The 282,510-nt window shown below is 37.3% G+C and overlaps 11 protein-coding genes across 11 annotated transcripts; 5 read left to right on the top strand and 6 right to left on the bottom strand.

Annotated features, from left to right (window-relative positions):
• Positions 1–6,089: 6,089 nt before the first annotated feature.
• LOC308682197 (uncharacterized protein) lies at positions 6,090–9,806 on the bottom strand. The gene is made up of 8 exons (XM_081351717.1): positions 9,727–9,806; positions 8,508–8,693; positions 8,320–8,361; positions 8,180–8,230; positions 7,730–7,850; positions 7,479–7,631; positions 7,289–7,381; positions 6,090–6,927 (listed from the first exon to the last, which is right to left on the bottom strand). The coding sequence occupies exons 6-8, from the start codon at positions 7,614–7,616 to the stop codon at positions 6,841–6,843; spliced, it is 318 nt and encodes a 105-aa protein (XP_081207843.1). The 5' UTR covers positions 7,617–7,631; positions 7,730–7,850; positions 8,180–8,230; positions 8,320–8,361; positions 8,508–8,693; positions 9,727–9,806; the 3' UTR covers positions 6,090–6,840.
• A 1,237-nt stretch (positions 9,807–11,043) lies between these two features.
• On the top strand, positions 11,044–24,223 carry slc25a28 (solute carrier family 25 member 28). Its single transcript, XM_081351852.1, has 4 exons — positions 11,044–12,006; positions 17,517–17,745; positions 20,076–20,132; positions 22,641–24,223. The coding sequence occupies exons 1-4, from the start codon at positions 11,641–11,643 to the stop codon at positions 23,177–23,179; spliced, it is 1,191 nt and encodes a 396-aa protein (XP_081207978.1). The 5' UTR covers positions 11,044–11,640; the 3' UTR covers positions 23,180–24,223.
• A 30,435-nt stretch (positions 24,224–54,658) lies between these two features.
• On the bottom strand, positions 54,659–57,587 carry nkx3.3 (NK3 homeobox 3). Its single transcript, XM_081350542.1, has 2 exons — positions 57,113–57,587; positions 54,659–55,873 (listed from the first exon to the last, which is right to left on the bottom strand). The coding sequence occupies exons 1-2, from the start codon at positions 57,375–57,377 to the stop codon at positions 55,416–55,418; spliced, it is 723 nt and encodes a 240-aa protein (XP_081206668.1). The 5' UTR covers positions 57,378–57,587; the 3' UTR covers positions 54,659–55,415.
• Positions 57,588–63,226: 5,639 nt separating this feature from the next.
• On the bottom strand, positions 63,227–67,433 carry nkx2.3 (NK2 homeobox 3). Its single transcript, XM_081350532.1, has 3 exons — positions 67,337–67,433; positions 66,907–67,225; positions 63,227–65,744 (listed from the first exon to the last, which is right to left on the bottom strand). Exons 2-3 carry the CDS (start codon positions 67,217–67,219, stop codon positions 65,119–65,121), a joined length of 939 nt encoding a protein of 312 aa, XP_081206658.1. The 5' UTR covers positions 67,220–67,225; positions 67,337–67,433; the 3' UTR covers positions 63,227–65,118.
• Positions 67,434–81,213: 13,780 nt separating this feature from the next.
• On the top strand, positions 81,214–93,997 carry got1 (glutamic-oxaloacetic transaminase 1, soluble). Its single transcript, XM_081350544.1, has 9 exons — positions 81,214–81,458; positions 84,380–84,561; positions 85,583–85,706; positions 85,943–86,055; positions 86,727–86,831; positions 89,610–89,760; positions 89,853–90,018; positions 92,408–92,550; positions 92,763–93,997. Exons 1-9 carry the CDS (start codon positions 81,350–81,352, stop codon positions 92,897–92,899), a joined length of 1,230 nt encoding a protein of 409 aa, XP_081206670.1. The 5' UTR covers positions 81,214–81,349; the 3' UTR covers positions 92,900–93,997.
• A 7,063-nt stretch (positions 93,998–101,060) lies between these two features.
• cnnm1 (cyclin and CBS domain divalent metal cation transport mediator 1) lies at positions 101,061–132,751 on the bottom strand (the record flags this gene model as incomplete). Its single annotated transcript, XM_081350543.1, has 10 exons — positions 101,061–101,140; positions 106,718–106,828; positions 108,012–108,116; positions 110,195–110,423; positions 111,758–111,903; positions 114,879–114,978; positions 115,178–115,347; positions 115,603–115,743; positions 121,537–121,680; positions 131,305–132,751. 10 exons carry the CDS (start codon positions 132,749–132,751, stop codon positions 101,061–101,063), a joined length of 2,673 nt encoding a protein of 890 aa, XP_081206669.1.
• Positions 132,752–139,311: 6,560 nt separating this feature from the next.
• hpse2 (heparanase 2) lies at positions 139,312–233,154 on the top strand (the record flags this gene model as incomplete). The annotated part of the gene is made up of 12 exons (XM_081350782.1): positions 139,312–139,562; positions 142,415–142,569; positions 143,894–144,055; positions 174,110–174,283; positions 177,247–177,418; positions 182,391–182,438; positions 199,993–200,086; positions 204,630–204,736; positions 206,881–206,995; positions 216,126–216,271; positions 222,922–223,068; positions 232,992–233,154. The coding sequence occupies 12 exons, from the start codon at positions 139,312–139,314 to the stop codon at positions 233,152–233,154; spliced, it is 1,734 nt and encodes a 577-aa protein (XP_081206908.1).
• An 8,228-nt stretch (positions 233,155–241,382) lies between these two features.
• Positions 241,383–254,185, top strand: hps1 (HPS1 biogenesis of lysosomal organelles complex 3 subunit 1). Its single transcript, XM_081350776.1, has 18 exons — positions 241,383–241,592; positions 242,080–242,201; positions 242,298–242,432; positions 243,084–243,226; positions 243,380–243,488; positions 243,569–243,729; positions 243,842–243,941; positions 244,041–244,110; positions 244,237–244,292; positions 247,649–247,804; positions 247,977–248,156; positions 249,780–249,856; positions 249,954–250,085; positions 250,157–250,222; positions 250,343–250,487; positions 251,081–251,194; positions 251,286–251,368; positions 252,935–254,185. Exons 2-18 carry the CDS (start codon positions 242,085–242,087, stop codon positions 253,095–253,097), a joined length of 2,007 nt encoding a protein of 668 aa, XP_081206902.1. The 5' UTR covers positions 241,383–241,592; positions 242,080–242,084; the 3' UTR covers positions 253,098–254,185.
• Positions 253,412–258,422, bottom strand: st3gal7 (ST3 beta-galactoside alpha-2,3-sialyltransferase 7). Its single transcript, XM_081350783.1, has 7 exons — positions 258,302–258,422; positions 258,031–258,191; positions 257,754–257,874; positions 256,216–256,541; positions 255,918–256,104; positions 255,533–255,673; positions 253,412–254,644 (listed from the first exon to the last, which is right to left on the bottom strand). Exons 2-7 carry the CDS (start codon positions 258,162–258,164, stop codon positions 254,408–254,410), a joined length of 1,146 nt encoding a protein of 381 aa, XP_081206909.1. The 5' UTR covers positions 258,165–258,191; positions 258,302–258,422; the 3' UTR covers positions 253,412–254,407.
• A 2,348-nt stretch (positions 258,423–260,770) lies between these two features.
• Positions 260,771–266,113, top strand: ankrd2 (ankyrin repeat domain 2 (stretch responsive muscle)). The gene is made up of 9 exons (XM_081350784.1): positions 260,771–261,011; positions 261,133–261,240; positions 263,393–263,521; positions 263,679–263,783; positions 265,168–265,266; positions 265,356–265,454; positions 265,558–265,656; positions 265,749–265,847; positions 265,933–266,113. The coding sequence occupies exons 1-9, from the start codon at positions 260,943–260,945 to the stop codon at positions 266,029–266,031; spliced, it is 906 nt and encodes a 301-aa protein (XP_081206910.1). The 5' UTR covers positions 260,771–260,942; the 3' UTR covers positions 266,032–266,113.
• A 1,488-nt stretch (positions 266,114–267,601) lies between these two features.
• Positions 267,602–271,779, bottom strand: morn4 (MORN repeat containing 4). The gene is made up of 5 exons (XM_081350786.1): positions 271,551–271,779; positions 271,069–271,147; positions 270,420–270,534; positions 270,191–270,300; positions 267,602–268,700 (listed from the first exon to the last, which is right to left on the bottom strand). Exons 2-5 carry the CDS (start codon positions 271,133–271,135, stop codon positions 268,552–268,554), a joined length of 441 nt encoding a protein of 146 aa, XP_081206912.1. The 5' UTR covers positions 271,136–271,147; positions 271,551–271,779; the 3' UTR covers positions 267,602–268,551.
• Positions 271,780–282,510: the final 10,731 nt, after the last annotated feature.

The raw sequence follows: 282,510 nt of genomic DNA, 5'->3' as shown, positions 1-282,510 counted from the left end.
GAAAAGTTGAGATAACTTAAACACGTAAGTTGAGAAAACTAAAAAGTCCTGCAGCTGGTTGCCTTAAACTTTTAAGTTTTCTCAACTTTTTTTTTTTTTTTTTTTTTTTTTGTACAGTGTATAATTTCTTACAGTGTAGCCTACATAACTTTTTTCCAAGAAAAATCAGATTTTTTTTTTTCTACATGCAGTCCTTGCATTGATTCTGCTGTAAAGCATTTATTTGCTGGCAGTCACTTTTATTACTGTTTTCCAGTGACTCAAATTATTCAGAGGTCTGAAAATGTGCAGAATATAGCATTTTTGCATTTACTAAAAAGTGGATATCATAGACTACAAAAGTGAAGTGAAAAAGTCAGTTGGATTCATTGTAAAATCACCAATCTCTCAGCTTGGAAAATCGTTATTCATTGTTAACTGCATGTTGTTTCGCGTGTCTGGATAACTATTCACGCACTGAACATCTAACTTGTTGATAGTGTTAGATCAAGGTCCATTGTTAAGTAGAAATGTTGATGGTCAAAGGGTGATTTAAAATAAACCTGGTCTTTTCATTAACCTTAGATCGCATTAACTGTGTTTTATAATCTGTACTAATGGATATACCGTAATATAAACGGTTAACATAAAGTAAGAGAGTGTTTGCTCCTTCATATAAGTAAAGTACACATCAAGATAAAGTTATTTGAAAGAGCTTTGTCCTTTAATACCCTGGTACTCCAGGCACAAGGGAAAATCACAAGACAGAGCCAAATGATCTCAGATCAGAGCCACAGAAGCTCCATTGTCTTGATCTGCTTCTTAAACCAAATATGAGAGCAGTGTGACAACTGATTATAAGATAAACAGATATCACCTGTCTGTGGCATGCCTGGTTCTCAGAGTTTGCTGTCTGACCAAACCATGTGATCAAAAAAACAACAACTTTGCAAGCAAAATAAGAAGCACAAAGTTATATTAGAAGTCTCGTGTTCTTTGACATCTCATTTAAGAGGATAGTTTACCGAACTTCACCCAAAAATGAACATTTTGTCATCAATTTATCACCCTCATGTTGTTCCAAACCAGTTTTGAGTTTCTTTCTTGTGTTGAACACAAAAGAAGAAATTTTAAAGAATGTTGCTAACCAGACAGTTTGACGGCACCAATTGATTTCCATAGCATTTTTTTGCCGTCAACTGTTACCAACATTCTTCAGGATTTCTTCTTTTGTGTTCAACAGAAGAAAGAAACTCATAGGGTTGGAACAACATGAGGGTGAGTAAGTAATGACAAAGTTTTCATTTTTGGGTGAACTATCCCTTTAGTTTTGATTATAAGAAATGAGAGGTGAAATGGCATGCAAAAGAAACAACAACAAGCAATTCAGATTTTTTTTTATTTTTTTATTTTTTATCAATTCACTTTCATACATAACTTTATATGCAACAATTCCCTTTTATATATGCTTTTATAAATGACCATGGGTGGCTACCACAGCTGTTTAATTTGAATTATAGCATACAATTATTTTTATTAAGAACAAATATTTGTATTTAATATTATTTTGTATGTTTATGTAAAATGTATTATTTTAAATAAACAAATAAATGGTTTATTTTTTAAATAAAATAGTAACCGCAAGGGTAAAATAGCAGTTCATTATTTAACATAATATGAACAAAATTATTTGGAAACAGGAAATATCTTTGCATGTTGTGTAGAGGCATGTCATCCACTAAAAGACTTAAAAAGAAAGAGTAGAAGAAGAAGGAGAAGAAGAGCTGAGATCTTCACAAAGCCACATTATTTTATTCCAGTAGGTGGCAGCAAAGACTTTGAGATGTCAGGGGCAGGACTCTTGTCCTCAAGATCCTTAATTTAGAATTTAGATCATTTAGGCCTGGTTTCACAGACAGGGCTTAGATTAAGCCAGGATTAGGCCTTTGTTAAATTTTGACATTTAAGTAGCTTTTATAAAAATGCTTTAGAAAAAAAAAAACATTACTGCTGGACATCTTGAGACAAAACAATGGCACTGAAATATTTTAGGATATGCCAGTATTTGCTTTGGGTTAAAACAGCTCAAACATGCATTTTAGACTAGGCTTAAGCCTTGTCTGTGAAACTGGGGTTTATTCTTACAGATAAGCCTAATCATACCTGAGCTATTTACACTGAAAAAAAAAAAAAATAAAAAAATTACTGCTTGTGCAAATTGCATAATTAAAATGAGCTTAAGCAACACAATTGCTATACATTTAGTCCTAACCTAATTTGATTGTGTTCAATCTGCTTAAATATATGTACAATTTAAGTTTACTTAATCCGTTTGTGTTGGGTTACATGAATGATTTGAGTTGCATTAACTGAAACTGGGCGGTGCTTGTTAGTTTCCAGCATGCTTTGCATTTGGTTGAATTAGGAGAGAATAAATGTTAAAATTAAGTGTTATTTTATGTTTGTTTGTTTTTGTTTTTTGAGAAAATGAGAAAAGGGGAAGACTTGATAGTGTGTAACTGTTTAATGTTCAATTACATTGTAATTATTAGAACCATTGAAATTACAGTGGGTTACCATTGTGGAGAAGAGTGGAGCATTTTGTTTGGCTGTGGACTGATTCAGTCACTTTGGTTGAAAGAGCATGTAAATCTTAGCATTTAAGATGCTAATATGTGCTACTGCTAGTAAATAGTCAGCTATAGTCAATCAATTCAATTGTGTGTCCCTAAAATAAACGATATCTTAAAGGATGAATGAATATGAATACCTGAATCATGTCAGGAAGCCTTTAAAAATTCATTTTGAGACTACTTAAATGGGTCGCTTAAAATGACTTCATTCCATGATGTTGAAGTTACTTGAACAAATTAAGTTTGTTTAACGTGTAACCCAGTTATGTGGAACCTGTTGACATAAAAAAAGTTAAGAAAAGCCAACATATCATTTTATACTGCGATTGAAGTACTTCAATTCATGTAGGCCTAACACCTTCCAATAAGGTTTCATTTGTTAACAACGAACAATACTTCTAACATTGCTGAATCTTAATGTCATGTTCAACATTTACCAACAATAGTTTTAAAATCAATGTTGACATCAGTTAATGCGCTAACAAACTAACATTAATAAATGCTGTTAAAAATATTGCTCATTGTTAGTTCATGTTGGCTAGTGCATAATGTTAACAATAGAATAAAACAATAGTACAAAGAGCTGAGATTTACTGGTTCAGCATCAGCCTTTTATATTAATTCTTGTTCACTTGACCTAGACTATTTGAGACGTCATAGTTCATTCGAATACTGTCTCCTTCTATTATAAGACGCATCAAATAAAGATGCTTCAAGGCCATGCCATCAGAAGAACACTTAAGAAATGTTCTCGAGAAATCATCTTGACTGAAGAGCCCGTCTCTTCAGATCATAAGTGCTTCTTTCTCTATGTTAAATATTCTAAGAGATGACGCATCGACGTCATGCTGATGGGACTGCAGACAGCTTTCAGAGACACCTTTTAAAAAACAGGAGGTTTGTGGCTTTGTGCATTCCACTCAAGTAACAGAAGATAACCAAAGCTTAGGCCTTAAATGAATTAGAAACTCAATTCGAGCCTGTATGCTGTGTAATTGCTGTGACGCGCTACGCAATATCATTGAACTTCTATTTGTTTTGCTTATGCTGTGAAAAACAACTCCTATTGATTCAGGTTCTCAGAAGGAAAAGGAATAAAGTAGCCCGCTATTAGACAATCTAGGGTTTCCCAACACCTCTATCATCGGGGAATTATGGTCAAGACTGAGAGATACTCTACAGGCACGCCGGCTTGGCTTTCCTTGAAGGAACACATCTGGTCAACACACAGTCAACGTTAATTTGATCAAGGCCAGGGAATTTTGTTCTTGTAAGCGAAAATTAACACTTCATTCCCTTCGTCGGCAGAAATTCTACACCGTGGGCTAATGAAATTAGCTGAAAATGGTCCTGCTTTAAAGTATAATTAGCTCATTGTTAAGTAACCTTATTAATTTTCTTCCAAAGAGATTATTTTGAACCTTTGGGTCAAGAAAATGATGAAGTTTACTGTCGAGTCTCTACTGAAGGTTGATATGATTTTTGTTATTTTTATTATGAGTGCTACAAAAAAAGCCATCTCATTATAAAAACTGCATGTAGAAGAATAACTGTATAGATATCTAAAAATCATCTGCAAAAATGAGTAATGACATTTGGAGACATTTTTTTGCTCTTTCGTCAAATTATTTTGTGTGTTATTCAAGAACGGTTTGACTAATCAACTTGAATTCCGTAACATTTTGTCTGCATGGTCTGAAGATGATATGAGCCAATTTTCTAGAAAATCAGATCAACGGTCTAGGAGTTTTTCCTGAAAATTCATAATGGTGGAAAGATGGCTATGGTTAAAGTGATAGTTTAACCAAAAATGAAAATGTCATAATTTTCTCACCCTTATGATGTTCCAAACCTGTATGAATTTCTTTGTTCTGCTGAACACAAAATAAGATATTTTAAAGAATGTTGGTTTTCAAACAGTTGATGGTAGCTATTGACTTCCAGTACGGAAATACTATGGACGCCAATGGGGTCCATAGTTGGTTGACAGAATTTTCATTTTTGGATGAACTATCCCTTAAAGGAGAACTCCGGTCAATTTTAACATTGAGCTCATTTTTTTGTAAATTTGGAGTGCTGTCAGTACAGAGAACAACGACAAACATCGGTGTTGCCTACACCGTGTTATCCTCTTTTTAAAATTTGCACCCTGTTGACTTCAATGGGGCAAGTACTAAACCTGCTTTTAGCCTCTTAACATCCTTGATGTGTCATTACAAGTGCCCAGCCATTGTGAGTGATTCCTTCAGAGTGAACACGAGTGAATCTGACTGCAGTAGATGTGAAAGATATGAATAAAAGTGATGTTAATTCAGCCAGCGCACATACCTGTATTTACTTCCTGTTTTCGGTCGAAGTCCAAAGTAGTCGATTGACGAGTTCACGTGAACGTTTAGTTATCTATGATCACGCGCGTGAACTCGACAATCGACTACTGTGGACTTCGACCGAAACCAGGAAGTGTTTAGCCTAGTGACAGCACTCCAAATTTACAAAAAAATTAGCTCAATGTTAAAATTGACTGGAGTTCTCCTTTAAAGCTGGTCCATGAGCCTGGCAGAACTATTATTTTTCAGGCCTGTTGGTCTCATCCCAAAACCCCTCTAAAACGATCAAAATAAAGACCAGCTAGGACCAGGAAGCCATCTTAAGATGGTTTATGTTAAGTACATTTCCTTAGTTTTTTGTTTAGAACCTGACAATTGCTTTTCTGAAGCTGGGTGCAGTTCTTGTGAGTCAAATCTTTTCAATCAACCAGTCTGAACAACGAATCAGACTGAATCAGTCCGAGCAGAAAACCGATGAATGATCGATGAATCATCTAAAAGTATCAGAATGAACTTGATTGCATCACAGTTTTATTCATAAGAAACAGAGTTGATAAATACCTTTTAGAAAATATATTTTCAGCAAAGACATGTAAATTTATTTTAATATTAGTAAATGCAAATTACATTTAGAGTCTAACTGAATTTTAAGAAATGAACCAGTGCTGCAACACAATAAACACCCTTTTTAATAATAGCCTAATAATAATTAAATACGATGGTGTGTAAATAGTTTCATCATCACTCAAAAAAATGACTCATTGGACAAACTCAATTTAATTGATGGCAGGATTTCCATCCAATAAATATGTGTAGCCCCAACTTATAAAAAACTAATTCATGCAATGAAATGTAATTAAGTTGGTCCAACTCAATTTTGACTAACTTAAGTGAGTTGGTCCAACTCAATTATGAGCAACTTAAATGAGTTGGTCCAACTCAATTTTGACCAACTTAAATGAGTTGGTCCAACTCAATTTTGACCAACTTAAATGAGTTGGTCCAACTCAATTTTGATCAAATAGTTTAGATGAAATGGATACATTTAAAAATAAGTTTTATGCTTCTTAAACTTAAATTAGAACATTTCATTGAAAAATCAATTAGGAAATCCTTATTTTGTACCCCATAGAGACCAGAGACAAATCTTGATCGAGATGTTTTTATTTAAAACACAATAGTGCAATAGTTATTTAATGTGAAAAGTACTTAGAAAAATGCAAGTACACATTTTAAAGCCTTTTTCCAAACATGTACAAATGTCTTTGTTCTTACTGAACACAAAGGAATATATGTTAAAGAATATGGGAAACTGAACAGTTCTGGGCCACCATTGACTTCCATAGTAGGAAGAAAAAACAACAACTATGAAAGTCAATGGTGGCCCAGAACTGTTAAGTTTCCCATATTCTTTAACACATCTTCCTTTGTGTTCAACAGAACAAATACATTTATACAGGTTTGGAACAACCCCGGGATCAGTAAATGATGACATAATTTTCATTTTTGGGTGAACTATCCCTAAAGACAAGAACGACTAAGTAGAAATACACACAAAAAGTGTGTAAGAAAAAGCATGTAAGAGTGTTAAAAAAAAAAGTAATAATAATGTGTGGTGTGTGTGCGTGCGTGCATAAATATGTTAATGACTCAATATACAACAATGTATTCTCAAATAATTCTCATTGTGTTCTCAAAAAAAGTGCACATCTCATGCAAACAGCTTGATTTTAACTTGCTGGATTTTTGCATTCAGCCTATGTCCATCCAAGTTCATTAGGATTTTCTGGATAAACTTGAAGGTTTACTTGAGGTTGTCAGGAAAATTAAGATCAAGAGCATAAATGAGACCGAACAGCATGATGAATGCCAGGATCACGCAGTCTAGGTCCCTCAAAACCTTAATGCCCTCGATCACAACTCCTATGTCTTCTGTACAATCTCCTCTTTGGATTTTGTAAATCCCCATTTTCTGCATCCTCAGTGGCCTGGACAAAACACAAAACACTTTGGTTAAGCCCAGGTGAATTTGACCCTTTATATTTTAAAAGTAATCAGCAAATTGCATTGCTACTTTTCACTTTTACTATTACATTGTTGGCTGCCATTTATTTTCATTTTATGGACATAGACATACACATCTGAAAACTTCTACAAATTCTATTGTGTTCAGATGAACAATGAAAGGCATACACAAAGTTATTACCCCTGCAAAATTATTCCTATTAAAAAATACCTATTTTATTGTGAAATGAAAATGAAAATTGAGCATTTAATAATAATCAATCATATATTCTTTTAAAACATAAAAGTATTAACATTGTTGTTATATTCATAATAATCACTTACCACATACTCCTTGAAGAAAGAGTCTGGATCTTCAGTCAGGTAGATCATCAGGCCTTTCAGGGTGCACTCTCTCCTGATGTTTATGTTGTCACACTACAGCAGGGGGAAAATCAAGACTGAAATTAGCCAAATGCAGAAAGCTGTACAATAACTAGACAAAACAGAAGACATTGCATGCATTTATACTAACAGAGTCTCTGATCGCCAGGGCGTTTTTGATCTTTTGCCCCTTAACTCCTCCTTTGCTCTTGAAGATCTGCATCAGTTTATCTGAAAAGTGGTCCAGCTGTAGGAACATTGACTGCAGTGGCTTCATAGTGATCTGCATGAACTCTGCTTACACCTTCAAAATGGAAAAAAACAACAACAAAAAACAATTTCTTATTACGAAAAGAACCCAATAACGACTAAAATAAAACACTACATAACATGTTTACTTACTTCACTCTGCTGAAATAGAGCTGGCCATTGATTCTTAAACACCTCTATCATGGGCATTGGCTGACGACAATGGGTTTGAATTCTATTAATGAATGTGGAATGTGGATTGTGTTTCCGGTATCTGTGGGTGTTAAATGTACTGTAAATATTACTTTCAAATGCACATCCTACAAACATACACTGAACTGTTTCATTATGCCTGAGATGTCCATTTATGTGTTGAAAATAATCTTTCTGCTGCTAGCTCCTTGCATGAACACACATGATACTGGAATGTTGTTAATTCTTCTGGCTTTGGAGTTTCCTGTTTAGCATGTATTTTTGTATGTGTGATTAAGAAGCTTACTCCATGTACTAAACGTGCATGGGCAATCTGTGTATGGACATGGATAGCGAAAACTGCCCCTAAAGCACACATGAGTCTGCCTAAAATGCTGCAGAAACAAATACCTGCTAGCTAGTTTCGATGGACACATTCTTTGCACTAAAAAAGAAACAATCCTAAAAAGAAGAATAAAAAAGTATTATAAGATACCATATTTAACAAATGACACAAGCAGCCTAAATCAGAATATTTGAATATGACTTACTATAAATAGGAGGTTGCTGTTCACCTGGTCATGTTCATAAAACTGTGAAAGAGAAGATGTTGATTAGGAGTGGGAACCAGTACTCACATGAAAATATGCTTTTTGTTTACATGGTTCTGTTTTACCCAACTCGTTCACTTAAAGGATTAGTTCACCTCAAAATGAAAATTTCCTGATAATTTACTCACCCCAATGCCATCCAAGATGTTCATGTCTTTCTTTCTTCAGTGGAAAAGAAATAAATTTTTTTGAGGAAAACATTTCAGGATTTTTCTCCACACAATGGACTTCAACGGTAACCAAATAGTTGAAGTCCAAATCAATGCAATTTCGAAAGGCTCTGAAGTGCTTCAAAGGGCTCTGCATGATCCCAGCTGAAAAAAGAAAGACATGAACATCTTGTATGACATTAGGGTGAGTAAATTATCAGGAAATTTTCATTTTGAGGTGAACTAATCCCTTAATATGACACTTTACAATTCTCTCAAGTAATTAAATTGATTTTAAAATAATTTTAAATGTTTACTTGGTACAATTGTCTATATCTATGCATATATCTATGCATATCTATAGCATGCATTGTGTTTCATCGTGCAATTGATACGCAAAAATGACTTTTTATATCATATTATACGCCATCAAAGTGCGTATGTAATAGATAGATAGATAGATAGATAGATAGATAGATAGATAGCTGCTTATTTTTTTGAGAAACGAATGGGACTTCACAGAATACATAGATCGATAATTTCAACAAATATGCGTTTTATAGCGTTAATCAAATAGCGTGTTTACTGCAAAAACAGACGACTATCGTCCATTCTGTCACATTTTTCAGGTGTTCTGATGTAACTTAGGCTAACCCGTCTGTCACTTGCTCTGATTTACCTTGGGCAGCTCAGCTACGATGTTGTAAATAGGTAGTTTACATGATCAAAGTAATCTTAATATTGTGATTGTGAAACACGGAACACCTCACTTCATGATTTTATGGTGAAATGTCTTATTTTTCATGTTAGGCAGGTCAAATTTGATCAAGAAAAACGCACTGTGGCCAATTCAGCGTGAGTGAGTGACGCAGCTAAAAATAGACTCGGCGCCGAAACAATCGCGGCGATCGCAAGCCTCCAATTCATTTTATGACGGATCAATCCAGCTAGCAAGCCAATAAGTTAAGAACCAATTTTGCACAGTTACAGTCAAATTCGGGATCGTTAGACTGGTCTAACACAGAATTTGCACGTTGCGTGAGTAAGTTAAGCTATCGAAGGGACACTTAAAACAATTCACCTTGCATAACTTTCACATGCTGTTGCATATTTCACTCAAAATTATGATATAAGTTACACATCCTCTTACAGTGAGATAAATTCTTTATTACAAATACTCAAACAAGATAATACTTACCAATAACGAACGACGATGCGCAGTCCTTGCGGCGGCAGACGATAAAATGGCGGCCACACCCTCTGAGCATGTTCTTCTCTGAGCTTGTCTTGCACATGCGCAAATGACGCTCTCCGAAGCCAAATTAATTTGAGTTAACCAAATTAAATGAAATCTCATAGATGACACTATTTATACATTTTATGTTAGACTTATTAAATATATATACGTATTATTCCTAATTAGATATATTTAAATAAAGTGAACACAATTTAAATGTGTCATACCTAAGAAGGCCTTGAATCATTTTTTTGAGTGATCCCGGTGTAATAGTTTCTGCAAATTTCTGGGATAAATCTTGGCATTTTTGATGTTTATTAAGGCAGCTACAACTGCGTAAAAACAAGGTTTTGATGGAGTTGACCTGTAAGCTGATGGAGTTGACAAGTGCTCACAAAACTCTTTATATAGTGATATTATTTTTATTTTATTTTTGCATATGGGGAAATAATCTATTGTTGTTTCATGATTTTATTTACATATATATTTTGCCTGATTTACATGCCTTATATACATGGCATCTTTACATCTACTGTCACCATGAATTGAAAAAGAAAATTGATGATTCTTATTTTTATGGAATATTGCAGTTATTATTACAAATAAATAATTTGTACACATCTTTATTTTTTTTTATTTTTTTTACAACCTGTCACTCACAAGATCACAGCAATAGCAAACCCTGATGTAATGGACTTATAGAGCGAACATGCCAGTTTCCGACAGCTTAAGTCATGCAGGTCAGCACAAATAATATGTACGTAATTGATGCAGTTTAAAGACAAGCTACAGATCCTTTGGATTCTCAGTGGGAACATTTCTATTTCTGCTAATGCTTAACATTACACTCAACCTAACATAAGCTTCTTGTATGAGCTACTGAAGAACCAGAATGAGATGTAGGCCTACTGTATTGTAAGGAGAGAAAAAAAACATTGGAAGGATTGTTGTATTAAATTAAATATTAGTTCAAAATTTAGTTTGTTGTCTTAATTTGTTGTCTTGACAATCAGTTGTTGCTTCAGTTGACCTTTGTCAACTCCCTCTTTAACACCGTCAGATGAAGGTTTCAATTAATTTTGAAAGAAATATTGTATATATTTTTTTATTATTTATTTTGTTAAAATATTAAAACATCAACTGAACTACGATATTACATCTGATTTACCTAAGAACATTGGTTATACAGTATATGTTTAAGATTAAGTAGAGATTTAAGGAATGTAGGAAGTGGATAGTTATTAATAACCCTAACCAGAAAAAAAAATGCAGAGAATGTATTTTTTCCACTTAGCACCTTTACTGATCCCCATATTACATAAATGAAGACTTTATGCTGTTGTTGGATGAATCAAATTAAAATAGCATCCTTTTTAATGTGTCACAAATAAAGTTATGAAGTGAATTGTTGTACATTTTTAGAAAAAAACTTTTTCAGAAAAACCTTGCAAGGTTCATTATCTGAGACCTGTCTACAAATATATCAGTTATAGGTAATGTATTATTAAATAAAAAAAAACTAACTTCTAAAACATGTTTTGTCCCTTATCTCAAGAATCAGTTTCATATATATGCTTATGTATAGTGTATGCGCATGTGTGGTGTGTGTGTGTGTGTGTGTGTGTGTGTGTGTGTACCTAGGCTGCTTTCGCTATGTTATGTCACTGCGCGCGTTCTGTTTTGAATGGCAACGGCTTCTACCAATCACAGAACAGGACAGAGTGAGAGGGCGTTTCCGTTTCCCTCCGCGAGTCCGCGGCCTGTACTGTCGGTCACCTCCTGCTGCGCAGTTCTCGCTGAACGAGACGCGTCCTCTCCCCGGTGCGCAGGCGGGAGAGGCCTGAACGAAACGCGTAAACATCGGGCGTGGGACGCATGATTTTAAAGGACAGGGTGCTGCAAATGGAAGCGGATGGTTTTGTGCGCAGGCGGCGGATGACAGCGGACACATCGGGCGGCGATGCCGCGGTGGCCGGAGCTTCCGCGGGCGCGGAGATACACTGGCTCGGCGGCAGGTTCTGGGGTGTTTCGGAAAGTCTCGTTGGCACTTTGACACCTCGGTTAGCAGCAGAACCGGAGCTTCATGTTGGACATGTCTATGGCTCCCAAGAGGCCACTGATCTCTCGGAACCGGACTATGAGGGTTTGCCCCAGGGCGCCTCCACCAGCACGCACATGTTGGCAGGAGCAGTGGCAGGAATCATGGAGCATTGCCTGATGTTCCCTATTGATTGTGTGAAGGTAAATAAATGAGAGATGAGAGTTTTATAAATAATTTAAAAAAAGCAAAGAATTCATTTACTAACAGGTCTGGTGTGACTAGCAGGCCCTTGAAAGATCCAGCAAGGTCGAGTTAGTTTCCCTGTGGTCTCCTCTGTGTTTTACAGACTGCATACTTTTCAGACAGTCATTTCCCTCACGCCCTTTCTCAGATTTTAGTTTTTGTACTTTTAAACTTTACTACTGCACTTCACTTCGTCCTTGCGGTTATTAATGGTAATGTTCATTTGTAGTTCTGTAATCTCTTAAACATCAAGATCTGTCTGGACTAATCTGGTAATAACTAACTCAAGTCCCTTGTATGTAATTTCAGCAGCAACTTGCCTCTTTTTTTGTTGTTGTAATATGAATGCATCCTGTGGTTGGGAGTGTTTGTAGTACCTTTCTTTCAACGAGGTGTCATTATGAAACATGAACATGAGATTAGAAGGTCACACGTGGCTCTGCTCGTAAACCACATGACCATGTTGACGCTGCTCTGGGCTAGTGCGCATGCGCATTGATTCCGCTGTATTTTTAGTTCAAATGGTCTGTATTTAGATTATTTTTGTCTTTTAAGTTAAAGGTTACCATAGAAGACAGTACATTAACTAAATATATATATATTTTTAATATATGCATGCCATGCACCACAGCAGATCTGTGATATGCTCTAGTTCTGACTAGACTGATATCATAATGCATAGGGCTGGGTTTAAAAGTATCGATTTCTCAATTTAAATAAATTCAGATTTTGATGATCCCATGTGGAATAGATCTTAAGTGCTGTTTTCATTTGATAAATGCACACAACTTTGTAGCGTGCCTCCCATTCAATACATCGCAGTAAGCTTTGTTAATTTTGCAATGAAACAAAGTCTCAGCTTTCAAATTCTGTCAATTTTATCACAAAATTTCAACAATAAATATTGTGTGGCGCTCTTTAATGTGGTGTGACAGATCGCTGTAGAGCCTCAGTTCAAGCGGCAAACTGATCATCGCTTCCTCTTTAGTTATAGCATGAAATTAACTTGAATGAACATCAGAAGGTATGTTGAAAGAAATGGTACAGGTTACCGAAATACGTTTTATGTCTAATATAATCGCTCAGTCAGTCAATAAAATCAATAAAAAAAAAACTTGTAAACAGTGTCACGCGACTTTACATTTACCTTACAAAAGCCATTTATGTCTATGAACTTGGTAGTCAGCTAGAAAAATGAAGTCTATAGAGAAGCATTTTTATAAATCTATGCATAATATATTCATTAGGCTATTCTAAAGTATATAACCTAATGTATGTTTGAAGAAATTTGTCATGAAAACAAGTTTTTATTACAGCCACCAATTAAATGTTTATATTTCAAAAAACTAATTGGAGTAGAAACATAATTATGTCATTAAATGTATTATTCTAACGTTGTTATTATACAAAAACTTGTATATAGGTCTATCTACATGAATCGATATCAAATTAATTTGTGCTCAGAATTGAATTCAATCAAAAGCTTGGGAATCAAAATCAAATTGAATCAAATCATGAAATTTGTGTCATTACCCAGCCCTAATTCCTACTCTAAAACCATTGTTTCCCTGAACAGGACACTGTCATTTGTCACGTCACATGTAATGGAAGCTGCTTTGCAGGAACACTATAAGGCTACATTCACACTGCGAGCATTAGTGCTGAATTACGATTTATTTATTTTTTGTATAGCTGTTGACGTTGTTTCAAATGTGCTCAATATCAGATTCCAGTGCGAAAAGATCATGGTCCTGGACTGACTGGGTGGGTTAAATCTGATTCCCATGAATTAGTGATGAATGTTGATCTAGACTAGAGTGATGTAAAAGTTGCATGAAGACTGTTCAGACTGAGGTCGCATTGCAAAACATCTGACCTGTGTCAGATTTAGGACCACTAAAGCCTTGTTCAGTCTGTCAGTCCAAATCCGATTTGTGTGCATATCCGATTGGCATCCGATCATATTTAGCAAGTATAAATGTAAAAAAAAATCACACGAAATGCGATATTTACGAATCTGTTTCGAGCTACATTCATATATGGTTTGAAATCTTTTTCAAATTCCATTTCTGGAAATCCATTTCAGTCTGAGCACTCTAATGGGATTTAGCGTGGTTTGTCACTTTATCATGCCATGTAAAGCGTACACGTCAGACGTTGTTGTAGTAAACATGCTGAAAGTAGCTGCAGAAACAAGGTTGTGTTGTCTCAAAGTGCTGGTCTAGCAGAAAGTGATGTTTATATTGGAGACATGCTGAATTTTAAGACTGGCGGATATGACAGAAGGGAATAAAGCCGCGCATACCAGCCTGCTATCTTTCTGCCACTGCCTCAGAAGACGTAGTAGTCCAGCGCGGGCGCGGCTACACATTGTTATGTTGTAAATAAGACAACATCTGTATTGCACACCCCTCCACATTGATGCTGTTGTTGTTTCTGGCGTATAACGCAAGGTCATTGCTGTAGAAACCAATGCAGATATTCCGGAAAATGAAAGTGCGCCACGGGACATGCAAATCAGACCCAAACAGTTTCGATACACAGTCTGGACAGTCAATAATTTAGACCAGGTACACAAATAATCAGATTCGGACTGACAGTCTGTACACATAGCCATATGGAAGTGGTCCAAAACCGTAATTGAAAAGATGAGATTTTATGTGGTTTGTGCCATTCACACTGTTAGGAAAAGCAGATATGAGTCACATATGAGCAAACAACTCAGATTTGGGCCAAACTCTAAGGAAGTTGCTTTGAGTGTTCAGCTGCTCTTGTCAGGATAATGTGAAGGGTTCTTTACAGACGAAGACACTTTATCATGTCTTTTACAGCTGTTCTCTCCTAAATTAGCCAGTCCAGATTGTGAATCTAGAAAACACAAATCTGTTTTGCATATTAGAACATGTATTTTTTTTAAACCCTAAATATAAATATTTGCCATAGCCTACATGTTGGGCTTTTCCCCTCAAATTTTCATATGCTCAGAATGCCACAATGCTCCAACTGCCACACATTTTACAAAAATGTAAAATTATCTTCCCCTCTTCATCTACCGATCAGAGATCACGTATGATGGTGCAGTCAGTTTTTAATATATCAATCTATCAAATCAAGTTCGCGGCACGTTTTTCTTGTTGGGTGAATATCTTAATTTTGAAATTGGTTGTAGTATTTTCCTGTTAAATATTTCTTTGGTCTGTGTCTCTTTGCAAAACATGTAAATTCCAAGCTGAGGTTGATTCACACCAGTATGAGTCATTGGGGAAGGTAAACGTAGAAGGATTTACCCTTGAGTCAAAGGTTAAGTTTAAATCACTGAACACACAGGGTCAGGGTGGCACACTGCACATTGGCCCTGTTTAGAGAAGAGAATTAGAACAAAGTGTAGAACGCTGAAGTAATATATATTATTTGCAAGCACAGATGAAATTGGTTCGTTACTTTAATTTGTACAGATCTACTTTCTTTTTAAACCAATATTATGTATTTGAATACCTTTTTTGAAAGTTGCTTTGTTTATCAAATGTGAGTTGTGAATCTAAACTTTTTTATTTTTTTGGATTATGCTTCACTATAATAACAGAAAATAATTTAAAAATAATCAGTAATCACAAATTACTTAAAACGTATGGAAGGGAATTCATTTTGAGAATGGACTTAATCCTAGTACGCTGTTTCTTAATGGAAATATTTTCCTTTGTTGTAATAAAAGATCAGTTCTTTGTTTTGCAAGGTTTCAGATTTAATCTCTGTACTTTAGTCTATTTTGCAATCCTGAGCATTTCAAGAGCAATCTTGGAACTTCCTGTCGGAGGTTGCAGTTCCTCACTCCCCTGTCATGAGGAACTGGTTTTAGATATGATTTACGCACATTTATTGGCAAATATAATTATTTCCCGGGCCTTTTATAATGGAAGTACTGTTTCCTTACAGGTTTAAAACTACTCAAATTTCACCACATTGCTGCTGCTGCTTCTGAACTAATATTTTCAGCTACTCTTAATCTGACCTCGTCAATACAAACATGACTTTTGTGGTAGTCTAAAGTTCACAACGTAAACCTACTAAACATGTGCATTACTGGCTGCTTCCGTTCCAACATTTAGTTTTCGTCCTGTTGAAAGCCAGTGTTTCTGCTTCAGTGTTTCAGTCATCTTCAGGCACTGATTTGCATCCATGTTTCTGATGTACATCAGGTGATACAGTAGCGCTGCAGGAAAAGAGGATTAGGTAGATTAAGTCCCTGTGTGACCTTATTGCTTCAAACTTCGGTTCTGATCTACAGATCCAATGACTCAGCATTGTAATGCATTGTTTGCAAGGCTGGATTCAATCATATTTGTTTTATTTTTGCGGTCTACAGTTTTTTTTGGTCTATTTTAAATTGATTTACATAAATTGTAAACCTTATACGTACTTAATTTAACGCACATTTTTTTTGTGTGTGTGTTGGATTGGTATCACTTTTTTGCAGGCCTGAGATAATAAATTAAAAATAAATAAGGACATTTTGGGACACAGGGCTGTTGCTAGAAGGGAAGAAAGATGGTGGCGATTCTCGGGGCCCCTGGCTTTCGTGGGGCCCCCCGTGATTTCAACCGAAGGGGGAATATACTCTCCCCCACCGGAATGCAATTCTAACCAAGAGGAATCACCACCAACCTAGAAAATTATACAAAATCAAATCCTGCTGATTTAAATATCAGCAAGGTAGTATTTTGCCCGATTTTAAACTCTGAATTGAATTCACAAAAAAAGACAAGTAAACAGTCAGTACTAAAATAAGGAGTAGCACAAATAAATAAAATAGAATAAAGATACAAATAAAATAAACAGTGCTTTAAGTTTTTTGTCTAACAGTAGTATTGAAGTAATTAAATTCCTTTAAAATTTCTAAGGAATCAAATGTAAAATACTGTATGGTCTTCCCTGAATAAACTAAATACATTAATCATTGCGATTAAGGTTACAAAAGTTAGTCATTCAAGAGCCGCACGTCATTAATGTCCTTCAAACAATAAAAGACAGAAAAAATCAGAGACAGCAGCTGGATTATTAGGCTGCTGTCACTTTAAGACCGAATGCACGGATCCAATATACTGTTACACGTGCAGTTACACAACTGTTTACATTCACTTACGACAAAACTGACTGTTTATGTGCATACTCGTCAAGACAGTGATTTTGTATGTATACATTTGGCCTTGATAGAGTCCACCAAGGGATTGTAATGACATTGAAATTATTTATAAATTGTAGATGTATTATTTCCAGCAATTTTCGCAGATTAAATATATAATATATTGTATTATGTATGTATGAAAAGAAGTTGCTTAAAACTTTTTATTTTTGCGTGGGACAAATAAAGTATCAGCAGGTCTGAATTAAAAATTTCTATATCCACATTAAACTAATACGTTAATCTACATTCCGGGGCTTGTAAGTAAACAGTTGTTCTTTGTTGCAGACACGCATGCAGAGCCTTCAGCCAGAGCCAGCTGCCCGCTACCGTAACGTGATGGACGCTCTGCGGCAAATCGTGAGGACAGAGGGAATCTGGAGGCCAATCAGGGGCCTGAATGTTACAGCTGTAGGGGCGGGGCCTGCCCACGCACTTTACTTCGCCTGTTATGAAAGGTTGAAAAAGGTCCTCAGTGATATCATCCATCCAGGAGCAAACAGTCATTTGGCGAACGGTACCAGTTTTCCCGCCCATCAGCACTGCTGATTTCCTCTTACCAGCACACCCACAATTCTAGACTGATTGGCATGCTTTTCTACGTAGGGCAGTCAGTAAACATGGTCTTTTTTGCTTTTTCATAAGGCCTTTTCAAATGAACTGTATTCACATATTAGATCCATTGGTAGTGTCCAAAGTTACTAAAGTAACTAAGGCCCTGTTTACACCTGGTATTAAGATGCATTTTGGTCGATCGGATCACAAGTGGACGACGTTAAATACAGGTGTAAAATGGGTCTGAAACTTTTTGAGCTTGCCCACTTTCGACCACTTCCAGAGGGAGCCGAAAACGCATTCAACCGTAAACATTAAGGGAATAAACGTTATTGGAATTATCTTAAAAGCTAAACCTAATGTAATGTCACTACGCAAGCTAAACTGACCTGCGGTATGTCCATATAATGAAAAGTGTTCATTATAAAGCTTAAATTATGCATAGTAATGGAACACTAGTTTATTAATAAGTGATTGATTTATATTTTATTATTGCATTTATCAAATTGTGCTGTAGTGGGTATTTAGACTTAGGGTGCTTTCACACTAGCACTTTTGACGCACACCCGACTGATGTCGAACTCTGGTTTGGACCAGGCAATCGAACCAAGTGTGAAAGCATCCTTAGGGCCAGATTTACTAAACAGAGCAAATTAGCATGTGGCCGCAATCTAATAAAAGCACCGGTGGGAGTGGAAAGTTCTGCAGGATATCTACTGAGAGTGTGCAAATTCAGTAATGTCAGGTGCAAAATCTGTTAATTCACCCAAAAACAAAAACTTGTCATCAGTACTTACCCTCATGTCGTTCCAAACCCATAAGACTTTTGTTCATCTTCGAAATGCAAAAGAAGAAATTGTATTAAAAGATTGTAAAACTAATCTATCTGAATCGAGCGGTTTAGTTGCAAATGTTCTGAAGAGACATGATCGCTTTATATGATGAACAGATATAAACATTGATCAGAGAACACAAACAGAAGCTCAACCGTACTTGCTTAATGCGTGAGAAAAAACCTCATTGGTTCTTGCTGAAGCTCAAACGTGCTGCGTAACACGAGAATGAACCTCATTGGTTCTTGCGAAAGCTCAAACGTGATGCATAACACGAGAATGAACCTCATTGGTTCTCGCACGTCAAGCGAACATGGTTGAGCTTCCGTTTACCACAACTTATGATGTGTGAGTTGATGAATGCTTATATGTGAATAAAAGCCTAAATTAAATCCATTTATCACATAAAGTGACCGAGTCTCTTCAGAAAATTTGGACTAAACCGCTCAATTTATATGGATTAGTTTTACAATCTCTTTAAGAACTTTTTGAAGAGTCAAATGGTAGTTGCGTAGCTGTCAATGGAGGGACAGAAAGCTCTCAGATTTCATCAAAAAGATCTTCATTTGTGTTCTGAAGATGAACAAAAATCTTACGGGTTTGGAACAACATGAGGGTGAGAGTTTTAATTTTTGGATGAACTAAACATGTGAGGGGTGTTAAATAATGGTGAAAATACCTGAAAATTGACTACTGCAAACCTTAGTAAATCACATTGCATGATTCTTTTAAATACTCTCTGCCCATAAATGTTGCTGTCTTGACATGAAAACTCCTACATATGCAATAAGGTCAGCACAAGTATAACTGTGTCCACGGCTTTTCATCGGCTGTCCTGACGGTAGTTTTTTTTAACGGCAAAAGAGGCTTTGTGCCGGCGCAAGCTGTTAGTAAATCTCGGCCTTAGACTCAACATTGCGGAGCTCATGGTAAAAGTCATTGTTGGTGTTGCTGTGTCTCTTTTCTTTCTCTTTCCTCCAGGTCAGGGTGAAAGGGTGGTAAGTAACTGCTGGCATATTACCGTTTACCAGTAGAATACGAAAAGGGATAAAAAATAATTATTTGGCATCATATTATTATTATTTTTGGATCATGATTTGCAGGAAAATGCCTCATGTCCTGTTAGCATCTCTGTATTTTGATTGTATTCTCAGAGGTAGCAGCGGCAGTTTTTGCTTTTTACCGTAAAACAGACACGATGAGTGAAGTAATTGCCAGTATTCTGAACAAAAGACTCTTTCTTTCCTGACTCCACATTCCCCAGAGTTTATCCAGTCAATCCTTAATCTCTCTGTTAAATCATGGGGGGTATTTGGTGGCTGTTCAGGTTTTTGAACAGTTTTTGTTTGACCGTGATCTGATCCATCTGTATATCTGATTGTTGTATTTTGATTCCTGTGACTGTCCACTGTGTGCATGCCCTAATTTTGGTGCTAATTTCTGAGGGTCTGTGTTACAGGGACAGCTGGATGTGTTGCCACATTGCTTCATGATGCTGCCATGAATCCAGCTGAAGGTATATTAGCTTTAATCTTCACTTTATTTACTATTACACTTCACTTCTATTGAAAAAGTCTTTAATATAGACTGCCATTCAAAAGTTTGGGTCAGTAAGATTTTATTTTCTGGTAGGTTTACTTTTTTTCTGTAAAGATGCATTAAAATTTATGACACTAAAGACGTTTATAATGTTACAAAATATTTGTATTTAAAATAAATACTGTTCATTTGAACATTCTATTCTTCAAAGAATCCCAAAAATGGTTTCCATAAAAATATTAAGCAGCACAACTGTTTTTAATAATAATTTTATTAGAGATGCACCGATGTATCGACCGGCGATATTTATCAGCCGATTTTTGATCAATTTAAAACCATTGTCTATAGCATGAAAAGGCCGATATAACAAACCGATGTTTTATGAATTAACTGTGTGTATACCCTACGTTGTATAATGTCTGTTTCATAATACAACATTTTTCTCTGGGTAAAATACTTTTTTTTTTTCATGAAAGTTTATCCTTTGCACATGTTTTTAAGCCTTGTGAATTTAAATATTCAAGCGCAAGATAATGTAAAAGAGCACTCAATTCCACTTAATTATGCTCATTTGATTAAACAACAAAAGACAAAAAAAGCTCACTATTCTTAAAGGAACACTCCACCGTTTTTTGAAATAGGGCTTATTCACCTTCTTTCCTACATTTAGATAGGTGGGCAAATGCATTTTTGTCTCAGTGCATGCATTGTTTTAGTTTGACAGGGTCGGCGCTAGCTTAGCTTAGCATAATGAATAGAATCCTTTGTTGCCAGCTAGTAGTACCTAAAAAACACCTAATTACTTCTCGTGGCCTGCGTATTCACAACGAGTACAAATAAGCGATGCAGATTAACACTAGGCGATTTCCTATGCAGATATTGACTTGGGACTATATTAGGGGGAAGCACAGGCGAAGCACTGCTACTTGGGCGCAGAGATATCTTCGCCTGTGCTTCCCCCTAATATAGTCCTTAATATATAAGTCAATATCTGCCTAGGAAATCACCTAGTGTTAATCTGCATCGCTATTTGTACTCGTTGTGAATACGCAGGCCACAAGAAGTCATTAGGTGTTTTTTTTTTTTTATATCACTTTTACTCAGGACATGCTAGCTGGCAACAAAGGATTCCATTCATTATGCTAAGCTAAGCTAGCGCCGACCCTGTCAAACTAAAACAATGCATGCACTGAGACAAAAATGCATTTGCCCACCTATCTAAATGTAGGAAAGAAGGTGAATAAGCCCTATTTCAAAAAACGGTGGAGTGTTCCTTTAACCAATTAACTTTAATGTATATTTAATCTATAAAATGAATAATATATATTACATCTGATTACTTAATTTCTATACATGAAAACTACTGTTTGACCTACCTGAAAAGCACTGTTTATTTCATATGCATCTTTGCTCTGTTGTATTTATGAATTTATGTTGGCCTTTTGAATGTTAAATGGATCCAATCCACGTTCAATTGAAATTATTTAACGATGCAGCAATAAAATAGATAATGGCTGCTAATTTAAAACATGATCAAAACACTAATCTACTTTAATGAGAAAAGTTCAAAAAAGAGAGCAAGTGACAAATATCGGAATCAGCCAATAGTTTGTTAAAATCGGTATCGGCACAAAAAAAATCCTATCGGTGCATCCCTAGATATAATTATTATATATATATAATGTAATATTTCATAATATTACTGTTTTTTCCAGATAAATGCAGCCTTAATGGGCATATTTTCAAGACACTTTCAAAAACATTTAAAAATGTTAATGACCCCAAACTTTTGAATGGTAGTATGTTTATTGTTCTACTTTGCATCTGTATCTAGTTTACATGGATACTTTTTTTTTACTTGTATGGGTCCTCTTAGTTTTTTTTTTCTTTTACATTTTTGGGGCACATACTATGGTAGGAGAAAAAGATAGAAAGGAGAAAGTTGCTAAAAAAAATTCTCCTCCAAATAATGCACAAATTGTGCAGCATACCTTAACCTCCCAGCCAGGAGGTGGCAGAAAATATCTAAATTCACTACAAAACTCTCTCTCTTCCTTAAAAAAAATAATAATAATTTTTTTTCAAAAGACAGCCTTGTGAGAGCAGATTGGCCTTGCTCTAATTAACAGCTGCGCGATGTTGAAACGGTAGCATTAGCCGAAATCCCCCAGTGGCCCGAGTCTCAGTCAGACCGCAGCGTCTGTTTCTGCACTCTTGAGGCTCAAGGTTAACGGCGCAGGTGCCAGACTAAGACCTTGCGTAGACACCTGCTCTCCTTCTGGTCCGTTCCCAGCAGACCGCTTGACTGTAGGTCACGCAGGAGGCTCGTTTGATCCGCTCGCGTCCGGATGAAACGGACATTTCTCCTTTGATGGGCCTTACTGTATTTCAATCACGACCTGACTTGTTCACGCACTTGATTAACGTCCCCCTTCCTGTCCTCTTTTGTTTCCTGTCTGGACCGCGATGACCTCCCCTTGTTCAGTGGTGAAGCAGAGGATGCAGATGTATAACTCGCCGTACCGTGGCGTCCTGGACTGTATGCGCTGCGTGTGGCAGCGGGAGGGGATGTTGGCCTTTTATCGCAGTTACACTACGCAGCTCACCATGAACGTGCCCTTCCAGGCTTTGCACTTCATGACGTACGAATACCTGCAAGAGCTGTTGAACCCCCAAAGACAATACCACCCCTCGTCCCACATGGTGTCGGGCGCGCTGGCGGGCGCAATCGCCGCCGCCGCCACAACGCCGCTGGACGTTTGCAAGACGCTGCTGAACACGCAGGAGTCTCTGGCTCTCGATTCTGTCAGCCAGGGCGGAAGACACATCTCAGGCCTCGGCCATGCCTTCCGGACTGTCTACAGGCTTGGCGGCCTGCCCGCTTACTTCAAAGGCGTTCAAGCCAGGGTCATATACCAGATGCCCTCGACCGCCATCAGCTGGTCCGTCTACGAGTTCTTCAAGTACATTATCACCAAACACCAGCACGAGAAGCGCAGGATCCAGAGGGACGGAGAGAAGTAACCAGCAAGACCCTGGCATACCCAACCTGATAAGCACTCGAGCTGCAAACGGACTGATTTAATAAATGATACGCACATATAGAGTTCGAAACACTCATGTCTGTTTACTTCTTTTCATTCAGCATTTAATACTTTCCTGTATAATTCAGCTAATAATCATGACCTAAGTTTTCACTGTGACAGCTCAAAAAAAAAAAAACCCATCTTTGTGAGTCCCACAAGAGGGCATCAGAGGCCTCTTCAGACTTGATATGCTAATGAGGGGGCGGTCCTTTAAATGTGTGGGTTGGCATCAGAATCTCTAGACTTCTCCAATTCCTTTTTTTTCCCATCTAAACAGTACCGAGAAGAGCAAACCTGAAACAATTTTTTTAATATACCCAGCCAAAACCAATGCGCACAATTTAAGACGTATCTGTACATTCAAATTGGGATTTTAAATGTCATTTAAATCATTGTTTATGGCAGAATGTAGACCTGTACAGTAATTTATTGCCTTCTCTGGATGAATAGCACTCAGAGGTAATGAAAGATATATGTTAGAGGTATTTTTGTAGTATCTGGCTGTGGCATTTCGTCAGCACTTGTGGGAAATGCTCCTGCAGTTGTTCCAAAGTTTTGAGGCGGAGATCACTGCCCCTCCACAACTTCTAGAAATAGTTTTGAGGTCTCTAGGGGACGCCCGCATAGATCTGTATGAGAGCTTTAGAAAGACACAGTCCTTTCTGCCCAGCATTAGTAATATCTAGTCAACAATGCCTTACACATGCAGATCACATGGCCTGAGTGTCATTTAAATCAGATTCTTTATCTATCGAGGTCCTTCTGAGTAATTAAATGAATATGAATTGGTTTGAGTTATTTCTTGATGGACACTAGAATGTATTTTGGTTTGCTCTTAACTGAATTTGAGCGCTTGTTTTTGAAGGTTTCTGCTGAAACTATGGAGTTTTATTGACAGCAGTCTGACTGCCCCGTTCCATTTTGTTCCTCAGCTTCCAATAAATTCGCAGCGCAGGAAATTCCTTGGCATGCATAAAGCTGATGTCTGTGTGATTTCAATAATTTATCTGTAAACTCATTTAATTTGGGAGTTAAATGAATGTTCTGGGTTAACACGATTTATTTTTTTGACTGGTTTGTATATAAAAAATTGCACTCATTATATCATTCAGAAGTTTGGGGTTGGTATGATTTATGTTTTTGAAAGTAGTCTCTTGTGCTCAACGAGGCTACATTTATTAGATGAAAAATGCAGTAAAAATAGTTATATTCTGAAATATTATGGCAAACTAAATTAATTATTTTCTATTTAAATATGTAATTTATTCCTTTATCCACATGATCCTTCAGAAATCATCTAATATACTGATTTGCTGCTCAAGAAACATGTATATCAAGAAGTTTGTATAATGTAAAGAATATACAGTATATAATATAAAACTGGTTAACATTAAGAAACATCCATCCACAGTGATTACAATGGTAAAACATTCACCTATAGTCCCAGTACTTAAAAGATGAATTTAGACACCTTTGGAGCTCAAATGTCTCGTTTTTTGCTTTTTGAATCTTCTGGAACTGTTTGTACCATTGATTTCCAAGTGCATTACTGTATATGGCGACCCTTGATTTATTTTTTGCATTTATACTTGTTTCATGTGTGTTAACATTCCTACTTGGATGCTCATAAGTTAGTCATTACTTCCTGAAAAGCTATCCAGTATATTTAGATACACGACTTGGCCTAATTCCTTTGTGTGGATTGTGGAATTCCTCTGCTGGTGTCCTCGGGAATGAAGGAACAGCACCTCTAAAGCAGGAAGAGTTGAAAGATCTCTGTTGGTGGCAAATTCAGTGTTTGGTCTAAGACGCAGGTGCACATGTGACCTTTGACTTCAAGTTTCCGAACAATTGCCAGGGGTGTACATGGAGGAGCTCTCACTTTACCTGCATGCTAATGTCTGGACAAGAGGGTTAAATGTTTCTTTTTTTTATGAGACAGCCTCTAATGTGGCGCTAAAAGTATTTGGACACTTAAACACAGTTTCTCAGTCTTTTTTGTGTGTGTGTGTGTGTGTGTGTGTGTGTGTGTGTGTATGTGTGTTTTGCTGTCAAGCACCTGGTGCCAAGGTAAGTTTTTAGAAGATGCATGAAGCCAGTTCCTCTCAAGTTTGCATATGTGTAATTAATTTATTAATTGCTGGTATATTAACCACTAACTTTTGACAATCACAAAGTGTGTGAGTGTGTTAGAATTTAGTATTTATATATAATCAAGAGAGACAAAAAAAAAAGACATGTTACAAATGATCTCCATTTCAAATAAAGGCTGTTCATTGTTCAAAGAATCCTGAAAAAAGTATCATGAGATTTGATTTTACACCAAAATATTAATCAGCAAAAACTATTTTCAACATTGACAATCAGAACCATTATTAATAATCGAGCACCAAATCAGCACATTAGAATTATTTCTGAAGGATCATGTGGCACTGACGACTGGAGATACAGCTTTGACATCACAGGAATAAATTATGATGTGTTGTTTATGGTTTATAACTTGTCTTTCCTTGAAAAATGTTTAAAATCCCTATTGATATTTTACATAATGCAATTATGCATTTTTTAAGTGTATATATTATTTTAAAACCTGTCACAATAATGTCCTGATGGGGTTCAAAAAATCCTCCCTTTTCTCTAAAGCTATGAGAGAGAGCAGATGACAGACGAAGAACCGTCAGTCCCGCTCCTGAGAGCCGCAGGCTCAGCCGGCTGAACGTGAACTTGACTGTCAGTCTGCCAGGTGGAAGAGCTGGACTGTAATGGAGACGCACATGGATGTCACTGTGAGTTAGACCTGATTCAAACGCCCAAGGCAAAGGAAAAAGAGTCAAACGATCTCAATGCAATTTTGTACTTGGTTTCAATTCAACTGTTTGCTCTTGCAAAGTTTATTTTCTGGGACTAATCATAGAATGTCAAGGTGGTGTTGACTTTAGTCTGCCATTTCTAAGAACTTATCAAATTTGAATACAAACCTGACATGGAAATCAGGTCTGGAGTTTCTATCCTTGGATGCCTCAGTGGATACACAGGTCTAACGCCAGTCATAACCATTGTGTTCATGTAATGTCTTTATATTATCCTGTTTTCAAATACACATTGCAGGACACTGAATCATTTGCTTTCAGAAAGAATCCATATCCATCATTAGACATCATTGTTCTCTCTTTTAAAGTAATACGGGATTTAATGAGAACATTGGGTATCATTGAAAAATATGTATGAAGTTCAAAAAACGAAATCTGGGTGATTTTGCTGCTGGTTCCGTTTGCAGGTGCAAGATGATATTTTTGATACAGTCTTTATTCTCTACTCCAGACGCATATCTTGTCAGGGAGACATCTGTTCAAACAGGGAGTGTTAATGAACACTCTTTGAATGTCTGAAAGTGTGTGATGGTGTGTTTCACCCCACCCTAGCTTTCGTTTATGTCTCTCCTCCCATCCGTGTCGCGGGTGGCCCGCACGAGCTTGCCCACAATGGTGCTGATGAGCTTCCTCTGCAGAGTCTGTAGGGGATTATGAGGAGGTGTTTATGGTTCCTGATCCATCCAGTGATCGGCCCTACGCAGTTCTTTAAGGAGTCAGAGATGGTGAATGAGGTATTTGTTGGGAATTAGGTGATGTTATTGTTGTTTTAGAACATGTGCCTGGGCTGATGTTTGATCAGCTGAGTCAGAGAGAGACTTGGAGTAGTTTCCTAAGTGGGAGAATGTGAGAAAGTGTGTGTTGCTTTAGTTGTTGGACTGCTGACAGACAGTGGAGTGTTTGCTTTTTCTTCGAACTCTAATAAAGAGCCCTCACGGCCTGGTAGAGGATGTGTCTCATGAGACACTTGTTTGTTTGGGTTGTTCTCCATCGATTTACCACACACACATTAACGTAGTTTTATTGCATTTGATGCTCAGCATTTCTGCATGCAAGATTCCGATCAATCAAACCAATGGCCCAATTGGTGTTACTAGCACCATGGTTGTTTGAGCCAAAACTGTATATACCCTTGGTCTTGATTTTTTTATGCCTTAATGATCATCATACATGAAATGGTTATTTATCAGTCACTGGATTGTCCTGCAGTGAAGCTCTATTTTGTTGAATTCTCCCCCACAATTGTTCAGAGATGTTGAGATCAACCTATGACTTGTGCAAAAATATCACAAAAGCAGTCATTGGCCTTGTTTATACCTGGTATCAAGATGCCTTTCGGTCGATCGGATCACAAGTGGACAACTCTAAATACAGGTCCGGATTGCTTTCGTAGTGTAAACGTTCATGTGGTCGAATGCGTTCGAAACAGCCACAAAAGACCGCCTTCTCTCCACCTACTGACCTAATAATGACCTAATATTCGCATGAAAGTTATAGCCTATTTATGCTTGAGTAGAAGTACAATAAAACATTTTATTGCATTTTTTCCCCAATCACATAAACAGTCATGTGTAAAAGAAAGGACACCCCCTTTTGAATTCTATGGTTTACGTATCAGGAGGACATAATAAAAAGTCATCTGGTATTTGGCAGGTCTTAAAATTAGGTAAATACAACCTCAGATGAACAACAACACATGACATATTACACAGTGTCATTATTTGATTAACAAACGCTTTGTCAAAATGGAAAAGCCATGTGTGACAAACTAAGTACACCCTTACTGCTTCCATAGGAATTAAGAGGGTAAGTAGCAGTCAGGCCATTCTAAACAAATGCCTTTGATTAATTGATCATCAGCAAGTGTGACCAACTCTATAAAAGCAGAAGTTTTGGCAGTTTGCTGGTCTGTAGCATTCAGGTGTGCGTTAACAATGCCAGGGAGAAAAGACATCAGCAATGATCGCAGCTATTTCTTGCTGCACATCAATCTGAAAAGGGTTGTACGGCCATTTCCAAACAATTTGAAGTCCGTTTTTCTACAGTGAGGAAGATTATTCAAACATTCAAGACAGTTGCCAGGAGTGGACGCAGTGTTGCCAACTTAGCAATTTTGTTGCTAGATTTAGCAACTTTTCAGACTACCCTAGCAACTTTTTATTCAAAAAGCACCTAGCAACAAATTTAGCAATTTTTTTAATTTATTTGGCAACTTTTAGCAACTTTTGGAAAGTGATTCTAATCCAAACAACACACGTACAAGCTAGCTAAATAGACAGAGCGGTTCATTCATAATTCCTTAAGATCGCTGTGGAAATATGGAAATCGCCATAGACAGTATAAGAAATCGCTGTGAAAACCGGAAAACAAAAGACAACGAGCGCAGGGGTGGGGCTACAGGCACAGAGGCTGCTGGCGGCAGCAGTAGCACGCATTTCACATTTTTGGCAAAATAATTTAAACACATTTCATGTTTCACTGGTTGATAAGAAAATAGCCTACGTTAAATGTAATTGTAAAGTGTTTAACTGTACAACATCAATGTTGTATTTAAAAAGGAAAAAATCTGATCATGAAAAAGTGTTGTTTGTATTACTTTTACAAATACTGTAGCCTATGTATGTATGTATACATAATATATTTATTTATTTTTAATTTTTTTACAAACAAATCTAAATTAGCATTTCAAATAATATCTATGTATTACATAATGGCGTAGTGTTGCATTGCGATTACGTAATGACGTCATAGCACAATGACGTCACAACATCATTTAGCAACTTTTAGCAACAAATTGATCTGCCTTTAGCAACTTCCCCTGAAAATTAGTTGGCAACACTGAGTGGACGTCCCAGCAAATTCACCCCAAGGTCAGACCGTGCACTGCTCAAAGAAACTGCAAAAACTCAAGAGCTACATCTCAGACTCTACGGGCCTCAGTTGACATGTTAAATGTTAAAGTTCATGACCGTACTATTAGAAAAAGACTGAACAAGTATGACTTGTTTGGAAGGGTTGCCAGGAGAAAGCTTCTTCTCTCTAAAAAGAACATGGCAGCACAGCTTAAGTTTGCAAAGTTGCATCTGAACAAACCTCAAGACTTCTGGAACAATGACCTCTGGACAGACGAGACCAAAGTGGAGATGTTTGGCCATAATGCACTGTGCCACGTTTGCCAAAAACTCATCAACACAAACACCTCATTCCAACTGTCAAGCACGCTGATGGAGGGGTGATGATTTGCTTGTTCTACATCCACAGGACCTGGGCAGTCTGGGCACCTTACAGTCATTGAGTCGACCATGAACTCCATGAAGTCAAATATGAGGCCATCTGTCCAACAGTTAAAGCTTGGGTGATACTGCATCATGCAAAGGGACAATAATCCCAAGCACACAGGCAAATCTGCAGCAGAATGGCTGAATAGGAAATGAACCAAGGTGTTGCACTGGCCTAGCCAGAGCCTAGACCTAAACTCAAAATGCTGTGCAGGACCTTAAGAGAGCAAAATGCTTAAGAGAGCAGTGCATAAACAAATGCCCACAAACCTCAATGAACTGCAGCAACACTGCAAAGAAAAGTGGGTCAAAAAAATTCCTCCACAACGATGTGAGATACTGATAAAGTCATGTAGTCATATATTGCTTCTAAAGATGGCTCTACAAGCTATTGAATCATGGGGTGTAGTTTGTCACACATGGCTTCTCTATTTTGGCTTTATTTTTGTTTGTTTTTAAATTACACGGTTTAATATGTTATGTGTTGTTGTTTATTTGAGGTTTTAATTAATTTTAAGACCTGCTATAGACCAGATCTTTTTTTACTATGTTCTGATACATAAAACAGAAGGGTGTACTTTCTTTTTCACTTGACTGTATAGCAATCATCATAAATAAATGTAGTAGTAATAGTTCTAAATTGAAATCTTAAACACTAAACATTCACCCTTTGAAAAACGTTTTTAAATTGGACATTGCGTTACAAAGGAAACGGTATTTTACATGATTTTATCGGGCCCAGTTTTGGTGGTCTTAACTTCAAATTTGGAAATCAAATTGTTTTCCTTTTGCAATAATCTGCTGAGGATTATCTTTAAAAAGAGACCAACCTTTGGTCTGTGTTAAAGTGAAATAATGTGTGAATATAAAAGAGCATTCATGAATTACAATCATTTGAATTCATCTATGCTCAAAAAGGTGACAGTATCTATTAAGTATCAAATGTAAAGTGAAGCTAAGAAAACATTTAGTGATAATTCCCTTACAATTAGTTTTCGTAGCTTTCTTGGCAGTGTACTTTTTTTATTTAATTTTTGCAATTTATCTATAAGGACAATTTATTTATTTAGTGCAATGCAAACAGTATGTTTTTTCAGAAAAGTAAGATATTATGCTTTGGAAAGTAAAACTTGTTTGATTTGTTCCAACCGGATCATTGAGTGAGTGAGTCATTGCAAAAAATTGGATCAAAAGAATGATTCATATTACATCTTGGAGCGGCTCTCTTTTTTTTCCAGTTTGAAATAACAATGAATGGCATGTTTTTATTAAATGCTGTGCAGTAAAAAAGTACAATATTATGCTTTGTTTGGAATGTAGTAAAGTAACACTTGAGATTGGGTTGTTAAAGTGTCCTTATTATGGCATTTTATTTTAAAGGTTCCTAATTTTGCTTTGGAGGTCTCCTACAATACGGTTAAATGCATTCAAGGTTAAAAACTTATATTCCTCGTAATATACACATCACATAATTTCTTAATGAGTCTGAAAATGGTTAGTTCGAAGATTCAGTCTCTCTAAACCCCTTCATTCCGGGAGCCTCCTCTGCTCTGATTGGTCAGACGGCCCAGTCTGTTGTGATTGGTCTTCCGCTTACAGCGTGTGTCAGAAACTAAATGCCTTTTACCATATCTGAATTTCATCTCCAGAGGCTGAAGTACTGAAGTTTTTCAGTATCACTGTTCCAGTATGTCCTCATTCTTTTGAAGTGCATGCAAAGTGGATTTGCATCACTAAAATCCCAACTTATCGACATGTTGACAGCACGAACCAGACTCTGCCAGTTTCAGCAGGATGGCTTAAAGTAGACGTTGTTTGTTGGCAGCCAATTTGTTATATTGTTACGTAGGCATGTAACGGGAAGTCAGACTGGAATTGCTGATGACTTGTTTCAGCAGTTCAAAATCGATTCTTTCTTTAGGAGACAGTAGGGGCATTTGCACCAAAGGAACGTTTTCATAGTTCCTAAAACTATTGGCAGAAACACATGCTTTTTGGCATGTTCGCACCACAGGAACTAAGAATGGTTATAGTTATAGGAACACCTTTTAAATTAGCTTCTACTTTAGACCAGGGTCTAACTCAGCACAATAGGAACCAGTGCTGAGGGTAACATGAGTTACGTAATCAGATCACTTTTTTCAAGTAACTAGGAAAGTAATGTATTACTTTTAAATTGACTTTTTCAAATAAGTAACACAAGTTATTTTATTTTCCCATATACTGACTGACAGCTCTCCTGTCCCTATGTTGAGAGAAATTGGGAGTGCTGAGCATAGGCGTTGTTTCCACTGTGTGAACATGATGGTTATTGTAGCTCTAGACTAAATGTGAGTGTACATTTACTCATCACTTTGCACTTTTAGATTTGCCAAAAATAGATATTTTTTGTTGTTTGAAGGGGTTAAAAACAATCAAGTAAACCCAGCCCTGCCCAGGAGGGAAAAAATGAATGCAAAAGGAACGTAACATTACGTTCCATAAAAAGTACTAGGTAATGCAACAAGTTACTATTTTAGAGAGTAACGTAAAATTGTAATGTATTACTTTAAAAAGTAACTTTCCCCAACACTAACACTGTACCAGTGATGTAAGTGTATGTCAATTGGCCCAACGCATGCCATGTTACACACAGTTAACAAACTCCATGAACTAACTCCACAAACATGGAAAACAGCAATATATAGACCAACGCCAAAGTCCAAGCACTTCTCAAGCTTTACGCTAAGGAGGAAATCCAACACGACTTTTAAAGGACCAAGCGAAACATGATTATGTATTTCTGCTCAGTTAGCAACATTGGCAATAAACCACACTATAATAGTTTTTCATATACCATTTACTTTCTTGGTAACACTTTACAATAAGATTCATTAGTTAACATTTGTTAATGTATTAACTAACATGAACTAGAGCAATACATTTGTTACTATATTAGTTAATCTTTGTTAATATTAGTTAATAAAAATACAGCTGTTCAATGTTTGTTCAAGTTAGTTCACAGTGCAGTAACTAATGTTAACAAATACAACCTTTGATTTTAATAATGCATTAGTAAATGCTGAAATTAATATTAACTAAGATTAATAAATAGAAGTATGTTCATTCTTAGTTCATGTTAACTATAGGTAGTTAACTAATGTTAACTAATAAAGTGTTACAACTTTCTTTGTTTAACAGTTCTATCTAATAACACATTAGACAGGACTGTTAAACAGATCACAAACAAATGAAGATGGAGAAGATGCCGTTCTCAGCGCCATCAAACTAAAAGTATTGCACAACAACCAGAGCGGCAGAGCTTACGTCACTTATGTCACGGTTCATGAATTCACTATTTTCTTCGTGTCTCGTGTATTTGTTGTTCTGTGTGTGTGGGTGTGTGTGAGTGGGCGTTACCGCTCGTTCCAGCTATATTCAGATCCAGATATTCACCTGCACTGGATTCACCGTCACCACTCTTTACCAGCACGCTGACCATTTTGTCCCTGCGCCACTAGCCCACCCGAGTTTATGAACTGTGTTTGTGTCTTCTGACCATTCAATAAAGAGTTTACTTGCACCCTTGCTTCCGCTTTGTGTATTATGACAGAATGATCTGACCAAGCGATGGAAGCAGCAAGCGGACCCTCTTCTCCTCTGGAGGAATTCATCAAGTCCAGCATTTCACAGATGGATACCCAGGAAAGGAACGTGAATGAGTCGGGTCGGCTATTCAAGCTCTTGTGGCGCAGGTGTCCGAGCTCACCCAGCAATTACAACATCTGCGAGTTCCCACTGCGCCACCCACATCGCCCGCTCCCCCCGTACCACCAGAGAGCGTCTCCCAGTCAGATCCCCGCCTACCTGTTCCTGAGCCATACAACGGTGAGCCAAACTATTGCAGAGCATTCCTAACACGCTGTTCGATGCATTTTTCTCTGCAGCCCAGGACCTTTGCCAGTGAACGAAGCAAGGTGGCGTTTGTGCTCACGCTACTGACTGGGAGGGCAGCGCTATGGGGGACGGCGGTGTGGGAGAACCAAGATCCATGCTGTGCCTCGTTCCAGACACTCTCCGCCGAAATGAAGAAAGTATTTGACCGCGCGTTCGCGGGAAGAGAAGCGGCACGGATTCTCGCGGACCTCAAGCAAGGCGAAAGATCTGTATCTGATTACTCTATCGAGTTCCGGACTTTGGCGGCAGAGTGTCAGTGGAACGAGGAGGCGCAGTGGGATATGTTCCTGCATGGGCTGGCTGACCGCGTCCAGAGAGAGATTTATGCTCTGGACTTACCCACTACACTCAATGAGTTGATCGAACTGGCACTTCGTGTGGATTCCCGACTCTCCCGAGTCGAACGTCGGATGTTACCCGCTTGTGTTTCTGGAGCGGCTGAGACTTTGCGAGCCAGCGACGGGGACGCGGTCAGCCCCGTCTACGATCACGAGCCCATGCAGGTCGGGCGAGCTCGGCTTTCCCGGGAGGAGAAGGAAAGGCAGAGATCCCAGGGCCTTTGTCTTTACAGTGGCGTGGCAGGACATTTTGCTTATAACTGCCCGGTAAAAGGGACAAGCCCGGCAGTAAATCTGAGGCTACTGTCGGGTGGGATCTCCACTGAGAAGACCTCATCAACATCTACGCTCCTCCCGGTAAGACTAAGATAGTCAGCCCACACTCACGACTGTCGAGCACTACTGGACTCCGGGGCTGAGGGTTTCTTCATGGACTACACATTCGCACTCAAGATTCAGGCTCCCCTTCTACCCCTCACCCGTACCATCGCAGTTCACGCTCTCAACGGCCAAGCTCTTCCCCCCATTTCATTCACCACTGGACCCATCACACTCATCGTATCTGGCAACCACACTGAAACCACTTCTTTCTACATTCTGGACTCCCCCCTCGCACCCATTGTTTTAGAATACCCCTGGCTCATTGAACACAATCCCAAGATAGACTGGCAGCAGAAATCAGTGTTGGAGTGGAGCAGTAAATGTCATGAGTCCTGTCTTGTGTCTGCTTGTCCGTCTGTTTCTGTTTCTGCATTTCAGGAGGAAGCAGAGGATTTGTCAAACGTGCCCACGGAGTATCATGACCTGAAGGAGGTGGTGTTCAGTAAGTCTCGTGCTGCTTCCCTCCCTCCGCATCGTCCCTATGACTGTGCTATAGAGTTACTGCCAGGTACGTCTCCGCCTAAGGGCAAGTTATAGTCACTTTCTGTTCCATAAAGAGAGGCTATGGAGAAATATATTTCTGATTCTCTAGCAGCGGGGTTCATCCGTCCCTCCTCTTCTCCAGCGGGGGCGGGGTTCTTTTTGTGGGGAAGAAGGATGGATCCCTGCGACCTTGTATTGACTACCGGGGGCTGAACAGCATCACGATAAAGAATACTTATCCTTTGGTGCTGATGTCTTCAGCCTTCGAGAGGTTGCAGAGAGCGTCGATCTTCACTAAATTGGACTTATCTGATGCTTATCAGATTCCCGAAAGGCCCTACAGAGGTTTCTGGGGTTCGCCAATTTTTACCGGCGGTTCATTCGCAATTTCAGCCAACTAGCCGCGCCTCTGACCGCCTTGACCTCCCCAGAACTACGTTCAGGTGGTCAGACGCAGCTGAGGCTGCGTTTGCCAAACTGAAAGGCCGCTTTGTTTCAGCCCCCATCTTAGTTACCCCTGATGCATCACGTCAGTTCGTGGTGGAGGTCGATGCGTCAGAGGTGGGGGTAGGTGCAGTGCTATCTCAACGTTCTCCTACAGACGACAGAATGCACCCATGCGCGTTTTTGTCTCATCGTTTGTCCCCTGCCGAACGTAATTATGATATTGGTAACAGACAGTTGTTGGCAGTCAAGTTAGCATTGGAAGAATGCCGTCACTGGTTAGAAGGGTCGGGGGTACCTTTTATCGTCTGGACCGATCATAAGAATCTGGAATACATTAGAACCGCTAAAAGATTGAACTCCAGGCAGGCTCGGTGGGCACTTTTTTTCGGACGTTTTGACTTTACTCTCTCGTACCGCCCGGGTTCCATAAACATCAAACCCGATTCTTCATCGCGCATTTTTGACTGTTCCGATCGCCCGTCTACTCCCAAGTGGTCCACTTCATTCCCTCAGCCAAGGAGACAGCGTAAACAGTCGTTAACCACGTCTTTCGGTTACATGGCCTCCCGACGGACGTGGTTTCCGACAGAGGACCCCAATTCGTGTCCAAATTTTGGCAAGAGTTTTGTAGATTACTGGGTGCGACTGTTAGTCTGTCCTCAGGGTTTCATCCCCAGAGCAATGGCCAAACAGAGAGAGCCAACCAGGATTTGGAGAGAACGTTGCGATGTCTGGTCTCCAAGAATCCTTCCCCATGGAGCCAACAACTGTCAATGGTGGAGTACGCCCACAATTCGTTACCAGTGTCATCTACGGGCCTATCTCCGTTTGAGTGTAGTCTAGGTTACCAGCCACCAATTTTTCCTAGTCTGGAATCCGAAGTTGCGGTCCCCTCCACTCACGCTTTCGTCCAGAGGTGTCATCGCACTTGGACTAGAGCCCGCGAGACTCTACTCCAGGTGGGAGCGCGCACCAAGACCAAAGCCGATCGCCACCGGTCTAGGCCTCCCGTATACGTCGTTGGTCAAAAAGTGTGGCTTTCTACCAAGAACATTCCTCTCCGTTCCGTCTCTAATAAACTTGCTCCCAAATTTATCGGCCCGTTCACTGTCACCAAGATCATTAGCCCGGTGGCAGTCCGCCTCAAATTCCCTCCAGTGTACACGAGGATTCATCCCGCCTTCCATGTTTCCAAAATAAAACCCGTGTTTCGTTCTTGTATTAATCCGCCTGTCCCGGTTCCCCCCCGCCACGACTCGTAGAAGGGGAACCTACATATTCGGTTAATCGTATTCTGGACTCAAGGCGGAGGGGACGCGGGTTCCAGTACTTGGTGGACTGGGAAGGTTACGGTCCGGAGAAGAGAAGTTGGGTGCCTGCTAGAGACATCCTGGATCACTCCCTTATTGATGATTACAATCGACAGGTAAGGGAGTCTGGGGACGCCAGGAGGCGTTCCTAGGAGGGGGGGTACTGTCACGGTTCATGAATTCACTGTTTTCTTCGTGTCTCGTGTATTTGTTGTTCTGTGTGTGTGGGTGTGTGTGAGTGGGCGTTACCGCTCGTTCCAGCTGATCAGCGCGCCAGCTGATCTCATTCCCCGCACCAGCTGCTGCCAATTCACTCACCTATAAGTTCTCATCGCACTCTCCTCTCTTTGTCAGATCGTCATTTGGTGTCCTCAGTGTGTGTTCTTCGTGTGCTCGTCTGCAGTCCTGTTCCTGGTTCGAGTTCCTGTTCAGTGTCTTCGTGGTTTTCGTCTCATCTGGATATTCACCTGCACTGGATTCACCGTCACCAGCATGCTGACCATCTTGTCCCTGCGCCACTAGCCCACCCGAGTTTATGAACTGTGTTTGTGTCTTCTGACCATTCAATAAAGAGTTTACTTGCACCCTTGCTTCCGCTTTGTGTATTATGACAACTTAAGACTTCCTACTGGCGGTTCTACAACTACCTGGTGCAAAAGCCCCTAAACTTTATTTGTTGTGCACTTTGATCTTTAAACCTGTGCAGACTTTGTACATTAACAAACTGCAATTGGATCTGTCAAATTCACAAATGCATAATTTATTGTGACGTTTGAACTGTTTCAAACGAGTCAGTGAAAAGGAAATACGATTTGTTCATATATTGCGTCTCGGGGTGTCTATTGATTTCTTCAGTTCCAAATAATAACAAAAAAGGATGTTTTCCTGAAATGCAGAGCAGTGAAAAAGATGCCTTTGAACGTGGCAAAAATGCTCTGTTAAAGTACAGATACTTAAAAAAATTGTTCACCTTAATGTTCACCAAGGAATATGTGATTGTTTGAGACGGAAGCCTCTCACCTGAAATCAGGCCAATTACACAGGTGTGATATGAAGTTTGCCTTGCCTGAGGCTGACTTTATATCTGAACTTGACACCTTGTCATATCATTTGAACTGACAGCTGCTCTTTTTGGCCTCCTTAACATTAACCAGAGCCTTCTTTGCCATTCAAATGATCACCAGCCACACTTGCAACAACCTTTACCAACATTCAAGGAACAGGATTTCCAGCTGTGATTTATACTAATTGGTCTTGTGCTTTGTCTTTACAGATGTGTTTGTGCATTGGTTGACCCCGGAGACCTGATTGTGACTGTGAGACCACTTGACTGTGAACTTTGACGTGGTGGTCATCTTCATGTGGCCTTTTACAGAGGTCTCCACCTTTGTGTCTCTGTAAACACACACAGCCTTCCCTAATCTAAACTATTTAGTCTGGCAGTGAAATCCTCTCAGCATCAGTGCTATTATGCAAAGAATGACTCCTCTTCGGAAGCTAGAGCCATTTTATTAAAGACAATACTGGGACTGCCAATTTACAAAACAGCAAATCTATACTACCGTTCCAAAATTTGTTGTCTTTTATTCAGCTGGGATGCATTAAATTCATCCAAAGTGACAGGAAAGACATTTATTAATGTAACAAAAGATTTCTATTTTAAATGAAAGCTGTTCTTTTGAACTTGCCATTCATCAAAGAATTATGAAAAAAAAATTATCACGGTGAGCAGCACAGCTGTTTTCAACATTGATAATAATAAGGATCATGTGACACTGAAGACTGGAGTAATGATGCTGAAAATTCAGCTTTGCTATCAAAGGAATAAATTCAATATATTAAAATAGAAAACAGCTCATTTAAATTGGAAAGATATTTCACAATATTACTCTTTTACTATAAATGTGATTATGCCCTCTGTATATATGATTGATTTGATTTCCATTATTTATTTGGGTTGTTTCGGCTAGGACGCTCAGGTAGGTATAGGATAAATGTTCTTTTTCTGTTTTCTTTTCTTTCTTTTTTTTTTTTTTTTGGACATTAACAGACCACAAAAGCCTTGATCTTGTTTTTAGTTATAGCACCACTTAGCAGTCATGGTGAAAGGCGTATGATTAATCAGAGAGACGCACTTATAGTTTTGACAGCAGTAACTGGCAGGCCTGCAGGCTTTGAGGAAGCTCTTGTGTTTACCCAGTTTTCCATCACAGATCTGCTTTCAGACCCTCACACAACTCCATTTGTTTTCATTCCCTACAGCAGACACCTCCCCTCTTCAATCCATCTCGCTGACGAACAAGAGTTATCTTCTTTCTCTTTTGCAGGAGTCTTGAAAGTCCTCATTCCTTGTGAAAATGACTGACTTGTGTCATTGGACCTGGTTTTTGTATTCACCGCCATTTGCCCCGCTGATGATCATAAACATGGAGGATGATAGGAAAAAGTCACATGACTGAAACATCAGTCTGAATAGGTCAAATTTCAATCACAGTGAATATTATTTTCATTTTCAATTCAGTTCCTTTTAACTCAATTTTTCTTATAGAACCGTGTAAAAAAAAAAAAAATGTTGACTGTGTATCCGAATATAACAAGGTTGGACAAAAAAAGGTGTGTGTGTGTGTGTGTGTGTGTGTGTGTGTGTGTGTGTGTGTGTGTGTGTGTGTGTGTGTGTGTGTGTGTGTTACATTTTATTCATTTATTTAATTTGTATAATAATTTATCACAATGGAAATCCAAATCCGATTGATATAGCCTACCAGAAATTACTTTAATTTAAATTATTAAACTTGTATTAGTTCATTATTTAAATGATTAAATATTTGAACTTGCTTGGTTAAAATAATGTAGTGTTTCAGGGTTAAATTTAGTAGCAATAAATAACTATTTTGCAAGGCTGTTAGCACAAATTTACGATGAGCCTAATAGCTTAAGAATAGCCTATATTTGCTGAGCACTAATCTTGTTGAGATTGCCAGTGTTTTGGGGTTATAATATACGTTTTTAGAGTAGCTGCTGGATAATGTTCAGCTCTCATGTTAAATGTGATGGGTGAGAGGCAGTCTTTCCTTTGGCAAGGTTTTTGATCATATCTTCCTTCTTTCACAGAGAGCGTGTTCTGGATAGACAGTATGGCGCCCAGTTGCTTCTGTGTACATTACAGACAGACGTGAAGCTCTCAGCTGAGAGGGGAGACCTATGCTGGATCTGGATATACAGAGCTGCTCTGCTGAAGAATCCCATTGTCTGGCTTCCCGTGAGTGGTGAGCGGTTCCCAGGACTTGCCTTGTCTAAATAAGCCATGACAGAGTGGACTCCCTCCTGCAATAGCCTCTCTGACTCACTTATCTCTGGCAGACGCACTCTCAACACAAACCAGTGCCGTCTCTCTGTCACACAGCCTAATCTGTAATGTCATGGTTCACTGAAACACTCCCACTCTCTCCGAAAACTGGCACTACCTTCTTCAGCTCGCTGATGATCCAGTACAATTAATACTGTTCAAAAGTTGAAGTTTAAAATTTTATTATATTTTTACAAATTTTTAAATAATGTACAAAAATATATTAAAAACTGTCATATTTTGAAATACTATTGTATTATTGTTTAAAATGACTGTTTTAGTTTAATATATTTCAAAATGTAATTTATTCCTGTGATGGTATCATTATTACTCCAGTCTTCAGTGCGGATTTACTGCTCAAGAAACATTTCTGATTATTATCAATGTTGAAATCAGTTGTGCTGCTTATCATGATCAATTTTTCCACAATTCTTTGATGAACACGTTCAAAAGAACAGCTTTTATTTTAAATAGAAATGTTGTTGTTTTTTACTTTGTAAATATCTTTGCTGACGTTTTTGATTAATTTGAATGCATCTTTGTTGAATGAAATAATTCATTTTAAAGAAATGTGTAAAACTTAGTGTATACAGGGTGCAGACAAATCAGCACAATATGTGCATAACACTTTTAGCAAAATAAAAACATATATATACATATATATATACATATATATATGATATATCACAAATGTGACCTTATTTCTCATAATTGTTTAATCTCACATTGTGACTTAGTTTAAAATTTGATATCTCCCAAGGGTAGCATGTACAGGTTAAAAAAAGCAACGGTCCTAGTACTGAGCCTTGTGGTACTCCATACCAAACTTGTGATCAATACCTCTTCGTTTCCTGCTACAAAGTGGTCAGAAAACGGTCAGATAAATACGATTTGAACCATGCCAATGCGATTTCACTAATGCCAACATAACTTTCGAGCCTCAAATGCAATCAAATGCAGCACTAAGGTCCAGTAAAACTCATAGAGAGATGCAACCACCATGATAGGATGATAAATCCTGACTGGAAATTCATGAAGTCATTATGCCGTGCTTTTGGGAAATGTTAGGAAATTTATTTGTCATTGATTTAGCCTCTGTATCAAATAAATACTTAGGGTTGTGTTTGTTTTCTTCTAAAAGTGTCGACAATTAAGCAGATTTAGCAATAAGTCTGTTACATTATACAAGCCACACGTGCAAACAAGCTCACACACAATCTCAGCTCTCTCTCCCTTTTGTTGTGTGCCTAAGCTGATGTTTTGGAAACATAATCTATAGGTCAGAGCCCCTCAGCGTGTGCACCTGCATATGGAAGAGGGTATTGACAGCCCAGGTAGAGTAAAACCCCTTGACAACATGCACCTTAAAAAAGAGAAAGCAGCAATGTCCTAGAATCCTCCAATGATACTGTTACATTGCTTTACAGAATCTCTGTTGACAGACAGCCTGTCTCGTCCCATGTCTATTAGCCTGTAGGCATGAGACTTTATCCAAACTGCAGTTCTGTTTGTTCACACACCAGTAGTCAAATACTTTTCTATTATACTGTTGACAATCAGAAGACGGTGAATCATTTCGGTGAATATTAAGATTAAACTTGACAAATTCATTTATAAGTCACACTCTAACACTCGCACGATACTTACCGGCTGAGATGGGCACATGACAAGTCTTCATTTTGACAGATTACCTTAAGCTTTGTGGCTCTGTGAGTCAGACAGAAACCCTGAAAGCTGTTTGAAAACACACCTGCCCTGCCTTTACCGTCCCTTCCCTCCGTCTGTGCTGAAAGCTGCTACCTGTCCGTCTGTTTCTGGTGCCTCTTCAGTTTGAGAAACCTCACGGCCAAGCCGAAGGACATGACAGTTCCTCAGTTCTTTGAGTTTGTTTGCTACGTCGGTTAATCTATTAGACTGTCTTTCTAAGACACTAGTGTTCACATGTTTGAGGTTGGTAAGATTTTTTATGTTTTTGAAACTAGTCTCTTACCAAGGCTGCAAAATACAGTAAAAACAGGAATATTTTAAAATATGATTACAATTTAAATGAACTGTTTTCTATTTTAATATAATTTAAAAAGTAATTTATTCCTGTGATAGCAAAGCTGAAATTTCAGCATTATTACTTCACATGATCCTTCAGAAATATGCTGATTTGGTGCTCAAGAAACATTTATTAATATTATCAATGTTGAAAGCACCTTTATATATTTGTGGAAACCATGATACATTTTATTCAGGTTTATTTGGTAAAAAGTTTAATAGAACAGCATTTTAAAATAGAACGCTTTTGTAACAATGAAAAAGTCTTTATTGTAACTTTTGTTAATGCATCCAGGCTAAACAATAAATGTGTTTTAACTTACTAACTCCAAATTTTGAACAGTAATATGTGTGGATGAAAATATTGTAATGTGATGATAACAGATGATCAGCTTACAGTATTTAACAACCTCAGTTCTCATTTTGACAATAACATGAATGTAGTATTTGGACACGTTTTTGAATGGCTTTGCATACAAAACAAATTGGGACTTTAGTAAGAAAAACATCATATGTGTATTTTTCAAGATTATTTTTAAACCGATTAATTGTGTGGTTTTTTTATCAGTCAGAAAAACCGCAACAATACAGTATTTGCAAATATTAGTGTAAATTGTAATATATTGTGATATGTGAATAATATCCATTACAAATTAGTCCAGTTGGTTTAAAGCAGGGTTGCCCAATCCTGTTCTTGGAGATTACCTTTCTGCCAAGTTCAGCTCCAGATCAAACACAATGGAAGTAGCTATTAAGATCTTCAGGAGCACTTGATCATTTCCGACAGGTGTGTTTGATCAGGGCTGGATCTGAATTCTACAGGTAGGGAGATCTCCAGGTACAGGAATGAGCACCCTTGCTTTAAAGTGCATTTCCTTTGTGTTTTTCATGTACAGATGACAACATTATCAAAAATGTTTGGATCCAAGAAAACACTGCATTCTGCTGCCAGGCCAGTAGTTGGCGATGTCATTTAGATTAAGACTGAATATGTGCATGACGTTTTTGTAATTACTAATGGTAGCGTTTTCTCAAACTTCACTTTGAAACCCGTTTTTAAAAGTTAGCATTTTCAGGCCCCCAAATCTCTGTTTTAGTGTAAATAAACGGCCAAAATGCATAAAACGTTTTCCGTTTTTAGTTGAAACCGGTGTTGGGTAAACGGTCCCTGAATAGCAGGTTCTTTATCAAGATTCACCCAATGTGAGTGTTTGGATTTAGTTTTTTCATGTTTTAGCAAAGTGTTTTCAAAGTGTGTGGAGGCTTGAGTTGTGTCACTGGTTTAGACTTGTAAAACAGGATATTTCACACCTTCCATGAAATAAAAGAAACTCATGCAAGGCTTGCTGTGAACAGGGAGCTTCCCCTAATAAATCCAGCTGTTTATGGTTGTGAGACACTCTTAATGGCCTCGAGTCTTGAGAGCACAGTGCACCGTCTTGCTCTCACAAAAGTGATGTATTAATACCACACAGAGAGTTGGCATTTACGCATGAAGACAGTTGTGAAAATGAAAGAAGGGATTGGAGAAAATGGGCTGGTCTTATTTATTCGAGATCACGGTATCCCAAAGAAGAAAATAAATGAAAAGACACTACATGTCTGAATGCATGGTGATTTTTGACTCAAACTTAATATCAAACATCAAAGAAAGAAAGATTTGCATTCATGGAACAGTTCACTCCAACATGAAAATCTTGTCACCATTTACTCACCCTCATGTCTTTTAAAAACCTGCATTAGTTTCTTGCTTGAGTGGAAAGCAAAAGGAGTTATTTATAGCTGAAAGTCAATGCTGATCTTTCCTACAATGAAAGTGAATGGAGCTATCAAGATATATTTTCAATAACTTACGAATTATATTTAAATATGTTACACACAAATGTATTGTATGGCTTCAGAAGACTTGGAATATAGTGCACAATTCGTATAAGGGCTATTTTTTCTCTTTTTAAACCCCTTCCAATTTAAATAGTCTATGAGAAAAGGGCAGCTTGGACATTCTGCTAAACTTCTTTTTGGGTAAACCTCTCCTTTTCTGTTTGGAAAGACATGAGGGTGACTAAATGATGACAGAATGTTCGTTTTTAGGTCACTCTCCCTTTAAGGCCACACATGTTTTGATGATAGTGAGCTGTATGCTGATTTTGTGTGCAGGTGGCCAAAACTTTCTCTCTTTAGCCCTTTTACGCCTCTAGCACAGTTTTTTTTCTGCTCTCTTGACAAATGCCTCTCAGAAAGTAAACAAGGACATAAAATCTCCCAACAAGACCCTCAAAGAGAAGTCTCTCTCTCTCTCTCTCTCTCTCTCTCTCTCTCTCTCTCTCTCTCTCTCTCTCTCTCTCTCTCTCTCTCTCTCTCTCTCTCTCTCTCTTTGCACAGTGAGCCAGTCGTCAGGTGACTCCTCTTCCGCAGGTGTGGACAGGAGAGGAGGGGTCTCAGCTGGTTGGATGAACAAAAGCGCACCGGACAGAGCTGTCTGCTCTGTTGACCTTGAGCAACAAACCAACGGCTGTCTGTCATTGAGAAATGTCTTGGCTTGCCTCGACTGGCCATTCACGACCTGTTTAGTGAGATGCAGTAAATTTCATGGCTAGTCTTGGTCCGCTTTGCTGAGATAGCTCAGAGCAGTGATTCCCAATCCTGTTCCTGAAGCATTCCAGCGCTGCACACTTTGGATGTCTCCCTTATTTAACACCTGATTCAGATCATTAGCAGAGGCTCCATGACTGAATCTGGGTGTGTCGGATAAGGGAAACATCCAAAATTGTTGTGGGACTCCAGCAACATGCATGGGAGACACTGACTCAGAGCATAATTAAAGCAGATTTAATGTACATTTAATGTACACTTCATTGTATTTACATCCAAATTGGAGGAAGGGTTTATGAATTGCAGCTCTTAAAGGGATAGTTCACTTTGAAATAAATTTTTGATATGTTTTAGCTTACCTCAAGGGCATCCAAAATGTAGGTGTCTTTTTTTCCGCAGTAGTTTCAATTTTGATATTTTTAGGTCAAACCGTTCTTGTCTGTCAGTCATTTCATGCAGGTATATGGTCACTCTCTTAAAGAGCATGCACAAAGTCCAAATTAAAACAATTCCCCATCGTCCAAATTAAACAATTCCCCATCGTAAGTACACATTGATGGCCTAAGACACGAAACGAGCGGTTTGTGTGAGAAAACGAACAGTATTTATATCGTTGTTATCTCTTGAACACAGCACACGTCCAAATGATCTGACGGCGCGGGCGGGTATAGATATATAAATAGATGTCGCCTTGGCTACTGCAGTTCATTGGAACGAAACCGTAGCAAAGGTGACATCTATGTATATATCTATACCCGCCCGCGCCGTCAGATCATTTGGACGTGTGCTGTGTTCAAGAGATAACAACGATATAAATACTGTTCGTTTTCTCACACAAACCGCTCGTTTCGTGTCTTAGGCCATCAATGTGTACTTACGATGGGGAATTGTTTAATTTGGACGATGGGGAATTGTTTTAATTTGGACTCTGTGCTTGTGTTTTGAGACAGTGACCATCGACCTGCATTATATGACTGACAGACAAGAACGGTTTAACCTAAAAATATCAAAATTGAAACTACTACGGAAACAAAGACACCTACATCTTGGATGCCCTTGAGGTAAGCTAAAACATATCAAAAATTAATTTCAAAGTGAACTATCCCTTTAAGATTAGCTACCACATCCCCCCTATTTTTCAAAAGAACCAAAAATAATTGGACAATTGACTCAAAAGATGTTTCATGGACAGATGTGGGCTATTCCTTTGCTTATTCTTCATCAGTTAAGCAGGTGAAAGTTCTGGAGTTGATTCTAAGGGGCGGTTTACACGACACCATTATTTTCCAAAACGCAAACTTTCGAAACCGGGTTTCAAAGTGCAAGTTTTTGAAAACGGCCCCATTGTGAACAACAAAAACACCAATCTCTGAAGACAATGACATCATGCACATGTGTATTACGTGTTCAATTTATAGTGTTTCATCGCCATCTAACGGCCTGGCAGCAGAATACAGGATTTTTAGTCATTTTCGCGGATCCGTGTGAATGGGGATGGTTTTGATAATAGTGTCGCCTGTACACGGAAAACTGAAAGGAAAAACTTCTCAGTTTTAAGCATATTGTTGTTGTGTTAATGTACCCTTACACGACACCATTCTCAGCTAAAAACGTACAACTTTTTATGCGCTTTGGCCGTTCGTTTACACGACAATAGCGTTTTGGGTGCCTGAAAACGCAAACTTTTGAAAACGAGTTTCAAAGTGCAAGTTTTTGAAAACGGTCTTCATGTAAACAACAAAAATGTGAATCTCTGAAGCCGATGACATCATTCACATGTGTATTACATGTTCAGTCCATAGTATTTAATCGCCATCTAATGGCCTGACAGCTTTCAACCCACATCATGCGTTCAAAGGTGCTCTCCATGCAGGTCAAACAGGCAAAAACAAAACAAATCCATCAGAGAGATAGCAGGAACTTTAGGGTTGGTCAAATCAACAGTTTGGTACATTCTGAAAAAAAAAAAAAACAAAAAAAACAAGGCACTGGTGAACTCAGCAACATAAAATGGCCTGGACGTCCATGGAAAAAATCAGTGGTAGATGATTGCATGGATCCTCTCTATGGTAAAGAAAACCCCATTCACAACATCCAGCCAAGTGAAGAACACTCTCCGGGAAATAGGCGTGTCATTGTCAAAGTCTACAATCAAGAGAAGACTTCACGAGAGCAAATACAGAGGGTTCACCACAAGGTGCAAGCAATTCATTAAACTCAAGAATAGAAAGGCCAGATTAGACTCTGCCAAAAACATTTAAAAGAGCCTGACCAGTTCTGGAAAAGCATTCTTTGGACAGACAGATGAAACTATAAGATCAACCTTTACCAGAATGACGGGAAGAATAAAGTATTAAGAAGGCTTGGAATGGCTCATGATCCAAAGCATAGCATACATCATCTGTATAACATGGTGGGGCAGTGTGATGGCATGGGTGTGCATGGCTTCCAGTGGCACTGGGTCACTGGTGTTTATTGACAATGTGACAGAAGACAGGAGCAGATGGATGAATTCTGAAGTGTATAGGGATGTACTGTTTGCCCAGATTCAGCCAAATGCAGCAAAGTTGATTGTATGGCGCTTCATGGTACAGATGGACAATGATCCCAAACACACTTCAAAAGCAACCCAGGAGTTTTTGAAGGAAAGGAAGTGGAATATTCAACAATGTCCAAGTCAATCACATGATCTGAACCCGATCTAGGTGGCATTTCACTTGCTAAAGACAAAACTAAAGGCAGAAAGACCCACGACACACAACAACTGAAGACAGCTGCAGTTAAGGCCTGGTAAAGCATTAGAAAGGAGGAAACCCAGTCTTTGGTGACATCCATGTGTTTCAGACTTCAGGCGGTCATTGCTTGCATATTCTCAACAAAATATTAAAAATGAACATTTTCTTTATGATTATATTAATTTGTCCAATTACATTTGCATGATTAAAGTCTGCACTTCAAATTAATCTTGATTGTTTCATTTTAATTTTATTCTGGTGGCATACAGAGCCAAACTTATGAAAATTGTGCGTGTGTCCAAATATATATGGACCTTATATCTACTGTATATATATACAAATTATTATTATATATTTAATAGGCTATAAATGAATTTGTATATCAAATGTTTAAAATCATTGCAAAGATGAAAAGTTCTGAGAGAAAACTTGCATCATGTTCCCACTTTTAATATTTTGCATCATATGGTATGTGTGGTTTATGATTTTTGGGTGCCACTCTAACCAAATAGGCCACAAAACTGCCTCACTTTGGGCTTTTTTAGTCTAATAGAATTAGGAATAATTTCCTCTCATGTCATCACTGTAAAGATTGCATGCATCAGTAAAGCATAAATTAATTTTCTAAAATTGCTTTCCCAGACAGCAACATAGTGTCATCCCAGATCCGGCCCACATCTGGTACGCGCTGAATCCACATATACACATCCACATCCGACACTACTGTATGTTGCTGCCTGGGTTGTTATTTGACAACTGTAATCAACAGTCTTGTAATATAATAACACATAATATAACATAACAATATAATAATAGAAGTAAATAATTTGCTGGAATAAATATTGTAATAATTGTATTTAATCATATTGCGATTGCCACAATGAAAGCCACTTGATATAATGCATTAGTTGATTTGCTTGACGGTAATAGGCCTACAGTGTATCATTTTATTAGTAAAACAGATAATATAAAAATGCAAACAAAAAAAATCCAGCTCTTTCTCATAGGAATACTGAATCAGTTCAAGGTCAGGGTGTATTTGTTAAGCTGGCAGGATTAAAGGCCTTGAATGTTTGCATGTTACCTGCCTGACAATAAAGCTCATGACTCAAGCAAAGCAAGGACAGCGGGACACCATTCCAGACAGTGGAGGAGAGGATGTGTGCCAAATCAGAGCTGGTGAGCAGCCCTAAGAGGTTCTAAGTGGAGGTCCTATCTCTGCTCAGATAAGTGAAGTTGTGTCAGTGTTTTTCAATGCACTCCTTGTTTTTCCTTATCTGCGATAATTAAAACATTGAAATTCCTTTCACAGCGCCCAGGGAGTGAGAGACGGACCTTTTGGGGAGCATCTTGTGGAAATGTAACAGGTTGGAGCATATCAGAGCCCTTAGCAGCCCATCTATGGCCAGAGGAGTGCAAAAATATTCACACACTGATGCCAGAAAACACCATGTTCCCACACTCACGAACCCATCATGCAGCCCAAAAAGGAAAGCCACTTTTCTCCATCTTTGTATGGTAAACATAAACTTTACGGTAAAGTTCTGTTCAACTTTTTCTCTTAGAATATTAAGGGTACCAACGATTATTTGTTTAATTCACCAAACAGCAGAAAGGGTGAGCTTTATCTTTAACCATATCAAACACTCTCAACCCAAAAAGAAAAACATTTATGCACTGAGTATTAATTTACATTAATTTCCCTAACCGCACACTTCACAAACCCTATACATTTAAATCTGTGGAATTTCAAAGCAACGCTTGTGGTTAAAAAGCTCAGTGTGTGTTTTCACAGAAGAGAAGGAGAGTTTATGGCTGATAAATGCATCACACTGGAGGAGAGTTCATCTCTTATGGTTTTACTGTAAATGTTTACATTCCAGCATGCCGTGATGTTATCAGCTAATCGTTTTTGGAACAGACAGTGGAGTCCTGTGGGTCGGATTATTGGTGGTGGTGTCGGAGGGATTCGCCTGAGGAGACAAGGTCAATGTGAAGTGCTGCTCTCTCCAAACAAAGGTATTAACTTTGGGCCATTTCTTTCCTCTTTCATGCCCTTTCTATTGCCTCGGTAAATGCATTAACGTCTCTTTTCACTTTGCAAATGTGAAAATTTTGCTTCATGTTACGCCCTTCCACCTCGATCCTTGATCATCTGATCAAGCACCATAGTAAGGCAGTTATGGACTCCATGCCTTTTTATTTTGAAGGTCATAGCCTATGTGTTATTTTTATTTAAAATACTTTCTCATGTCCTTGCTTATATAGAGACAACTTAGAGTAAGTTACCAACTTAAAGGTAGGGCAAATGATTTCTTCCAGAATATTTTTTTGTTATGCAGTTTGAAAGTCTCTTTACACCCTGATAGCAATCACTAAGTTAAGTGGTCTAAATGTATTTGTATATATATCGTCTGTGGAAGGTGTAGGACAATAAAATGTTCGTCCAATCATTGCATTCGGTCCCTGACTGTCAACGTATGTATTTCCATATCTCTGCACACCCTGCTCGTGCAGACATCACACGTTATCAGCGCGCTTCATGCTATGCAGAGTTAGACAGACATCAGTCACTGAGCACCACAAACGAAACACCTTTTACAGTTCCTCCGGAACCAATACAACAAGCTTATGCTGCGTTCACGCCATAACTATTGTACTTTGGAAGAGATGGAAACCTGTGACGTTATACTCTAAGCAGTTCGTGTCTCGAATTTATGCGTTTCAATGGAAATACTATCAACACTGAAAGGAATCTGCAGCAGTCAGGTGGTACAGGCCAATGCTCTTTAAGTTGTTTTTGTTCATTATTATTGTAATGTTATGTGCTTTGAGACATGAGGTAGTTTAACGCCATCTCTCGTGACGCTTTTGTTTGCTCCCTGCTGTACGCGTTAATGTGTTTTGGAGGAGGCGTGTCTTATCTTGTGCTTTCAAAGCTAGCTGGCTATTGCTAGCCTCTCTGAAAATTGCCTACTCTACCTTTAAGTAGGAGGAGTTCCTTAAAAAAGTTTTAACATTGTTGATCTGTGGTAGCTTGATAAGCCAGACCCACATCAAAATGTTGGGTCTGGGAACACACAATTGGCAGGGCTCAATCAGAGGGGTGGGATAAACGGTTGTCTTTCAAATTCCTTCTGCACGCAATAGGATAGCGCTACAACCAACCAGAGCGTTTTCCTAGTTGATATACTTTCGTATATCTTTCGTTCTTTGTTCTTTTCTCAAAGAAAAGCTGAACTCCAAGTCTTACAGAGTGGCAGCTTCTTTGTTTTCAAGTAGCAGGGGATTCACGCGGAACCGTCTTAACTCTGCCGTCATTATGTTAAGCCCGCCCACCGACTCAAGACACGATGCGATTGGCCTGACTAGAGTTTGGTTTTTCCAGCTCGCAAGCCAACAGAGAGTTGCTAGATGACCCTGGCTGCAAATTACATTTGCTGCCGCTAGGGTGCGTCTAGATTTCTCGGCTAGATCTGTGGTGCTTTAAAAACAAACTTGGCTCAACCAATGGCATGAGTTGTGTTTAATCTTTAATTGCCGAAATAGGGGAGCATTTGTAAAACCTGTTTGAAAACATTCATTACTTTTGTGGTTCCTTTTTGGTGATACTAATGGAGCAGAAATTAAATTTGTCTTTTCACTGATATTGGAAAAAATAAGCTGTTTCCGTATGCTCTTTTGCGGAGGGGAAATAATTACACCCCGGAGTTAATTAACCTCCTGATCCTTTTTTATTGCTCATCAAGGAAATTGTGAGACATTCTGGAATCACTTACAGGTCTTTTGTGTGAAATCCCTCAGTCAGTGTCCTGGCTGAAGACAGACTCTTTGTTCTTCAGAAGTTAAACTGGGAGGTTGCGACTCATGCTTGATGTGTTTTGAATCCATTCTCTGTCACACCTATTTTAATTTTCTCACAAATGAATGTTGGAGTGAAAAATGGCAAAGTAACATTTGTGTGGGGTTTTTTTTCATGTCAGTGTGAGGCTTAATTGCTTAGGGGTTTTGTTAAAGCAGGTAAAAATGAAACATGCCGTAGGCAAACTCTCCTACCCTCTTTTGTTTTCTTTGTGAGGGTTTATGAGCCTGCTCTAGTCTGCATGAATCGTCTGCTCTACTCAAAAACTGTTTACATACTTTTTCAAGATACAAATTTTGTATAAACACAGACATCCATATGGCGCTCAACTGTGCCCTAATTCCTCCTCAGAAGCTGATATATTCACATGTTTGTGTAGAGGACAAGAGTACAGCAGGCCTTGTACATATAAAGGCCATCATCATTAAATGCTTTTAATGCCAAATAGAGAATATAAACAAACTTGGGATGCATTTAATTGTTTAAAAATGCAATGTCTTCACATGTATACTTGAAATAAAACAAATCTGATAGGCATTAATGAGGTTAGAAAAAATTACATGGTTAATTATTCTTGCTTATATATTTTTTTTTTAGTAGTTTTATTGTTAACTTAATATTTACTAGCATTTTTTGCATTTCATTATACTATATTAGGTAATGTAAATGCATGTGCAGGACATTGGCTTGGAAATTTACTGATTACACAGGTGGTATAAATGTAGGTAGGAGACAGTTTAGTTATTTTCTCAATAAATATCAGTATTTAATCACTATAGATTGAGTGACACATAACGGAAATCCATGTTTTGCCCTCAAATGCCTTTCATACAATGAACAATACACGGTATGTTACTATGATTTCATCCATGAATCTAGATAGAAGCATTGGATGCAGGTGTAAGACGGTGTGACTGCAGATGGATGCTGTATTTTGGTGATAGTGAACCTCCTTTCTCTTGCCTTTATGAGGGTGTTGTCTCCTCAAACGCACATGATTAATGTACTCTGGGCTTTAGCCAGACTCTGTTGTGCAACACAGACATGGTCTATTGACTGTATCTGAATCATGCAGATATCACGAAAGGGCTGCTTAAACTCATGTGAACTGCTTTATATTGTGATGGTTGAAATAGATTCATATTTCTCTGGTTGCCCCAACTTTTTTTTTTTTTTCGCAAAAGACATCTTACTAATCCTTGGATGTGTGCAAGACAGGACAGTCTCAGTCAAATGGAACAACACACGTTAACATTTAGATTGACATACCTGAAACACTGCAGATATTCATTACAGTTAATGAAAATGCTAAATGAATTGGCTAAAGTTGAATTAATTTGTTTTATTCTACAGTTGCGAAATGATTATCTGATCCAAGTGTCAATGAAAAGAATCGGCAGGTGATTTACTATTTTGGTGTTTCCTTTAAAATATTGGGACATATCATGCATTGTATTATACAACCTGAGTTTTGCTTTCCTGTTTATTTCAGTATTTTAGACATTTAATTAATATACTTAGAAATTAATAGTTAATTAATATACTTTGGAGAAAGAAAGAAAGAAAGAAAGAAAGAAAGAAAGAAAGAAAGAAAGAAAGAAAGAAAGAAAGAAAGAAAGAAAGAAAGAAAGAAAGAAAGAAAGAAAGAAAGAAAGAAAGAAAGAAAGAAAGACACATAGATGTCCGTATCAGGATTGTTTGTCATTGAATATTCTCATATAAAGCCTTATATACAGCATGCTATTCGGTACATACACAGCATTTAATTTGTAAACTTGTTTGACCTCACAGTAATTCTATCCTTCTCAAACAAGGGACTGCAGACTTTTCAAAACATTCTGTTTGACACTGTTGTTCTTCATGAAAATGACCTGCACGTCTTGCATGCGAGGTCACAGAAGGTATAGATAACAAGATGACTTGATATTTAAATTGTTAAACAGTATAGGCACGTTCACACCAAGAGCGATAGCTGTAAAGATGACTAGGCTAACGATAACTATATGACTGTCGATACCATTCCAACACGATCTCATGAAAGTGCGTATCTATAGCACGAATGATATTTCTCGTATTATTTATACGCCAAAACGAGTTTTTGCGTTCAAATGATACGCACTGCAAACCCCTTGGGTAGGATTAGTGGTGAGGAGGGCGTGCATATTACACGCCATAAAGTGCGTAGCCTATCATATGCACGCGAAAACTGCGTATCATATGTACGCAAAAACTCGTTTTGGCGTATAAATGATGAGATATTTTCATTCGTGCTATTGATACGAACTTTCATGAGATCGGGCTCACCATTCTGTTTCTCTGTTCTGTTATCGTTATAGTTGTGGTGTGGAGTGGGCTATTCTTATATATTTAGAACGATTTTTAGAACTATCTTGATCGTTATCGTTTTTGGTGTGAACAGGCCTTAATTCTGACTTTATTATTAATACATATTTAGTATTATTTCTTAATAACAAATCGTCCTTGTGTGTAATTTAAGTGTTTGTATTCAAACTTTATTGTAACCTTCAATATTAGGCTATTTTAGGCTAATGTAGCCTAACTGACTTCTGTAGTTTACAGCATTAGTTCAAGATATTTTTTTTTTCCTTGTGTTGTTTTTTCCGTGTACTGTCCCTGATTACGAAGCCATCCAAAAATAATCAATATCGGATCAAATTGAATCGGAATCGCTAGCTTGGATCGAATTATGAAATTTGTGTCAACATCCAGCCCTCCTTTTAAAAAACATTCAATTAAATTTAGGCTACAGAAAGTCAGCCAATCTTAGATTAGAATACTGACTTTATAATTAGCCTACATAATTATGTTTCTACTCCAATTCGTTTTTTGAAATAGGCTATAGGCTAAACATTTAAATGGTTGCCGTCATAACTTTTATAAAAACGGATGTAGGCTATTCAAACATATTGTAGGCCTAAATATTGAAGAACAGTCAAAATTATAAGGCTATGTGATATGGTGCATATATTTAGCAAAATGTTTCTCTCTAGAGTTCATTATTGACTAGCGAGTATCTCCAGTAGCCTTGGTCACTGAATGGCTTTTCTGAGGTAAATGCAACAATCAAGTGACATTGTGTATTTCCAACCCAAGTTGAAACACTACTGAATGGGCGATTGCATGAGACATGATACAGATTTTTGTAAGTTGTAGCCTACTGATTCTTTTCACATACCTTCTGGTGTTCATTCATGTTCAGCTCCTGCTGTAACTAGCAGTAAATCGGAAGGGATGGTCAGTTCACGAGCGCTTCGTGCTTCACGTGATCTGAGGCGACAGCGATCTGCTACGCCACATTAAAAAGCGCCAACGCGGTATGTATTGTTTGAATTATGTAAATAAAACGCACAGAATTTGAAATCTGACCCTTTGTTTCATATCAAAAGAAACAAAGTACAACGCTTATTATGATTTATTGGATGGCATGGCAAGCACCATTCCGTTCATTCATCAGCTGAAAACAGGATAGACCAAAAGATTGATTCGTGGGATTTAAGAAGCGGTTCATGGCCTCAGTGCAAGATTTTGGTGTTGGTTTATCTAAAATTGTATTGATTATGTTCATGTACTGAGGGTATTTTCATTGGCTTTTATCTGTATGACAGGTTGTCACATGTCAAGCCATTATCCACAAAGAATCGTTTGATCATTGCTTCCTCTTAAATGATTGCCTTTAGGTCATTAATCTCAATACTTTGTGTTGACAAACCCTCTTAAGCTTTACACTTTTGCGGTTAGATTGTCTCAGACACAAGATAGTTTTTTTTCTTTTTTTCTAAAACCTACTGTATCTTTATTAAACGTATTTTTTTCTGTACAGGACAGTGACTTTTAGAGTGGATTTAATTTAGGCATTGGATTTAAACAGTCAACACATGAGACAGTGCGCTATACAGTGTATTTTTCAAGTGATGTAAATAAACAAGAACTTTAATCAGTGACAAATGCTAACAGAAAAAAACTTCCCAAACTAGTTCTCCCATTTCAAAGCATTTTAGTAGCCTCTTTAAACACTTAAAAATGCATGATGCCTTTGCATTAGATAACAAATATCACACCAAAGTAATATTAAGTGGCATTCAGTCATGCAAAGCAATTAATTAATGGAAGATTGTTAGGTTTTAAATTAGGCTATACAATTAAAAAGTCACTTTCTGACTTTGTCAAGTGTTAGTGGAATGTGCATCCACTAAATCTGTTTTCAGATGCCACTTTTCTGGTTTGATTTGTCATCTAAAGCAATGAAACTAATAGATTTTATGTGTGCATTACATTTGCACTGTATAACATGACAGTTATGACAACAAATGAGAGAAAGTCCATTTAGTGAATTGTCTTTGCTTTGGCTTAATGTCGTTATTGAAATGATTGAAAATCACATTCCTCTTTTGGTTTCATGGCCATTCTACAGTTTATTATGGTTTCTGCCTTTATAATCCTGCTGGAGGAATAGCATTGTTTGCTGTGTTCTCTTCTGCATAAATGCACTTTGGCTGTTCGTGTCTCCACAGTCACTTTCTAGCTTTGATAAATCAGTACATGCCACCACTTAAATTGTTTCCTGAGATCCACGGCTGGAAGCAGAACATGTAAGGATAGCACGGGAATGACTGGTATAAGGGAGGAACAGAGGGACTGGGAAGCTCCTCTGCGTTATATTGCCTCTGGTCGTTTCTCACCAGTACTTTCACTGCCACTCTCTTTGCTAGGGCTGTTGTGGGAGTCGTCGCGAGCTCGGCTGCCATTTGTCGCCGTTTAGTTTTGTATCTCCTGTTCTGGAACCAGATCTTCACCTGTGTCTCGGTCAGTTTGAGCGCTCCTGCCAGGTCGGCCCGCTCTGGGCCAGACAGGTATCGCTGCAGGTTAAAGCGCCGCTCCAGCTCGTACACCTGCGCATGAGAAAACGCTGCCCGGGACCTTTTCTTGCTCGATTTGGAGTGGTTTTCTTCAAAGCTGCAGCTCTGCGGTTTCTGTTGGTCCATGTTGTGATCTGTATAGATGGACAGAAACAGGTTTAGGCTCTGTTCTAGCTGGAGACCATGTGATGAATTAAAAAATAGTCTTACAATTGACCAGTGACCATTTAAGAACTTAACAGGACTAACATAATGTGAATCTGTTTGAGGAGATTTTTACTGTAAAACAATGGGAATTTATTTTAGAGGAGACCAGGGAGTGTTCTTTGTTTCAACTTCTGTTATGTGTCTTAAATGTTGATGTATTAAATATATAAACTGTGTAAGTTAATGTAAAATACAAAACTTGCTGTTTCTTTAGCCCAACTACACTAAAACATGGGTATTATAAATGTTGTGATTTAATTTATTGTGTTTTTATTATGATTTCTTATCCTCCCATTTCATTTTAAACACTTTAATTCAAAATGGCCACAATGTTTTTTGTAACTTTAAACAGAAAATAAAATTGGAAACAAATACAGAAATACATAAAACAGGCTAACAATTAAAAATCATTACTAAAAGAGTAGTTTGTGCTGGTATCAATATTTCTTTTAAATTGTGTTTGCAAATTAAACAGGAGAATCTGCTAAAGTTGGTGATACCAGTTTTATCCTTTAATGCTGACTAAAAAAAAGCATAAATCAAAATATATTTCTCTTTGTAAAAACAGATTAAAAAAACGATTTAAAGCATAATTTCATGTCTGTCTTATAGTTAGATTTGTGATCATGGATGACAGAACTGGTATCATGTGAATTAGCAGTTTCTTTTATTTATTTATATGTTTCTATTGAACCCATAAATATTCAACAAAAACAAGACAGTGTATATACTAAATATTTGCCACAACTCACGCTGTTTTTAGGCTTAAACAGAGGTTAGAATTAGAATTGTGTGCAATTGTATCTGCATTTTTTATATATTTGTGCCATTTTGAATTAAAATGTTGAAACTGGAATTGAGTGATGCGTGATATTTTTTATTTTTTTATATCACAATAAAATAATTCATGAAGCGTAAAATGTCCGGTACTGGCAACAGCACTCTTTGCATTGACGTTAATGCACATATTTCATGCATAGCCCTATGTTTTTTTTCTAAAATTTAGCAGACAAATATTATAGCCTACATTATATTTTGTACGTATAGTGAAAAAAAAACGAGTTACAATTTTGAAACCAAATGTTTTACAACGCTGTCCACTCCCCGTATAGGCTATAATACAACATATATGCTATAGGCCACGTGAAGTTCTTTTAATTTCTCACCGTGTCGTCTTTCTAGTGAGTTGTCTTCTCCTCCTGTTGACTCTTCCTCGCATGAATGATGGTCAGAGGATGATGAGTCCAGCACGAGCACACAGGAAGAGATGCGCCTTTGCGCGCTCTCAGCTCCAGCGTTCCCGGCCGGCAGAGATGAGCTGGAACAATCCCGCGCTTCTGCGTATTCCTCATCAAGACGGCAATGTTTCTCGCAGTCAAGTCCTCGGTTTAATATGTTGTGAATGGAAAAGGAGTTGCGGTTATTCGCCATTTAAAACATTTACATAAACTGCTCGTCAGTTTCCGATGACCTGCAGTTTTTGCGCTTCTATCTGGGAAGCTCTTGCGCTTTCATTGCGATGGATTAGTCCACGGTATAATGGGATTCCTCTTTGCATGTCATTTAATTGTTGCAAAACTTCTTCAGACCCAATCAACAAGCAAAGTGTCAGAAAATGTCATGTGCGCATCAGTCCCCTCTGTTCTCATTCCAGACGCGGTGCCAATGGGCTTTCTGGAGCGCTTCGCTCCTCCCTCTGAAAAAGACGTGTAGAAATAGAAAACCTATCGAAATCGGTTTACTGCCACATGCTCTTACTGGCTTTTGTTAGTTTGTTTGGACATTTTTGTGTTTCGATGACAAAGAAGGATGTTCGAGTGTATAAAAAAAAAAAGATAAATGTGTTTTAGATTGATTTTAAAACACGGTGTTGTAGGCTATAGGCTATATGTGACCCTGGATCACAAAACCAGTCAGAAGTCGCACGGGTATATTTGTGGCATTAGCCAACAATACATTAAATGGGTCAAAATTATCGATATTTCTTTTATGCCAAAATTCATTAGGATATTAAGTAAAGATCATGTTCCATGAAGATGTTTTGTAAATTTCCGACCGTAAATATATAAACCATTTATTTGTGTGAGTGAATGCACAATCGCGAACATAAATGGACAACTTTAAAGGCGATTTTCTCAATGTTTCGATTTTTCCGCACCCTCAGATTCCAGATGTTCATATAGTCGTATCTCGGCCAAATATTGTCCTATCCTAACAAACCATACATCAATGGAAAGCTTAGCCGATGTATTCAGCTTTCAGACGATGCACAGGATATACAGCTCAATTTAAAAAAATGATGCATTCTTAGTATTTATATTACGTTTTTGAAAAACATTTAAAAAAAAACATTTATAACATTTTCTAAAAAACAAAACAAAAAAAACAACAACTCTCAAGTAGCCACTAAAATATTCTGGAATTTAACAGGATTTTTATGTTTGAACAATTAATGAATGAATGAATTTAAGAATGTAATGTTAATTATAGAAGAGGTGCAATCAAGTCATTTTGAATGAATTTCATAATTTATGTATTTTATTATTTTACACTTACATTGCTCCGATAAAGTTATTCGATGACTAGAATTATTCGAATTCTTTCCTTTTATTCAGGCTTTCGTTTCTCATCAGATGTAATGCAGTTTCAGGCATGTTCAGTTTATTTATTTATTTATTTATTATATAAGCTGTTATAGGCAATTAGATGTGTGCTTCTTGTCATGTTCTTAATAATTCAGATGATGTTGTACCAAAACACATTTGTTCTTTGAAACTCAAAATATAAAGTTTTTTTTTTCCGTCTGTAGAACTGAAACTATTTCAGCTTTTCTTTCCCCTCGAAATGCTCTTTTGTAAAATTCAAACGTATTCTTTTAGACTATATAGTTTTAGTATAGGCTTCTACACTGGCTATATTTATCAAGCATGTTAATGTAATGAGCTATTTACATATATCTTCAGTGAAACGTAATTTATTTTATAAAACTGCTTTATTGGCAGTGGAATTTTACCTTTGCATCTTGAATTCAAGAATATGTTTTCTTTTTTATTATTGCTCTGAATGCTTATTTTTCGTAAATTCTAATTTGTAAAATGTGGGTTTCGATTTGTCTTTCGCGAAAACGCTACTTGTATTTTTTTTATTATTATTATTATTATTATTATTATTATTATTATTATTATTATTATTATTATTATTATTATTTTTAACTAATGCAAGATTTGTGAAATCTCTTTCGGTTCCTGGCAGGGTTTATAATGACTTACAGAGAATAGAAGATTAGGTCTAGTTTACAGCAAAATTGCTATGAATTTGCGTAGGATATTTCGATTATGAAATGATAAGGTAAATCTCAGTTTGTTATAAATGATTTTTAAAGCTATTGTTCTCCCGTTAGTGTTCATGAACTAGGCCTACGATTGTAGCGCCTCCATGTGGCCAGCTGGTGTTCATCATCTGCTGTCTGTGTGTTTGAATAGCCTGGTTGACCATAGGAACCAGCTGCAAGAGATGGATTTCCCTGCATTCCAAAAACGCCACAGCTTTTCTACTTAAAAAATCCTTTTTGACAACATATGCTTGCAATAGAAAGGTGGCATAGCATATAGGTGGATTGTACTGATTATGCTTTTAATTGGAAGTGTTTTTACTCACCCTATACTGATTTGGAGCTTTCACAGAATCTAATGCGCTACATATTTGTGTATACCTCGTGTATAAGACATGTGTAAAGGTATAGGCTATAGCAATAGTGAGCTAGCTTTGAAAGCATGAGATCAAATCCTCCCTTCAGAGCGTCTACAAAGCCACGGCTACTCCAAAACACATACAGTCGAACCAAAATTTATTCAGACACCATCAACATTTCTCCCATTATCACAGTTTATTCGCTATTGTTTAGAAAATGGTAATAAAATGACAAGATCTCCGAGTTATCAAATCAGTTGATAGGCTATTTCACTGGTTTTGGCCATCCTGTCAGCTGTTAAATTTAAGTAGGCTACACAATTAGATAATACCAATTTAGGTCAACAAATTACCAAGCAATGCTTAATTTTGTTAAGTCTGTGGTGTAAAAAGGTCGCATTAGCAATTAAAGAAAAAACATGTAGGCCTAGGCAAAACATGGTCAGGTCAAAGTGTCTGAATAATTTGTGGTCCCAATATTTTATAAATTTTACCCTATGTCACAGTTTATTTTGCTATCCTCATGAATTATAGCGTCCTGTACCCACTAGTAAAAAAAACACATCAAAAATTATATCTGGTGTCTGAATAATTTTTGGTTTGACTGTAAATGCGTGTGCAGGGAGCAAACAAGCGTCACGAGAGATGGCGTTAAATTACCTCATGTATCAAAGCACATGACATTACAATAATAATGAACATAAACAACTTAAAGAGCATTGAGCTGTACCACCTGACTGCTGCAGATTCATTTCGGTGTTGATGGTATTTCCATTGAAATGCATAAATTCGAGTCACGAACTGCTCCGAGTATAACGTCACGGGGTTTCATCTCTTTCAAATTACAGTTGGCGCGAAGGCATCATAAGCTTGTTTTGGTTCAGGAGAAACTGTAAAAGGTGGCTGGCTGTTTTGGTGCTCGTGCTGATGAAGTGTGATGTGAGGAGTGCGCAGAGGTATGTTTGACAGGCAGGCAGGACATCATATCATTGCATTCGGGCCGAACGAAACGATTGGACGGACATTTTATTGTCCTACGCCTTCCACGGGCAAATATAAATACATTTAGACCACTTAATTTAGCGATTGTTGTCAGATAGGCTATGTGAAGAGTCTTTCCACCAGCATAACAAAAAATGTCTCTGGAACAAATCACCTACCCTAAAAGTTCATTCTTTAAGACAGAAATATGACAAAAACTTGTGGCGCTTGTATATATTTAGTCTAATGTCTAATAGCTCACAAACCAAACTAAGCCAGATCTTGTAAGTGGTTTGTGTTTAAAACAACTTTTAACAGGATGCCATTCTTTTGTTTGCACTTCCACCACAGTCAACCAAATAAATATTACTCTGCTTTTGTTTATGTTGACTAAGCTATATCGCCATATTGGGAGGTCTGAAATGTTGTAAGTGTTTTTCACTCTGAAGAAACATTATAATTCATCAGGTCAGTTACACAGAAAAATCATCCGGGGGTTGCACATCAGATTCAGTGGCCAAGTTTATTTTTCTACTTGTTCAGATGTTTCTGAAGAATAAAATTAATTTATGGTCAAATAAGTGACAAAAGGTCAACTTTTACATGAAGCATATTACCAGGACCCTAAATAAACAATTACAATCATGACAGGTAGGCCTAGCTCGTCTTTATTTCTACACTTTCTTGTATTTTGTGTAAATATTTAACATTGACCAGAGCAAAAAGTGTGTTTGGATGCGAGATCGGAAGTGACTTGACCAGCAGGGGGCGCTTTTCACCCTGTAACACCCAGTGTAAAGGTGCTGACAGTTTAAATTACACATAGCATAACACTCAAAGCTGTGGTACTCAACCTTTATGGATTTCTCGTAAGATATGCCATTTATCACACAAGAGATTTTTGACTAAATCAAGACGAAATAATCCTTTATCTTTTAAATGTATTTCCAACCCATAAACGCAGATGAGTTGTTCATTATTTATGGTTAAAGTTGTGATGTTTGAGATCAGTGTGAGATCACAACATTCAAATGCTGTGATTTGTGCTTATGCTGCTGTGTTCATCACACGCTCACCCTTTTCCACTTTTATTTCAATTTAACCATTGGTTTCAGTGTTAATCTAATCATATTTCACGCGGCTTATTTACTTCATCTCTCCTTTATGTCCTCCATAGATAGGCTAATCATTTGTTTACCTGGTTTGCAGTTCAGAAGACGGATCCATTGGCCTTATAGCTTTGACCTCGTGTTCTCTTAAAATAATTTGTGTGCTCTAAATCAGCTTTTCCTTCCTTTTCTTATCTATCTACAGCCCATATAGATATTTCCCCCCATCCTAGCTGATTTAGGAAGTCTGATCATTTTAGGTAAGATTTCTGTAGTTGAAACAGGGAACATTCTCAGAACTGTGCTATAACGTTCTGGCAAGGTTCTCTCAAAGTTACGAACAAACGTTTTTCCAGTAACATTAATAGAACGTTTCTTCAAAGTTATCTCTTTAATAATGTTCTCAAAACGTTAGCACAAAAACAAAACATAGCCTAGCTACATTGTCCATGCAACGCTTTTCCTCAAACGTTTTAGATGGACGTTAAATGTTACTATTTGTTTCAGAATGTTGAGAGAACATTCAAAAATAACAAACCCATAATGTTTGCAAAATGGAATATTCCCTTAACGTTTCATTACAAAAAAATATAATAAAAATAAAAATCTGGGCGTTTTGAGCGTTGAGAACATTCAGAAACATTTGAGCAAAACGTTCTTAGAGCATGTTTTTGTTAGCTGGGAAAACAGTGAATAAGTTCAGAATTCTAAAACTGTTAGGCTATACATATTATTAGGCTATAATAATATTAGTAACGCTTTATTTTACGTTGTCATTGTTACATGTTACTATAGTAATAACTAGCCTATTAATTATGCATATTACATGCAACTAACCCTGAACCAAAACAAACCCTAATGTAGTTAACATTGCTCAGTACTTGAATGTATAATTACAATGTAACAAATACGCCTTAAAATAAAGTGTAACCATGATATTTTACATTTTAAATGTGGTCAAGCCAACAGAGTTACTCATATGTGATTTTAACAACAGATGAAATCTGACCATAATATCTGGCCCTATGACACACTGTTTCGGGAAATAACCACACCCTCCCCTGATATTCGTCCAGAAATCCTTTCTATAGATTGATATCTGCAGTCCAGCACTCTGTATAGCGGCTCATCCTGAGGCATCGCCGCTGTGTCGCCATGAGTATTTACACTGAAGTGTCTGGCCACTTACCCTGACAGCAGGTATGTCCAATGGGAGCTGTTCATTCTTGCTATTAGTAGAGACAAACCCCGGTGTCTATGTTTACATTTCTATTAATCTTCATTATTAGAGTGGGAGCTCTGGTGAACCCGTGAATGGACTGAAGGATAAACGAGTTACGCCATGCGTAATGGCCGAACATATAGGCCTACTTGTTTCCATCAAAGCTTTGTGTTTATTAATACGAAATCAAAATGATGCATTAGGAACTGAAATGCAGTTACTCCAATGAATCACGCCATTTCATTTGTTTAAATAGTTTTTTTTTATTATTATTATTTATATATACTTCCGTTACGTATGATCTTATAATGATGTTTACTGATATTGTTTCTTATAGTGTGCATCGATGCCGAATTTAGTCCCAAACTTTCTGTTTCCACAACGCTGAAATCGCTAAGTGCACTATTTTTTGTCAGGTTATAAATCGATCCGCCGTGGTAACATCCAAATTAACAGTTTTTACTAAAAATTATATGATCAATACATTATGACAACATATGGTTTTACATTGCTTTAACTCATCAAAAAAAGTTAAGCAATTATCTAATTTTTTATAAGTTATACAAGATTCAACATTGTTTAAGTCAGTTTAATGTAATTTCAGTTGAAATGACTTAAAATCCCAAGTTGATTGTACTTAAAGATTTAAGGCAGCAATTTTTTAAAAAAAAGTGTAATTAACTTTAATAACTCGGTTTGATTTCATTAAGATTGCACAGTTGAAAGTATTTTTAAGAGTCAGAATACAGTTTTTCAGAATTTTTTTTTGCAGTGATTCAAATCTATCGAGATAAACGCTTGTAGTGTGATTAAACACGATGTGTCATTATAGGCTCACCAGCTACATCCTATTACAACATGCAATGCCTTTTGCAGACAGGCTTTACTTAAGAAGATTGGGACCCGCCATTGGAGGACGAAGAAAAAAAGAGGAGGACGGAAAGAGTGGGAAATTATATATTCAAATCGCCCAGCATTGTTTGTTATATTTGAAACCAATTGCAGATCACGTATTTATTGTGAAATTGTTATTACTCAAAATATGTCATACCTCAAATGCAGTTAGTCATGCTTATCAAAATAGACCTTCATAAACTTGTATATTCTTGTCTGACTTGAAGTCAGTGAAATATAAATTTAAATCAGTTTTATACCAACACGATTTATTCTCTGCTATAGTGTGCATTGGATCTCTACAAATCAGGTTATTGTCGTTTATTTTGTGAACCCTTTGTCTTTGAAAAACTGAGGAACAAAAGTGAACTGATCGGTTTAATTGTGCGCGTATTCATTTGTGAAACGTCCGAGTCTCTCGTTAATATACGAACATATTCAATCGCTATTTAAATAACGATTTGTTTCGGAGACTTTTGAAATGCGCATTATAATATTTTAAGTTCATAATCAAATAAAATGTATTTCATACACTTCGTTTTGTTTAAAATACATTTTACTATGTAAAACCTATTTATTTTGTTACCTATTTAATATTGCAAGAACATTTTGACTGGTTAGTAGGTTATTGCTCATATTAGCTATAGCAATGCCATTCGGAGAATGTTGGGGGAAATATCAGTATTTAGAATTTTGTCTGCACCTCTTATTGAAACTTTTTTTATTATTACTTTTCTTGATTTTTATGTCTTTTTTTTCTAGCCTACCACTCGCTCTCTTCTTTAAAATTAAATGTTGTAACTTAAATGTCCTTTAAAACTAGACTCTTATATAGCCTATCCGTGTTTCAAATTGTAAATATTTTTAGCAGGACTTTTTAAAAAATAAAGAATAAATTTACTGTTTTTATTCTTTCAATGCAGGTTTGCACAAAATCATCACACACACCGGATTGTCAATATTCGTAACATTTCTTAGGTAATAACTTTTCATCTATAAGTGCAATGAATGAAAAAACAAATGTCTCTGAGTATGGATACAATGGTGCCAGTCTAAAAGTTAGACCCGCGAATGTTCAGGGAGTATGTTGTCCAAATAGGTGGTCTAAATTGCTATGAATATTCATGAACATTCGTTCAACCATCATGGAAAGAAATTCACTCATGTTTATACTGAAAAGGTAGACTATACACGACCCTTAGGCCTATAAAACATGGCTAACATGTGTATATTGGAAAGTTGTCATTTATTTACAGACGGCTGGGTTGCAATGGCACTACCATGCCCGAATCCCCTGCAGAGTCCCTTGGCACGCGGACACGGGGGTCCCTTGTGATGTTTGAGGTTGAGAATATGTTCCGAGGTTGTTCAGACTCATGCTCATCAGCGCGTTAGTGGATGTGTTAGCCGGGAGAGGTGGAAGGCTGGGGTATGTACAGCTGTAAGGGTTTGTGTAAGCGGCGTTATTATAAGACGAATAGCCGTTATATGTGTACGGGCCTGGGTTCACCGCGTACGTGGCGTTGTAATTCTGCGATCCCGTTAAACACGGTTTGCCATCCCGGACCAGGACAGGCACCGCCACTCTCCTGGGCGGCGGCGGGTGATGGTGTCCTGCCATTTCCAGTGTTTTGTCTTGACGCTGTCGCTTGCATTTGTATCTGCGGTTCTGGAACCAAATTTTGACCTGCGTCGATGTCAGTTTCAGGGTACTCGCCAAATGTTCTCTCTCAGGAGCCGATAAATAGCGCTGTTGTTTGAAGCGCCGCTCGAGCTCAAAGACCTGCGCCTGACTGAAGAGCACCCGCGGCTTCCGACGCGTCCTCTGCCGCTGAGCGCGCTCCGTGTCCGAGTGCGCCTCGCCCTCACACTCCGGGGATCTGAGGATGGCACCGCAGCTTTCTAGAAAAACAGGAGACAACAAGCGAATCCGGTTAACTCGCACTTAACGTGATTCATACAAGCATTTCCTTGCATAAAAATATAGGCCTATTGCGCATTACACGAGCTGAGTCTGCCTTTATACAAAGTCTCTGTCACTCATAGACAAAATCACCCAGACTGTGCATTATTTAAAAAAAAAGGGAGCCTACAATAAAATTAAACAAAGTATATTATCAAGATATGTAAAATACAGTCCAGCTATACACTGTAAAAAAATACATATTTTCATGATTTGTTATCACAATTTTTTTTTCTTTTGTCAAATCAACCTAGTTGAAATTATGTTGAGTTTCTGTTGATTAAACCAATCTCCTTCATTGTATACTATTTTTTTTTTTTCAATGAACTCAAAACTTTAAGGCAACCAGGTTACTTTTTTAAGTTAAACCAACAATATTTTTTTACAGCGTAGTAAAACTTTATCGCTACTTTGAATCAACTATAGAGAGTAGAGAGTGCGTGAGTTAGTGCAAATTATGAATATGTGCAGCGGTCAATAGATTAGTCATATAGTGCAATAAATACTGTAAGTGGTCAATGTCATATATAGGCCTATATTTATGCATACAATGTCTTTGACAAGGTAAACAAAAAGAAAAAAAGAAAAATATAATACGATCATTCTAAATTTCACAACATGCAATATTATATAAATAATACAGCTTCATAATAATTGTTTAACTTGAATATAATGACACTTTAACGAGGTTATTTGTTTTGACTTGCATTGAAGACGCGATAAAATAGGCCTACGTTTGTTGCTTTTTATACAATCACAAAACAAAAAAGTTTTTTTTCTTTGATTTTTTTCCTCTTTAAAAACTATAATTTAACTTATTTGTTCCATTTTTGTGAAAGGTTGATAGGCACGTTTTATGCATTTTAAGTCAGTACAAATAATCATTTATGCTAAAGCTGCATGATTCATTCATATTTTTAATATTTGTCAAAAATAATAATAACAACATTGTAGGCTACTAAACAAAGCTACATTGACGCTTTGAATTATTCTGAATTATTCTTCCTATAATATTCAGAGACGCGTGCAATTCGAACTCCTCGTGCACTTTCGAAAATTCAAATTCGTTCTCGTCAGTTGTAAAACACAAAAATCACCCACTCGTTTCGTGGTCCTCAAGTTCATCTTCAAGTTTAGTGTCGACGTGTCCCAGGCCCGGATGGACGAACATCGGAGGGGAAAGGCTGCTCTCCACTAAACTATCCTGCATGGAGAGAGAGTTCAGAAAAGACATCTTCTCCTCGTTCTCAGAGAAGCCGGGGCTGTCTCCACCTCCGAGAAAACAGGATGATGGTGCCTGAAATCTGTCCCGCAGTTCCGGATGCAGAGATTGAAGGTGTCGAGACTGTTGCTCCAGTTTCAGTATATCCTTCACAGAAAACGGCGTTGATGTAGCCGGGCTCGGAAGCATCATCAGGCGCTGTTGGATTACATCTACAATGTTATATTCCTGATTCAACCGGCGGCTTCGAGAAGCAAAGCCCCCTGTTGAACAATTGTTTAGATAAGCAACAATTTCAAGTAAACATACCTAAACGTGTCGATTAATCTCCCATTGTGTCATGGCTGCTTGATTTGCATGAAGAGAGGTGAGGACCGCCACTCGTCGGCGTGAAACTGTTGTGTGTGTGTTTTCTTGGAGTCCGGCAGCACAAGGCAGTTCTTCTGCCCGGTGATGTCACGTTACCGGGGCGGGATGTAATGATCCTTCCTACAATCCACAGAGGAAACGCATACACTTTCATACCAGCAGAAAAACAACCCCTAATGTCACACGATACTTTTTCGATATAGCGAGCATTCATGCATCCTTTTAAAAAAGAAAGGTTCTTCAACGGTTCTTACATTTTTTTTATTTATTTATTTGGGGGGGGGGGGGGGGGAGCATATCATGAACATAGCCTACACAATTTTGAGTTGGAGATTAAAAAAGTCTTATCACATTATAGTTTATTTTTCCTTTCAGATCAGTATTGATTATGGTTTCTAAACTAGAAAAAGTTATGGAACACCCATTTAGGTTCTAATCGGAAGCATTTCATAAGAGTGTGTCTGGATAATTCCAGTGTGTCTTGAATCATTTCGAATGCAGTGTGTCTTGAATCATTTCGAATGCAGTAGACTTGACATAGAAAACAGCTCAAGAATAAATCCCCCCACATGCAAGGTCCTTATGGAAATGTAAATCATGTTAAGTGATTCAGTCATGCTTTTATGCTCAATGCAAATTCATCTGTTCTGCACAATTTAAAAAAACAAAACAAAAACTGACTGAAGATGTTTTCTTTACATACACACTTAACAATAAAGATTTACATGTGCACCAACAAGAGCTTTAGCTTGATGCCATAGGTTAACCTGAAAAGAACTCAAGGTGCTTTAAAAAAAAACATAATACTCATTCTAATAACCTATGACATCGAGTTTTATGTTATATCATTTCCAATGAAGCCTACCTCAATACATAGGTTCTTAGTAAGAAGAGACTGAACCCAAGTTGCTGATGATAATTAAAGAACTGTTAACTTATTTGTATTATTTGTTATTAACGCATATTCTGTGAGTTTTGTCTGGAGTGGACGCTTATCCTGCTGTTGCTATTATCCCATTTAAATCTGACCTGCACCACACTTGTGTGCCATTAGACAGTCAAGCTGGAGCAAAAACAGCTGCAGACCTTTGACAATTAAGAAGCAAGCGGATTTAAACATAACTTTGTTTGTCTGTGAGAGACAAATGTGTGTGTGTGTGTGTGTGTGTGTGTGTGTGTGTGTGTGAGAGAGAGAGAGAGAGAGAGAGAGAGAGAGAGAGAGAGAGAGAGAGAGAGATAGAGAGAGAGAGAGAGAGAGAGCGGCCTTAACGTATAGTTATCTAAAAAGAAATAAGGGGACATTTTCTTTAGTGGTCAGACATTTTTTTTTTTTTTTTTTTTTTGGTCGATTCTGTGTTAATCGAGAATTTTAATCTAATCTTGATTCCAGATGTGGATTCTAGATTTATCTTATACATCATTATTATCATTTCTGATTCTCGTTGAAATTTCTTTTGTCCTTAGAACATAATTCTCTCTTCACCTCTCCAAAGGTTGTAAGAGTATAATAAATAATTAAACATTTACCTTTGGGTTTTGATTACTTTATTACAAAACATTGTCTCAATAAAATTCAGTAAGACTGTCGCATTCATCACTCTAAAAAAAAAGCTGGGTTGTTTCAACCCATGTTTGGGTCAAATACGGACAAACCCAACCGTTGGGTTTCAAAATTGAATTTAAAAATGTAAACCAATGGTTGGGGTTTTCCATATTTGACCCATGAAACAACCCAGCATTTTTAGTGTGAATCACTAAAAGGAATATTACACATAACCATATGTCCCCTCCACCCCAATCCATCTTGTTAATGGCCGATTTAAACATGATCTTTCACAAATCTTCATCCTCAGCCATTTTGGAGACCCGAGTGCTTCCTTTGCGCCTCATAATAAGAAAGAGAAATTGTAGGCCTACGTTTTAGATATATTTTTCCTATCCTGTATTACCAGCCATAGGCCTACGTATCGATCACTGATGAGGAGGGCGCGCAGGAAACCTGTTTGAGGGCGCAATGATGCGCAACGGTGTCTCTCTGAGCTTCTGCTCCGGCGCCAGAGACAAAAGCCTGCCAGAGACTAAGAAGAGGAGAAAAGAAAAGAAAAGAGAGACGAGATTATCTCATCCGTTAGCTATCAACAGTGCTGTTTAGATCAGCTTTGTGTCCTCCCGTCCCAAGACTAATGGCTCAGGAGGAAAGTCGGAGTGGTGGGCTTCTAGCTTTTCTTTTAAGAACTGAATGGCAAGGTACATTATTTTCATGATATTTGCTGTAATTCAGTCTCTAATCATTGCCGTGATTTACTGCAATAAGTATTTGATGCTTGCTTGCTGAATAGCACGCACAGGACAGTTGCTGTATGACACATGCTAAATTATTGGTGGACTAATGCAGGCAGAGGGCCTAACTTTTTGTTTGGATTTGTGATTTATTGCAAGGTTCATGAAAGTCTTTAGATTCCCATCCTCAGAAAGATCAGTTCAAGCTTTTTTATCAGCACCGCACTTATCTGTCACAGTTTTCATGTGTTTTCATATCTTCATGTGTGCTGAGTGCTGACACAATGACAAACACCAAATCATTTTTTGTCATGTTTAGATGACAAAACTCGGATTACAAAAAAAAAAAAAAAAAAAAAAAAAAAAAAAAAGATAAAAAATTATGTGTAGGCAGGTTTAGGCAGGTACATGAGCTTTGTATGGTGTCCGATCACAGGATTTGGATGTTGTCGCGTGTTTTTATCTGATCTTTGCCCCACACACGACTAAAGTGTGTGAGTGTTTTGTCTGGTTAATAGCACCATTAGGATGAGGAGAGTCGCAGTCAACCAAGAAGCCAAGCTGACCGTGAAGAGCGCATGTCTGCACAGGACTCTCCTCTGGGGTCTCCAGTGTCCTGATGGATAGACATATTGATGATATCAACATCGGAAAGTAACAATAACGGAAACGCTTCCGTTTGGTTTACCCGACTTCTGTAGTCAGTGGTAATGTTATAATCATCAGTGAGATTATTTTCATAAAACAAAATAAGGTCGACAACCATTACACAAACACCACATCAAGGGATTTTACAACCCTCGTTGCGCATTAATTAAATTAAACGTTTCTGTATCAGATTGGAAACATCTTGGCATCTGTTTTTTATATTATATTATATTATATTATATTATATTATATTATATTATATTATATTATATTATATTATATTATATTATAACTTCGCTTCGCACACTTAAATTGCGTATTCATCTAAATGAAGTGCAACATTTTTAATTAGTAGGCTATTACTGCAATACATTACAACGAAAGTAATTTCAAGGGTCAGAACAACTGCGTTTTCACTTTTTACAATATCGCATGCCTTAATGGGTTGGGTGATATATTTTTTACGACTTTTTAAATGATATGACGATATGACGTTTACATATACGTGCATATCTGATACTTCATTTATTTCACTATTTTGGAGCACTATCTCATAATCTTATTTATTTGATCAATTTACTTGTTTGCGGGATATTATATAGTTTAATTTTTTTTAAATGTTCAGACATTGTAAATTAAATTCATTCGTTTATTCTATCTGTAAAAAAAAAAAAAAAAAAAAAAAAAAAAAAACACACACAAACACACATTTCCTTAGCTTATAAGTAAACGATTTATTGTCAAGATATTGCTGCTCCTTACAGTTTATTGTGCTGTACTTGTTGTCAGTTTTATGTTCACACTTTTGGTTATAATTTCCCTTTCCATGTTCGAGTACAAATATGATTTATATTGTAGGCTATTCCTTCAGCTATAGTGCGGCACAGCATACTCGTATAAAACATCTTTGTCCAATAATTTAATGCTGTCATGCATTTATCTTAAATTCCCCAACCCTCAAAAATGTGTATGGTGCTTCAGTGTTTAAGCATCAAAGTTTAATTTTAGTATTTAATAAAAATAAAAATAAAATAAAAACATACCGCCTTAGTACCCAAACCACTGAGATACTGGTTGCGTGCCGATGCCAGTCCTAAAAAAAAAAAAAAAAAAGAAAAAAAAAAAGGTTATAAGCCTATGTTTATATGAAGGAAGAGCCTGTTTCCTGGACCTAACAAAACCCAGGCCTGAGCACCATGACAGTGAGGCGGTCAGAAGAGGGAGGGAGAGGGCAATAGATCATCTTCATCTGGACACTGACTGAGGTTAGATGTAGAGGTACCAGAAGTGGGTCAAGGGCCTGCGTCTTTTCGGACCATCAACTGCTCATTGACATCACAGCATTCTGTGCAAACTCAAATCCAGCGAATGCTGTGAACAGCAGGAGAGTGTTTAGGCTCACATCCAAAGTCTGTGAGAATAAAATGTGAATTCATGTTTATGAGTTCTGACTCGAGAGAGAATATGTTTTGATGAATATCTGCTTTGTAAATATGAATAGCCTATAACTCAGTGTTTAAAATTCATAAATATTTTAGGTTTTGTCGAATTGATGGGTAATTCAGAACATGTAGCCCACGATCTCATTTGGACAAGCTGATGTTCATGCCATGTAGTAATTACCAAATTCCGAACTGTAAAAAGCCGATCACGCGCTTGTAGAACTTGTAATTACAACGTGTAAACTCATAATTTTCTGAGAGCTACGACTTGTACCACCTGACCACTGCAGATTTAAAGTGTGTTTGACTTAAAGCGGCGCTGTGCAGACCGATCGGTGTATGGCATCAAAGTACCGCGCGAGGATTCGAAAGCATTCAGAGCTTTATTTATGGTAATTATGTCACACATGTTTCACACTATTCATACGAAATCGCCAACTTGTATACTTTTTCCCATTAGATCAAGTTGAATTTACTGTAGGCAGCTGTGGTTGCCAGATCTTTACCGTAAAAAGCAGGCTATGGCAGCAACATTTTAGAATTACGGATTACAGTAACTTTAACAGTAAAAAATAAAATAAAATAAAAAATAATACATTGATCCAGGGGTGTAGTTTGTGGGGGGGTTGGGGGGGGTAATACCCCCCCCCCCAAATATTTAAATCTATGCATTACAACCCCCCCAATACTTATACCATGATCACAATATCAGAAGGCATATCCAAACTTCAACCCCCCCAATGTCCAAACCAAATCTACGCATATCCAAACTTCAACCCCCCCAATGTCCAAACCAAATCTACGCCTTGCATTGATCATTAATTTAACAACATTAGAACATAAAACTCCAGTGTAGCATATATAACTGACAATAAAAAAATAAAAAACTAATGCCAAAAAAAATATTTGATGACGTTCTTTTTCACTTGCAAAACGGTAAATTGAGCAGTATTTTATGATTTTATGTGATGTATTTTATTTGAATTGTCCTGTTTTATCAAAGTTTTCCACTACACCGTAAACCAATTATCAGGTTTTTCTTTAACCATATAAATGTGATCATGCTTTTAGAGCGTACCAAGGACTCGTTCTCAGTGGCCAACAGGAAGAAATTTCCTCACACGGTTCTCAGCAGGCCCAGAAAACCTTCCATATAAACACAACACGTATCTGAGGAGGTGCAGATCCTGTTGGGTCCCGGAAGGTGAGTCTTATCAGCTCCTGGTTTCAGTGCCGTGTGCTGCGCCAGGCCTTGAGACCTCGCCTGGAACCATTGTGCATCTGACCCAGCCGTATGACTGATAGCCTTCCCCGTTTCTGCCTCAGACTGGGGGGAGGAAAGGAGGGAGGCGAGGCACTGCAGCACCAGACATTCCCTGTCACACCACAGCTCTGAGTTAGGGAGGTCTGGTCTGGAAGCCCACTGACGGAAGTCAGGCCAGGAGAAATCCACAGAGCCCCTCTTGGGACTAATAAATTAGACAGCTGTATTTTCCCTCATGGCCTTAACCCCGCAGGTGTGTGTTTGTATACATGTGCGCAAATTACCGAGCGTTTAGCCCGTAATGTGTGTGACCTACGCCGCTGGTAATGTGGTGAGAGAGGAAGGCCGTAACCTAAATATTCGATTACGACAGACAGCGGTGATTAAGACGCAGCGAAGCCACCGTCTTCGAGTGGGATGTGAACGGCTAGATTTCCTCTCTTTTTTTTGTCTAAACATTCCCTTGGCCGTGCCAGAGAGGCTAAAATAAAAGGAAAGGTTGCTTCGAGTTCATCTGACCGCTGGTATGCGCACCGTTTACAAAGATTGTCATTCAAACAATAATACAATTAATTTTATTCAGATTTATATGTTGTTCATTTGGGGATGCACACCACATGACCTTCCACTGGATAAACATGTTGCGAGCGGGGAGCCTGTGTTACTCAGAGCAGCCAGTGTGGCGTCTCCCATCAAACTGACAATTTGTTTCTATTCGAGCATGAGATCCCATTCATTCGCCGTCGCAGCTGTAAATAAAACCCAAGCTCGTTTCTGCTCCTACATTTTCCTTGGGTTTTTGGAACGGCTCGTTTCTGTTGGGAAATATACAGTTTGTGACCAGCCTCTAACATCGCAGTCCTGGGAATCCTTTGGTTTGTGTAAGCAGGCCTCCAACAGGGAACGTTCTCAGAACAAGGGTTTCTCCTTAAGTTAGGCCTGTGATAAAAACATTCTTCCAGGAACGTTGACAGAAGTTATCTGGTCTTTAATAACGTTTAAGACTGGTTTTGGTTGTAACGCTTTTTGTTTCAGCATCCGTAACTCACTAAGTTTTTGAGCAAGAGTGCTCAAACTTTTATACAATGTACCCAACGTTTGTTTACTACAAAAGGGCCTGATTCAGACCTCTGTAAGAATATTACAGCCCTTTTTGAGTTGATGTCTAATACATGTTGTGGCTTTGTTACAATGTAACATGCTGGGGTAAGTTGTAACAAAAAGAGGCAAAAACAGGCCACATTTTATGCAATATGCTTCAAAATCCAAAAGAACAATACAAAACAATCTCTCTCTTTCTGTGACTGATCCTAACTCAAATCCATATGACTCATAGCTTATCCCTGATTGGTGGAATTGGGGGTTACAACTCTCCCCATGTTACAACCATACCCCACTTATTGAACATTTTAAGGAACAGTTTTAGTTGGACGTTACTCTAATGTTTTTTAATCCTTTTTAGATGGCATTCAAAAGTGAATGATGAAATAGAGAAAACATTCCCTTAAAAAATTCAGAAATTGTTTACATATCAATGTCTCAACATATTAAAGTCGAAAAAAGACTTGTTGAGACCACATTTAATACCTTGAATGTCTATATTTGTCTGGCTTCTGAAAGAAATGGCATTAGTGTGAAGGACGAAAAGAGAAGGCGGCGTGTGGGAGGACGCCTCTTCCCAGCGTTCAGATTTGGTTGATTTTTCAACTGATGGTTATTTCTTCAAGGTTTATGTTTCAGCTTCTTTTTGTTTAATGAAGATCACATTTGCAATTACTCAACATGTTCAAGTCGAAAAGCATATATCAGATCCATTCCCTTGAACGTCTATATTTGCTTGGCTTCTTCAGAAAAAACTGACAGTGTGAAGGACGAAAAGAGGAGATCTCAGAAGTATTCACAGCAGACATGTAGGAACTTGCAATCTTCCAAGTTGTCGGCCGCTGTGATTGCGATGGATCTCTTTCACTGCCGAGACTTTACTATTTATTGCTGAATAATCAGGAGTATTAGGGTGCTACATTTATAATCTCCGAGACCATAATAGATGTGGTTTCTTAATCAAGTAGTCAAATTTGCTTTGCAAATATTTTTGATTAAACATTTGTCAGAACTAATTCAAACCAGCATAATTGTGTGGTTTCACAAGCTCTAAGAATCATGGCAAAAGGACACAGTTTGTTGTGTTTCAATCCCGGCGTTCTCTAAATCTGGTGACTGAAGTAAATAAAGGCGAACTGTGGACAGTTGCTTGTTTCAGTTGGGTTTCTGCTGACATTATGACATGTTTGCGGTGAAGTATGAATTAAGACAATGTTTGTACGGTCCTTTCGTGTATGTTTATTTGTCCTTTTCAATAAGACGTAAACCAATTGGTGGCAGCAGACTTGTAGACATGAGGTTGCACTTCCTCCCATTGTTTAAAACGGTCAGATCGAAAAGTAGTCGAGGTCACAATTGAAAGAAAAGAAACATCTGTTCAGTGTGTGTGGACAAGCGTACACATATCTGTGTTTTGCTACAATGAAAGTCATACAAGTAAATGTGTTCGGCCTTCAATAAATAGGGTGTGACTTGGTCTGTTTGTACAGAACTGTAATGGATTAGCCTTTCAATGAGTAATGACACTCTAATCGCACTTAACAGCACTTATGCATCATACTTTTATTCATATTGACATACTGGGCCGTAACCAGCATTGACACTGAGGAGGACACCTTTTCTCAGGGTTCAGATTAGTTCTGATTTGGTTGATTCTTCAGTTGATGGTTAGTTCTTCAATATTTATGTCCCGAGGGTTGATTAACTGTAGATTTTGACAACTTATTTTTGTTTAATGAAGATCACATTTACAATGGCTAGATAATGCTTTTCAAGTGCCTAGTATTTTTTACTCTTGTCCCAAACCAGAGTTTCAATGTAAACTATAAAAACATCATATGAATTCAATTACATTTAAAGCTATGATGAGCTAAAGTGGGCTAACGCTAATCTAAGTAAAATAAACATAATTTGTAATGTAATTTATTTTATAAATATTTACACAGATGTCCCACAGTTGTAGTGTCGTTTCCACCACATACAACAAATTTGCCACTGTAACTAACTTTTATATACTTTTTAATATATTTTCTGTATACGTTGGTATATACTTGGTAGCAAGATATCTGAGCATATAAAAAGAAGAATCAAGGTAAATATCACTTATAAACCGAAAATGATATTCTGCATAGTTTCAAATTGAGATTCAAAATATGCATTAAAAAAGAAAATATGGTTTAATTGTGTGCATTTAGGAGACATGATAGTTAGGAAATTACCCTTAGCAAGAGTCTGTCTATCTAAATAAATAAATGATGTTACTTAAAATAAAATAGAAAAATATAAACTCGGCGTGCAAATAAAAACTAATAAAAAAATGACACAATTTTATATATAACCCCTGTTTGTATATGCTAAAACATTGCCGTAATTGAATAAACATCCCATTACGTGGATGTGCATGGTCGAATTGTTTCAGATCAAACATGTTAGTAAAATAAACAAATGAATGTGTGTGTGTGTGTGTGTGTGTGTGTGTGTGTGTGTGTGTGTGTGTGTGTGTGTGTGTGTGTGTGTGTGTGTGTGTGTGTGTGTGTGTGTGTGTGTGTGTGTGTAAATGTGTGTGTGTGTGTGTGTGTGTGTGTGTAAATGTGTGTGTGTGTGTGTGTGTGTGTGTGTGTGTGTGTGTGTGTGTGTGTGTGTGTGTGTGTGTGTGTGTGTGTGTGTGTGTGTGTGTGTGTGTGTGTGTGTGTGTGTGTGTGTGTGCGTGCACTAAAATAGCCATAAGGCCAAACATGGCCATAGTTAAAGAAACATCCTATTACATTTGTTGCCTTGATAATGCAGTTACATTGAGATACAAAGAGTTTCGGTGCTGTCAGATGAAATATGTCGTTGGACATTTCAGTCCATTTCTCCAACTACACCGTATCTCTTACCAACATGTCTCTCGTAACATGCCCACTCTGGATCTCCTGCAACATTTTTTCTACCCCTCTTTCTTCTATTCTCCCTCTCTTTTTAAAGAATGACTCATGATATTTAACCTGGCCTACTTACTGAGCTCCACCTATAGCTGCTCTCTTTTGCTCTTTTTTAATAGGAACGTCTCGGGTCCTCAAAACTCAGAATGCAGGGAAGGAAAAACATGGTGGTCTTTCAGTCAAGTCCATCAAACAGAACTGACGAAACCGGCAACAGAAAACAAAATAACCGACATGGAGCCTCGAAAAGGCCGTCTCTCAGCGAGGTGCGCCGACCCTTAGCAGGGAGGCTAATGTAACACGTGAACAACACGAGAAGGTCCTGCGCTGGAATGTCGCTCTGTGTACATGTTTGGTATGAGTTGCTGACTTCCCGTCATGGTCCATGCATGGTTTTGAAGTCAGGAAGACTTCTCAAATTCTACCTTTGAACGCTGTGTCGTGTATGTTTTTTTGGAGTCCATCAGAATGAAGCTGATCATGTGTTAATTCAGTATTTCAGATGTTTGTTGGTGTTATTCCAAACTTCTAATGTTGTAATGTTTTCATATTTGTCGGGTCTCTAATGCATGTTCTTTGATATGGTATTAGCTGACTGAAGCTGCAAACCATTCCCCAGAAGGCACTTGTGTCATTGCTTCTGTGCTCTCAGCCACTCTCTCTCTCTCTCTCTTTCTCTCTCTCTTTCTCTGTCTGTCCCTAGGCCAACAAACCTTGTGCTGGAAGCTTCAAATCCCATAATTACAAAGCTGACAGTTAACACACAGGTAAGATACGCTTACTGACCGGCAAAGAATGCAAACATCTTTTGCATGGGGCTGAGAGGGACAGTGAGATGGATGGAGGGCATTCTGCAGGTGTAGAAGTTACTCCTCCATATCTCCTAGGGGTCGTGGGGGCTTATAGATCCATGACAGGTTGGTTTACCCAACAGAAAACTGAGATATATTGGTATGTAATCTTATCCTAAATCATCATCTGTATTATCTTATATCTATTTGTCATGAGCATTATACATATTATATAATGCAGAAGTCTCTCGAAAATCGGATACTTCCCTACATAGCAAAAAACAGTATGCCAAAAGAACAGTATGTTCTGCGTCCGAAATCACGTACTGTCAGGGTAGGTACTACATTTGAATTTGAACTTACTTCTTCTAGTATGTTCTATCTAGTATGAGTGTGTGTAGTATGAATGTAATCCGGATGTTCTACTGTACATCTGCCATGTTGTTATTATCAGTAGAAGTAGGTCATCCACTTTTCCCCTACTGTTCTATGGCTGCGTCCAAAATCGCATACTCCCTTGAGTTGGTACTAATTTTGAATAACTTCACAACAGAAATAAATGATGTTCTATATAGTATGAATGTGACTATAGACTACATTCACCATGCTGTCATTATCATGTGACCTACCAGCGTCGCATCACTGCCATTCATATAAACCCTCTCCCGTGGCCTCATGGGAAGGTAGGCTAAGGTTCCATCGAATACACACTTCAGAATCTCGGTGGAAGTAGTAGGTCATCCGGGTACTTTTTGCCTACTATTTTATGAGTACCCTATGAATTCGGACACTTCTTTTGTAACATAGGCTACTGTTCTCAGGGTTATTTTTACTGTTTGACACATAGTTCGCACTATCTATTTGGACTTTGCATAGGCTACTTTTTTTTCTTTCTTTTTTTACATAGCCTACAGTCGGGATTTTGGACGCAGCGATAGTATTCGAAAAACACGGATGTGGAAGTAAAGTGTCCATCGAATACACACTTCAGAATCTCGGAAGGAGTAGGTCATCCAAAAAAAAAAATCCCCTTAAAAAACAAACAAACGGAAAATAACCAAAACGTAGGCTAAAATTACAGTAATTTTTAAAAATTTTAAATCCCCGTAAAAAAACGGTAATATTCCGGCAGCTGGGGTGCCGAAAAAAACCCGTAAAATGACAGAAAATAACCAACACATAAAATTACAGTAATTTTCCTTTATTCAAAATACATTTTTTGCTGTAATTTTACATAAAATGTTCTGTATTTTCTTGAGCTTTTTAATGTTTAATTAAAGATCTTAAATATTGTGGAAATGTATGTAAAAACCATGTAGGCCTACTTACCAATATATATATCGCTGAATATCGTCCGAAATCGAATGCTTCCCTACTAGCCATATTGTAGTATTCTTGATGGAACCACATGCCAAAAAAGTACCTTTATTTTTTAGAGTGATAGAGGGGGAAAAAAAATTATACCAATACAAAAAAAAAAAGTTCTTTCTGGTCAGTGAAAGTTCTTTGGGGAACAAAAAATGGTTCTTCTATGGTGTTGTAAAAAAATTTAACTTTTATTTTTAAAGAGTTTAGTATCAGGAGAAAAAAAAATCCACATTTACAATAATGATTAATAAAATTCCTGTGATTTTGCAGGCTATTTAAATACTTTCTAATTTCTCACATGAAACAGTCTTGAAATACAGGTTTGGCTTGTGCAGATGATTTGAGGTTGATAAGTTATCTGATGGTGCTGCCACTCTCTCTAAGAGGGAGATTGCAGTTTCATATCTTTTTCGGGTTCATGTCTTTTGCTAATAGCAGGTCAGGAAAATACAAGCACAATCTCTTAAGCTGACAAAAATGTAGATTTTTAAGATACACTAGGTTGCCTGGAGTGGCTTTCCAGCATCTGAAAATGTAATTTATTTTAAAAGCACATAATACAAAAAAAAGAGATTAATATTTTGAACTCTTTTTAACTCTTTTAACCCTAATGTTAAGCTAAAAAAAAAAAAAAAAAAGTATTATTATGATGGGCAATTCAGGAAAGAAATAATGAAAAAGTTGTAAGATAATGAACAATACACTGTGTTGTCTGAACATACTTAAAGACCTTCATGATATAAATACCATGGCAGAGCAGCTCATGTTTCCCTTTTCCCTCTTTGGCCTTGAATTATGATTCCATTAGAGTGGAACGGGAACACAAAACTCATGTGTTTACTTGGGGGAACAGTAGCAAAAGCTTAGACCACCACCTTGTGGTCTCTTAAAGACATGACTTTTTTTTTTTTTCTAACTTTATTTGTATTTGCACAAGTACAAAACAATTAATAAAAAAAACATGTATAGAATAAATGCATCAAATAAATAGGTAATAAAATAAAATAAGGCATTTGCATAAATTTGGAAAGCTTTAAAAGTTTAAGGTTTAGTATTTGCATTTCTGGAAAAGTTTCAATGTAAATCTTTATTCAATATAAATAAATATTGGGGTCAGTATTGTGTATTTATATAACATACTAAATAAATGTGTGTGTGTGGGGGGGGGATATTATTTTTATTATTATTATCAATAATAATCAATATTATTATCAATAATATTGGGGGAGGTATTATCAATATTACCTATTGCTGAAGCTCAAATGTGCTGAGTAACACAAGAGAATGAATGGAATGCAAAGAATGCTTCAGTAGGCTACACATAAATAAAAAAAAATGCTCGAAATGTAAACTAAAAATGCTAAAACTTTACCAATTTTTTTTAATAATGTCTACGTGTATCTGAATGCATGCTCTGAGAAACTGCCTTTAAGACCCAGGGGAAACAGCTAATTTGCTCCAAATAGTACTATAAGGCCATAGTGGCAAGGATAATGACATAATTTTCATTTTTGGCTGAACTATCACTTTAATATAAAATGATAATGTTGTAATTTGATGGCAATGACAAATTCAATAGTGTTTTTGATTGATCTCTAAGGTGGAAGACTACTACAGAGTACTAAGCTAGAGATATCATCATTGAACTAAGCAGGAAGTTATGTATAAAATGTATATATAAAATCAGATAAAAGTCATAAATTACACAATTTAAAATATGTTGCAGATAACTGTGAATGGAACTCCGATAGGCTAACTGTGTGGGTGTGAATGAAAAGAGCGATGCCTATTGAATCTAACGTGTTCCGCCCTCTCTGCTCTACTATTGGTCAGAAGACACGTCACTCTTGCATGTTTGAGTTCTCATTGGTCCCCGCAGTGTCATCGAGCGCGTTCTTTGATGACGTAAAGGCTTGACCTTCCTGTACTAGAAGTTGATTGGGTAATCTTCGAGTCAAACATGAGCTTCTGATTTCTATTGGTTAGTTTAGACACGCCTGGCCTCCATTGCCCAAATCCCAAATCTGAAGGTTAAAGTCAGTCATTCTCCATCACACCGCACTTCAATCCGGCGGTACTTGCGTATAACTCTCCACACTCTCGCTCGTAATTTACAGAAATATTAACACAATATCATGTCGATATTTGGTGAAGTCCCGCAGGCTGCTCCTGTCGCAGTGTTTAAACTGTCAGCAGATTTCCGTGAAGATCAGCACCCCAACAAGGTGAATCTGGGAGTCGGAGGTGAGAGATGCGCTTTTTAATAAACACACACTTACATATCAGAGTTTACATGAATGTATATTTTTGCATTCTCCGCCCATTATTCTCTCTCTGTGACAGCAATAGGCCTAATACATAATAAGACCTGAACACATCTTTCTGCATCAGTTAATGTAGATCTGTCTCGTTCTGAATTAAGATGAAATAATGTTTTATTTTTATTTTTTAATAATTATGTTGATAGACATAGCACGTGATCACAGATCAGCTGTTTTCTGGAGGCATCAGTAACATGAGATTTTCCATACGCGATGATATGATATTAAAGGGATAGTTCACCCAAAAATGAAAGTTCTGTCATTTATTACTCACCCTCATGTCGTTTCAAACCCGTAAGACTTGTTTCAGTCCAAATGAATTGAGCGGTTTAGTCCAAAAGTTTCTCAAGAGACACAATCGCTTTATATGATGAACATATTGAATTTAGGCTTTTATTCACATAAACATTTATCAACTCACACATCAGTTGTAGCAAAGGAAGCTCAAGCATGTTCGCTTGACGTGCGAGAACCAATGAGGTTCATCCTTGTGTATTATGCGTCACTTTTGAGATTCCGCAAGAACCAATGAGGTTCATCCTTGTGTATTATGCATCACTTTTGAGCTTCCGCAAGAACCAATGAGGTTCATTCCTGTTTGTTACGCAGAAGGTTTGAACTTGAGCAAGAGGTTTGTTCTCGCGCGTCAAGAAGGTTCGGTTGAGCTTCTGTTTATGTTCACTAAACAATGTTTATATGTGAATAAAAGCCCGAATTAAATCTGTTCATCATAAAGCGACCAAGTCTCTTCAGAAAATTTGGACTAAACCGCTCAATTCATTTGGATTAGTTTTACTATGTCTTTATGAATGTTTTGAACCGTCAAAGTTGTAGTTGCATATCTGTCAATGGAGGGACAGAAATCTCTCAGATTTCAACAAAAATATCTTTATTTGTGGTTTCGAAGATGAACGAAAGTCTTACTGTTTTAGAGAGAGTAGCCTTATTAATAACAGTATTTAAATTTTTGGGTGAACTATTCCCTTTAAACTACAGGGTGGGCCATTTATATGGATACACCGTAATAACATGGGAATGGTTGGTGATATTAAAGTCCTGTTTGTGGCACATTAGTATATGTGAGGGGGCAAACTCCTCAAGATGGATGGTGACCATGACATATACTAATGTGCCACAAACAGGACTTTAATATCACCAACCATTCCCATGTTATTACGGTGTATCCATATAAATGGCCCACCCTGTATTATGTTTAACTACAAGAATATCATGTTATACAGTAGGCACGTTATGCACACAGATCTGATATGGAATTATATTTGCTAATTATGTACATATTTTTTAAATGCCCCATGTCAAACCTTTGGACACACTTAATTTGTGTTTCTCACAATCTTGATGTTAAAGCTTTCATTCTTGAAATAGTTTTTGTAGACTAGTATAAATGTAAAATTAAATTTATGGAAAAAATATGGAAAAATTTCATTAAAAGTTTTGACTTGACACATTAAACTAAAGGCATATCATGACATGTAGGCTACAGTGATCTAACATTAAACCCAAATCATTGAATGCAGGTCCAGAGGCATCTATGGTTTCTAAATATATTAAGGGATAAAGTTACTCTTCCGGCATTGGTCGTTTCCATTGGTCGCTGACTATGTGACTGATCTCCAATGAAAACAACCAATGCCATGTTAGCGGGGGGTGAATAGATTGTGTTATGTCAACAGTATTATTGTATAGAAGCAGTCGTCATGTGTCATCTGCTGTGTAGTTATTCCTGATCCCGGTTAGAGAGCTTGACCTCGGAGGATTCTGGGAGGATTATCTTTATCTTCTGCTTTTCCTGACGCCCTGCCGACACCACGACTCCTGAGGTTCTGGGACAGATTAAAGACGAGCAAAGGATGAAAAGTCACCTCTCTAAAAATCCCTGAGTCATGATTGTGTGGACTGTTTTTGAACAGCTTCTCCTGTCCTAGTCCTTCCTCAGACTGAAATGATTATCCCTCTTGAGCAACCCAGAACACTGATTTACAGTGTGTGACTATTCTTTTCATACTTATGCAGACGGTGACAAAAAAAAAATCAGTATTTCTCTTTTTTTTTTTTTAAGACTGCTACTAAACCTTGATATGTGGCACAAATTGATCTAATGTGTGATACATTCAGATATGCCACTTAAGTGAAATTAATGCTCTGCTTCCCAGTCTTTAATTCTAAAACTTCCCCAGTTTATGTACAGAACATAATTTATTTGGTTAAGTTTTGTTCTATATTTGTGTAGGATTTGTAAATCAAGAATTGCATCAGGACATGAGCAGCACACGTTTATGTTGAATAAGCTCATTTTGCTCTTGGGTAAAAGTTCACAGATAAATCCTGATCAGGCACCCCTGATAAAAAGGAACAATTACGCATGACAAATATTGATTAGAAAGCAATTCAGTGAAACTTAGGGTGCTGTAATATACACTATCATTCAATAATTTGGCTTAGTAAGATTTTTACAACTTCTTTTTTTTTTTTTTTTTTTTTGCATTTAGGTTTTATTTAAGGTTGCATTTAAAAAAAATAAAAGAAGTAAAAACAGTAATATTGTGAAATAATATTACAATTTGAAATACCCATTCTATTTCAATATCAATATCAATGTTAAAATATTTTTGTTTTCAAGATTCTTTAATGAACCTAAAAGTTCAAAAATCTCTTTACTGTCACTTTTGATCAATTTAATGCATCACTGCTGGATAGAAGTATTAATTTCTTTCAAAAAATGAAAACTTGCTGAGCTCCTTTTGAACGGTTGTGTACAAATCACAAGTTTGCCTCTGTGTTTGGAAGTGGTCTGGTTGTAATCGTCCTCTGCTTCTTCTTTAGCCTACAGGACAGATGAATGTCAGCCCTGGGTTCTCCCCGTGGTGAGAAAAGTGGAGAAGATGATCGCTGATGACCATAGTTTGAACCACGAGTACCTGCCCATTTTAGGCCTGCCAGAGTTTCGTTCCAGTGCGTCTAAGATCGCTCTGGGTGAAGACAGTCCTGCCATCAAGGACAACCGGGTCAGATGAGATGCTAAAAATCCTGTTTTGACCACCTGTATTAATAACTGTGTGTCAGCAGCCATGTTTCCTCCAGTCTTTAGTGTCACATGATCCTCTAGAAATCACTCTGATATGCTGATTTGCTGCTCAAGAAACATTTATTATTATTATCAATGTTGAAAACAGCTGTGCTGCTTAATATTTTTGTGGAAACCATGATACGTTCTTTTCGTTTTTTTCTGTTCGAAAGAACAGAATGTAGTCGAAATACGTTATAAATTACCTTTATGTAAATTTTGTGATTAATTTAATGCATCCTTGCTGAATTAAAGTATAAAAGAAAATCGTACTGACCCCAAACTTTGGAACAGAAGTGGCCAAAAGTGTTATCCGGCCTAAGAACATCTTCATCTTCAAATTTTCACAAAGACATCTTCACTCTTTATGAACACATGCAAAACAAGTGAGAGAACCAACAAAATATTAATAACAAAAATAAAAATAAAATATGTAGCTGTAAGTTACCCCTTTTTTTGCCATATAATTTTGTCAGATAAATCCCTTAACCAAGTTTAGGTTTTTTGTTCTTCCTCGTATTTTGATGGTTTATTCGAACTTGTAGGGTCATCAAAAACAAATCCCCAAACCAATTCCCTGAGGACATCTCTTTTTTTGGCCACTACTGTATGTGGAGAAAAAAAAGAAATATTTGAAGAGTTCAGATGCAAAAGCCTCTAAGTGCCATCTGAAATTTTCTTCTAGAATGATCATTTTTATCAAGCTTGTATATTTAAGTTCAGTAATTTCACTTAAATGGCAATGAAAATGACCTATTAATTGTCATTTAAGTGAAATTACTGAACTTAAATATACAAGCTTGATAAAAATGATAATTTTAGAAGAAAATTTCAGATGGCACTTAGAGGCTTTTGCATCTGAACTCTTCATTTATTCACCCACAATTCAAGTTTGACAAAAAGTAATGCATTTCTCTTCTTGTTTGCACTCGCATCATTCTAATGTTGTTTTTGTATTGCAGGTAGGAGCTGTGCAATGTTTGGGTGGTACTGGCGCTCTAAAGATCGGAGCGGAGTTTCTTCGCCGCTGGTACAATGGAACTGACAACACAAAAACTCCCATTTATGTGTCTGCACCCACATGGGGTGAGCACGAGACCTAATCACACATGGAAAATACTGTGATGAATGTCATTCTGATAATAAATTGGCTACGAGATTGTACAAAATATATGTAAAAGTTTCACCTCAAAAGAGCATAACTAATTTCATGCTGGCCTTGAGTTCAATGGTTAACTTTGTGTTTATATGTTGTCGTCTCAAATGCCAAAAATGTTTAACCAGCTTCCATGTTCAGCTCAGTTTGTGGTCTTCCGTTCTAGAGAACCACAATGCCGTTTTCTCTAACGCTGGATTTGAGGACATCCGTCCATACAAATATTGGGATGCAGGGAAGCGTGGACTTGATCTGACAGGTTTTCTGGGTGACCTGGAGGTGAGAAGTGATTTTGAAATTCCATTTTCTTCCACAAAACAAGCACTTTATAGTTACTTATTTATCAGTTATTGATAAGATATCTAAAAACCTTGGAATATGTGCAGAAAGAAGTGCCTTTTGTCATTTACCACTGTCATTAAACTTAAGCGTGACAGATTTTTATTTTCTGCTGGGCTCATATCAAGCCAGTGCGATTTTCTATAAATATATTTTGAAAGAAATGTACATTTTTATTCAGCAAGGATACATTAAATTGATCAAAAGTGACAGTAAAGACTTTTACATTGTTACAAAGTTCAGTTTGAAATGAATGTGGTATTTGGAACTTTTTATTCATCAAAGACTCCTTTATTAAAATATTTAGCAACTTGCTAGAGCAGAATGCTTTCTGGAGGATCATGTGACACTGAAGACTGCCATCCTGCCATCACAGGAATAAATTACATTTTAAAATAGAAAACATACTGAAATACTGTTTTTACTGTATATTTGATCAAATAAATGCAGCCTTGATAAAGAATATATGTTCAAAAACATTACAAAAAATCGTACTGAGCCCAAACTGTAGTGTATTATGATTTCTTTACAAGGAAAACAGTGATCTGTTTGAAAATAAATATTTGCTATATAATTTTTGCGTGTAATTGAAAACATGTCTGTCCTGCCAGAGCGCTCCTGATCACTCCATCTTTGTGCTGCATGCCTGCGCTCACAACCCCACCGGTACAGACCCGACCCAGGACCAGTGGAAGCAGATCGCTGATGTCATGAAGGTGAGACCATCACAATAACCCCACATCATCTGGCCAGTTGCATAAACTGCTTATACTAGTCTTAGGCCCCGTCCACACTACTGCGTTTTCGTTTAAAAACGGAGACCTTTTGCTACGTTTGCACCTCCCGTCCACACTAAAACGGCAAAAACGGAGACCCAAAACGGAGAAGTTTAGAAACGCTGCCGACCCGTTTTTCGTTTTGAATCTCCGGAGGGCGTTTTAGTGTGGACGGGTCAAAGCGGAGGACTTTAGAAACGATGACGTAGTAGAGGCTCACGCTCGGCTCTATGATTGGGTGTCATCAGTCATGGCGTATATCTTTGCTAGCAGCTGTTGTGCAAGTAAATTCTGCATTTTACAATGCTATAACTGCCTACATGCGCCGGAGGCAAGCTATTATTCGAGCGATCTGTGACAATTCCCGTGTGCAGCGGCGGCATCGACCGTACATGGAGCGTCGGTTTTGGGTTAACCCGGGAAGAACCAGCGCATGGTGGGATCATTTTATCAATGAAGTTGTGTTTACACCGGCACGCGCATGCCCAGTGTTGGTGAATGGTCACGTGATCCGCGTTTTCAGTCGTTTTAATGTGGACGGAGATCAATTCTAATACGCAGCTAAAACGCTGGTGTGGACGGAGATCGTATTCGTTTTAATTCTCCGTTTCTAAACGAAAACGCAAAAGTGTGGACGGGGCCTTAAAAGTTAGTCATCTCATTTTTTCTTTAAGAAAAAAGTCAGTACATGAAAATGTAGAACGATCTAATTTGAGACTGATTACCTCTTATCTAACTGTCAGTTGGTCAAACTAGTTCTTAAAGGGATATTTCACGCTAAAATGAAAATCATTATTTACTCACCCTGGTGTTGTTAATGCCACATAATGCCTTATGCTCTTCTTTATTTTATGGACCACAAAAAAAAAAGGCATATTCCGAGTGTTCTGGGGGTTTACGATATGAAACATAATGTATTATTTAACAAAAATCCTGACCTTGGCCGCTGGTCTTCTGTGAAAGGCTATGCGTCATGCGGGTTTGACTGACTCTTAGAGCCGCAGTTTGCCCAGAAAAAAAACACACAATTTGTGAGAAAGCAAGATTAACAAAAACGTGACATGAAATGCAATCCATGTACCTTCTTCTCTGAGGTGAATATTTCCGTTGTGTTCGTCGCAACAAGAAATCAAAAAAGACAGACAACTGTCGTTTTGAACTGTCATCAGACAAACCGGTCCGGTGATATTGGACTCAGTGAAGAAAGTACACAGATACTTTTTGGGATTTTATTAATCTTAATTTCTCACAACTTTGTGTGCTTTTTCTGGGTGAGTCGGAGTAAACTGCAGCGCTAATAGAGTCTTGTTTCACTGAAGACCAACGGCCAAGGTCAGGATTTTCATTAAATAATACACTAAAGTTACAGTTTTACAACAGAAGCTCATGCTCTATTACTTTCCTTGAAACATATTGAAAATACAAGAGAACTGAACTTCATATTGTTTACTGATTCAAAATCCTGTCTACAAACTCTGGAGTCTTTGAAGACAAACCATTCAATAATCATTGATAAATTAAAGCAAATCAGTTACGGAGACTCAAGTACAACATTGTTTTCTGCTGGATTCCAGGACAAGCAAGCAGACTTGGTTGCAAAAAAATCAGTAAATGCCAAATCCCACCCTTGGACATAAATCCCTTAATCAACCAATATATATTAGTGAAATGGCAAGCAGCATGTCAAAACTATTAAAAATTATTATTATTGTTGCAAAATTTTGCATGTCAAAATTCTGTGGTTGGGAAAAGATGTGTCTACCCTTTTAAATCTAGACATGACCAAGTTTTATATACAAGGTGTCAGATAGCTCATACTAGACTGACGCATGGGCATTTATTGAAAATGTCAATACTATAGTACCAATAATCTTGTCTATAAAACATACTTTTATGAGACAGCGCTTTTTATCTGGACAAACTTTTAAAGACTAACACTTATTTATGGATCCAGAAAAACTTCTAGCAAAAGCACATTAAAAGAATCTTTTATCGAATTGTACTTGTTTTTGTTTGAATTGTATTAAAATGTTGGTTTTCATTCAATTGTATTTATGATATTATGTTGTTAAATGTGTAATATGTTTCTGCAGTGTAATAGCTGGTGATGCTAAACTCAAATATTACTACAACTACTACTCATTAAATAATACATAAAATGTAATATCGTAAACCCCCAGAACACTTGGAATATGCGGAACGTTGCATGGGATCATTCTGTGATACTTTTACATCTTTTTTTAAAAAGCTTGACGTTAGTCGCTATTCACTGCTATTATATGAACAAGCGCAATTCTTCTTTTTTTTTTTTATTCCCCTTTTGTGGTCCATAGAGCATACTACATTAAAACAATACCAGGGTGAGTAAATTATGACTTACTTTTAATTTAGGGTGAACTATCCCTTTAAGACACAGTCTTAACATAGAGGCTAAGTTTATGCAACAGGTTTAGAACATTGAAGCACATGATACAGAAATGGAACTTAATTGCAATAAGCCATTTAGGCACAACCTGCAATTACAACCTACTGTTGTCCAAATTTAAACTCTTGATAGTTTGATGAATACAGAGTTAACTATTGCATAATTACCTAAACCCAAAATATCATATACAAATTGTAGAGTCAGACAGGACAAAGAATGTGAAGAGTTGCATCATTGGAGCTGTAATTCCCCTTTGTTTTCTAACTTTTTTCTTCTCTCTCCTCTCTCTTCAGCGAAAGAATCTGTTTGCCTTCTTTGATTCAGCCTATCAGGGTTTTGCCTCAGGAAATTTAGAGAAAGATGCCTGGGCTATCCGCTACTTTGTGTCACAGGGTTTTGAATTGTTCTGTGCCCAGTCGTTCTCAAAGAACTTCGGTCTGTACAGTAAGTGATTCCAACAGGTTGTACATTCCTCGCTACAGATTGCATTTTAATGCTGGAACCATTCGATTTTAAAGAATAACCTGACTCCACAGATGAGAGAGTGGGGAACCTGACTGTTGTAGCTAAAGACCAAGACAATTTGAATCGTGTTCTGTCTCAAATGGAGAAGATCGTTCGGATAACCTGGTCCAATCCTCCGTCCCAGGGAGCTCGTCTGGTTGCCATCACACTCAACACCCCTGAGCTTTTTGCTGAATGGTAAATGCAATTCAAATGAATCTAGTTTTGTTATTTTAAAGAATATACAGCGGGGGAAATAAGTATTAAACACGTCATCATTTTTCTCAGTAAATATATTTCCAAAGGTGCTATTGACATGACATTTTCACCAGATGTTGGTAACAACCCAAGTAAGCCATACATACAAAGAAACAAACAAAAATAAGTTCAGAAATTAAGTTATGTGTAATAATGTGAAATCACACAGGGAAAAAGTATTGAACACATGAAGAAAGGGAGGCGCAAAAAGGCATGGAAAGCCAAGACAACTGCTGCAAACTTACAGTAATTAAAAAGCAATCCAGCCCCCTGTCAGTGGAAATTAATAACAGCTGGTTCAGTCCCAAATGATGGCCTACAAAAAGGTCTCATTGCCAAGGTGTCACACAAGACACATCTCATGATGGGTAAAAGCGAAGAGCTGTCTCAAGACCTTCGCAACCTAATTGTTGCAAAACATAATGATGGCATTGGTTATAGGCGCCATTCTAAGCTTCTGAATGGTCCAGTGAGCACTTTTGGGGCCATAATACGGAAGTGGAAAGACAATAATTTCACCATAAATTTGCCTCGACCAGTGCTCCTCGCAAGATTTCTGATAGAGGAGTGAAAAGTGCAGATGATAGAGGATAGAGGAGTGAAAAGGAGTGGATAGAGGAGTCTTGTGTGATTTCGCAAGATTTCTGATAGAGGAGTGAAAAGTGCAGATAGCAGGTACTGTTGTCTCAAAGAAAACAGTAAGTAATGCACTCCACCGCCATGGCCTGTATGCACGCTCACCACGCAAGACTCCATTACTGAAAAAAAAGCATGTTGAAGCTCATTTAAAGTTTGCTGCACAACATTTGGAAAAGCCAGTGAAATACTAGGAGAATATAGTGTGGTCACATGAGAGCAAAATGTAACTGTTTGGATGCCATAATACACACCATATTTGGAGGATAAATGGCAGTGCACATTACCCTAAAAACACCATACAGCTTGGTGTTGGCTCTTGGACAACTCTTCTGATTATTCTTTTCACTCCTCTATCAGAAATCTTGCGAGGAGCACTGGTCGAGGCAAATGTATGGTGAAATTATTGTCTTTCCACTTCTGTATTATGGCCCCAAAAGTGCTCACTGGTCCATTCAGAAGCTTAGAATGGCGCCTATAACCAATGCCATCATTATGTTTTGCAACAATTAGGTTGCGAAGGTCTTGAGACTGCTCTTCGCTTTTACCCATCATGAGATGTGTCTTGTGTGACACCTTGGCAATGAGACCTTTTTGTAGGCCATCATTTGGGACTGAACCAGCTGTTATTAATTTCCACTGACAGGGGGCTGGATTGCTTTTTAATTACTGTAAGTTTTCAGCAGTTGTATTGGCTTTCCATGCCTTTTTGCGCCTCCCTTTCTTCATGTGTTCAATACTTTTTCCCTGTGTCATTTCACATTATTACACATAACTTAATTTCTGAACTTATTTTTGTTTGTTTTTTTGTATGTATGGCTTACTTGGGTTGTTACCAACATCTGGTGAAAATTTCATGTCAATAGCACCTTTGGAAATATATTTACTGAGAAAAATGATGACGTGTTCAATACTTATTTCCCCCGCTGTATGTACAGTGCTGGTCAGAATAATTTGCCCCCTTGGTAAATATGATCCAAGATGGCTGTAAAAAAAAATATTTTTGATATTTTATTTAAACTCAATGCAAAAATCTAACCTTTCATTGAAGTAAAAGAATTGAAAGTGGGGGGAAAATCACATTATGAAATAAATGTTTTTCTCCAAAACACTTTGGGAACAATTATTTGCCCCCTTTTATTAAATACTTTTTGCAACCTCCTTTTGCCAAGATAACAGCTCTGAGTCTTCTCCTATAATGCCTGATGAGTTTGGAGAACACCTGACAAGAGATCAGAGACCATTCCTCCATACAGAATCTCTTCAGATCCTTCAGATTCCCAGATCCATGTTGGCGCTTCTTCTCTTCAGACTCAGAGCTGTTATCTTGGAAAAAGGAGGTTGCAAAAAGTATTTAATAAAAGGGGGCAAATAATTGTTCCCAATGTGTTTTGGAGAAAAACATTTATTTCATAATGTTTTTTTTTTTTCTCGCTCGTGTAAGAAAAATATCCATATTTAAAACTTTATCAACTGAAATAACTGCTTCCGGCAGACAGCCGTACGCATCGATTTACAAGTCTAAAACGAGAATTTTTAAAGAGAAATGTCGGAAGAGAGTTTGTTCCCAGCCCTGTTTGTTTGAACCGTGAGAGGTGTCAAATCTTATGGAGTTATATTAATTTATTGATATGAATTTAAGGTCAGTGTTTGATGTGATTATTCTTTTGGCATTTTTTTTATCTTCCAACAGGAAGGACAATGTAAAGACTATGGCAGACAGGGTCCTGTTGATGCGTGCTCAGCTGAAAGAAAAACTAAAAGCACTAGGAACTCCAGGAACCTGGGAGCACATCACTGAACAGATCGGCATGTTCAGCTTCACAGGACTCAATCGTAAGCACCTCCTTTACCTAAGATTTCTGTATTTGAATTTTATACAAAATTTCCATCCATTGGGATTACACCGTTATTTTTTTGAGAGCAAGTGAACTTTTACTTTGAAAAGCCATAATTTGTTTGCATTTGCCACTTGATATTTTATCTAATTCATTGTATGCTTTTCTAATTCACATCACTAAGCCATTTCAAAATGTTCTGTTTTACAGCTAAGCAGGTGGAGTACATGATAAAAGAGAAGCATATTTATCTAATGGCGAGCGGTCGCATCAACATGTGTGGCCTCACCTCCAAGAACATCGACTATGTGGCCGAGTCCATTCATGAGGCCGTCACTACAGTCTAATAAGCACCTTTACCACACTTCCTGTTTGTGTGTGTGTGTCCACATGAACATAGACGCACACAGACACACACACATACTGCTTTTCCTGGTCTAATTTACTCATCAGCATTTCAACATCCTGTTTTAACTTGTAATTATAAGGTGTTGAATCGGCCCCAGAAGATATATATTTCCTTCTCCTAAATATTCTCTGTAGTGAATATTTCAAATAATCTTGTTTGTATGAATAATCACTTTGTGGTAGTTACAGTCAACCAAACGTTTTTGGATTTCATTGACCTGAAGTTCCATCTTGAATGATTTTGTGATCTTTCACATTAAATTCACACAGCTTAGTGTCACTGAATCAGTTATATAAAGTTGAAGGGGAAAGATCTTAAGAACTAGCTTAACTTGTTGATTTTTATTATCCCATTTCTGAACCTTTCACTGTATTGAGTGCTCAACTGAAGGACAATGTGCATGTTTCAAGTTTTATGTGTCTGTATACATTGAGAAACTTGCACACAGAGACGACTCTAGAACTTGAATGACGGGGGGCATTAGATTCACTGTTAATTCCAGTGTGATTTGTTTGTCACCTGATGCTCTTACCTCAATTGAAATGGTTCGAAGCAACATTTTACCTTTAAATCAACGGTTTTTGTGATTCACTTTTAAATGTATTGTAACTGAATGGAGGGACAAACCTGGTATTGTGTTCTGTGTGAATAAGTGCATTCTGGCATATTGGGTCTCTGACAGCTGACGGGGAGTGAATTAATACAGAAAAGTGATTTGGGGGTTTAATGTTCTTTTAAACTTTTCGTCTTTGATGATGTTTTTTCTTGAACTTCTGGGTTGTGAAGACCCCAGGCATTCTTTTGCACTTTATTGTCTTATGTTTTTTTAATCTGCTGATTCTGATCTATCACTTTCACTGCTGTGTTTCAGGCTCATTTGTGCAAGACTGCGCTGTTTATTGAATGAATGTGTCATTAGTCCAAGTACTCCCACCCAGCTTAGTCTTGTAAGATCAAACCTCTAGGAGTATAAAAGCTCTTCGAGCACAAATCGACTAATCGAAGTGCATTGAAATAAATGAAGCTGATGAATAAACATGTTGTCTTACATGTTTTATTAGCACAAGTATATACTGTATGTATATATATATATATATACAGTATATATATATATATATATATATATATATATATATATATATATATATACATATATACACACACAGTTGTAATCGAAATTATTCAACTCCCATTGCAAATCAGGTTTATTGGCAGAATTTACAGACTTTCAGCCGTTTGCAATGAACAAATTAAACAAAAGGAATTGAAATAGTGTTTTCCCCAAACTTCTGTAGTCTCAAAATTATTCAACCCCCGAGTAGAATCCCTCACAACAGCACAAATCTGCAAAAAAAAGTTGTCTTAAGCAGACCTGATGCAACTAATCAAAGACTTAATTAGTTGCACTAGATGTGCTTGAGCTAAAACACATGAAATATCTCAAGTGGCTAGGTTTGGTGAGTATCACGTTTGACTGCATGTTAGAAATATGGTCAGAAAGAATGGTTCAAGAGAAGAGAAGAGAAGATATCATCGGACTTCACAAAAGGAACAGGATACAAAAAGATAGAGAAGGTACAAAATGTTCCTAGAGACGCCGCTGAAATCATAGTTCACAGTTAAAGGAATAGTGGTTACACTTCCTGGACGGGGCAGAAAAAGCTATCAATGGCTACAACCAGATTTCTGAGAAGGCAGATTCAGAAAAACCTTTGAGTAACTGCAAAAGACCTTCAGTAAGACTTTGTGGCAACAGGCACTGAGGTTTCAGCTTTCACTGTAAAGTCATTCCAGAACTCGAAGACATACACCACTACTGGCCCAAAAGCATTAAACAAAACTGGAACTTTTTGGCCCTATGGATCAACTATATAACCCTATGGTCTGGGGGAAGAAGACTGAAGCATATGCTGAAAAGAACATTCTGCCTACAGTTAAGCATGGTGGTGGCTCGATGGTGCTCTGGGGCTGATTTACATCCTCTGGCACTGGAAACCTGCAGCGTGTGGAAGGCAAGATGGATTCATTGAAGTATGGAAATCCTAAAACGTCATGTCATCAGGGAGGAAGCTGAAACTTGGGTGTCATTGGACCTTCAAACAGGACAATGCATATATCAGGAGAACTTCTCACAAAAAAAATCTCTGCCTAATTCACAATAGGTTTGTGCGCACATAAACTTGTTCTTAACATCTTTCTGATGTAAGTGAATTTGGAGTATTCTAATTTCTAAATGAATGGTTGCGTGCAAGAGGTTAGCCATTTGCATAAAACATGCCCAAACCATCTCCATATAAGGGCTTTCCGCACACACTTTCCTTACAGACCTCTCATTAGCCATGCATGGGCTATGCTATGCTATCTGCATTATTCAGAGAAACCTTGCAGCTGAAGCAATAATGCAGCTTTACTTACTCTTAAACTAGTATATGATGGAATATATTTAAGATGAAATTAAATAGTATTATTTAATAATTTTTATTATATCATTTTATGGATTACATAGCTAAAATATAACTTCTTAACACGATTATGAAGCCATATAGACTAAGTGCTTTTTACATGTGGTTTCAGTTGTTCCTAAATTCTTTAGTAAATTTAGAATAAATTCTATTACGAAATTTTGGTGAATCGTGATTTGTTCTTAAAATCGTTCGAATGCACATTTCACGCTCAAATTTGTACGTATGCATGCTTAGTGAATGAGACCCAATGATCCCAACCATACCTCAAATTCCACCAAGGCTTGGTCGCAGAAGAAGTCCTGGAAGATTCTACAGAGGCCATCACAGTCACCTGACTCGAACCCCATAGAAAATCTCTGGTGGGATTTGAAGAAGGCGGTTGCAGCACGCAAACCCAAGAATATTAGTGAACTGGAGGCCATTAGGAATGGGCTAAAGATTCCTCAGAAACGCTGTCAGAAGCTGGTGTCAGTTATACATGTTGTTTGCAGCAGGTCATAACAGCAAAAGTGTGTTCTACTAAGTACTAAAGATGTTTGCCATGAAGGGGTTGAATAATTTTGAGACTGCAGAAGTCATTTAAAGTTGCATTTTCAGTTGAATTTGGGGAAACCACTTAAAACATTTGTGGTGTTGAGCTATTTCAATTGCTTTTGTTTGATTTGTGCATTGCAAACATCTGTGTACATCAAACAAAAGTGTACATTTTGCCAATAAACCTGATTTGCAATGGGGGTTGAATAATTTCAATGACAACAGTATATAAGTATTAAGTATAAGTAAGTATAAGTATTTCTTACAATCTTTTTTCGGTATTTTAGTATACTTATTGGTCTTGTGTACTTTTTTGTGATATTTGCTATTTTTGCACCTTCAGTGCTTTATAAACCCTGTAATGCTCAAACTTGTAAAGTTTTTAATATAACAGGGTTGGCACAAAACATGTTTTAAAAGTAAATGCATGGTGTATGGTTTTAAAATGTGTGATTTATAAACTGCACATAGACTGGCACTAGAATGTATTCTTATCTATTCAAGTTGTAAGCATGCGCATTTTAAAATGGCTGTGACAGGGTTGACTTAAGAAGCTATAAGTTTTGGTTCTTTGCAAATCTGGAACCATATAAGTTTGGGGATCAAAAGTTTAGGAATCTGCCATTTTACAGGCACAAATCACACTTCTGACAGTTGGACCTTAGATTCTGAATGATCAAGTGGCATTAGCTCCATGATAAGCATATTCAAAGAATGTGTGCCTCAAAATAACAACCAGCAAAGGTTATCCTGAAATAGCCCTGCAGTCAAACCCATAGAATGTCAGTTTCTTTACACTCACGTACAGTGTTTGGGGTAATGCATTACAATTAACATGAGTTATGTAATCAAATTCCCATTTCCCAAATAGGCATTGTGTGCACTGTGTAAACATTATGGTTATTGTAGTTCTAGAAATGTGAGCATGCAAAAAATGAGCAAAATTTTAGCTAAAAATCACCTTTGTGTTTCATTAGGGCCCGAGCACCAATGATGTAAGGACCCTCTTGGAATTGCTCTGTTTATTTTATTTTATTCATTGCTGAAATAAGAGTGTTAAAATGTATTTTCCTGCGTCCTATTCTTCTGCAATCCAGAATGACGGCACAGCTGAAGGGTTTGTTTGAGCCGAGCCCTCTTCTGTACAGGTGTGAATTTGCATTTCCTTCAGCCTGAGGCTTATTCATTTCATGTTTGGTGTGAAAAGGCCTTTACTTTTGCCAACAAAAAACAAGAAAGCCCGGCCCATGTAAGAAAAAGTAACACAAAAGTAATGTAACACATTACATTCCATAAAAAGTAACTAACACAATTAGTTACTTTTTTAGAGAGTAACACAATATTGGGGCTGTGCAACGATTAATCGCAACCAAAATAAAAGTTTGTGTTTACATAATATATGTGTGTGTACTGTGTATAATTATTTTGTATATATAAATACACACACATATTATAATTATATATTTATATTTAACATATTATAGTATATTTAAGAAAAATGTGTTATTTATATATAAAATATTTATTATTTATATATAATATAAATATATGATATATAAATGATCATTTTTATCAAGCTCGTATATTTAAGTTCAGTAATTTCACTTAAATGGCAATTAAAATTACCTATTAATTGTCATTTAAGTGAAATTACTGAACTTAAATATACAAGCTTGATAAAAATGATCATTCAAGAAGAAAATTTCAGATGGCACTTCATGTCTTCATATATACATGTAAATATTTCTTAAATATATACATGCATGTGTGTGTACTTATATATACAAAATAATTATACACAGTACACACACATATTATGTAAACACAAACTTTTATTTTGGATGCGATTAATCATTGTACAGACCCATGTTTTGATCTAAAAGTTTCTCATGAATGAAAAATGTATCTGTGTATAAATACCATAAAATCCCTTTTGTAGTATTGGTTAAAATCAGCATGAAACGGAGGTTGCGATAGGCTTTTCTTCCCTATAGTGACATATACCTGAGTGAAACGGCCTCTCGAACAAGAAACATTGTAGGGGGGCCTTGATTTTGTCCATCAGGAATTGATAAGATGGTTGTGGTTTGCTATTGGTCAATCTAATATGAGTGACAGGTTGTCTCGCCCTCACGCCAGTAAACACACCATCACAGGAGAGATGTCACCGTAAGAGGGAAGGGGTTCATTTTGATTAAAGATTACAAGGGCATGTGAATTTCACCAAATTATGTGCACGGATAATTATTTTATATGAAATAATGCAATAAAAATGTCAATCTTGATTTCATGGTGACTTTCACAGTGTTCACTGTACTGAAAAATTATGTTTTCCAAGACAAATTTGATTCAAATCTTAATTTATTGGGAAGCTAGTGGTACTTTTCATACTAAAAATACCACATCACAACTTAACAGAACATTTTATATTCTCTTTTTATATATATATATGTCCTTTTTTAATAAATTCATTCACAATTCATCAGGTGCTTTCAAATAGAAGTCTTTGTAAACTCTGTAGAAACATATATCTATCCTCCGGCCAACCCCACTGCACAGAGAGCGAGAGCTGGAGAGGATTTTCTCCACGTCTTTAGCAAATACCTACAGTTTAAGGCTTAAATATACACGTCGTCTAATGTGTTGTCTCAGTGGATTTTGTGCATGTCTAGTCTTGTCAGTCAATACTTGTGTTTGTTTGGATGGGTTGATTCAGACGTCGGCATGCGTCACTCAGTCCACCCTGCAATGCAGCACTGTGACGTGAAAAGGGCTGTTCCTCTTTCTGTCTCTCTCTCTCTCTCTCTCTCTCTCTCTCCGTCAGCATGTGCTCTCCGTACAGTGGCTTTAGCTCACAGTATTGCACAACACAAAGTGTCCATGTGGCCTGAAAGCGAGCAGGCACATTCAGTTCACTCCAGCTCAACAAGATGCAAAGCAACTTTATAAAAGGGGCTAGCCTGGTTATTGCTATTAAAAGTTACTAGGGATAAATATCATGGGAGAAGAAACAGACATCCAGTGTTTTCCAGCTTGAGTCTTTGTGCTTTCTTTGTTCGACTCCCTGGTGGTGCCATATAGGTCACTGTAAGCAAAGGGGTAAAAAGAGTCTCGCTTGTCGCCCAACAGTCTATATCACCAGTGTCTGCTGCATGCATGCAGGAGAAAGGTATTAACTTGACATACTCGCTAAAGAACAGCCTTTCATGCAAAACACATCCAAGCCCCTATAATCCTATGGCATAATGTAATCATGTGACCTGTTGTTGGCAGGAATGAGCTGATTGGTTAGTTTGTCATGATCATGGCATGCTGGGGAAAGTCATGGCAGTGAAGCAATAATGGGTGCTCAGGTATTTATATAATGTTTGGGTGATTGTACACTACCGTGGTCAGGATTTTTTATTTGATATATAAGGATGCTATTTTTTTATTTGATCAAAAATACAGTAAAAACAGTTCCATTGTGAAATATTATTACAATTTTAAATAACTATTTTCTATGTTAATATATTTTAGAATTTGATTTATTCATGTGACGGTAAAGCTGGATTTTTTTTTTCACATGATCCTTCAGAAATCATTCTAATATGCTGATTTGATGCTCAAGAAACATTTATGATTATTAATAATGTTGAAAACAGGTGTGCTGCTTAATACATTTTTTCACGAAAGGTTTTTTTTAACAGCATTTATTATAGAAATAGAAATTATGTTACATTATAAATATCTTTACTGTCACTTTTGCTCAATTTATGCTTGCTGAATAAAAGTATTAATGTAAATGTAATTTCTTTCAAAAAACACAAAATCTTACTGACCCCAAACTTTTGAACGTGGTATAAATATGAATGCCACATAAAAAGGCTCTTAAAATGTACACAAAATATGAAGTTTAGAGATGAAATTCGCATAGAAGTATGCTCATGGAATGAAACGTGGGTGCGATTTTCAGCATTTTGCAGCAAATAACGTTTTGAAAGTTTTGAAAGGGCTGAAAAACAAAAAAATAGGCTTCTTGCATGTTTTGGATATTGCTTATTATTTTATATATATATATAATTTTTATATCAATGCTTCAAGTTTGTTCAAGTTATGGCTTGCGCATATTCTAACTATCTATATTTCATACATTAAACACAATGCTAATCTAATAATAATTATACTGCTGTTTGAGAAAAGCATGCCAATATAATAAATGTTAATTTTAGACAAATAAATCTATTGTCAAATATACGTGATTGGATTAGCACTGGCATCTCGGACTATTTTTTAAAAAACTATTCAAATATGGCCTAAAATAGCTCAAAAAGAAAAAGAAAAGCCATATCACTTTGTACCCTGTGCTCTCAGCGTGAACGGAAGTGCAGAAATAAAAGCAAAATGATAAGAAACCAACATTAAATATTCATTCTTTTGAAAACAGAAAATAGAAAAAAAAAATTCTGACAGCACTTACCTAATATAGGTATTTTTCCCTCTGTCAACCATTTAGCTATTCAACAGAATATGAAATAAATGGGTCTGATCTGTCTCAAAGTGCTTTGATATTAATAAATTCATCTTAATTGATTTCCAGGCACAGCCTGACAAATACTCCTGGCTTAATATGATATAAAATCACACAATAAACACTTTGTTTCAAGAGAATTCTACTGACAGATGACCACGTTTAGAGACGTACTAAAGGTTCTGCCGTCTCATTGGTCAGATGGTTGGCTTCATGTATCCAGGCTTGTGCTTGCTGGCTTTGCCCGGGTCAGAGGTCAGACTGTCATAACCACAGTGACTGGAGATGACATCATCATAATCCGGCATCAAAACTGTAGTATATCAATGGTTATGTAGCATTTCGTCAATTTAAAAAAGCATGTCTTGCTGCATGTTGGAAATTTCAGGTTTGTTGAAACAGGCATTGAGCGTCGTCCAGTTTCAGTGCTGAAGGCAAGGCTTTATGATGCTACATCCTGTTGTGGTGGTCTGTGGTTGTGCTTTCTCTCTCTCTCTCTCTCTCAAGATCCAGAGGAAGGCTGGAGAGGATTTCACATTTGTCGGAGAAGCAGGAGAGTGCGAGAGAGAAGCAAACCCATCAAATGAATGCTAGGTCTTCACCTGTGAATGTTCAGGATTGTCCTCCAAAGGTTTATCTCCATCACGAGACTTCTTTCTTTTTTTGTTGCCTGGAGAGTAGAAAGTGAAATGTAAAATGCCTAGTTTTGAACTGACATGAAAATCTTACATGAAAAGCTGGCAGTCGATGGACAATTTTTTTTTGCGTACAGGCGACAACATTGTCGAAGTGATTCCCGTTCAACACAGATCCGCAAAAACGATGAAGATACTGTATTATGTATTCCAGGCCAGTAGTTGGCGATGCCACTTTGTATTTTTAACACGCCTATAGACTGAGCCCATAATACGTATGCGCATGACATCACGGTTTTCACGAAAATTCAAATTTTTGTAGTTTACACTGAGATGACAACGGTATCGTTTTCAAAAACTTGCACTTTGAAGCTCGTTAAAAAAAGTTTGCGCTTTTAGGCCCCCAAAACGCTGTTGTTGTGTAAATTAACAGCCAAAACACATAAGCAGAGCCGGATTAACGCAAAGGCAAACTAGGCACGTGCCTAGGGCCCGATTGGCGGGATGGGGCCCAGACAGAGGGACAAAAAAATAAAAAATAAAAAATAAATAAATAAATGTACAAATGTCCTATCTACAATTTATTTCAAAATTTATTAATTAACTAAAAATAGTGACGATGTTTATCTTAACCATAGACTGTTACATTACGTCACATTAACGCCAGCCCATGACTGTACAAAAGTCTACATAGGCACGCAAAGAAGCACAGCTCGTAATGCAGGTCATCGATTTTGGAGTGATTGCAATGTATTTTAAATATAAACGTGTGGGCTACTGTAGATCAGCGTCATTTCTGGAAAAATCATTCACCGCTTTGTTAGTCTACGAGTTTAAAAGAGTGCGAGCGTCATTAACGTGCCCAGACGCGACGCTTTGAATTTGCGCGTACAATGAATAACATCGCGTTGGGAGCTGACTAGTAAAAAAGCTACAAAAGTAAAAGATAAGACGTTTGTATTCAAAGTTAAAAAACCAACACACTGCAACATTTTTAAATGTTTCAAATAAAGGATCTCATATCTATGGGTCTATCTTCTATATTCTGCTGATGATTAGATAATACCCTGACATCATAGCCTATACGAATATTAGTTTAGATTTTTTTCCCTGCTCAGTAGCGATCGTATCTTTCTCTTCCACTTGATTTGTGTATAGCATATTTAAGGTAGCAATGCAATATCTGCCCATAACGCAGCTATGAAAACAATTATAAAAGCACGTTTATGTTCATCTACTGAAGTGGTATTCTGGAACTGTGAATAAACTGAATACACCAGCAAAATAACAACAAGAACAATAACATCTTCATTAAACAAAAAAGAGATTACTTTAGATAAAGTTTGATGTAGTAGGCTACCAGTAAAAAGTCTGGACCCATTACTATTTTTATTGTTTTTGAAAGAAGTTTCTTATTATGCTCTACAAGCCTGCATTTATTTGATCAAAAATACAGAAAAAAAAAAAACAGGAATATTCAGCGAGGATGTGTTAAATATATAAAAGTGATAGTGAAGACTTTTTTAAAACAACTTTTTAATAATCAAAAAATCCTGAAAAAAAGTATCACATGTTATAAAATAAATATTAAGCACCATTTCTAACATTTGATAATAAATCAGAATATTATAAAGTTTTCTGAAGGATCACGTGACACTAAATTCAGCTTTGCATCACAGAAATATATTTTAAAGTATAGTAAAATAGAAAACCATTATTTTAAATTGTAATAATATTTCACTATATTATTTTTCTGTATTTTTGATCAAATAAAATCCAGGCTTGATGAGCATAAGAGACTTCTTTCAAAAACATTAAAAATAGTAATTTGTCCAAACTTATGTACTGTGTAAGTAAAAATATACTAAATTTAAAATGAAATGTTGTATAAATAAAAAAGTTAGGAATCATATTTGTTTCAAGTGTTTTTTATTGGGGGTGGGGGGCCTCCAACATGAATTTTGCCTAGGGCCTCCAAATGTCTAGAACCGGCCCTGCACATAAGTGTTCCGTTTTTAGTTGAAAATGGTGTTGTGTAAACGGCCTTTAATAACCAGGAGAGTGAGGTTTGATTTATTGATAGTTTGATAAAGTAATGTTTGAAATAAAACAAAAATGAACATTAAATATTATGTATTTAATCAATAAAGATATCATATTTTATTATTATAAATAATTTTTGACCTAAATATCTTAAATGAAAAGTTGTCAGTTTTTAAATAATTTTGTAATTTTGGTCATATATGACTGATTAATCGTGACAGTGATTTAGCAAAGAGGACATGATCCTGATCTGATAGGGTGGAGAATCCGTGTATCATTCGTTCAATCGTTTTTTGATTTAATTTTGAAAGTAGAAAAATGAGAAAACAGTTCCTTTTTCGATTTTTCGTTTTTTTCCAAAAAAACGAAAGACAAGAATTCAGCTTGATTTTTCGTTTTTCGTTCTGAGGTAGCAAAATGAATAAACAGATGGAAAATTCGATTTCTACACGTGGGCGTGAATGAAACGCCACTTTCCTCTGATTTGTCAGCCGAAGATCAAACTGTCCCGTCATCAGCTCCTCCTCAGTTCTGCACTGCAGAATAAGAGTCCTCCGTTGTGTGGATTCTTAACGCGTTTATTGCAACTTTTTCATGTTTTCCATCAACGAGACTAATGAATGGCTCGACACAACCCGTACTGGGGAATAGACTAGACGGGGCTTTCTTCTTTGTAGACCAGAGTTCTCAAGTGCCAGGGGTTTGCTATTTTCATATTTTCCGAACTGTAAAGTTTTTTTTTTTTTTTTTTTATCATGAACCACGCTGAGTTTTATTCCTGAGTGACTATATAATGCATTTTACTTCAAATAATCTAAATGTTGACTTTGAAAAGTAGGCGCGTCCGAAGGCTATTCACTCTATTTTGGTTCATTTTTGGTGTGCGCCAGAAAGATGTTCAAGGAGACTGAGACGCACTAAAGTAGAAATCATGTTGTTTTCTTTATTTTTCAAAGGCATGACATTTTGTAGTCATTTTGAATGTAAACAAATAAAAACATAAATTTTTACTGTTTCGAATGACAGAGTAACGAATAACGAAGTTATTTCCCCTGCTGAGCAACAACTCCAAGTGATGGCGCTGACGCATCGCTCGCTCTCACAACATAGGCAACATAGGCTATTATCAGTTCACTTCTGGCATTGCTAACTTGACATCGCAGCCTGTTCATTATTAAAATAAAACACAGTCAACCAAATATATAAAAAGTTATTCTGCTTAATTTAATTCGTCTGTTGTACAATATAAAGGCTGTGCCGCACAGTTAATCCAAACTCATTTCCCATGCTGTGAAGAGGATGATTTAGCCTATACGTGTAGGCCTATATTGGGACTCGACTGAAGTTTAAAGCCTTCTTTACATTATAGTTAGCATCGAAATTTTGCATTGCAAATATGGAAACTATATGGAACCAACGCCGGTACAGTTTCAGTTTCGATTCAAATAGCCTAAATTTGTTTAGGCTTGGCGTTTAAAATAGGCTAAATGTTGTTTATAATAAAGGACACAATAGGCTATTATTATAAGCTATTAGGTTATATTTTTATTATACGTGGCTACTTATTTTTTATTCTTGTTGTTTTCTGAATACCATTCATTTAAGGATTTGACATAGGCAAATGTCAAAGGGGAAGTAATGGTAAGGGGAAGTAAAATACGCATAGAAATAGCCTATATGTTATTAATAGTGTTTATAATGTTAATGTTGAATTTTATTTACCGTTTTTTTTTCTGAATAGGCTAATAATAAAAATGCGTTTGTTTCCCTCTCAACATGACCCAGTGCACTGCGCACAAGCGCACATCTTTGAGATATAAATTAATAAATTTTAATAAAACACAATAAGGCCTACATTATAAAACTCAGAAGAGTATGTATTTTAATATCTATGTTGTTCTCTGTTCTCCGGTTGTTAGATAGTCAGTCTGAATGACATTTCATGCGTTTATGTTAATATAGCCTAGGCTTAGGCTATATATAGTCAATGCATTATTCTTTTCTTTTTCTATAAGTGTTAAAATATTTAATTTATAACTAATTATATTGATTATCTATATCTACATTTATTATTTTAAAAAAATTACTGGGCGATCGAGGGCGACCATGTTAGGCTAACAGTTGTCATTTACCCTGCATACCGAGCTGATGCAAAGCATAAAGTTAGGTGAATTTATATCTACACAGAAGAAAGCCCTGTCTAGTTTATTTCCCAGTACGGGTTGTGTCGAACCACTCGTTAGTCTGGTTGTTTGATGAAAAAAAGATTAAATGTAGTTGCAATAAACGCGTTAAGAATCCACACAACGGAGGACTCTTATTCTGCAGTGCAGAACTGAGGAAGAGCTGATGACGGGACAGTTTGATCTTCGGCTGACAAATCAGAGGAAAGGGGCGTTTCATTCCCGCCCACGTGTAGAAATCGAATTTTCCAGCTGTTTATTCATTTTGCTACCTCAGAACGAAAAACGAAAAATCAAGCTGAATTCTTGTTTTTCGTTTTTTGGAAAAAATGAAAAATCGAAAAAGGAACTGTTTTCTCATTTTTCTACTTTCAATATTAAATCAAAAAACGATTGAACGAATGATACACGGATTGTGGAGCTCTTCAAAATTTGAATCAGGAATGCCTTCGATTTGAAATAAATTTCAACTGAGAAAGCAAACAGGATGCAGAATTTGAATTTGAATGTAACAAAGTATAGATATATACATATGTATATATATATAGGGGTCAAGGGGGGCAATAATTCTGACCAATATATATTTTTTTCTTCAATATATTAAAAAAGTAGAGCATGGCACCAGCAAAATCAAGGTTAGAAGTTTGATTACCAGGGACTTTTAAATAAAATGTAAGTTGATTTGGATGAAAGTGTCTGCCAAATACATAAATGTAAGTAGGAAGGAAGCATCACTGAAATTGATGAAAGTGGTAACACTTTACAATAAGGTTCATTAGCTAACATTAGATAACTATTAGTTAACATGAACTAAGAATGAACTGCATGCATACAGCATTTATTAATCTTTGTTGATGTTAATTTCAACATTTACTAATACTTTCTTAAAATCTTGTTAACATTAGTTAATGCACTGTGAACTAACATGAACTAACAATGAACTGCTGTATTTTTATTAACTAACTAACAAAGATTAACAAATACAGCTTCAAATGGATTTCTCATGGTTAGTTCATGTTAGTTAATACATTAACTGAAGTTTTGCTGAAGCACATGCCTCCCACACAATCTTTTTTTTAACAGCAGGGATGATTCTTGATAAAAAAATGTAAAAAAAAATCCAGGAGCAACAAAGGCTTCTGGCCCAGAAACATGCCCTACTTGCGCAAATAACACTGTTCTGAGTGACTTGTCTTTTTTATTAATCAGATATGTGGGCTGCAGTTTGTCTGGCTAGTTGCTAGGAAACAGATGGAGTTTGAAAATGCAGAGTAAAAGCAGGTGTGTGTGAGTGTGTGTGTGTTCAGCTGTAAACTCAGGTGTCGTGTCATTACGTGGCGGATTCTCAAATATAGAATTCAGTCAAGTGATTGGTGTGATACACACTCAGTTTCCGGAGCAGTTTTTTCCCCAGGTTCTCATCCGAGCCGCCCAGAGAGTAAGAGCTGATGAGCTGGGATGTGGACAGGTCCGTCTCCACGGGTACGGCCGAAGCATCTGAAATAGATCGGACACGCTATGACAGCAGACCGTGATCGCATGACAAACTGAGCTGGCGAGTGATTGATTCAGCGACTGTTCTCTGATTCATTGATTCCTGATTCAGTAATTCCTGTTAACCTCCAGTCATAACAAGCAGAGCAGAAATGGACAGTTCTATAGCCTGATGTCAACATTCCTCTGCAGGTCATATAAACAGAGACTAGAGCGAATGCATTTCCTCTCCCTGCAGTCTGTCAAACGTCCCTCTCGCTGTCAAACAGCGACTCCAATGTTTGAAAGTTTGGGTGCATTTACTCAGAGAGCAGACCACCACCCTTCTTAAAAGGACATTTCACCCAAAAATTAATATTGTGTCATTATTTACAAACCCAGACTCAAGTCATTTTCTAACCTGTATACGGTTGAACAGGTTTTCCCAAATCACGGAAGTGACCTTGCCGTGTGGGTTAGCGGTAGCATAAGCCATCAGGCAAGTGTTATTTAAATAATCCTGATGTTCTTACAAACTTTCCAATGCCTCGTTTTATGAGTGCAGAACCTATTTGTACTACTGTAGAAGTCTGGTACCATTCCAGGCATTATTAGTGGGGTAATTTACGAGATACAACTTTTGGATCCATTAGCGCCTGCACTAAAACATTCGGCTGATATCTCTAAATAAGCTCTAACTTTAATAATGTTCGACCAAGGGAAAAAAGCTTCTGGGGGGCTGTTTGGCTCGAGGACACCAAGGTTAATTTTACTCCGAACCATCCCTTTAAATAAATAAATAATGATATTTTGGGTGAACTATTCATTTAGAATTTGAAAATTAGGTAACACTTTATTACCATAGTAATAACAGTAAATTATGCATAATTAATTACATGCAACTAACCCTCAACCAAATCCTAATCCTATAACCCTATAGTAAGTATGTAGTTGCTTAATATTACTCAGTACTTAAGTATGTAATTACACTGTAACAATGAAACCTTAAAATAAAGTGTAACCGAAAATTATTTATGAAATAATGACAATGATTTATGTTCACCTGACCAGCAGTTTGTTCCAAATGCAACTTTTGATTAGTAGCTTTTATATTATATTTTTGGACTTAATGAGGTAATCACTGTATACTGGTGCATAATAATATTGTCATGGTTTTGTTTCAGAACTCATCCTTCTATTCACCCACCAGTTCCTTCTTTTCTCTCCACTCGATTCTCTCTAATATATGGGATGTCATCCATACGGAGGAACACAGAGTCACTGGGGCTCTTCTGTCCATCTGACTTACTCCCTACAGGGGGAGACAGAGAGACACAGTCAGCTGATCACACAGGAAATAAACAAGACATCAGTTTGTAGTACTATGTACTATAAGTGTATGAGTAAAAAAAAAAAAAGTATGAACAATCAAAGCTTTGAAGATTTTAGGAACTGTCTTTTCACATGAAAATGAAATGGTTTGGCAAACAATGTTCTGTCCTGTGTTGACTGGAATAGCATGGGTTACTATTTCTGCAACATATGCAATGTTATGCAGCTAGCTAATATTCACAGTTGAGTCACATTTCCTATTGAAACAGGACATTTCAAATTGTTTGCTGATTATGATGTATGATTACTGTTGTATAATTCGACTGGTGGCATGTGGTATCTATAATTCTGACTGAGGAGATATTTTCATTATAGAAAGCATTTACTGGACAATTTTTTGATCCAGAGAAAGACTATCCATTTTAAATGCATATAGGCCCATATCTGTATATTTTATCTAGTTTGTTTTGACAGCTTTTATGAATACACGACCTCGGACAACCTCAAGCCTTCAAACTTGGACGAAAAGCCAAACAATTCTGATTTCATTAGGATTTTAAGTAAAACTCTGCAATGAATTCCGTCTGTGATGGTGGAACAACGTTGTGAAGTTTGCTATCAGTACTACATGCACAGTACATTAAATATTTACAGTAGCCTTTGATATAAATGCAAACATTGATGTGATCTTGTTTAACAGTGTAATTTGATTACCCTGCATTTGATCCTGTGAACACTTTAAGACATATTTAATTTATCAGTGGAAACTGAACTCTGTTTTGACATTATAAGTGATTTCTAGCTTAAGAATCGGAGTTAAAATTTGTCACACAAAGTCTGATTGGTTTTACTGCTGAGAGGATTAGAGTTCGGCCTCGGCCATCTGTCTTGTTTTGCGCTTGGAAGCTGTAAGAAACGTCTTAATTCTATTACATGTATCATCATCAACATGCATCATCTGCATCCTCAGTTTCCACAAAGATTAAAGTGCCCCTATTATGCTTTTTTGAATATTAATATGTGTAATATAGCTGTTTGTGAGCGTCTACTTATGCTCTTCAAAATGGTGAGGACTTGTGCTGGAATTGATACGGAAAAACTAACAGCATCTTTTTTATTCGTATCACTGTGTATCAAGTGCTGAGGAAGATCCGGAGCTGAAATTCAGATATGGTAATAGGCGTTTTGATTCCCTCATGTTGTAAGCAGTAGACCAATCACAACAGACTGGGCCGTCTGACCAATCAAAGCAGAGTAAGCTCGCGAAAAGGAGGGGTTTAGAGAGACTGAATCTTCAAATAAACCGTTTCAGACTCTTTGAGAAATTAGGTGATGTGCAATGTATATTATGAGAAAATGTAAGTGTTTTTTGACCTTGGATGCATATTGTAGGAGACATCCAACCTTTAAAATAGCACAATATAGGCAATTTAAGATGACTGACATTGATGGTTATGATTAAATTGGACTATATTCAAACTGTATAAAACTTTCTTAGTGTTCCTCAAACAGTGGCTGTACACTGTGGTTGTGCAATCGCAGCCAACTTCATAAAAGATCAGTGCATTTATAGATGAGCTCATATGTGACCCTGGATCATAAAACCAGTCATAAGTCGCACGGGTATATTTGTGGCAATAGCCAACAATACATTGTATGGGTCAAAATTATCGATTTTTCTTTTATGCCAAAAATCATTAGGATATTAAGTAAAGATCATGTTCCATGAAGATATTTAGTAAATTTCCGACCGTAAATATATAAAATATTTATTTTTGTGAGTGAATGCACAATCGCGAACATAAATGCACAACTTTAAAGGAGATTTTCTCAATGTTTCAATGGTTTGCACCCTCAGATTCCAGATTTTCAGATAGTCGTATCTCGGTCAAATATTGTCCTATCCTAACAAACATACATCAATGGAAAGTTTTCAGATGATGTATAAATCTAATATATTTCAGTGTCATATTGTTTTAATATTTATTTGCTGCCTGACAAACAGCCAAACGGACCTGAGAAAGTCAGACGCTGTAAACGAAAAGCGAATGCACTCACGGACTATGCGGTTTCTCTCGTTGAGGGTGGTGGTGCTGTCTGGCTGTCTGAGCTGGTGGAATCGGGTCAGACTGGGCCGCGGTTCAGTCAGAGGAAGGGCGATGCTGTTGGAACGTGTCTCGGGGATCGTCATTCTCCCCCCAGGAGCTTGACTGTCTGCATCGGGTGTTTGCGGAGAGATGTCCATGCGTGTAGCTGTCAGGGCGTTCTGATAATGGTTACGAGTGATCTGGAAAGAATGATAGAAAATATTAAGACAATTTTTTCAATACATATCTCATAATACTATGTTTCTATTATAGTATGAGAATATTTACATAAGCATTATTTATTATTATTAAAAAGTATTTTTGTATTTTTTTTTGGAGCAAAGAGAACACTGGAAATAAAAGTTTGATGCAAGTCCTTGGTTCATTCTTAACAAAGAAAGCTGGGTCTGGGTCATATAGCGCCTCAAAAGAAATTATATTTTTAATAAAGAAAATGTTCTTTTTCATTCACCCTAAATTTCACATTGTTGTAATTTCATTGAATACACCAATACAGTAAAAAACTAAATATTGTGAAATATTACAATTTTAAAAAACTGTTTTCTATAGTAATATATTTTAAAATGTAATTTATTCCTGTGATGGCAAAGCTGAATTTTCAGCATCATTACTCCAGTATTCAGTGTCACATGATCCTTCAGAAATCATTCTAATAATATTAATATTAATATTAATAATGGTTCTTATTATCATCAATGTTGAAAACAGCTTTAGCTGCTTACAATTTTTGTGGAAAATGTTTTATTTTTCAGTATTGTTCAATGAATAGAAAGTTCAAAAGAGCAGCATTTATTTGAAATAGAAATATTTTGTAACACTATAAATGTATTTAGTCACTTTGTATCAATTTAATGCGCCCTTGCTGAATAAAAGTATTAATTCATAACGTCATTTATATTATTTAAATGGAAAGTACAATTGTAAGTATACATTATGATCATATTTTATGTACTGAATTTAATGCTAGTAAATATTTGTTTTAAAAAAATAAAAATGACGTATTTAGCATTTCATTTTTGATTTTTTTTTTTAAAGTTCTGCTTTAATTTGAAAATAAAATGTATTAGCAAATTATACAACAACGGACACATAATGGTAATTAATATGATTAGCCTTTAACTTGAATATCAAACGCTAGTAATGTGTTGCTAATGTTACACAAACCATGTTCCCGTTTGCCATCTCAGAGTCTCAGATGACTTCTAAAAATCAGCATCATAAGAAACGTTCTGAACATCATAGAAAGTCAGTGGAGAAAATCCGCAAGTTGACGGGATTGGATACATGTTTGTGACGGTATTAAACAGGGGCTGTTCTAAAACAACATTTTTGAGACAGTCTTTGGTTCACTGCAGTTTAAGGAGAAAATACTCAGCAATGCTGTTGATTGATGAATTTGAACATGGTTTGTCTTAAAGCATGTTAAAAACACCACATAGACATATAAACAACAATAAAACCTTGATTTTCACCGCAGGGGTTCTTTAAATTCTCTCAGCATAATCAAATGTACCTTGATGATCTGTAGGTCTGTGAGCTGACGAACTGAATAGTCTGGTATATACGGTCCAGCACTGATGCTCAGTTGACCCAGGCTGCCTCCATGGATCGTAGTATCCGAATGATTGAGACCGCTGCTCCGCGATGGTGACCTGTGGACTGGATCACAGAGATTCAGTTGATTATTGCTTAAATTATTGCCACAGATATTTAGACACTCCTTTCCTCAACATATCGAGAGTCTATTACACAGTCTAGAACTTCGACTACAGTATAGTGTATATATATATATATATTATATATTTTTGTACACTTAGCTGTGGTGGAATCATTCAAAAGTAATAGTTTGACTTATTGATACTATTATAAACATTATTTAAGATGCATAAAAGGTAATTTTAGTTTTTAGAGGTTTTTCAGTGAAGAAAAACATACCAAATTGTTGTTTTATACTGAATTAAACCATTTTGAGTGAAATATATATTCATGTTAATAGGCTATTTTTAATTTGTTTATGCATAAAACAATTAAAACGCTCTGCTTAAGACAAATTACACTCCTAATCAAGATACATTATCTTGAAAGAAGTCTTATACTAGAATATTACCTCTTCTAGTTTGAACACAAAAAAAGTTGCTGCCTTAAATTTTTTAAGTACAATCAACTCGGATGTTTAAGTCACTTCAACTTAAATTACATTAAACTGATTAAAAACATTAGTTGAATCTTGTATGGCTGAGTTAAAGCAATGTAAAAACATGTTGTCATAACTTTTTGATCATGTATTTTTTTACAGTACTGCTTGTTTCAAGGATTTTTAGACAATTTAACCCCTTAACTGTCACCCCCCTTTTTGAGAATGGACATTAAAATGCACTATTCAAGCTTAAATGGTTGTAATTCAAGAATGCTTTGGAGTATAGACCTCAGTTTGGTCTTGTTTTAAAGGTAAAAAATAGCAGATTATTGCTGAAATGAAAGTATTAAAGTATGAAAAAGTTATGGAAGTTTAAATTTACATTAAATCAAATATAATTTTATTTAATATTTTTATTTTATATAAAATATATATTTTACAAAATATGTTTTACAAAAAAATTACTATAAAATCAAAGCCAACCAAGTTGTGTTCCAAATTTGAAGTTGATATCACAAAAAATGAAGTTCCCATGAGATTTTGTTTGGGCGTATTACCAAAAATAGCCACCGGGTGTCATTGAATTCCATTGAATTTTACTGTATGCATTCTACCATAACAAATTAATAAATTTCTGTCCAAATATCACTTCTGTCACAAAATATGGAAACTTGAGACACAGACCTTTCTGACAATATGTGTTTTGTCAAGATTAAAAAATATTTTGATCATAAATTATGAAACATAAGGATGCCCAAAAGGGGAGGAGCCTGATAAAATAATTTAGAGTACCGTTTCTATGGTAACACAATGTCCAATTTCAAAACAGTTTTCACAGGATGAATTCTGAGATCATACGCTTTCAAATGATACCTAATTTATGATAACTAATAAAATATGTAATATAATAAAAAAGCGATAAAAAAATATAATACAATATTTTAGAGGATAATATATATATTATACTTTTTAGAAGATAATATTATTTTATATTTTTTTATTGACAAACACTAGATTATATATTTTATAATGAAATTTTAGCATAAAAACCAACATATCAATTATTAAAAGTGTGTGCGTCAACTTTTTGTGACGAAGGTCAGAACTCCTGTTATTACGTAGATTTTTTGAGGTGCACTCTTGTCATAAATTCATCTATTTCTGTTCCTACATAATTTATAACAAAAAAACAGTCCTAAATATCTATTTAGGAGTCTTAGAACTTTCCAACGATATATAGTTTGTCATAATTAGATTAGGATTAAATAGTAATATAGGGAAGTAAAGTTAGGCGTCCCGTATTGTCTAAATTGAGTGTGGACTTGAAAAAAAAATGAAAACACTTTTTAGTGTTGACAGATTGTGAGAAAAAAAACCTTGTCCTGCACCACACACAGGATCTCTTTGGCTTCATTTTAGATGCCCATTAGCAAAGAATGAGGTCCTGGACGGAGTGTGTTGGAATGTGTGTTTGCATCTTCGGTGTGGCTTTGTGTGTGTCTACATCACTGAGAGACACTGATAAACCTCACCAGAGAGACAGACTTTGACACAGACACTTGGTTTAACTTAGATTTAACGCACATTTGTTCTGAATTAATCTCTTCAACAAGGGCTAAAGGCTCCATCCTTGGAGTTATTTTTGCATTTTCGTGACGCTAAGCTTATGAGATTTTCATCCTTATATAATAACGTGCCAATTTTTGCCTGAGTGGGCAGACGAGAGTTTCTCCCCGCTGTAATTACCCGACTCTACTCTCCAAAGATTTACATAGCCGCTCTGTTTAGATTTTCTGCTTTAATTATCTCTGGAGAGCGTTGCTAGAGGGGTCACGTATGCTCCGCGTGCTCAACGCCTAGCGCAGTTTTTAATTGCTCATTAATATTTTTAATGCAGGAAAATCTTCTTCAAGATATTCTGGAAACTCAAGTTGATTTATCAAAAGAGACTCTGTTACTGTAAACTCCAGTGTTGAATTCTGATAGTATTACAATGCTCCTATTATGCTTTTTCAGATATTACCTTTCATGTAGTGTGTAAGATAGCGTTTTGTGAATGTAAAAGGGCTGCAAACTCAAGATCAAACTGCACGATAAATGTCTTCCACAAGAAAGAACCGATTCTGAACTGCCTGAAATGAGTCAGTCCATCATTACTTCCTGCTCAAACCGAACAAATTTGCATAATGCCAGCCTAAGTTCTTCATTGGCTGTCCACGAACAATGACGCGATCATTACTGTTTGTATCACTTTGTATAAAAGTGCAGAGGAAGCATCCGGAGCTGAAATTCAGAAATGGCAATGGCCGTTTAGTTTCCAACACGCGCTGTAAGCTGTAGACCAATCACAACAGACTGGGCCATCTGACCAATCAGAGCAAACAGAGTTTCAGACACTGTGAGAAAATAGGTGATGCTGCATTGTATATTAGGAGAAAATTCAAGTGTTTTTTGACCTTGGATGCATGTAAACCTGTTATAGAAGACCTTTACAAACCTGAGGGTAGGATGGCCATGATAGCAGGCAAGCTGTAGTATGTGAACGGCCCATTTTCAAACTTTAGTCCCTCTTTACCGATCTCTACCTCGACTCGACCCTGCAGCCAGAGAGAGATGAATCACACATTTATTCTGCTGAGACCATCTGAAATCAAGTTTGCATTAATGAAAACTGAGCAAAGTAGCACTTTTACTCCACTTACAGTGGGGTCCAATAGTGAAAATGCTTTTATTTTGCATATGTATTTCAACATAAAAGTAATTTCGGAATGTATTTCAAAGCTTGAAGTGCTGCACCTGCAATATTAGGATGAAATAATCCACAGGCTTGTTGCGCAGGAAGAGGAAGTGCTTTGGTGATCGCTTGTTTTTCTCATCAAACCTGAGTTCCTGCAAAACGCTTGGGTGCTTGATCAGTCTCAGAAGGATCTTTTCTGAGAGATGTGTTGGCTTAAAAGGCTCTAATTCTACCGACAGGAAGGGAACAGAGAGAATCATTGACAGTGAAACACAGCATTTATTGATGGTTTTCAATGCTGCGCCAAATCAGTATACTATTGTCAAATAATTGTGTGCACATACTTTTGGCCATGCATTGTATGTGCTTTAAACTTAAAACAACATTTTATTTCATAAAACTTGAAATCCTATTAAACTTACATTGATCATTAGCAAAGCTGACATACATTTGACTCTCTCCCACATCTGTAAATTGAGATTACCTGTGGCTAGAAAGCGATGTGTCGCGAGCAGAAGCTGTGGTGAAACTTTGACCTTCATTTCACTCTCTGAGAGTTTAAATATGGAGAAATCTTGCTGTTTCCTCTCATGGTGAGACACTCTCCTCTTCGAACGGTTATCAGCTGCCAACACACAACAGCAATGGATTATGTAGGCTATACCGCAAACCAAGAAGCAGTAAACGAGAGCATTGAGAATACGTTTAAGAAGTATAGAAAATAAAACTGTTAAATTGTTGTCCAGATAATTTATACAATATTTAACTCCATATAATTGAATTAAATATAATGGAAGAACATTTTCAGGCCATTTTTGTATCGAGCCTTGATTTTTAGTTTTCAGCACAAAATGGGTCCAGTGAAATTATTTGCCATACTTTGTTATTTTTATTTATTGATTTATTAAATTTTATTAAAAGAATAAGATATCAAATCTGGCATGTGGTAGGCTATTTCAGTTTATTTTGGACTGAAGTTTTATTGCAAAATTGTATTGCAAAGTGTCATACTTTTATTGCCATTTCAAATAACCAATATTAAATCATTTTAATTCACAAATTTTTTTTTTAAATGACTTAAACACAACAGTATTGTTTTACATAGTAATATTCAGCATGCTAATGGCATTGTCCCAGTAGCAGGACACTTGCCGTGCTTCTTTCCCGATCACTTATTTTAGAAATCATGGAAAAATACTTTTATGAAATCAACTTCAACTTTGGACACAACTTGGTTAAATGGCTTTGATCAGTTTTAGAATACAAATTATTTTATAAACTAAAACATGTGCTAAATATATGGTTACTGCAGCAGATATTAATAATAATAATAATTACAATGTTGTCATAACACAGAAGGATGCAAATTAATTAATAATCTCCAAATAAATTTATTATGAAGGTTTGGCAGACAATCAAAGTAAGCAGGTGAGAAACTGAGAAATGGGTAGTTGTAGAAGGAATGACAGTGGATAACAGTCTTATCTGTTGCAGATGCAGTGTTGGAGATACATGGCTGAAGCTGAAGGCAAACAACTGAAGACTGAATCGTACAGGTGAGTGAATCGTACAGCTGAGTGAATCTTACAGGTGAGTGAATCTTACAGGTGAGTGAATCTTACAGGTGAGTGAATCGTACAGCTGAGTGAATCGTACAGCTGAGTGAATCGCACAGGTGCCTGAATCGCACAGGTGCCTGAATCGTACAGGTGAGTGAATCGTACAGGTGAGTGAATTGTACAGCTGAGTGAATCGTACAGGCGAGTGAATCGTACAGCTGAGTGAATCTTACAGGTGAGTGAATCTTACAAGTGAGTGAATCTTACAGGTGAGTGAATCATACAGCTGAGTGAATCTTACAAGTGAGTGAATCTTACAGGTGAGTGAATCGTACAGCTGAGTGAATCGCACAGGTGCCTGAATCGTACAGGTTAGTGAATCGTACAGCTGAGTGAATAGTACAGGTGAGTGAATCATATAGCTGAGTGAATCGTACAGGTGAGTGAATTGTACAGCTGAGTGAATCATACAGGTGAGTGAATCATACAGCTGAGTGAATCGAACAGGTGCCTGAATCGTACAGGTGAGTGAATCGTACAGCTGAGTGAATCGTACAGGTGCCTGAATCGTACAGCTGAGTGAATCGTACAGCTGAGTGAATCGTACAGGTGCCTGAATCGTACAGGTGAGTGAATCGTACAGCTGAGTGAATCGTACAGCTGAGTAAATCGTACAGGTGAATGAATCGTACAGGTGAGTGAATCGTACAGCTGAGTGAATCGTACAGGTGAGTGAATCGTACAGGTGAGTGAATTGTACAGCTAAGTGAATCGTACAGGCGAGTGAATCGTACAGCTGAGTGAATCTTACAGGTGAGTGAATCTTACAAGTGAGTGAATCTTACAGGTGAGTGAATCGTACAGCTGAGTGAATCTTACAAGTGAGTGAATCTTACAGGTGAGTGAATCGTACAGCTGAGTAAATCGCACAGGTGCCTGAATCGTACAGGTGAGTGAATCGTACAGCTGAGTGAATTGTACAGCTGAGTGAATCATACAGGTGAGTGAATCATACAGCTGAGTGAATCGAACAGGTGCCTGAATCGTACAGGTGAGTGAATCGTACAGCTGAGTGAATCGTACAGGTGCCTGAATCGTACAGCTGAGTGAATCGTACAGCTGAGTGAATCGTACAGGTGCCTGAATCGTACAGGTGAGTGAATCGTACAGCTGAGTGAATCGTACAGCTGAGTAAATCGTACAGGTGAATGAATCGTACAGGTGAGTGAATCGTACAGCTGAGTGAATCGTACAGGTGAGTGAATCGTACAGGTGAGTGAATTGTACAGCTAAGTGAATCGTACAGGCGAGTGAATCGTACAGCTGAGTGAATCTTACAGGTGAGTGAATCTTACAAGTGAGTGAATCTTACAGGTGAGTGAATCGTACAGCTGAGTGAATCTTACAGCTGAGTGAATCTTACAAGTGAGTGAATCTTACAGGTGAGTGAATCGTACAGCTGAGTAAATCGCACAGGTGCCTGAATCGTACAGGTGAGTGAATCGTACAGCTGAGTGAATCGTACAGCTGAGTGAATCGAACAGGTGCCTGAATCGTACAGGTGAGTGAATCGTACAGCTGAGTGAATCGTACAGGTGCCTGAATTGTACAGGTGAGTGAATCATACAGCTGAGTGAATCATACAGCTGAGTGAATCGTACAGGTGAATGAATCGTACAGGTGAGTGAATCGTACAGCTGAGTGAATCGTACAGGTGAGTGAATCGTACAGGTGAGTGAATCGTACAGGTGAGTGAATTGTACAGCTGAGTGAATCGTACAGGCGAGTGAATCGTACAGCTGAGTGAATCTTACAGGTGAGTGAATCTTACAAGTGAGTGAATCTTACAGGTGAGTGAATCGTACAGCTGAGTGAATCTTACAAGTGAGTGAATCTTACAGGTGAGTGAATCGTACAGCTGAGTAAATCGCACAGGTGCCTGAATCGTACAGGTGAGTGAATCGTACAGCTGAGTGAATCGTACAGGTGAGTGAATCGTATAGCTGAGTGAATCGTACAGGTGAGTGAATCGTACAGCTGAGTGAATCGTACAGGTGAGTGAATCGTACAGCTGAGTGAATCTTACAGGTGAGTGAATCGTACAGCTGAGTAAATCGCACAGGTGCCTGAATCGTACAGGTGAGTGAATCGTACAGCTGAGTGAATCGTACAGGTGAGTGAATCGTATAGCTGAGTGAATCGTACAGGTGAGTGAATCGTACAGCTGAGTGAATCGTACAGGTGAGTGAATCGTACAGCTGAGTGAATCGAACAGGTGCCTGAATCGTACAGGTGAGTGAATCGTACAGCTGAGTGAATCGTACAGGTGCCTGAATCGTACAGCTGAGTGAATCGTACAGCTGAGTGAATCGTACAGGTGCCTGAATCGTACAGGTGAGTGAATCGTACAGCTGAGTGAATCGTACAGCTGAGTAAATCGTACAGGTGAATGAATTGTACAGGTGAGTGAATCATACAGCTGAGTGAATCTTACAGGTGAGTGAATCGTACAGCTGAGTGAATCGCACAGGTGCCTGAATCGTACAGGTTAGTGAATCGTACAGCTGAGTGAATCGTACAGCTGAGTAAATCGTACAGGTGAATGAATCGTACAGGTGAGTGAATCGTACAGCTGAGTGAATCGTACAGGTGAGTGAATCGTACAGGTGAGTGAATTGTACAGCTGAGTGAATCGTACAGGCGAGTGAATCGTAGAGCTGAGTGAATCTTACAGGTGAGTGAATCTTACAAGTGAGTGAATCTTACAGGTGAGTGAATCGTACAGCTGAGTGAATCTTACAAGTGAGTGAATCTTACAGGTGAGTGAATCGTACAGCTGAGTAAATCGCACAGCTGCCTGAATCGTACAGGTGAGTGAATCGTACAGCTGAGTGAATCGTACAGGTGAGTGAATCGTATAGCTGAGTGAATCGTACAGGTGCCTGAATCGTACAGGTGAGTGAATCGTACAGCTGAGTGAACCGTACAGCTGAGTAAATCGTACAGGTGAATGAATTGTACAGGTGAGTGAATCATACAGCTGAGTGAATCGTACAGCTGAGTGAATCGAACAGGTGCCTGAATCGTATAGCTGAGTGAATCGTACAGGTGAGTGAATCGTACAGCTGAGTGAATCGTACAGGTGAGTGAATCGTACAGCTGAGTGAATCGTACAGGTGAGTGAATCGTACAGCTGAGTGAATCGAACAGGTGAGTGAATCGTACAGCTGAGTGAATCGTACAGCTGAGTGAATCGTACAGCTGAGTGAATCGTACAGTTAAGTGAATCGTACAGCTGAGTGAATCGAACAGGTAAGTGGTTCAGGTTTGAACAAAGAGACCAGACAATGTGTATGTGTGTATGTGTGTGTGTATGTGGAGTGTCCTTATATCTGGTGCAGAGTTGATTAGGTGAATAGTGTCTGAGCTAGTGATGATTGTGGAATGCGTGCAGGTGGCGGACCAGAAAGGATTCTGGGAGATGTAGTGCTGAAGGTGACAGGGCTGGTGATTTAGGATTGTGACAAATGTATAATCTGTTATAATGCACTTAATTAGCTATTTAATGGCATGTTCCCATTGTGACAACCTACCTCACTTTCTGGCTATTGGGATACGTTGTCACAAAAGGTCAAGATGGTATTAATAACTATAACTTATTTCCTGGGCGGTAACTGTAAAAATGTTCAAAAGTCATTTAGCAATTTAGCAGACGCCTTCCAAATGAGGAATACAGCAAGCGAGTCATCATGAAGAGGCAAACAACACAAGAAGTGCTCAAAATACAAGTTTTAGACATGGCTTTGAGTAGCATAAGCTAAGATTAAAGGAAAAAAGAAAGGATAGATTTTTTATTTTTTTTTAATGAGGTTAAGTGCTCACAGAAGAGATGAGTTTTCATCTGTCTTTTGAATGTTGTCAGGGATTCTGCATTCTGGATGAAGGTGGGGTGATCATTCCACCAGCAAGGAATTGTGAATGAAAATGTTCTGGTGAATGATTTTGTGCCTCTCTGTGATGGTACAACGAGCTATAATAATCAAGACTTTAAGGTAAATTACCTCTCCAAGCTAGCTTAAGAAATATTCACAGTAAAACATGTAACAACCAGTGCTGAGAGTAACGCATTACAAGTAACGTGAGTTACGTAATCAGATTACTTTTTTCAAGTAACTAGTAAAGTATCACATTACTTTTAAATTTACAACAAAATATGTTAGTTACTTTTTCACATAAGTAACACACGTTACTTTGTTTTCCTATTTATTGACCGACAGCTCTTCTGTCACCATGTTGTGAGAAATCATGAGTAAGTGCAAAGACGTTGTGGGCGCTGGATCATCAAAGGATCATTTCACTTTTGGTGTGAAGGGGACTTTGCATTAGCCAAAAATAGCTCAGCCCAGCCCAAGTGAAAAAAAGTAATGCAAAAGTAATGTAACGGATTACTTTATATCAAAAGTAACTAAGTAACGCAATTAGTTCCGCAATAACACATTCCTTTTAATAGTAACTTTCCCCAACATAGTAACCCCAGTCTCCCCCTATTTTTAGCACTGTTAATATAATTAAAAGCAATCTGTTGATTGCAGAGGACAGAATTTGCCAGAAGACAAATAACACAGAGTTATGGAATCCAATAAGTGTGGTAATTATTTGTAACAGGGTCACAGTATTATTGACTATGCATGAGGAAGCAGCAGAGATTAGCAGGTTTTCACAGTCAAATGCTCTATAATGGCTGTTTAGAGGAATATATTCTTCTTATAATGCACCATTTTTGTAACTTTTAGATGTTTGAATGTCCTGAAGTTTTAATAATGATGGAAAGATGAGGCCAAGGATTTTAAAACACCTACTATAAAGGTCCGTTTCGTCCACAATCTCAGATTTGATGATTTCCTCGATGACGTCTTCCAGAGTGACGATGCCCATGACTTCGTAGAAAGGATCTCCTTCTCCTTCATTATTGACCCTCTGCACGATAGCCAAATGAGATTTCCCTTTACGGTGCCAGAGAAAGACATAGGAGCATCATGGCAGGTTATGCAAATGGCATTTCATTTTTGGCTCATCCCATCCTCATTTAAAACACACTAAAGCTAATTTCACAAAATTGCAGTGCTATTAAATCAATCCATGAATCAATAGTTATCAAAGTTATTATGCAAAGTGTGCAAAATCAATAGTCACATAACTTTAGTAAATGATGCCCTGTCCATTTGTTTTACCCTTTTGTACGCATGTGCGGTTTCAGGTGCGACTTTTGCATGCTTTCGCATGCCATAAAGAGTGCTTGATATGAAGGGTCATGACAGTTCCGAAGATCCAGACCTGACCTTATGTAAACAGCGTTGAAGGATTATGCAATGGGGTTTGGGAATCCCTGCGGCTATGATGATAAAACTGACCAAGCTAAAAACCTGGAATCTGCAATTTGCTATTTTAAAGGAGAACTTGGTAGCTTTTTTAACTTAATAAAACTGTCTAGAAATCATTTGGATGGTTAAACAACCTGTTCTGGTGATATTGGTGACTTTCCCCGCTCCCCCCAGCGTTCCCAGGCGGAAAACCAACCTTGCAACTTGTTCACTACCGTCCCGGCAAGATAGAAATTGGAAGTCTCGTGAGAAGCGAAAGCGAGAACGAGAACGAGCGCGAAACACAAATCGCTTTACGGCAATTCGACATAAACACACACGCATGTATGATGTATTACCAGATTACCCACCTCGATAGACATAGCTCCACGCGATACAGTTGGCTTGCTCCGATCAAAACAAACGCACATGAGCAGCGGTAGAGAAGGGGAGGAGGCCGCCGCAAGTGATTTTTTTACGACTGTGTTGTGAAATATACGCCCCACCACAGCTGTAGGGGGAGCTCGTGGGGAAAACATGCGACAACAAAAGGGAAAATCAGCGAAGAAGTGACTAGAGTTCGCTAGAGTTGCCGAGTTCTCCTTTAAGATGCTCAGCCATTACTGGGCTTTCATTAGTTCATATTCCCCAATTTCCCTGCCTATCTATGTTTCATATTATGAAGAATCACGTTTCTTGTGTTAATATACATTGCCATTTTTTCATTTTTTATTCAGCAAGGATTCATTCAAGTCACAGTAAAGACACAATGCATCCTGAAAAAAAGTATCATGGCTACAAAAATATCAAGCAGCACACTTGTTTTCAATATTGATAAATAATAAGAAATGTTTCTTGAGCAGAAAATCAGCATATAAGAATTATTTCTGAAGGATCATGTGACACCGAAGACTGGAGTAATGATGCTTAAAATTCAACTTTACCATCACAGAAATAAATTACATTTTAAAATATATTCAAATAGAAAATATTTTTAGTATCACAATATTAGCTATAGTTTTTACTGTATTGATCCAATTGAACAGAATTTACTTGTTTTGTACTTCCACAACATTGTGATGTCCAATAGATGACTTCATTTGAATGCAATACCATTTTAACAATGGCTATTCAATGTTTAGCAGATCCATCTGAAGAGTCCCAACATTAAAAACTAGTAGTTGAAGTCTGGTCATTTCAACAGTTTGATTTATCAATCTCATGTAATGTAAGGCATCTTTGCAAAGAGTCTGTTATTGAAATTTGGTACTGTTAAATCTATATTGGCACCAACAGTAAACCAGCAGCTTGTTTCTGCAGCAAAGTGCAGTATTTCATTTCACTTGCAAAGGGCTTTTACATTAGGATCTTAAATGTAGGATCTTACATTTAGATCTCACAAAAAGCTAAATTGTGTTTTCATCACATACACAATGTTCCTTATTGTTCATTGAATTCCCAGACCGAAGCAATGAAACAAACAAAACATCCCAGCTAGGATTTCTGTTATTCATTAGATTTTGAATATCATTTCAGGCAAGGTTATTTTGTCAACGGAAACTGAATTTAAGACTAAAACTAGGTCAAAAATTTTTTTTTCGTAAACTGAAATAAAATAGAAATTTCAAAATTAATGAAAAACTAAAACGAAGCAGAGGCTGAAATGACCAAATCAGTATTTGCATCATAGACCTTATGCAAATACAGCTGTACCTTGATTCCAGGTAAGATAATCATCTCATGTGAAACTTAATAATAAACAAAAAACAATAAGCCCACAAAAGACAAATTATCAACAAATGTCTGGTAAACAAAAGTAAACAAAATGTCTGGTCTGACATTTACTATGAGTATACGATATTAAAATATACAATAGACATAAAGCATAAATGTATCAGTACAAGAATTATATTTTAAAATATGAATCATTGAAATAACCATAAAAGAATAATCATACGCACAATTTTTGTTCTATACACTATATGTTTAAAAAGATTTGATCTTTATGAATGAGTATGAATTAATAATTTTTACTTTTATACTTTTAATCTGTTTGAAAATTATACTTTGTTAAATCACAATTTTATTATTATTATTTTTTTTTATCAAGAGGTTTGCACAAAAGTTAACTGGAAACTGAAACATTAAACTTTGCTGGAATTAAATGACCTTAACTGGAAGTGTTTTGTTAACTAATATAAATATAAATGTGTTCATGAAATAAAAAACTAAACTAAAAATAAAACCAACAAAACCATTAATGAAACTAACTAAAACTAAACTGAAATTGATTGGAAATTTGAAAATATTAAAATAAAAAACTCTTTTAAAAATGCAAACCTATAATAACCTTGATTTCAGACGGAGAGGATTAAATGCTATAATCCTCAACCTTTTGATAGAGAGAACCTAAAGCCTCTCTCTCTCTCTCTCTCTCTCTCTCTCTCTGTGGTCTCCATGGTAGCGGTGCACACTGAGTGAAAGTGAAGAGTTCTGCAGGAGTCAGGTGGAGAGCAAGGGCAATGCAGCACTCGGCACCATATACTCCTCAAAGCTGATGTGCAGGGAACCGCATTACATCACTACGCTGTTATATAACACACACACACGCGCGCGGAGCCGGGGGTCTGAGCCCACACGGATGTCCCTGCGATTCCCTCAGCTGCTGTGCCAGCAAATGAACTCATTAAAGCTGGCACTCTACTCATGTGATGCGCGGCAGAGCAGTGTGGTGAGAAATGCTAAATAAAGCACAGAGTGTAGCTGAAAATAGAAAGAAAAATACAGAACTGACGAAGGAAATGCCTGACTGTTTTCTAAGAACTGCAAGTAAATGAATGATTTATGTTACGTGATATGGAGATAGAGATGTGTATATGAACACTGACGAGCCAAAACTTGATGACCACTCTAGGTGAAGCATTTTTTGTTGATTGTCTCCTAACAAGGCCACGTGTCAAGGTCTGGGTAGATTAGATGGTAGTGAACAATCATTTCTTGTAGAAAACATGTTGGATGCAGGAGAAATGGGCAGGAATAAAGATCTGAATGCCTTTGACGAGGGCCAAATTGTTATGGCAAGGCGACTGGGTCAGAGTATCTCTGAAATGATAAGGCTTGTGGGTCGCTCCCGGTCAGTAAATGTAAAGTCTGATTATTCGTTCAGAATACAGTAAGAAATTTTGGGGACCAAGCACTAAAAGATATACTGTAGGCACCTATTATATTTGTTAGATTATTATTTTATGTTTTCTGTAATGGGGTCTATGGGGTCGACACCTATAATTCTCTAGCACCAATAGCTCAAAATTTCACATGTTTTCTGAACTTGTGAATGAAATAGATACTAAATTCTTCCATTTCATTCCTTGGACTTGTTTCAGTTTCTGCACAGCTTATTATTTTTTTCTCTTCCTAATAGTTTGCCCAATTTTCATCACACCAGATTTTCAGACAAAGCCTCAGCAACCTGAGCAGTACGAGTTTTTGGTTATCAGCACCATTCTCTGCTTAAATCCCAATGGAGTTGTTAGCACATGTCAAACAGAAGTGATTCTGCAGCTTATAGTGATTTTGCAGACACAAAACATTGTAGGAATGGTTGTCACAATGTCCGAAAACACCCAAAATTTGGTGTCAGTGCCACCTACTGTTCTAACATTAAGTTATAATTATATTTTAAAATCATTTTAAAATACAAAGTTCTGTCATGGAACTGGCGCAGGCCCCCTGTGGTGAAAATCAAGCTTTTAATGTTGTTTATATGTCTATGTGGTGTTTTTAATATGCTTTAAGACATGGTACCCTCCACCTTCCCCAGCTCCACCTGTATAGATCGGCTACGGGTAATTCATGTATGCTATATAGTACAGCAGCAGCATGTCTTACTTGCTCACAGCAGTGTGTGGTGTATGTATTGTGTTGTATGGGCTTTTTGTCTTTATAGAACAGACCAGTAGAGTTAGAAGAGGAAACAATAGAGAGAGGGTTGTGGAGGCTGACAACCAAGTGATGATCAATTAGATCCTATAGTGATTTCTTGTTTCTAAAGGCTACGTCTACATTAATCCGGATACATTTGAAGGCGTTGTTTTCGTTTCAAAACGCTCTCCATCCACACTAGCGTTTTCAAGCTTTGTTTAAAATGTTGAAGAGTATACAAAGTAATATATTTTAGCAACTGGGTTAAAGTGAATAGTCCGTCAAGTCAAGTCAAGTTTATTTATATAGCGCTTTTCACAATACAGATTGTATCAAAGCAGCTTCACAATATTAAATTAAAATAATACATCAATGTTTGTTTCTAGTGGAAAACGTCCACGTTTGGTAATGCTGATCAATAGTATTGTTGATTGATTAATTAAATTAAATATCCCCAAATATCCCCAACTGAGCAAGCCAAAGGCAACAGTGGCAAGGAACCAAAAAAAACTCCATCAGGTGACCTAATGGAGAAAAAAAAAACCTTAGGAGAACCCAGGCTCAGTCGGGGGCCAGTTCTCCTCTGGCGTTTATGAACTAGAGGTTGGATTTAACTGTAAGATTAAAAGTATTATATGAATGCCTGGCTGAAGAGATGCGTCTTTATTCTAGTTTTAAACTGGGAGAGCGAGTCTGAGCAACGAACAGTATCAGGAAGACTATTCCAGAGTTTTGGAGCTAAATGTGAAAATGCTCTCCCTCCTTTGGTGGACCTAGATATCCTAGGTATGACCAAAAGCCTCGAATTTAGTGATCTTAAAGAGCGCGATGGATTATAGGGCGATAGAAGATCCGTTAAATAGACTGGAGCTAAGCCGTTTAGGGCTTTATAAGTCAGTAGCAATACCTTGTAAATAATACGGAACTTTATAGGTAACCAATGTAGTGATGATAAAATTGGTGTTATATGATCATATTTTCTTGATCTAGTAAGAACTCTAGCGGCGGCATTTTGGACTAACTGTAGCTTGTTTATTAAGGATGCAGGACAACCGGCTAATAAAGCATTATAGTAATCTAGTCTCGAGGTCATGAATGCATGAACTAACTTTTCTGCATCAGAAACTGATAGCATGTTACATAGCTTAGCAGTGTTTCTAAGGTGGAAAAAGGCTGTTCTTGTAGCATATGAAATATGATTTTCAAAAGACAGGTTGCAGTCTAGTATAACACCCAGGTCTTTTACTGTAGAGGATAAAGTAACAGGACATCCTACTATGTTAGCACATAACAGGCACAATACCGGTTTAAATATGAATACCCATCAGTACAATATGCGTCACATGACTAAACTTCACAGTCCACACCACAATGCCAAAACTTTTTTCAAATTTATCCACTCTGGAGAGCGTTTTCAAAACCCGTATTGGTATTTCACCATCTTATTGTGGACGAAACGGAGAGAGAAAAAGATGAGTTTTCAATGAAAATGTATTAGTGTGGGCAAGGCCTTAATTCCATTCATGACATTCATGGTGCCTATTTTTGAACAGTTTTAATATGTTTGAGTCAAAAGCCATTTAAAATGTTCTTTTTAGTTCCAGAGAAGAAATAATGGTTTGGAACGACATGAAGGTGAGTAAATTATGACAGAATTTTCCTTTTTGGGTGAACTGTTTCTTTAAGAGTTTCTTATTTGGCAAATTACCAATGTGTGTTTTAAATTTAGCATTTGCTATGTACTGAAAATAATCATAGCTTTACTGTTTTTTAAAGGGATACTCCACTTTAAAATGAAAATTCTGTCATCATTTACTCACACTCATGTTGTTTGAAACCTGTATGAATTTCTTTCTTCTGCTGAACAGAAAGGAAGATATTTAGAAGAATGTCAGTAACCAGACAGTTTTTGGTACCATTGACTTCCATATAATATTTTTTTTCCTACTATGGAAGTCAATGGTACCAAAAACTGTCTGGTTACTGACATTCTTCTAAATATCTTCCTTTCTGTTCAGCAGAAGAAAGAAATTCATACACTCATTTTAAAGTGGAGTATCCCTTTAAAGAACAGCTACATGTTGACAGTTTTAGCTCTTTTTCAGAAAAAGGTCATTATATTCAACTTCACCTTTACCTGCTGTTCAGCATCTGCCTTATTTCACTGAATGGAGAGGGAAAGGTTTAGCCTGCATATTTCATTATCCCTGCTGTAATATGTTCACTGGAGGCAGAGGCTTCAAAGCGTGACAGGCTGGGTACTCACAGTGTGAGGAAGCAGATCCTCTTCTCTCTCGCTCTGCTCTGTTTGTCCATACGGTCCCAAGCTGAGACACTGATTGGACCAAAAGGTCACAACTTCAGCTAATCTGCCCTGATGTTTCTGTACAGACAAGAACTCAGAGGAACGTTCATTTAAAGGGATAGTTCACCCAAAAAATGACACTACTTGATTTACTCATCTTTGTGTCTTTCCAAACCTGTTTAATGTCTTTACACAGCTAAAGCCAAAATGTTGTTGCACTGGATCATTTTTGGTCAGTTTTGAAGCTCATTGAACTATCATATTTAAAAAAAAAAGAAGAAAAATCCATGAAAAAAAAAACATGCTATAACAATATAAGAACATACTGTGTGTATTTGAAATTACATGAGGGTGAGTAATAGAGTGCAAATAGCCCGCCGTGTTGGCAGAGGCGATTTACACTAACCACCATTGTCTGATTGAGGTAGCAAAATTACAAGAAATCCCGTTGATAACAGGATCAGTGGTGTGGAGAGTAAAGCGGGTGGCGTTAGCTTTTGATCCGCCTTTTCCGAACTCATCTGTCTCCCTTTTCCCATTGCACATCAACTGTGAGAGGGCGAAACATATCAAAAAGTGGAAATAAAGTAGGTTTTAGGGAGGCCTTTAGGGAGGCCTTTAGGGACAATGTCCCAGTTAGGCAGCAACCATTTATGATTTGAATAAATATAATCATATACACTGAATATGTTATTATTGCATGCTGTTTTATAACATATAGAATACACAGAAGTGAAAAATACTACCTGGCACAATTTGCACTAAATATGAATAGCATCTATCACTATTTGCACTATCTGCTGCCTTTTTTGGGGTAAACTATTCCTTTAAGGCCTGATTTGTTCTGTTTTTTTTTTTTAACTAGTGTGTTTGTTATATCATTTAACAAACTCTTACAGAAAAGCAAAGAACACAGTCAATCTATTCTGTCATAATTTTTGCCATATATTTGCTATGTTAGAACTTCTGAAATAAAGCATGTACAATAGTTTGCATGTCTGAATGTTTGCAGCAGGGATGAACAGTAATTAATTCATTATGAATCTGTCTGGGGCAGTAGTCCTAAAGGGACATCATTCATATAGTACCTTAAAGGGTAATTTCACCCAAAAATAATTTCATTAATTACGCTCATGTTGTTCCAAACCCGTAAGACTTTCATTCGTCTTCGGAACACAAATGAAGATCTTTTTAGTGAAATCTGAGAGCTTTCTGTCCCTCCATTGACAGATATGCAACTGCAACTTTGACACTTCAAAAAGTTCATAAAGAGATTGTAAAACTAATCCATATGAATCAAGCGGTTTAGTCAAAATTTTCTGAAGAGACTCGGTCGCTTTATATGATGAACAGACCGAATTTAGGCTTTTATTCACATATAAACATTGATCAATTGTCTTCGAAAATGAACGAGAGACTTATTGGGTTTGGAACGAGATGAGGGTGAGTAATAAATTTCAGAATTTTTGGGTGAACTATCCATTTAAGAGTACTAAAATGCACCTTTTAGTGGTAGATAAGGTAAGTTGTCCTTTTAAAAGTACTGTCCTAGTGACAAGCTGTTGTACCCCCAACATCAACATCTCTAATACTCCATATCCTTTACAGTTCCTAGGAATGTTTATTTGAATGGAGCGATTACTGAAAAATGAGAGCGATCCACTAGACGAACTTTGACCTCAGTGCTAAATTTAATGAATTCTCTCAGACATTTCTGCTGTCTGGTAGAACATAAATTGAAGTCTTGCTCAAAGATTAAACTCAATCCAGGGTTAAAAGTGCAGTGCGGTGTCAGTCTGTGATAAAAATCCTATTTTTGGTCTGGGACTTTGCTTAAACTGCCCTGGATTTTCTACAGCGGTTACGGAACTGACACTGCTGATGATCCCTTTACTGTTTTACTGCGTGCGAACATTTGTGCCCTGCGGAGATAAAAAATCTGGTGAATCTTGTACCCATTGAGAGCGGTAAATCTGACAGGTTACTGCATTATGCTAAAGTAAGTCATCCTGCACCCTGCTGCCGCTCTGTAGCATTGACTCTGTGCCTTCGTAGAAGAAAACACCATCAATCTCAATAAGACGTCGTTACGTAATTGCCACCGTGACGCAGTAAAGGCCAAACTATGATTTCATACCAGGCGTCAGAACGCATCACATCACTGTCTAGGATTTGTGCAAGGCAGGATCAAGAGAAAACTGCATTCATCCCTGCATTCCACAAATGTCAGTGCTTGGCATTAGTAATTTATGCAGTAAAAAAAAAAAAAAAAAAAAGTGTGTCAAAACATGCTTGTCTGCACGCAAACAATCCCTGCTGTCTTGGTGAACTGTGATGACAGAATTAAAGTAGTTGCCATAGGAACAAATTCTAATTATTCAAGTCCAGCCTCTCGCCATGCAGATGTCAGATGAAGTTATAAAGATGAAGCTGATGCTAAATCCTTAATGTGCAAGGCATATCAAAATAAAATAATGTAAAATATTATATACATATATTTATATTTATATAGGCCACATAGCCAGAGGGCAATGACAAATGGAAGGGCAATGCATCACATTTAACCAGCATATTTTCATCTATAATCTCATGAAGTACAGTATGTTCTCCCATGCACTGCCACTGTGATATATTCTTAAAGGGACAGTTCATCATATACTCCTTGCAACCCTGCATATCTGAAATGTATGCATATCTATTTTTTTCTGTGTGTGTGTGTGTGTGTGTGTGTGTGTGTGTGTGTGTGTGTGTGTGTGTGTGTGTGTGTGTGTGTGTGTGTGTGTGTGTGTGTTGTTTTTTGTTCATACAATAAAAGTTAATGGGCTCCAATGCTGTTTAAAATATATTTTTGATCAACAGAAGAAAGAAATATATAAAGGTTTGGAATGAAATGAGGGAAGTAAATTATGGCAGAGTTTTAATTTTTGTGAACTATCCATTTAAGAAATCACACTGATTTTAAACGTTTTTCTTCTTCTCGGCCTGTATCACTTGTTCGAACTTCACATAGCCTAACTGGAGTTGATAACAAAACATCTTACCTTTCTTGAACTGTTCCAGCATTGCATCCAGTTTGGTGTCATTAAAGACACAGTGCAGCGGGTGCTTGTAGAACTGGGTGATGGTTTTTAACGGGGTGCAGTCATCTGGGTCAACAAAGGCCAGATCTTTAACAAACATAATGTCAACAATATTAGACCTTTCGTTCTCAAACACCGGAATGCGAGTGTATCCACTCTGCATCACGTCTGACATGGTGTAGAAGTCCAGGACGGCATCCGAGGCCAGCATGAAGCAGTCGTTGAGAGGGGTCAGCACATCTTCCACCGTTTTGCTCCTGAGTTCCAGAGCTCCCTGGATGATGTTCAGCTCCTCTTTCACCAGGTCATGATACGGGTCAGTAACTCTCAGCATAGCCAGTAACTTCTCCCGGGTGTAGAAGTTGCTGATTTCCTGGTGCAGCATATTGTCTAGGAGTTTACTGATGGGATACGTGATGGGGAAAGTCAGCAGCATCAGCATCTTGGTCAGCCACACGGTCTTAGACGCGATGGCCAGCCCGTGCCTGGACGCGACCGAGTGCGGAAAGATCTCTCCGATGAAGAAGATGAGAAAAGTGCACGCTGCAGTGGAGACGGGCGTCCCTCCGAGGATCTGGCATATCCAGACCACCAGGAAAGTGTTGGTAAACACGTTGCACAGCACTAAGGTGCACAGGACGTAGTTGCCGTGTTTGCGCACCGACTCGATCTTGTGCGCGTACTTTTGCTCCATGTCCGTGCCGCTGTTCTGCAGCACTCTGAGCTCCACCGGGTCCAGCGCGAGCATGCTGATCACCAGCCCGCTGAAGAGCGCGGACAGCGCGAGCAACAGCACCGACAGACCCGCCTGAAGCCACCCGTCCGCATGCGGCAGCCGCTCCACCACCGCCAGCCAGAAGTCGCGCGTCCGGTAATGCACCCACTTGATCCCGTCAAAGGCGCAGATTGAGTAATACTTGATTTTCTCTCCTCTCCGGAGGTCTTTGGCGAGCAGCTCCACCAGGATGGAGTTTTGACTAGAGGCTGACTTGAAAGAGCCGAGAAGCTCTATATCCGAGCTCCTCGCGCTTTCCTCCACGCACAAGTTGCGTTTGGGATGCACCTGCCCCTCTCTGCCCGGCTCCGGCTCCTCTATGAAGGCGATCCACGGCGCGGCTCTTCCGCCGGTGCTGCTGCTGACGGTCCGGTTGAGCCTCTGCGGTGATGCTGCATAGTACACGCGTAACATGAACCGCGTCCCTTCGGTGGCCTTCAGCAGCCCGTCCTGCACTGACAGATCTCCCCCCGTGGCCTCCGGTCGGAAGCCCAGCAGCCCGCGGCTCGGTGTGGGGAGAGCCGAGGCGATCAGCAGGAGCAGGGGAACAAGGCATGGTCCAGTGATGCGGTGCGGGAGGAGAGCATCCGCAGCATCCGCAGCCATGATGCTGAGTGGGTTGTAGAAGGACATTGGCGAGCTGGATCACGTGGCGAAGACACACACCCACGGACACACATATCGACTCTGTTTGCCGAGTCAGTGTTAACAGCTGGAGTCTCGTGTAAATAAAAATGACACCGCAGTGACGTCATGACGCGTCGCAGGGCTACGATACTGTATATAGGCTAGAGTCCAGAAGAACTGCACTGGAAACAATTGTAACATTTAAATGAACTGGGGTGAGATGGTGTGAAACGATTTCTGTTTATTTTACCACTACAAACCCAGAAGGTCGGTGGACAGATGTATAGAACTTTCTTAAAAGTGCATCTGCCTTTTATATTGTATATTACAATGTATTGCACTGTGTTGCATGTCCCGATTTGGACAGTGGCCTAAAAAGTAGCCATTTGAACATAAAATGAATGAATTTCACTGCATCACAAATATTGCATTTGCAAAATAATAAATCAATATATTATTAGAGAATGTACGCTGTAAAAATGACATGATCAATAAGTCATGACAACAAATGTTTTTACATTACTTCAACTCATCAAAATAAGTTAAGCTATTTTTTTTTTAAGTTATACGAGATTCAACTAAATTTTAATCAGGATTAAATTATTTTATTTTAAAATGACATATCAGAAAGTGTACCACCTATTCACTCTATTTTTATGCCAAACATACATACAATTATTGAAATTATTGTCCAATAAGGGCATTAGATGAAAATTGTATTTGTTTCTCAATGCAAAAAAAAATAAAAAATCAACTTTTATGTGGAATATAACGAGTCTTCACCACAAGGTGGCGCTCTATCACAATTCGCCTCGACTTGCATAAACCGAATATGCCACTGAATGACGGAAACTTCTAGTCAAGTGATGTTGTTTGATTGATGGAATAAAATGTAAAATTGTGTTTTCGTAAAACAACTTCACAAAAAATGACATAAGAACAACATATATGTATATAAATTTTATTTTAATAAAATTGCTCTAAATATATTCAAACATGCATACACACACATAGACCTCAGTGTGTGTGTGTGTGTGTGTGTGTGTGTGTGTGTGTGTGTGTGTGTGATCCTGATAAGAATAAAATAAAAAATAGGGACAAAATATCAGAAATCCTTGTCTTTGTGGGGACATTTTGTGGCCCCAATGAGGAAAACAGCTTATAAATCATACTAAGTAATGTTTTTTGAAAATGTAAAAATGCTGAAAGTTTTGTGTGATGGTTAGATTTAGGAGTAGGGTTAGTGTAAGGGGATATAATATACAGTTTGCACAGTATAAAAACCATTACGTCAATGGAAAATCCCCATAAAACATGAAAACACGACAAGAATCCAAGATTGTTATAGTTCAATCACATTTTATAACGCAACCTTCATTGATTTGCGTTCCATTTTTCGTTTCTCAAAGCAAGAAATTCGTTCAGTGGGATGGTTGTAATATTATTTAAAAATGTCAACAACAACAAAACAAAAAATGGAAGGGTCATAGCCAGAGCCGGTTCTAGACATTAGGAGGCCCTAGGCAAAATTCATGTTGGAGGCCCCCCACCCCCAATAAAAAAAACACTTGAAACAAATATGATTCCTAACCTTTTTATTTATACAACATTTAATTTTAAAAGCAGTATATTTTTACTTACACAGTACATAAGTTTGGACACATTACTATTTTTAATGTTTTTGAAAGAAGTCTCTTATGCTCATCAAGCCTGGATTTATTTGATAAAAAAAAAAACAGAAAAATAATAAAGTGAAATATTATTAAAATTTAAAATAATGGTTTTCTATTTTACTATACTTTATATTTCTGTGATGCAAAGCTGAATTTAGTGCCACGTGATCATTCTGATTTATTATCAAATGTTAGAAATGGTGCTTAATATTTATTTTATAACCTGTGATACTTTTTTTCAGGATTTTTGATTATTAAAGAGTTGTTTTAAAAAAGTCTTCACTATCACTTTTTATATATTTAACACATATATATTTTTTTCTGTATTTTTGATCAAATAAATGCAGGCTTGTAGAGCATAATAATAAACTTCTTTCAAAAACATTAAAAATAGTAATGGGTCCAGACTTTTACCGGTACTGTACATATTAATCAAACTTTATCTACGGTAATCTCTTTTTTGTTTAATGAAGATGTTATTGTTGTTGTTGTTATTTTGCTGTTTTATTCAATTTATTCACAGTTCCAGAATCCCACTTCAGTAGATGAGCATAAGTGCTTTTATATTGCATTGCTACCTTAAATATGCTATACACAAATCAAGTGGAAGAGAAAGACACGATCGCTATACTGAGCAGAAAAAAATATATAAAGTGAAATTATTGGCGTAATGTCAGGAATCTAATCATCAGCAGAATTTAGAAGATAGACCCATAGATATGAGATCCTTTAGACTATTTGAAACATTTAAAAATGTTGTAGTGTGTTGGCTTTTTAACTTAGAATACAGACGTCTTGTCTTTTAATTTTGTAGCTTTTTTACTAGTCAGCTCCCGACGCGATGTTATTCATTGTACGCGCAAATTCAAAGCGTCGCGTCTGGGCACGTTAATGACGCTCGCGCTCTTTTAAACTCGTAATAAAGCGGTGAATGATTTTTCCAGAAATGACGCTGATCTACAGTACAAGTTTATATTTAGAATACATTGCAATCACTCCAAAATAGATGACGACAACTCTCACACCTGCATTATGAGCTGTGCTTCTTTGTGTGCTTATTAGGCTTTAGCCTCGCAGCATCTGATGGATGCGTTCGTTACACATACTTTCAGAAGCCGGCACACATTAATTGGTTTAACTGCAGTAATGTAACAGTCTATGGTTAAGATAAACATCGTCACTATTTATAGTGAATTAATAAATATTGAAATAAATTGTAGATAGGACATTTGTACTTTTTTTTTTTTTTTTTTTGTCCCTCTGTCTGGGCCCCATCCCGCCAATCGGGCCCTAGGCACGTGCCTAGTTTGCCTTTGCGTTAATCCGGCTCTGGTCATAGCACTTGCATATTGTTGTCCTGATGTTAGTTCAACTGCTTCTATTGTTCTCATTTGTAAGTCGCTTTGGATAAAAGCGCCTGCTAAATGAATAAATGTCAAATGTAAAAACCTCTCTTCGCCGATCGCAGGTTGAAACAATAAGTTGCGGTCTCATAAAACACTTATTTTTATTCCCTGAGTGTTTGGAGCCAGGCCTAAAGCAGACAGCCAGTGCGACACCATCTGAACAGTTTATGAGTAAGATAAAACTATAAGAAAAAGAAGAAATTGGAGATGTTTGGCTGTGGAGATGTGTGTGCTAACCACTTTCGTCTGCTCAGCATCACTCGCTTCCACCTCGTAAATCAGAGACAAATATGTGGAGGGCTTTTTCTTGATCTCCCTCTCTCTCTTATTGCCCACGACTCGTCAATATACGTATGTAAAGCCTTGACCTTGTCAGGGGGTCTGACTCTGTACAGGACAGATAGCAGGCTCGGGAAACCTTGAACTAATACAATATTGATGGTCCATATAGTGTTGCACGGAGCACAAATCGGTAACACTTTATTTTACAGTGTCCTTGTTACATATGTTACATGTAGTAATAACAGTAAATTATGCATAATTGCATGCAACTAACCCTCAACCAAATCCTAATCCTACCCTAACCCTATAGTAAGTACATGTAGTTGCTTAATATTACTCAGTAGCCTACTTAAATATATAATTACACTGTAACAATGACACCTTAAAATAAAGTGTAACCCACAAATCATATACAACATATATATTAAAAAAGAATATCGAAAATGGAAAATAATGTAATCTTTATTTTAACCCAATGCATTTTAATAGCCTATTGTATTAGGAGATTACTAATATTATTGCGTTGCGTTTCATAGAATTCTGTTTTATTTCTTCTGCAAATAAAATGTATATTTTAGATTTGGGCAGGACCATAGCGTTCATGAACTTTAAACAATGGTGGACATTTATCTATGTTAATAACTGAAAATCTCGACGTGTTATTTTTTATTTATTTAGCCTATGGTCTTTGACAAAATAGTGCAAACTATTTGTAATGGCATTTTATAGCTATAACGCATGACTCATAACCTTCTGCAAAATCTTTCTCTTCGCGTCTTATCAGCATACCCTCGCCATTTTAATAATTAATCATGTGCGCAAATATGATCTATTTATAAATTAACTAACTTAAATATGAACTTTTAACCTTGTGTTTCCCCTTAAAGGCATTCAAAATAAATGTAAAGTCTATTTTGTAGCAAGAACGAAACAACTTGAATTCATTATTTAGGTTATTAAAAAAAAAGTGGAAGCATACCGTGTTTTTTTATAGACTTTTCTAAATGTTTTTTTTAGAAATGAAGGGGAGCAACAGATATAGCTACAATTATCTGGACTCATTTATAGCTAATACTGTTTTTCTTTACATAAAAATATAAGAGTTCCTTACTGTTAAACCTAGCCTATTTGATATATTTAGGCTACATGCACCCAATACTCTCCAAAACGGCGAGTTCCAGCTTTATAAAGCTAAAATGCACTTCAAAAGATTTCTAATATAAAACTTGATACATCTTGTCATAAATCTAAGGTTAAACAGAGGCGCCCTGCTGGTTCTCTGCCAAGAAATATAGCCTGTAAAAACAGCACAGAGTCTTATTTTCTTTCTGTTTTGTTTTAGAAAGCGGATGAGTGTCTCAAGACGCGCGGAATGTTAGGCCAAAGTTTCAGTCATACAAGAAAAAAAAATCAATTATTGGACAACAGCGTCATGGGTCAGGTGAGAGAGCATTATTATTGTCAATATTGACCTGTGCACGTCAGGTTTAATAAGAGCATGACACATGTCAGTCATCAGTTGACATGATGGCATGCCGGCAAAAATGCACCCTGCTATTAAAGTCGAAATATTTATAGGCTAAACCAAATTAAATGTACATTTCATAAAAGCAATGTGAAAGGACAAAGAAAAGCGTCGGATTTGTGTTGCTCCGGAATTATAGGCTATTAAAAATCTTAAATATATATCAATAGTTAGGCTACTTTATCGAAACGATGGAAAACAATTTTCGGGTTGGTGTCTATTGTAAACGAATATTTCAAAAAGACAAAGCAAGCAAATGTTTCTGACACAGGGACCCGTTAGGAGAACACGAGGTGAATTATTGATCCATGTCACGAAATTATTGGTAGATTATTTTTGTTTCGTGATCTATAAATGCTACAATTTGCCTCCTTCCTGGCCCGAGTCCCGATGTGAATAATTACCCCCGCAAAAATACACACATAAAAAATAATAATAATAAAAATTTCATCAAGTGTTTTTTCCCCCTCGGAGAAAATACATATCCCCCGTATAAATATGTAACCGTTATTATTGAGTATATTAGTATTGTATTTCATTCTGTAAGTAATTTGAATAAGAAAAATATATGTGAGTGAGTGATACTTTTCAATACTGGAAACAGATACTTAAAAAAAAAAAAAAGTTGAATCTTGTATAACTTATAAAAAACGTTGAAATTGCTTAAGCTATTTTGATTAATTAAAGCAGTGTAAAATCATATACACGTTGAATAACTGTAATCTGCCAATAACTGTTCGCATCAACATTTTACACTTGTAAATATCTCAGCGTAGACGAAAAAACTCAAAACAAGTTGTTTTTTTTCAAGTATGCGCAATGTTCATCAGCCAAACCAGATAATACACAACTTGAATTATTTTTGCGTAAAACGTATTACATAGAAAACAAGTGGCAGTCATTCACTATTTGCACTCACGCACAAAAATATTCCATTGTTCGAAGATAACGCCAACAACAGGACTGAATTTTAAAATAACGCGAACTGTTGACTAGGCTAATGTGGTCATTTGAACCCTCACACTTTTTTAGACGATTAAAGGTTCTACATTTTGTTTAGTATGCTATTGAAATTCAGTTCGATTAAGTCTACAGTCTTAAAAAAAATTCCCATTAGAACCAGAAAAGGCTTCATAGCTTGATTCCATAGGATAACTTTTTTTTTATATAATATAGTTCTTCAGAAAACAGCCATAAGCTGGAGTTAAAAAACAAACAGCATGTGAAGAACCTATAATATAACATCAGTAACTTTTTAACTCCAAAGACCCTTGCAGCTATTGGTTGTGGATATAAAAAATAAGATTTTATTGCTGAACCAAAGAACCCGTTTGCTTCCATTTATTTTTATTTTTGTGTGTGTGTGCAGACAGAGACATTATGCTCCAGACACCCCCACCAGAAGACGCTTCTGATAAATAAGAGTCATCTTACCTTTAAGAGCCGTTGCGTTACTATAGAGGGCGGTGCAGGGGCAGCAGTGTGATGGAGGCTGGCCCTCGGGCGTCAGTTTACTCCAAAACAGCTGAAGACAGGGGGGTGGGGGGGCTGAAAGAGACACCAGCGATCCTCGCTCAAGGAGGGGCATAAAACACTTCAGGTGCTTTTCGATCGGGTTTTATAAGGAGATCTCTGCTGGATCTCCCTCACTGCGCTCCGCCCGGTGCTTGAGGACAGAAGATGCCCAGGCAGCTCCTCTGCCCAGTGTTCGGCTCGTCACTGTGGTTGGCACTGATACTCCAGTCTCTCATTCCCTCCGCCGCTACATACAGGAGACCAGTGTCCGGAGGGAAGAGACAGAGCTTTCTGGAGAGAACCTTGATTTTACTGGACGTCAATACTCGAAGCCCGGTCAAAGTTTTGAATGACAACTTCCTCTCGTTGCAGTTGGACCCGTCTATCGTAAAGGATGGCTGGCTGGACTTCTTAAGGTAGGCTATTCTAGTTTTTGCGTTCGCATCCTGCGCATGGTGATGCTGATGTGTTTGTGTTGATTTGGGAAGATCGGAATTGCCTGCTGGAGAGGTCAGTATGTGTTTTGGAACAAGGTGGTTTAAGGCTGGTTATGGACTACACTCTTAAAAATAAAGGTTCCAAATAAAGTTTTTTTTTTTTTTTTTTTTTTTCGCAACAATACCATTAAAGAAACATTTTTGGTTACCCAGTCAGTCAACAGTTCTTAAAATAACCATTTGTTTTTCTTATCTAAAGAACCTTATTCTATTATAAAGAAACTTTTGGGGAATGGAAATGTTCCATGGATGGTAAAGGTGCTTTAAGGAACCCTTTTTAGAGTGTAGCAACATGCAATCTTGAAGTGGTTAAGCTTGACCATGATAATGACCAGCTAGAAACCATCTTCGATGTTCTAAACATACCCGGCTTAAACTGGATTTTCCAACAGGAACACAACTAGACATCAATCATTTTTTCCAATAACACAAATAGGCTACCCAAACACCTACTAGGCATCTAATAGCATAGGCTATTACTTTTTAATCTATCAACCGCTCCCTTGAGTAGGCTACAAAATCCAGTATTTTCGAAAAGTAGGTTACCAGTCCCCTTTCCTCTTATTAGATGTTTAAACTTTTATGTTTGGTTGCACTTAGCTTTTCTGTACAGCTTAGCCTATAACGTTATCGTGTAAAACCCCATGCGTTTTCGCACTCATGGACATTTATTTTACGCGTAAAGTAGAATTCATCATGTTTACTCGCAATGCTTAAAACAACATCTGCTTAATCCCAATGAAACCGTGTTGTGGGGTGATGTTAGTCCATGATACGTATCGTAAGAGAATGACTCGATGAACGAATGCCTTTACATTAGAGCGTGAAACCTGAAAATACGCGCAGATTTGAATGGTTGTGTTAATTTGCACACCAGGGCTTGACCTGGAAGTGAATATGAGTGTCCCAGCCCCCAGAGGAGAAAAGACACAAAACCATTCGGAGAACCGAAATGTAAGTGTCTTTTATAGAACCTAACAGGTTTGAGGATCGATATAGTGTTTAATCCCGATGTATTATCGAATATTTATTATTGTGATTTATCAGGATGAGGTGTTGGAACGAATAGATTCAATAGAATTTAAGAAGTGGCCCACATAAATATGAACCCCATCTGCTGTCGTGGCATTATTGTTCGTTTTCTGTCGCGTAAAGTGCAAGTTACAGCAGATTTACGCGGTAGGCTATCGCCTTTAAAGGGGTTTTACATTGTGCGTAGGCTACTTAGTTTAATTATAGGCTATATGTAATGAAACAAGGACCAAATAAAAGCGGGATGTGGGACTTATCTACTAGGACACTTACCCACAACTTTAAGAATTATATTTCCCCCCCACATCTTATTTGGTTTGAAAATAACCTCGTAAACAGATTTGAAGTATGGCCCTAATACTAGTGATATTTGTAGCACGTTTAGCTCATGCTATGCACACGCATACGTTCAAAATAAGGTTTCATAATGTTAATGCAATAGATAACAATACCATAATCTCACATAAATTATATCTAAATATATTGCCGTTACATCGCCATCATTCCGCAGGAAGTTGCACTAATATTATTTTTCTTTTAAACTTAAATTGTTGTTGTCATTTTTCAAAAATAACATGCTTATTCATGCTTCATGCTCGGTCTGATTAAATGTATTAATTCACATTATTGGACGTGACAGCATACTTTCTCTAAAATGTATTTTCCTAAATTCAGTTTCGGCCCACCGACCAAAACGCAGGCTTCACCGAATATAGTTTGTGGCAATTTAGCTTGTTTTGCTGTTTCACAAAATAATATTAAACAATTCACATAGTAGCTTTATTTTATTTTATTTCAATACAATTTTATTTTATTCTTTTATGTTATCTGTTGTTGTTGTTGTTGTTCGATTCTTGGTTCTCATAGGCGGAATATTTGCGCAATTTATAGGCCTTCTTTTATGTGCACCTTTTACGGCTTCTCTTTTTACGACTGGTACCTTATTATGTCTCATTATTTAGTAAAGCTCTAATAAAGCTGGTATTTATTTATTTCGAAAGAAACGAGCGTGTAGCACCACAGACTGCAGCTCTGTGAATAATTTGCTGTTGATTTCAGCACTGCGGCCTGAAACACAATATATTGTAAACTCCCAATCCTGCTGTGAGTTTCCGAAAGAACGTTAAAGCACCAACCCAATGGCGACAACCAGGTCACTGCAGAAAAAATAAATAGAATATTAAATAAATAGAATAAAAAGAAGTTTATTATTAATTCTGAGTTTTAAAATTAGGCTATTATTGCATATTTTTTTCTCGTGCCGACAGACTTTTACATCGTCAAAAGAATAAAGACAGTAGCACAGCATAAAGCATAGGCTATATGTGTTATAATATGTTATATAATGTCTTTATATAATTTAAAAGGATAAAGATCATATATGAACAAGCCTTAAAAAGAAATTAGTGGTTTTATTCAGTTTATTCTCCATCTTCCCTCCAATGGTCTAAAATCATGAAGACAAGCTATCTTTGTGATTTGAAGCACTATTCAATGTTTAGGTAGCCTAACCGAAATAACTTTCTTCCCATGGTAATGACTACTATATTTAATATGAGTAGATTGCACCCATGAAAGTGAATTTTAAGGGTTCTGTCAGGCAGAAACAGCTCTTTAAGGCAAGCACTGCTCATTTGGACTTTTTACAGTGTAGTTGTCTACACAGTGATTCTGTATTAGCCCTACGGGTTTCTCTGAGAATAGCTTGATCTGTGATCTACATCTTTCTGTGTCCACAGCTCCAAGCGGTTAGTCACTCTGGCGCGGGGACTCTCTCCAGCTTATTTGAGGTTTGGGGGCAAACGGACTGACTTCCTCCAGTTTCATAACCTGAAGAATCTTGCGAAGTTTAGAGGGCCTGGACCGGACTATTACCTGAAAAACTATGAAGATGGTGAGGTCTAATTTGGTCATTTTCAATTAGTCAGGTATTTTGCATGTATTATTGAGATGAAAAAACATTTTTGTACCTCAGAAAACTTGATGAGGAAACAACACTTAACTTGTTGAAAGTTCCAGAAATACTATTTGCAATCATGATATTAAAGCTCTATGTGTCATTCCATATGTGGACAAATTTGCATGCATAAACCTAAGATATATTTGAATAAATATCGACGCTTTCATTTAGTCAGTGCATGCCTTTTGAAAAAGAAATGCCTTTTTAATTCTGAAGACTTTTTATCAATAAACACAGAACAAAAAGAAATATATTTTGAAACCATGCATGCAAACCACATGCATTGCTCTAGTGGTTAGTTTGTCTTCTTGGTGGGCAGATAGGGTGGGCGATATGACCAAAAGCTTATTTCACGATTTGAGTAACTTTATTGCACAATTATACTGGTATATCACACATTATTTTTGCTTTAAATAAGGTTATGATATCAACATTTTTGAAACCAGTGAAATGTCATAAAATTTCAAAATTCTTGTCACCAATTTCAATATCACAAAAGACAAGTAAACAGTGATAAAGAAAGAATAAAGAAACTAATTACAAGCATTTAGGAAAACAAACTAGAATAGAACAGACACAAATTAAATCTAAGCACTAAATAAGAAATAGCTACTACAAAAATTGTATAAAGTAATCAAATGTATAAAAACACTGCATAGTCTTCACTGTGTAAAGACTATGTAACTTATGAAAGTTACAAAAGTGACTTTTTGTCGTTTGATTAACGACAGCTGTAGCTTAAATTTGGATGCTGTCACTTTAAGAGGGATTTCACGTATTCAGTATACGTGTGCACATTCTTTCTCAACTGTTTACGTTAACTTAAGACATAAATGACTGTGTTTACTTGCAAATAAAAGGTAACTTTGACACATAAATATACTTTTAAGCGTTCAAGTCTAATTATTCGACAAAAAGCACTCGGATTCAGTTCTCACGCGCTTTAGCGGCTTCACGTGCGCGCACAGTTTATCTGACATCACCTGCATACATAACGAAAAGAGTTGTCTTTCGCGGCTTACTGTGGTTCAACGGTTTAAAATAACTTTTTTTTTTAACGCAAGACTTAAAAACGCATGCCAACGATAAGCTTTCGTGACTGCGTAGCACATCAACGTCACGTGCGCGTTACCGTCCAAAATCTCTGCCGGTTGACAAATTACGGTCGGTTAATCGTGTCTACCGTAAGTATATCGCCCACCCCTTGCAAATACTCACAGAAAATAACTCCAAAATCATTATCGCGGTTTCCACGCAGACATAGTGCGCAGTGACTTCGCCCTGGACAAACAGAAGGGCTGCAAGCTGGCCAGCCACCCGGAGATGATGCTGGAACTACAGCGGGAGAAAGCGGCTCAGATGCAACAGGTCTTGTTGAAAGAACAGCTCTCCAACATCTACAGCGATGTTACATTAACAGGTAGGAGATTACAGCAACATGCATACTCAGCTAATATAGTGTATATTGGGTTAGGCTTTGTTTTTTGCCTCAGAGTTTCACAAAAGGGCTTTTAACAAATGTAATGAATGGTGCGTATTGTTTGTGTCGATCAGTAGGAATCTGTAGATATGGTTTAATGTAATATATCAGGTGCGTTCTGTGTTTATGTTGTTTGAACTATGAACTATGTTGAGTTGTTTTCTCTCATTGACGTCCAGAACCATTGGTAGGCTACAGTGATGTAATTGTTGCTGCTTGTTCCAGAAACGCATAGGTTTAAAATGATGAGAAGATCAGCCAAGCATATGGTTTTATTGATCACTTTCAACAGCTGTGCTTTGCCTGTTTGTAAATCCAGTGTCCAATTTCAGATTTCATAGTCACACACACAGACATTGTCCCAAATGTTCAGATCATTTTAGGGTGAATAATTGTTTGAAAGGCAGAAATCTCAGAGGACCTGTCAGAGACCTTTTGTAGTACCGAAAATGTCAGATCAAGGATAGAATGAAGCTGAATGATGACGTATACAAAAGGCCAGTGGAAACAACAGCTGACAATGATTTCAGAAAATGACACTTTGCGAAAGCACCCGTAGTTCTGAGAGGAAGAGCAGTTTTTGCATGCGATTTAAATCAGTGTCTTTTCTATGGATATTAACAAAGGTGATTCACAAACAAAAAAATTGTTGTAAAAAGCTGTTTTGGTTGGATCAGGTGTGATATTTTGTTTGGGTGCATTCGAACTTTGCGGTGATTTCATACACTGTTGTTGATGAATTCTGACACAACACTCCACGAAGGGAATTAAATGACATATTTTGGGGTTTTCCTTGACAGACTTGCTTTTTTCCCCCGTTGTTTTATTATTATAATCGTTGCAGTAATCTCAATGTAAACTCAAATCACTGTCAGGTACAGTCAACCGGAGCGAGATTATTTGTTTAAAGCAGATTTACTGTGGAAAGATTGTACTAAATTTTATGTCAGGCACTGTGCGAGTTCCAGTGCAGGTCATGCTGCACATTTTCTTATTAAAATTGATATACAAGCTCAGATGAGAGTTTCTGAACTGCTCTTGGCGTCAAATAGACCTGAATGTTGTTCATTCAAACCGTTTCAGCAAAAAAGCACTCTTCTAACTTTCACCCGTATTTTCCAAACATCTTTTTATGCACATCTGCGTTCAGCAGGGCGGCTGTAAGAGGAATTAGGACTAAACATACTTAGCAAAGGAATCTCTCTCGCCGTGGATCTCAGCATGTGTGCTGCAGCAAAAAGCCTGTCGTGTGCATGACTGATGGGTGAGAACGAAGACACCTGGGTGCATGGCACAGACGGGTCTGTTAGCAATCAGGACGTCCCCTGCGCAGTCACTGGCAGGTGGCAGGGGAATTACAGAGAGATGTCCTGCCTCATCCATTTCCACACCGCACGGGTCGGCTTTTCTGACCCTTTCTCATTAGAGCTATCAGTAATAGGCGCGAAAGCCCCCTGCCAGTTAGAAAAAAAAACGTGGTGAGACAAGCCCAAGGTCATTCTAGCTTTCACCTCTACACTCGCTACAGTGTAGTCCAGTTAAGTTAAAGCAAACCATCTGAGACAATTCGAGGTCAGGCTGCTTAAGAAACTCTCAAGTTGCTACAGTTCCATGATGCTTTCACTGCATTCTCTGAATTCAGTCACTGTTAGTTTCTTACAGTTGAATGTAGCTTTATAAAATTTGCAAATGAATGATAAAATCAAACCAGTGTATGTTAAAGCGATTGATTTTTAACCCTGTAAAGCCTACTGTATCATATTTGATATGCACACATTTCTAAAGCTTTTGATCCTGATCAAAACTTTACTGAAAAACCTGTTGTACACAATCTAGGCTACTACAAGCCTTCTGTCTTCTGTTTGGTAGTTCATATTGTTTTAGCAAGTAAAAAAAAGGCATTGTGAAAACCCACCTTCAGGTTAAATCTTTGCTTATTTTTAGTGCTGGGCAACGATTTAATCGCATCCAAAATAGAAGTTTGTGTTTACATAATATATGTGTGTGTGTACTGTATATTTTGTATATATACACACACATGCATGTATTTATCTAAGAAATATTTGCATGTACATACTGTATATATTTATACATAATTTATATTATATATAAATATTTTATATATAAATAACATTTTCTTAAAAAAAAACACATATATAATATGTTTATACATGCATGTGTGTGTATTTATATAAACAAAAATAATTATACACACTACACACACATATATTATGTAAACACAAACTTTTACAACGATTAATCGTTGCCCAGCGTAAATGTAAAAATAACTTTAAGATGAACAAAGATGTATTTTAAGAGGAATTTAACATTGAAACCCCTGATTATATAGACTGGGTAAACCCAGCCCGATCGGCCGGTGATTTGATTTCGCCCTGCATCTCAGGCTGAAGTGTACAATCTTCTATCCTGCTTCCCTTACAAATCTGCGGGGACCAATCACAAACTGGCTTATCCACCTGGCGCGCTATTGGTGGGTTTAATCCAATCCAATTCCTTTTAACCTCACGACGATGCTCAATGGCTTCTTTAGTTTAGCAAACAAATCGCTCGAATGGGTGTAAATACCACTCACTTTCATGTTTTTTTTTTATTTCGCACAACCTGCAAAAATCGCTCCATGCCATTGCTGCTTCTGCAAACCGCTGATCAGAGCTCCAAACCAACACGTTTGTTGACATGTTTCCTGCCTAGAGTTTTCGCTGCAAAGTACGTCACCTGGATCGTTGGTCTGATTGGTTGAAGGACTATCCAATTGTGTACAGAGTCATTTACACTATGCCCGTTGATCACGACTCTTGTGCCATAGAATATACAGAGCAGACTCCCCAGACCAATGTTCAATCTTAAAAGATTGAGCTTGGTCTAGTGATAGCCAGACTACTGATTATATAGATTACATATATATTAATGAGAGGTTTTAATGTTAATAAAAACATGTAGCAAACAACAAAACTGAATTGGACACCCAAGGTATTGGACACCCAATATAGTCTATATGAATTGTTCGCTGAAATTGAATACTTTGAGTTGGGGATTTAAAACAATCGCAAACCAGAATGAGTGTGAAACATCAATCAAGTGAATAGTAATGGCTGGTGTAACTTTCACCTTTAAAGACTTGTTGGACATTTTAACCATACATTTCATCCGTGTGTTAGTTTGAAGTGCTGATAGAGTCATGGATTCGTGAATATGCTTGCATTCATAACCCCACTACAGATGTATATATCATTCAGTACAAGCAGACATATTAAATATGATAAATATCCACAGTACACCGTTCTAAATGACTTATCCGTGCTTTGCTCGTCACCCATTCCTGGAAACCTATCTCTTCCACATGCATTGAGTGAAGTGACAAATGATATGTTGTTAAATTTATTAAAATTCCATCATGTCCTCAGAGCTCGGCTGTAGAGGGCTCTATAGTTGTCATCGTGTGATTCTCAGTGTGTCTGAGGTCACGGTGCACTTTAGATCCATGTGCAGCACTACAGCCGGTTTCCCAGACTCTCAGGAGAGCGGCATTCATCATAAATAACTGTCTCTTTAAATCACGCGAATTTGCTTGCTTTCACTCTCTTGCGTTCTTCGGCTGGAAACTGTTCTCCTACGTCCACTTAGAGACACGAGGGAGTCTCTCTGTGTGATGCTAGCATGTTAAAATGCAGCATAGCTATATTCAAAGCTATTTCCTGCCCGTTTGCTCTGAGACAAATGACAGGAAGTTGTCCAGTGAGGGCAGTTTGGGTATTAGCTATAGCTGACGGTTAGCCTTTAGCCTCTCGTTTTCGTTGATCGCAGTAACTGTTTGAGTTTTTGGTCCTCAAATAGTCATTAAAAAGTAAGGAAATGTTATGAAAATGAGCTAGAGGTGAGGAAACCTGTGATTCTTTTTTTGTTGTTGCACAAAATAAACGCTTATATCTGAGAAAATGAGGAGTGGTTTTGACCAGATGCTGTCTGCGTCATTTGTTTTCCTTCTACAAGTGTGGGTAACATGCCCATGTTGTTCAGAACAGTTTTTTTTGGCTCGTGGAGCCCAACTTTTTGTCCAGTTGAAAACGTTTGCACCAGAATTGGGCGGTTATTTCATTGAAATGATTGCTGGAGTATTTTGATGAATACCGCATGGCAGAATTTGATTTGCCAGTCTTCCTGTCCTCTTCTCTATTCTTGTCTGACTGTGCTCAAAGTGACACAAAGAGTTTGGAGTCTTTTTCTCCTCCCCCAGCAGCAGTGAAAACACACATGTGTGCACTCAACACAAACACAGTGAGTGCTCGTAGAATAGTGTGCTAATGATAGATCTGAGGCTCTGACAGATGTTTCTGCCTGTGAAAGAAAACATGAGTTTTTTTTTTCTATATCTGAGACATTAAGCAGATACTCACACACATGCATAATATTCTCCAGAAGAGTTAAAGGGATAGTTCACCCAAAAAATTAGGAAAAATTCTTTCATCATTTACTCTCATGTTGTTCCAAGCCCATAAGACTTGTGTTCATCTCCGAAAGAAAAATGACGATTTTTGAATGAAATGTGAGATATTTCTGTCCCTCCATTAAAAGCCTATTCACCCAAAACTCAGATGCCTGTTCATTAACTCCCTGGTTTCACAAACAAGGCGTAAGCCCAGTCCTAGAATAGACCTACAATGCATGTTTGAGCTGTTTTAACTGAACACAACTTGCACTGGCATATCTTAAAATATGTCAGTGCCATTTTTTTGTCTCAAGATGCACACCAGTAATGTTTATTTTCCTCTAAGGCACGTTAAAGCTACTTAAATGCCCTAATTAAACTAAGGCCTAATCCTGGCTTAATCTAAGACCTGTCTGTGAAACCAGGCCAAAGAGATTTGTAAAATAAATCCTTTTGAAGAGACAGGATCACTTTAAACAGATTTCATTTAGACTACTATTATAAACACTGATCAGCAGACATACATAAAGCATTCAAATATTGTAAAGAGAAGCTCAACTGTACTTGAGAATACAACTATGATGTGAGAAGAAACTTCATTGGTTCTCACGCGTCAATCATTGTGGTTGAGCTTGTTTACCATATTTGAGTGCTGTGTGAACGTTCACTGATCAAATATGTTAATAAAAGTCTAAATGAAATCTGTTTATCATATAAAGCGATCGTGTCTCTTCAGAAGACGTGGATTAAACGATTCATGTGGATTTATTTTACGATCTCTTTATGAACGGTTTGAAGTGTCAGAGGTTTAGGTGAAAATATCTTCATTCGTCTTACAAAGATTAAAATCTTATGGGTTTGGAACGACAAGAGGGTGAGTAAATGATGACAGAACTATCCCTATTTGGGTGAACTATCCCTTTAAGAGCTGAACATTTATAGGTCATACAAATAGTAAAGCTAATGAACAATATTCTGATAAGCATAAAAATGTATGAAATCTATTTTTAGAGCAGTTTGACGTCTGTTTAATTGCTATAAAATAAAAGGATGTCACTATAATACAAATAAACAAAATAAGCTTATTTTTTCTTTCACTTATTGTTAGGCATTATTTTACAACCATAGAGAGAGAGTTAGAGAGATGTTGGCAAACATGGCGTGAACATTTACAATCTCATTGTGTGGCATGAGTGAACTGAACTGTAAATAAATGAGACACTAATACGTATAACAGACTCTTCAGAATGTTTCCACGTTGCCCATTACTCAAGGCCTTGCTCTTCTAAACGACCATAAAACAACAACTGAACTGTTAAAATAAAATGTGCCACAACAGAAGGTTATGAAGACAGAGTGGACTCTAGATGCATCTCATAAATGTAACAAGGAGCTGTCAGACTCAGACTGCGCTATATATTGCAATTTGCCAAATGAATTGATAAACTAGCCTCCAAATGAATTTGCAAGTAGAAACAGATAATAGCAGCATATTTACAATTTTCAAAATAATGAAAATAAACTGTGACCAAATGTTAAGAGAAAACAGATGTTTACAATGCTAGGAAGGAGCCGAAATTCCCTGCTGGGTACACAAACGCAATCTAATAATGATGTTAGCGTCAAAATTATCGGATGTGTTTAAAATGGAGTTTCAGATCTTAAATGACTTGAAAATGAATTGCACTTTATGGTCCAGTGTGGCTAATTTAATTGCAACCAAACAGTGTTATTGAAATGAATGAAGATGTTTTTGTAGGATTTCAAAACTGGACTCGCGGAGCGATGCTAATGATTCTGTTATTTTTTTTGTCAATCTTTGTAATATGTGGTGATCAAAGTATGATTCGTTTGCTAGTTACGTCACATTTGGAAACATAAGATTACCCTACTGTGAAATATGAGGTGGGCCAGGAGATTTTGTTTCAGTTTTGTATTGGAGAGAATGTTTCTACAAATTCTGAGCCAGGAGTTTGTGGGATTTGGAAGGGCCACATTTTACACTTTTGCATCAGTTCCCTTTAGTATCAAAATCTAGGAAATGAATGATGACATGATACATTAATCTACATCTCTTTGGTGGTTAAACCAAGTCACACATATTGGAGTTATTTGCCTGGCCTTACCATGCAACACAAAATACCGAATAATAATCCAAGATAATCCCAGCAAAGGAGTTCCCTTTCTTGCGATTGCTATAAAGCCATAAGCTTCCAGTCTTTGAAGTTTCCTTTTCATTTGATTCATTCATTTGATAGTGGTTTTTAAATGAGTCATTGTGCATGAGAATGGACTGCACTGAAGCAGCTGCAGGTAGTTTAATACCACCCCTTCATAAACAAATATTAAACGGCTACAATTCCCAAAGACATCTGTGTTCTTACCACATACGTTTCAAGTGCTGACATGACTTAAACCTTTATTAAAAATCAATAAAGAATGTAATTGCATGAAATTCTTTAACAAAATCACCGTAGCAATCGCAAAATCTCAATGGGCTTGGTCCGTGAAACGCGAGCAGAGCAAATTTCTGTGCAAATCGTTTGCAAAACCATTGCGACGCAAATTACCGCATTTAATTTAATTGGATTCATGAATGTTTTACAAAAAGATTCGTTCTGCTTGTGTTTCATAACCGAGGTCCTAAGGATTTCCCGCCACACACTAAAATGCCCTTATTTCCATTCTTACACAGAGATTTATAAAAAAAAATGATTATTATGTCAAGTATCAAATTGCCATATAAGTACAACACGTCTTTATTTCAACAGCAAATTATACACATCCGGGACTTATAACTTGGAAAGTGAGCTAATCTAATCAAATAATAAATAAATCTCTGTGGAAGAACAAAATAAGTGTGCTTTCACGTTAACTTTAATGAAGGACGTATGTTTTGAACGAGGAATTGAAGACAAATGAAGGCAAACAAATCTTCGTTTGTCTTCAATTCCTTCTTCAAAACATACGTCCTTCATTACTTGCAGACTTTTAGCACCTCCCTAATTAAGCTGTCAGTCGATATTCACAGGCTCGCCCCAGAGCACCATTATATTCAGTGTTTTTTAAGGAATTAGCACTGTTGGGCATTTTGTTAATAGGTGACATTACAAAGACCGAAGGGAGTGATTGTTGTGGCAGCTTGGCGTTATGCGAGGTGAAGTCTGGTTATATATTGCCGTAGTGATTTCACCTGGCAGCTTCAGTACTCTCAGCCTGGTTGGACATTGATTTAACTAGTTTTAATGTTCCAAGGACCATCTGGCTTCACCACAAGTTCACCCTGCGTGTTGAACTTTCTCCAGGAGAATTACATATGCATTGAAGTCAGGGTTGTGTGCCATTTAGAATTGAGAATGAGAGTGCTACTTCAGGTACTGAATTCAAGAAAAAAATAAAAATGATTTTTAAACATTAGGATGTACACAAAAAACCTCCATATTTGCAAAGTGATTACACAACAACATTTTAGACTTTTTCATCTGGCCAAACATCTACTGTAATGTTAATAAATATTTAAAATAACAATAATTATTATTAATTATTTACAGTATTATTAATATACAGTATGTATTTGATCAATATATATGTATTTTTTTTTACAGTATATAAAACTATTCTGTTAAATGAGTGTGCAATACAACAACACTCTTGCTTGTATAATAGTTATAAAGAATGTTTCATTGAACAGTATATTGAATATAGTTTTAAAGGACAAATCAAGTGAAAAATGAACCTAGGGGTAATTAACACATGGTTAATTACCCCTAGGTCCCTACATGCAAAACGAAGCATTTTAGACTCGTGGCTCGACTAGTCGAGACTGTTTTCCAAGATGGATCCTGCCTGTAAATGCGTAATGTACTGTCTTTATAAAGTATCTTCTTATTAAACTGTCTGTACACTTACAAAGTTCTCAATGCTTCGGTTTGTATGTAGGGACCCTCATTATGCTCCCGTGTTAGTGTGAGACTATTTTGAGCCTTGTTAGTGGTATTAACTAGCGATTCACTTTTACTTACTCTCTGCCCCATATACTAGTGTTATGAGCTAATCTGTTTTTATAAATAAAACTCTTTACATTCGATTTTCATGAAAACGCATCGCAGGGAACGATCGACTCGGTAACCATGTGTTAAATACCCCTAGGTTCATTTTTCACTTGATTTGTCCTTTAAGAAATATTTCTAATCAGACAAAATCTATTCTACATGTCAAATTATTTGATGTAAGATATTTATGGCCATAAATAGTCCAAATTAATTATATTTATTAAGTGTAATTGAATCTCTAAATTTGCATTTCTTGGAACTGAAATTCCGTCAATTCTTCTTCCTATCGTTCCAATTCAAATTCCGGAATGAGAAAATGTAATTGAATACAATGAAATTTCCCAACCAAGAGTACTTTAGTTAGATGGTCCACTTTAGACATTCTACTAACTGTACAGTAAGTGACTTTGCAACTACATGTAAAGTAACTCTTATTAGGGTATTAGTAGACTGTAGTGGACTGTTAAGCCTGGTTCACACGTGACGATTTTAAATTGTTGGCCGATTTTCCAAACCTGAGAGACCCCACACACGGCGCTAAAAATATCACGGGTCTAACAGTTTTGGTCGTACAGTGTGTGGTGCGCAGCCACACAGCAAAATCAACACATCACACACAAACCGATTTGACTCCCGAGCATTCCCAGGTCAGACGGGAAATCTCGCAAAATCCCTCGAGATCAAACGTGACTTCAGAGTAAACAATCATGGCGGACGAAGAGGATGCAGTGCCGATAGTTTGTAGTTTGTTTTTAACCGAAAAAAAAAAAACGTTATCAAAAGAAAATCTCCGACGTCCACCGGACTTTCTGGTGGAAAGTCGCCATGCCGCCAGCTGTTTTGATTTTGTTTCCCGGTGCTTCCTCGCCGCCTCGTCACCTCGCTTTCTGATTGGCTACACGCCACAGTCCACAGGCTGCGTGCTCGTTTGTCCCCGGGGGACACCACACACACGAGGAGAAATCGGGCCAAAAAAATCCAACATGTTGGATATCCCCGATTTGAGATCGGAGCGGTCCCGACATCCTTCCGAGCAGACGAGAGCAGTCTTAAGACAACACCACACATGGCAGGAATATCTGATCAGATTTTTTTACGATAATCGGACCATCCTTAAGATTGTCGGAAGGCGTGAATCGGGGCTAATATCGGCCTAATTATCCTGCCATGTGAACCAGGCTTTAGTTGACTAATAGGTTAGGGTTACAGTAGGTGCAAGTAGAATATGTTGACACTGATAGTCAGTAGAATGTCCAAAGTCGCCCATCGAAATAAAGTGTTACCCACAAGTTGTCGAAAAATGTATTCATTTAGTTGAATTTCTTTATTTTGATATTGCATTTCAGAATATAGTGGGGTGGATTGTATTCTGCTTGGAGATCTGATCCAATGCAGGTCACGGTGCAGTAAAGTAAGTGTATGTCAGTCTGCTATTTTCATATTCTGGCTGATCACAGGCTGCTGGCTCTGTCCTCCACGCTCTCATGCGCAGTTCTGTGATGTTTCAGACGCAGGAGAGATTTGTGGCTCATGAACGTCTCATCTGATTTGTGCTCTCACTCCAAAGTGTATCAGGTTACTCTTTTCTTGTGTATTTTTTTTAATAGCACAGCTGCTGAACTCTTCTCTGGACTGTTCAGACTGAACAGAGACCCCAAGCTCAGTGGGTCTGCTGCAGAAATTTATTAAAACTGCCCAAAGATTTGAGAATTATGTGAGGAGAAGTCGAGATCTAGATGTTACCACCCGTGGAGAGGGTTTTATTCATTTTTATTTTCTTTGTCAGTAGTTGTTCTGCTCCTGCAACACTTGTCAGGGATCATTAATCATCCGGATGCTTCCCACTGAGGTCATTTTGTATTATAATTCTCATGTGTGATCTTTTGTCCCAAGATTAAATACTGAGGCCAGACTCACAACCAGGATTTGGCAGCCGGACATCACGCATGAGCAAAATCACTAACTGGACGCCTGACCAAATACTTGTTAGTGTAATGTAATCGCATTTGTACTGATCCAGACAGTTTTCCACAGACAGTATTTGAATAATAGTTATGTTTAAGTAATGCCCATAATGATCTGAATTGTTGGCTCACAGACAAGAGTCTAGCCTTTAAAGCAATACTGTATGTAATTGAATGAAAACTAACATTTAAACACTAACGTATAAACTCAAATTGACATTAGCTGTATACATATATACATAACTTCCATTAGATAACTTCTATTTGATAACTTCTATATGATAACTTCCATATTACAAAGATTGCAATTAGTTGCGTTGCCAGTTTCAGAAATCACAGAATTGTTTAATGAGAATTTCTGTCAGTCCATAAGTAGATTGTCTCAATACAAAATAAAGGGAAATATGCAGTTCTGCTTGCAGATGTAGTTAACTTGTCATTAATTGCCGTAGACAAATCTCTGAGTAGATCTGATGTCTCCAACTTTTGCAAAACCAGTGATTAATTCTGCCTCTAAGTAATGCTTTATTTAAATAGTACCTTTTAAAACTAGTGTTTCACAGAAAAACTGCTAAATTATGTTGTGCAGCTTCTGAAAGTTGTGTAAAGTCACCCAAGCTCTTTCCATATTTTTTGTTTGCACTTTGCAGTATGAATTATTGAGTGGACTGTGGGTGTGGCGTCTGAGATCATGCTTGAACACTAGTGTGCCAAGGCCAAATGAGGTCATTGCACAATTCCTAGATATGACCATTGATAAGAACAACAGGAAGGTATTCCTACTAAAAAACATTTCCAAAGTTTTGCTCTTTGACACTGTTTATAGTTTCTCAGAGAGTGTGATGCCAAGCGTATGTTTGGAAATCTAGGATGTACTGTGAGGAACAGCCAAAAATGCTTTCATTTCAATTGTTTTCCCATGAAAAGTCTCGTTTGTTAGATGACAAATAATGTTGTATACATTAGAAAAGTGGATTCTATTTTTAGTTAAAAGAACAAGAAATTAAATTAATTTGCTCTCTCCAATTTCTCTCATTCCTGCCCTGCTATTTGTTTATTTGTAAATCTAGAGAATTTGCCAGAAGCCTGAATTTTGACATGTGGAATGCAGAACTATTGCTGCTCAGACTAACCATACAAACAGAACTGTGCGTCTTGATGTGTGTGCTAAGGAGAGAGTGTTTGTGTCAGTATATAGGGTGTTCCCAAAATCACTAACATTTTGGAATAAAAGTTGTTCCTGAACTTTATGTACATTATTTATGTCATAATATGACTATGAAGAAGATATGAAGAAGCATAAAAGAAGCATAAAAAAAAAAACATTCCCCAATAGTGCAGTGAAGTTGTTTTTGTAAGGGAATAGTTTTTGCAGCAAGGAAATTCTACTGAATATCTCCTTTTGTGTTCCACAAAATAAAGAAAGTCAATATAGGGTTGGAATGACACAAAGGTGAGTAGGTTACAAAACAGAATTTTCACTTTTGGGTGACCTGTATCACTTGAATATTGGAGCCCGTTCCACTAACCTTTGGGTTAGCAGCCCATATCTTTCACCATATTTGTGATGGTTAGTCAGTTATCTGTTTCCACTCAGGGAGTACTATTAGAAAGCTGAAATCTATCAGGACTTGAATTGAACTAAACTGAACTGGGTGAAACAAAAATATGTGGATAAATGTCAATACCGCCACAACGGTGCTAAGACCTCCCTGCACCTCAGATTCAGTAAGTTTTGAAAACAACATGTGAAGAAATCTGTATTCTGCAATGAATTTTATAAGTCCATAAACATAATGAAATTTGCTCTGGTCTAGGGAACATGGTCAGGAAAAGTAAAATTGAGTTTTCTGTGGTAGACTGGAGAGCTTTAAAACAGCCCCGTTAGGAGGGGCTAACCAAAACCCCTCTGCTTTATTTTGTTCACTTTAAACTTGAGTGACAAGTCCTGACGGCTCTAAGCAAAGGCAGATGGAGACTGCCGTTGACTGGGCACGGCAATAGAGCATTGTGCTAGTGTCCCATTATGCTAGTGTTATTAGCACAATTTGCAGCAGCTTATAGTGCTAAACATTTTAATAATGGTAACATCATTGTCATCAATGTGATCTTATTGCTGTTTGGAGGTATTCATTCATGCATAAAGTGTGATTCTGGCACGTGCAAAAAAAAAAATGCTTGGATAGACTGTTACATGCAATAATAACGTATGGTCCACTTCTAAAATGGAAACGCTTGTGCATATGTTAAACTTCAGAGATGTAAAAATGTTTATAAATCATTTCATGTTTGTAGATTATTGAATGCAAAGGAAGATTTTATTGTATTTATAATAAATGTACATCGTGCCATTTATTTGGTGTATATTATCGCATAGCACAATCTGAGTATTATACTTGGGCCAACACATTCTCATGGCAATTCGTTACTGTTTTACACTTTTGCAAATTAGTTGCAAATTTTTCTCTCATTTGTACAGTTTTGTACCAACTGCTTATGCCCTACTGGTTAGGTTTAGAGATGAGGTTAGGAGAGGACCCTCATGCATACTTTTTTCTTAAAAATCTCACTTTTTTGTATGAATCACTTTGAGCAAATTCATACAAAATTGTCACCTTGCAAATCAATTGTGTTTTCTCATGTGAAGATTGGGTTAGGAGTTTACCTTCATGCATTCTTTTTATCTTCTTCTGAAAATCGAATGTATAGGTAAGAATCACATCTTACAAAATCATCACCTCGTAAAATAGGTACATTTGTCATAAGAGTGGGTTACTTAAAAGGGTCTACTTAAAAGAGTTTGTGTTTTAGACAATCAAAATGTAGATATTGTACATTTCAGTATCTGTCTAAACGTGCAAAAATGTATATGTACACTGTAAATATCTGTACAAATATAAATGAGATCGCCTTTATATTGCATATTAAATAGAGGTAGTAAAATAGAGTTGTTGAGGTCTGTGAGAACAAGTTGTTGTAAAACTGCGTCTTGGTTGTTTTTGAAGCTTGAAAAGAAGTTTTAACAGACTCAGGCTAGCTGATGTCTGTTTCAGGTTGCTGACATGTTTGACTAGAGCAAGCGTGATCTGTCTACTTGAGAATTTACAATGGGAACCCAAGACTAATGTTTTGATGGCTTGTATCTTTGAAAAGAACAGAGCATTTTTCCAATCATTTTACCTCAATAAATACCTTCCAGAGAGCATCTGGTGGAAACATGCAATGCAGTTGTGAAGTCTATTCCAGTGCTGTCCGACACGGTTACTAACAGTTACTTACTGCTCTTTATGTCTGCACCTCTGATGTAGAGCTGAGGCCAGCGACTGAACATGGGACTTATCTCATGAGATGAGCTATTATGGTAACTCAATATTTTAATGTGTCCCACGTATATGGAGGAATAATTCTGGAAAACAATAACTAGTGCAGGTGGTTTGTCTATTTTGCTGTTTTGAATTTGGTGTTTTGACTCATACGCTGTGTAAACTTGTCACAGTCATGTTTAGTTTTAGTCATAGACTTTATTGTCTGTTTTGACCGAGGTCTAATTCATTCATTAGTTGCTATACTCTTCGATTAGTATCACACCTGTTCCCTGTTCTGTTGATTATCTTCCCTCTGTGTATTTAAGCCATTAGTTCTCCTCTGTTCATTGTCTTGTGTCAATGTTTCTGGATTGTGTTTGTAGATCTCTCTCTGTGTTTATTAAAGTCTTGTTTTATTGTTCATTCTGCATAACGCATCATCTTTTGGATTACGCTATAGCCAACTTGTCAAAGCACACAAGACCACAGAAAGGATTATTTTCAGCCAAGATTTAAAATAGATATACCAGCTGTCCGAATGCTCTGTTTGGAGCAGGAGCATCGATCCCTCGAGGACCACACAAGTAACTTTTTAGATCTGGGGTGCCTGACGCATTTTCCCTGTGTGTTTATTCTGGCCAGCCTTAACGAATGAGCAGACAAAGGCACGTCTGCCCAGTGATGCTCCTCGAGGGACATTCGCTGAGTTTGTGGGGTGGGTGCTGGTACAAAATGTCTCTCCTTTTACTGTTTCCATTGTGGATGAAGACATCGCTAGCCCCACTCCAGACCCAGAGCCCATCAGCCATCAGCATGCCTGCCGTGGGATGCCAAAGCCCACCACTCATTGGGTGCCCGAGCCCACCATAACACCAGAGCCGGAGCAATCGCCTGAGGCAAATTTCATCACAGAGCCTGAGACCAGTGTGTGAATCAATGACCAAGACCAAGTGAATCTTGAGGTGTGTGAGCTGGTTACATCATTCGTCATTGAGGGCATATTGGTGAAGTTCGTTGGACTGGATTGGATCCCTGCCAACACTCTCTCCACTGAGGTTCATGCAGTAAGCTGGGTTCCTGAAGAATTATTATGAGCTGGATGAGGAAGTTATCGCTGGTCTCCCATTTCCCAAGTCCTCAAAATCATCCCTGGATAAGCCTATTTCTGTGTCATCCAAGTTGTCGCTGGTTAAGCCCAGTACCAAGTCTCCCTCTCCCTCCTCCACTACCAAAACCATTCAGTTCCTCTGCCTTGTCTCTGCTGTCTCGCCTTAGCCCCTCAGCTCCTCCAGTTGTTCCACTCTGCTGCACGATCCACCATGGGCTTTTCAGTCATCGGCTCCACCTTGGCTCGTGGATCCCAAAGCTCCACCTCAACCCTCCAAGCCTTATACTCCACCTTGGCTCTCTGACCCATCTGCTCCACCTTGGCTCAAAGCTTCCTCGGCTCCACCCTGGACTCTTATCCCTCAGGATCTGCCGGGCTCCCTCGTCCCTCAGTCTCCACCTTGGTGCATCGTTCCACCCCGGTCTGCCAAGCCAATAAGTTCAATAACAGTGTCGATGTTGCAAAATTTGTCAATTATGAATTCAATTAGCTTTAAAGAAGCTGTGCAGAAGACAGCTGAATTCAGTTAACGTTTTTGTTCTCTTCCAATTGTGTCAGTGCAGTCAAATTAATAATGCAGTATTACTGAATAGTTAGTGGTTTTTAAGTCCCAAATAAGTAAGCAAAATGTGACGGGGGCAAGGAGCCCAAACTCCATCAGGTGACCGAAATGGAGAAATGATAGCAAAGCTGAATTTTCAGCATCATTATTCCAGTCTTCAGTGTCACATGATCCTTCATAGTTCATTCTAATATGCTGATTTGTTGCTCAAGAAACATTTATCATTGTAATCACAGTTTATGATACTTGTGCTGCTTTAATATTTACTGTATAGTGGTTGTGCTGCTTAATATTCAAAAGAACAGCATGTATTTGAAATAGATTGTATTCACGGTCAATTTGATCAATTTAATGAAATGTAGGCTAGTAAAACAATGTCTGAAATGTTATAACATTTTCATTTTTTTTTTTACATTTCTACCAAACCAAGTAGATTCCAAATGTTTAATACAAGAATGCAGTAAAACAAGTAATATTAATAGATTCTATTTATATTCATCACTTCAACAATAGAAAGTGATAAACACTTTTATTGTCACTGAATTATTATTTTTTTTTTTAATGCCACAAATTCTGAATGATGGGAAGTTTTGAACCGATTCACGATTCACTTGATATGGATTCTTTGATAATTCACAAAAAATAACTGAACACTCTAGATCTGCTTTTTAAATCGAGATCATGATTCTGAATAGACAACTAAACAAAATAAGTAATTTGCTAGAGGTTCTTTTCACCTTTTTTGGCACTGAAGTTTTGATTGAAATTTCTTGAAAGGTGGCATATTAATCACGAAGAGCATTTTTTTCCCGAGACCAATGTGCTGTTTAAAATGATTTCTTGCCATCTAGGGAATTTTGCATAGTATGTTACGTTCTATCCTTCACGCTTCATGTCTCGGGTCAGCTCCGTCTGCTCGTCATCTTTAGCCTCAGATGGTTTTATTTGGAGAGGACCAGTCAGGCTAACTGGACAGATGTTCCCCCCCTCTTCAAACCTATATACTTCACATTATTACAAGCACTTACGTTCCCAGACGATGATTTACTGCCAAAAGACGATTCATGAAACATCCTGTCACTTAGAGCTGAAAAACACAAGCAAACATGTCACAGAGGTTCCTTTTGTGTGAGAGTGGCTTGCGTGTAGCCTAAATGAAACCGTTCCTGTAGCTCCAACAGAGCTGAAAGACGAAAGCTGGTGTGTATTTTGCGATCTGTACGTTTTCTGTGAAGGATGGGCCGCACTGATTCTGTTGTCTGAGAAAGGAAATCCTTTGAAGAGCAGCTGTAAAACAGCTCAAGGGCTTTTCAGTGCCTCACCCTTCTTATCTGTGCTGTCTCTTTAAAGAGATCATGGTGCAATTATGGTATTAGTAGGTAATTAGGATAATTTTGGCAGGTATGTGAAAGGAGCTGCTCAGTCCTCTAATGAAATGAGAGTGGCCTGTGGAAATGTGTTGGCACACGATTGGCCAGATAAATATATTGTGCTGCTCCTGTGAACTGGATTAATGAACTAATTTTTTCTTTTGGTGTGATAATATTAGAGTTGCTACTGTAAAAACTACTATATTTGGTTATAACTGTATTTGAAGCTAATTTATTTGAATTAATTTACATTTGGCAGATGTTTTTATGCAAAGAAGATAATTTTTTTTCATTTAGTTGCCTGGGAATCAAACCCATGACTTTGGTGTTGTTTCTGGTGCCATTCTGTACTTTTTAAGATGCATGAACGCTATAATTATGCTTGCCAGCCATAAACATTCTGCTGGTAGGCTAATTAGCCTACTTTGAGAAGGGTTTTTCATTATAATTATTCTGATTATTTTATTGACATATGTATTGAACATGTCAATAACAAGTTGTAATCATATTGTTATTCCTATCATTTCATAAATGCATAGTAAGGCACTCAAGACCATTCATTAGCAATTCTACCATGGTTAATATTGTGAGATATGAAAAAATGTACAAAGCAAAGGGTTAGGTGGTTTTCTTTTTAGGGGTAATGAAATGGAATTTTTTTTCAGTAAAGCTTTTTGCGCACACACACACACACACACACACACACACACACACACACACACACACACACACACACACACACACACACACACACACACACACACACACACACACACACACACACACACACACACACACACACACACAAACAAATGTATATGTGGAAAAAAACGATTATTTTTAACCCTTTAAGGTGAAACACTACAGGTGAATAGGGTAAAATTTTAAAATAATAGTTATCACCATGAAACTTCCTCAGTTGATTACTTACACAAGTATATAAAAAAAAATGTATTACAAGTTTTTGTAATTTGTATGTTTAATTATGCAAATTATGCATTATCTCATTAAATATGCATGATTTTGCGTATATTTTGGGTAGATAGATCTGAACATATGATAAAGCCAGGTGCAAAATTATATTTTCATTTTGTTTACAGTACACTCAACATTAATTTTTTTTAGAGGGATTTCAGGATATATGCTTTCATTACTTAGGAAATCAAAATATACTGTCCATAGCCTTAAAAAATAAATTTTCACCATATTTGTTTTATTAAAATGTCACATAATTCAGGCCAGGAATGATTTATTAATCATTGGACATTTACGATTGGTTTCTGATAGAAAGGAAATGCCCATATTTGGGTTACACAGCGTTGTGCAGGAGACACAGAGCTTTACAACGATACCGGTCATGACAGACTTCAGTAAACAGACAGAACTCGGCATGTCGCGTTGGAATGCTAACTTCTTGGTAAATTCGGGAAAAACTTGCTGCCGCAAGTAAACAAAATGTTATACAATAAACATCTTAATGTATATTTTCAACATTTTCTTTCTAGCAGCTTGAAAGAACACATATTGAAGGAGTAAACTAGCCCAAAATCTCAAAACTGGCCACTGCATGAAAAATCAATGTTTTTGCCTGCCGTGTCTCGCCTTAAGGCCTGTCAGTACACGGCCACTGTTATGATTGGCTAACTTCATTGCATAGGAAACAGTATCAGCGCCCACTCGCTATTACTCTTGAGTAAGTGATGTAAAAACATTATCCATATGAAACCATAATTTACAGATAAAATCATTTACTTATGGTTTGTGAAGCAGCCGCTGTCAGATCCAATACAGCTGGCTGCTTCATCTGTCAACAAATGTTTCTTTGCCAACTCTTCATCGCACCGTTTACAAGTCAAATTCTCCGAACAAACATATAATCCTCCGACGTGATCCATGACGCCATTAAAAAAATACACCATCCACTTGTTGAAGCTGATATCCTTCTGAAGTGAAATGAACAAATGAGCTGTTTGAACTGGACACGTCAAAGCGAATGTTCTTTCACTCTTCCGTTTGTCCTGTTGTCGACAGGGTCAAGTGTGTGAATAAGTCAGAAACTGAATGTGCATCTGTATACTGTATCCAGTGTAGACAGCATCAGCGATTATAATGGGTTCTATTTGCTTTTCACGTGACATGACGCTCACATTCAGTGTAGGCAATTTCAGCCATTATGCGACTGAACGCCAGTGGGCGGGCTATGATGTGATGATGTATAACTGTCCATCGATGTCTTGCTCTGAAGGCAGTCATATGCAAATGTATTTGCTTGTTTGACATCACAGATCCCTCAATGACCAAATTAGACATTTTTGATGTCTTGGTTTAACAAATGTTTGTTTTTAATGCAAGGACATTTTAAAATTGAGGACGTAAAAAGACCTCTTATGTCAAAAGATTCAGATATGTCATTCAGATAAGATTGCAGAAAACGTGATGCAGTTTTTCAGCAAAAGCAGTTGTTGTAGTTGTTCCTACTGGATCCTTATTGCTCATCTCATCATTTCTACACAGAGATTAAATGTTAGACAGATCTTTATTTGTCTCTGTACTTATCGTGTCTCCCTGACACCTCAAACAACTGCAAATCTCTTCAAACCTTTCAGCTGATGACATTAGGAATGCTGGGAGATGATGAACATTCTGTCCTTGTTGAATATCTGTTATGAATTATGCTGCCTATTAGTCATGTCAGGATGACACACTCTACCAAAAGTTTGGGATCAGTTCTTTTTTTCAATAGGATGCATTCACTTGATTAAAAGCAATAAAGAAATCATTTATAACATTACAAAATATTTCTTTCTATTCATCAAATAATCTTGAAATAAAAATGCAGTACAACTCTTTTTAACACTGATAATAATAAGAAATGTTTCTTGAGCACCAAATTAGCATATTAAAATGATTTCTGAAGGATCATGTGACCCTGAAGACTGGAGAAATGAAGCTGAAAATTCAGCTTTGCATCACAGGAATAAATGACATTTTAGAATATATTAAAATAGAAAACAGTTATGTTAAATTATAATAATATCATAATGTTACAGTTTTTGATCAAATAAATGCAGCTCAAACATTAAAACGTTTTTTTTTATTTTTTTTTTTATTGTAATATAATTCCTATATATATATATATAATGTATGTATGTATGTATGTGTGTATATGTGTATATATATATATATATATATATATATATATATATATATATATATATATATATATATATGTGTATATGTGTAAATATATGTGTATATGTGTATATATATATATATATATATATATATATATATATATATATATATATATATATATATATATATATATATATATATATATATATATATATATATATATATATATAAAATGACTTTCAAGTTCATAAGTACAAACTTCCCAGCAGGACTTGAAGGCAGTAGAAGTATTTCACATCAGAGAAAAAAAAAACTCATTGTGAAAGATTCAAATTGGAAGACAAGATATTTACATTTTTTAGGTTTCAGCGTATGATTCTTATCGCAGGTCTGATTTCACGTCACAATAATGCATTTCAGCAGTAATACTTGAAGGACATGTTTAAAAACTCTTGGTTCACTCTCTTGGTCAACTTTGCCCCCACAAGTGGTTTTGGTTTGAATTTGGATCTTATATAAGACATTTTAAAGCGGTTGATGTAATTTGGCACACACGCTCGTCTTTGAATTCATCAAATGCAGCTCCAATCAGTCCTGCGCCCAGGACTGTTGACACTAGCAGGAAATCAAAGTCCAGCGCGGCAGTCCTGCGCTGCCCGAACCATGTGCTGGTGCATGAGGCAGCCTCACGGGGAAGATTAATTAGTGTACACAAACGTGTGTGGATGTTTATACACCAGAGTGTGTTCTGAGATGTTAACATATCAGTCAGCTCTTGCTCTCCTTCACTGCCAACCACATGGCCAGACACATGTACACATACACGCACAGACATGTATATACTCACGCATGTATGTATGTGTACGCTCACAAACAGAGCCGCACGAAATAACGTGGCCTTCTGTGCGCAAGTGATAACAACTAACCATCCGAAAATAAAGACATAAAGCACATAGATGAATGCACACGCAGTCCAAGCTAGCCATACTGAATTATAAACAGGTGTCTTCATAGTTTGCATTCTTCCCAAACACGAAAGTGGTTTGACCTGAGCGGTTTTGAGTGTGTATCGAGCCCTATCATACCAGGGTCCCTGTGTAATTTCTGTATTTATAAACACGAGTGCACTTGGGTTTGTGTGACACATACCGTGTGCTAAAGACTACCACAGGCATAGCTGAAATATTGGAACCATATTTTCACCCCTTTTCCTGGCACTCATTTTTGAAGGGAAGCCTGTCGTACATCACGGGAATACTTTGACGGGGGTCTCTGAAATGCCTCAAACTGATCCCTCCTAAAACTGATGTACGGCGGGGTTGAGTTTTGCTCCTAAGTGCTGGAATAACAGCAAGCTTGTGTGGGTGAAAAATGGAATGGAAAGCGAGTTCAGAAGCCATTCATTACGATTTAACAGGATATTACTTGTTGTTTAACGTTTTAGTTGCTTAGAAGGTCACTCTCGTAATGGTTTAAAACTATTCGAACTATTGCACGTCGTGATGTGGTGTTTTCTTTTTCCAGAAATGAGTGTTGATGAAGGGTCAGGGATAGTATCCGTCCTCTTCAGAAACAGAGGATTTGTCCAGCATCCGTAGTCATTAGTCATAATTAGACCTGGTTATTTTTCCACTGCAATTGAACGATTAAACTTGAAATTGCTTTAAAGAGAGCTGGGAATTAAAATAGGCGAAATAATAGCATTAACTTCCAATGACTGGAAAGCTTTCTCACACAGTCTACGCACAGTTTAGCAAGAAATGCCACGTGAAACTAATAATTGTTATTTTTTTATGAAAAAAACGTAAATGGTGTTTGGCTGTGCAAATTTGTTGCCATGATGCCAGTATATTTTGTGTGGCTGCCAGGCTGTTACTGGGCAGTTTCTAAGGTGTTCGTAGTGGTTTTTTTTGTTTTTGTTTTTTTTTACCTTTACTGTAAAAAAAGTGTATGATGTAAATACCTTAGACTCTCTATAGATTTAGACTGTCGTTAGATTTTAATAATGATTAATAGGATGGACTTGCTGTTAAGAATAATGATTTTATAAGACAATATTATACACTCACTTGTCGCCACCTATACTGATGTAACAATGTAATGTACTATGAAGTATAACTGAACGAATCAGTGAACTAATCTGAACACTGGAAAATCCAATTCATTCTTATGAATTCAGTCGGTTTAATGTAAATGAACAGATTCAAAAGTGATTGATCAATTTGAGTTCCTGCACTTTGTTTTCAATATATATATATATTTTTTATACATACATTTTTCGGTTAAAGCCTTCATTTTTTGGTAACACTTTTAGTTTTCCAATTCTCACTACGAATTGGTTGCTTATTATCATGCATATTACTACACTGTAAAAAAAATTATATGATTAATACGTTATCATGACAACATATGTTTTTGCATTGCTTTAACTCATCAAAATAAGTTAAGCAATAAGTTGAAATACAAGATACAACTCATTTCTTAAGTCATTTTAATGTCATTTAAGTTTAAATGACTTAGACATCCAAGTTGATATACTCACTAAATGAATCTTTTAGTTCAGTTGTGCTGTCATTTGTATGGTTATCTGTATAATCAAAATCCACGTTGCTATATTTTGGTGCATCACACTTAAAAACAGCTTCATCATTTGCTCTGTGTTCATCAAGTGTTTAGTAGTGTACTTTTCCTTTGTTTAGGTGTAACATGAGCCCACATGACTGTCCTATGAACGCTGAAGAATGCATCCCATGTAATTAATGTAATTGCATCCCATGTAATGGGATTCTGTGAGGGGCTTGCGTGCAATTAGAATTGATTACATGGTGAGGAATGCGAACAGTATGTGCATGTGGCGTATGATTATAAAAGCAATCTGGCCTTTTTTAATTCATTTTAGGAAATAAATAATTTTTAATAATTGCCATATATAGTTTGACTTTAATCATACAGAGGGGTCCAAGCATCTTTTTATTCAAAATATAATTTCAATTAGAAAAATTCAAAACGGATCTCTCTGTATAGCTTTTTCACACTTCTGGAATAATATGCAAAAAATGCAGTTTACTTCTCTAAGTTGTTCACTCTTTTTGAAAACAATGTATTGTATAAGAGCCCATAGACATGGATTTAGAGATGTTTTCTTGGTATGGAAGTGCTTTGATCTTTTTCTTTTTTTGGAATTTGGGTGTACATGTCCTGATAGTTGCTGTAGGTAATCACGTGTCATAAATGGAAATAAGCTGGCTCAGAAATGAGCCGTAGCGCTCTGGTGCAGTCCAGCTTGTTATGGGAGTCTTATGTCTGTGATCAGATAGCTACCCTGACAAAATCCAGACCCCTTTCTGTTTCCATTACATTGGGAGAGGGGGGATCCGGCACTTTAGTTCTACTCATTGGGTTCAGCGTTTGCTGAACTTGCTACAAAAGTTCAGACTGTCGACTCCAAAAGAGTTCAAAGGCACCAGTTTTTTTAAAAATACATCTGTGCGTTCATACAGGACTCATAGTTGTTGCACTACTTTAGCTAAAGTTATTGAAGAGCTTCTTGGCGCCCTGTTGCACACTGCACATGAAAGTAGTGTATGTGGTGCATATTTATTTTGGCACCCATATTAACAAACTACAGTTTTCACACAGTGCTGTGTAGCAGAGGTGCACAGGGTAGGTGTGAAGAGATTTTTTATGCTGATGAAGTGCACTAGTCACTAACTTTCATAGATTTCATTAACATAAATAACATAAAATGGACCTTCCTGAAAACTCTCCTCTGGATTCACAACTGATTCAGAAACCTCAGATTTTTTTACTTAAATGTGTTTATGTTAAAGCGCCTTATTTTGTTTCTGTGTTGATTCTATAATAAAATGTCGATACAATGTAACGTATTTTCTCTGGCTCTTGTTTTAAATTATTTTGTTCCGTTATTATGCGTCGAGTTGTCACCGGTTGACGTTGTACAAGCAGAATGTGGCGGTTGGTCGGTGTAGTATTAGTCCCGCCTCTCCTCCACTGTGATTGGACGGCTGGGTAAAAAGTGAAAGTGATGAGCTCTACGTTTTACCCAAAGTTGAACATTCTTCAACTCTCGGCGTCTAGTAAAAAACGCTGAGCGCTCAGCGTGAAAAAAATGCTCAGTGCCTCGTTATGCTCATGAAACGTTTCCCATTGAAAACAATTGAAAAAATACGCCAGTCACATGAAAAAACGCTTTGGTGGACACACGGCCTAAGTATGTGACAAATTTGCATAATGCCAGCCTATGGTCTTCATTGGATGCCACCCACGAACAACTTCTACAACTTCTGCCCACGTCTACTTTGACCTGTAGTTGTAGCTGAGACTGCAGAGTTTGGTTTGTGCTGTCGACATGTTGAGAAGACGCAGTTTTCTGTGTTGCAGAAGCAAATTTTGCACTTCTAAAGGATGAGAACACAGGCTCTAATTGATACAGTAAAACAGACGCCATCGTGACTGTTTCGTTTCCGACACGTGCTGTAAGCAGTAGACCACTGGGCTCAACATCTGACCAATCAGAGCAGAGTTAAGCTCGTGGAAAGTAGGGGTTTAGAGAGACTGAATCTTCGAACAAACCATTTTCAGACTCTTTGAGAAATGTGGTGATGTGCAATGTATATTATGAGAAAATTAAAGTGCTTTTTGACCTTGGATGCATGTAAACCTGTAGGAGCCCTCCAAAACTAAATTATGCACCTTTAAAATAGTAAAATAGGGACACTTTAATGAATCATATTCTAATTATTTGTAAATAGGGTGCACGTGCATGCTCATTCAAAATTAGCATAATTTTCATCCATTAATTACAACTGTGTGAAATAATGTGTATAGACTGCCTGAGTCTGTTGTGAGACAGGTTAACATATTGTGCATTTAAGATCCAATTCTTATTCAAAACCTGTCTATCAGATGTGGTCTTGCGTCTTGAGTAAAATCATAAACAACAGGCAAGCATGTTATTCTACATTATTGATTTATTCTTAATGTAATTTACCGATGAGCTGATAACCTGTGAGAGAAACTTCCACATTGTCCAAAGTCAACAACATTATTTTCCAGTCCTTCCAAGGAGGCTTTCAATATTTATCATTGTTTCATTTTACCACTGATAAGGAGAAAAACAGAGAGGATGAGAGAGCCAGAGAAAGTGGGGGATAAAGAAAGAGCAAAAGAGCTGATGTCTCTGGAAATACTTGAGTTCTCTGTTGTTCTTCGTCCGTCCAGAGCTCTAGGGAGTGTTTGGCTCAGGACGCTGCTTACACACTAATTACCTTATTACTGTAGCTGAGCAATATGGAACTGATCAAACTAGCTGCTTTTAGGAAAACTAGCTGTTCTATCAATGAGATTTACTCCTTACAGAAAAAAAAAGCAAACTACTGCACAGCAGTAAATGTGTGAGAACTGTAACATGATCTATCTGTCTGTCTGTCTGTCTATCTATCCATCTGTCTGTCTATCGTTCTGTCGATTGATCTATCGTTCTATCTATATATCAATCGATTGTTCTATCAATCGTTCTATCTGTCTGTCTATCATCTATCGATCGTTCTGTCATTCTGTCTATCATTCTATCAGATGTCATTCTTTTGCGGTCTCTCTATTTATCTATGTATCGTTCATCGTTCTATCTATTTAATGTGCCTTATTTATTTCTTGTATACAGAACTGCATGACACATTATGTTGTGCCTATATTCAGAACAATGAAATTCTTGCTCATGTGATATTGCTTAGTAATATTTCAAAAATTCCCAAACTAGGCATGCGTTTACAAATGATCATAGTAGATTTAGCATGGTTCCTATGCTGTTTCTCTACCTGATCCAGAGTACAGTGAGGAGGGAAATTGTGGGTTACCTGAGGAACAAAATCACATCTGGATCTGTTTCATCCTCTGCCCTAACAGCAGTCCTGCAAATTTTCCATCCACCTGTCTTTGATGATATACTGTGCCGTTTTAATAACCTTGCGGTGCTAAAGGCTGCACAACAAGCAGAACTCCCACAATACTCCATAGACATGGCAAGGTGGTCCAGGTCCAACGTATAATATATATATATATATATATATATAATATGGCATTTTAATTCTAGTAAACAAGTCCATATAACTGCCTTTGTTTGATGCCTGAAAGCCTGCTAAGTAAAAGTGATAAAAGGTCTGTCATTGGTGTTTCACTGCATGTTTGAATTAAACATAATCTTGATCTCATTATGGTAATATTTTAACGAGTCTGTAATTGGAACACTTCCCTGCTGCTTTAAAGTGCTGATTTAAAAGACCGGTTTTTATAGTTTGGTACCCAGGGAAGCTGTGTGTTGGATCTTTTTACGAGACTTTGAACGTCCGTCCATGTGATTAGAATATTTGCGTAGGCTATTTAGAAAACGACACTTTGCCATTAGTGGTGATGTTTCAAATTGTGATGAAAGCTATAAAGATAACTACACAATTAAACTGAAGTTCAGCAGTCACGCCAGTGTGCATTTCTTCCATTCCCATCCATGCCGTCTGATTTTCTGCCTGTTGGTTGCGTTCTTGTGATTCTGTTTTGCTTTTCTCTGAGGATTCACATCTACCCAAAAATGCTGATGAGAGGAACATTACTTCTGCCAATGTTGCAGTCAAAGAATTTAATAAATATAATCTCTGAACAGATGTAATAGCAACTAGCAGCTAGTTGTTCCTATGCCCAGAAAGAATCTGCAGACCTTCTTTGCATTTTCTGTGTGGATTTTGGTGGGAAATCTGTAGAAAGGTTTTAAACACAGTAAAACGTGTTCCTCGAAGCTGTACTACACTTTTATTGGTAACCGAACATATAATCAATATATTTAATAAACAGACAGAAAGGGTGTGGGAACTTTGCGAATGATGGAACTTTGGAATTGTTCTAAAGTCTTCTTAAAAAAAAAAGTTGATTCAACATTGAAATAAACTAAAGACATGAAATAATGGACTCACTTCTTTTAAATCACACTTAGCACAAAATCTCTCATCACTGACAAGATGGGGCTCCCTGTGCGTCTCTTGTTTCATCTGCTTCTTTTTAAACACAGGAAATGAAGTCAAAGGGCACTGAAATATTTGTGCTTATTTTTGCCACTCTTAACAGATAGAGTTTCCAAACATTAGCCAACGGCTGTCCTTTTAACAAAATCAGAATTATCATGTCTGTCTCTCTGTCTATTTGGCAGATTTAAAATTGGAATACTTGAATGCGTTTCTGTTTTTTATTTCCTTTTAACCTGCATGCTGCGTTTGCTTATGCCCTGCGCATTAAAAGAGCACGAGTTTCCTTGAAGTATTTAAAAAAGTACAAATTTATGTTTTTTTAATTAAATTGTTTTATTTTGGTAAAAAATATTAATTATTATTATTATTATTAATAATATATATTAATATCAGTGTTAAATAATAATAATAATAATAGTGTTAGTTTTATTATTTTCGGTCCTGAAATATTAAAGGAATATAATAAAGTATAATATACAGTGAGGAAAATAAGTATTTGAACACCCTGTTATTTTGCAAGTTTTCCCACTTGGAAATCATGGAGGGGTCTGAAATTGTCATCGTAGGTGCATGTCCACTGTGAGAGACATAATCTAAAAATTAAAATCCAGAAATCACAATGTATGATTTTTTAACTATTTATTTGTATGATACAGCTGCAAATAAGTATTTGAACACCTGTCTATCAGCTAGAATTCTGACCCTCAAAGACCTGTTAGTCTGCCTTTAAAATGTCCACCTCCACTCCATTTATTATCCTAAATTAGATGCACCTGTTTGAGGTCGTTAGCTGCATAAAGACACATGTCCACCCCATACAATCAGTAAGAATCCAACTACTAAAGGCGGGCGTACACGGTGCGAGTTCGGACACTCGGGAGGTTGTGAGATATTGCACACGTTGCGAGTCAGTATGCGCACGCTGTATGGTTGCTGCCACTGAGTTATAGCCCCACGTGGTTGTGTATGATTTAGCAATAGGGGACAGCTGGTGAAAATTGGGCCGACTCCCCGAATTTTTTAAACATGTTTAAAAATGATCGGGAGGTCGGGGAGGTGCTCATAACGTGCTCGGCTCGGCTCGTAATTCCTCTCACACGCTGCGAGCCGCGACCATGCGAGCATCACCGATTCCACTCGATTTCTCCCGAGAGAAAAAAAATCTGCGAGCTCGTAAAAACAGCAAAAATCACACCGTGTACGCCCGCCTTAACATGGCCAAGACCAAAGAGCTGTCCAAAGACACTAGAGACAAAATTGTACACCTTCACAAGGCTGGAAAGGGCTACGGGGGAAATTGCCAAGCAGCTTGGTGAAAAAAGGTCCACTGTTGGAGCAATCATTAGAAAATGGAAGAAGCTAAACATGACTGTCAATCTCCCTCGGACTGGGGCTCCATGCAAGATCTCACCTCGTGGGGTCTCAATGATCCTAAGAAAGGTGAGAAATCAGCCCAGAACTACACGGGAGGAGCTGGTCAATGACCTGAAAAGAGCTGGGACCACCGTTTCCAAGGTTACTGTTGGTAATACACTAAGACGTCATGGTTTGAAATCATGCATGGCACAGAAGGTTCCCCTGCTTAAACCAGCACATGTCAAGGCCCGTCTTAAGTTTGCCAATGACCATTTGGATGATCCAGAGGAGTCATGGGAGAAAGTCATGTGGTCAGATGAGACCAAAATAGAAATAGAAAATATAATTATTTTGGTCATAATTCCACTAAACGTGTTTGGAGGAAGAAGAATGATGAGTACCATCCCAAGAACACCATCCCTACTGTGAAGCATGGGGGTGGTAGCATCATGCTTTGGGGGTGTTTTTCTGCACATGGGACAGGGCGACTGCACTGTATTAAGGAGAGGATGACCGGGGCCATGTATTGCGAGATTTTGGGGAACAACCTCCTTCCCTCAGTTAGAGCATTGAAGATGGGTCGAGGCTGGGTCTTAATGACCCGAAGCACACAGCCAGGATAACCAAGGAGTGGCTCTGTAAGAAGCATATCAAGGTTCTGGCGTGGCCTAGCCAGTCTCCAGACCTAAACCCAATAGAGAATCTTTGGAGGGAGCTCAAACTCCGTGTTTCTCAGCGACAGCCCAGAAACCTGACTGATCTAGAGAAGATCTGTGTGGAGGAGTGGGCCAAAATCCCTCCTGCAATGTGTGCAAACCTGGTGAAAAACTACAGGAAACGTTTGACCTCTGTAATTGCAAACAAAGGTTACTGTACCAAATATTAACATTGATTTTCTCAGGTGTTCAAATACTTATTTGCAGCTGTATCATACAAATAAATAGTTAAAAAAATCATACATTGTGATTTCTGGGGTTTTTTTTTTTAGATTATGTCTCTCACAGTGGACATGAACCTACGATGACAATTTCAGACCCCTCCATGATTTCTAAGTGGGAGAACTTGCAAAACAGCAGGGTGTTCAAATACTTATTTTCCTCACTGTACATAGGCTAATGCAATAGTCCTGTGGTTCTCAACTGGTTTGACCATGGTATCTGCATTTTCCCATGATCATTAAGCCGCACACAAGTACCGTCCCACTTTACTTCACATACACATGAATTGTAAGAATCATAACACTGAATAGCCTAAATAGGATAAGGTAATGCTATTAAATAGAAGTCCCAAACTAGTTTTTGTTAATGCAATACAGTTAGTAAGTTGGTATGAGCCGCTACAGTCATCAAAAATATAGAAAATAGCACAAAGTGAAATTTTGGGTAAAGGTAATGGAAAGTACAGTTACCATGGTAAATATACAATACTAACATGAACTCTTAATAAAACACATGGATACTGCTCCTGATAAATAGAATGAACATCATATATTTATGCAAATCCTTCCCTGCTAACACACAATGTACCAGTTTAGCCTTGGTACAGTAACAGTAACGGGTGAGAAACACTGCAATAGTCTAACTAACTAAAATGTAAAATGGTTATGATAAAAAAAAAAAATGCAAGTATCAATGTTACAGCTTTGTTTGGCTTTTTCCCAGCCAGGTCTTTAGACAAACTCTACAACTTTGCCGACTGCGCAGGACTGCACCTGATCTTTGGGCTGAATGCCTTGCACAGAAACCCTGACAACTCGTGGAACGCCTCCAGTGCCCTGAGCCTGCTCAAATACAGCGCCGGCAAAAAATACAACATCTCCTGGGAGCTCGGCAATGGTGAGTCCTCTCTGCTGTGACATCATTCATGCATCTACTAAAGAAAAAACAAAAGCATCCATCTTGCAGTGATTATTGTGGGAGTGTGTAACTAAAAGGTTGCAGGTTTGAACCTTGCAAGGTGGAATTCTTGAACAAGACGTACACTTTAAGGAATAGTTCACTTCAAAATGAAAACCCTCAAGTTGTTCCAAACCTGTATGAATTTCTGTCCTCTGTTGAACACAAAGGAACATAATTTGAAGAATGTCGGTAACCAAACAGTTGATGGGCCCCATTGACTTACATAGTATTTTTTGTCCTACTATGGAAGTCAATGGGGTCCATCAACTGTTTGGTTACCGACATTCTTCAAAATATGTTCTTTTGTGTTCAACAGAGGAAAGAAATAACCGTTACAACGTGAACAGCATCAGCTCTGAAGTTTCTAGAAAATTATAAAATGGTTGTGTACAACATTTATACATTGCTGTCACAGTAACTGACCAATCATGATAAGCATTTTGCTTAGATAATTATGTATGCTGGAAACATTAAACATGTTAGGATTAATAAGAGGAATTAAATCTGAATTTAATTTACTAAAACAAGCGAAATAAAGAATGGAACAAGTTGTGAGACTTAATTTGTCCTTGCCCTTAGTCTCTTTCGAAGTTATCGCACAAAAAACGTGAAAAAAGGCCCGTCAATCCACTCTCAACAAGCATCTTCTCATTTTCCACTGTCTTCTCATTGACCCACATCCACTTGAGACACTTGAAGTGCTTGATGTACAACAGCATAAAGGCTGGAAAAGTGTCAGCTGTATAAGCCGGGAATGTTTTATATAAGCAGCAGTCTTTACTGATACAATATTGTGGAAAAATTACTGGCATGGCCAGTTCAAGAAGCTCTGGTCATTGTTACATTATACTATACTTCATATAAAACTAATCCCATTCCAACAGGGCTTATGTCAGGATACAAATCACAAAGCAGAACCCAAAAGGACACCTGGTGACTTTGTAATCTGCTCTAAACACTCATTAATCTTTTGTCCTGTTCCAGACATGCTGAAAATTGCCCTATTCATGATGCCCTTGTATCAGATGTCTCTCTATAAACATCAAAACAACAAACTTTTGACAAAAAATGATATATAGTGTATATATATAGCTGTTATTGACCGCATGTGCAGCTTGTAGTTGCACACTTAGCATTTATAAAAACCAGAGGCCGCTTAAAGAATGTACATAAACCATATATTGTCTTAATCGTTTGTTTATTGGCTACATTTTTAATGTGTCAAATGGTTACTAGCTGTCGGCGTGCAGCACACTGCTGCTTTTGCTCTGAGATTGTCATATAAGACCGAAGGGAGCAGAACGCTCAAAGAGAGCAATCTGTCTGCTCATACTGAATGTACAAAAAATAATTATATATTATCATAATTAATATCTGTCATGTAATACTGGATAAGAGTCTGGATTAGAGTTAAATCCTTCCATTTACCAAATTCTAATAAAGGCATGTTGTTACTGGAACAGCCATTTGGATGTTTGTCTTTTTGTCTTCAACTGTAACAATAACCACGTGCAAAGAAAAGCTGTTAGGGATAACTTGCTAAATCAGATTTTGCGAAGCTGTTAATTCAAAAACAAACTCTTTCGAGCGAACTAGGAGGCCAAATGAAACAAAGGGAAATATTTTCAGCTGTGGGTGGATGTTTATTGAGTGGGTCTTGCCAGCGTGACACAAAGTCTCAAAGTGATGCACGGGCAGTGGGGTGATTTATTTCATGACTGTGTTATTGTGCTTTTTCTAAATGATAGGATCTGGATAATATTTTAATGGATGATAATAATAATGTCTCATATTTTCCACTGGCCTCGGCCTGGTCCGGTACTGTATTGACACAACAGCTCAGCATTTCTGCGTTTCTCTCCCTACACAAACACACACTCACACAGGCTGTGATGTTTATAAAATTCACCACTTGACTTCTGTAACATCCTTGCTGTGATTTCAAGTGTGCACCTCCCACAAGTGTTGCCTTGTTTAAATAGTTTACAGAGTGCTGACCACAATATAGGTCGTAATTCAAAGGCAGTTGCATGTTCGCTTGCGATTGGGTGTCAGCTTGCATCTAAAGTCTTAAAGGGATAGTTCACCCAAAAATGCATTTTTTTTACTTGCGACAATTGTCAAGCTCCAACATAAAAAAAAAAAAAATAAACATAATGATTAAACAGGATATACAGTACCGGACAAAAGTTGGGAAGCATTACTATTTTTAATGTTTTTTGAAAGAAATCTCTTCTGCTCATCAAGACTGCAATCATTTGATCAAAAATATAGAAAAAACAGTTATATTGTGAAATATTATTAAAATTTAAAATAATGATTTTCTAATTGAATATACTTTAAAATCATATTTATTTTTGTGATGCAAAGCTGAATTTTCAGCATCATTGTCACACATTATTATCACAGGATTTTCACACAATCCTTCAGAAATCATTCTAATATGCTGATTTATTATCGTTGTTGGAAACAGTTGTGCTGCTTATTATAAAATAACCTGTGATACTTTTTTCAGGATTCTTTGATGAATAAAAAGTTAAAATAGAACTCTTTTTAATCACAGGCTTGATAAGCATAAGAGACTTCTAGTAATGTTTAAATGTTAAAGTTTTGAACGGCTCTGTGTCTATATAAGCAAGGATGCACTGAATTGATAAAAAGGGTATTCAATTGATAAAAATAGTTCAAGTAATGATGCTGAAAATTCAGCTTTGCATCACAGGAATAAATTACATTTTAAAATATTTTTAACCAGAAAACAGTTTTAAATTGTAATAATATTTCTTTCAAAGACTTTCAAAACCATTAAACAAATCCCGAATTCCATTTGAAATGAATTCATTCTTAATTGGTAAAGCAGAATCTCATCATGTATATTTTTCTTTTATTTCCCCGCACAGAGCCCAACAGTTACCGCACGATGGCTTCTCGTTCAGTCAACAGCTCTCGTCTGGCTCAGGATTACGCTCTTCTGAGGACGTTACTGCAGTCGGTGCGTTTCTACAGCCGAGCAAACCTCTATGGGCCCAACGTCGGCCATCCTCGTAAAAACGCAATCCTGTTACTAGACGGGTGAGTGTCTCTGTCATTTGTTCAGAAATATAGCAGCCTCCCTGCATGCGCTTATTTGTATGTTTGACATGCGTGACAACTTATAAACCAAATAGGTTAGGATTTTTTTGGCTGTTTTTATAATGCAAAAAAAATGCTGTAATGATGCTGAAAATTCGGCCATCACAGGAATAAATTACATTTTACAATAGAAAACGTAACGTAACAAAAAAATGGGAATTTAGCGATAGTCATGCTGACATAAAGCAGTTTAACTTTGTAGATGAGCCACAGTTTAGCAGTGTGAGTCTTAAATATGTTCTTATTGGATGTGATTGTCACATCATGTGGGGTTTTGCGCTTTCAGTGTAGAAAGGCATTGTGACTGTTCACACATGGTGTTGGCAGAAGGGCTTATCTGATGTGTGACTCGTTTTAATGGCTCGTAGAAGAGATCTCCAAAGCACATTGTTTAAGAGAGCGCGGGACAGTCCGCCTGCCTGGAGAAGCACATAGCTGAGCCGTGTTTATGTTGCTCCATGTGGATTGTTAGTCCAGGGGCCTGTAGCACCAATGAAACTCACCGTCAGATAAATAAAGTGTCACTCTATTAATGGCGTGACAGAGCAATGTTCCACCTGTGTGTTACTTGTTCCTCCCACTCTCTCCTGCAAGAGCGCAGAGGCTTCAGTACGGCAGCCCTCAATTTTGAGCATGTAGTGCAACATAGTAGCATATTTTAATTCCAGTGAGACATTATAAAAGAAATAACTTGCAGTCAGTAAATCAAGAACCAATCAGGGGCTGCGTTTCCCAAAAGCACAGTAAGCCTAGTCAACATTGTAGAACAATTGACACCAATTGTCTCTACGATCACCGTAGGCTTACGATGCAGGAGATGCATCAAAATCAATCAAAACCCACAGCCAATCAGAACAGCGTGTGGGCGGAGTCTCGCAGCAAGTGCACAGCACCAGATCTTGACGGCAATCTTAAGAAAATGGATAAGTAGGCTACATATTACTAGCCTGGTAATACCAAACTCTGCTACTTCGCTTTGCTTCGTAGACAGAGTCTGGAATGGCATAATAGAGAAGTGTTTTCTCTCTCGCGGGGGGTCGCTTGTCTGAAGTTTAAAATCATTGGTTACCCGTAAGCCAATCACATAACGTTTGGTTATGGCGTGTGTTATGCGCATGCTCAGCCGCATCTAACTTCCACTGTAAACACATGTATGATGCGAAAACAAAACCATCGAGCGAAATACCGGAGTGAACATGGCTGTGAACGACTTTTGCAGATTATGTGAAGTAAATCTACGCATCCATGGTACAATCAGCGTCTACGTCACGGCTCTCAGTCCGCCCTCTGTTCGTTGATTGGCCGGCTGTTTTCAGGCCGGAGGAAAACGGAAAGCTATGTCGCTGTCTCAGACTGAGTACAGAAGCGAAATGAAATTGAGCGGAAGTATGAAGTCTGACGTAGTCAGGCTAACATATTACACCATTTAAACATTATTAAAAATGCATAGGCTACTGAGTTACTAAAACAATCTTTGTCAAAGAATACACTTGTTTGTTCACAGTTTGAACGTTCTTGTTTCCATTTGTTTAATTTCAAGATCTGAGGTGAATTATTCATTTAAACATTATTAAAAATACATAGGCTACTGAGTTACTAAAACAATCTTTGTCTTTTACAGCTACAAAGCTGGAGCACTAAATGATATTCAAAGTCACTCTGCATGCTTTTAACATTAAATAAAGCACATAAACAGAACCTGAGATTATCATTGCCACACTTTGTGTTTGTTGTTCCAGCTGCGACGTCGCAGAAAAATAGAAACCGTTTCTAAAATAGAATCATCGCGTGTCGCCGTCGCGGCTGGTTAGGACAAAAACTCTGATTAACATGGAAAAGATACCTTTAATCGCACTTTGCGTGTAGTTAGGACACAGTGGTACAGTGCAGAATAAGGCTATTCAAAAACTGCTGACAGAAATGAACATCATGAAAATCATGTTTTTTTTTTTTTAATGGGGTTATATGATGGTTCAAAAAAGAACATTATTTTGTGTATTTGGTTTAATGCATAATGTGTTTACGTGGTTTTAGGTTAAAAAAAAAAGTCATTATTTTACACATACTATACATTACTGTTGCTCCTCTATGAAACGCGTCGATTTTTACAAAGCTCATTGTTCTGAAAAGCGCGGTGTGCTCTCATTGGCCAGCGATCCAGTGCATTGTGATTGGCCCAAAAACCTTAATCGTGTGATGGAAATGTCACGCCCCTTACCATATTTGGAACATCAGCTCCCAAAGCAATAATGACAGGTGCATAATGTCGTAATACCTTATCAATTCGAGCACGAATATGAACCGGAAAATGCAGATTGTTAAGGTTTTATTTCATTGGGGACATAATGTCTTTTTACGAGTTGCGCCGCGCTACGGGTGTGTGAGAACACTATGTAAACATAAAACCATGTCTGCATTTGTAATCGTAGAAATGACAAGCAAGCACTACTCTATACTGCTCAAAACTCGTGTTTGAATAGTCAGTAGACAATACTCGCAAAGATGGAATTGCCCCACTTTTTAGAATCAGCCTTGTGCACAGCCGGCCTTGTAGCTACTCTCCCAGGTTCTGGAAACAGTCCTCCGAAAAATGCGCAGCACACAGTCGAATATTTTGGTTGTACTGTTCTGGAACAGTGTTGTAAATAAAGCTTAACCACTGTTTTCTAATTGTGTCCTCTTTTGTTAGACCAAACAAAGTAGTTTGGCTTTAGCAACAAAAAACACAGCGTCTCCACGACATGGCGGCACTGACGGCAATAGAAGTTACGCCGCCTTTCTTTGCGTATAAGTGTGGGTGGTGTTATGAAACTCTGCCCTCACACACTGACGTAGATTTGTGGGGGCGTGTTTGAACGAAGCGTTTTAGGTAGGCGTGGCTGAGCCTTAACTTTTATAAAGAATATCTCTTTGGGTTTGAGACTTTGAGCTTTGTAACTCTGCAGATCTTGAACTAACAGCTGCATAACACACTAAAGGAAAAGGAAAACAAGAAATCGCAGCATATGACCCCTTAAATGTATTGTTTCTATAAAGGACAAATAATTAATGGAAATCCACATGACTGAATTCCCTTTAAAATGAGAATCATGTCTCAATCGTTCAGCCTGTGGTCTTTAAAGAGGATTTGAGCAAGACTGCCATGATTCTAAACACATATATTTTTATGACAGAAGCTTATTAAAGCAGTGCCAGTGTTGATGTGCTTAGTATTAAGACCACATTTTTCTAATTCGTTCCTTGTAATGACCTCTGAGATAAATACCTCTGGGTTTCATTTGTGAGCATTCATTGAACATTGTTTGTGCTTTTGTGCTGTTCAACAAAAACTGGTTTCGTAGAATAATGGCTTATGTGAGTGGATACTAATTGGTTTTAATTCCTGTGTGACAGAGCCAGACATAAATCTATCAATGCCTGACCAGAGCTTCCTCATTCTTGCAACCAGTTGGCCCTGTCTACACACACACAACACACACACACACACACACACACACACACACACACACACACACACACACACACACACACACACACACACACACTGGGATGAACAATGGGAGAACAAACTGCCAAAATTAAAGAAAAAGATTCTAAATAATGTGAAATATTATAATACTATTAATAATATTCTATGTGACATTGTATTATATATTATTACATATATGAATATATAATAAAATAGAAATATTATTATATTAATTCATATTTTTAAAAAGTAAAGAAATAATTTATATATATTATTATTATGATTATTATTATTATGTATATTAAATATTGTATATAATAATTATTTATTTCCCCAGGAAACAAGACATAATATCTTATGGCATTTTACTACTTTAGTAAATGCATCTTCATTTAAGAATTGTTTTGATATTTGGACTGGAAACAAGACACAAATACTAAGTAAGAAAAGCATTTTTTGCAGTGCGATTTTATTACTTGCAATTGCGGTTAATCTGACATTATTGCTTGCATTTAAAATGTATTACTGATTGTGTACTTGTCTTTAGTTAGCTTGAGCTCTTTTTAGTTACAGTAGGCTAGTATTGTGTAGAATGTATGATTTCAAAATTTCAACATCTAAAACTATGGCATTGTAACAGCCTGATTTCCAGCAAAAAATAACTAATAAAATGACTCATATCGTGATACGGTTTTGGTCATGATGCCCACCCCTAAATAAAAGTCTCTGTAACATTGTTGCTTCTCAAGTCATTTATTTTTTAAGGAGGAAAACCTGGGCCCACGAGGAGGCCTATAATTCTCAGCACTTGAGCGATCTGGTGTAATTTGTGCCTAAGTTTCTCTGCTCTGTGCGAGTTGTAATGTGCAGTGTAGGTGCGCCCCATTACTTTCTGCCTCAAGCCGTCTCGTGTTTTCCTGCGGGGGCTTTTTGAGCTGTCATAACTTTGGCAGGCTGAAATGAAACTTGGTATTACAACCACAAGTGCTTCGTCGAAGGTCTTCCTCAGAACGAGACGCCACCCCTTGCTGCTACCAGTCTCGTTCAGATGGAAATGATAAATGCAGTTTTAACTCAGCAGACAGACAGTAGGAAAGAGAGGGAGACACGAGGGGAATATGGGACGGCATGGAGTTTTGGAAGGGTGGTCGCTATTTTTCTGTGCGGAACTTTGCATTGCCGTCACACGACTAACTGTTTAGAAACTTCGCTCCTTATAAGGAGTTTTGCTCCCTCGTTTGATTAAGATTACTACGCTCCCTGGTAAGCATGAGAGATCAGTGTCACCAGCGAAATAAACAGACACCTCCTTATGGGTCTATCAGTTCTTTTTTGTGAGAGTCTTTTATGACTAAAACTGCGGAAGAATCATTCGTTTTTCCCAATGCAATAATAACCTTCCCTATTGACTTTAACAATACTGAATTTTTCTCTCTTTCACAGGTTTATGAAAAACGGTGGTTCTGTGGTCGACGCAGTAACGTGGCAACAGTAGGTATTTTACCTTTTTTAAATTATTTACTTTTATTATTCTCCATTGTTTATGGAAACTTTGAGATCATCTGTCCAAAGATGCAATGCAGCTTTGCAGTGGTATGAAACCAAAACAAAATGCGAATACAAAAGTTTCAGTTGTTCTCAACTGGTGGGTCACGACCCATAAATGAGACGCAGGTCTGTTCCGATACTGCAGGAGAAAAACAGTGCACATTTTGAAAAAAGCACATTAAGTTGTGTGTGTTTGTGATTCCCAAATGTTGTGTCCCAAATGACTATACACTATGAACTTATACAATATGTACTTATGCACTATGTACTCAATCGTGTAAGGTATACATTTTATATACGGGTATTTTGCATCGGAGTCTATATATTTGTGTAGTTAGGAGTGGACAAATAATATATAAACTTACAGACCATACCAACTTTAAAAAAAGTGTTGGTTTTACATAATTAGTCAAATTGTTGAGCAGTAATAGTACTATTCATACATTTTAAATGGTTTATTTTAGGGACCTTTTTATTATTACTTTTTAACAATAAACAATTTTGGTACTGATTCTGGGTCCGGAAGCAACCAGTTTAGTACCACTAGGTAATTTCATAATTTGTTATGCACAATAGTTTTTAGTAGGGATGCACCGATACCACTTTTTCCATAAAGAATTCGATATCGATAGTTTTGGCCTATTTGCCGATACCGAGCACCGATACGTGTATTTTCATTGCATTTTTTATTTTTAAAAATATTGGCCAGAGAAACCAAAAGAATATGAATCAAATTAGTTGGCTTAGCAAATAGATATTTCCTTCAGTTATTTTCATGCCTAAATATGTCTGTTAAAATGTATTGTAGGAGCTACTGTTACTTTTACTATTCATATTATTGTTCTATCATATTTCTATCATATTACTGTACCACCTTTCTGTAATAATGTAAGGAACCACTCGTTATACATAAATCATGTAACAGGTCATGTTTTTACTTGCACATACGATTCTCTCTCTCTCTCTCTCTCTCTCTCTCTCTCTCTCTCTCTTCTCTCTCTCTCTCTCTCTCTCTCTCTCTCTCTCTCTCTCTCTCTCTCTCTCTCTCTCTCTCTCTCTCTCTCTCTCTCTCTCTCTCTCTCTCTCTCTCTCTCTCTCTCTCTCTCTCTCTCTCTCTCTCTCTCTCTCTCTCTCTCTCTCTCTCTCTCTCTCTCTCTCTCTCTCTCTCTCTCTCTCTCTCTACCAACAGTTAACGTTAGTAATATAAACCAGTGTCATTTTCAAATTCAACTGCCTTGTCAATGGATAAGACACATTACCTGTTTTCAGATATTTTGTAATGAGCATATTACACAATATTCATTCAAATCATTCAATATTCATTTTGAACAGTCATTATGCACAGTTCATCTCATTTGCTTTTATTGAAATTTTACTGCATGTAATATACCTGTATCTGTCATTGGCTACCTTGCTCTCTAGGCATCAGCATACAAAAAGTTTGTCCTCCTGCTCTGTTGTTAATCAAACATGAGTCTGCATTTCCTCACCTCCGCCTTAATTTCTAACACCTGTGAGGTGGGATAATGTGCTGGAAGGTAAATTTACACTCTTAGCAAACACATGCAGGCCTCTAATTAAGGCTTTTTTCCTAATCTGGTTAAGTACCATTACTGAGAAGCATCATAAAAGACGTCAACAGTTGGTGTGTGTTCAATAGTATTTCTCACTTTGGTTAAAACAATTAGCATTCCTTTCATACTTTCAACGAAAACATTCTATTCTCTAACTATTCCATTCTATCCTAAGCCTACAAAGGCTGTATTAATTGGATCAAAAATACAGTAAAAACAGTAATATTGTTAAATATTATTACAATTAAAAAACAGTTTTTTTTAATTTAGTATATATTTTAAAATGTAATTTATTCATGTGATGGCAAAGCTTACTCCAGTCTTCAGTGACTTTTTAATATGCTGATTTGCTGCTCAAGAAACATTTTTATTATTATCAATATTGAAAACCGTTGTGGAAACCACACTGTAAAAAAAAAGCTGTTTAACTACAATCAACTTGGATGTTTAAGTAATTTCAACTTAAATTACATTAAACTGACTAAAAATGAGAATCTTGTATGACAAAAAAAATACTTATTTTGCTGAATGTTGTAATAACTTATTGATCATATAATTTTTTACAGTGCATGATACATTTTTTCAGGATTCTTCAATGAATAAATTTTTTTAAAGAACAGCGTTTATTTGGAATATAAATCTTTTGTAACATTATAAATGTAACTTTTCATCAGTTTAATGCAACCTAAATAAAAGTGTGAATTGTTGTTTTAGAAAAACTTTAAAAGTTAAACTTTTGAACAGTAGTTTATATAATATATACATTTATAAATATATATGAATACATAAATAAATATAAATACTTCACACTTTTCTAATAAGTGAGATCAGTTACGCTACACCTGCGACTGAACAGTAAAGACTCTTTTAGGGATTAGAGCAGCTGTGTTCCTGAGGCTAAAGGATTATCACCTGTAGTGTATTCATCTCTAAACAACCACTTATGTCAAAACCCTCTATCCTATTACCTTCTTCTGGAGGCGAGGACTGTGTGTCCTACTTTGAGAGTTAATTCAGAGGGTGAAAATTAGAAGTGTTCTGATTGTGGAGCGTAAGGGACTGGGCATCTCTTGTCTGACTTTTATTTTGAACCTTTTGTTTTATGTTGTTGTCATGTCTTTGTTCTCAAATCCTGATTGAATCCAGGTGTGTCCTCATTAGTTGTAGAGTATTCATGCTGCCTTCTTTAGTCAAATATGGGATTTTACACGATGGCTGCGTCCGAAAGCTTAGACTTGTTGGCTCGCTGTTCTATCAGGCAATGACTTTGCAGGCAGCGTTTGCACACACAACTGATTTCAGACTTATGAGGCAGTAAAACAGTTTAATGATCTACAACAAGCAAGCTTTGGTGATAACTGTGCAAATATTTAATTACTACAATTAGGGGTGGGCGATATAAACAAAATCTTAAAGCGGCGCTATGCAGTTTTGGCAAACTGTTTTTGCAGTGTTTTCTCGCTTTTTGCTCGCAGGTTTCTCTATGGAGCTCCCCCTACAGCTTCGGAATATATATTTGACAACAGTGTCGTAAAAACTCATTGTCGACTCTCCCCCCTCCCGTCTTCTCCCTCTGGTCATGTGCATTTGTTTTCAAAGAAGCCAGTGAACGCACGGAGCCATGTCCACTGAGGCATGTATGATACACGGAAGGCTAGCATATAAATGTTGAGTGCAGTGCCGTAAAGCAATTCGTTACATCGCGAGACCTGATATATTGGCGGCCTGCCGGCCCAAAGTTGCAAGGGTGTTTTTTCCACTCACAGGCGCTAGGGGGAAGCGAGACGGCCACCGTTCAACCTCAAAAAAGTTATATAACCATTCCCAACGACTCCGAAGCTGTTGAGTTCGAAGGCAGCAAATGATGCATCTATGCAGCTTAAAAAATCGATCAGATGAAGGTATTTCAGGAGACTCAAAATGAAGCTACAAAGGATTCAAACGTGGCTTTATGCCTTCCTACCTAGGAATGCATCCTCCGAAGCATTTTTAAGCTTTCAGACGCAGCCAATATCTCTGACTATAAAACCGGCCCAATGCTTGGAAGATGATGTGTAAAGAAACAAAATGGCAATGCTTCAGTTAGCTTGGCAGGTGTTCATTGACAACACAGCGTTCTACTGGCAACCACACTGAGGGTGATAAATGATATGGTGATGTAATGCTGTGATTTGATTTGTGTGATTATCAGTCACCTTGTGTCATGCACCTGTCAGCTTTTGCACCAAACAGGATTTTGAATCATGTGATGTCAGAGCTTTGACTGATTTATGGGTTGCATTTGCGTAAAAACAAATGTTTATCATGAGCTATATGTTCTTCTTCCTGGGTTCTGCCAGGTTCGCATGAGGTCATCTGCATCTTGACAAAATCAGAGCAAAAAAAATATTGTTCAGTGTTCCAAGAAGTTCCAAACAACAAATAAAACAAAGCCAAGAACATGAAAAAGACCTTCAAAATAAAAGCCAACTGGAATACCAAACTAAAAGACGGACAAGAACCAAACTAAAAGATTCCCAAACCCTTAAAATAGATATGTGTTTTTTACGTGGACAAATTGCACTTCTAATCTATAGCCATAATTTCCAGTTTGACGCATTAGACAAGAAAATTATGTAATGCCTGATATCAGGTCATTAATTTTAGGAAAGGAAGTTGTTATCAGGGTTAACAGTGAACGATGTGTGTACTTCTGTGGAACTTCCCCAAGTTTTATTTGTGCTGATTACCGCAGACACAGCTCTGGATGTTGTATAAAATGACGGGGTTTTTTTTTTTTTTTTAATGGAATTTGGCTGAAAGTCTGGACATCTGGTTATTTGTCTGCCTCAGTAACAGAGTTGATGATATTATTGGTTGCCCATGTTTTTCTGTCAAGTATTGTATTATGAATTCTGTTGATTAATGTTTCCAAAGTAAAGTTATCTAGTTGGTTGAGAAAGATAATGTTTGTCTGAATTGCGAATGATTTGGTCTTGGAAGCATCCAATAGAATGGCTTTAAATAAATAAATAAAGCACAGTCTGGGCAAAGTGTGTTTTGTGAATTTATAGCTGTCATTGACATGAGATATAGCTTGGACAACTTCCATAATTTAACTTAAATACTTAATAAATCATTTGTTGTAACTTAACTTAACTTAACTTAACTTAAGTTTAAGTTGCAACAAATAAAAAGTATTTTCTTAAGAAAAATGTTTTTCATTAGATGTAAAATTTTATTTACAAAAGTAATGTGAACCGCTCTTGTAGTGATGAAATTATAAATTGTTAATGGTTTACTGTATATTTATACAATATACTCCAATGTGTTTTGCCCTGGCTTAACTAATTATTTCATTTATTTTCATATTAAGTTTTAAAAGTGAAAATGTACTGTATTTTAATGAAAAAATATAGAATAAAATGTCTGGTTTGCTGTATATTTACACAATATACTCTGTTTTGCCCTGGCTTATTTGTTTTATTTAAAGACAAAAAGAAGAACAGAAAAAAAAGTTTGTCTGGAGTGGAGTGCAGTGTCGAGCTCAAGTCTGACACGAGCAGTCACTGCCGACTGCTGGAGACCGACAAGGCCAGATCCAGGTCAGGGGGTTTGTGCGATATCATGAGGAATCACAGATGCTGTGTTCAGAGAGCTTCAGCGAAATATGAAGGGCAGTTTTTTACATCTCATTCTGTAGTTTTCCTTCAGATGTGCAGTCGCCTTATAAGCTCTCACTCAGAAAGCGTTTGACTTGCTCAACACTGCATTGCAATATGGCAAACAAGCTCATTAGCGAATGGCCGCTCTCTTTTATCTCCCAGCACAATGACGGCTGGATGTGCTTTCAATGACTTTAATTAGTTCCATGCTGAGTGGCTTTGAATTATCCAGTAATGAGAAACTCCAAGTGTTTTATCAAGTGCATGCAATAGCTGCGGTCATTAAAAGTTATAAGGGCATAAACAAGTTTGCATTTCTCCCTCAATTAGACAGCCCCCCTGCGTCTACAGAGAGAGGGTGGGCTAAACAGACTCATTAATCTGGAGGTCAACCCTGATTAAAAGAAAAGGAAGTAGGAAAGGGTGTCAGAGAGGAGAATTTTATAAAAAAAACTTAGTCAGACTCAAGCCATATGTGCTCACACGTTCTGATGCGTAATTATCATTTTACAGTAAAGGATGATTCCAGGTAGGGGTGGACGATTAACCGGTAGACACGATTAACCGTGGATTAGAAATGTTTCAACCAGTATAGATTTTGGACTACCGTCTCTATCGCGGTTACGCTCACATGATGTTGATGTGCTGGCCATCACAAAACTTATCGTTGAAGTGCAATAAGCAGGGAAAGAGAACGCATTTCGCTATATGCGCGTGCTGTCTGAGAGAATCACGCACATGAACCTGCTTCTCAAAAAGCATGTGAGTACTAAAATTAGGGTTTTTTTGCAGCATAATTGGGCTTGAACGGTTAAATACAAATAAACAGTCGTTTATGTCTTAAGTGAACGTATACAGTTGAGATAAAACAGTATATTGGATCCGTGCAGTCGATCTTAAAGTGACGACAGCCTAATATACCAAACTGGAAGCTCCAGTAATAATGAAAACTACTATTATGTATAAATCTTAATTAAACAATGAAATCATTTAAAAAGGAATTTATACCTTTGTGATATTATGCTGTACCCACATTGGACCAGTAGTTTGGAAAATGAATGGATGGATGATACAGCTGTGGGCACCATCTTCTGGGGAAACACGGGAAGGCATTTAGCGCGTGACTCTCACAATGCATTATTGGTATTCTCTATTATTGAGTGTACATCATTTGTACACTCATTATTGTGGTGCATTATGGGATTAAATGAGTGCACTCAATAATGTCCACTATGGTTTCGGACACCACTACAAATGGCCAGAGACAATTTATATGAGACATGCCACTTCCTCAATCCTCAATACAAATATATAAGGAAAACCCGTAACGGCAAAGATGGCGGTTGTATGCACATGTCCCGCCCCTCCCGCTGGAAAGCCAATCATCTGCTTTTAACAGTCAGCAGCTGACCAATAAGGAGCGAATGTACAGTGACGTGACATAACTGCCATATTCAACCTGTGCTTTCGCGCTGTGACTGGCGCTGAGCCAAAGACGGACGCGCTCAGCGCTTGTCATAGGCTATATCACAACTGTTCAGTGTTTTAACCACATAATGTTTATTTTAGGTTTCAGACATTTAAATACATATAATTGTTTAAGTGCTTGGCACAACACCGGCATTCTGGATAGAGACGTGAATGAAGTTGGTGTCGTGAACGTGAATCCTTGCGCATGCGTAGTAAAAGTATAAACTGTGGGGGAAAAGGCGTTTTAAACCTTATTTTGGGGCAAAGTCATCAAACTTTTTCAGCGATTTTTATCATATTTTACTGCTGTTTCTATACATGCAGTTTTTATGTCCCGGTGTCCAGTGAAAGTGCAGTTCTGACTCTCTGCCCATTCATTTAGATAGGAGCCTGGTCTTGTTAGTCCGAAATAGCTGCCCGGAGGCGTTGCCAAGATGGCGGCCGAGTGGCACGACTTGCCTAAAAGGACTTTGAAATGGCTTCCCCCTCAAATAGTGCCCTATTTAAAGGGCACCTATTATGCAAAATTCACTTTTACATGGTGTTACATGGTTTGAACATAAATGTGTGTTGGCAGTGTGTCAGCAAAACCACCCTAGAATGTAAAAAAACTACTGGGTGGATTTTTATCAATCTCAATAAATCATAAGCACTGTCTCAGAACGCCCTGTTCCGAGATTACTCTCACTGTGACGTAGAATTGCGCTAAGCCCCACCGACGTGGTTTGATTGACAATCTGGTTTTGGCATAGACCCCGCCCTCTGTGATCTGTACACCATCCTCCATTGTTTCAACGACAGCCGGTAATGTCTCCTAAGAAGAGTAACGTTACAGGTGTTCTGTAGGTGTTCTGTTGTGGGATGTAAGAATGGACTGTCTTCACTGACATCAGAGCCACTGAAAACGCAGCGGATGGATTTTATTTATGAAGAAAAGGCGCTACTTAAACTTCCTAAATACGTTTATGTTTTGCGCGAATCATTTTCTGACTGACTGTTTAGTGAACGAGGGTTAAAGTTAATCCTCAAGTGTGGATCGTTGCCTACTGTTCGCGATCCAACGTCACCTCCAGAAGAAGTAAGTGTATTTTATGATTTTTGAGCAAATAGTCATTTCAATCGATGTCAGCCAGTTCAACAACAAATCTGCGTCTAAAGCTATTTATTGTCGTCGTCATAGGATGTCTCAACAAACAACGTCAGACAGTTTGTGTCACGTATCATTTTTTTGCAGCAATTACAAATGTAAATAAATTAAGGTCTGCTCTATCTCCATAGACAGTATATAAACGTCTATCTCCCTGCAGCATATGTTTTCTGGTTCTGTAGCCATCTTCTCACATTTGCCACATAAGCACCTGTACGACAAGTAATGTCAACATGACGCAACAGCACCCCTGGCATAAATATAATTTCGTTTGTACTTAAGAAAAAAAAAATCGTTTGTACTTAGCAAACGTTATCACAGTATTTGTGTGTGTGTAGTTTCAAAAAATTGCGCGAACGTTATCACAATTCGTGTGTGTGTGTGTGTGTGTGTTGCACATCCATAATTACAAAGGGGACGCGATTAAAACTTTGTTAGTACATAAATGTATCAAATAACCATTCCGAGACGTTTAGTCCATTCTCTTTCGTGTTTATTCTGTGCCAGACTCTATTCATCATCTGGGTCCAGCAGCAGGGCGGGGATATGCAGCTCATTTACATTTAAGGTGGTACACACCAAAACGGCTCTTTTTAAAACAGGCCCCAAAAATGACATTTTCAAATGGTTATAATAAATTAACTGTGGGGTATTTTGTGCTGAAACTTCACAAATACATTCTGGGGACACCCAAGACCAATATTACATCTTGTAAAAAGGGGCATAATAGGTGCCCTTTAAGGGTGTAGGGTGCGATTTCGGACACAGCCCTAATGTCTCACTGCTCTTGACTGAATCACTTTTCAATTTTTTTGTAACACAGTGAAGACTATGCAGTGCTTTTATACATTTGATTATACCATTTATGTTGTATTTCTTATTTCTAGTGCTTGGGGGTTTTCAGGTAGGTTTATTTTTCATTTGTGTCTTTGTTCTGTTGTAGTTTGTTTTCCTATATGCTTGTAATAAGTTTGTTCTTATTTTATCACAGTTTACTTGTCTTCAGTAAGCTTGAGTTTTTTTTGTTTTTTTTTACTTTTTTTCCTTAATTTTTGCGATACTGAAATTTGGTGACGAATTATGAAATTTCAATAATATCAACAATTCTGATATCATGAAATTCTATTTAAAGCAAAAATATTGTGATATATATATATCGTTATCGTGAAGTTAAATTACTCATATTGTGAAATAAGATTTTGGTCATACATAACCCAGCCCTAATTCCAGGAATAATAAACATCACAAGTTATGTGAATGGCTCTTGTAGCAGTGGAATTATCTATTTTTAATAGTTTGCTTCATATTTAAACAATATATTCCAATTTGTCCTGCCTTGATTGATTTTTTTTTTTTTTTTTTTTTTTCATTTATTCTATTCATTTATTTTTATTTTTAGGAGAAACATCCGAAGCAAAGTTGATATGAAAAAAAAAAAACACCATAAGAATTCAATTAAGTGTCCCGAGCTATTGAAAGAAAAGCCTCTGAGCAATAAAACCTTCCTCTAATGTATTCGTTATCTGTTACATTAGGAGTTTCTGTTTGCCATTAGACAGATGCATTTTTCTTTAACTCATCTTCCAGATGTCTCCTCTACTTTGAATGCTAAATTCAGAAGTCTTTTTGTTTAGAAGTGGCTAATACCTTTCAAGTGGAATTTAAAACATCAGACACATTAGCTAAATATGATACTAGGGAGGTTGAGAGTTGCTCGTTGCTGTTCGGCATCCAAAGATAATGGAGATTTGTGGCCTCTAGTGTTGTGCAGATTTAATCCCATAGAGACTATACATTTTGAAGGCCAGTGTCCACAGAGAACCACTATTCCTTCGGATACGTCAAGATCCTTGACGTATTGCTTGATAATGGTGCAGTTCATTGAGGCCCTCTTTCCACACCTTTCTCCAGATGGCCGGCCCACAGCTACTTCATCCCGAACTCCTCTCTCTCTCACTCACTCACTCGCTCGCTGCAGCGGCTCTTTGACCAGAAAGAGCTCTGCGTCTTGTTATCGCTGTCTTTTACATCTTAATGTAATTCATGGACTAAATCTGTTAGCTATTTTGTGTGTAAACTTGCAGAGTGGCCTTTAATGCCTTTAATTCATATTTGAACTTTGCTCACTGGAGTGGGAAAATGTGGATTGTGTTATTTCATATTGTACTGGAATCATCAAGATTGATGGCTTTGCCATTTTGGTGTTTGTTTTTATTTGAATTTATTCAAGTCTCAGGCTTTTTATTTTCAAGGGAAAATATTTTGTTTTTATTTTGACATTGAAATAATTGTTAGTTAGAAATGTAGTAATCAGTTGTTGAATCACAATATTGTGTGTGTGTATCAGTACTGTGCAAAGGTCTTAGGTACGTAGTATTTCCACAAAAAAAATGAGTTTAAGCTAATTATTTATAACTGTGGCAACTGCGGAGCCCCTAAAGGGACACGGTGGTGGAAAAAAATATGAGATGGGAGGAAAAATAAGTCAATGCTTTAAAAAACTTTGTGTTTGCTCGAGAAACCTTTGCGTTCCCCCAAGAAACTGTGTTCGCTTTCAAAACCTTTTGAGCTCTTTGTGAGCGAACGCAAAGTTTCTCTGAGAAACACAAAAGTTTTTGCGATGGAATACAAAGTTTCTCAGGGGAACACAAAACATTTGCGTGAGAACGCAAAAGCATTTTTTATTTTTTTTTTCTCCCATCTAATATTTTTTTTTCACCACCATGTCCCTTCAGGGGCTCCGAATGCAACGGCTCCAAGACGCTTGAAGAAACCTACCTCCAAAGCTAGCTGAAAATCTATGTGCAAGTGTACCTGGACAAAAACTGTTTTAAGTTTTTGTACTTAAAATTAGTTAAATACAAACTCAGATGAACGACACATAACTTATTAAACTGTGTCATTATTTATTTAACAAAAATATAGCCAAATTAGAGATGCTATGTGTCACAAACTAAATACAACCTCACTGCTTCCATTGGAATTAAGAAGGTAAGTACCAGTCAGGCCCTGCTAAACAAATGCCCTTTGATTTCTAACTCTATAGGCCTGTTTACACCTGGTCACTTCATGCGTTTTCTGTGATCGAATAGCTATCTGACCGTGAAAAGACCAGGTGTAAATGCCCTCCGAAACGCATTCGAGACAGAATTAAATCCATTCGCTCAAACCATGAGGAGGTGATCTGGGCCACACTCCAGACGAATCTGGACATGTGTAAATGCATTTGGTTGTTGAAACTACATATGTAAATTTTACTCCTCCCAACAATGCTAAAAATAAACATGTAAGAGCTGTTATAGGCTAAATGACATGTTATAGACAGATATGCATCAGATGAGCTGTGTATCTCTTAATCAAGCCAAGGCCGCAAACTACCGCAAATAAAACTGAAAGTAAGTCGCAGAAGCTTAATACACAATCTTCTTCATTAAAAGTAAAAAAACTAAATGATCTTACCAGTGCTGATGCTGCTCTCTCTCCTATTGCGGCCCTTGATTTTTAAATTAGCTGATGATCAATAAAATGCATCTTATATCTGTTGCTTTCGGTGATGTGAACTCCATTAAATCTGCATAAAGCAGGAATTGGAGATCAGATTTATATCCATTTTGCGGAAACACATTTATGTGACCAAGTGTACATGGAATCGTCTTGATAAATCAGATAGCTATCCGATCAGTAAAAATGCATGAAGTGACCAGGTGTAAACAGGCCTTATTAAAACAGAAGTTTTGCCAGTTTGCTTGTCTGAAGCATTCAGGTGTGTGTTAACAATGACAGGGAGGAAAGACATCAGCAATGATCTTAGAGCAGCAATTGTTACTGCCCATCAATCTGAGAAGGGTTGTATGGCCATTTCTAAAGTATTTGAAGTCCATCATTCTACAGTGAGGAAGATTATTCACAAGTGGAAAACATGCAAGACAGTTGCTAATCTTCCCAGGAGTGGATGTCCCAGCAAGGTCAGACCGTGCACTGCTCAGAGAAACTGCAAAAAACTCCAAGAGCTACATCTCAGACTCTACGGGCCTCAGGTGACATGTTAAATGTTAAAATTCATGATAGTACAATTAGAAAAAGACTCAACAAGTATGGCTTGTTTGGAAGGGTTGCCAGGAGAAAGCTTCTTCTCTCTAAAAATAACATGGCAGCACAGCTTAAGTTTGCAAAGTTGCATCTGAATAAACCTCAAGACTTCTGGAACAATGTCCTCTGGACAGACGAGACCAAAGTGGAGATGTTTGGCCATAATGCACTGCGCATTAGGTGAAAACCAAATGCAGCATATGAGCACAAATACATCATACCAATTGTCAAGCACGCTGATGGAGGGGTGATGATTTGGGCTTGTTCTACATCCACAGGACCTGGGCAGTCTGGGCACCTTACAGTCATTGAGTCGACCATGAACTCCTCTGTATACCAAAGTATTCTAGAGTCAAATATGAGGCCATCTGTCCAACAGTTAAAGCTTGGGTGAAACTGTGTCATGCAACAGGACAATGATCCCAAGCACACAGACAAATCTACAACAGAATGGCTGAAAAAGGAAAAGAATCAAGGTGTTGCACTGGCCTAGTCAAAGCCCAGGACCTGAACTCGACTGAAATGCTGTGGCAGGACTTCAAGAGAGCTGTGCATAAACAAATGCCCACTAACCTCAATGCACTGAAGCAACGTTGTGAAGAAAAGTGGGCCAAAATTCCTCCCCAACGATGTGAGATACTGATAAAGTCATATAGAAAATGATTACTTCAAGTTATTTCTGCTAAAGGTGGTTCTACAAGCAATTGAATCATAGGGTGTACTTAGTTTGTCACACATGGCTTCTCCATTTTGGCTTTATTTTTGTTAAATAAATAATGACACTGTGTAATATGTCATGTGTTGCTGTAAAACCGTAGATGTAAAACCATAGAATTCAAAAGGGTGTACTTTCTTTTTCACTATACAGTATTATATGCATGTATAAACAAATAAATGTATAGTTTTTATTTCATTTGTAGACAATTTTCACAATATTACTGTTTTACTATTTTTACGATTTTTGATCAAATTAATGAAGCCTTTTTGAGCATATGAGACATACTCAAGGGCGTAACTTTGGGTCTACCATTGGGGGGGTTAAACTCGCGGCATATTTTATTTATTTATTGAATAATTTTCTTGTGTAAAAGGTCATTTGCCGTTCCTGTTTTAGAAATACATTGTGATACTTTTACTGATTTAGGCTACTTAACGTAAATGCAGCTGTTAACTTGACTATTTATGCCATAATGACACAGTAGTTAAATTAAGTGTTTAAGCACTAGCCAGCAGTGGCAGCTTCCACTTAATTGATTTTTTGTGTGTTCAATATCTTATAAAAAAAAAAAAAAAAAGAACTTAAAGATTAATCAATTGCATCACTGTATTGGCACCTACATGCAGCAAATGTATTATGCACAATTCAACTCTCAATATTACACAATATAGGGTGGCACACTGGAGTGCAGCTTGCACCTTTATTCTGAACAGATTTCACATATTGGTGGGCATCACCAAAACTCACCATCCACTAACAAAATCTTTAAGTTTATCTGTTAAAATGTATTTTATTAACATCACATTTTAAAAACTTAACATCAAATAACAGCATTAAAAACTTTCAAATAGAGAAAATGAAAGTGCAATTATATTATCACTTTGCATGAAATAAGACTCAAAAGTAGATAAAAAAAATGTGTTTGCATTTAGCCTCTGATAACTTCAAATTCAGAAACTTGGAAAGTGTGGACTAACGTTAGTTGTGCTTTGATTCATTTTGTCACTTTGCAAACTCCATGCAAAAAGAACAAAAAATATAAAAAAATAAAAATTCCTAATAATTTACGTATTTTTGTTACCTAAAATACGTTGCGCATACAACTAACGCGATCGTTATAAAGGTGTTTAAACAACAAAACACATCCACTTGCACATATTTATGACCGCTAGCGTAGCTAGCGAAAGCGGTCATATAGGGATTGTCAAAGTTTTTTTTTTTTTTTTTTTCGTCACCTTACTGAATTTTTCGTCAACGATACCAGGGACACCGAAGCACCGGGGAACATGAAATTTGGTGGGCATGTAGCCCCACTAGACTTCTAAGGAAAAATTTCGTTTGGTCCCCGGGGGCCACTCCCCCCCCCCCCCCCCCCGCGCCCCCCCAAACCCCAAAAAATGCAGTTTTTCCTAAATAACTACCTGAACCGTGGCACCGAGGATGAAGAAATTTTTATGGTATGTTGGTCTACTAGACTTTTACGGAAAAATTTCGTTTGGTCCCCGGGGGCCACTTCCCCCCCCGCGCTGGGGCCCCCGTAAATTTTTCGTCAACGATACCAGGGACACCGAAACACCGGGGAACATGAAATTTGGTGGGCATGTAGCCCCACTAGACTTCTAAGGAAAAATTTCGTTTGGTCCCCGGGGGCCACTCCCCCCCCGCGCTGGGCCCCCCCAAACCCCAAAAAATGCAGTTTTTCCTAAATAACTACCTGAACCGTGGCACCGAGGATGAAGAAATTTTTATGGTATGTTGGTCTACTAGACTTTTACGGAAAAATTTCGTTTGGTCCCCGGGGGCCACTTCCCCCCCCCGCGCTGGGGCCCCCGTAAATTTTTCGTCAACGATACCAGGGACACCGAAACACCGGGGAACATGAAATTTGGTGGGCATGTAGCCCCACTACACTTCTACGGAAAAATTTCGTTTGGTCCCCGGGGGCCACTCCCCCCCCGCGCCCCCCCAAACCCCAAAAAATGCAGTTTTTCCTAAATAACTACCTGAACCGTGGCACCGAGGATGAAGAAATTTTTATGGTATGTTGGTCTACTAGACTTTTATGGAAAAATTTCGTTTGGTCCCCGGGGGCCACTTCCCCCCCCCTGCGCTGGGGCCCCCGTAAATTTTTCGTCAACGATACCAGGGACACCGAAACACCGGGGAACATGAAATTTGGTGAGCATGTAGCCCCACTAGACTTCTACGGAAAAATTTCGTTTGGTCCCCGGGGGCCACTCCCCCCCCGCGCTGGGCCCCCCTTAACCCAAAAAAATGCAGTTTTTCCTAAATAACTACCTGAACCGTGGCACCGAGGATGAAGAAATTTTTATGGTATGTTCGTCTACTAGACTTTTACGGAAAAATTTCGTTTGGTCCCCGGGGGCCACTCCCCCCCCCCCGCGCTGGGGCCCCCGTAAATTTTTCGTCAACGATACCAGGGACACCGAAGCACCGGGGAACATGAAATTTGGTGGGCATGTAGCCCCACTAGACTTCTACGGAAAAATTTCGTTTGGTCCCCGGGGGCCACTCCCCCCGCGCGCTGGGCCCCCCAAAACCAAAAAAATGCAGTTTTTCCTAAATAACTACCTGAACCGTGGCACCGAGGATGAAGAAATTTTTATGGTATGTTGGTCTACTAGACTTTTACGGAAAATTTTTGTTTGGTCCCCGGGGGCCACTTCCCCCCCCCCGCGCTGGGGCCCCCGTAAATTTTTCGTCAACGATACCAGGGACACCGAAGCACCGGGGAATATGAAATTTGGTGGGCATGTAGCCCCACTACACTTCTACGGAAAAATTTCGTTTGGTCCCCGGGGGCCACTCCCCCCCCGCGCCCCCCCAAACCCCAAAAAGTGCAGTTTTTCCTAAATAACTACCTGAACCGTGGCACCGAGGATGAAGACATTTTTATGGTATGTTGGTCTACTAGACTTTTATGGAAAAATTTCGTTTGGTCCCCGGGGGCCACTCCCCCCCCCCCTGCGCTGGGGCCCCCGTAAATTTTTCGTCAACGATACCAGGGACACCGAAACACCGGGGAACATGAAATTTGGTGAGCATGTAGCCCCACTAGACTTCTACGGAAAAATTTCGTTTGGTCCCCGGGGGCCACTCACCCCCCCCCCCCCCCCCCCCCCCGCGCTGGGCCCCCCCAAACCCAAAAAAATGCATTTGTTATTGCTTTGTAATTTGTAATTGTAAACATTTGTAATTGTTATGGTATGTTGCTCTTAAGGGCCCACATCAACCTAGCCCATAATCACTCATTTGTGATTTGCGCCCCTCCCATAAAAAATGAAAATGCAATATTATTCTGCTTTAATCGCCCCTATCTTCAGTGGAGATGTTCAGAACTGCACCATATTTCATGTGTATGATTAACTTGACATCCTCTGGGGGTATCCTCTGCTAAGTTTTGTAGAATTTCATCCATGGGGGGGTATAAAATAAATTCATTTATGTGCACATTTAGTGACTGTACACTCATCGGCCTGTAGATGGTGCTGTTGAGCGAAGGGTTGCTGGTTTAGGATGATACTGTCACACACACACATGCAGGAATACAAACAAACGCAAGCATGCACACACACTGACATCCACACGCACAGACACACACCCATACACACACATACAAATCCACATGCACAGACACACACACACAAACACACACGCGCACACATGTACGCACACATACATACACGCACAGACACACACACACTCACACACACAGACACACACATACACACACACACACACACACACACACACAGACAGACATGCACATACTATTACTTTTTTTAGGTATATACATAAACACGCAATACAGCCAAATTACTCCACGTCATTTATTTTTGTGGAAAGCCAGTGCAGGCCTGAGCGGCGGTCATATTTTGTACCGCGATGCGGTACATCTAGTTGACAATCGGAATATCAGATATATCCTGCTATAGCTAACTAATTTGTGAAATTTTGAATAAAAAGAAATAAAAGCAGATCATCAGTCATTCATTCAGCGCTATTGTGGCTGCGGTGTGACAAGCAATGAATGACGCGTCTCCATGGGAACCATAAAGTGATAGCCTAGCTACTACGATCAATAACGGTCGCCTTGAAAAACTTTTAAACTTACGTGTAAAAAGGTTAAGCAAGGCTTACATTTAAATGTGTCTTTGTTTTGTTTTGAGTGTATGGTCAATAAATAAAGGAATTAAAAAGATGGGCACAAAACCTGTTTGTCGCGCCCCATTTGTCATGTCTCTATTCCCCCCCAGCAGTGGGCCGCGCACGCGCCCGCGCCCCCGCCTCACACTTTGAGAAACGCACCTCCGTTTGGTCAGGATTTTTCCTCTTTTTGGCTGGTGTCGACCATAGACTGTAAAAAATGGTGTCGACCAACAATGAAAAATCGTTGTCTGGCTGCCTTTCAGTGTCCTTTTTCATCTTTCCATCCGTTAGCATGCACCGTCAGCTTTCTCCAACCATTCATCCCAGCGACTGCGCAAAATAGTGAACAAACAAACTTGGTCGAGAAAGCGGGTTGGGTAATACCAAGTGGTCGGCGGTGCGGTGGGCGGGGGGTACATTACAGATTATTTAAAATATGATACTATCTTTCTTGCTGGCAAATGAAATTAAGAAAACGAACAAAAGTATTCATTCGGAATATTTCATATTTATTTTAATCTGAATGATGTGATGATATTGGGGGGGTTATATTAGCTGGATCAGATTTTTGGGGGGGTCATAACCCCCGTAACCCCCGTGCAAATTACGCGCATGGACATACTAAAACATACTCTCCCAACCATTTGAACAACAGGATATTAATAAAACATTTTTTTTTTTGCAGTTACTACATTGACAGGCGGGTGACCAAAGTGGAAGACTTTATGAAGACGAGACTTCTGGACACCCTGTCTGAGCAGATTACCAAGGTGTTAAAGGTAGGATTTACAGTAGTTTGTTTTAAAGACAGCCAGCCTAGATATCTTTTGTTTTTGAATGTGTAGTTCAGAGATGTACTAAAATACTGTACGTTTGAGGTTGTTGTTGTTGTAAGTCCCTCCAGTGCTCATTAACTGTGTTTATCTCAAGGGCCCCAGGTTTATCCTCAGCTGCACCATCCAAACAAGCTGTCGTCGGTCTGATAGGTGGCCTAGTGTTAAGGGAGCATGGGTCAGGGCACAGTAAGGAAGGAAAGCTTTTGATTGAGTTTACAATTTACAAGTTCCCCCTCAGACTCATGATGTCTCAGCTGCTCTGGGAATGGTCCCCTTTTGCTCTAATAAGCAGTACCAGGTTTCACAACATTTAAGACTTCCCTCAGGAGGCCCAATCTATAAATACATAGCTCTCCTGTTTTATGCATCTCAAACTCGCACATCTGGTCCAGTGTTCCCCTGAAAGTGAATGAGGGGAAAACTGACCTTCCTCACAGATATCAAACAAAAGACACCAAAGTTTTGTTCACTCCCAAACCCAGTGGGACCGTGATTAGTGCCCATTACATGCGTGATGTCAGATGAACAAGTGCTTATTCCACTTTTAAACTTCAGGTCCAGCGGTCTGTTAACATATAAAATAAGTAATAAAAGATGGAATTCACATCTTTCTTTTTTCTTTAGTGGATCTGCAGGTGTTTGGCGGCATAAGTACCCTCCTGCTGTTTGTGACAGTTAACGGATTTATTTTGAAATATGATTTATGCTTTAGAGTTGATTCTCTGGCTGTCACTCGCTACAGCAGGTCCTGAGGTTCACAGTGTGTCTGAATCACTAGTGGAGAGTATGAGGAGAGCTTTTCTTTGGCTTATTATGAAATATGCCTAATACCAACATGTGTTCTATTATAACCAGACTCTGACCCTGCAGCTGGACGGCAGTCGGTTGTGTATTATGCTGCAGAGTTTGGATCTGATCTCAAATCATGGCCACAGACTGTTTTGGACAGTCTGATTCAAATTGAGCACAAAAACTGTCAAGTCAAGATGCTGGTTTTTATCAGTCAGCTGCATGGTGGAAAAATGACTTTCACAACATTTATTTCATTTCAGTAATACATATAATTGTATTAAATGTAATTGTGTAAAGGAAATAATTTATTTTTAGCAATTGCTACCATATATATATATATATATATAAAATATATATATGGTACCTTTAATATATGTATATACACTCACCTAAAGGATTATTAGGAACACCTGTTCAATTTCTCATTAATGCAATTATCTAATCAACCAATCACATGGCAGTTGCTTCAATGCATTTAGGGGTGTGGTCCTGGTCAAGACAATCTCCTGAACTCCAAACTGAATGTCAGAATGGGAAAGAAAGGTGATTTAAGCTATTTTGAGCGTGGCATGGTTGTTGGTGCCAGACGGGCCGGTCTGAGTATTTCACAATCTGCTCAGTTACTGGGATTTTCACGCACAACCATTTCTAGGGTTTACAAAGAATGGTGTGAAAAGGGAAAAACATCCAGTATGCGGCAGTCCTGTGGGCTAAAATGCCTTGATGCTAGAGGTCAGAGGAGAATGGGCCGACTGATTCAAGCTGATAGAAGAGCAACTTTGACTGAAATAACCACTCGTTACAACCGAGGTATGCAGCAAAGCATTTGTGAAGCCACAACACGCACAACCTTGAGGCGGATGGGCTACAACAGCAGAAGACCCCACCGGGTACCACTCATCTCCACTACAAATAGGAAAAAGAGGCTACAATTTGCACGAGCTCACCAAAATTGGACAGTTGAAGACTGGAAAAATGTTGCCTGGTCTGATGAGTCTCGATTTCTGTTGAGACATTCAGATGGTAGAGTCAGAATTTGGCGTAAACAGAATGAGAACATGGATCCATCATGCCTTGTTACCACTGTGCAGGCTGGTGGTGGTGGTGTAATGGTGTGGGGATTTTTTTCTTGGCACACTTTAGGCCCCTTAGTGCCAATTGGGCATCGTTTAAATGCCACAGCCTACCTGAGCATTGTTTCTGACCATGTCCATCCCTTTATGACCACCATGTACCCATCCTCTGATGGCTACTTCCAGCAGGATAATGCACCATGTCACAAAGCTCTAATCATTTCAAATTGGTTTCTTGAACATGACAATGAGTTCACTGTACTAAAATGGCCCCCACAGTCACCAGATCTCAACCCAATAGAGCATCTTTGGGATGAGGTGGAACGGGAGCTTCGTGCCCTGGATGTGCCCTATCCTATCAATATGGGCCAACATTTCTAAAGAATGCTTTCAGCACCTTGTTGAATCAATGCCATGTAGAATTAAGGCAGTTCTGAAGGCGAAAGGGGGTCAAACACAGTATTTTTTTTTATATATATATATATATATATATATATATATATATATATATATAAATATATATAAATATATAATTTTTTTTTTTTTTGATAAATGTCTCTATGCACTGTCACTCTCTTATTACTGTAAAAACAGTAATATTGTGAAATATCAGTACTATTTTAATGTATTTTAAAGCTAAGTTTAAAGGTGGTATCAGTGATTTCAGGCCCAAAAATATTTTTATCACATTCATCTAATCTTTCCTAACGATCCGCTAGCTGCCCGCCCCATAAGCATGCCGTCAAAAAAACGCGTCTCTGTAGGCAGCCTAGGCTCTGAGATCTGCACACAAAAACAAATGGTTTAGCCAAACACTCAAAACCAAAACAAATAGTGTTCCAACCAATCACCGACAGGGGGAGGGTGTTGTGAGGTTTTGTGCTCGTGCACGCAAAGTCAGAGCTGAAGAAAACGCTGGCTTAAAACCTCACAACACCCTCCCCCTGTTGGTGATTGGTTGGAACACTATTTGTTTTGGTTTTGAGTGTTTGGCTAAACCATTTTTCAGCAGCCATTACTCGAGTCTTCAGAAATCATTCTAATATGCTGCTTTGGTGCACAATAAACATTTCTTATTAATATTGTTGTTGAAAATGTCACGGGTGGTTGCAGCTGGTAAACAGACGAAGAATGATGTTCCAACACAAGTTTAATATAAAATATCCACAAGGTTAACAGAAGGTAGCAACTCACAGTAAATGTGAACGTGACCAGACCAACAATGAACGTCAGGCTACAACTTGGGGTACGTTTACACGACAACGATATGCTTTAAACTGAGAAGTTTTTCCTTTGAGTTTTCCACATACAGGCGACACCATTGTCAAAACCATTCACAAGGATCCGCAAAAAAAAAAAAAAAACTATATTCTGCTGCCAGGCCATTAGATGGTGCTGAAACACTATAGACTGAACACCTAATATGCATGTGCATGATGTCATCGTCTTCAGAGAGTCGTGTTTTTGATGTTTACATGTAGACCGTTTTCAAAAACTTGCACTTTGAAACCCGTTTTCAAAAGTTTGCATTTTCAGGCACCCAAAACGCCATTGTTGTGTAAACAAACGGCCAAAACGCATAGCAAGTTTTACATTTTTAGTTGAAAACAGTATCGTGTAAACAGCCCCTTAAATAGGAACTCAAACAGGATGAATAATAGAACACAGCTGGACTAAACAAACTCATAATGACAGTGACCATGGTAACAAAGGAGCGGCGGGAAAGTCAAACAAAGGAACACATGAGAATGAATGAAAACAAACTAAAAGTCCATGATAACTCAGGGTACGTTTACACGACAACGATATGCTCAAAAAAGTTTTTGCTTTGAGTTTTCAGCGTACAGACGACACTACTGTCAAAACTATCCCCATTCACATGGATCCACGAAAACGACTAAAAACCCCTGTATTCTGCTGCCAGGCCATTAGATGGCGCTGAAAGACTATAGACTGAACATGTAATATGTATGTGCATGACGTCATCATCTTCAGAGATTTGAGTTTTCTTTTTTTTTTCTTTTTTTACATGGAGAACGTTTTCAAAAACTCGCACTTTGAAACCCATCAAAAGTTTGCGTTTTCAGGCACCCAAAACACTGTTGTCGTGTAACCGAACAGCAAAATCACATAAAAAGTTTAACGATCTTAGTTGAAAACGGTACATGGTGTCGTGAAAACAGACCCTAAGACAAACTGAACATAACTGTGACAGTTGCTGCTTAATTTTTTGGATTCTTTGATCAATTAATTGGATCCTTGCTGAATAAAAGTACTAATTAATTAAAAAGAAAACTTACTGACCACAAAATTTCAAACAGTAATGTATTTTGTATTTGGGTATTTTGGATGTATTTTGGATTGCACATTCCACATTTATGTTCTGTGGATGTTTTAATATCTCAGAATACATGCGTAACATTATATATCTATCTGGTTGGTCAATATATACAATATATATCTGGTTGGTCATTGTAAATATCAGTGAGATGGTCTCATCTTATTTAAGTGGACCAGACACTAGTCAATAGTTGACTGGAAGAATCAAACCTGAACAACCATCCATCACTTAACTATTGATAGTTTGTCTCATCTGATAAAGATTTGTCTATTTCTTTCAGATTGTTCAAACTCATGCTCCTGAGAAGCGTGTGTGGCTGGGTGGAGTTGGTCCGGCTTGGGCAGGGGGCACCAATAATTTGTCCGACACATTTGCTGCTGGTTTTCTGTAAGTTAAGCACATTGGCTATAGGGGCTCTAAAGCCTAAAGTATGCTTTGGCTGTCTGCGTTCCCCGCCGGTCCACACCCTGTCCATTTAACATAATTTTCTTCATCAGGAGGGTCCGTGGACGTCCGCGCACAGCCCAATTTTTGTGTCCGTGCGGACGATGCGCTTACAGTGAGTGCTTGAAAAATAAATAGTGCACGCTCCAAATACGCCTTTCCGCCCTCACAACCAAAAGGGCATACTTTGACAGGTCGGAGCGGAACACAGATAATCAAGTATACCAGAGCCTTAACTTACAGCTATTTTGATGATCATTTAATCAGGTCATTTATTTCTCTGATTAACCATTGTGATTTCCTCCCTCAATTAATTTGCCAGAATTTTTCCATATAATAATGTTATTATTGGAATTACATATAGAATTTAAATTCATGATGATAGAGTTAACCTAAATTTAAGTCCAGAAGCAAAGATGCATTATCTGTAACTGTCTGTAAAGTATTAATTGCGTAATTGCTGTTAAGATAAGCTGTATTATAAAAAGGCTCGTAAATAAGAATATAATAGTGAATGTAAGTTGCGACCAGGTGAAAAACCCCTTTCAACCGCATTTCTATCAAAGCACTTATCCAAACCATATGAAACTCAGTCCAAACTACACAAACTCTATATCCTCATGGCCTTTTTGAATAGTTTAACATAAAATGCTCCTTTCCCTTGAACAATTTGATTAGTTCACTTGTTTTCCGTTGCAGCGCATGCCATGTGTTTTGTGTCGTGTGTCATGTGTTTGTTTGTTTTTATAGAAACTGGTTTTTAAATTAACTGAAAAGTGACAACTGTTTATGGTTGTCTGTGAAAAATGCAAAAATCCAACAAACTGAAATTCCTTTTGGATTCCTAATGTTAAACAAAAAAGAGTTGAAATTCAGAGTTTAAGATCCATTGCAAAGTAGTATTTTACTGAAGATTCTTTTATAAAATGACAACAGAATACCAAAGTGCTCAAAGAAAAAAAATGACTGCACAAAAAGAAAAAAGCAAGCGTTTCAGTTCATCTTTGAGTATCTTCAGTGCTAAAACCTTAACATTATTCAACAGCATTTATAGTGTTTAGTGTATCAGGCACTCATTGGAGATGCTTGTTTTGTGGTGTTTCTCTCTCTTTCTGTTTCGATGATGCTGGAGCATGTCTAAAGGATTAATCACCCATCTGGGTGGGAATCTTCATTAATCATTCATTTTATAATCAGTTAACCCTTAAATGCATGAATGTTTTGCCCACCATTATTTTATATTCGGGTCCTTAGCAAACCAGATCTGTGTCTAACACAAATGGACCACAATAGTACAAAACTCTCCTTATATTTTAATATCAAAAACATAATAATGAAATAAAAGCATATTTTATTACCTTTTGGAGCTCGGAAGGGTTCAGTTTGAGCAGAAGTTTTATACCATCATCTCTGTCATTTTCAGAGCTCGTTTCCCAGTGCATTCAGCATCTGGCTCATATTCACAATCTCAAATATATTCCATAATATCAATATGAGGAAAATGACATAACTGATCACTGAAAGCTTCTTCACCAGATCCACCGATAAGTGATAGGGACACTAATATTTTGTCGTGTATATACTTGCATACCTCGGGTTGAGAGCGACCCTATGCACAGATTTTTTTTTTTTTATATAAAACAGACATACTTTTATAAATTTTTTTCTTGTTATATTACTTAGAATGAATAGATTGAGGAATACTCAGAAGGTTGATGTCTAACTTTAGAAAATGACTGAGGGGAAGGGTAGTGAATAATGTCCCGGGTCGATAAAGACTCGAGGAATGTATTTAAGGGTTAATGAACTAATATTCTGCCAATTGTGTCTCCAGTTAGTGCATTGAAATGTATAAATGCCATTGACTAATGTTGACTAGTGTCAGTAAAACACTGCTTTTCAGTGGACCTTGACTCTGAATTTGTTTGGTGTGCTGATTCCTCCTTTTGTTTTTCGTGTTTTGTAAACTGAATCTACGCACCCAAAAAATACCTTTTATGTATAAAACGTCATGTATTTTGCCAGGTGCATTCCTAATGTGCTGAGATTTACACTGCAATTTTGCTTGAACTCTGTTTTTGCTTTAGGTGGCTCAACACTCTTGGCATCGCTGCAGCTCATGGGATTGACGTTGTACTCCGACATTCTTTTTTTGATTACGGATACAATCACCTCGTTGACCAGAACTTCAACCCTTTACCTGTAAGTTTTAACACATAAACAGAAACCAAATCAATATCAGTCAAAAGCCCTATTCGGACGGGACTAGTTTTCTAAAAAAGCGTTTGAGTTACAAAACTCGACGTCTGTGATTTCATGTACCGAGAGGTGGGAGTGTGTGTTTTCTAGACGTATGGGTGTTACAGAAGGTCATATGTTGTGCTTGCGTACATCACGTATGGCATATATGTCTTTTCATTTATTATTTGTTAATATCATTTTTTATTTATTATAAAAACCCTATTCTTCACGAGTTTATTGCAGTGGCTATTTATAATAAACTGGAATAAGTGAGCAGAGAAATCTCACTCTTACCTGACACTGATATTAAAATAAGCAGTCTTCGCAGTTTATGCTATGTGGCTCCATTTATTGATTGTATTTATTTTTTTTTTTTTGTCGGATACCATCCATATTGAAACTAAATTATAGCATACCGAAGATTGGTGCGTAAACGGTAGCTCAGGTATGTCAAAAAACACGAGGAGAAGCGTTAGGATAATACAAAATCAGCAATCACAGACATTCGCATTCGGACAGGATTAGATTTCTCAGAGGACCGTTGAGTTTGACGAAAAACAGTTGGTTATTTGCCTTGGAATTTTTGTCTCGGAGGTTGTGTGAGAAAAACACGGACTTGGCAGATTCGGACGGGCTTAAAATCGCAAAGTACGTCTGTGAAATGTGAATTTCTCTAACGTCCCCCTGGAAAACTAGTCCCGTCCAAATCCGGCTAAAGTTGTTTAACAGTCAGACATAACTTGCAGACGGATTCAAGTCAAATACCACACGCACTAAAGGTTACGCAAATTAACACCATACGCAGTGATCTGTGCGGTATGCTCGTTATCGTATTGTAAAACCAGCTAAAATGCATATGTAACCTGGGCGTAGTTTTTTCCACATGAAGTGTCTGAAAATGGACTCAGACGAAGTCTGTCTTTAGCATGCGGCCCAGGCACCTTACGGCTTTTCCCGTGGGACCTATTAGCCAAGATGAAAGGTGTTTAGTGGTGTTGAATACTAGGCAGCTGAGGCGAACTGCACTGAAATTCAAGCCCGAGACAGTGTCACCTGTCTCCCACCCCCTCTACATGTGTGGAACAGCCAGATGCTGACAGCACTGCAACCCGAGACGAGGGCACTCCACAGGTACTGTAGTCCCACCCTCCAGACCGCTGCCAGCTTCATCCTGAATAATGGAGACCTCCTGGAGACGGGACCAACAGAAGACTTCAGTTCAATTTCAGTTTGATTTGAGAACCTGTACGACTGTAGGAGACTGTATAGGAGACATACTTGACATTCAGTTTTTGGTACGAAGTTGGGTGTAATGCATAAGTACTAAGTAATTAATTACTGTCATTTAATTTACTTTTCCCCTGACAAAGTAAAGTAAGGGATTACTCTTATTATTTTTTCTGTAATTTAATTAAATTCTTTATAGACTATAGAACAATTCTATACAATGGTGGGTTTACATCTTGTTAACATTTATGTTTTTAATTTAAACTAAATTAAACTTCTCCCTTTGGTCGGTTCAAGAATAATTTATGCAATTTTTATAATATTTATTTGAATTAATTAAAAGAGCAGTTTCATGTATTTCATTGTATTGTTAAATTGGTCGAGGTTTATATGAGATTTAGAAAGTAATTAGTAATAAGAAGTGGAATACTTTTTAGACAGAGTAATTAGTAGAGTAATGGAATTACACTGTTGAAGATGTAGCTAGTAATTAATTACTTTATTAGAGTAACTTACCCAACACTGGGTACGACTAATATTATGAAATCTGATTCAAAACTAAATTAAAATGTTTATATTTTAAATGAACAAAAATAAAAAATCTGCATTATTTTACCATAACACATAATGCATTATACAGGCATTATCATGAACTAAAACTAAAGCCATAAAAAAATAATTTTCATTAATTAAAATAAAATTTTACTAAAACTTATTTTATTTCAGCTAGTTGCTAAGGCAACATATCCCATTTTTGTTTAGTTTGTTGAAATACTAAAATAACGAAAACCAAATCTAAAACTTAATAAAAACTATGTACACATATTTAAAGGTGCCATAGAATGGATTATTTTATTATTTTATAATGTTTCCTGGGGTGCCCTTATAATGTTAGTATGTTTATTAGATCAAAATTTGTTATAATTTAGAAATAAAAGGCATTTTTCCTAGCCTGATTTCATACCCTGATCTGGACACTCTGTTTGAAGGGGCGTGTCTGCTGTGAGACTTCAGTGTAAACGCCCACTGCTGTGATTGGCTGACATGCTTGCATATGAAATATCTGGCATTACATGTAGAGCTATCTGGAAAACATTTACTATTACAGCGATTATACGTTTTTACTATTACAGCTATCGGGATTAACGAATCATGATAAGTATTTAGATCTATTCCAGCATTGAGCAGATGCTTCTGCCATGCTTCGTTCGCTCGTCTGCAAGCCACGATGTCTCTCGAGGAAAAAACAATATTGCGCTGGATCTAGATAACACAGTGTAAATTATCGTTAATAAAATCACTACTTACCGCTTGCGGGAATATAACGTTAGTTGAAATTGCCCCCTTCGTCCGTTTGAGACGCCGAGAGAAGCCTGGCTGCTTGATATTGTTCCAGGTTAGAAAAACAGTCCGCGGTGAATTGGGCAGAGCAACTAACAACTTCGAATTAAACTGTAGCGGTATCCGATTATAGATAGATTATAGATAGATTATAGATAGATCTGCCATTTTCTCTATGATCCTCGCTTGTTTCTTCACCTGCAGAACTTCCGATGATTCGGCTGTGCAGTTTCGCCTGGCACTGAGCATGGGCTGGCTTATGCAAATTTTTAGAGGCGTACATATTAATGATCCCAACTGTTGCGTCACAGTTGGTGTTATGTGGAGATTCGCCTGTTTTTCAGGGGTGTTTTTCAAAAACGAGATTTAAATAAGAAAGAGAAAACTATGGTGTTTGAGACTCACTGTATGTCATGTCCATGTACTGAACTCTTGTTATTTAACTATGATAAATTCAATTTCACATTCTAGGGCACCTTTAAAAAAATAAAAATGACTAAAACTTTAACTAAAATGAAAACAGAAAAAATAAAATCTAATTCAAAATATTAACAAAAACTATAATAGTATATCAATCATACTAAATAAATAATATACATTTTTAACAAAAATTAAAGTTAAATATTTTAATGTGTTAAACTGGACAAAAAACAATAGCATTCATTAACGTTGACAGCCCTAATATTATATATATATATATTGACAGACTTCTTTTAGCAGTGACAGAAAAATATGAAAGCCGTCCATCATTTTGACAGATTAGACATTAAACCAATTAATAGGCTTTTATGTTGCAATTCATTTTTGTATTCTTAAATAAATAAAATAAAATAATAAATATGTATAAAAATGTGTTAAATATTTTTTCTAGCATAATTTAGAGGTAAATTAATAGGTTACTTTTTTACAAAATTGCTATTATTATTATTATTATTTTCTTCTCTGGGACACCAAACACAAATAATAATCAATCTCAACTGAACATCAAATGGAAATTTAACACTAATGCCTTTGTGACTACAAATTAATGAAGAACCTTTTTGCAGAGTATCCTTCTTTAACAATGTTTTCACATACTGTAGATGCAAATAACCAGCTTTAATCTGCTTCCACCCTTAACATCTGATTTTTGCTTCACATGCAGCTTACCTTCACGTTCCTACTGTTCCTGCAATCCTCACTGGCTCCAGATGCTGATAGATACATTATCTGCTCGTGGCCCTCAGTTCTTTTACAGCCCACCAGCGGTGGAGAGCCATGACCTGTCGACCTGCTCAGGGTAACACATGTTCCCGTGCAAGTAGTAAAACCAAAGGAAGACATAATGAGGACCTTTTTTTTTTTTATACGGCAATGGTAGAAATTCTTGATCATAAATCGCTTCACTGTGGGAATGTGAGATTTCTCGTCCAGAATCTCACCAGGAGTTTGTTCTTCCAGGACAATGAGCATCTTTCCATAAAATGCACTTTGAGCTGCGATTTCGTCAAGCACTCCTCACAGCTTTCGAAACGGTCATCTTTTTTTTCTGCTTCTAGTTCAATATCTCTAGTTATTCCAAGGACCAATCGCCCCCTGCTGGGATCGCAATGCTTTAAACATAGCTGGATGTCTGTGGGAACTGCCAGACGCCCCACAGCGAGAATTCGCAACAGCCGCAACCTGTCGGCCTGCGTGGAAAATTTACGGTCCAACCTTTTCTCTTTAATCCCTCACTGACTCATGTCTCTGTTTCTTTCCCTTCACACCTCAGCAGAAGATCTCATCCCCTCTTCTTGCTCTGCTGCTTTTTTCCCCCTTCTCTCTCACTGTCTCTTGTGTTTTTTCACCCTGGTGAACCCTTTTTGATTGGATACTAATTAGAACCATTTATCCATCATTCCAGGAGATTTCACAAGAACAACAATACTCTCTTCTGTCATTAATTCCCATATATTTATATATTTACTCCTTTAGAATATTAAAGGGATAGTTCACCCTAAAATTCATCATTTGTTCGCCCCAGTGTTGTTCTAATGCAGTATGCTTTTCTTTCTTTTTAGGACCATAAAAAAAGGAGAAATTTTAGCGACAGAATGATCCCATGATTCACGTCTCGTATATCACACGTGTTGTTGGGGGTATACGATAGAGTTTGGTAAAAAGCAAACCGAAATTTATTGTATTATTTAATGAAAATCCTGATATTGTCCGTTGGTCTTCTGTGGACGGCTGCGTGACGTGAGCGTTCGTGAGACTATTAATCTAGAAATCAATATTAATAAAAACGCGACATGAAATACAACGGCTAGAAATCACAAAAAAGGTTTCTGTCTACTAGTCTTATATCGTTCTATCCATGGAGTGACCTTTCTTCAAAAATCTGCAGTCATTTTATAATAATTTTGGTTATTTATTGGTTTAGTTCAGTTGGTTTAGTTATTATTAGTAGAAGTAGTAGTTTTTTCATCTGCTGGGTGAAACCAATAGGACACCTCTCTTCAATACTCTGCACAATAATACGATATTAACGATATTAACTATGCTTTCAGTATTATTTTTATATATTATAAATACTATAGCTTTCACCCAGCAGATAAAAACATAAACATAAATAAACAATAGAATGAAAGCATAGTTAATACGATATGAATAACAATATTACTATGTGCAGAGTATTGTGCATAAGAGAGGTGTACTATTGCAACATCACAGTATTATAATGCATTGGGATGGGCTTGGCAAACTCCAGCATCCTGGCATAATGTTTTGCACTGGCAAGCACCACACACATTTGCTCCAGAAAATGTACCCCTACAGTTACTTTTGCAATTCAGTTCAGTGTCTGTGGTTAGTGGTGTGAAAATTGCATACTTCACCTTTAAGTATTATTGAAAGGTTCATATTGCTCCCTGTTGTTTATTATGTGGTTAAAGTTTTTGTTGCACACTCTCACGTTAAGTTAATATGTGTCAGTCTGGCATTACAGAACCTGGCATTTGCTTATATCCTCTTGGTATTTTAGGCAAGTAGTTGGTCATATCTTTTAATTTATCAGGTCTTTAGTGGTTTGACTTTAATTTATTTATTATTAAAGTGGTTTTTTTATGTTATTCAGTCATTATAGCCACTGCACTTTCTCGATTTTACTGGATGGGCTTAGAAATGCTGGTATTATCTGCCAACACACAGTAAGGGAATTGATGGTTTGTGAGGTGGCCACTCGGTGTTGACTGTAGTTGCCTAGTGCACATGCGTAACCTTTTGATAGCCTAAAAATACTGGACCCACGGACCCTTGGCTTAGCTTTTCTGGTTCATTCGGTCAGACGTCCATGAGTGAAAACATGAACACACTGGAGAGCTGCTTTATAGTAGTACATTAAACGTACAGTATGGGATTTTTTCTCCACTAGGGGTCGCTAACCTCTTTACAATAACAAAGGCGTAGTTTGATGACGCAACACATGCTAAGAATTATGGATGTTGTCGTCAACGTCAAGCCGGCCGATCTAATAATGTTTATGGTTGACTGAATACATTGATGCTTTTATCATGACTGTGATATGAAGCAGTTCGGGATTGCTAAGAGACAGCTATCAGCTCCAAACGCGACGCGAGCTCCCGCGGATATAAAAGGAATATGGACATTTCATTCTACCGAACTACACGCAAGTGCAGAATTACTACTCACAGGTCAGTTTATTAGACAAATTAAACTTGTGAGGTAACGCAGCGCTGTTTCACCTGGTCTAACATTACACTAGCACACTAAACTGCATTTGAATGTGTTGAAAAGTATGTGTTAGTTTGTCTAACTTAGCAGTAAGCTAGATCAACATTAGAATAACATACAGATCATATTCTAACATTTTATCATTGTTGAACTATATAACATTGATTAGTTTTATGTAAATGTGCTCACCTGTTTAATAAAGTACATGTAGGAGCGGTCGAAGTCTCGGACGTGGAGCTCTCGTTTATATACTGTCTATGGGAGCTCTCTGCATCTCGAAAACACCGCGCTGATATTGATTCTCGTTTTAGTTCTCCTTTTTTATCCAAAGTCTGCTTGCCATGGTCCATAATGTTTGAACAAAACAACAACAGCGTGCAAATAGACATTGCGAACTCCACAGATGTCTGCGTCTGTCGCTTTGGTTAATCAGAGGGCTCTGCTCATAGCTCTGGTTACCATGGCACCATAGGCGGAAACCAGGGACAACGCGGATATGACGCCATTGACTGCGACATAACGGAAATAAAGACACGGTCCGTGTCTTCGAATTAAAATATTAATTTCTCTGGATTTAGAAGTTAATTGGAACTGTCGGGATAATGTAAATACACAACTTTAAAAAATATATAACATAGATTAAGTGATTTTTTATATTTTTAAAGCAAAAAAAATACATATTGTGCCTTTAAGTTGTACTTCTGAGAAAACGAGACACTGACACTTTTTCATGTTTAATATGGTAAAGCTGCTTGGTTTTAAGCTATCTATTGTATAAAGTTATGTATAAATAATGGTGACATGACTTTAATCGAGTGCCGTAGAGCTTGTGCAAACATATCCACGTTTCTATGATCAGATGCTTTTCTAATGCTTTATTAAATTGCTTGATGTTTTCTCAATTTTGTTGTGATTTTGTTATTGAGAGGAAAGCACGCAACGTATAGTTTCATATTCATCGAAGTGTCGCTCTTTGAGCCAGATCTTCGTTAACAGTAAATCGCTTCTCACATATTTCGAACTTCGTTTTACTCCTAAACGAAGAACGAAAAAGAACTTCGGCGTGAGCATATCAGGGCCTTAAGATGTTGACATTTGAATTTTAAAGTCAAGTCACCTTTGTTTATATAGTGCTTTATATAATACAGATTGTTTTAAAGCAGTTTACACTGATGAACAGGAAAATAATGATTCAATGACGCGAAAAGAGTTTAATTTGCTGTAAAGCAGCTCTAAAATGACAATAGTAAACAATCATTATTCATTTGAAATCAGTTCAATGTCCATCAGTGACAGAAATGGATGAAAAGAAAAACCTTGGGAGAAGCCAGGCTTAGTCGGAGGACCAGTTCTCCTCTGGCCAATGAATGAACACAGTGTGGTTTAATTCCAGGCTGCATCACAAGTCAGATTGTGGATTGACATCATTCATTTAAAATCAGTTTTCGGAATCAAATTGCATTTAAACAAAATTTGACCTTTTTAAAAGTTTGACTATATCATATGCGATTGCAATCATCCTTCTTTAACAGTACTTGAGATTTATGTTTTTAAGTTTGTAAAACTTTTTTTTTTTTATTGCAGTGGAAAGAGACCCACCCATCCCTGAGTCCTCTTTTTCCCACTGCCTATAGCAGATGCTGCACAATGTACACTGCCGGAGCAAATTAAGTTAAAGTTTCCCTGGAAAAGAAGCCTTTAAATGCTGCCATATGCAGGATTGCATGGGAACTTCCTGATGCACACATGCTGCTTTGAACCAGTTCAATTAGGTGTTGAATCTAGGAACTGATGAGAGGTATTAGGAGAGACCAATTGTAGTCATGCATGTGAAATTCAGGTAGCCGTCACTTTTTTCCATGCAATAAAAAGTTATGTAATCACATAGAAAGCAGTTATCTGGTTACAGTTGCCCAGTTAATGTACTTTGTTCAATTTAGACTCTTCTTTGTGCATTAAATGTGAGGTGATTATGGTTTTACTGGATCATAGTAGGTTAAATGTGCTAATATTGTGTAAAATACTGACTTTTAGACCATGGTAACAGCATGATATCATTTTACATGAACTGATTTGCTGTTATGAGCTAAATCCATGAACACACACACATTTTTTGATGTTTGGTTCGTAGGTAACACATTTAGTAATAATGTCAATAGTTGACAATTTATGCAAGATATAAAGCAGGTGCTCTAGTTTCCCCCAGGTGGCTAAAAATAAAAATATATAGTGTGTATCTCTAAATTCTCTAAGCCATATTATTCTTTATTATCTAGAATGTTTGTTTTTGGGGATTTTTTTTTTTTTTTAAGTTTTAGCAGGAAAGGCTTGCAAAGAAAAACTATGCTTATATTTCTCCATTCGAGCATCCAAGAAAATGTCTCTCTCAATAAAAGACTGAAGCACATGTGCATTTTTTTATCTCTGAAAAAAAAAGAAGTCGTTCTTGCTAAAGTGAAGGCAGATATGAGAAACTTGCATTATGCCTAAAATTCCCTCTTTTTTCACTTTTCAAATTCAGTTTTCTACAGCTTTCTCTTTAACAATTCTAAAATTAAACCTCTTTTGAAAGATGGAAGGATGCTGGAATTCATTGGATGTCTGCTGGCGAAGAAATGCCTCATCTGTCCAGCGTATTTGAACCAGAATCATCTTGCATGAATCATTTTCTTGTGCCAAGGTGCACCACGCTAACACGACTCTATGGCAGAACGGCTTGACCTAACATGCGTGTTGACATGGCCAAGTTCCAGAAAGGCCTCAGTGATGCTTTTTATTTTGTAATGTGTTTTGTGTGTTGGTATTGTAGGATTACTGGTTATCTCTGCTCTTTAAACGTCTGGTGGGCCCCAGGGTGCTCGCGGTGCACGTCGCAGGACTCCAGAGGAAACCACGACCTGGACGGGTGATCCGAGACAAACTCCGCATCTATGCGCACTGCACCAGCTTTCACAAGTAGGTTCATTCTGTCTGTAGTAAAATCCATTCAAACCAAATAAATCTGTTAAAAAACCTAGTACACTGTAAAAAAATATATATGATCAATAAGTTATGACAACATGTTTTTACTTTGCTTTAACTAATGTAATTTAAGTTAAAGGGATAGTTCACTTTGAAATCAAATTTTGATATGTTTTAGCTTACCTCAAGGGCATCCAAGATGTAGGTGTCTTTTTTTTCCGCAGTAGTTTCAATTTTGATATTTTTAGGCCAAACCGTTCTTGTCTGTCAGTCATATAATGCAGGTCTATGGTCACTGTCTCAAAGAGCATGCACAGAGTCCAAATTAAAACAATTCCACATCGTCCAAATTAAACAATTCCCCATCGTAAGTACACATTGATGGCCTAAGACACGAAACGAGCGGTTTGTGTGAGAAAACGAACAGTATTTATATCGTTGTTATCGATTGAACACAGCCGCGTCCAAATGATCTGAGGGCACCGGCGGGTATAGATATATACACTAGATGTCGCTTGGCTACGGTTTCGTTCCAATGAACTGCAGTAGCCTAGGCGACATCTAGTGTATATATCTATACCCGCCCGCGCCCTCAGATCATTTGGACATGGCTGTGTTCAATCGATAACAACGATATAAATACTGTTCGTTTTCTCACACAAACCGCTCGTTTCGTGTTTTAGGCCATCAATGTGTACTTACGATGGGGAATTGTTTAATTTGGACGATGTGGAATTGTTTTAATTTGGACTCTGTGCATGCTCTTTGAGACAGTGACCGTATACCTGCATTATATGACTGACAGACAAGAACGGTTTGACCTAAAAATATCAAAATTGAAACTACTGCGGAAAAAAAGACACCTACATCTTGGATGCCCTTGAGGTAAGCTAAAACATACCAAAATTTAATTTCAAAGTGAACTATCCCTTTAAGTTACTTAAACATGCAAGTTGATTGTACTTAAAAATTTAAGGCAGCAACTTTATTTTTACAGTGCAATCTGCCTTGATATCTTGAGAAAAAATATTTAGGCCTGTCAAAGTAAGCTGATTATATGATGTTAATTCCAGTTGTTTTATTAAAACGTGTATGTATGCACTGCTGTTAAAACGTTTATGCTTGGTACGTTTTTTTATGTTTTTGAAAAGTATCGTATGGTCACCAAGGCTTTGATCAAAAATGTAGTAAAAACAACAATATTGTGAAAGTATTATAATTTTAAAGAACTGTTTTCCGTTTGAATATATTTGAAAATGTTGTTTATTTCAGTGATGGCAAAGCTGATTTTTCAGCATCATTACTCCAGTCTTTATTGTCACATGATCCTTCAGAAATCATTCTAATACGCTGATTTTCTGCTCAAGAAACATCTATCGATGTTGAAGATGGTCGTGCTGCTTATCATTTTGGTGGATACCATAATCTTACTGACTCAACTTTTGAATGGTCCTTGAGAACCAACAAAACTACAAAAATATGACCCAGACCACATTTAATACAGATTCTATTCAATTAGAGATAAACATGGTTTGTGCCAACATCAGCGTTTATGTGGTGTAATAATGGATGCAGAGAGCATGAAACCACTGTAATTCAATTTTGTACAATCAACAGTTTTGGCACTGTGGTGGGTTGCCACTTGATTGCCCATTGTAAAATTTGACTCCAGAACCAATGTTTTATAAGTCACCGTGATGTTAATATTGACTTGGTTTCGGGAACATGCTTATGATGCCTCAGTCTAGTTTGGCTGCTTGCTAGATTTTAACTGTAGTATATACAACAAAAGAAAAAAAAATGTATGTGCGTAAATTTGTCATTTTTGACCTGTAGCATTATCTCCACACAGACTCCCGTCATCTGAGTACATGGCCATAGTGAGGATTTTAAGGCTTATACCTGCTCATTCTCAAACACATAAATTACTGAGTCCAGACAGCCACTCTTTCAGAGTGAGAGCCCATAAAATTTAACAAGTATCAATTGTCAAGTGTGCGGAGTCTCTTTCTACAGTGCGAGAGGCGCTGAAAGACACCAGAGGCTCAGGCAGGTGAGGGGAGGAGAAGCGCGGGACAATAGGAAGGTCTGTACCCGGGCCAGATAAAAAGTGCCATCGTTCCCTTTGATGATTATCTATTACCCCAGAATGATGTGAGCGGGACCTGCCAGCTTTTCACCAGCAGTGTAGGTTTACTCTCTACAGATCACCATGTCTCAGCTCAGTTTCAGTGCTAGTACAGGCCCCTGGCTTCAGGATTCCTCCAGGACAGACGCTTTTGCTGAAACGGTAGTGCACAGAAAACAGTTTTGGGGAAGCTACTTTGAAATATGCTACTCCTAATTTGAAATGCAGTCAACAAAAACATGGGAGCTTTTTAATGGTAGTGTGTCTTTTTAAATAACATACCGTCCAAACGGATGGGGTCGGTGAGATTTCTTAATGCTTTGAAAGAAGTCTCTTGTGGTCACCAAAGTTGCATTTATTAGATTTAAAATACAATAAAAAAAGAAATGTTAAATTGCAATGATATTTCACAATATTACTGTTTCAATATATTTTAAAATGCAGTTGATTTGGTGCACAAGAAACATTTCTCATTACTATCAGTGTGTGTATATATAGATAGGTAGGTAGATAGATAGATATACAGATAGATAGATAGATAGATAGATATACAGATAGATATATAATCAGAGCAGTATTTATATGGCACAATAACTGAGGATCTCAATTTATGTGACAACATTAAACTGAACAGAAATGTATGCTAAACGCAACTGATAAAACTAGAAATTTGTATAAGTCAAAAACATTTAGTCTAGAATCATTTAGCAAAATATTTTGCATAAAAGACAACATTAGAAGCTTGAATGAATCATTGACTCACTAAAAAGATTAATTGAATCACTAAAATGAGTTGAATCACTAAATTGAGAGAGATGTTATGATCATTGTATCTTTTTGCTTTGCTTGTGGTAATTCCCCAACACTGCAGTTTAGGATTGATTTGAAATTGCATAACATCAAATATGTATGTCTCAAATTGCACTTGGATGTTCTTCTCTTAATGTTTAGTTAAGAGGGTTTCAGGCTTTCAAGTCCGCAACCAGGAGATATTTGAAAAGTAGACTGATGTTATCTGGTTCCAAAACTCGGCCAAGTTCTGACCCTCGTTGGCCTGGAGATGACAGAGTTTTGAGCCACATTCAAAATTTCATCACATCGTGTCTTATCCATCAAACCGAAACCACCACAAAATGTAACAAGTAATCTCTGTAAATGCCTTGAAACCCAAAGCAGCTGGTCAACAGCTAAAACCTATTAACTAAATGCGTTGCCTTTGCTTTGCCTGTCCAGTGGCACGGTGTTGTCCTTTGACTTTTTATCGGTGAAAGACGAAAATGTTTTTTATTGAAATGTCAACAATGTTATTATCTAATTCCAAGAATTTCCAATGTGTTATAGTGCAAAAGCAAAAAACATTCCAGAGTCAGACATTCGGGTCTCATTCCTCCGACCTCTTTCAAGTTTTTCGTTCTATTAGTGGTTAAAATGGCCGGTCAGACTAGTCATGGATATGCTTTCAGTATCTTCACTAATCCATCACAACACCCTTATACAAAACAGGCCTGCTTTTCGGTGCTTTGAGTGGTTTCTCCGGTCCACATTTCCCCAGGACCAGTCGCCAACATCAAACAAAGGATTCCATGTTTACGTTCCCCATGCGAATGCTGGAGAGGCACATTGTTTCAAAGTCTTGGACAATGTTTATCATTTTTCGATCTGTTCGTCTGATCTAATGCGCCCTTCTGGAAAATATCTACCCAAGTTACCAAAGTCTATTAAAACTGAGACACCACACATGTATCACATGACATGAGCGATGTTTTCATTACACTGTCTCGGGTTTGTCTCTTTCCTGAATTTTTCCCGTTGAACTCTATTCACTGTGCGCCAAGGTGTAAAGATGCACATGGCCCGGGTTGCTTGTGATTGGTGAGATTACTAACAGGCTTGTCTGACAAAAGCCAAGCTGTGACCGGTGCGGTCGGCCCTTTACAACATGTGGTATTCATGCACTGCAGCTATGTTTTCCTTGCCTTTACGTTAGAATCTTTATTGAATTTTATCATGTTTGCCTAATCATGTTGCCAGATACTCATCTTAATTAAGTTAATATTCCCTAAAGCCTGCTCTTCAGCGGTATTACCCCGAAAACAAGGACAAGTATGCTGGAATCTCTGTAACATAAGCACGATCGTCCAACACATATAAAGCTTTTGTTACCCCTGTGAATTTGGGAGGGGAGCTAATGCTTTTACAGTTGTTATATGAAAACAATCTGCTCTTTTACATGACGTAGTCCTGGCCTCCTTTGCTTATATACAGTACTTTATTATTTGGTTATTGTGTACTGAAATGAAATCACAGAAGGTTTTGGATTCGTATAAAAATATTACACATTGTCTCTTGTAAATGGAATTCTGGGAACAAGCTCAATGTTTCTTGTCAGTATCAACCAGATTAGAATGAACAAACAATGTATGTTGAATTTCAGATGTTAAAATAGGAGAGCTACAGTGAGGAAAATAAGTATTTGAACACCCTGCTATTTTGCAAGTTCTCCCACTTAGAAATCATGGAGGGGTCTGAAATTGTCATCGTAGGTGCATGTCCACTGTGAGAGACATAATCTAAAAAAAAATCCAGAAATCACAATATATGATTTTTTAACTATTTATTTGTATGATACAGCTGCAAATAAGTATTTGAACACCTGAGAAAATCAATGTTAATATTTGGTACAGTAGCCTTTGTTTGCAATTACAGAGGTCAAACGTTTCCTGTAGTTTTTCACCAGGTTTGCACACATTGCAGGAGGGATTTTGGCCCACTCCTCCACACAGATCTTCTCTAGATCAGTCAGGTTTCTGGGCTGTCGCTGAGAAACACGGAGTTTGAGCTCCCTCCAAAGATTCTCGATTGGGTTTAGGTCTGGAGACTGGCTAGGCCACGCCAGAACCTTGATATGCTTCTTACAGAGCCACTCCTTGGTTATTCTGGCTGTGTGCTTCGGGTCATTGTCATGTTGGAAGACCCAGCCTCGACCCATCTTCAATGCTCTAACTGAGGGAAGGAGGTTGTTCCCCAAAATCTCGCAATACATGGCCCCAGTCATCCTCTCCTTAATACAGTGCAGTCGCACTGTCCCATGTGCAGAAAAACACCCCCAAAGCATGATGCTACCACCCCCATGCTTCACAGTAGGGATGGTGTTCTTGGGATGGTGCTCATCATTCTTCTTCCTCCAAACACATTTAGTGGAATTATGACCAAAAAGTTCCATTTTGGTCTCATCTGACCACATGACTTTCTCCCATGACTCCTCTGGATCATCCAAATGGTCATTGGCAAACTTAAGACGGGCCTTGACATGTGTTGGTTTAAGCAGGGGAACCTTCCGTGCCATGCATGATTTCAAACCATGACGTCTTAGTGTATTACCAACAGTAACCTTGGAAACGGTGGTCCCAGCTCTTTTCAGGTCATTGACCAGCTCCTCCCGTGTAGTTCTGGGCTGATTTCTCACCTTTCTTAGGATCATTGAGACCCCACGAGGTGAGATCTTGCATGGAGCCCCAGTCCGAGGGAGATTGACAGTCATGTTTAGCTTCTTCCATTTTCTAATGATTGCTCCAACAGTGGACCTTTTTTCACCAAGCTGCTTGGCAATTTCCCTGTAGCCCTTTCCAGCCTTGTGGAGGTATACAATTTTGTCTCTAGTGTCTTTGGACAGCTCTTTGGCTTGGCCATGTTAGTAGTTGGATTCTTACTGATTGTATGGGGTGGACAGGTGTCTTTATGCAGCTAACGACCTCAAACAGGTGCATCTAATTTAGGATATAAATGGAGTGGAGGTGGACATTTTAAAGGCAGACTAACAGGTCTTTGAGGGTCAGAATTCTAGCTGATAGACAGGTGTTCAAATACTTATTTGCAGCTGTATCATACAAATAAATAGTTAAAAAATCATATATTGTGATTTCTGGATTTTTTTTTTAGATTATGTCTCTCACAGTGGACATGCACCTACGATGACAATTTCAGACCCCTCCATGATTTCTAAGTGGGAGAACTTGCAAAATAGCAGGGTGTTCAAATACTTATTTTCCTCACTGTATATACATTTTAGTTACAATATCTGCCCATGTTTTTTTGTTGTTTTTTTCAGTTGTGTTTTGTGTGTGTGCGTGTGTGTGTCTACTCTATTATCAGTATTGAAGTTTTGAGGCTTTTAGTCTGTTTGTTTGTGCTGCTTAATATTTATTTGTAATAAGGTTTCATCAGGATTTTGATTAAAAAGTTTAATGCATTTAATTGCAATATAAATCTTTTGTAACAGTGTAAATGTATTTTACTGTCATTTTAATGTGTCCTTGCTAAATAAAAGTGTTAATGTCTTTCAAATAAACAAATCCTAACTTTTGAACTGTAGTGTATATGCTAGTGTACATCAGTGAAAGTCAAATATAAAAAAAAATCAAAAAAAAAATCATGAAATTATATGTTAATTTATCTTATGATCTAAGTTGAGTTGCTGTATCATACATTTTTAATAGATTCTTCTATTTTCCTGCAGTCACGATTATGTCAGAGGGTCCATAACAATCTACATCATCAACCTGCATCGATCACGGAAGAAAATCAAGTTGGCCGGGACTTTACGAAATAAAACCGTTCACCAATACCTGCTACAGCCCTTCGGCACTGGTGGACTTCACTCCATGTAAGTCAGTTGTCGTCTGTGACAGCAATTCACTGACATGCAAAATAATAACACAAAAACATGTTGTATATACTCAATGTTAACATCTCATATATATATATATATATATATATATATATATATATATATACTGTATGTATTTTAGTGCTGTCAAATCGATTAATCGCACCTAACATAAAAGTTTTTTGTTTACATATGTGTGTGTGCTTGTCTGTGTGTCACATATATATATATATATATATATATATATATATATATATATATATTAGAGGTGGGCATAGATTAATTTTTTTAATCTAGATTAATCTAGATTAATTTTGAAATTAATCTAGATTAATCTAGATTAAAATGGCTCATTTGAATTCTGCCGAAGGCATTCATAATATGTGTGCAACCCAAATAATGACTATAAAAGTAAGTCTTTGAGAACGGGTTTCTCAAGCCAGGTGGTGCATTAGACCAGGGGCTCATCTCCTGTTTCCAAAATGCATCACAAACTGTTTGAGAAAGCTGTTCTACTCACTGTAAAAGGTTACTACTGTACTGTTACCGTCCGTAGGCAACATTAGGTAGGCCTATGTTATAATCAACTAGGCCTACTATAGGCTATCAATTAGGGATGGGCGATATGGCCTAAAATGTATATTGTGATATACATTGCAGCCTCTTGCGACAACGAATTATGTTGTATTTTGCACAATATATGTTCTCAAAACTACATACACCCTTTAAAAAAAATACATTTAGCAGTTTTTTAGCAGGGTCTATGTAACCTGTTCTGAAATGGTTTTATTATAATATACTGTATATGTAGTTTTGAGAACATATATTGTGCAAAACTGTAAGTATACAACATAATTTTGCAGATAAATAAAATTGAAGTACACTAGCTGCAGAGACTTAAGTACATATTTTAATTTTTAATTTTTTCAAAAAACGACAGTGCGCCTTATATATATGGACCTGGCGCCTTATGTTAATGTCTGTAAAACAACCGCTGACTTAAAACCTTGTTTATACTGTCGGCTGGCACCGGAGCGCGAGCCTCCGTTGACTGCGCGCGCAACTCCCCAAACAGACGAGGCATTTATACTTGACGCAACTGTTTTGTTTTAGACTGAACACCAGACCATACAACTGATTTAGACGCGCAAACTGGGTGCCGGTGTGTGATGATGAGATGTACTAATATCCGTCTGCTCGGGCAGATTCGGCTCAAGTCGTGCATCTTCTGATGCGGAGGCGCGCGCGCTGTTAAGCCGAATCTGCCCGAGCAGACGGATATTAGATTTTTTATTACCTTCGCGCTCATGCGAATGCGTCGAGTATAAACAAGGTTTTACAGCTCAGCCACTTGTTTTTTTTATATATTTTTTGCAAGTGGAAGATCTTGGTTTACATTTCTACTTTGGATGTGATCTTAGGCTTGAAAAGGTTGGTGACCACTGCATAACGCAAACCCAGTCAAACGTTTGACTGCAGTATCTTCTATTCTATGCGCCTTATAATCCGGTGCGCCCTATATAAAAACAATTCTAAAATAGGCCATTCATTGAAGGTGCGCCTTATAATCCGGTGCGCCTTATAGTGCGGAAAATACGGTAGGTCTAATGTTTATTATAGCTTGGAGCTTATGAAACCCCAAATTTAAAATTAGAATCTTTTTAACTGAAAATACATCAGTTAGACAATAAACACAACAACGATTCTTAAAATCGGGCGTAGACAGAGATTATTTGTAAACGTTACACCACTAAGATATATTGGAATGGGAATAATACGCACGCGCTGGTATTCAGTGATATAATGTTTCGTTTTGAATTTGAGGTGGTAGAACGGATTAGTCGTGTGTTACCAAACCTTTACCCCACACACTCTGTCTATAGTTTGCTGCTGTTTGTCGGACGGCTTAAATCTGAACCAAGTCCAAATAATGGATGTTGCAAAAGATGTTGATCTTTTTCACCAGCTTATACTTTCAGCCGTGTTTACTTAAGATGATGACGAATATGCGCTGCAGCCGCGGGTTTACCTCGCGGCCGCGGGTAGATTGCGTCATCATAACTTGTGTAGTTGAGTCATCTCCCAACCCAATTTGGGGAATAGATTAACGGCGATATTTTTTTTATCGCGCGATAAGAGGCTGCGTTAACGCCGATAACGGCCCACCACTAATATATATATATATATATATATATATATATATATATATATAATACACACACACACACATATTATGTAAACAAAAACTTATGTTAGATTTGACAGCACTAATATATAGTTTTATATAATTTTTGATTAGGGGGACCGAAAAATACATTGTGATTTTGTTAAATTATTTTGCCCTTTTGAAAGGTTCTGTGGTGTTATATTTTAAATTAAGTATGATAATATAATAAAATATTATAAATACAATAAAGTTATTTTTTATATTATATTTTTATACTATGGTTAGCTTAGTACCCGTGAAATGGGATTTAAGTTATAATGAGGTTTTATAAGTTTTTTTTAAGTTATAATGTAAGTATTGTATTAATATTATATTATTACTAGTTATCGCAGATCTCTGACATCAGCTTATTTTAGAATGTGTTTATCTGTTCTCAATTTAATATAATAATCAATATGGTGTTTTGTTTCTTTACTAAACTTATTATGGTTCGGTTAATACCGGTGAAACAGGATTCCCCCTAAGCAAAATAGTAATTAATATAATAATAATAAAGTCGTATTATATTATTTTGTATAATATTGTGTTATAGTCTATTATATATATTTAAATACTTTTTATCGCAGATCTCTGACCTCAGCTTATTTAAGAATGTGGTTTATGCTTCTGTTCTCGGTTTACTATAATAATCAATGTGGAGTGTTGTTACTTTACTAAACATTAACTCAGATGGAACAGAGATAAATCTGGTGCTCTATAACCGACTAAACGCACAGCTGAGCTAACTGTTTTCTGACTAAATATTCAACTCTTCCACAAATGGGAATCCCGTTTCGCGACACTAACCTAATCATGGAAAGGGCAAAAGAGAGACCCGGGTAATGAAAACACGGTCTGTTCATCTTCTCAAACTCTTAAATGGGATATGAGGATTATCTTGTTCCCACTCGCTTCCCTGATGAAGCCAACGCACAGCTGAAACAAATGGGTCTACATCCTATCCTGAGCCGTTTTCTTATGAATTCATCTGGTTGAATTCATCTGCTCGTCTGAATGTGTTTTCAGTTAATGTGTTCCTGTTTAATGTTTTCTGTCACATAAATGCTTCTAATGCAGTGTCGAGTAGATTGGCTCAGCAAATGAATTTAAAATGTGACATTTTGTTGGTCTTGACATGTTAAATCTGTCTTGTTCAACCAACAAGACATTAGTCATGAGTGAGAAACTTCACAAATGTCCTCTCTGGTCACAAACACCCCATTTTACTCTGAGACGTTTCACTGATTTTTTTTTTTGTATTTTTACTGCTTCGGCTGTTAAGAAACACATCATCTTTTTCAGAGAGTGTTCTGTTTTGAGTTTTCCACTAGAAATCATTTGAAGCCAAGAACAAAACATCAAAACGTCCATTAAACATGGACAATCCAATTGAATTAGCATAATAACATTGTCTTGGTTTATTGAGGCTCAATTTAAACTGAGAGTACAGTGAAATGCAGCTTCCTTCGGGGCAGATGTTGGCAATAGTTTTGTCAGCAGCTTTCAGCTTGAATTTCAACCAGTTTTTCTACTCCTCTCGTTTTTTTTTTTTTTTTCTTGTTTTCTTTTGAGGAATTGTGGGATCCAAAGGGCCACCTAAACGTCTATTATTGGGAGTTAAGCATGATACTTTGAAAACATGATCATGGTGTTGATCAGTTAAACAGAACCTATGTGAATAAGTCTACACTTAAATCCCTTCATCCCACAACAGGAGGAACAGTTTAAATAAAGGATAGAAAGGAATATTCGGAAGAAGCAGAAAGTTATATCACAGTAAGCAATCTATTATAGACCAGTATAAAAACAAAACCCATAACCATGTGTGTTTTGATAGACCCATTCCCACGGTTAATAATCATAAACCATCCTCTTGCCACGTTTGATAACATTTTTCGTAGGGAAAAGCTTCTTTCTGATTCCAAAGAATCTTAAAATTAAGGTATTTTCCCATCCACTCTGTTCATACTGCACTTTCTATACAGTTTACTCATTTCAGCTGTTGTTGGATGGCGTTAGGTTAATTGGTATATTGTGTCTGAGCAGTGAGTAGTAGTAAAACATGCACAGTATTTGTCTTCAGAAATGCCCACAGCTCCATATGGGCTGAATCAGTGTGTTCCTGAGCAAATTCAGTGAGTAACATATACAGGCGGACTATAAAGTTACTCATGACACATTCCAATGCTTAAATCCTCTGTAACACATATGCAGGGAAATTAACTGCTCATTTTGTGGGGTCACACTTAAACACTTTCAGACAGAGTTGCTCTTTTTCAAGGATAAAATTTTCCCTATGTGTTTGGTGAATCTGTCATTGTCTGTTTTGCATCATATTCTGTAATTCAAAATGGAAACAAAAAGAGAAAGGGGTGTTTGAAGAGCTGGGTAAATAAGAGACAGCAGCTCTCATTTCAAATATAAAAGAATAATTTTAACAATAACATTACTAACAGTCCTAATAACAATTTCAGCTATTATAATCTCTGTGTAAATGCATTTTTTATATACACTGAACAAAATTATACATGCAACCCATTTTTGCCCCCATTTTTCATGAGCTGAACTCAAAGATCTAAGACATTCTCTATGTACACAAAAGGCCTATTTCTCTCAAATATTGTTCACAAATCTGTCTAAGTCTGTGTTAGTGAGCACTTCTCCTTTGCCGAGATAATCCATCCACCTCACAGGTGTGGCATATCAAGATGCTGATTAGACAGCACGATTATTGCACAGGTGTGCCTTAGGCTGGCCACAATAAAAGGCCACTTTAAAATGTGCAGTTTTACTGTATGGGGGGTGGGGAGGGGATCTTGGGGGGTCTGAAAACCAGTTAGTATCTGGTGTGACCACCATTTGCCTCACGCAGTGCCACACATTTCCTTCAACCTGAGTTGATCAGGTTGTTGATTGTGGCCTGTGGAATGTTGGTCCGCTCCTCTTCAATGGCTGTCCGAAGTTGCTGGATATTGGCAGGACCTGGAACACGCTGTCGTATACGCCGATCCAGAGCATCAGAGCATCCAGTATGTTGGCCATGCAAGAACTGGGATGTTTTCAGCTTCCAGGAATTGTGTACAGATCCTTACAACATGAGGCCGTGCATTATCATGCTGCAACATGAGGTGATGGTCGTGGATAAATGGCACAACAATGGGCCTCAGGATCTCGTCATGGTATCTCTGTGCATTCAAAATGCCATCAATAAAATGCACCTGTGTTCGTTGTCCATAACATACGCCTGCCCATTTCATAACCCCACCGCCACCATGGGCCACTCGATCCACAACGTTGACATCAGCAAACCGCTCACCCACACAACACCATACACGCTGTCTGCCATCTGCACTGCTCAGTGAAAACTGGGATTCATCTGTGAAGAGAACTCCTCTCCAAAGTGCCAGACGCCATCGAATGTGAGCATTTGCCCACTCAAGTCGGTTACGACGACGAACTGCAGTCAGGTCGAGACCCCGATGAGGACGACGAGCATGCAGATGAGCTTCCCTGAGACGGTTTCTGACAGTTTGTGCAGAAATTCTTTGGTTTTGCAAACCGATTGTTGCAGCAGCTGTCCGGGTGGCTGGTCTCAGACGATCTTGGAGGTGAAGATGCTGGATGTGGAGGTCCTGGGCTGGTGTGGTTACACGTGGTCTGCGGTTGTAAGGCCGGTTGGATGTATTGCCAAATTCTTCGAAACAACTTTGGAGATGGCTTATGGTAGAGAAATGAACATTCAATTCACGGGCAACAGCTCTGGTGGACATTCCTGCTGTCAGCATGCCAACTGCACGCTCCCTCAAAACTTGCGACATCTTTGGCATTGTGCTGTGTGATAAAACTGCACATTTTAGAGTGGCCTTTTATTGTTGCCAGCCTAAGGCACACCTGTGCAATAATCATGCTGTCTAATCAGCTTCTTGATATGCCACACCTGTGAGGTGGATGGATTATCTCGGCAAAGGAGAAGTGCTCACTAACACAGATTTAGACAGATTTGTGAACAATATTTGAGAGAAATAGGCCTTTTGTGTACATAGAAAAAGTCTTCAGCTCATTAAAAATGGGGGCAAAAACAAAAGTGTTGTTTATAATTTTGTGTGTGTATATATATATATATATATATATATATATAATATTGGGGGATCACCTCACAATTCAATTCGAGTATGATTCAGCGGTCTGCGATGCATCTTTTTTTCTATACAGGGTTTCTTTTTTCTCGCTGTGTGATTATAGGGGTGGGAATCTTTAGGCACTTCACGATTCGATTCCAAACGATCGAATCTAAATTTTTATCTAAATTCTTGATCTACATTTTTTTTCTTACTTAATTTGTTTACTGACTTTAAATCTTAAATTTATTAACAATTACATTTTAAATGTACATTTTAACAATTTTATTAAAACAATTGAATGTTAAGATTTGAATAGAACTACATAGTAGTTGCATTACACCCAACACTGCTTGTAGGCCTAAGTTATTACTGTAAAAATTGATTTTTTTTAAGTAGGCCTACAGTTACTACTTACGTAGGCTACTGTTGACTGTAGAATAAGTCTATATAAAACAGATTTCACAACGTCTAATGTTAAAATGTATGTTTTTAATGTAACCTCCTCACTTTGGTCAGTTCAACAATTTATGCAATTTTATAATATTTATTTGAAAGAATTAAAGAGCAGTTTCATGTCTATCCTTGTATTCAACTGGTTGAGGTTGATGTTAGATTTAGAAAGTAATTAGTAATAAGTAGTGCAATACCTTTTAGAGAGAATAAGAAGTAGAGTAATTGAACTAGCCTACACTGTTGAAGATGTAGCTAATGAATTAGGCCTTCTTTTTTAGAGTAACTTACCCAACGCTGCATACAAGCAAATAGTAAAGAGGAACAAATGAATATATATTACAAGCAATAAACAAAGAGTGCTTTAAGTATCTGAACATTTTGCAGTCTAGAGCAGTGAGTGATTTTTCTCTTTCTAATCCCTTAAGACATAACTTACACTACAGTGTAACTGTAGGCCTACATTTAACGTTTACACGGGGTCACACACAGCCGCTTTCCGGTAGCGCTCTACACAAAACTCACGTGAGCATTTGAAAGCAGCCGTCTGTCAGTAGCTAAGTGAGTTTGTGTATTGAATATAGATCTACTGGATTCCAAAAGGCATAAATGAAGCATTCGTAGAGCATTTTGAGGAAAAAAAAAACACTGAAAAACTGGCAGCAAAGCAAAGCGCGTTTCTCACATCAGCACAAGCACGCGATTGCCTTGTAATTCGTTTCAACCTTTTTGAACTTTTATATAAGATGATTTTATGGAAAGTTCAAGGGTTTTTGTGGGTGGGTGTGGAATAGCAAGCAGAATACGGCTGTTCGCATATGAAACGCTTAAAATGAAACTCAGAATAGCCGTTGAAGAGAGAATCGCGATGCGTCGGAGAATCCATTTTTTTTAAGTTACAAGCCTATGTGTAATGCCTGCTAAAAATTCAGCCTTGCCGTCACAGCAATACATTATTTTAAAAATATACAGTTAAAATAAACATTTACTTTATATCATAATAATACAGTATTTCTGTTTACAGTAGCCTATTTTGATCATTAAATTTGTTTGAACAATTAAAAGGGCTTGCTCTATATTTGCATTATCACAGAAAATCATTAGGAATATTCTGAATAGGCCTAGCACTTGCTCTAAATATTTAGAACCGGAGAGCAAGTTTTAATGTTTTAAATTCCTCTCCCAAAAATCAGTACATCATAGGTAACCCGGTTAGCTTTTTGAAAGCCTTAAATGCTGTTCTGAACGTTAATCTTTTGAGTCTGAGATACAACAGTTTTGGGAACTTAGACCTGGAGCCGTAAACCCTACTGTGCAATCTTGGCAGATGTGTGTGATCTCTCTATGCCTTGAGGCTTTGTCATTTCTCAAACACATACCTACATCTGTAGCCAGAGGCCGTTAAAGCTCCAGAACTATCTGGAGACGTTAATATAATTTGCATCCTCTCCAAAGGAAATGCGGACCTTCTTCTGCAGAAGCCCTGAGCAAAAACATCACTGACTGTGTCCTTGCATACTTCTGTCTGCTTTGATCTCCTGAGCATACATTCTTCCCGGGGGAACGTTGATTGTGAAGATCAACAATCCCTCCTCACCGTCGCGTCTGATGCTTGCCGTCAAACTGCGCTTCAGAAGGGTTTCAGAATCAGGCCCAAAGCAAACTCAGCTTCCTGATCAGTTCAGTCTGTGGCATTGTAAGATGAGGTGATGGGATGGATCATCCAGATGTCTGCTGCTCAGGAAGGCATGCTAAGGGATTAGCATGATTTCACATTTTTCATAAGAGCATTTAAACATTTAAGCTTTAAACCTCCACCTGTTAGGAATCAATGTTAATTTGATTAGACTCACTCGTTCAGTTTATGATTATCATGTAACATCTTTCATGCGAGATGTGCTTTTGTGGACCATAGAGACTGATGGAATAGCCTATTTTGTTTTCTTTCTCAGTTGTTGTATTTAGTTGATGTTAAGAAAGATGACTGAATCACTGGCTATGCTCAGAATAGTACTCTTACTCCACGTTGCAGAGAATATTATATGCCACAATGCAATGCAACCTTCCATTTCCCATAATGAAGACGCTGAATCAATGAATAATATAGGCCTGGGTCTAATAGTTACAGTTATTTTGCATTAAGTTGAGCATTAATTTTATTATTATTAAATTGTGTATGATTTCTTAACTTCAGTTGGTTTTAAGAAATTAGGCTACTTTTATTCAGTACACATTAAATTGATCAAAAAGGACAGTAAAGACATTTATAATGTTATAAAAAACTATTTTCTTACAAAAATTATTATTAATCAAAGATTCTTGAAAAGTTTCAAGGTTTCCACTTAAATATTAAAGGTACACTATGTAACTTTTGGGCCTCTAGCGGTTAAAAAACAAAACTGCATTCATTTTGTGGAAGAACATTGTTTTGGTTGTGCTTCGGATCTTCGTGACTGTGTGGATGAATATGATACTTCACAATGGATAATGCTTTACAACAAACTCTATTAGAGACCTTTAGGCCCGCCTGTGGCAATTTATCTGTTGAAGAAAATACCTTACCTGTTGAGTAATAAAAAACTTAGTTTTTACATTTCAAATCCCTCTGTTCGCTCCATCTTCAAAAATATTAAAATGAAAACCTTTTAAAATGCTATAATATTTCGTAATATTAATGTTTTACTGTAATATTAATGTTTTAGATTTGGTTAGCATAAGAGACTTTCAAAAACAGAGAAAAATGTATGACCCCAAACTTTTGAATGGTAGTGAATAGCATCCAGGAGTTCTGAGCACTCTCATACTGGTGATGTTTGTTTTCTACAAGGTTGATAATGCAGCTATAGCGCCCTCTAGTGCACCATCAGAGATATTACAATGTTTTTAGACATCCTTTACCCTTGATGTAACTGGGTCCTAAAACCAGCTGTTTTTGTCTAAAATTAAACTTGGACTGATTTTTGATTTAAAATGAATGAATTTATATATCTGAAAGCCTGTTGCAATTATTTTTTTTTTTATAACCTCTGAGGATTACAACTCCTCATTGAGTGTCTGCAGCTCTCACATTGACATATCGATATAAAACAGGTTGTCAATCCTCCCATCTGCAGCATCCTAACACAGTTCCCTTTGCTCTGCAGGTCTGTGCAGCTGAATGGAGAACACTTGCATATGGTGGACAATGAGACGTTACCTGAGCTGAAGCCACGGACGCTCAGGGCGGGAAGAACGATAGCTATGCCACCTGTTTCAATCGGCTTCTACGTCATCAAGAACATTAACGCTTATGCCTGCCGTAGATAACACACACTGACCGACCTCAGACGACCTTCTGCTCAATGCACCAGCTCCTCATGGCCTTCTCTTTTAGTAAGTCCACAGAGACGTGGAAAAGACCCCTTCGTTCAAGCAAGGGCTGCACTGAATGCTTCCAACAACATTTTCTCCTCTTCTTTTTTTCCCCACAAGAGCAGCTTGACGTGTGGAAAGTGAATGTATATTGGCTGCCCTTTTGTGTTTTTGTTGCTTTTGGTTGCAGGAGCATGGCATTAAGATGCCTTTTGGTCGATCGGATCAGAATTGCAGGTGTAAATAGGGTCTAAAACGTTTTGAGCTTGTCCACTTTCAACCACTTCCAGAGGTATTTGAAAACGCATTCAACTGGATTGCTTTCGTAGTGTAAACGCTCATGTGGTTGAATGCGTTCGAACAGCCACAAAAGACCGCCTTCTCTCCTTCTACTGACCTAATGCGTAAACATGGGAAGCACACTAGACAGATAGGATTGAAACTTTGTCGACTGAAGAACCAGGTTTGGTTTGAAGCCAAAAAATGTACCAAGCACAGTGTTTTCTCACCATTTCTGATTTCTAACTCACACTCACTGCGTTTGGTGTGAACTTTTGGCTATCAAAGCTGCTGCTCTCTGTGTGTTTCTCCGTCGTCTCTGGTTCACGTTCATATGTAAATAGTGCAAGCTTATTTTGTCCATTAGATCAAAAAATCTGAAAAAGCACATACATTTACCCACCCATTGACCCTCCCCTCGAAGAAATCAGGACAGAAGTGGTTGAAAGTGGACAAAAGAGACAGATTAAAAGACCAGGTATAAACGGGAATGTGTCTCCCTCGTCTACTTGTGATCCGATCGACCAAAACACATCTTAACATCAGGTGTAAACACTGCCTCGCAGTTCTTCTCACCAGCATAGCAGTGTCACTGAGAGCTTTGTAATCCGATGTTGAAGACCATCGTAAACTACAAACCCAGTGCTAATGTGCAGGTCAGATGTGGTAAAATCAAGTAGGCCCAGGCTTAATCAAACTTTTTTTTCTTTTCTTTTTTTTTGACATTTTCTGCTGTGATTTTGGGAGAAAACTACACTCTTAAAAATAAAGGTTCCATGAAGTGCTCCTATTATGCTATTTTTTTTAAAGCTTCCTGATTTTGTTTTGGAGGTCTCCTACAATAGGCGAAAACGCATCCAACAAGGTCAAAAACACTTGAATTTTCTCATAATATACATTGCATCTTCACCTCATCTCTCAGTGTCTGAAACGGTTTAGACGTCTAGACGTCTCTCTAGACCCCATCTTTCCACGAGCCTACTCTTCTCTGATTGGTCAGATGTTCAGCCCAGTCTGTTGTGATTGGTCTACTGCTTACAGGGCTTGTCGGAAACGAAACGTCCATTACCATATTTGCATTTCAGCTTTGGAGGCTTCCAAACTTCCAATAACTTTATTTACATTTAATTTATAAATTTATTTACAATAACATTACATGACAGATAATATCTGAAAATAATAATAATAGGGGCACTTTAACATCCATGGAATTTTTCCATTCCACAAAAGGATCTATAATGGATTTATAATGGAAAAAGGTTCTTTAGATTTTTTTAGCGCAATTTTCCACCGGACAAAATTGCGATTGTTAACTCATGATTTCTGTTCTGTCTGTGCGCACCAATCTTGCACTTCTATCTGCTCCTCAACCAGACCACCTAGAGACTTCGGGTTTTCGTCATTATGTTAAGGAAGGTCTAATCTCGGGAACGCACAAAAAAAATCCAGGAAAATATTTACTATCTCTTAGTGTTGTGATCCCATGACGTGAGAAAATTGCGCTAAAACACTCACTGAGTTTTTATTACTTGATTTTTTTCACTGAAAGTTTCTTTAGGGAGCCAAAAAATGGGTCTCCTATGGCATCGCTGCAAAACCGCCTTTTGGAAACTTTACTTTTTAAGAGTGTGTGGAACGGATTTAAACATGGTGAAATGTGTTAAACAGAACCGACAGTACAACGCTCTTATTGGTCGCTGGAAACATTATCAGATTAGCCCAAATATTTGAATGATGAAAATGCACAGGGCGAAAGATGTAAATGACAGCCGTTCCAATTCTCTGGAGTTCTGTGGGAGCAGATTCTGTGTGGGCCTGTCTGTCAGCTTAATGTGATTTAGCCGAGGAGGACGTGTTCCTGGATCAACATCCGTGTTGGTTGTTAAACAACATTCCAGTCTGTCAACCAATCACATTTTAGGGATAGATTTAAGGGGCCTGAACAATGTTCTTTTCTACCAATCATTCCCCTTGGATGTTAAGAGTAGGGTTGCAAGTGTTAGGACTGCGATTGCTTGCTAGAAATGTTGTTCCAGGACCAACAACGGAGGTTAATCCTGCAAAATCACGCTGCACAAATATCAGTTTGATCTGAATTACTGTCTTGTGTACTTTTTGATTCTAGGGTCTAAAGCCAAAAGGGCAAATCTCGATTTGTAATCACAGGACAGTAAATATAAACGGTCCTTTACATCATCTTTATAACTTTGCCATAAAACATTGACCCATGCCCTGACTAATATCTTTCAATGTCTTTTTTTTTTTTTTTTTTTTTTTTTTTTTTGCTGCTGCTGCTTTATAAATTCAACCTGTACAACGGTTAAGGTATGATGGGAAGATACAGATATTTACTAAAACATCCTCATAGTTCATTGCTAAATTTGAAAGGAATCACATACAGGTGAAACTCGAAAAATTAGTTAAAAAAAATTCAACTTAAAAGGTGGAACTAATATATTATATAGACTCATTACATGCAAAGTGAGATATTTCAAGCCTTTATTTGTTATAATGCTGATGATTATGGTTCACAGCTTGTGAACATTTTTAAAATTTCTGAGATTTTGAATTTGGGGTTAAGCTGTAAGCCATAATCATCAAAATGATAACAAATAAAGGCTTGAAAAATGTCGAGTTTCACCTGTAACACACAAAAGCGTCTTTATTCATTTCAATATTCATTGGTTCTCTGAGAAATACTGCTCTATATTTATAATGTTTACAAGTTTACAAGACTTCCCATTGTAGCTCAGACTCTTTTGAAGCCTGAAAGGAGAGTAGGGAGTTTCTGAAGTTTGCTGAGGAGCTCAGGAAATTAGCTCAATTGTTGTCCTTTAGTGTCATGTATACATGTATACTATAACAGTGTGAACCTGAGCTTACAGTTTTAATTTGCTATATTAAACACTACCTTATTCTGTGTTGATACAGGGGCCGTAAAAGTGTTGGACAGTTAAGTCACGCTTAAAAATGTAATAACGTTTAAAAAATGCCACTTGGCTTGATATGTTGGAAGTTTAAGTGTTGCTTGAGTGTCCAAATACTTTTAGAGCCACTATAAATCCCATGTACAGCGATTCCTTTGTGCTGCTAGCTGACTAAATAATAGTAATAAGCATGATGAGTGACAAATGTTTCTGTACAGGTTCAAACCTTTTGTTGTATTAGTAAATGTACATACAATTGGTTTTTGGTTTAAACAGTGTGCTTCCTCACTCTATAAATATTATTTATATAAATGTGTGTGTGTGTGTGTGTGTGTGTGTGTGTGTGTGTGTGTGTGTGTGTGTGTGTGTGTGTGTGTGTGTGTGTACATAGTTACATATTGTGTTGAGAAAAACATGACTTTTATTTAAGTCACAACATTTTGTCAGATAATATTGTACAATAATGACGTACTTTTTTGTAATACATACAGCACAGACTGATGTTAATGTTTGGCAATAAAAATGGACACTTGTGTATCACCAAAATAGCAATTCAGCTTTCAAACTGATTATATGAATTTGGTTATGACAGCGTGTATAGTCAGAATTTTTCCAAGGTCAAGGTTTGTGATTGAGAGATTTGTATGGTCTTTGATTTGTAAAATGACACGTTTAGAAGTTATTTTTTTTTTCCTTGAATGTGTTTATTCAAATGTAGAGTTGTTCATATTTTTTTCTGTTAAAGAGCATTATTTTATTATGGAAATGTTTGTGTCTGAATATTATTTTTTGTCAAAATATATAAATAAAATAGTAGTAAAAAAGTAGGTTTTGACCTCTTATTTACAATAATTAATGTAAATTCAAAGTGTGTGTGTGTATATATATATATATATATATATATATATATATATATATATATATATATATATATATATATACATATATAGTGTGTGTGTATATATATATATATTATTAGGGCTGTCAAAAGATTAATCGCATCCAAAATAAAAGTTTGTTAATATATGTGTGTGTACTGTGTATAATTAAATTTGTATATATATAAATACACACACATGCTTGTATATATATGTAATTTATATATAAAAAAATATTTATATATAATATAAATTCTATATAAATATATACAGTATATGTATGCAAATATTTCTTAAATATATACATGCATGTGTGTGTATTTATATATACAAAATAATTATACAGAGTACACACATATATTATGTAAACACAAACTTTTATTTTAGATGCGATTAATCTTTTGACAGCCCTAATATATATATATATATATATATATATATATATATATATATATATATATATATATATATATATATATATATATATATATATATATATATATATATATATATATATATATATATATATATATATATATATATATATATATATATCAACATAAACTGAATAACCCTTGAAGAGAGACTGTCCTATGACACAGATAGAGGCTGAGTTGAATTCCAGCACATGTTCAGGAGTGCAAGATAGAGGATAAAAGCATGCAAGCTATGAACTCAGTGATTTATAAATGGGCCTGAACACAAAGAAGTACAGAAATAAATTGTGACAGTACGGTATAATGGGTAACCCAAGACCGAGTGCTTTATGTTCCATCAGGTCACGGGAAGAAGATCAACTCACAAGTCTTCAAAGGCCCGGCAGGGTCCTCAGCCCAGCGCTGGAGGGTTCACAAAGGGAAGGAGCTAGTTTGCAGCTTGCACACCAGCAGATGTTCCCTCTCCAAGCAGCTGGGACAAGACTTTGTTGAGAAATGAGAGCGAACTGTGGTGTCAGAGCAATCGTGTGCAGTACTAAGTGATGAGAACCATTTGCACCTGAATGAGACTCAGATTTTGATCTCTTCTCATCTAAACTTCTACAAAATTATAAATTATTATGATTTTTTAATTATATAGTCAATGCATTTGGAGCAAACCAAAATATGTTGCCTTGACATACTGCCTATATTAATTGTATACCGGTAAGTGCATAAAAAATAACTATGTTCTAAAAGGAAACATGTCTGCAGTTCACATATGGTTCATCTTAGACTTAACGTGGTTCACTCATAAACCTAATCTAGGCTTGTTCACACTTCAAGAGTCACAAAGTCTGACGTGACCCAGCAGGCCTTTTATATGCACACTTTTATTTTGCTGCTTAGTTAAATTACTTAGTTAAAATGAGCTAAAGCAACACAATTGCTAGACATTTTGTCCTAACTTAATTTAATTGTGTTCAATCCTCATAAATATTTGTAAAATTGGAGTTTAATTAATCCATTTGTGTTTGAAATTAAGTGCTATTTTATGTTTTTGAACAAGATGAGAAAAGGTGGAGACTTGATAGTGTGTAATAGTGTTTAATGTTCAGTTATGTTGAAATTTAAATTACACTGGGTTACTATTGTGGAGAAGAGTGAAGCATTTGCTTAGGCACAACTGCTTTGCTGAAGGGGCTGCATGCTTAACAAACAAGATGCTAATGTGTGCTAATGTTAGCTAAAAGTTTGTTAACTAACTAGTACAGTATTATAATTCAGTTGTGTGACAATAAATTATATGAAATTGAATTGGAAATTTCCAACTTCCTCTTCGGAAGTCGTGATAACAAGCTCACTGCATTCAAATCTTCACTTGAGAGGGCGTTCATATCATATATCAATACTTTTTCAACTAGTAACGCATTACTTTTAAATTTACAACAAAATATCTTTTTCAAATAAGTAACACAAGTTTCTTTGTTTTTCCATTGATTGACACCTCTTCTGTCCCGACGTTGAAACAAACCGGAAGTGCAGAGGCGTTTTGTGCGCTGTGTAAACATGATCGTTATCATAATTCTAGACTAAATGTGAGCAGATAGGCTACATCTCACTTGCACAAAAACATATTCAGTATCCCTCAAAATGATTAAAAACAGTGAAATACAAAAACGCAAACCTGCAATAATTACATTTTAAATTAGACAAATATATTTGATGTAGCCTACTTAATCTCACTTTTATTAACCAATGTATTTGCTGCTGACCTTCAATGATCTTAATCAGCCAAACTAATAACCAAAATTGAATGACTAGACAAGCATCCCTGCGTCTAAATGTCCATAGCCTAGGCTACTATCCATCCCAAAAAGTATGTGAGATTAAAGTGTCCCAGAGCACAGTATGTTAAAAAGAGCCAATGCCAGAAGTCGTCGGATGCTCTACTATTTATTTTTAGTCGGATTTTCGAAGTGTGGATCAGTGCTCACTATAATGGCTAATATTGCCCACAACCCACTGGTGGAAGAACTGCAAATAAGAGTAAAAGTAACGAATCAAAGTTTAAAGGTGCTGTATGTAACTTTTTTACTCTGCCCTCTACTGGTGCATTTCCTTCAGCCTGAGGTTTATTGATTTCACTTTTGGTGTGAAAGGGATTTTTTACTTTTGCCCAAAATATATATAGCCTATATAAATGTTATTAATAACAAAAACAAAACAAAAAAAAACAGGCAAGCCCAGCCCTGGTGAGGAAAAGTAACGCAAAAGTAACATAACGCATTACTTTCCATAAAAAGTAACTAACACAATTAGTTACTTTTTAAGGGAGTAACAATGTATTGTAACACATTACTTTTAGAAGTAACTTTCCCCAACACTGTTTATTATGAGTACAGCTATTTACTGAAATTTAGACTAAGAACCATCAAAGTAGTCACTAACATGCACTGCAAAAAGTAAAATCAAATTATGTTCTTAACATTTTTGTCTTATCAAACCAAATAAAATATCAAACCAACATTAATTCAAATTAAGAGAATTTAATTTCAGAGAATTTGAGCAATGAAAAGGAGAATTTTGCATTTAAAACTAAAATGATAAAAAAAAAAAAATATCCTATATGTAGGCTACTCCCAAACTTTGGAGTTTTGTTGTTTTCCAATGCAAAATGTCCTGACTGGACTGCAACCTTGATTTAATTATAAATATGCATGACCGTTGTGGAACAAGCAGGTAGGTCTTTGTCATTTGATCAAAGCTGACAATCAACAGCATGTATTCATATACAGACATAATGAAGTGTGACGTTTCTTTCTCTGTATATGCTGTGGAACTGGAGCTCTGCGAAGAGTCAAACTACCTTTGCGTGACTTCCCTGGCTTTGCCATGCACACTGTAACCAAACCCAGCGTGAAAATGTTTATACTGTGTTGACCCTATTTGGAAGACCCAGAACCCATCCCCCTTGAGCCAAGATGGTGGATTTCATGATGTTTACACGATATATAAGCCAATTACATAGAGGGTTAAAGTTGGTACAATGGTGAATTCTTACATGTGTGTGTCATTGACTGAACAGAAGAAAGGTCAAAGCTCCAAAACGTTTATTTAGAATTTCATGCAGAAAGAAAGAGAAAGAAAGAAAGAAAGAAAGAAAGAAAGAAAGAAAGAAAGAAAGAAAGAAAGAAAGAAAGAAAGAAAGAAAGAAAGAAAGAAAGAAAGAAACAAAGAAACAAATATATATATATTTTTTATACATATATATATATATGTTTGCCTTATTTTTTTGGTTTAAGGCATATATACACACACACACATATATATCTCTCTCTCTATATATATATAGTTAAATGTAATGCAGCATCATTCAGTCATGAGTCAGTCATGTTTTTAACCACTTTAAATATTTTCAGATTATTTTATTTTAACTAATGGCGGTATTTGTAAGAAAGAAAGAAAGAAAGAAAGAAAGAAAGAAAGAAAGAAAGAAAGAAAGAAAGAAAGAAAGAAAGAAAGAAAGAAAGAAAGAAAGAAAGAAAGAAAGAAAGAAAGAAAGAAAGAAAGAAAGAAAGAAAGAAAGAAAGAAAGAAAGAAAGAAAGAAAGAAAGAAAGAAAGTATGAATGAGTTCATTAAATGAATGAGCAATAAAGGAATCACGCGCTGCAGATCCGCCGCACATGATCTGAATTCCAGACGTGACGCGCGCTCGCCGGTGATCATCAAATCACGTGACTCGAGCGCGCGCACACACACACATCACGGAAGCGCTGCTGTAGTTTAGTGTAATCTGTCAGACTGTTTGTTGTGCTGTGTGATTATTGAACTGGCTCAGGATTTCGAGCGCAATGATACTCTTCTGTTCTAGATGCGAACACCTAAAATAGTAAGTTTACTTTGTTGATACGTAAACTGGTTAGAAGTTTAGTGCAAAAAGTTTTCTCTTGAACTTGATATGTTTTTCCAGCTAGTTTCATTCTGGAGGAACTGAGAGGTTTGGGCTTCTGCTGCACAAGAGTATCATCCTATTGGGTGTTGTGTACATTCTGTCCTATTGTATTGTATTGTACTTTAAAAATTACTACTACTGAACAGTTTAAGGAAGCTGCATGGTTTCTTAAAGATTGTCTTTGAGTTTTTATTTTTGGTGTCTAACAGAAGCGTTTATCCCATTAGAAGTCATACAGGCCCTATAGGAATATTTTTTTTCTGTTTTGTTGTAATTACAAATGATTAGGAATGTAAATTATGATTTTCTTGAATAGTTGCATTAAGAGCTTTATGAAAGACTGAGATTAATACGAAGCCATGTTAGAGTTATGCACAGTGTGAATAATGTGAACTATTCTTCTAATAACTGCATTTGTCTTCAGATAAAATGAAGTGTCTACTGGTGGCCAACGAGAGCGCAGAGGTTTTGTTCTACTGGACTGACAACGAGTTCGAGCAGCGGATTCAGGATCAGTATGTGGTTTCCCAGGAGGAAGGACAACGAGTGAGAATTAATGCTGTTTGACATTTTATGTTAAAATACATTTTAATATACATGCATGAGACATTATTAATATTATTATTTTTTATGTGTTCTTAGCTGCCCGCTTTTGAAGACAGCATCAACACTCTCTTCGCACCCATCATCATCTCCTGTAGCACCATGGTGGACCGACTCGGGGACAATTACACCTCCTTCAACACCGAAAACAATCATATCTATGTTCTGCATCAGGTAATCCACAGCAGAATGAATGTATCATCTGATCTAACACTAATAAATACTTTTTTTGGTATTATACGTTTATCCGGACCACATGTGATGACCTACCCCAACCCCAACCCCGCCCCTAAACCTACCCGTCACTGGGGTTACGACCAACCAAGAGCGGTTGTGGTCAGGTGTGGTCAGGTGTGGTCCGGATAACCATATAGTACCCTTTTTTTTTTTTTTTTTTTTATGTTTTATATATTTTAATACAGATGTTTTGAGGGATGCACCTATGTATTGACCAAAAATGAAAAGCCATTTTTGTTTAAAAACAGCCGATGATCAGGGCGGATTATATCTCTGTCAATCAAAAGGAGACAGAAAAACAAATCAGACTGCAACTCGTACTGTGTGTGAAGAGTCTCCTAGGCATCAACAAGGCATTTTCGCCCAGAAAACTACCTCTCATTGAACATTTTCTCTTTTTCTGATCATTCTCTGTAAACCCTGGAGTATTGGTTGTGTGTGAAAATCCCAATAGCTCAGGAAGTTTCTGAAATACTCGTTCAAAGTCACTTAAATCACCTTTCTTCAGTAACAGTATGAATTTAACATATAAACCCATATGTATTTTTCCAGTTCTCATGCCACATACTTGTGCTTTCCATCATGCAGTTTGAGGAATGTCTATACATCGCTGTGAATGGAGATGGAGATGAGACCGAAGAGGATTTGAAGAGAAAGATCTATGTGATGAAGAAACTCACAGAAATCATGTTTGGGATGGTGACGCTCAGCGGGGCCCTCTTGAGGAAAGAGTGAGAACTGCACTTTGTTCGACATCACACCAACATATTTCATATTGTAGATTAGTATAACTAGTCTCATTGCATTTCACTTCATATTATTAAACCCGCACAGACGAAAGCATTTTTAACGGACTCTTTCTCATATTCAAATTTATTTGTCAGATTGCGGCCTCAAGAGACTGAGCAAAGGAACCGGTTATGGAAGAAGCTACAAAGCCTCCTGGAAACGTACAGCCGCTTACGAGAGCACGACCAAAGCTTTTTAGTGGAGGTGTGTGCAAGTGCTGTTTTTATTAGTTGTGTGCTAGGTTTAGCTTTAGCTCACACATGACGAGTTCTCTGTGTGTTCAGGCTGTGGAAAGGTTGATCCACCCGACCCTTTGTGAGCAGTGCATCGAGTTTCTGGAGCGTCGGCTGGTGCAGCAGATCAACAGCAACGTGGACAGAGCAGGCGAGGAGGTGCTGCACGCTTTCATACTGGTGCACACCAAACTCCTGGCCTTCTACTCCAGGTACAGCAAACGCTGGTGGAGAAGATGATGTTTTGACCACAAAATAAATCAGAAGGAAGCTTAGAGACCTTTGAAATAATCTCAGATTTCCAACAATTTTGTTTTTGTGCAGTCGAAATGCCAGCAGTCTAAACCCCTCTGATCTCCTGGCTCTGATCATCCTTGTGCAGGATCTCTACCCCAGCAAAATCGACCAAGATGACACTCCTGAGGTTTGATGTGTCTTGTTTTTGATATCGCTGATTATATTGTTGATATCTCACAGTGTTTTATTTTGCATTGTGCCCTGACAGTATTTTCTGTATATTTAGGAGTTAGAGAGCAGTTCAGTTCCTGATGTATTCTACACACCAGAGCCCTCTCCTCCTGAACGGGAATCAGGTGATAGAAATGAGTTGACTTTCATGGACTTTGTGTGTAATGCAATGACATTCAGACATGTTCGCTAAAGTTTTGCACCAAGTGTTGCATAAATACAAGTTGCATATTTGTGTTTTTAATGCATAGTCCGACCAAGAGGTGACAGTCCTCCTGTCTTCCAGTTTGTAGATCCTGATGTTCAGGTGAGCTGTTTCTTCCTGTCCATCTCTGGTGCCCTAAAAGTATGATATAATGTAATATGATCTCATTTGTATAATCATGGATACTCGAATAGTAAATGAAGCAAGGGTGTAGAGTTACATTCAAGCTAATTTAAAGGTATAGTGGAGGATCTTTCCGAATTTTAGATAAGACCCGCCCTCTCCACTTTTGAATAAGTTTGATTCACCAGAATGATTGACAATTAGGAGGACCAATAGTATAGGTGATCCACCCGGAAGTAAAAAATCCTCTGCTATACCTTTAAGGTATGAATAATTTTTTTTCACAGGAAATTTTTTTAAATGTCATTTTGGTGATCAAAAATGAGTTTTAAGGGCTAAAAGTATTGACTACAGGGGGACTTTAAATTCTTTTTTGCAAGAATTTGATAGTTTAATTCATCAAGGATTAAAATTACTGTCAAAAATAAGAGTAAAGGCATTTATAACGTTAGAAAAGATTTCTATTTTAAATAAATGCTTTTCTTTAAACTTTACACATTTCATTAAGCAGCACAACCCTTTTCTACTACTACTACTAATAAGAATAATTTGTTGAATAAAATTGTTTCTTGAGCACCAAATCAGAATATTAGAATGATATCTAAAGGATGTTTAAAGGAACACTCCACCGTTTTTTGAAATAGGGCTTATTCACCTTCTTTCCTACATTTAGATAGGTGGGCAAATGCATTTTTGTCTTAGTGCATGCATTGTTTTAGTTTGACAGGGTTGGCGCTAGCTTAGCTTAGCACAATGAATGGAATCCTTTGTTGCCAGCTAGCATGTCCTGAGTAAAAGTAATATAAAAAATAAAAAACCCCACCTAATTACTTCTTGTGGCCTGCATATTCACAACAAGTACAAATAGCGATGCAGATTAACACTAGGTGATTTCCTATGCAGATAATGACTTGGGACTATATTAGGGGGAAGCACAGGCGAAGCACTGCTACTTGGGCGCAGAGATATCAGCCTGTGCTTCCCCCTAATATAGTCCTTAATATATAAGTCAATATCTGCCTAGGAAATCGCCTAGTGTTAATCTGCATCGCTATTTGTACTCGTTGTGAATACGCAGGCCACAAGAAGTCATTAGGTGTTTTTTTTATTGTTTATATCACTTTTACTCAGGACATGCTAAGCTAAGCTAGTGCCGACCCTGTCAAACTAAAACAATGCATGCACTGAGACAAAAATGCATTTGCCCATCTATCTAAATGTAGGAAAGAAGGTGAATAAGCCCTATTTCAAAAAACGGTGGAGTGTTCCTTTAAGAGAGAGAATGTTGTCAAAAGGATGAAAAACATTTTATAAAATATAAATTAAATATAATATTTAAAATATAAACATATTTGTTTATATGTGTGTGTGTGTGTGTGTGTGTGTGTGTGTGTGTGTGTGTGTGTTCCCCAGCAGTATATAGTATTATATAATATTTTTACCCAGTGGCGGATTTAGCAAATCGGGGGCCCAAGGCGAGGTAGAGCTATGGGCCCCCTCCCCATCCAATCTTTAAAAGAGAGCGAAAAAAATATGTATGGACTGAATGGTGGATAGGCAGGTAAAGCTAATCTACGGGGATGTAAAGGTTAGAGAGGAGAAAAAACATCCCCTTTAAACCCTGCATACACTTCTTTACTCCTAAACAGAAACATGTTACAATGTTTAGCCTACATGGTACAATTTCTGGTAAGCTATGTTTTTTTGTTTTTTGTTTTTTTTTTTGCTTGACAAATTTCACCATTTCGATTCAATTCTTGTGATTTGATTCAATATTGACTTATTTGGATAAATATTAGGTAACGTTTCACAAGATAGGCGTTACTTTTTCTCAAGAAAAAAAAGCCCTATCAGCTGGTATAATTTAAGGTTAAAATAAGTAATATAGTAGCCTACACATATTTAGCCAAATACTCTCTAATAGCTCTTATTTTTCTAGCCAATTAAATGGCTTTCCTGAGGTAAAGTTATGTGACGATTGTTCTCCAGGTTTTACAGCTTTCCACGGTTGAAAAACACTTATTGATCGATATTATGAAAGAGGATTATACATTTCGGTAAGTTATACTGTATCTTTCAACATTGTTAATTCGTGTTTATTTACTATTAGCTAGAGATGATCAGTTCACGTGCCGCTATAGGAATCTGTCACGTAACATTAAAACGGCAAAACGGTATTTATTGTTTGTATTTCGTTATAGAATTGACAGAATCTGAGAGCTGAGATTTTTTTAAATATCATGATTCATAAACTGCTCAGTTTTGTCTGTCGATCTCCGTGTCCTCTTTGCTTCACGATTTTTCTGTGCGTTGGACTTGGACGTTGTTGTTCCTGATCTGTATCCCCAACAGTAGCCGTAATAATACTTATCAGCGTCTTTTCACTTATTTCTTTTATTTGAGCCGCTTGGGTAACCTCGAAACTTTAAATTTTCGCGTTTAGACTCGTCTTGCTCTGTTTGTGTATTTCCCAGTCCTCCTGTTACTGCGTGTTGTTTATCTTTCGCGCCGCGCACCTTTACGGACTTTTTGCTTTCCTCCCGCTTCCTCCTTTTTTCAGCACCGCTTGGGTAGCTAGCTTCGCTTCATTTTTACTCTGTCTCTGTCACTCTGTACACTCTGTCTGTCAATCACTTCTTTTCTCCGTCAGTTTTTTGGCACAGCCTTGTCACTTTCGCAGATGCGCAGTAAGTGAGATAATGGAATAATCCAATGTAGTGAGGCGGGGGGGCCCCCTCCTGTCTGCGACACTAATGATTTGATGCCATTTTTCGCAAATGGAGTTTTAGAAATATATAATTAAAAAAAAAAACTTAGACATAAGTTAATAGGGCATTTTGGGGGCCCCTAGGTAGCTCGGGGCCCAAGGCAATTGCCGACCTTTGCCTAATGGTAAAGTCCGCCCCTGTTTTTACCCCTTAAAGGTGCAGTCTGTAAGAATAACTAGTGGTTGAAATAGGTACTGCACTCCATTTCAAAATATCCACAATTTTTTTTTTACAAATATTAAGCAGCACAATTGTATTCAACTTTGATAAAAATAATAAATGTTTCTTGAGCATCAAATCAGCATATTATAATGATTTCTGAAGGATCATGTGACACTGAAGACTGGAGTAATGCTGTTGAAAATTCAGCTTGGAACAGGAACAAATTACTTTTTAAAATATATTCAAATAGAAAACAGTTGTTTTAAATTGTTAAATTTGCACGATTACTGTTTTACTGTATTTTTGGTGAACATAATGATCTTTAAAAACATAAATCTTACTGACCCCAAACTTTTGAATGGTAGTGTATGATGTCATTTTTTTTGCATATTCTTATGATTTTAGATGGCTGAGGACAGTCTGAAAACTCTTGAAGTTCCAACCCCTGACCCCTCAGCCCCTTTCAGAGTATTCCTGGAAGCCAAAGAGTGTCCCATGATGCCTCACTCCATGTATTGCCTGTCTCTCTGGCCTGGAATCACGCTAGTGTTGCTCACCAAGGTGAAGCCTTTCTGTATATTATCAGACCTATTATTACATTATTAGACATATTTATTCTACTCTTTTCAAATAAGCACATTTGTATAGACAATGATCATACTGAATAACATGATCATGTAGGGTTTAAACAAACATGTAAAGTTCCAAGCTAATTTGTCTTGCTTCTCAATAGATCCCCAACAGTCATGTGGCAATAAATATTTACTACTTTCTGGAAGCCTTTGTGAAGCTGGAGAAGAGGTTGTGTGAGGGGCATGAAGGGTCGGCGGCCACACGGGGTCAGCCCTCTGTCCAGGAGCAGCGGGGCAGACTGGAGAAGTTAGTCAAAGCCTGGGCCAGCATGGACATTCAGGTCAGTGTGGACAACCGAACCGAGCACACGCTCTTAATCCTTTGCAGACTGTCAGATCCACTTTACAATGTGCTTTCATTAGGACTCATGAGGGACTCAATGATTCTGCATCAGATTTCAATATGGTTCATTTAGTGCTTTTGCATCCAGTTCATTTAGTAACAATCTTTTGCTAAAATGTTTTATTTTATTTTATTAAAACACCATTCATTAAAACGAAAACATGTTCTTTAACTACACTTTAAATTGCTTTATTATTATAATCATTTATAAAAAAAATAAAAGGTGAATGTTTTTTTTTTTTTTTTTTTTTTTTTTTAACACTACCATTCAAAAGTTTGAGATTGATATGATGTTTTTGAAATAAGTCTCTTATACTTACCAAGGCTGTATTTATTCGATCAAAAATACAATCAAAACAGTAATATTGTGAAATATTATTATTATTATTACAGATTTATTTGAATATATTTTAAAATGTAATTTATTCCTGTGATGGCAAAGCTAAATTCTCAACATCATTACCCCAGTCTTCAGTGTCACATGATCCTTCAGAAATCATTCTAATATGATTATCTGCTGCTCAAGAAACATTTCCTATTATTATCAATGTTGAAAACAGTTGTGCTGCTTAATATATTTGTGGAAACTGTGATACTTATTAATGAAAATTCAAAAGCACAGAATTTCTTTGAAATATAATTTTTATAAAAGTATTTGCTGTCGCGTTTGATCAGCTTAATATGGAAGCTTGTTTCCGCCACAAAAAAAAAAGATAATTGCGACTTTATTTCTCAGAATTGCGAGATATAAAGTCAGAATTGCGTGGAATAAAGTCACAATTGCGTGTTATAAAGTCACAATTGCGTGGAATAAAGTCACAGTTGCGTGTTATAAAGTCAGAATTCTGACTTTTTTTCTCGCAATTGCGACTTTATAACACGCAATTCTGACTTTATATCTCAGAATTCTGACTTTATATCACGCAATTGGGAGATATAAAGTCAGAATTGCATGATATAGAGTCTCAATTGTGTGTTATAAAGTCAGAATTGTGAGATATAAACTATTCTAAGGTAAAAAAAAAAAAAGTCCGTCTTTTTTTTCCCCTTAGAATTGGACTTTATATCTCACAATTCTGAGAAATGATGTCAGAATTGCGAGATATAAACTTGCAATTGTGAGATAAAAAGTCGCAATTATCTTTTAAAATGTTTTATTCAGTGGCGGAAACAAGCTTCCATAGCTTAATGCATTCTTCTTAAAAAAAACTTTCGGCCCCAAACTTATGAATAGAAATGTATGCTCTGCACTAAAATACAACATTGTTTGAGCTTTGAGCAATCTATTCATTGTTGTCATATTCAAATCTAATGTCTTTTTTTGTCCTACTGGAGACATTTGCACACTAAAATGTATATTTAAATAAATTTAAATCTATCAATTCCAAGAATTGCCACCTCACATATAAAAAATAAAAATAAATTGTATACATATACAAGAAATACATATTTGAAGTTTTATCCAGTATTCAAGAACAACTGGAAAGGTCTTGGAAATGTATTGACCAGAAATAGTGGAGTGTTTGGCTGCTGTAATAGCATATTTTCTTTATGTGTTCAGACTTCCCATCTTCAAAATGTGTGGACAGATTTTAAGAGCAAGGCCTTCACCAGATCTGGATCTGGATTCACAAGGGAGTGAGTGCTGTTTTTGTTATTACCAAACTGAAAAATGGTCTTTTCTGTAGTGGATGTGGCTTAATTCGCTCGTTTGACGTTTTATGTGTTGTTGCAGTTTGCTGCCCTCTTGTCGAAACATGAAGACTCAGTTGTGTAGTGTGTACAGGCAGTTTTTTGCAGCTGAATGCATGGCCAGCAGTCAGCGATTGGCTCCTCATCTGCAAGAACGAGCTCTGAACATGGTCCAGTATGTATGAACAGATACTTCTAAAGTACTCATTTTGAGTCACTTTTAACTGTCTTTCACATTTGTTGCAGAGAGAAGTTGATGGACTGGAAGGATTTTCTGCTTGTGAAAAGCAAAAGAAATATCACAATGGTGTCATATCCTTTTTTTAACATTGAGTCTTTTGGTTTGACGTGATCAGTAGATGCCAGGAAGGCATTTATCTAGCATTCAATCTTCTGTTGTGACACTGTGATAGACTTTAACCACGCTCTCACATACCTGGAAGAGTTCCCTGGTCTCGTCCACTTTATCTACGTGGATCGTTCAAGTGGTCAAATGATAGCGCCTTCCCTAAATGTGACGGACCTCACCGTCTCTGAGCTCGGAAAGGGACCTCTAGCTGACTTCATAAAGAACAAGGTGTTTTTGTGTGTCTAGCCCATCATGCACTGTATCAAATCGTGAAATGTTTTAGTATAGTATTGAAATGTAGCTGTTTGTTTCTATGTATTGTTATATCAGTACATATAAATGAAATTGATTAAATATTCTTCCGTAGAGATACAGAATGTTGTCAAAAGCTGAACATTTTTCATAAAATCAAAATCAAATTATATATAGACTAAAAACAAATGTTATATATATATACTCCCCCTAAATATAAGTATATAGATATAAATCTGTTTACTTACCCTTTTTAACGAAATTTTTCAATAATAATAGGAAATATTTCTTGAGCAGCAAATCAGCATATATTAGAGTGATTTCTGAAGGATCATGTGACTAAATACTGGAGTAATGAGTCTGAAAATTCAGCTTTGCCATCCACCGGAATGAATTACATTTTAAAATAGAAAAGTTATTTGTAAAAATATTTCATAATATTTCTGTTTTTTTGCTGTACTTTTAATTCAAATCTTACAATCCTAAATGTTACTGTATATTAAATGACAATATTGTATTTTTTTCATTAGTTACTGATGATATACTAATCTCAACATGAATCTGTGCAGGTTTGGAGTCTTGTGGCGACAACACGGCGATACCTACACAAGGGTTACGCCACCGTCACACTCCGAGATGGAGATTACTTCTACTGTTACTTTTTGTGGTTTGAAAATGAAGCGGTAAATATTAGCTTGCATCTTCTTTACATTTACTATAACACATATAATGAAAGTTATATGTGGTGATCAGGTTTAAATTTCGTTTTGACAGGGTTACAAACTGGAAGTGATAGATATACCCAGTTTCCCAGATGACACCGCTCCAATAGGAATGCTCACCTGTGATTATTATAAGTAAGACAGAAACAAGAACATCACTTTCAGTTTGAAGCATATATATATATCATTCAGAATGATTTGACAACACCTTGTCTAAGAGATTAAAGTGCCCCTATTCTGCTCTTTCAGATATTACCTTTCATACAGTGTGGAGTATAGCATTATATAATATTATTGTCTCCTAAAAGAAAGAACTGATTCTGAACTGTCATCAGTAATTCCAGTCTCACTTCCTACATGAACCTATGTAGGTTTGTAACAGAATAGCGTAATGTCACCCTATGGTCTTCATTGGCTGCCACGAACAACGTCTAGTTTGACTCGTCCTCAAACACTGCGGTTGTATCTGAGGCCTGGAAGAGTTTGGTTCTTGTTGTGCTGAGGAAGACCTGGAGCTGGACCCTTTCACCCACTTTGATAAAAGATGTGAAGCTGCAATTTTGTACTATTAGAAAACTGGTGTTTTTTTTACCTTGGATGCTTGTAAACCTATTGTAGGAGACCTCGAAAATAAAATTAGGAATCTTTAAAATAGTATAATAGGGGCATTTTAAAACAGGTCAGTTTGAAGGTTATTGTACATAATTATTCTATTTAAAAGTAGCCATGTACGACTTAAAGGGATGGTTCACTTTGAAATTAAATTTTGGTATGTTTTAGCTTACCTCAAGGGCATCCAAGATGTAGGTGTCTTTTTTTCCGCAGTAGTTTCAATTTTGATATTTTTAGGGCAAACCGTTCTTGTCTGTCAGTCATATAATGCAGGTCTATGGTCACTGTCTCAAAGAGCATGCACAGAGTCCAAATTAAAACAATTCCCCATCGTAAGTACACATTGATGGCCTAAGACACGAAACGAGCGGTTTGTGTGAGAAAACGAACAGTATTTATATCGTTTTTACCTCTTATAACACAGCCATGTCCAAGTGATCTGAGGGCGCGCGCGCATCCTGGTGTGTGACGTGTAAGCAGACTGGTGCATAGATATATACACTAGATGTCGCCTTGGCTACGGCAGTTCATTGGAATGAATGTCTTTAAGGCGACATCTAGTGTATATATCTATGCACAAGTCTGCGTACACGTCACACACCAGGATGCACGCGCGCCCTCAGATCACTTGGACATGGCTGTGTTATAAGAGGTAAAAACGATATAAATACTGTTCGTTTTCTCACACAAACCGCTAGTTTCGTGTCTTAGGCCATCACTGTGTACTTACGATGGGGAATTGTTTAATTTGGACGATGGGGAATTGTTTTAATTTGGACTCTGTGCATGCTCTTTGAGACAGTGACCATAGACCTGCATTAAATGACTGTCAGACAAGAACGGTTTGACCTAAAAATATCAAAATTGAAACTACTGCGGAAAAAAAGACACCTACATCTTGGATGCCCTTGAGGTAAGCTAAAACATACCAAAATTTAATTTCAAAGTGAACTATCCCTTTAAGTTTGAATGGAAATGGACTCTGCTAGAGGTTGCTACAGTGTTTTTGATGGTTTGTAGATCATTGCCAGGTGATAGGAAGCTGAACTTTCTTTAATACGTGTCTGTTCTGTTCTGACTGTGTTATAGGAAACTGCTGCGGTATTACAGCAAAAGACATCAGAATGAAGTTGTGAAGTGTTATGAACTGCTGACTGTGCATCTGGGTGTAATCCCCAATGAATATATTCTTCAGCACTGCAGTCAGCTGGCCCGCAAGCTGTGGGAGCCCACCCGTATCCCGCTCCTGTGACCAACACGGTCCTCAGAGTCAGAGGAATACGTGCTCCATGCAGCCGTGCTCTCTTTCTTCTGTTGCTGCATGAGCTATAATCTATATGGAGAGTTTTCTGTACGTCTTATTTCAGTTCAGGTAACTGCAGAAAATATTGTGCCGGGGAACTAAACATTGCATTTCTTGTGCTTCTAATTAACTGAATTTTGGGTGCAAGCGAACAATGAGAAACAGACATTCTTAAGGTGCTCGTAATACAAAAACGTGTCTGTTATTTAGCAATTTTATTTGTGCAACCAGGACCAAATATAATAGGAAACACTCTTTTTTTTAAAGTTTTTATTTATATAGTGCTTTATACAATACAGATTGTTTCAAAGCAGCTTTACAGTGATAACAGGAAAATGATTCAGTAAAACTCTTAAAGAAAATGGAGTCATTGTTTAGCTGAAGTTAGTTCAGTGTTAATACAGTTCCGTTGTAAAGATAATCAATTATTAATTTGCTTTGGAGATGCTTTGAAGGGAGGGTGGGATCTTTTGCGTTCAAAGCCAACTTGCTATTGCTAACCTCTCTGAAATTGCCAACCCTACCTTTAATGAATCAACAAATTAGTAATTTTGTACATTTAGTAAACATTTTGTTTAATGGTTGTAAAGTTTAACCATTAAAACAATTTATTTATCCTGCCATCAAAAATATCCATTGTATTGCTATAGCAGATGATTTCTCTCCTTCCGTAATGTCAGCACTTTTTGAACTGTAATTAATGATCATGAATGTGTTGCAACAAAATATTCCCCATTTAATTTTTAGCTCAGAGATTATTTTTTTAGACGAAGTACATTGATAAGGAAAGCGTGTTTGTTTTTAACCCACTGCTTTATGTTTTAAAAATATAATGCAATATTTTACAGGACCGATTATCACACTCAAACACGAATCTGTCGTTTATATCTGGATACAGTATTGTTTGGATATATGTAATGTTCTGTTAAAAAATTTTTTTACACTATGTAATCAGTTTTCCAAGATAAATAAATATGAAATAATAATTTATCTGAATAAATCTTTTGTCATCTTTAATAAAGCTATATTTAAATGTGTATTATAGTAGCTTTGGTTTTTCACTTGTTTTAAGTGCATTTGTTTGTATATTATGTTATTGGGTAATGTCTGTCGCATTTCACCCCAAAATTACACAATTTAGTACATTTCGCCCCGAAAAATTTATAAGATCAATCCTATTGTCTTCCAACAGGTCTGTTTCTGTGTTTTGTCATCTCTTTTAACTTCTACATGTAGCTGTTTCAGAGTCTCTGCCGTCATCACAACGCCCCGGTGAGATCTCGCACCGCTCCGGCTTTAACCAGCTCCCGCAGTAAGATGGTCTCAGCGCTGACATCGTGAACCACCTGTGCCCTCATGGCGTCCATGCGGAGAGACCCATAGTAATGCAGCAGAGCTCCAGGGTGCTGAAGGTCGTATCCAAATCCAGCTAAACTCACCTCATCACACACCTGCAGGGCCAGAACTATTGCCGTTATACCCAGGGTCGGCACCATCTAACAAACAGAATATAAAACCGACTTCAGTTAACAATACTAGAGGCAGAACATTGAGTAGGAGTCTCGTTCCGCAAGGACACGTTTCATTTAATTAGTTAAGAATTTATAACATGACATTTGCCCTGCAATCAGCATATTAAAATAATTTCTGAAGGATCATGTGACACTAAAGACTGGACTAATGATTGCTGAAAATTTTGCCATCACAGGAATAAATGACATTTTACATTTCATTTTACATTTAAATTATATTTCAGTACTATAGATAGATAGATAGATAGATAGATAGATAGATAGATAGATAGATAGATCCAATGTTCAGGGTCACATGATCCTTCAGAAATCATTCTAATATGATGATTTGATGATCAAGAAACATTCATTATTATTATCAATGTTGAAAACAGTTGTGGACAAATTTTTTCCAAAATTCTTTGATGAATAGAAAGTTCAAAAGAACAGCATTTATTTAAAATAGAATATTTTCTAACATTATAAATGTCTTTACTGTAACTTTTGATCAGTTTAACTCATCCTTGATGAATAAAAGTATTGATTTATTTTATTTCTTTCCCCTAAAAATAAAATTCAAATTCAAATTCTTACTGACCCCAAAATTTTGAACGGTAGTGTTTAATGTTACAAAAGCTTTAGATTTCAGATAAATTCTTTTCTTTTGAACTTTCTATTCATCATAGCATCATGAAATAAAAATGTAAATAACTGTTTTCAACATTGATAATAATCATAAATGTTTCTTGAGCATCAAATCATCATATTAGAATGATTTCTGAAGGATCATGTGACACTAAAGAAAGAGAGAGAGAGACAGAGAGAAGTAAAGAGAAGTAAAAGTTTTGAGATTAATTGAAAATCAGTTCTGACCTTTTTCTGTTGCTCTGCATAGGTTTGCAGGACTCGTCCTGTCCTGTACATGATTTCAGGATTCAGGATGCGAATATTCTCTGGTTGAAGAGGTATCGTGTCTATTACATGCTTCCAGAACCACAATTTAGACCACCAACTCTTCAAAAAGACAGGGACAGACATTGACTCCTTGGACCACACTGTTCATGTAAACAATTAGGCTAAATGAAGGTCATTTCTGTTATCTTTAAGGCTATAGCACACCTTAGAGATGACAAAAACATTGTTGTTTCACAAAAAATGATGACTCATCCTGCACTCAAAAGCGTATACAAATCTTTGTCCAACAAAATGCTCTCTAGAATGAGAATGTCCCTCATGAAAACCTTCTAACATTACTCACCAAAGGTTCCTTGGTTACTACAGAGATGAGCCATGCTATATCCAAGCTCTTGAACGCAACCAAAGCCACCATTTCAGTATTCTCGTATTCATGTGACAGGGTAGGAGCCCCTTCTGGATAAATGAGCCGAATGGTAGTTCTAGAGCCAACGTCTCTCTCAAATCCAAATACTGGAGCATTGTTCACTCTGTAAGTATAAAGATTCAAATATTAATATCGATACAGTTAGTTCAGGCAAGTTAATATGCATCATTGACACTGTAACACCTCACCCATATGTGTTTGTTAATGAACTAACCTAATGATAATGTTGTACTGGTCTATATGAGGTCCAAGATTTTTGCCACGTAAAATGCCACCGCTTCCGACCACCATGCATCGCCTGCACGACTCTGCGCCAGCAGGAACACCAGTGTAAGGCAAAGCTTTCAGGGCCTGTGCCACAATCTCCTCACTACCCTGCAGACCCAGAGGAGGAGGCAGTGCCCAGTCCTGTGTGCCGTTCTCCAGGAACACAGGGATCTTCAGCAGCCCAGCGGGAGTAGGCAGCGTCATCACCCTCTCCACACTCCAGCCACTGCGACATGACCGAGACAGCAGAGCCGCTGACTGATTCAGCAGAGCCTGAGGTGTGTACAAGTGAGCCTTCAGACATCTGACCACAACATGAGTGGAAAATAATACTATTTGCAGTTGCAGAGATGCAGATCGGTTTGTACTTGTTGTACCTTCTACCTTATTATACATAAGTATAGTATGTTATTTATTTGCACATACACTACTGTTTAAAAGTTTGTAAGAAATTAAGATTAAATTAAGAAATAATTGTATTTATTAAGAATAAATTGTATTATGGTTTGCACAGAAATGTTAAGCAGCACATCCGTTTTCAACATTGCTAATAATAAGAAATATTTTCGAGCACCAAATCAGAATATTAGAATGAAGGATCTGGTTATGCTAAAGGATCATGTGACACAATAAATAATAAAAATTCCCAATGGTTTCACAAACCAAATCAGAATTTTAGAATGAAGGGTGTGATGGATCATGTGACATGAAGACTGAAAATTAGCATGCCATCAATAGAATTAATTACATTTTAAAATTATTTTAATATCGCACAACATTGCATTAAATGAGCATTAAAGACTTCTTTCAAAACGTGTTTTTTTTTTTTTTTTTTTTTATCTTACCGACCCCAAACTTTTGAACTTTGTGTATATTTATTTATATGACAAAATTTGTGATTTATGTATTTATTGATTGATTGATAATTTACTGAAATATTATTACAGCACTATAATCCTCTATAACCCTAAAATAAGCATTTTAATATAAATGATAATAATTATTTGAATTATTTTAAATTAATGAACATGTTTACAATATCAAGGGGTTTATTTTTTATTTTTTTTAAATTGTAGAGAGAATCTTTTGGGGGTTTGAACAATTATACATGAACTCCACATGGATTATTTGAATCATCTTAAGCCTGTAGTAAACTCACAGTTGAATAGGCCTGGTTTCACAGACAGGGCTTAGATTAAGCCAAGATTAGGCCTTAGTTTAATTTGGACATTTAAGTAGCTTTTATAAATGTGCCTTAGAAAAAATAAACCTTACTGGTGTGAATCTTGAGACAAAACAATGGCACTGACATATTTTAAGATATGTCAGTGCAAGTTGTTTTCAGTTAAAACAACTCAAACATGCATTGTAGTCTGGGACTAGCTTAAGTCTTGTCTGTGGAACCAGGGGCAAGTCAAGTCACGGATCCTACAAATTGGCGCACATCTCATTAGCTTCATACGGTTAAACAGTGAATTACAGTACCAGAGTTTCAGCAGAACTGTCATTAGTCCAGGTGGGCTCTGGCGTTGGCAGATACGCAGGAACCAGAAGCGCAGAGTAACAGCTCAACAGCAAAACAATGCTTAAAATGAAGTTGTTCCTCCTGAAATCATAAAACAGCAGACTTACGGTGTTTTAAAAGCTCATGCTAGATGCGCTTCATTGGTTTTAATGGAATGCGTCTCTAAATCTCCAGTGAAGTGTGTGAATGGCAAGCATGTTTCGGTGGTGTCACAGTGCTTATCTCGCTCAAACCCACCGGCTGAGGAACAGTTCCCTGGACTCTGCCCTGTGCTGTTGGGTGGTTGGGCTCTCCGAGCTGCTGGCTTCCGGTAACAGAGAAACGCTGTCTTCGTCATTATCATTAACACTCAAGTGTTTCAGTGTCACCATTTTTTTCCTGTCAGTTCCCAACTACGCCTGTTAGTTATGAAATGCTAATTAAAACAGGAGTCATACTTTGCTTGTTCTACAGCCTTCATTCACAGCACATTTGAATACGTTATGGCTTTGTAAATGTTGTTTCTTACCTCTTATTTCAGGTGCTGTCTTCTTCTTTCAGGTGTAGAGATAGAAACATGTCTGTGTTGTATTGAATTTGAGCTGCGCTTTTGTCCCTTTCTTCCTCTGCTGTGTTGTGTGTGTGTGTGTGTTTTGTGTCAGTCTGATCCCTCCTCACAGTTAATCATTCACCTGTCTGAGAGGCTTCGCTTTGTATATCTACTGTTTAAACAGCCACACACTGCCATTTTTGGAAAATGTTTGATACCATAACTAACATCAGCATTTCAAGTCCTTTAGACTGCATGTTCAGCTGTTGCTGAAAGCAAAACAATAATCTTAATAACTAAACATAAGTACACAGACTTTATTGGCTTTTCTTTCTCAGCGTTAAAGCATGACTTTTCTGCTCAATCTTAGTTTTAAGTTGTTTGTTACCAGGGTATTTATGTCAAAGAAACCTCAATGAAGTGAAACTCAATGAAGTGAAAAAAACATGTTTTGAGGCCTAAAAGATTTGAGAGAGTTAGTGTTGGTTTTGTTTGATTTATTTATCATTTTGTATAATTAATCTCTCTAAATTAACCTATCGATACACAAACCAAGTCAGGGTCAGTTATATTTTTTTAAAAGTTTTTTTGAAGTCTCTGCTCTCGTTTGATCAAAAATAAATAATATTGTGAATATTATTACAATAACTTTTTTTATTTGAATGTTTCAAAATGTCATTTATTCCTGTGACGGCAAAGCTGAATATTTAACAGTTATTACTCCAGTCTTCAGTGTCACATGATCCTTCAGAAATCATTCTAATATTATGATTTGCTGCTCATGAAACATTTATTATTATTATTATCAATGAAAACAGTTGAGCTGCTTAATATTTTTATGTATTTTTGGGGATTCTTTAATGAATAAAAAGTTCAAAGGAACAGCATTTATTTAAAATAGAAATCTTTTGTAACAATGTAAAAGTATCTTTAAAGTCCCCATAAAATCAAAATTGAAGTTTATTTGGATTTTAACATCAATATGTTAGCCTTACTGTTATCTATAAGCTAGTGTGCTCCAAAACAATGATACAATTTGCATTCAGAAGATATAAGCATTCAAAATGTATAGTCTCTCACTTCCACCAATATGGATCAATGATTTTGCCCCCTTCATTATAAATAGAAGCTGAAGCTGCAGCTAAAATTGGTCACATTTAGGCTACTATTTTCTACATGGTGAATGGCACATAGTGCACTATATAGGGGATAGGGAACGATTCAGTGTAAATATGCTTTCCATTGGGGCGAATGAAGTCTGGTTTCTGCATAGAATTCTATATTGTAAAGTGATATGGAGGAGAAACGGTTCGAGATTAGGAGGAAACTGCGGCTTTAACAAGCTCAATGGCTCTAGCCGAGCTGTGATATAAACTAAACACTATTGGCTATTTTAAAAAGGGGAGGAGCTGTTCGACGTGTCCCGCCCTGACTTCCTGTTTCAGTGGAAATTACGTCAACACAACACACAAAATAATGCTGCGTGTTTCAAGGCACTTCAGCAGGCCTTTAATTTCACTTTTCATAAATGTAATGCATCCCCCAAGTGTTCATTTATTTCAAAAAGAAAAACTGAAAACTTACTGCCCCCCCCAAAAAAACAATATCTGAGACAAAAAACAAACCAATCAGGATCTCAGTTAAGCTTATAGCATTATACAGCATTTAAACATGAGTAAAGAAAACATTATAAATGGCAGCATTTCTTTAAATTATTGTGTCATAACAAAAAAGACTTGATTTGATTATTAGATTAAATATTATTAAGTATTTGCAGCAGTAAATCTTTATTTGCTTTATAATAAAAACTTAGCAGAATCGTAATTTTTAATTAGTTTTAAGCAGATATTTGAACAGTTATTGTCAATTTTTAGTTCTTTTCTAATAAATATTTCAATCATATTTAAGTTAGGGGTGACTCCTGACATTTAACGACTGGTCAGTTGAAGGACTTGAACAGCATGACTGCATTATGAAATCAAACAAACCATTAGAAGTATTTACACATGATTATTTGCTGTTGCTCAGTGTTTGGTTCAGTTGTTTTATTTGGTTTTATTGAAAAATTCAACTTGATCTCACCTTTACAACCATTCACATCTGTTCTTCCTTCAAACACAAACTGCATATCACAAACACTTAATCATAATAAGACATTTGTGTGCATTCGTGCGAATGTACAACTAACAGGATGTTCCAGAATGCCGTCCCGTGATTGGACATTGTGTGTTAACAGGCGTTCTTTGAAACTAAGAGGCATTTACGAGGTATCACTTGACACTAATGAACCATTTATAAATAACATAATCTCTAAAACAGGGTGTTTATTGGGTCGTGATTCTTGCAAAACTGGACTCCCAGAGTGTGGCAGAGGGCAGGCCTCTGGAGGTGGACGGCAGCGAACAAACGGTGAGCTCATGTTGCGTGTTTGTGTGTGATCCAGCTCCTGTCCACAGCTGTCACACCGGGCCTGACGTGGCTTTACATTCCTGCCGTGAGCTATAAGACCAGTTCACATCTCAGTCCAGCAGGTCTGCTCTTAACGGCGGGATTTTTACACGATTATTTGTGAAAGTTTGCGACTTGAAAACACTTCTTTTTATACTTTTCTTCCCTTATAATGGACGAGAGCATCCTATGGGTGACAGCTGTGGTTGATAGAAGAGCAGCCCGTGATAAACGGGACAAGGTACAGTCTAATGAAATGAATTCATTTCTCATTTTGATCATTTATGATGTATTTTATTTGTAATAAGTCTGGGAAGTACCTGTCTGAGAAAGTTTGTTTGTCTTCTATTGAAATTGTTTAGAAGCGTCAAGCTCGGGCACGAAAGTTGGGGATTTTGCTCGTGGATGAACCTTCTGTGGGCACAGAACAGGGAAATGAATGTGTCAATCAAAGAGTTGCAAACATTCAGGTGAGTGGGGAACAAAATCGCAGCAGAGATCAAAATTTGGACTGTTAATGAAAAGATGAAAATTGTACCAGTCTGAGATAAACTTGATACTTGAAGCATAATCGATATCTCCAATAAAGTCGTGTTATTTATCCTTCCTATAGTATTCATGTGAAGCTCAAACAGTCAAGGCAAGGTCATGGGATCGATTTCCAGGGAATGCATGAATTTAACAAAATATATAGCTTGAATGCCGTGAAAGTCGCTTTGAGTAAAAGCGTCTGCCAAATGTGTAAATGTGAAGTTAAGTTGGTTGTAGGAAATTATCTAGCCCTTGAGTTCTCAACTCTGGCTCTCGAAGTCCACTTTCCTGCAGAGTTTATCTCCCACTTTGATCCAACTCACCTGCCTCAAACTCAAAGCCACCATATATGGCTGCGTCCTATTCAGAGACTGCATCCTTCGAAGGCCGATTGGAAGGGTCCTTTCCCATGAAATGAAGGATACAACAAACGAATCCTTCGTGACCTTGCCTACCCCAGAATTTATTGTGCACCAGTGGCGATAGGATTTTCTTGGAGAGAAATTGTAAACGTTTGCAAACGTTACAAACGTTACAGCCACTCTTTAACCTGCGGTCTAGCCGATTGTTCTTGTCACCAAGAACAATCCTCTGTAGGCTAGTGGTGTCAACAATAATCGATTCGGCGATGCATCGCAATGCGGGGCATGCACGATTCAGCATCGATGCGGCAAAGTGCCATAATCGATTATGTCACTGTTTTAGGGGTGTAACGATACGCGTATTCGTACTAAGCCGTTCGGTACAAGGCACGCATTTTCAAACCGAACGGTTATTTCAAATGTAAGCGCGTCGCGAGCGCGCTCATAATGTAGACGCTGGCGCGACCACAACATCAAATGGCAAACGCAATGTAAGCGGAACGAAACTGAGCTACTCGTGACGGACTGTTTATCAGTTTGGACCAACGCAGCGCGAGCCGATCTACTACACAGCGCTAAGAGATCCAGTAAAGAAAGCATTTGAACTCGCCACTAAAGTAATAACATCGCTGCGAGATCTAGTGAGAAACATTCACATTTCTCCGTTATTAACGGATCAAACAGCGCTGACGTGGAAACCAGGAAGAAACATTGTGCCATGAATGAACTATATCCAGGCTATAATGCTTTTAAGTAACGTTATGTCGGATTTATTTCGACATTATGAATGACAATGCTGCCCTCAAATGTTAATCTGAACTAAAATAAACATTTGTTTATAAGCACAAAAAAATACATTTAATTTTTTCCAAGGAGATGTTCTGTTTTATATGCTCCTAAGAAGAGTCAATTATAGCTCCATCATTGCTCAAAGAAAAAAAATGTCATACTTTATGATGTTAGTTCTAATACAAAAAAAAAAAAAAAAAAATCAAGGAAATTTCTCTGGCATTTCTTTCTTTTTGCTGTATCTAAAACATACCGAACCGTGACACAAGTGTATCGTATTGAACCGAACCATGAATTTTGTGAACCGTTACACCCTACACTCAGTACACTGTTTATTTTCTGGCCTTGAGTTGGACAATAAAGTTGAAATTTAATTTCAAATGGTTCTCAAGCAGAGAGAAGAGAAACATTATATTATTCAAAGCACTGAAAGCAGTGATTTATGCTTTCTTTTTCAGGTTTGAAAATGCCATATCCAATACCCTGTACCATTCAATTTTATTTTATTTAATCACATGTATGTCAAAGATACAGGAGAGTGATAATACACACATAGCAGCCAATAAAATCTGTTGTTCAATATCTGACTGCTTATATTGCCTCATGACTTATGAAAATTTTGCCTTGTGTGCAGTAGAATTTTGATGCATCGCAATGCATCGTAGAATCGAATTGAATCGAATCGTTACCTGGTGAATCGTAATCGAATCGAATCGTGAGGGCAGTGCCAATGCACACCCCTACTGTAGGCTAGACCGTCCCATTTCATTTTAGTCCCATGTACTAATAATATCAAAATTTGCCATCTCATATCAGTTTGACTAGATTTTCACAATCCTGTCAATTAATAACCATATGAGCCCATTTTATTGTAAGAATACTGCATGTGCTGTGCAGACCAGGATCAGTCAGTGATGAAGAGAAGTGAATTTTCATACAGGCAGAGGAACGTGTGAGGCGTGTGATCGTTGATCTGGGGGGTGCAGAGAATATTATTGAGCTGCGTATGAAGAATAAGAAGAACAAGAACAAGGCCGCAGCTTCCAATTGCCTAATGGATGTTCCTATGGTGAGGGAAACCCATCTGTCTTTCTTGTCTTGAATAGTGTTATGTGCATTTGAGCTGCATAGAAGTATTATTTAAGTATTAGTTTTTTTGCATCTTTTTTTGTTGTTGTTGTTTTTTGAGTGTTTAACCATTGAAATTTGTCTCTGGTGTTTGTCAGGGACTTGTTGAACCAGAGGAGTTTTTAAAAGCAGCAGCTCAGGGAAAGATGGAAGTAGTGGAGAAGTTTCTGGAAGATGGAGGAGATCCAAACACCTGTGATGAGGTGCTGTATGTCTGAAATGACATGCTCTCTCCAGTGTTGTTTTAGTATCAGTGAGATACTATTATAGTTTTTTTTATTAGCTTTCATTTTAATTTAAAGGGATAGTTCACCCAAAAATGAAAGTTCTGTCAGTAATTACTCACTCTCATGTTGTTCCAACCCCTTAAGACCTTCGTTCATCTTCGTTCAGCACTGACGCGCTGCGCAAAAACACTACGTTAACTCACTCGAGGCCCAGAGAGAAGGAAATGAATAGTGGAATAAAGTCATTATTTTGGGTTTTTTTAGCGCGCAAAAAGTATTCTCGTCGCTTGATAAACTTAAGATTAAGCCACTGGAGTCACTTGGACTATATTAACGATCTCTTTAATAACTTTTCTGGGCCAGCAAGTTTCAGTCCCTTAGAAGCCTATGGAGGAGTGAGACAGCGCTCAGATTTAATCAAAAATATCTTAATTTGTGTTCCGAAGATGAACGAAGGTCTTACGGGGTTGGAACAACATGAGGGTGAGTAATTACTGACAGAATTTTCATTTTTGGGTGAACTATCCCTTTAAGTCAACGCTTTAGTGCTAAAACAATACATAAAAATGCATTACCATTCTGATACATCGACTTGTAGACGAGCCTGTATGAATGAGTGGAGGCGGAGCTCATTTGCATATTTATGGTCCGCATATACGAAATGAAGCAAGGGTGTAGTTACATTCAAGCTATTTTAGGGCATGAATAAAACAAATTTTTTCACAGGAAAAATCACAGGAGATCAAAGATGAGTTTTAAGGGCTAAAATTTATGGTTAGAGAGTTGGACTTGTAACCCGAAGGTTGCGGGTTCAAGTCTCATTCGGCAGGAAATGTAGTTGGGGGGAGTGAATGAACAATGCTCTCTTCCACTTTCATTACTAACAACTGAGATGCCCTTGAGCAGGACACTTAACCCCCAATCGCTCCCCGGGTGCCGCAGCAAAAATGCCTGCCCACTGCTCCGGGTGTGTGTTCACAGTGTGTGTGTGTGTTCAAAAACTCACTGCTGTGTGCGTGCACTTGGATGGATAAAATGCAGAGCACAAATTCCGGGTATGGGACACTATACTTGGCTACATGTCACCCAACTATTGACTATAAAAAGGGTGATTCCCCAGAAGTTGGCGATTTAGCATGATCCATGTCAACCTTTCTCGCTCATTGTGACAACCTCTCCCACACCATATACACACGTCAAAGTAGTCGGAGCAACTATTTTAAAATGTTGTATTGGCAACTAGCTAAAATTTTGATTCAAGTAACACATTTTTATTTGATGGTTTTAGTTTTAGTTGACTATAATAACGCTGGTTCTCTGACTCTGATGACTCTGTCGCTCACACAACTGTTTGTCTTAGTTCAGAAAAACAGCACTCCATCGGGCTGCTCTGGAAAATCAGGCTAAAATAGTGGAAAAATTGCTGGACAAAGAAGCTGATATCAACTTTAAAGACAGGGTGAGATCATTATAAATGTTTATTAAGTCAGTTCATTGTTACAATGGTGTTGTGATTGTGTTGATTTGCTTTTGTTGTCCGTGGTTTAGCTGGATTGCAGGGCTGTACATTGGGCTTGCAGAGGTGGAAGTCTATCAGCGCTGAAAGTCCTTCAGGACAGGGGAGCTGATATCAACGTCAGAGACAAAGTAATAATGTTTTACTGGAAGACAAAAATACTGTACAGTATAAAAAATAAGCTGTCGCAAGTATGCATAATATGGTCAAATCGTATTACTCCCTCCCATACAGCTGCTTAGCTCACCTTTACATGTGGCCACACGGACTGGTCACAGCGACGTGGTCCAGCATCTTCTAGCCTGTGGAATCAATATTAATGCCAAGGATTGGGTAACAGATGAATAATTCATGAGGAAAACACAAAAAGTATACGGATCATGCAAATTAAAAGTCAGTTTAAACATTTCATTTCTCTTTTAAAGGAAGGAGACACAGCTCTACATGATGCTGTCAGATTAAATCGATATAAAATTGTAAAACTCCTCATACTGGCTGGAGCCGATATGCAGATCAAGAATGCTGTAAGATCATGCTGGATGAGAAAAACAAATCGGATCAAATATAATGAATACAGCTGGATATAAGCACTTCATTTGTTTGTTTCAGGAGGGCATTACAGCCACTGAACAGGTGAAGCAATGGCAGTTTGACACTAAGGAGACACTGGAGAAACTGGATCAGATGAGGGAGGTTGGTCTGGCCTGACGGACACATGGAGATGCGTTGGATTCATTAGAGTCACTTGTGAACAGGTGCACGGCTGAGAACAACAACACCTCTGCCATGAGTAACTATTGGTTCTCCTAAAAATGAAAATTCTGTCATAATTTTCTCACCCTCATGTTGCTCCAAACCTGTGTGAATTTCATTCTTCTGTTGAACACAAAGGAAGAGATTTTGAAGAATGCCAAAATATCTATATTTTCTTAATATAAATATTATTCATAATTTTAATATTAAGATAAAAATATTATTTGTTGATATAAATATTTTGAAGAATTAATCGCATCTACACACACACACATGCATACAAACATACAGTATACATCATACAGTATATATCTATATCTATCTATCTATATATATACTGTATAATGTATATGTATACTGTGTATGTATGCATGCATGTGAGTGTGTGTAGATGCGATTAATCTTGATTTGACAGCACTATATATACTAACATGTAACTTAAGATTGTGTGGTTAAGATTATATTGTAAATGCCAGGATGGTTGGCACTATATATCATTTGTGTATGGACAATTTGAATAGAAGTTTCTAAAATGAGAACATTTTATTTGACTTTTGCATAACTTAAGTTTCAGATGAAACATATTTAACGTTCTAGTTTTGTCAATGGCTTATTGTGCCAGTTCATGTTCATTGCTGTGCATAGTTTCCTGATGCATCAGATGACACAGCTTCGGATGGAGGAAACTGATATGGCACATGCGTCATCTGTGCTTTATTATATAATGACAATTCGACAGAGACTAAAAGCAAACATTGAATATTTGATTAATATATGATTGTTTATGAATAAACAGTCCAGCTTTTTTGCTTTGTAGTTAGTTACTCATTGTGTTTTGCTGCTGTATTAGAGATGTAATCCATGGCCTGGCTCATCCAGTTTCCAAACTGATCTCTTGGCCTGGCGTCATGAAGGGTTTCCCTGTGTCACTGGCAGCCTCGCTGATAGAAACAACGCAGTGTGCCTGTGAATCATTTCTTTAAAACGCTCAGTTGTTCTATGATTAGAAAGCTTTTAGTCACACACTGCAGTGATCTCAGTTAGCGCTTGAAGCACTGGATAAGTGCTCTGTGACATTCTGTGTCCTGTAAATACTGTTAACTTAATCTTGAGACATGGAATAACAGGCTACATGTTTAAATATAAAAAGTGACGTATGCTTTCAAACCGCTCTCGCGGTTCTTTGATGTCATACTTCGATTGGTCAAGCGCAGCGCCACATGAAGTCGAACACACCTAATGAATTCTGAAGGGTCATGTGACTCTGAAGACCGGAGTCATGGCTGATGAAAATTCAGCTGTAACAAATTACATTTTTAAATATATTAAAATGGAAAACAGTTATTTTGGGTTTTAATAATATTTCCGAATATTACCATTTGTATCTTGTACTGCGTGAAATAAATGCAGCCTTGGTGAACATATTTCTTTCAGAAACTGACAGTCTATATAAATGATTGTCCTTCATAAGATTTGAATATACTATGGCAGAATAAGCATGACAAAAAAAAATATGCAGCAGAATGAAGATTAGGTGACTCTTTTCTGACTTTTATTTCACTTTATTTTTCATGTCAGTCTTAATTCTCTGCTCAAATAAATAAATAACAGTGCAAAATTATTTTTGGTGTCAGTATATTTTAGATGATAGTGACTAAGGCTTCTGTCTGACACTGCGGATGATGGGAACAGTGAACCATTAGCAGTCAGTTTGGAAAATAAAGTGTAAACACCTAAATCAGTCATCAAACATTTGAAGTGAATCTGCCCAATACATTTTAAATAATTTCAAGTAGTTTTCAGTGATGTACATGAGCAGTACAACTAAAACGTTATTTCACAATATCTAATGTGTTAGTAAATCATATGTACTCATTTTAAATGAGTGAAATTAACAAATAAATAAAAAATTAAGACAAGTAGCTGAAACCTTTCCCTCGCCACTGTTGCACATCGGTAACAAGAAAGATTTGAATCCAGCAATACTGACATTTAATGCAATAACTAAGGCAAATGTGCAATAAAGACAATATTGATTTGTAACACAAACAGCTACAATAGTAAAGATAAAGTCAAACATACTGTAAGTGATACAATCGCAGAAGCAGACTGACAAAGGCAAATTGAGTTCATTTACCACACTGACCACATTTCCGTGCCTGCAGAGCCTCTGACGGTGACTTGAGTTTATCCGTGCCTCCATAACAAACGTCCATCATTTTGTGATGTTTTAAGCCACAGAGGAAACCAAGGCAGAGCAACAACGTGAGTGAAATAGAGACGTGAGGAATGGAAACGCTTTCATCCGTCCCTGAGGGTTTGATGGGTCTCACATTTTGTTTGAGCTCCGTTGTGTGGTGAAGGCAGAGATCACCCCTGAACGCAGATCCACAATCAGATTTGCTCGTTTTACTAGTGACTGTACAGTCCGTAATGTAGCCTGAGTTAGGGGGTGCTCTCACTGAGGTCAGTTTGTCATACAGAGAGGCTGCGGGCAGTGGATGCTGAGTTCTTGGCTCTCTGCACCACAGCCTGACACTTTTCACGTTTCAGAAGCTTGTTGTTCTCAAACACTCCCTCGTTCCGCGGAGCACCATGGGAACCGTCTGGGAAAGTCAGCAGTCCTATGGAAATAAGACCACATTTATCCATGCTATAAATCTAAACAAACACAGGCACGCTCGAAAGCTGTAAAATGACCGTAGACCTACTAGGGGTGTAACGATACCCTCATGTCACGATACGATACATATCACGATACGATATTATTGCGATACTCCAAGACATATGGTAAAAGTTGGTACTGTTGATTAAAATGATAAATTTGGTATTACATTGTGGGTGTAAATGAATAGGTTTAAACTTGGTGCTGGTAACCCAATGCACAGGACAATGGTGACACCAGAATAAAAAAAAATCATGATTCTGTAGGGCTGGGAAAAAAATCGAGTTGGTAGGTCAAATCGATTCATATTTTCAAAAAATAGATTTTTTTTGTTTTTGTTTTCTCCCCCTCTTCAGTATAGCGTACAATACATACATTTTGCATTCGTCAAATCTTCCTTCAGGGTTTCCGTAGCACGCTCCCTGCAGCGCAGCCCTCGATGCTTCACGACATCACGACTAGCATGTTTAATTTTTTAACGGTCCTCCACGACGACGGCGCGCGAGTGAGTGAGTGAGAGTGTGTTTGCGAGTGAGTGTGTGTGTGTGTGTGTGTGTGTGTGTGTGTGCGCGTGTGCGTGAGTGAGTGTGTGTGTGTGTGAGTGAGAGAGAGAGAGAGCGTTATGTGAGTGAGTGTGTATGTGCGAGTGTGTGTGTGTGTGTGTATGTGCGAGTGAGTGAGTGAGTGAGTGAGAGTGTGTGTGTGTGTGTGTGTGTGTGTGTATGTGTGTGTGTGTGTGTGTGTATGTGTGTAGGCTATGTGAGTGAGCTTGTGTATATGTGCGAGTGAATGAGTGTGTGTGAGACGGCTCGCGATGACTGGTCGGAAAACAACGTGTAGTCTGACATGTTTCTTGTCCACGACATGACAAGATTTTTAGGAGTCAAAATCGTGTAATCTGACACAGTGACTATCGTAACAGACAAAAAAATCGCCCAGCTCTATGATTCTGAAGCTGAAAATACGATGTAAGCGACGAATATGCTTACATTCTGTCACTGACTAGATATCTTTAAAATAATGTAGGCCACTTTTTACTGGTAACATAAGATATTTGGCTTAATTAGGACCCACAAATATTTCCCTATTGCATTATCATACATTATATATAGTAGTTTAATGTAGTAATGACACTAAAACTCTGTGAACTTAATTTTATGTAATTTTCATTTTGGATGTAATATTTACAATACAGATTGTCACTATCCACGATACATGTTGCATTTTTGTATTGCGATATACTGTGACCTCCTGAATGCATCACTGCACTGCGCATGTGTGCAAGAAAATGTTGAATCCGATTGAGAAAAAAAGTCTGACTCGAGCATTTTTCCTGTTGATTGGATTATTTCAGGTCACCACTATCAATCCAATAGGAATTTCATTCGGATCGAGCTCAGCCTTCCTATTGTAAAAGTATCTATTGTAAAATTAAAGTGGAATATTTACCATGTCCTTCTACACGGCCACTTTTGAATTCCCCTTCAAATTTCATCCCGTCAAACCTGCTGAAGATTCCGACGCCTTGGAATTTTCCCTGGGCAAATTCGCCCTCGTACCTGTTGTTAAGAAACGGTGTTGTTTTCCATGTAACTAGTCTTGCAGTATCACCGGCAATGTGCTCATCTCAGTTTAAGTAAGTACGCATCAAAATTAATCTGATCACGCGGTCACTCACCTGGATCCATCGGGAAAGACTAACACCCCTGATCCGTGGAACAGGCCATTCTCAAAGTGACCTTTATAACAGGTGCCATCGGCAAACTTCAGCTCGCCCTTACCGTGCCTCCGACCTGAATAGAAAACACATTCCTTCATACCTTAACATGCAATATACTAATCCTATGGACCACCACCGTTTCTACATGTTATGACAGAAATAAACCTTTTTTTAATAAGGTTTCACATCTGTGTCCCTTGTCAGCACTGTCAGATATACAGTACAACTGAAATCAGTCATTTTCTGTAGCAATCATAGCATGTCATCCAACACCCAAATTATATATAAAAAAGACAATTTCCATCATTTTAAGTCAGTCGGTAGCTGACAATAGAATAATGTAAGAGTTGTCAATCCTGTTGAGTATAGAATAGAATATTTATAGAATCGTGTATAAGAATAAGATTAATCCAAAATAATCCCATAATACATAACCTATTCATTTTGAATATAGCCTTTATAATGCTGTTATGAAACCGCACAAATGGAACATACAAAAATGTAATTGTTCTTTTGACAAATACAAAATAAGTAATGTACTGCCCATTTATGAAAAAGAAATGTCCTGAGAATTCAAAAGTAATGCAAAGTGTGAGAAAATGCTTGCCTTCCTTCCATTCTCCGGTATATTCTTCTCCACTGGAATAAGTGAAGGAGCCCCTGGTTAATGTCATACCTCCACCAAACTGCAGACAAAACAAATGAATATTAAGAATATTAATTAACATAATATAACCAAATAGATGATAAACAGAGGTAGACCAAACCAATTATTTCATATATTTATATGTATGTATGTATGTATAATAAAATAATGAATAGGACATCACCTATGCCCACACACAAACCTACAGTAGCTATTGTGTGCCGTATAATGCTCGGTCTAATAAAGTGTAACCCACGCTAGTTCACTTTCACCCAGCACACTGTATAATTAATAGTGTAACGCATCATTGACACTGAAAACGTTCAAACATTTACGGACTGAAATAAAGCAGCGGCGGCGATGACGTCACCCCGCCTCTTATTCGCAGCCCGTGTAAACCCGCGCGCTGTGTACTAATTTCATTAAAGGGAGATTTCATTTACCTGTAATGTTTCTGTGCAGTCTCAAGAGCATGAAACCCTTCGCTTTGTTCAGCGGATCCGTGGAGAAAGAATCGGGGTCTGGCTCGCAGCAGTCGCCGGTCTCACGGTTCCTCTCTCTGAATCTCTCTCTCCCCTCGAAGATCTCGCGTTGTTTTACTGTGTGCTTTTCTCAGCGGTGGATGTGGAATGAGCGCTGATTGGCTGATCAATGGCTGGGAATGTGGTCCGTGAAGTGATATGGACTCCTCAGTGTTGTTTACTAAGGCATGTGTCACTGTTACTACTTCTCATTTTAGGGTCAGTTATTTTGAACAAAACACTTTTTTGACTCGAGGCAGTAATTAACCATCCAGAACACCCTGGCAACCGCTTAGCAACAACCTGTCAACCACAACATCGAGAAGGTGACATGAATTGTAAATCTAGTTTATATTTTGATAATAAGTATCTTATGCTTATGTAACAGTGCAATAAAAGAAAAAGAAAAACGTTTGAGAAACAGATTTGACAAACTCAAACATGTCCAACGGGCCAGTAAAACATTTTAACTAGGTCTAAAGTAAGTTTCAACTTCCTGAAAGTCTTATTTGTTTGTCATTGAGCGGAATATTTTGAGGTATATGCTGTATAAACACGTAAGTTAGTGTTGGCAGGATTTTATATTTCATGGTATTAGCCCATGGTATAGGCTAGTTTAATTTACCATTCTGTGACCTGTGTTTGCTTCATAGGTGGCTAAGACATTTCACCATTTTACCATTTGTTAACAAGTGACACTGCTAAAAGATGAATTACAGTTACAGCACCTTCCCCATACCTTTTTGGCATTTTAATTAACACATTATTTGGTGCTTAATGAACCTCTTTTTATTAGTGAGGACTAGCACAGTTGTTTAATTATTTGTCTGAGGATCTTGATTCTCACAGTTAACATTTTCTCCGAGTGAAGCACATACTGTGTAGGTTTAAAGATTACACACTATATAGAACTGTACCTTATATCGATTAGCGGGGCATGTTGGGTAAGTTGTTACAGTTTGCTGTTTATTGACTGATTCAAGACTGATGCCTTTGAAATATTAGATATTTTATTTTCAGTAAAATCACTGTATATTTTTGTTCAATAATATTTTTTTCTTTTTTATTATGGATTTTGAGAGAATTTTATGTTACTAATTAATATAAATGCAATAATTGATGTTTTATGATTCCTATACAATATATATATATATATATAAGGCTATATTAAGATGCTTGTAAATTATTAGTTTTTAGACATAAAACCTACTTTTATTAGGTTGCGGATTTGGATATTTATTTAGACAAGACAACTTTTTGTCAAGGTTTAGATATTTTTTTGTTTGAAATGGTGATTTGAAGTGTCAGTTTTTCCATTACTTTAACTATAGTCAAACCTGAACACGGACAAAGACACCTTGTTTCATAGGATAACATCAAAATTTAATACAGATGTACCAAATTGAAAAGGATTTTTTTTTTTTTATCAGAGTTTAATCAATCTGGGTCTGATCTGATTTTAACGTCTTCTGGCTCAGTTCTGCTATATTGTTATACAGTCATACCAGTTAATGTATGTGTGTATAATAGTGTAGTGTGTGTGTTTGAGTGTGTTTTGTACTCTTACCCCTGGTTTCACAGACAAGGCTTAAAGGAGAACTCCGGTCAATTTTAACATTGAGCTCATTTTTATTGTACATTTGGAGTGTTGTCAATACAGAGAACAACGACAAAAATCGGTGTTGCCTACACCGAGTTATTCTATTTTTAAAATTTGCACCCTGTTGACTTCAATGGGGCAAGTACTAAACCTGCTTTTAGCCTCTTAACATCCTTGATGTGTCATTACAAGTGCACAGAAAATGTGAGTGATTCCTTCTGAGTGAACACGAGTGAATCGGACTGCAGTAGATGTGAAAGATATGTATAAAAATGATGTTATTTAAGCCAGCGCAAATACCTGTGTTTACATCCTGTTTTCGGCTGAAGTCCAAAGTGATCGATTGTCGAGTTCACGCGCGTGATCATAGGTAACTAAACCTATGCGCGTGAACTCGGAGTTCTCCTTTAAGTCTAGTCCCAGAATAAAATGCATGTTTGAGTTGTTTTAACTGAAAGCAACTTGCACTGACATATCTTAAAATGTCTGTGCCTTTGTTTTGTCTCAAGGTTCACACCAGTAATGTTTTATTCTAAGGCACGTTTATAAGCTACTTGAATGTCCTAATTGAATTAAGGTCTAATCTTGGCTTAATCTAAGCCCTGTCTTTAAAACCAGGCCTTAATGTTTTAGAATGTAACCCCTTCCTTGCTGTCCCTTTTTTTTTTTTTTTTTTTTTGCATTGTAGATGATTTGTAGATTGTTTCATATTTCCCATTAATTTCCTATATGCTAGTCATTTCTGATGACTATTTAAGTTTAAGTAATGACTGATGACTATTTAAGTAAATTTATAAGTATATATAAGTGTGACTATTTTTTTAACGACCATTTAGCTTTTCGAATCAAGTCCACTTTTTCTTTTTTTTCTTTTTTTTGTTGTTCACATAGCTACTGCCACAAAAGTCAGGATTCTCATACCATTCCAATGAAGGGATTTTTACAATTTCTTGGTCAAAAATGAATGCACAACACCAGATGGTTAATACAATTACAATATATTAAACACATGTGACAACTTGCCCAACCTAATATATTTTTTAAGTCTCCTTGTTCTGAGAACACAACCTTTTGATTGAAACCTACCCACTTATTGCCGGTTTTTGCATGGCTTTATCGTCTTCACTTTATTTTGACCTCTTACATTTACTGAGACATAATCATTGTGACAACTAGCCCCAGTTTCCCCTATAGTGAAGTACTCTCTCTCTCTTTTCTCCTCTCTCAGGCCATTTAAACCTGACCTGCGTCATTGCATCCTGCAGAGATTTGAACGCATATGCCCTGACAGCTGATCTCTTCATAAAACACAGCACCACAGGGAGCCGTTTATGACCGACGCCATAAACACCAATAGGTTGGTAATGAGAAATGTCGATAAAAATTTCACCCTGGAGATCTATTGCCTTTAATGTTAAAGATGAGTGGTTCTTCTCGCTTCCAAACAACAAGAATCCCATGTCTTAAATACGGTGCAGTATATCAAACGCTGTGACAACTATGACCACACATTGTGTTTGCATGTAACACAATGTGTATATTTTAAAGCAAGATAAAAAATATGGAATAGCTAAAACCGTATACTAATTGTAAGGTAATTGATTGTCTATAGAAGTTTTCAAACTTCATTGCTTTAACCTAAAGACCGTGAACAAACACTCACACCGTATAATGGGGTATAATTTGGTCTCTGATGATTGTCCTTCACTGGTAGTAAATCAGCATGGCAATAATGCCCCAGGGAAATGGGCAGTTGAGTCCATATGCCCCAGAGTCACAGGATGGGCCCTGCAAGCATCACTACACATGAGTGCCCATCCAGCACAACATGAGGACTGACCACACTACGAGCACACATCAGTGCGATATAGAGTCTGCTCTCCTTGCAAGAAAAATCGCAAAGGTCAACTTCTAAAGCAGGAAGGATGGTGGAACAGAGGTTGTTGACGAGGGTCGTCTCACTGACCGAGCCTAAATTGACCTATAATTCTCTGCAAGCCATAACACATGAGTAAAGTTTGTCGTACGTGATCGGTGCATCCAACATCAAGGTTAGAGAAGTCACGCTATCACACTCCGGCTCTAAATCTCCAGTCCCGAGTGGAGAGAGGCTTTTATTTCATAAGCAATTGCATTATCCACTAATCTGCCCTCTTTGTGATAAAAAAAGATAGGATTATTAAAGGACATATTTTTCGCAGCAAATCAACATTTTCTTTCATCTGTCAAGGCCAGAGCCAATCAAATGCATTACTTTTACTTGTGTGCCAGCCATTATTTATAGCTTTATTTCTCAACAATTAGGCAGTCTAGAAATTAGGATATCTTAATGTCATAAATTGGTTTAGGTGATATTTTACCTCAATGTTCTTTTTGGATGTTCTTTTTCGATTTTATATCCTCCTGAGACCCCCCAAAAAAAGTTATGTGAATTTAGTATTTTTTTGTGTCATTACATTGTTTAGAGCATGAGAAAAGAACTAAAAATGATATTTTATTCATATGTTATGCTATGTCCTCAGTTGAGGACACCAGGACTCTTTTTTTTAATTTATTTTTATAAAAAGACATGAATAGACAATAGGCAAAAACAATGCTATAAACCACCAATCAATTTTTAGGTTTCTGGATTTTATATACCAAACTTTGCAAAAGATGATTCTCAACTATGAAATATATAACAGAATGATTTGATATACCGTTTTGCTTTATGCAAGTAAAATAGCCATAAGCGGGTTTTCCCGTTTTATACAGTGCATCTTATCTAATTTGCATATTAATGTGTTCTTGGGGGAACATGTAATGAAAAAAATAATAATGGGAGTAGTAATTGGCAATATTTTCATAATTATATCTAATATTTCATAGGAATATTGAAATCTCTTTCTCTATTCACTTGTTGTGTCTCCCAAAATGCCTGATAAAAATGATTTAAGTCCTGGTGTCCTCTACAGCAGGGGTTTTCAAACTTTTTTTGTGTGTGGACCACTATTTGTAATCAAGAATTTTCGCGGACCACCTCATAATACACATAATAAAATATGTCTACACAGAGTCCTACCTGAATTAATCTGCACCTCTAAATAGGCTTACTAGCTCTAAAACTATCATTGGTCATCACATCAGTACAACAGACTTGTTAAAAGAAAGTTTACTGCACACAACGGCTGCCACATATTTAATTTATTTATTTACTCAAGCGCCCGAGGGCATAATCAGGTTCATTTGAACAACAGGCTTATTTCCATAGCAATGGAGTATGAAATCTATACAGTAATAAGAACACTGGAATATAGTCAACATTTCAAAACCTTTGGTGATTTTAGGGGATTATTAATCTTCAGAATTTTACAACTCCTCAAAAAGTACCTAGGCTTGAGTTTGTCCACTAAACAGCACATCCGCAAAACATTTCAGAAACGCGAGATCAAGAAACTAACTGGAAATTAAAATAATAACAGGCCTTATTCATTCCATTTATAAACATTTCGTTTCATATAAACTGCCTATGCCTAACTGTGCGTTCACACCGGACGCGAGCGCGTCAAATTCAAAAAGGGATCATATGTCAAAATCGCGCCTGCCGCGTCTAGTGATACTTGACCACTTTGTATCAATTCCCGCGTCAAAACAAAAGTTTGAAGCGAAATTTCGTCCGGTGTGAACGCACCATTAAAGGATATGCGTGTGATGTGATAATGAGATAATATTTGCCTCTGCCCTTTTCCAGTGTTGCCAGATTGGAACGGTGATTTCCAGCCCAAAAGCTCACCAAAACCCGCCCACTACAAGAAAAAACCGCCCAAAATTTTACTGCCAAAATAATATGATATAATTTCATTACCATGTCATTCAAGGTTGATAAGCACAATTTGTATCTCCTTAAAACAAATAACAATGATAAAAAAATAAATAAAAAAAAAAAAAAAATCCAGGAAAACAGATCAAAACGGCAATAATTAAGGAGAATTAGCCAATATGACTAAAATGTCCAGATGGACACTGTCAAAACGGCAATCAAGAAATGAACCGATGACTTTAACCCTAGGAAAGTACACAATGCAGAACATAACGCAGAATTTAGCAGTCAAAACTGATTCATCGTTGATTCAAACCTTTTTCAGCAGGTGTCAGGGGCGAGTATAGTGCAGTCTGGACGGTGTAAAGTTGACGATGTCTGGTACAGTTAGGCTAGTGTGCACATGACCATGGACATAACTGTGCTCTCCTCTCAGAGTTATAGTCACCATCGATATCTCCCACCACGTGTACATTTTTAGAGTTGCTCACTATCTCACTCTTTACTGTGTACATACAACTTAGTAGAGGCATTAGCCATCACTTGAATATACAGCTACAACTTATCGCGCTCAATCGCATCTGCCTGCTGATCGCTGATTGGCTAAAAGTGCGTGCTCGTCGGTGATGTCAACACCAATGCCAGCTGACTCTGCATGGGCGTGTGTGTACAGTAATGTCATGATGACTGATTTTATGGACTACATGCACACTTTATTTTAGTTTTTTAACCAATTAGACTTTAAAATGTAGATGTTTGAAAACCGCCGAACTGATCCCAAACCAGCCCAAATTTTGTCCACCCGCCCAAACCCTTTTTTACCCGCACAATCAAATTCAAAACCGCCCAATTGGGCGGGAACCCGCCCAATCTGGCAACACTGCCCTTTTCTCTTCAGAGAACCTGTTGCTATCCACCGAACCAATGTTGTGGTTCTAACGGCACAAACTTGAATGTCACGGCCGAACACCACTAGGCTTTTTTAGTAATCACACAATAACTTGACAATTTAATTAAAATGTTACATCAATATAGGCCTACATATTCTTTTTACTTTTTTGTATGTGAATTTCCTGGTAAAATGAAGGTAAAAAAAATATTATTTTATATTTCATTTTGCCTTTCCACGGACCACCTGCAGTACCCTCACGGACCACTAGTGGTCCGCGGACCACAGTTTGGGAATCGCTGCTCTACAGTGTACATGTAAGAAATCGATGTTTTGTTTCGTAACAGAAAGTCATTTTTTGATTGGAAACCCCATAACATTTTCCTGATGTTTATTTATGACAAACCATTCAAAAATTTAGATTTAAGTGATAATTACAAAATATTATCATATTTCCATAAGAGTGGTACATTTGATCACTAAAGTAATGTCAGTCATTTTTAAAGTCCAAGGAGAGTCAGTTGTGATTGTGAAACTCTGGAAAGCCCTGAATGTGCTCTTTACAGGACATCCGGACTTAAAACTGTGACATGTATGATGTCAGAGAAATTCACTAAAATATAATGTCCACTACAGAGGACAAAAGTCTATTCCTGGGTCCCAGACTCATTTTTGGTAAACACCTAAATACACATAACTTTATACTGTTGCGTGTGCATAAAGGAGGTGTTAGTGCTATAATTAATATTTATTTTATTATGTCTTAGATGTATGTCTTAGATCTTAGAGTCATATTTGGGACATTTTATCAGAGAAATACCTCATCATAATTAGAGATTCCTTTCAATTATAGGAATTTGTATTTAAAACGTCTACCAAAATTTACTAAATGGATTAGCATATACTATGCTACATTACTTTGATTCTTGTAGACACGCACAGACCAAAAATATAAATGTTTGAAACATATGAGCACAAGGTCAAGAGGAGAACAAATTATCATCTGCAGTGTTGTTTTAAGGTTACATTTTACAGTAAACAGGAAACATGCACACGTTCGCACACCTTTCGCTTGTGGCACAGCCGTAGACCTTCCTGGGTGAAAAAGAACAATTAGAGGAGAAATGAGAGCAGAATCACTGGGGGAAATGGCTGGTGAAGACTTTATTGATTAGTAAGGACTGCCTGATCTAGAGCTCAGTATAGCAATTATGCTGGTGTCAAAAGAGAGCAAAGCTATGAAGGACCTTCACCTCAGCCGGAGTGTCTAAACACAGCATAATTATGATCATACATACATTATCCATGATGGGTATTTAACAGCAACTGAAATTAAATTATGCTTGAGCACTGGGACAAAACATGCAAAAGAACTGAAAAATTAGGGATATATTCATTTATGTTTTGATGCAACCTCCTTATATTTTAATTCATAACGGACCTTCTGGCTGAAGACGGAATTTGTAATAGATTTTATAAATATTTTCATAAATTTTGGAAAGTCTTTGGAAATGGTAAGGGCAGCTGCGAAACCTTACAAACGGGACTCAGGACACAAGTAACCTTTATTTAAACAGGATAAAACTCAAAGTGTGACTTGAAGGCAGCAAAATACATAAGGACAAATCAAAGGTATAGTGGAGCGGCTAAGTGATATAATCGTTCAGTTTATGATACAAGCGTGAAAATTGGCATGAGCAGTGTCCATGGGTCACTTGACAAGAAAATTGTCCGAGCCACTTGAAATTTCAAGGTTTTTCATTTTTCAAGATGGCCGACGCCTTAGTGGAGTAGTTAAGCGGTTTATTTGGTGATACAACCATGAAAATTGGCATGAGCAGCCTCTGATGGTCACTAGACAATATAAGAGAAAATCTTATCCGAAAACCTGAGAAAATCTTATCCGAAAGCAGCGCCCACAGCGTCAAGTAGCCACCCACAGCTACTTGAAATTTCTAGATGGCGGCCATTTTTCAAGATGGCCGACACCTCAGTGGAGCAGTTAAATGATATAGTGGTTTATTTTGTGATACAAACATGAACATTGGCATGAGCAGTCTCTGATGGTCACTAGACAATAAGCCACCCACAGCTACTTGAAATTTCAAGATGGCGGCCATTTTTCAAGATGGCCACCACCTTAGTGGAGCAATTAGGCTCATGGCAATTTTCATGCTTGTATCACCAACTAAATGATTTTTTAAGCCTAATTGCTCCATTAAGGTGGTGGCCATCTTGAAAAATGGCCGCCATCTTGAAATTTCAAGTAGCTGTAGGTGGCTTATTGTCAAGTGACCCAAAGAGACTGCTCATGCCAATTTTCACGCTTGTATCATAAACTGAACGATTCTGTCAAACATAAGCACTTAGCCGCTCCACTATAAAACGGAATACAAATAATATAAAGTCAAGTAGAAGAATGTAGAACATGTTTTACGGGACATGTTGAATGGCTCCTCCCCCTTTTCAAATAGCCAATAGCGTTTAGTTTACCTCACAGACTGCAAGTCGTACTTGACAGCACCATGGAAGTGAATCCGAGCGCTGACGTTGGATTCAATAGTAGAGGTGTGAATAAATTCTAGCCATTTCATTCTTAACCAACGCACAGTTGGAAAATGGAGTTAAACTCGAGCGTTTGAGCAACCGAACACACATCTCCAACCCATATTGCTCTGTGATGTGTCAACGGTCGCTTTGGTCATGTGGTATATATAGCATAGGGGGCGGAGCTTTAGATTCTAGAGAGCGTTTGATTGGACAGAAGATGTGACGAGAAGCTGAAGTCCGCGTGATGTCATAAAAATCCGTGATCCATTTTAGCAGTTTTGAATGTTTCTATCTCCTAAAAGTGAATTTTGTCATTGTTTTGGAACACACCAGCTTATTCATAACCTTAAGGCTAACATATTCATACTAAAAACTAAAAAATGTACATTTTGATTTCAGGAGGCCTATAAAGATGCTGATTTTTTAAAAATCTTTAATCTATATGAAGTATCTATTTAGTTATGTTCGAGGACAGCTGGTTTTATGGATAGTGAGTAATAATAATGAGATACATTTAAAAAAAAAAAGGTACATTTACAAAATGCTAGTTATCACTTCTGATTAATATCAAAATGAAAATATTGCCTTTATTTTCTCATAATTGCCGATAAGATTGTGGGACGCGTTTTGTCCCATGTCTCAAGAAACAGTGCTTGCCCATTTTAAGCTGCAATGCAGGCTTTTTTAAAATGCATTACCAACAAATCAATCTGAAGGTGAGGGAACCGTTGGATGATTCGGGAGTGTGTTGAAGGGACAAACACAATCTGTTTCCTCCACAAATAGAGATGAATTCAGTTCTGCCTCCTTCCACTCCATCAGCCATGCCTGGCCAGGTCTGCCCAGTGTCTCTCGCTCTCCGAACAGCCATAACCATTAATCCCAGACACCCTATTTATACTGCCTAATTGTGATGAGTATGAATTATCAATTATAGTGAGTACCTAATTGCCCTTCATAAAGTCAGCCTCCCCTGGCTTTAAAGAGGGCTGTTTAAATGTTACTAATAGCTCTCTTCTTTACATGGAGAATATATCTTCATTTTTGAGCTCGCCGAGCATGAGAGTCGCTCGTAATTTAAAGGGGCAATTGAGGAACGGCGTGCAGGTGGTTCCAGGGGGACTCGTTAAGATTTAATGAATTATGATGCGACCTTCTGCGAACAATGAGCAATCAATGCAAGCGCTGAGTGACAGAACATCACATCGACTGCGGCCCATAACCTTAAACCGTGTGTAATTCTTTCTTTTACGCTCTACATTAGCAGCGCTCTAACCCAAGTGTCCATTGACTGAAGACTCTGTGTGCTGCAGTACTGAAGGTATCCTGTCTCTCTGTGTAGCATCTGGGGTTATACTCGATCTCAGCCAATGAAGTCTGGCGTCTCCGCATACATTTAGTGTGTGCATCTCTAAACACCTGACACAAAACATAGATGTGTGTGCATTTCCACTGTGACAGCTGCCAATAGAAGTATACACTGCTCGCAGATTCCTGTCATTTCTACTGACATTGAAAGGCCATGAAAGAGATAGCGGAAGGCAGAGGTAAATTCAGGTTTTCGGATAAGATTTTCTCTTACCCACCATCTCATAATTAGGGAATTTTCTTTTTAAGGAAGATAACTGTATTTGATGGCCTTTTTTTTTTTTTTTTTTTTTATATTACAAATTATTTATCATTTTATATTATTTTCCATCAGTCTCAATGCAGTTTTTTGGCAATGAATTCTATTTTATTATTCTATTCTATTCTATTCTATTCTATTCTATTCTATTCTATTCTATTCTATTCTATTCTATTCTATTCTATTCTATTCTATTCTATTCATCACCAGTGTCAAACTTCCATTCACCACTTTTTCCAAACACTACTTGTGTTTTTATTGACAATTTTAAGAAAATTCTATTCTCCGTTTGTTTCTTTCACAAACAGATGCCAATTCAATTCAGCTTGGGTTAAGATGTAAGGTTTTTTATTTGTTTTATTTATTTAAGGAATTTTATTTTTACACTTTATTTTTAAACAGTGCCATTTTATGTCA

This window comes from Scardinius erythrophthalmus, assembly GCF_964197995.2.
Source record: "Scardinius erythrophthalmus genome assembly, chromosome: 21".
Classification (NCBI taxonomy): domain Eukaryota; kingdom Metazoa; phylum Chordata; class Actinopteri; order Cypriniformes; family Leuciscidae; genus Scardinius; species Scardinius erythrophthalmus.
The sequence above is the reverse complement of the archived record's forward strand: the minus strand, read 5'-3'. Positions and strand labels throughout refer to the sequence as shown.

What these genes read in the sequence shown, in the direction of transcription:
- LOC308682197 (XM_081351717.1), bottom strand. Translation starts at nt 7,616, where the DNA reads ATGCAGATCACTATGAAGCCACTGCAGTCAATGTTCCTACAGCTGGAC. An exon ending in CCCTGGCGATCAGAGACTCT is followed by an intron (nt 7,382 to 7,478) that starts GTTAGTATAAAT and finishes CCCCTGCTGTAG; the next exon opens with TGTGACAACATAAACATCAG. An exon ending in CTTTCTTCAAGGAGTATGTG is followed by an intron (nt 6,928 to 7,288) that starts GTAAGTGATTAT and finishes TGTTTTGTCCAG; the next exon opens with GCCACTGAGGATGCAGAAAA.
- got1 (XM_081350544.1), top strand. Translation starts at nt 81,350, where the DNA reads ATGTCGATATTTGGTGAAGTCCCGCAGGCTGCTCCTGTCGCAGTGTTT. An exon ending in GGTGAATCTGGGAGTCGGAG is followed by an intron (nt 81,459 to 84,379) that starts GTGAGAGATGCG and finishes CTTCTTCTTTAG; the next exon opens with CCTACAGGACAGATGAATGT. An exon ending in CCTGAGCTTTTTGCTGAATG is followed by an intron (nt 90,019 to 92,407) that starts GTAAATGCAATT and finishes ATCTTCCAACAG; the next exon opens with GAAGGACAATGTAAAGACTA.
- nkx3.3 (XM_081350542.1), bottom strand. Translation starts at nt 57,377, where the DNA reads ATGGCGAATAACCGCAACTCCTTTTCCATTCACAACATATTAAACCGA. An exon ending in CTCACTAGAAAGACGACACG is followed by an intron (nt 55,874 to 57,112) that starts GTGAGAAATTAA and finishes CCATCTATACAG; the next exon opens with ATCACAACATGGACCAACAG.
- morn4 (XM_081350786.1), bottom strand. Translation starts at nt 271,135, where the DNA reads ATGACATTAACCAGGGGCTCCTTCACTTATTCCAGTGGAGAAGAATAT. An exon ending in TACCGGAGAATGGAAGGAAG is followed by an intron (nt 270,535 to 271,068) that starts GCAAGCATTTTC and finishes TTTTCTATTCAG; the next exon opens with GTCGGAGGCACGGTAAGGGC. An exon ending in TGGCCGTGTAGAAGGACATG is followed by an intron (nt 268,701 to 270,190) that starts GTAAATATTCCA and finishes TTATTTCCATAG; the next exon opens with GACTGCTGACTTTCCCAGAC.
- nkx2.3 (XM_081350532.1), bottom strand. Translation starts at nt 67,219, where the DNA reads ATGATGCTTCCGAGCCCGGCTACATCAACGCCGTTTTCTGTGAAGGAT. An exon ending in ACTTGAGGACCACGAAACGA is followed by an intron (nt 65,745 to 66,906) that starts GTGGGTGATTTT and finishes CTGTTTTTCTAG; the next exon opens with AAAGCTGCGGTGCCATCCTC.
- hps1 (XM_081350776.1), top strand. Translation starts at nt 242,085, where the DNA reads ATGAAGTGTCTACTGGTGGCCAACGAGAGCGCAGAGGTTTTGTTCTAC. An exon ending in GGGGCCCTCTTGAGGAAAGA is followed by an intron (nt 243,227 to 243,379) that starts GTGAGAACTGCA and finishes TTTATTTGTCAG; the next exon opens with ATTGCGGCCTCAAGAGACTG. An exon ending in TTGTAGATCCTGATGTTCAG is followed by an intron (nt 244,293 to 247,648) that starts GTGAGCTGTTTC and finishes TTATGATTTTAG; the next exon opens with ATGGCTGAGGACAGTCTGAA.
- st3gal7 (XM_081350783.1), bottom strand. Translation starts at nt 258,164, where the DNA reads ATGGTGACACTGAAACACTTGAGTGTTAATGATAATGACGAAGACAGC. An exon ending in AGGGAACTGTTCCTCAGCCG is followed by an intron (nt 257,875 to 258,030) that starts GTGGGTTTGAGC and finishes TTATGATTTCAG; the next exon opens with GAGGAACAACTTCATTTTAA. An exon ending in ACAGTTCTGCTGAAACTCTG is followed by an intron (nt 256,542 to 257,753) that starts GTACTGTAATTC and finishes TACACACCTCAG; the next exon opens with GCTCTGCTGAATCAGTCAGC.
- slc25a28 (XM_081351852.1), top strand. Translation starts at nt 11,641, where the DNA reads ATGATTTTAAAGGACAGGGTGCTGCAAATGGAAGCGGATGGTTTTGTG. An exon ending in TCCCTATTGATTGTGTGAAG is followed by an intron (nt 12,007 to 17,516) that starts GTAAATAAATGA and finishes TCTTTGTTGCAG; the next exon opens with ACACGCATGCAGAGCCTTCA. An exon ending in TGCCATGAATCCAGCTGAAG is followed by an intron (nt 20,133 to 22,640) that starts GTATATTAGCTT and finishes CCCCTTGTTCAG; the next exon opens with TGGTGAAGCAGAGGATGCAG.
- ankrd2 (XM_081350784.1), top strand. Translation starts at nt 260,943, where the DNA reads ATGGACGAGAGCATCCTATGGGTGACAGCTGTGGTTGATAGAAGAGCA. An exon ending in AAAGAGTTGCAAACATTCAG is followed by an intron (nt 261,241 to 263,392) that starts GTGAGTGGGGAA and finishes ATTTTCATACAG; the next exon opens with GCAGAGGAACGTGTGAGGCG. An exon ending in ATATCAACTTTAAAGACAGG is followed by an intron (nt 265,267 to 265,355) that starts GTGAGATCATTA and finishes TCCGTGGTTTAG; the next exon opens with CTGGATTGCAGGGCTGTACA.